General features: G+C 44.1%; 3 protein-coding genes and 1 pseudogene across 4 annotated transcripts; 1 reads left to right on the top strand and 3 right to left on the bottom strand.

The window, feature by feature from the left end:
- Positions 1 to 4,252: 4,252 nt before the first annotated feature.
- LOC121534773 lies at positions 4,253 to 12,464 on the bottom strand (annotated as a pseudogene).
- Positions 12,465 to 12,818: 354 nt separating this feature from the next.
- Positions 12,819 to 16,194, bottom strand: LOC121534950 (angiopoietin-related protein 3). Its single transcript, XM_041841584.2, has 7 exons — positions 15,577 to 16,194; positions 15,119 to 15,229; positions 14,879 to 15,002; positions 14,582 to 14,695; positions 14,374 to 14,469; positions 13,940 to 14,212; positions 12,819 to 13,729 (listed from the first exon to the last, which is right to left on the bottom strand). Exons 1-7 carry the CDS (start codon positions 16,090 to 16,092, stop codon positions 13,518 to 13,520), a joined length of 1,446 nt encoding a protein of 481 aa, XP_041697518.1. The 5' UTR covers positions 16,093 to 16,194; the 3' UTR covers positions 12,819 to 13,517.
- An 8,839-nt stretch (positions 16,195 to 25,033) lies between these two features.
- Positions 25,034 to 54,663, top strand: LOC121534949 (KN motif and ankyrin repeat domain-containing protein 1). 2 transcript variants are annotated; one of them, XM_041841583.2, is made up of 10 exons: positions 25,034 to 25,260; positions 39,497 to 39,654; positions 39,843 to 41,471; positions 42,795 to 42,870; positions 43,087 to 43,440; positions 43,682 to 43,766; positions 48,187 to 48,406; positions 48,958 to 49,100; positions 51,817 to 52,017; positions 53,417 to 54,663. In XM_041841583.2, exons 2-10 carry the CDS (start codon positions 39,636 to 39,638, stop codon positions 53,513 to 53,515), a joined length of 2,826 nt encoding a protein of 941 aa, XP_041697517.2. In that variant the 5' UTR covers positions 25,034 to 25,260; positions 39,497 to 39,635; the 3' UTR covers positions 53,516 to 54,663. The 2 variants fall into 2 exon arrangements, with proteins under 2 accessions (XP_041697517.2, XP_041697516.2); XM_041841582.2 differs by having other exon boundaries at positions 39,493 to 39,654.
- Positions 54,664 to 56,603: 1,940 nt separating this feature from the next.
- On the bottom strand, positions 56,604 to 266,686 carry LOC121534948 (low-density lipoprotein receptor-related protein 8). The gene is made up of 18 exons (XM_041841581.2): positions 266,573 to 266,686; positions 265,522 to 265,644; positions 167,718 to 167,840; positions 133,204 to 133,332; positions 108,907 to 109,302; positions 104,372 to 104,494; positions 103,786 to 103,908; positions 96,091 to 96,210; positions 95,416 to 95,541; positions 87,759 to 87,930; positions 85,554 to 85,787; positions 84,922 to 85,040; positions 80,324 to 80,463; positions 70,463 to 70,604; positions 66,811 to 66,963; positions 64,929 to 65,246; positions 62,230 to 62,298; positions 56,604 to 60,623 (listed from the first exon to the last, which is right to left on the bottom strand). Exons 1-18 carry the CDS (start codon positions 266,637 to 266,639, stop codon positions 60,277 to 60,279), a joined length of 3,024 nt encoding a protein of 1,007 aa, XP_041697515.1. The 5' UTR covers positions 266,640 to 266,686; the 3' UTR covers positions 56,604 to 60,276.
- Between the last annotated feature and the right edge of the window lie 21,672 nt (positions 266,687 to 288,358).

The raw sequence follows: 288,358 nt of genomic DNA, 5'->3' as shown, positions 1-288,358 counted from the left end.
TTGCACATTTAACATGCTGGTAGAAATTAGGTAGAACGGATTTAAGTTTCCCTGCATTAAAGTCCCCGGCCACTAGGAGCGCTGCATCTGGATGAGCGTTTTCCTGTTGATTTATGGCCTTATACAGCTCATTCAGTGCAATCTTAATGCCAGCATTGGTTTGTGGTGGTAAATAGACAGCTATGAAAAATATAGATGAAAACTCTCTTGGTAAATAGTGTGGTCTACATTTTATCATAAGATACTCTACCTCAGGCGAGCAAAACCTCAAGACTTCCTTAGTATTTGATTTTGTGCACCAGCTGTTGTTTACAAATATACACAGACCGCCACCCCTTGTCTTACCGAAGTCAGCGGTTCTATCCTGCCGATGTAGCGTATAGCCCGCTAGCTGTATGTTATCCATGTCGTCGTTCAGCCACGACTCGGTGAAACATAATATATTACCGTTTTTAATGTCCCGTTGGTAGGATAACCATAATCTTAGGTCATCCAATTTGTTCTCCAATGATTGAAGATTGGCTAATAGGATTGATGGAAGAGGCAGTTTACTCGCTCGCCATCGGATCCTTACAAGGCACCCCGACCTACATCCACGATATCTCCGTCTCTTCCTCATGCGAATGACGGGGATTTGGGCCTTGTCGGGTGTCTGTAGGATATCCTTCGCGGCCGCCTCGTTGAAGAAAAAATCTTCGTCCAATACGAGGTGAGTAATCGCTGTCCTGATATCCAGAAGCTCTTTTTGGTTATAAGAGACGATGGCAGAAACATTATGTACAAAATAAATTACAAATAATGCGTAAAAACACACATAATGGTACAATTGGTTAGAGGGCTGTAAAACGGCAGCCATCTTCTCCCGCGCTGTTTCCAGCAATTGTGGGTTCGATTACAGGCTCAAAATGGCCAGAAACAAATAACTTTTTTCTGAAACTCGTCAGTCTATTCTTGTTCTGAGAAATGAAGGCTATTCCATGCGAGAAATTGCCAAGAAACTGAAGATCTTGTACAATGCTGTGTACTACTCCCTTCACAGAACAGCGCAAACTGGCTCTAACCAGAATAGAAAGAGGAGTGGAAGGCCCCGGTGCACAACTGAGCAAGAGGACAAATACATTAGAGTGTCTAGTTTGAGAAACAGGCGCCTCACAGGTCCTCAACTGGCAGCTTCATTAAATAGTACCCGCAAAACAACAGTCTCAACATCAGCAGTGAAGAGGCGACTGCGGGATGCTGACCTTCTAGGCAGAGTTGCAAAGAAAAAGCCATATCTCAGACTATCATCAGCAACAGAGCATTGACACCATTCAGTATGAGATGGCATATAGATATATATAGATATGAGATGGCCTTAGTTATCTTAGAATAGAATAGACTAGCGGCACCGTGCCCTTACCAGTGGTAAATACTTTGAAATATATTTAAATGTCTTCTTTGAGGACTGACAGTGAAGCAACCAACATAATTTTCACCCCAATAACCCCCCAAATAAAGAATGTGTTGTTTATATCTCTTCAGCTAATTGTTGCTATAGCATTCTCAACTTGGGAGCATTCAAATAAACTCTGTCCCAAATGGAATCTCAAGTAGCCTACCCCATGGTGCAAAATGAAACACCCAGTGTTACACATCAGAAACATATGTTAAATTCTCATGCATTGGCTCACAACATTGTGAGTGTGTATAAAGAAAAGGCGACTGAGGCCTAATTTCAGAATGAGCTGGAGTTGGTGTTGCTGCTCTGTCTGTCTGGGGATTGGGCTCAGGGAGAGCATGGAGGGGTCAGAGAGAGTTTGATCGTGATCCAAGAGACTGAAGCTGCAGAGACGACCCACAAACAGATGTGTGGCCAGATCCCCCCTACCCCTGAGATCTGAAGGAGATGAGAGACATGGTAGTGAAACAGAAGATGGAGCTGAGTTTCACCAAGACTAAGCTGAGGGACATGGAGGCCAGACTGAAGGACAGTGAGGACCAGGCAGAGGACCAACGATTTGAGCTTCGATTCACCAAGAAGGAAGTGAAGGAGCTGAAGACAGAGAACGCAGCTGAACTGTCAGCCAATGGAGGCCAGAGTGACAGCCAGTGAGAGGGAGGTAGAGGAGCTGAAGAGGGAGAACAGACAGACCAAAGGTGGCCTTCTCTGTTGGTTTGATTGATTCAGGAATTGTAGGACCATTCATTACTGAAACCCAACTGATCTACTACAACAGAGTCATCACCAACATTGGCACAGCTTACAACCAAATTACAGGTCTCTTAGAAGCACCAGTGTGAGGAGTCTACTACTTCAGATTCACTACCTGGGAATACCGCAATTTGCAAAGCGTAGGAGTAAGCCTGTACCACAATTATTTTAAAAGCATGGGAACGGGTTAATAACGTTATTTTATGTTATGGCAAAAACGCAACAAAGTGCCTATGCAAAGCCCTCACTTTGTCACTCAGATACTTATTCCAATATCTGCCTGCTTGCCAGCAGAAAACCTTTGCCAGTATGTGTGTGTAGGCTACCTGCCCTCCCCCTCCCTCCGGAGCATAGTCTACTGTAGCTACTGACAAGCATGATTCAGAAATTAGGGAGAGAGAATTTTAATAAGAGAAGAATGGATTAACTTTTTCAATGCTAGTTAAGGAGACTATAGTTATCACATTTCACGTTGGATTTATTAACAACAAAAAGGTAAGACGTGTTTTTATTTTTGTGCCGCTCTGCACACACAAGGTTGTTAGCTAGCTAGCTAGCTAGCTCTGGTCTAGCTCTTGAAAACTCTGGTCGGAACGGTGGAACGGAACCAAAAAAGTAATGGTTCTGTTCAGACTGAAACGATTGGAAATAATTTTGCTTCCAACCCCTGCTTATAACTACAATACTTTTAGTGGCTTCCCGCTCTTCCCTATGTTTCAATTAAATTACATTGAACCAACGTAGAATAGATGTTGAATTGATGTCTGTGCCCAGTGGGTCAGCTTTCTGATGGGAGCAGTTCTGGGGTTTAAGCCCCAATGTTTCTCTCTAACCAATAAATAAGCATTTATAAAATAAATAAAACATGTTGCCGCCAGTTTGTGTCTTAAGGTATTATTAAAGATGATACTAATGATAGCATTAGCTTCGCTGGAACGTAGCCCAATGTAACCAATATTTTTCATTTGTAATCCTGATACTGTGGTGCTAACTCACTCTCCAGCTCCCAGCTGGCCCTGACAGTCCAGCACTATGCAGAGGGGCTGGATCAGAGCATGTCAGCAGCCTCTGGGTTCACCGCTCCAGCCAGGACTGGGTTGGACAGCATGGTTTGGAGGGGACATAGGAGAGGAGACCAACATCATTTACATTACATTTTAGTCATTTAGCAGACGCTCTTATCCAGAGCGACTTACAGTTAGTGAGTGCATACATTATTTTAAATAATTGGCCCCACGTGGGAATCGAACCCACAACCCTGGCGTTGCAAACGCCATGCTCTACCAACTGAGCTACATCCCTGCCGGCCATTCCCTCCCCTACCCTGGACCAATTGTGCGCCGCCCCATGGGTCTCCCGGTCGCGGCCGGCTACGACAGAGCCTGGATTCGAACCAGGATCTCTAGTGGCACAGCTAGCACTGCGATGCAGTGCCTTAGACCACTGCGCCACATCAGAGTGGATACTATAGTTCTATGAACACTGTAAATAGAAGTGCTTTTTATATACTTACTGCTGTTAGTAAAAACTTCTACATGTTATTAGGGACAGACAAATCTGCGGAGGCTGACTTTTCTCAAGGCACCAGAAGTGATTTGCAAGAGAAACACTAGTGGAATTGCACTAGCAAAATGTAACTAACTGCAGTTTTATTGATTAAATATGCAGACAAAAACACTGTAAGGAAATGAATATTATCCTGCAAATTTCCAACCCTAGCTATCTGGTGACTTTATTGTATTTAAAAATGTGCAGTACTGTATTACCTGGATGCTGAGTAGAATGCTGCTAATTGCGATGCCGGGGTTCCACTCGCTGTCCAGGCAGGGGATACATGGCCTACCTGTGTCCTTGTCCATTTCAACCAAAACAAACAGGGAAACCATTTCCTTTTTATGACACTATTATGGCAATAAATATTGCTGGCAACTCACCATTGGTGTGGAATGGGATGGTGTTGAACTTAACAGTTGGGGGGACAGAATTGTAAGCCTCACTAAATTACAACACCTTATAGAACAGAAAGATTCTAAAACTACATTTATTTTGGTAGTTCAGACAAGTCCTAAATGTAGACACCATATATAATCATCATCATCAGTAGCTGATCATCATCATCATCATCATCATCATCATCATCATCAACAATATACTTTTTGGGGATGCTCTGAACACTCCATGGCCATATCACACCTTCCCACAAGGTGTCCTTCAGTCCCTCCCTTTAGCCTCCCATTCACTCAGGTTGTCACTCACTGGCTTTGCCTCTTGTTTCTGTGAAAACATTTTTACAAGCACACACAGGTAGGATGACCTAATATCTGAAGATCTGATGGATACATAAAACATGGCTGTAAACAAATTTAGAAAAACTCACTATTAGATCTGCTGTCTGCAGTTTGAGGTATTGTTTTCGCAGCAACAGTTGCTACACAACTTGACAACAGTATGTGGCAATATTTCATACAAAAAATGCATGCTTTCCATTATAAAATATTGCATTGGAGCTACACACACACTTGAACACATTCTTTACAAGGGAACAAGGGAGCAAGGTGATGTAATGTTTCGAAGCTGTTGTCAAGCAACATGATGTCGGCCAATTTGGCGGGAAGAACTGCTTTGGATGGAGCCAGACAGCCAACAAATAAGCCTAGGCTACATACTTCCCAACTTCACTTGCTGTAGTGTACCTAAAACGACCTATTTATTGTACAGTAGTTATAGATAGTATTACAGAAAATGCTTAATCTTAAATCACACTTTGAAGACAGAACAGGCATATCAATATTTTTGTATTTAAATAATTTTGCAGACATAGGTTATACACTTAGTATGTAGCTACATGCGCATTATGATATTCTTAGAAACACCACAGTTTGGTCAGTGAGATCTAATCTCTGAATCATATTTTGCCTGGTGTAAGACTTACCTGTGGGTCTTGGAAGATCTTGTCAGGGTCTTTCTCATAGCTGTCAATATAGACCTGAACTGTTGCGTCCATACTCCCTGTTCCACTGAGCCTGTAGATGATCCGGGAGCCATCTGTGAATATTATCCTCAGAGAGCGAGGAGATTAAGATTAAGGACTCCTACAGTAGCTAAGGAAGTTGCTATTATTCATATATCCTATTAGTCCAAAGTGACATGCAGGACCAATTCTGCGTCCACGCCGAAATAGCCGCCTCCATTCTTCACTTGGTTTCTGCAGATGCACCCGTCTATGGGATCAGTGTATTCAAAGTTGTCTGCCTTCTCCACCTGGTAGAGCTTCTCCCCCACAGCGAACCTCTGGCCCATAAAGGCCTTCTCCAGCATCATCAGCTCCAGATCCTCCATCATCTGAACGGCTGCTTCCAGGTCGACTTCCTCATAGTCATACCTGCCCAAGGCAGCACAGCAGAAGATTAGAAGATGAGAAGCTTTGGCTACATTGCTCATGTGTTTCATCTTTCTGAGGCCAACCCCTCTGTCATTGTGTAAAAGAGAATCACACTGCCACTTTCTGCCACTTTCTTTCATTTCATAATGTCTCTTTTTCAGCTTGATTTGATTTTCAGCATGTTATACAACTCAAGGTTTCACTCAGACTTGAGCACTTGCCTGCCTCACTACATCTCCCTGAGAAAGTCAGTGAAAATGGCCACACTACGAAATACAGAGAAATGGGGGATATAGTCATTTTGTTGTTTTGGTTATCATATATGATTACAGTTTATGATCATTCTGCACACATCATTCAATATTCAAGTTCATTATCATTCGTTCATTGAGACAGGATGAAATGCAGTAATGGTCAATGGCTCATTTTCTCATTGGATAATGCCAGGCTGAGACCTTACTTGTCCAGGGCAGTGCTGGTGGGCATGCTGCGGGCGTAGCCTCTCACCCCTGTGTGCTGGAAGTAAGGGATGCTGAAGACATTGGCAGCGATGACAGCCACCGAGTCCGAGGGGTTGACGAAAAAGCCATGCTTACCAAGGATCATGTTACGGTCCTAGGAAACCAGGCAGGGGTTAGAGGTCAGGCGACAAGAGAGAGGGTTTAGCAGCAGGGTGATTTATCTAAATACAATTCAAAGCATCCAACCCATAACCCTAAAGTTGTGATAGTAGTCTTCAGTCTGTCTGGGATGCTTGACTATTTATTATTTCCTTAATTGTCTTGGATGAGGTTTCTCAGTAGATTTGCAGTTGTGTCAGCATTGCCTGTTAAATTACTGATATTTCTTTTGGGGGGGTTCTAGTTAAAAAATATATATAAATGAGAAATTCACAAATGTAAGATGATTACTTCAAATGATTATCATTATTATGAAGACAGTAAAATTATTGGTTGATTTAGCACGCACACGGTCACCATCAAAGGCAGCTCCAAAATCGTACTGGCCACCCCTCATGGTCTCAACCAGGTCCGCTGCGTAGGTGAGGTTGGGGTCAGGGTGCTGCCCCCCAAAGTCTTGCAGGAGGACACAGTTAATGGCGGAGTCTGCAGGGGAGCCCAGCTCCTCACACAGTATCCCCTTAACATAGGGACCCATCACTGAGAAGGTACAGAGAGAGAGGAGGGAGGGAGGGATGGAAAGAGGGATAGAGTCTAGTTTAATAATGAACAGTTTGATGTGCCATGGGGTCCAAGAGACAGGATTAGAGAAATAGAGAATTTGAATTAGACAAGTGCCTGATTTATAGTGTGGCTGTTGAAAGAGACTAGAATTAGGGAAATCTCAATCTTTGACAGAGTAGAGGATCAGGGTCAAGGTATGGGATTCTGTAAGTGGGTTATGGTGGTTATGGCGAAGACATGGCAAAGAATTTGAGAGTTAAATAGTGATAGATTGACACTGTAATGCAGACATTTGGGAAACCATAATGATAGAGATTATTGAGAAATGGAAGGAAATATTTATTGAAAGAGTATCCTTTTTCTTAATGGATTATTTAACGATTTTGACCCTGACCCCAGTCCCGTGAAAACATTTGCCAAGTGCACCTGTTAGCCCACATTTTAGATACCAGAGTATCCAATTACTCGTCATCATTATAACTTTGATCCTTCATTTTCAGAAGCTTTGAAGTCAGTTCAACATGGCCACATCCTTGGGTTGACTGACTGATTGCTCAAAGGCATGAACTTCTTATTGGAGAGAGGGAGTAGGCATGAACGTGGAACCTTGTTAAAATTCCATTCATGTCAAGATCTTCTGCAATTTGGCAGTCTAAGGACACCGGCTTTCCTGTGCGAAGGGGGGTCCCGCCTTTGGTTTCAGTGTTATCACAGGGGAGCTCCTGGAAAAGGTTAGGAACAGCTTGAGTTTAGAAACCTCATCCCCTCTGTAGCAGACAGTTTCTGTAACCCCTCTCTCCTGAAAGACTGGATCATGTAACAGATAATGAGATACAACAGCTGAATTCTCGACTGGGCTTCTGCTCTCACAAATCGTGCTCTGCTCATCTTTACTGTGGCACTGTGTGAGATTATATGAAACCTAAGCTATATACCAACATCTGCACTCGTGAAAACAGCATAACTATAGTATAGGTTTTGCTGTAATGTACATCTGAATAGAGCAGCCTTCTTCTTACCTCCTAATCTTGCAGAACCAGGCGAGTGTGTCTCTGAATACTGCATATACTCCAACTACACGTCGCGTCGTAGCTGTGAAGTCTGGCACGTTAGATTACCAACCTCCATGCATGGCATCTAGCCGGATCTTGATGTGGTTCTCCCCAGACAGCAGCTCCTTCAGTGCAAAGTCAAAGATGTTCCTCAGCATGTTGGCAGAAGACTCTACTGACTCTACCGAGTCCACTATCTCCATTGTGGCGAGACAAAGAATCCCTTCAGTTGTACATCTCAGTAAACAAAGTAGGGAAACAGTTCAAAGAATAAAAATAGGAGCAGTGTTCAGTGGTCAGATTAAGTCAAACCAGAACCTGTGCTGTTAAAAAGTCACATTGATCTTGCACTGCAAACTTGGACTGTCATGTTTTTTATAGTGCAGGTTTTATTGAATTATGTGAGTTTTCTCTATTGCCTTCTCTAAAAGAGCCAACAAGGAACCAAACATTCAGTACTAGTTTACTTCTCCAGTTCTCCTGTCAGGTTATGAGCGATGTGTTTGTGCTCACCTGTGAAGGGTTTGAACTAGTTCTCCAGGTCAAACATCTGTTTGCTCAGGGTAGCCAAGTCTACCCGGAGTTCTGGGCAGATGGCATACTCCTCTATGGTTCTGCTGATCTGGAAGATTTTGTTGGTGATCGCCTCCTGGGCTGGGCCTGGATTGGGTCAAACAGAAGCAAGACTTAATAGTGTAGTATCCACTGAATACACATGTCTTGTGTTACACAAGGGCACTCATTTGTGTTGATCTTAATTGTGCTGCTCTAGTCTTTTCAATTGTTAATATAGACTGAAATTGTATAAAATGTGTCAAAAATCTGCATCACTGAGCATGATACTTGTGAAATGTCTCTACCTCATCTTATAACACTCTTGGCTAACACCCTTTCCTCCTGTTCCCTGTTCTCCAGTTACAGTACCTGCATTAGCAGTGTTGAACTTGATGCCAAAGTCTCCTTCGGGTCCCCCAGGGTTGTGACTGGCTGTGAGGACGATACCGCCGATGGCCTTGTACTTTCTGGAAACCGCTGGCGTGGACATGATCCCATGATGACCAATCACGAGCCGGCCAACCTGCCAAGATGACACAGGTCAGGTGTGTGTTTTGGCAGGGGTGTTGTAAAGTTGACTTTCAGGTTAGCGTGTCTGTTGTGGTTACACACTTTAGCAGTTCTTTTTAAACAAGCCACTATGGCTTGGAGTTGAACACGTTTTATGACTGAAAGCCTCACGTGGATGGTATACAGTGGGGAAAAAAGTATTTAGTCAGCCACCAATTGTGCAAGTTCTCCCACTTAAAAAGATGAGAGAGGCCTGTAATTTTCATCATAGGTACACGTCAACTATGACAGACAAAATGAGAAAAGAAAATCCAGAAAATCACATTGTAGGATTTTTAATGAATTTATTTTCAAATTATGGTGGAAAATAAGTATTTGGTCAATAACAAAAGTTTCTCAATACTTTGTTATATACCCTTTGTTGGCAATGACACAGGTCAAACGTTTTCTGTAAGTCTTCACAAGGTTTTCACACACTGTTGCTGGTATTTTGGCCCATTTCTCCATGTAGATCTCCTCTAGAGCAGTGATGTTTTGGGGCTGTCGCTGGGCAACACAGACTTTCAACTCCCTCCAAAGATTTTCTATGGGGTTGAGATCTGGAGACTGGCTAGGCCACTCCAGGACCTTGAAATGCTTCTTACGAAGCCACTCCTTCGTTGCCCGGGCGGTGTGTTTGGGATCATTGTCATGCTGAAAGACCCAGCCACGTTTCATCTTCAATGCCCTTGCTGATGGAAGGAGGTTTTCACTCAAAATCTCACGATACATGGCCCCATTAATTCTTTCCTTTACACGGATCAGTCGTCCTGGTCCCTTTGCAGAAAAACAGCCCCAAAGCATGATGTTTCCACCCCCATGTTTCACAGTAGGTATGGTGTTCTTTGGATGCAACTCAGCATTCTTTGTCCTCCAAACACGACGAGTTGAGTTTTTACCAAAAAGTTATATTTTGGTTTCATCTGACCATATGACATTCTCCCAATCCTCTTCTGGATCATCCAAATGCACTCTAGCAAACTTCAGACGGGCCTGGACATGTACTGACTTAAGCAGGGGGACACGTCTGGCACTGCAGGATTTGAGTCCCTGGCGGCGTAGTGTGTTACTGATGGTAGGCTTTGTTACTTTGGTCCCAGCTCTCTGCAGGTCATTCACTAGGTCCCCCCGTGTGGTTCTGGGATTTTTGCTCACCGTTCTTGTGATCATTTTAACCCCACGGGGTGAGATCTTGCGTGGAGCCCCAGATCGAGGGAGATTATCAGTGGTCTTGTATGTCTTCCATTTCCTAATAATTGCTCCCACAGTTGATTTCTTCAAACCAAGCTGCTTACCTATTGCAGATTCAGTCTTCCCAGCCTGGTGCAGGTCTACAATTTTGTTTCTGGTGTCCTTTGACAGCTCTTTGGTCTTGGCCATAGTGGAGTTTGGAGTGTGACTGTTTGAGGTTGTGGACAGGTGTCTTTTATACTGATAACAAGTTCAAACAGGTGCCATTAATACAGGTAACGAGTGAAGGACAGAGGAGCCTCTTAAAGAAGAAGTTACAGGTCTGTGAGAGCCAGAAATCTTGCTTGTTTGTAGGTGACCAAATACTTATTTTCCACCATAATTTGCAAATAAATTCATTAAAAATCCTACAATGTGATTTTCTGGAAAAAAATATCTCAATTTGTATGTCATAGTTGACGTGTACCTATGATGAAAATTACAGGCCTCTCTCATCTTTTTAAGTGGGAGAACTTTCACAATTGGTGGCTGACTAAATACTTTTTTCCCCCACTGTAGATTTCATTTGATTCCATATTTACTTCTGGATTTTAACATGAGAAGTCCATAAGCTATGGTTGCTGGTGGTTATACTTAGAGTGGCCATAGAAACACATTAGGTGCAGGTGTCATCATGTGTAACTTCATTTTAATCCCCCTAAACATCCCCCCATCTGCAAAAGCATCCAAGGTTCTCTAATTTATGACCCAGCACCTCGGGGGCCACATTAGTGCTGGCACTGGGACAATATTTGAAGACAGTGAGTCCTCAGTTAAGAAAGTTTGCTTTCCAGACCAACTTAGAATAAGTATTCAACAATTGTAATAAACGTGGCATATATAGACAGTCTTTCTTAAAACGGTATGTGATTCAAAGATATAAAACAACCAGCTGTTAATTCGATCACTTCCTCCTGGCATATTTTCAGACTCCTTTAATCCATTGCTAATGTTTGCATGCCCTGGATAGGCCACGTGTATAAAATAGGTAACACCACCAACCAGTGATTTGGAAAAGGTGACACTGATACACAGTCGCCCACATAATGACAGGTTACAGTGACAGATAACACTGACCCCGTTCGCAGCTGCCATCTGAACAATGACCTTGATGGCAGGTTTGATTGAAGTAGCGTCCATCTCCCCCAACTACCATTGTGGACCCCTGGCGGTCTAGCAGATCGATGGAGGAATATATATTCTGGACGAAGTTCTGAAGGTAGTTCCTTTTGGACAGGAAGACGAACACCTTCTTTCTCAGACCACCACTACCTGGTCTGGGTAAGGGGCTGTGGGTAGAGTCAGAACTTGCAGTACATTTACATTTACATTTTAGTCATTTAGCAGACGCTCTTATCCAGTAGACTATCATCCATTGTTTCAATGTGCTACAAAAACAAAACATAAAACAAGAGGGGTAACCTGTTGTGTAGATGTGATCCCCTGACAGTTAAAATGGTGTACAGGGGTAACGGGAGGGAAGAATCTTAGCCACTCCCAGTATTTCACAGGCGGGTAGAGGGTAGTTATGGGTCCAAAAATAACCAGGCGGTCTAATGTGTGTGCAGAGGCCGATGGTAACTAAAGACGCTCCTTAGTTTGCACATGTGCTGGGGGATCACTGTCAGGGCTGCAGCAGACCCTGTGTGGTCCTTCCAGGCAGTAGGTGGGAGTGCCATGTAGTTTAGGCTCTGCAGCTATGCTGACAATGATGGTTGAGAGGAGGATGTTGTCTCTAGTAAGAGATGCCCTAAGCACTGATTCAGGGTCAGTTTTGATTTTCATTTACTTGTTGATGCTTGAGATGTGGTGGTAATACTATCCCAGACCAGTGTGAAGGGTCAACTTCTTCTCTGAGAGTAGAATGCAATCCTGCCTCATACTAATGTAGGATGTTGTTTTGCTAGTGCAGCATCCCCAACATTATGGGGTTGTGACCTACCTAAAGTCTTTCAACTTTTCTTGTGACCCTCCAGTTAGACAAAACAATATTTCCAGTTGAAAGCTGACCAGGTGCACTATTTTGGGAAAAACTACTAGTGCTGTAGTCCTCTGCTGTCACATTGTGTCCACTCATTAGCTTGGTAAGAAAATATCAATTGTAGGCCTGATTTCATCAGAGGCCGGTGAGATATCGGATATTTTTCAGGTCAAGGCTGAACAGTGTCTACAGGGGAAGATCAAAGGTACCTGTCAGACACTCACTATGTTGTCATACACTCACTGAAGGCCATCCCTCTGTTTACATAAAGGGGCCAACTTGTTCTAGCCTGGGCACCAGTCTGTTTAGCTAACATTCCACTCCTGGTACTCTGTGCCATAGCGAAACATGACACGAAGTACAAGGAGAGGAATGTTAGCCAAATAGACTGGTACCTAGGCTAAACTTATTCTGCCAATCATGATACTCCCATCCCTCCCATAGCCTCTGATAAGTCCATTTTAATTGAATAATAATAATACACTGTGGAAAGCTTGAATAGAGAGGGGTTTTAGGGTACTGTATATTTACAGGTATAGCTACTAACGGCTATAGAAGGGCATATAGACATTTCAATCTTTCAACTGGATAACCATGTTTTTGCTAAGTAGCTAATTAGAAATCAAATTATTTTGTTGCAGTCGAAATATTGTTGTAGTCTTTTGAGGGTAATTATCCAGAACCACACCAGTAGTGTCATAAATATGATTTATTTTCCAGAACTGTAAAAATGTGATAAGTAACAAAAATACAGTATTTACAGTACAGATGTGCTGAGAGTCAATGTGACTAAGATCCTGGTGATGCCTGTGTGCTGTCCATCCAATTCCTCACCACTTCATACCTGGTTGTATTCAGACTTAAGATCTGCACGTTTAACACACATTTTCGTGCAAGTCTCCCATTGACGTGAAAGAATGATGTACGTTTAGCATATTTGCGAGGTTTGTGTGCAGATCTCATGTATGAATACCGCCCACCATTAATTCATAGTTTACCGTGTGAAATACAGTTGCTTAAACAAGAACTCTATAGGATTCCTCCAATGCATGTAACAATAGGAGGATGTTATCGATCAATTACGCTAAACTGAGTGTAACATTTTTTGACAATTCATTTGGTTCCTTGTGTCCCAAAGCCTTTAATGCTGAAGAGGAGAATCAATACTTTTTAGACTAGTTATAAGACAAACAGTGACTTAGAGATATAGATTCAGAGTCCTATTTAATGAACTTGGTCCCACTGTGCAGTCGACAGAAGAAACCTGACTAAACTGGCCTCCCAAATCTCCTAAATCTCCTTAAGGCCTTGTTGTCAGGGACTGTCAGTCACATGTATCTTTGCCAAAGGTTGGTCAAGGTCTTGTTTCTGTCCATATGTCTTGTGTTTGTTCTCAGCGGAAGTTGCCCGTTTCTGAGGAGGTTGAGGTGGCGGTAGCGGTGGGGGTGGAGCGAATAGAGATCTGGGTGCATCGCAGGGAATAGGAGGCCCCTCTGGTGGGCTTCCAATGGATTCCCCTCCTACGCTCGAACCGTCCCTTGGGTCTCACGTGGATGTATCTCCCATTCAGATTGGTGTCTCCACAAGCGTTGAACCACCAGCCACCTGCAAAAGCCCGTAAGATTAGTTCAACTTGATGCTGGTGTGAAAAACAGCAGACTCCATTCAATCTAATGATCCATTAAATCGTATGCTTCATAAATTAGATACAAATCTTTCAATAAATACTTTTATTCAGAACAAACCCTGTACTTGAGCCTTACGATAAACCATGCATCCATAAAATGTCGTCCTCCCCAGTCCCCACTACTGTACCTGTGTAGGTGTAAGCGCAGTGTGAGTCTTCAAGGTTGTCATTGTCCCGGTCCTTGGTGGAGAACTTCATACCGGTGTGGTTGCTCATTGCATCAGGCAGATTTCCGGATGCCTGTGAGAGGTGGATAGTATAGTGGGCCTCTGGTCCATCCAGAGAGAAGTTGTATTCGATGACGCGTTTGCCCTGTTTCCAGTCCTCCAGTTGGATGTTCAGAAAAGAGTCACCTTGACTAGCCAGGGAGTGGACCTTCTTCAGACCCAGCCAGAACTCCCCTGTAACACAGACAAATCCATAAGGCTCAGTGCTGAAGTTGTACACACACACCCAGGCACGTGAGGTGATGACAGCATCAGTGCTTTAATAATTGAGTACTCTGGTCTGGTGCACTGGCCATGAGAAAATACACATTGCACCTCACAATTCGATCACTCACCTTGAAAGTCTCCAAATCCGTTTTCATACTTCTCCCAATTCTGATCGAAATTCACAGACCCATCCTTCCTTCTCTGGATTATAGTAGCCCCTCCATCTGCAGAAAGGAAAGAGGAAGTACTTGAACCCAAATCAATAAATATACATTAGTACACAATGTTTCAGTCCAGTAACGGATCTGCATTGGCGCAACTCATTGTCTGTCTTACCTTTATCCATGTCGCAGTAGACCATGAAGGGCTCGGATTGGTTAGGTTTGATGGCGTACACTCCACTGGCTCTCTCGCCTCTGGTAAATAGCTCACAGCAGTCTGATGGGAGATCTGTGGCATAACCACTCACACAGTCAATCAGCAGCACTCGGCAGTGACTGAACAACCCTGTTGTCCCTCAAACATTGTGTTTTGTGTGGACCTTGTGTTTTGGAGGGCCCCTAAAATTGCCAAAGTATCAGCTAAAGGGAGTACAAATTAACAAATGATCATGACTCTTTTAAGCCACCTTACCTGTCATGTCTAAGCTGCCATTGGCAGAGGTGTTGGTCAGATACCCAGTGAGGGCCGGCGTGACAGACTGGAAGTTGTCAGATGGTTTCTCAATGGTCTCTTGCATGGAAGGGTTATAGGTGAGCTAAAAATGCAAAGGAATAGTGTTGTACTATAAAAATGTAGTCATTTGCCTGCTGTCATGATTGGAAGACTGTAAGGCTCAAGCTAGATCAATTGTTGTACAATAGCAGTAACTACCTTCTCCTCCAGAGTCTTCATCTTGCTCCTCTGGTGGTCAAGCTGGCCACTCTGCTCTCTCACAGCCTTCAGCAGCTCAGTGATGCTCCTCTCCTGGGTGTGGATCACATCCTGAGGGACACATGATGGGACCGGGTAATTTCTCCAGACATTACTATTTATCATAGGGCACAATATGTCTATCTGGTAGTATTGTGCTGTTACTCTTCAAGGAAATGGAGTAGGCTAATCACTATGTAAAAGAACCTAAGGTGACTTTAATCTATTTATCTTCTTGAGGTTTGTTGAAGTGTCTGAAAATCTTGTAAAACTTCCCCATAAACTTTCCCTTGGTTTCCATATCAATATTCTACATGGATATTTTGTGAGTTTTGTGAGAATGTCAATCAGCTTTAACCCCATGCTCAACTCAAAACAGCATTTCCCCCATGGGTTAAGGTCAGTTTGGGGTGACTCACCTTCAGTGCGCTGATCTCAGCCAGCTGATCGGTGGGCACCAGGCCCTGAGACAGGCTGCTCAATTTCTCCTCCAGCCCGCCCACCTTGCTCTGAAGCTGGCTACGCTCCTGCAGTATGCTCTCCACCTTGGAGTTGATCTCCAGCGACAGGCTTTTGATCTCCTCGTTGTTGGCCTTGAGCACCACCGTGGTCTTCTTCAACTCCTCCTCTTCCTCCTTGATCTCGCTGGCCAGCACAGAGAGCTGGTTGAAAGAGTGGTCAAAGATGTTGAGTTTCTGGAAGATGTCATTGATCTGGCCCTTGGTCTTGTGGACGAAGTCCCTGAGGCTGTGGCCGAGCTGGAGGAGACCGTTGGCCAGGAGACGCACGTCGTCAAGAGCGGCGAAGCGGGAGCGGGCTTCGACGGCGGGAACCTGAAGGAGGGGAGGGTCTTCGGACATGGGCTCCTCCTTGGTGCAGAGGACCAGGGGCCAAGAAGCCACAAGGACGAACAGAAAGGTTAGCGTTAGCTTCATGATGTTTGTTTCTGTCTTTAGACCGTCTCGTGTTGATAGTGAGCTGGCCAGCCGGCCACTTGAGTCCCCTCTTCGCTTGAAAAGACGCCACAGGACACAGAACTGGGAAACTATATAGGCTGCCTGGGATGAGGTTGATTATTAACTGACTTGGTCTCAACTGAATTTGCCTCTGCAAATATGGATGCAGCATCCATGAGTCCAGCTTACAAAGAGCTTAACCCTTTGATGAGTATAGGCTTTGTTTGAAATGACTGGTGTCAGTTATTTCCATTATTTCAGTGTTCTATTCTGAAATTCTAAACAAAAGAACTGAGTGGGCAGCTGTGTGTGATGCAATCAATTGGAATGTTTAGTTCAAAACACACTGGTGTGCCAGCCTGGTATCAGCATCCACCAACAATGGCTATTCCAAAATGTCCACATCAGTGTGCCAGTCGGTGAATCGTCATGGACGCCCAAATAAATAGTTGTTGGTTCTCAATGATGGGGCCAAAGTCCAAAAATATATTTGCACTTGGAACAGTGTGCACTATTATCAACAACTGTGCATAACATATTATATCTGATTTGAGTTTCTTTGTATAGACATTCATAACATTCACATTCGCAGGTAATGATAGTTAGTAGTGATTCTAAATGACCTAGAGTAAACTTTCTGATCAGGCCATGGGTCTCTAGTGGCGGGTCTGTTTGTCTCTCAGTGAAAAAGTTACTAATGAGGCTGGGTTTTTTGTTTTTTACAAACTATTACCAGTTCCTGGTAATAGTTTGTAGTAAACTTCAGATGACCCAGTTTACATATTATATTGATTGTGTAACATGACCTACAGGTGTAGGATCTTAATTGTATCATTATTTTGTTGCTGAGAAATGTCCTGCGCCACAGGAAATGCAGATGAGCTTCAACATTTACATAAATTCAATGAAAACCCACACTAACACACGGTTATATTAACAGTATTCCACTTTTAAATCACCATGGGAGCATATTAGAGTTGCGGACATTCCTTTCTACTTTTGGGTCTACTCTACAAAATAGGGTACTCATCCCTACTGATACAGCTGATACTTCTATATGTATAGTAGTGGTGATATCCCAGCTAGCACACAACATTCTGAGAACCATATGTTTCTTAAAGCTTGATTCCATGGATAGAGAACAGAATATCATAGATATCATAGCTTCTAATCTCACTGATGCCATGCCACAATAAAAAAGAAATGTGTTTGCATGATTACTGCCTAAGCAAATTAATTTCCATGTGTCCTATCTGTGCTTGGAATTCAAAACAGTTAACCCAAACTAAGCTAGCAGTGTTATTAAAAGTCTTATTGAAACATTCTCAGTGAAAGTTTTAAGGAAGTTATTCAAAAACCTCCAAATAACCGTTAATAAAACCTCCCAGGAAAACTTTAAAGGAACCAGAGTAAAACATTCTCCGAACCTCCTGGCAACCTAAAAATAAATGTTCTAAGAACAGGCATCATTTTCACTTCTGTTCTCAGAACAATTAAAAAACGTTCAATTTTAACGGTCAGGAAACATATGGCTTTGTTCCCACAACCAATGTGAAACCAAAAACATACGTTCCCACAACTTCCAAGGAACCAAATGTGCTAGCTGGGTAGTGTGCAATTATTATTTTTTTATACAGTTTACTCTTAGTTAGTCAGCACCTCTACACATTCTTTGGGGTGTGTGTCAGATCATGCTTTTGAATAGTCTACGTAAGAACGCAACGGAAAAAATGCAATTAGCTATGCAAGATGGCTGTCCTATGTAGTTGCGCCGCAAAAATAACAGGACAGGCAAAATAATAACTAAAGTCATGGTTGCCAACAGTCTTTTGGCTATTGTAGTCTTTTGACTGTGGAACCAAAGGAATACAAAAAATACAAAAAGGCAACGAGTATGATGCTGTGAACTATTCACACAAATATTTACAAAAAATATACAGTATACAAGGACCAAATCAGCATATTACTGCAACGCATTTCGACCAAACAGGTCTTACTCAAGCAGCGTCTGACCAACCAAAGGAATCTCTCAAATTCTCGTAAGTGATGCAATAACCTAACGTAGAAACACCTGAGTGGAGTTCCCACATCCGTTTTTTAGCGACAAAGGAAGCTAGGTTGAATTAGCTGTATCCTTGAAAACCGGATGCCTCCAGTCAGGGTGGAATGTTGCCAAAATTTGTAACGCGTCACAACTATGCAGTGTAGCCATTTTGCGTAGCTTATTGTGTTCTTGCGTTCTGTAAACAGTAAATTAGGCTTTAGAATTGTCTCGTTGAGGAAAACCTGATTTGACCAATTGATCTTTAAACTCTAATTTGTATTTGAAGTTTAATAGATTTCCATCAAAATGGGAAAAATTGCTTTTTAGATAAAAAACTATTTCTCAAGCAAGAATTTTGCTAGGACTGTCTGGGAGTGGTCTAAATGGGGAGGGGGAAACTGAAAACTAGCTGTTATTGGCAGAGAGGTTTTGAACTCTCTTTGTTATTGGTCTATTAACCAATTTACCGTATGGTGATGTCACCATTGAAAGCCGAAACTCCCGTCCATGCAAACCTGCTGATTAAAAGGTTTGCATGGTCTAAGGCACTGCATCGCAGTGCTAACTGTGCCACTAGAGATCCTGGTTCGAATCCAGGCTCTGTCGCAGCCGGCCGCGACCGGGAGACTCATGGGCGGCGCACAATTGGCCCAGCGTCGTCCAGGGTAGGGGAGGGAATGGCCGGCAGGGATGTAGCTCAGTTGATAGAGCATGGCGTTTGCAACGCCAGGGTTGTGGGTTCGATTCCCACGGGGGGCCAGTATAAAAAATATAATAATATATGTATTCACTAACTGTAAGTCGCTCTGGATAAGAGCGTCTGCTAAATGACTAAAATGTAAATGTAAATGTAAAAGGTCCTGTGTAGAATGTATTATCAACCAGCAACTATCAGGATATAACACTGATCACATTTATTCACACTTTTACAGTGTTAGTTTCAGCAGAATTTTGACTGCACTGGGCCTAAAGATTCAGTAAGATAAAGTTTAATCTGCCACAAGTTTGACAGTCGATAACTGGTTTTCCTTTAACTGTCTGCGGCCAGGAAATTGGCCTGCTATATGAGTGTACAGGGGCATTTTATAATCAACTAGTCAAACAGTTTTCCAAATGATAATCTACAGTAGACACATATTGCTTGTTTGTTGGCTCATGGGAACAAACCAAAGCCAATATGTGCTGTTTGAGCAATCATGTTTGATCAGTCATGTTTCAGGTCCAACCACAGATGTCTCTTTTTCTGTCCTTGCTGTCATACATCCCCATTTAGCTTTATCATGTGTCTGTCCATGTGATGTGTAGAGCAGACAGGCAACTCGCAATTGCATCTTGTGCATCATAGTTTTCTTAACTCTGGTGAAATGATCACCTCATTATAAGGGTCAGTAGCTAGGTTCCCATCCAATTGGCGACATATTTTAATGTGAATATTCTAAAATCGGCATAAAAACAATATGCATTTTTTGCGGTTAAATTCCCATGTACCGAATATAAAATACAAATTAAATGAGTTTTCCATTGCATTTTCAGATCTATTGATGGTTTTGTCACAAAACATGTTGCATTATATAGAGAATGTGCCTACTCTGGTCTTGGCACGTGCCTTTTGCCGACAGCTCACAGATACAATGCGGGTATAGCATTCATGATGAGATTTTTATTGACAAAAGAGCAGGATAATTGTTATATGTCAAACGTCAGCCAAGCATCGATCGGCATGTCACCAGAACAAGACCCTTGATATTTATTGGACAGGAGCATCAAGCTCATCACCGTGCACTTTCACCACCCTGTGAAGTTCATCATAACTTATTTCATCTGTAGCTTAATAAACTGCATGCTTTCCCGAGTCGTAGTGAGAGACCACACAACATATCATTGCGTAACTTCAAATTTACTTCGGTATTATGGTTATTATATCAATATTTGCGTATAAAGGCGATTCCACTGCCATTTCTCGCATAATTAATTTTACAGACACAAAAAGATCCCGCCTTGTCTAGCGTATTTTGTTTTGTCGACATTTGGAAAGTTTCGCGACAAATTTGCTGTTTCCATCAGGCCTGTCGTGACATATTTTTTTATCCAACATGTACTCTACTCGCAAATGAAATGTATTATTATTATTATTATATGTTCAAATAGTATATTGAGCTTGCCTGGTGCAATGGAATGGTCCCAAATGTGAAAACCCAGCCCATCTGGCACTCCAGGTAGGCTCAAACAAACACTCAGGAGAACATTTCCGTCACGCAAAAGAACCTAGGGCCGGTTTCCTAAAAGCATTTTAAGGCTAAGTTCATCTTAGAACCATTGTTAGAACCATTGTTAGAACCATTGCAATGGAACCATGTGGTTCTTATTCATCCCTCATGAATAACAACTCATAACACAAATATCATAGTCTAACTTTCAGGGTCAAATACTACATCATCATTGTCCCTGAGACAACGCCTATCTTATTCACAGTGAATGCTGGCTTTAGGGATCACTTGACATTCAACACAGGGAGATTTACAGTGGGGAAAAAAAGTATTTAGTCAGCCACCAATTGTGCAAGTTCTCCCACTTAAAAAGATGAGAGAGGCCTGTAATTGTCATCATAGGTACACGTAAACTATGACAGACAAATTGAGATATTTTTTCCAGAAAATCACATTGTAGGATTTTTAATGAATTGATTTGCAAATTATGGTGGAAAATAAGTATTTGGTCACCTACAAACAAACAAGATTTCTGGCTCTCACAGACCTGTAACTTCTTCTTTAAGAGGCTCCTCTGTCCACTCGTTACCTGTATTATTGGCACCTGTTTTATTATTGGCACCTGTTTGAACTTGTTATCAGTATAAAAGACACCTGTCCATAACCTCAAACAGTCACACTCCAAACTCCACTATGGCCAAGACCAAAGAGCTGTCAAAGGACACCAGAAACAAAATTGTAGACCTGCACCAGGCTGGGAAGACTGAATCTGCAATAGGTAAGCAGCTTGGTTTGAAGAAATCAACTGTGGGAGCAATTATTAGGAAATGGAAGACATACAAGACCACTGATAATCTCCCTCGATCTGGGGCTCCACGCAAGATCTCACCCCGTGGGGTCAAAATGATCACAAGAACGGTGAGCAAAAATCCCAGAACCACACGGGGGGACCTAGTGAATGACCTGCAGAGAGCTGGGACCAAAGTAACAAAGCCTACCATCAGTAACACACTACGCCGCCAGGGACTCAAATCCTGCTTAAGCCAGTACATGTCCAGGCCCGTCTGAAGTTTGCTAGAGTGCATTTGGATGATCCAGAAGAGGATTGGGAGAATGTCATATGGTCAGATGAAACCAAAATAGAACTTTTTGGTAAAAACTCAACTCGTCGTGTTTGGAGGACAAAGAATGCTGAGTTGCATCCAAAGAAAACCATTCCTACTGTGAAGCATGGGGGTGGAAACATAATGCTTTGGGGCTGTTTTTCTGCAAAGGGACCAGGACGACTGATCCGTGTAAAGGAAAGAATGAACGGGGCCATGTATCGTGAGATTTTGAGTGAAAACCTCCTTCCATCAGCAAGGGCATTGAAGATGAAACGTGGCTGGGTCTTTCAGCATGACAATGATCCCAAATACACCTCCCGGGCAACGAAGGAGTGGCTTCGTAAGAAGCATTTCAAGGTCCTGGAGTGGCCTAGCCAGTCTCCAGATCTCAACCCCATAGAAAATCTTTGGAGGGAGTTGAAAGTCCGTGTTGCCCAGCGACAGCCCCAAAACATCACTGCTCTAGAGGAGATCTACATGGAGGAATGGGCCAAAATACCAGCAACTGTTTGTGAAAACCATGTGAAGACTTACAGAAAACGTTTGACCTGTGTCATTGCCAACAAAGGGTATATAACAAAGTATTGAGAAACTTTTGTTATTGACCAAATACTTATTTTCCACCATAATTTGCAAATAAATTCATAAAAAATCCTACAATGTGATTTTCTGGAGAAAAAAAATCTCATTTTGTCTGTCATAGTTGACGTGTACCAATGATGAAAATTACAGGCCTCTCTCATCTTTTTAAGTGGGAGAACTTGCACAATTGGTGGCTGACTAAATACTTTTTTTCCCTACTGTATCTAGCAGTGGGCAATGACAATATAAGGCTCACAATCGCACAGACATTGACTGACTTGAAATCTTGTTAATACCAGATAACTTATCCAATATGAGAGGATAATAACATGTGTTATTGTGTATGCAAACGTGTGAGGAAAATGGAAAGGGTACACAGAGACAAGTGAAAATGAAATGTATTATTATTATTATTATTCGATCCTTGACATATACACGTACAGTACTTTATATGAAATTGCTAAAACACTTCCAATCTCAGTGTGGCTACTTTAACCACAAGACCACTGAGTTGGTCACATACAGTACATATAGGTAATCATTTTGTGGGTGTGGATTCTAGTAAGAGAAGTTGTGATTGGTCCTCCTTGCTGAAAAAGGCCAGATGGGTTTAAAGGTCTGTGAACTTCCGATCAAGGGGAGGCATCCACATCATTGAGGACTATACCAACACAGTCAATATGTAACCGATAACCACACTGGCCTACAGTAGCATAGAGTTACATAATGCACATCAAATTAGGAGTCTGCTGTGACTGTCAAACCCAATGGCACCTACCTTTTGATTGTGTATCACTTCCAATAGTGTTCAATAAGTCTTAACTTAGATTTTCAGTTTTTAGTTTTCTATTTTCACACAACACTATTGATACTGAGTAAATGTGGGTTGAAAAGTTACCCACAAATATCATCACAGTAACATTTTAACCTAAAGCCTCCATTATAAAGGCTCATACAGTACATGCTTAAAATAAATTATAAAGCATTATATCTGAAGGCTTTAGGTAAAGTGTTACCAGTATCACATGTAAACCTTGTAAAAGCACCAAACTCCCCGATTGAACATCTTCTACACTAAACCTTGGGATATTGTTTTATGGATAGGTAACAAAAAAAAAAGCCTTGGTTACACCTTTATGCGATGATCACCTTTGACCACTAGAGGGCATTCTAGGCAAATTAACAAGATATGCAAAAGGAGAAAGTTTACATTGAAAATACATGTACAGTGGACAGAACAAGGATGTATACAGGTAAAAACAAACCTCTACATAATTTGCTGTCTTGGTACAAATCAAAAGAGAATGATCATCAACTAGCCTACATTAGCACTTTAAAGAGATAGTTCACCCAAATTACAAAATGACATTCGTTTCCTTACTCTGTAAACAGCAGTCTATGGACAAGGTATGACAGCAGTCCATGCTTTGGTTTCATTTACCTGGCCACTGTTTCAAATGTTAACTCTTTAGCATTTTGTGGCACAAATCCAATGCAAGTCATTGGTACCTACACTGAGTATACCAAACATTAGGAACACCTTCCTAATATTGAGTTGCACAAACCGGTGCGCCTGGCACCTACTACCATACCACATTGTAAGGCACTTAAATGTTTTGTCTTGCCCATTCACCCTCTGAATGGGACACACACAATCCATGTCTCAATTGTCTCAAGGCTTAAAAATCCTTCTTTAACCTGTCTCCTCCCCTTAATCTACACTGATTGAAGTGGATTTAACAAGAGACAGCAATAAGGGATCATAGCTTTCACCTGAATTCACCTTGTCAGTCTATGTCATGGAAAGAGCATGTCATGGAAAAAGGTGTTCTTAATGTTTTGTATACTCAGTGTATATTAGCATTTTTGCAGTTCATGTCCAAATCATATCCAAGTACCTTCCAATGCAATCAATTTGTAGATACTTTAGGATGATTTCTTCTCTTTATACTGTAGCTGCCATAACCAACTATGGCAGCTCTGAGATTTCTGTTGTGTACACTGCAGTATGTGGTCAGTCAGCAGTGCTTTGGTCCAATAAAACATTTTTTTTGCCCTCAGTTAAACCACAATCCCTTTCGGAGTCAGTGGTCTGTGTGTGTAATGGAAAATGAGCCTTTCTTCGCTAATTCCTTTTCCATCCGTGTTATGAACATGGCGCAAGTGAAGTGCTGTGGTTATGGCTCCGTGGGCATCTCTTTCTGTTTAATGGAATTCTGTTGAATATTATTTTGAGTAAGTAAATAAGGTGTGTCGTTAGTTTGTGCACAGACTGCAAACTTGTTTAAGTATTTATTTTCGGAGATTATAATTCATTTTTTAGGGGTACATTCTTCCTCTATTGCTGGTAGGACTATATTTATATTGGCCTGAGTAGATTGCCCCACTTCACAAACAACACACATACACACACACACCAACCCCTCTTAATTGCTCTAGCAAACAAAAGCTTAGTGGAAGGAGGCGTCGCAGGGCTAGTTTTGGGCAGTCAGGTGTGGGTGTGTGCCTGTGACAGAAATGGCCTTACGACAAGGGGACGATTGTAGCAATGCGTAGACAGGATGGTGGTCGTGGGTGAAAATGTGACCAATGAAGAATGAGAGATATGTCCTGAGTATCAACCCCTGTGAATTGCCCCCCACATCTCTGCCTCCTTGCTATTTTCTTGATTATAAAGGGCGGTCAGAGTCCACATAACAGAGGATAAGGTTACACCATTTGCCTGTGTGTATATGAAGTGCCATTACTAGAGTAAAAAAAGAACTGTGTCTGTGTGTTTTGAGGGAACTACCTAGGAGAGTTTATTTTGAAAACCCACTACCAGCTGCCTGGGTCTCGGGTGAGCTGCTGTCCACTGCTTTAAGTAAGGGGCCCCACCTGCAAGCTCCTATTGGTCGATATCTAATGACCTGGGTGTGGCCACTCTGTGTGGGCCCCCACCCGCAGTCTCATTGGACAGAGGGAGAAAGGCATGCTCTGAAACCTCTCCCCACTCTTCTCTTTACACACAACAACAACACAGCTTGTATTTGCCACAGCCTCTCCCCACTCTCCCTGATGGTACCTCCTTCTAGGAGAGAGACAGACAGGCAGGGCTGAGATGAGAGAAAAGTGACTGGAGAAGTACTGAAACTCAGACTGGAGTGGATACTCTGACACACTCACATCAGGTTACAGTGGAGAACTCAGAACACCAGAATTGTTAAAGGTAAGTGAAAGTTGCTTTTTCTTCTAATTCTCTGCTGGTTGAATGTACTGTTATTGACTGTGGGTAAAAGTTGGTAATTCAAATAAGAATGGGTTGTTTTAATCTTAGAACTGAATAGATAGGAAAGTGTTATTGAGTAATCTGAACGAAACAGGCATACAGGTCGGATTTGGCGAACTTACTGACCACCTGATAGACATCTGCACTTTAGAAAAAAGGGGTTTTCAGCTGTCCCCATAAGAGAACCCTTTTTGGTTCCAGCTAGAACCCTTTTAGGTTTCCAATTAGAACCCTCTGTGGAAATGGTTATATCTTGAACCCAAAAGGGTTCTACTTGGAACCAAAATGGTTTTATATGGAACAAAAAAGGGTTCTTCAAAGGTTTCTCCTATGGGGACAGCTGAATAACCCTTTTAGTTTCGAAATAGCACCTTTTTTTCCTAAGAGTGTGACTTCTGAAAATCGATTGTCTATCACACATGTATTACCTCTCAACCCCTCACACACACACACATATTAACTCCCTCACACACATTCACCCACTCACTCTCTCACTCACACACACACACTACCTGTTTTGGCCCAAGCATTTAAAATAACATGCTGTTTTTCCTCCTTGCGTGAAAGCACCACTGGCAGCTTTTTATCCTATGGCCTTTGGCACGATGTCCTGCACACGGAGCGGAGATTGAGACCCTGTTGCTGTTGGAGAGATACCAGGACAGAACAACAGGGAGTCAAACTGGATGGAGAGAAAGACAGAGAAAGAGAGAGAGTGTTGGGAGGAGAGAAATAGTGGTTAGGTAGGGGGAGTTAAAGTCATAGAAGTTGGCTTTAATTTCTAAACCAAGTCCAGATAGAAGACAAGGAATGGAGTTATGTGCTGGAAAAACCACACAGTCAGCATGTCGATACTGGAGGAAGAAAATATCCATTTTTTAAAGACCAGAACAGAACAGAGAGAGAGAAAGAGAAAGAGAGAGAGAGAGAGAGAGAGAGAGAGAGAGAGAGAGAGAGAGAGAGAGAGAGAGAGAGAGAGAGAGAGAGAGAGACAGAGACAGAGACAGAGAGAGAGAGAGAGAGTGAAAGACCGACATGTTGCACATAAACATGTAAATGGATATTGAGAACTTGAGAAGAGCCCACAGGATGCCACAGGATATCCAGTTATTCTGCAAGAAAGTCACTGCCCCCTCCAGTTGTAGAGTGCGTCCTAAATGGCACTGTATTCCCTATAGAGTGTACTACTGTTGACCAGAGCCATTTTGAGTCCACAACAATTTGTAAGTAGCACTTTGGGTTTGTGAAAAAGTGCATCACAAATAAACTGCATACACGTCACCACCACAGTTAACAAGAGAGAGAGAGAAACATCTGATCTTATCACAATAAATCAGTCCAGGAACAGCTGAAAAAAAAACAGTAATCTTCATGTTCATGATAGCGGTATATCTTCTACAACATTCTTCACAAAGCTTATATCAGAGCCTAATTCCCATCTGAAAACTCTGAACCCTTTGTTTTAGTGTAGCAACTGATGTAGCAACTTCAAGGTAGCCTGGTCCCAGATTTGTTTTTGCTTGCCAACTATGGTCATTGTCACATAGATAGGTGTTGGCAAGACAGCACAAATAGATCTGGGACCAGGCTAACTTTAAGGTGTTCCAGGAACAACAATCCAAACAATGTGTGTATGTGCCCATTATATAAAGTGTATTTGGAAATGATTCAGACTCCTTGACTTTTTCCACATTTTGTTACGTTACAGCTTTATTATAAAATGGATACAATTATTTTTTTTCCACATCAATCTACACACAATAACCCAAATGACGAAGCGAAAACAGGCTTTTAGACATTTTTGCACATTTATAAAAAATGGAAATACCTTATTTACATAAGTATTCAGACCCTTTGTTATGAGACTCAAAATTTAGCTCAGGTGCATCCTTTTTCCATTGATCATCGTTTAAATGTTTCTACAACTTGATTGGAGTCCACCTGTGGTAAATTCAATTGATTGGACATGATTTGGAAAGGCACACACCTGTCTATGTAAAGCTCCAAGACAGGATTGTGTCAAGGCACAGATCTGGGGAAGTGTACCAAAAAATGTCTGCAGCATTGAAGGTCCCCAAGAACACAGTGGCCTCCATCGTTCTTAAATGGAAGAAGTTTAGAACCACCAAGACTCTTGCTAGAGCTGGCCGCCCGGACAAACTGAGCAATGGGGGAGAAGGGCCTTGGTCAGGGAGGTGACCAAGAACCCGATGTTCACTCTGACAGAGCTCCAGAGTTCCTCTGTGGAGATGGGAGAAACTTGGCAGCATCATGCTGTGGGGATGTTTTTCAGCAGCAGGGACTAGGAGACTAGTCAGGATCGAGGGAAAGATGAACGGAGCAAAGTACAGAGAGATCCTTGAGGAAAACCTGCTCCAGAGTGCTCAGGACCTCAGACTGGGGCGAAGGTTCACCTTCCAACAGGACAACGACCCTAAGCAAACAGCCAAGACAATGCAGGAGTGGCTTCGGGATAAGTCTCTGAATGTCCTTGAGTGGCCCAGCCAGAGCCCGGACTTGAACCTGATCTAACATCTCTGTAGAGAGCTGAAAATAGCTGTGCAGCGACGCTCCCCATCCAACCTGACAGAGCTTGAAAGAATCTGCAGAGAAGAATGGGAGAAACTCCCCAAATACAGGTGTGCCAAGCTTGTAGCATCATACCCAAGAAAGCTAGAGGCTGTAATCGCTGCCAAAGGTGCTTCAACAAAGTACTGAGTAAAGGGTCTGAATACTTATGTAAATGTAATATTTCGTTTTTTTGTTTTTTATACATTTGCAAAAATTTCTAAAAACCAGTTTTTGCTTTGTCATTATGGGGTATTGTGTGTAGATTGATGAGGGAAAAAAACGATTTGAATAAGGCTGTAACGTAACAAAATGTGGAAAAAGTCAAGGGGTCTAAATACTTTCTGAACGCACTGTATTGGTTGTTTGTCCCTCAGCCCAAACTAATATCTAAAATGTGATATTCTGCGTCAGAGGCCTCGATGTTTTAGAACATATCTTCTTAGTGAGGCTACTGTTTTAACAGTGTCATGTGTTCAAGTTTAATTTGCAGTTTTTAGTCAAGAATGCTGTGGACAGAGTGTCATGAGCCCTCTCACTCCACCGGGTTACCACCTTAATTGGTTTCCACTATCTTCCACTCTGCTCACCTCCCTCTCTCTACTCAGCCTAACTAGCTCCACCTGTCCCTGCTCTGCTCGGCTCTATTACTCTGCCAGCTGCGCTGCATTACCCACTAACCTCTCCCAGTATTTAAGGCCCTGTCTTTCAGCTCTCCGGTGTCAGATCGTCTGCAAAGCTCACACCCGGAACCTGTTTGCTCGCGCTTCTGGCTCACCCTGGTTTTGTGACCCCGGACCTGCCTGTTTTTGGATACTCTTCTGCCTCAGGAGATCCAGACCTGCTTCTGCCATTACGACTCCTGACTACTCTTCAATCCCGGTAACTCTGACCAGCCTTCTGCCTTGCTACTACGTATTTTGGATTTCCCTTGTACTGTACTGCTGCCTGGTTTCATTCCGCCCTGTTGTGTCTGTGTCTCCCCCCAGGACTTCTGGACCACCCACCACCGGCTTCATAGGACGCATCGCTGCCACTGGGGGGCACAGACCCAGCGCATTGGACGGGATCCCTGTTACCCCTGGAGCCTTCATTCACTCCCCTACTTCCCTTTTCCCTTAAGTTTAATAAACTTTCTGGTGTGACGCAATTGTGGTCCTCTGGTCGTCTGTCTGAATCGTGACAGTACGATCTGACCATTATGGACTCAGCGCACACTTTCCCCGACATGGAAACCGATGAGCATGAGCAGCAGTTCCAGCAGCAGCAACAACAACTCGCCATGATCATTCAACTCCTCACCAACCTTACCCCAGCCAGTCTGCCCACCAGCCCAGCCCCCGAGTTACCTGCCCCGGTCATTGCAGCCGCTGCTCGGAACCCAAGATTGGAAACCCCGAGCGGTTCAACGGCGATTCAACCCAGGTCCGGCCATTCCTGACTAGCTGCCGACTTCAGTTCTCCTTGCAGCCAAGGACCTTCGCCACGGAGGGGGCTAAAGTTGGGTATGCCATCACTCACCTGACGGGCCGAGCTCGACTCTGGGGAACAGCAGAGTTCGAACGTCAAACCCCCGCATGTGCAACCTTCGACCTGTTTGCTGAGGAGATGCTGAAGGTGTTTGACCTGGATTCACCCACCGCAGAGGCGTCTCGTGAACTGTTCAGTATTCGACAAGGCAGACGTACAGTCGCAGACCATTCCATCGACTTCCGAACCCTGGCTAGACGAAGTTCTTGGAACACACCATCGTTGGTGGACGCGTTCTTCCATAGTTTGGCTGACTATATCAAGGACGAGTTGGTCTCCCATGAACTGCCTTCCACTCTGGATGAAGCCATCGCACTGACTGTCAGGATCGACAGAAGGATACAGACCCGTCGTCGTGAGAGGGGGCGCCAAGGTCCACCTACTACCGGCATTCGGAGAGATCCGACTGGGCTCCTGTCATCTACTGCCACTCACCCAGGTCAGCTTGATCAGTCTGAGCCTATGGAGATTGGGCGAGCCTCCCTCACTCCTGCAGAGCGCCAGCGCCGCTTCACCTCAAACCTCTGCCTCTATTGTGGAGGTGATGGACATCGTGTGGTAACCTGCCCTTTAAAGGGCCGAAGCTCACCGGGCGTAGGGGGAGTCCGGTTGAGTTCAATGACCATCCAGTCCTCCGACCGCAAACCCCTGCTGCAAGTTCACCTCCGCCTCTCTGACTCAACTCACACCCTGGCTGCTCTGGTGGATTCTGGCGCCGAAGCCAACATAATGGACATCAAGCTGGCACGCCAACTGGGACTGGAGAACCTCCGTTTGACACCTCCTATTCCTGCCCGGGCACTGGACGGACACTTACTCGGATCGGTCACTCATGTCACGGCCCCGGTCTCGATGGGTCTGTCCGAAACCATCAAGAAACTATCCAGTTTCACCTGCTCCCCCTCTCCAGGCCAACCCCTCATCCTGGGTTACCCATGGCTCCGCCCGGCACAACCCTCAGCTCGACTGGGTGACCGGGGTGATCAGGGAGTGGGGAGAGGACTGCCACCGAACCTGCCTGCTTGCTGCCGCACTACCCCCTCGGCCAGTACCTACTAACTCCGCTCCTGACCTCTCCAATGTCCCAGAATGCTACCATGGTCTCAGAGAGGTGTTTAACAAAGCAAGAGCCACATCTCTGCCCCCTCACCGACCGTACGACTGTGCCATCGACCTCCTCCCTGGAACAGCTCCTCCAAGGGGTCGTCTTTATTCGTTGTCTGCTCCTGAAAGAAAGTCCATGGAGGACTACATCAATGGCTCTCTGTCCGCAGGATTAATCCGTTCATCTTCATCTCCTGCTGGTGCTGGCTTCTTCTTTGTGGGGAAGAAGGACGGATCTCTTCGCCCCTGCATCGACTACAGGGGACTCAACGACATCACAGTGAAAACCGTTACCCTCTGCCTCTGCTCACCTCTGCTTTTGAGTTGCTCCAGGGAGCCACTGTTTTTACCAAGTTGGATCTCAGAAACGCTTACCACCTAGTGCGGATCCGGGAGGGAGATGAATGGAAAACCGCATTCAATACACCAACAGGCCACTACGAGTATCTGGTTATGCCTTTTGGCCTCACCAATGCTCCTGCTGTGTTCCAGGCTCTAGTGAATGATGTACTGCGGGACATGTTAAACAAGTTTGTCTTCGTTTACCTGGATGACATCTTAATTTACTCCAGAAACCTGTCTGAACACACCCGCCATGTCCAGCAAGTCCTTCATCGTCTTCTGGAGAATTCCCTCTACGCCAAGGCAGAGAAATGTGAGTTTCACGTCAAGACAGTGGCCTTCCTGGGGTACATAGTGGCAGAAGGAAGTATCCAAATGGATCCTGCCAAAGTATCAGCAGTCACTTCATGGCCAGTTCCGGAGAACAGAAAGAAGCTGCAACAGTTTCTGGGGTTTGCTAACTTCTATAGGAAGTTTATCCGGAACTACAGTACCGTTGCTGCCCCTCTCACTGCTCTAACCAGCACCAAGCAACCCTTCACCTGGACCCCAGCAGCCGACAAAGCCTTCAGTACCCTCAAGGTGAGGTTCACCTCCGCTCCCATCCTCCAGATGCCTGATGTGGACCGGCAATTCATTGTGGAGGTGGACGCCTCAGATGTGGGAGTTGGTGCTGTGATTTCTCAGTGGGCTGCGGAGGATAGGAAGCTCCATCCCTGTGCCTTTTTCTCACGTCGGTTGTCCCCCTCTGAGTGCAATTACGACATAGGGAACCGTGAGCTGCTGGCTGTGAAGCTTGCCTTGGAGGAGTGGCGTCACTGGCTGGAGGGGTCCACCATTCCATTTCTCGTTTGGACCGATCATAAGAACTTGGAGTACATCCGCGACGGCCAAACGGTTGAACTCCAGGCAGTCCCGCTGGGCCCTGTTCTTCACCAGGTTTAATTTCACTCTGTCATACCGGCCTGGATCACGCAACACCAAGCCAGACGCCCTCTCCCGTCAATTCCAGAAGGATGACACCCCTCCAAGGACCCTGTGTCGATTCTGCCAAGTCCCTGCATCGTTGCAGCTCTGACCTGGGCTGTTGAGGAACAGGTGCTGGAGGCTCTCCGTAACCAGCCAGGTCCCAGCACTTGCCCAGCTGACCGCCTTTTTGTCCCCGAAGACCTGAGGTCCCAGGTCATTCAGTGGGGACATGACTCCCGCCTAGCTTGTCACCCTGGCTCCACCCGCACTTACAACCTGCTCGCCCAGAGGTTCTGGTGGCCCTCTCTGAGGAAGGATGTACGGGAATTCGTCCAAGCCTGCCCCATCTGCAACCAACACAAGTCGTCCTGCCGGCCCCCAGCCGGATTGCTGCAGCCCCTGCCTGTGCCCAGACGTCCCTGGTCTCACATCGCCCCTTGACTTTGTCACGGGGCTGCCCCCCTTCAAGTGGCATGACCGTCATTCTCACCATCGTTGACCGTTTCAGCAAGATGGCACACTTCATTCCCCTCCCCAAGCTCCCAACCGCCAAGGAGACCGCCCAGGTGGTCCTGGAACACGTCTTCCGGATCCACGGACTGCCAAGGGATGTTGTTTCTGACCGTGGTCCACAATTCTCCTCCGCTTTTTGGAAGGAGTTCTGTCACCTGCTGGGAGCCACAGTCAGTCTGACTTCCGGATTCCATCCCCAATCCAATGGGCAGTCAGAGCGGGCTAATCAGGAGCTCGAGAAGGCACTGCGATGCATGACTTCACGCAACCCCCACTCCTGGTCGCAGCAATTGACATGGGTGGAGTACGCACACAATTCTCTGACCTGCTCTGCCATCGGTATGTCCCCTTTCCAATGTGTTTATGGATACCAGCCTCCTCTATTTGCCAGCCAGGAGGAGGAGGTTACTTGCCCATCTGCACTTGCTTTTGCCCGTCGATGTCGCCGCACCTGGTCACAAGCCCGAGCCACACTCCTCAGGTCCGTTGCCAGCTACACTACCGGGGCCAACCGTCGGAGAATTCCTGCTCCCACCTACCATGTTGGTCAAAGGGTGTGGTTGTCATCGAAGAACCTGCCACTCAGGGTGGAGTCGCAGAAGCTGGCACCTCGGTTCATTGGCCCATTCCCTATCATAAGAGTGATTAGCCCAACTGCTGTCCGGCTCCAACTGCCTAATTCCCTGAGGGTGCACCCCACTTTCCATGTGTCTAAGATTAAGCCCATCCATGAGAGTCCGCTGGTCCCTGCTGCGCCTGGTCCTCCTCCTCCACGGCTCGTCGATGGTGGTCTGGTTTACACCGTCCGCCGCCTGCTTCGGGTCCAGACGGAGGGGTAGGGGTCTCCAGTACCTCATTGACTGGGAGGGCTATGGACCTGAGGAAAGGACCTGGGTGCCAGCTAGTCGGATTGTGGATAGGACTCTCATCACCGCTTTCCACCAACGGCATCCTGATCAACCTGCAATCCGTAGGGGCCGCCCCAGAGGGGTCCCTAACCGTCCGGCCCGCTCGGCTTCCTGTCCTGTGCCTGATCCTGTCTCGGGACCTGTCCCATCTCCCGACCACGGCCCTCCGGCTTCCTCCGAGGATGAGGACGTTCACTCGGACCGTTCGGAGGAGTTCTAGCCCTCCTCCGGCTCCCCTCCTCCCGCCCGGCGTGGTGTTGCTCTTGGGACTTCTGGGGCCGTCCCCTTGGGGGGTTCTGTCATGAGCCCTCTCACTCCACCGGGTTACCACCTTAATTGGTTTCCACTATCTTCCACTCTGCTCACCTCCCTCTCTCTACTCAGCCTAACTAGCTCCACCTGTCCCTGCTCTGCTCGGCTCTATTACTCTGCCAGCTGCGCTGCATTACCCACTAACCTCTCCCAGTATTTAAGGCCCTGTCTTTCAGCTCTCCGGTGTCAGATCGTCTGCAAAGCTCACACCCGGAACCTGTTTGCTCGCGCTTCTGGCTCACCCTGGTTTTGTGACCCCGGACCTGCCTGTTTTTGGATACTCTTCTGCCTCAGGAGATCCAGACCTGCTTCTGCCATTACGACTCCTGACTACTCTTCAATCCCGGTAACTCTGACCAGCCTTCTGCCTTGCTACTACGTATTTTGGATTTCCCTTGTACTGTACTGCTGCCTGGTTTCATTCCGCCCTGTTGTGTCTGTGTCTCCCCCCCAGGACTTCTGGACCACCCACCACCGGCTTCATAGGACGCATCGCTGCCACTGGGGGGCACAGACCCAGCGCATTGGACGGGATCCCTGTTACCCCTGGAGCCTTCATTCACTCCCTACTTCCCTTTTCCCTTAAGTTTAATAAACTTTCTGGTGTGACGCAATTGTGGTCCTCTGGTCGTCTGTCTGAATCGTGACACAGAGATGTTTGGATTGCAAAGTTTATAATGATGTGAGGAAGAAGGCTGCATTTATCCCCAGGACAGGGCAGTGGTGGGAACAGGAAGAAACAAAGCCCTGAAATTGGCTGCAAAATGGCTGCCAAAAAATATTGAGACTTCCTTCTTCTAAGACCTTTAAAATGGGAAAAAGGCTTTAGGAGGATAAATAGGGTGCCTTGATCTGGAAAAGTCCCGAAAATATGAACTTAATGAAAGCGCCAAGTACTCTAACCTGGTCTCAGATCTGCTTGTGCTGCTATGGTCCATAACACTTGACAAGGTAAACAAACAGATCTGGGACCAGGCTAAAAGTTCATTTTATAGGTAGCTTACTGTAGGTTACAGTTGGATGGGGCTTATGTGGGGAAAGTGAATATTTCTTGTTTCGTTTCTCCCAAATGGGTTTCTTGTGAGGTGGGCCAGTCGATCTAAGCAGTGACAATTAAAATGTGTGCCATGGAAATGTGGATAGGTTTAGGGTAGGACTGTAACCGTTTGTGCTATATTCTATCCTCTGTGGTGGGATGGTGGGAAACAAGTGTATGTGTGTTTGTGTGAGTGAATGAGTGAGTGTCTGTCTGTCGCTCTCTCAGACTGTCTCTCTGTCTGTCTCAAAATGATCGTAAACGTACCCACTGATACCCTATTAACATGAATGTCAACCAATCATGTACAGTGTTTACACTGTGCTATACCATGGAGGTCAAGGCCTGCCTGTTTTATCATGATGCCGTTGGGAGATTGAGATAATCAAAGCAACAGCTAATGTAGTGTTGATGTGACTCAACGTTGGAATATCTACCTATATGTAACGGACATGAGTTGGTCATGGTTGCTCATGGTCACGTGATGAGGTAGCCCACCTGTGACTTGAAAATCAGTGTTGGCCCTCGGCCCTAGAGGGAATTTCCTCTTGGTCTAATGGTTAAGACGTTGGTTTCTCCCACGGTAGTCCTCTAGGTTTTCGCTCCAATCCCAGTTGTAACAGGGAACACTTGACTAACTCGTAAGACAGGTTGTTTTGATGGACATTTCCCACAAGCAAAGGGGCTTCCTCTCTTTCCTTCCTAACATGTCTCTGTCTTTCCCTCCTGAAGATATTAAAGTACTCTGTCAACAGTCACCTTTGAACATGAAGACAGGTGTTCTATGCTGTACAGTGTACCCTCTGCTGTCACGGCCCCAGGTCTTCAGACTAAATATCAGCGCTGCGGGCTAGGCTTAGCTTAGTTAGGTGTTGAAAGACTTCTTTCATCTCTGTGAAAATGCCTGGCAGCACAATGTATCTATCATCTCTATGTCTCTATTGACCATCGTATAGTAATATTTTCATTTGTTTATATCGGGGTGATTGGTGCCAGCAGTGAAGTGTGTAGCTAGGGGAATAGAACAAATCACAGGTGGTGTGTGGATTGTTGTGGGTTACATGGCACAGGTCATGTGCTTGTATGTGTGTAACAAGAGCTGTAAATGTCAATACATACCATTGACACAGTATATGGTCCTCTGTAGCTCAGCTGGTAGAGCACGGCGCTTGTAACGCCAGGGTAGTGGGTTCGATCCCCGGGACCACCCATACACAAAAATGTATGCACGCATGACTGTAAGTCGCTTTGGATAAAAGCGTCTGCTAAATGGCATATTATTATTATTATTATTATTATTATATATGTACTGTACTGTAGTATGCACATGTATGTAAGTGCTCTTTGTGAATGTATGCTTAGTATATTCTGTATGTATGGAGCATGTGTACATTGTGTGTGTGTGTGTGTGTGTGTGTGTGTGTGTGTGTGTGTGTGTGTGTGTGTGTGTGTGTGTGTGTGTGTGTGTGTGTGTGTGTGTGTGTGTGTGTGTGTGTGTGTGTGTGTGTGTGTGTGTGTGTGTGTGTGTGTGTGTGTGTGTGTGTGTGTGTGTGTGTGTGTGTGTGTGTGTGTGTGTGTGTGTGTGTGTGTGTGTGTGTGTGTGTGTGTGTGTGTGTGTGTGTGTATGTGTGTGTGTGTGTGTGTGTGTGTGTGTGTGTGTGTGTGTGTGTGTGTGTGTGTGTGTGTGTGTGTGTGTGTGTGTGTGTGTGTGTGTGTGTGTGTGTGTTACTGTGCTTATCGGGGTGTGTGTGTTGGGCTACTTTTCCAGCGGAGCTGTTCAGTCAGTGTTTTTTTCTGTTTACTGCATAGCTGACATTGTTTGGGTCTGTGGCTGCGTGTGGCTGTCACTGTGGTCCCCCAAGAGGCCAGAGAGTCTAGCACCCACTGGACAGGAGAGGGAGGGAGGGAGGGAGGGAGGGAGGGAGGGAGGGAGGGAGGGAGGGAGGGAGGGAAGAGAGTAAAAGAAGAGCGAGAGGGATATATATGGATGGTCAGGAAAGAGAAAAAGTAAAATAAGAGATGGGGGAGAGAGGAGGCAAGAGGGGAGAAGGTAGAAAAAGGAAAGATAGTGAAAGGAGAGAAGAGGGAGAAAAGCTTGAGAGAAAGCACTGGGAGACAAGTGGGAGGCCGAGAGAGTAGAAGAGAAATGAGTCAGAACAATGGCTGTCTGTATTTATTTTTATATGTAGGAGTGTATTGGGTTCCATGGCTACTGGTCTCAACAGTCTAGGAGTTATTTTGAGATCTGTATTTGGACTGAAGGGCTATAATCAAGGGAACATCAGGTCTGCCGCTGTTATATGCAAGCCGGGAGGGTTCACTCTGATGTGTGTGTGTTAGTGAGCGAGAGAAAGAGAAATAATATATGAATGAGAGGAAAGTGAAGGCTAGTGCCACAAGTTCATAATGAGCGGTCTACTCGAAACCTTAGGGCGAATTTCCATTTGGAAATACCAGAACCTAAGCACAAGTCCACCAGTATCAAAACCCGTTGGGCCATAATAATTATGTATTGGAAGGTCACAGAAGGTTATGTAATAACTACGTTTGTAATTAGCAATTATTGTGTTGATTGAGTTGGTCCTGCCGTACATACCAATACGTACGCTACGGTCACAAGACGCAGGCCTCCTAATTGTCCCTAGAATTTCTAAGCAAACAGCGGGAGGCAGGGCTTTCTCCTATAGATCTCCATTTTTATGGAACAGTCTGCCTACCCATGTGAGAGACGCAGACTCGGTCTCAACCTTTAAGTCTTTACTGAAGACTTATCTCTTCAGTAGGTCATATGATTGAGTGTAGTCTGGCCCAGGAGTGTGAAGGTGAACGGAAAGGCTGGAGCAACGAACAGCCCTTGCTGTCTCTGCCGGGCCGGTTCCCCTCTCCACTGGGGTTCTCTGCCTCTAACCCTGTTGCAGGGGCTGAGTCACTGGCTTGCTGGTGCTCTTTCATGCCGTCCCTGGGAGGGGTGCGTCACTTGAGTGGGTTGAGTTACTGACGTGATCTTCCTGTCTGGGTTGGCGCCCCCCCTTGGTTTGTGCTGTGGTGGAGACCTCTGTGGGCTATACTCGGCCTTGTCTCAGGATTGTAAGTTGGTGGTTGGGGATATCCCTCTAGTGGTGCGGGGGCTGTGCTTTGGCGGAGTGGGTGGGGTTATATCCTTCCTGTTTGGCCCTGTCCGGGGTTTCTTCGGATGGGGCCACAGTGTCTCCGGACCGCTCCTGTCTCAGCCTCCAGTATTTATGCTGCAGTAGTTTATGTGTCGGGGGGCTGGGGTTAGTTGGTTATACCTGGAGTACTTCTCCTGTCTTATCCAGTGTCCTGTGTGAATTTAAGTATGCTCTCTCTAATTCTCTCGTTCTCTCTTTCTCTCTGAGAACCTGAGCCCTAGGACCATACGTCAGGACTACCGGGCATGATGACACCTTGCTGTCCCCAGTCCGCCTGGCCTTGCTGCTATTCCAGTTTCAACTGTTCTGCCTGCGGCTACGAAACCCCCTACCTGTCCCAGACCTGCTGTTTTCAACTCTTTAATGATCGGCTATGAAAAGCCAACTGAGAGACCTGAGCCCTAGGACCATACGTCGGGACTACCGGCCGTGGTGACTCCTTGCTGTCCCCAGTCCGCCTGGCCTTGCTGCTATTCCAGTTTCAACTGTTCTGCCTGCGGTTATGGAACCCCTACCTGTCCCAGACCTGCTGTTTTCAACTCTTAATGATCGGCTATGAAAAGCCAACTGAGATTTATTCCTGATTATTATTTGACCATGCTTGTCACTTATGAACATTTTTGAACATCTTGGCATGGTTCTGTTATAATCTCCACCCGGCACAGCCAGAAGAGGACTGGCCACCCCTCATAGCCTGGTTCCTCTCTAGGTTTCTTCCTAGGCTTTCGCCTTTCTAGGGAGTTTTTCCTAGCCACCGTGCTTCTACACCTGCATTACTAGCTGTTTGGGGTTTTAGGCTGGGTTTCTGTACAGCACTTCGAGATATTAGCTGATGTAAGAAGGGCTATATAAAATAAAATTGATTGATTGATTGATTGTGTGTAATTTCCAGTTTTCCAAAATGGCAAAAGTTTATTTAAGCAATAAGGCCCGAGGGGGTGTGATATATTTAAGCAATAAGGCCCGAGGGGGTGTGGTATATGGCCAATATACCATGGCTAGGGCTGTTCTTAAGCACGACGCAACGCGGAATGCCTGGACACAGCCCTTAGCCGTGGTATATTGGCCATATATCACAAACCCCCGAGGTGCCTTATTGCTATTATGAACTGGTTACCAACGTAATTAGAGCAGTAAAAATACATGTTTTGTCATACCAGTGGTATACGGTCTGATATACCACGGCTGTCAGCCAATCAGCATTTAGGGCTCGAACCACCCAGTTTATAATGGCCAATATACCACGGCTAAGGGCCGTTCTTAGGGACGACACAAAGCGATATATTGGCCATATAGTACAAACCCCAGAGGTGCCTTAATGCTATTATAAACCGGTTACCAATATAAATAGAACAGTAAACAAGTATTTTTTTCATACCCGTGGTACATTGTCTGATATACACACGGCTGGAATGCTGTTGCAGCCAATCAGCATCCAGGACCCAAACTACCCGGTTTATAATTTCAATTGAATCATGGATACTATTTTCTTCTTTTTTTTTACCCGCACACTGCTCTCACCAGTATCACTTTATTTTCTTTAAAGACTTCAAATGATTCCCACTCACCTGTAACAAGCCGACTTAGATGAGATTTTGAATCATGGAGAAATTAACTGTGGTTAACATGCTTAAGGTACAAAAATGACTTGTTAACATAACAGCAATTTGATCAGCAATTTCTCACCTCTTCCTTTGTCCCGTTTTCACTCTCTTGCCAGGCAGTCACCTGCTTTACACCACAAGAACAGAGTCACAACGCCTGTAGGAGTTGGCAAGAGAGCAGAAACACTCAGACTGGCACTCAGACTACCAACAACCAGATAATGTGCCAACAAACAACGCTCACAGCTGAAGCTTGCAAATGATGGACAAACAAAACGGTAACAGCGTTTAAAAATATATGAAATTAATCAACAAAATTGGCAACTTTTTTGATTGTTGGTTATCTATAACTGTATGTGAGATCATTCCTAAATACATGGTTTATAGTATGATCCACATACTATAGTGCTTATTATGTGTCAATACTATGGCAACAAGTATTGAAACACTGCTATTACTCTTTTAGGAAATGGGCCCAAAGCCCCAGAGAACAGGGTGAAGGGGAAGCCTCCTCCGTACTCGGTGGAGACGCCCTATGGCTTCCACCTGGACCTGGACTTCCTCAAGTACGTTGACGACATCGAGAAGGGCCACACCATAAAGAGGGTCCCCATCCAGCGCCGGAGCAGGGGGCAGAGGCCCAGCACACTCCCCAGGCACCTCAACCTGTCTGGGCATGGCTATCGGCCTACCCCCTGGGGCTCCACTGGAGCTCTGGCCCCCAGGTCTCGCCTCGCCGACCCCCACCTGGGCTATGGCTCCTGGGCTTATGATGGCAGGTCGTCAGCCTCCTCTGGAAGGTATAAGTCTGTGGCTGAGATGGAGGCCAGTATCCGAGCCTTTGATGAGCAGCCCTTGGGGGAGCACATCAGGCCAAATCTCCTGCGTGCCTCCAGCCTGCCTCTCACCGTCCTGCTGAGGAAAGGTTCCGAGTCAACTGAAGACCCGGCCAGTCTCCGAAGCTCCAGAGACCGTCTCGGAGGAAGGGACATGTCCACGGAAGACAGCTTCTACTCCCCGGACTGCTCGTCTGACTTTTGGTCGAACCAGGACTTTTCTGGAACCCTCCACCGCCTCACCGAAGCCCTGGAGCGCGTGGGCGAGCTGGAGGAGGAGGTCCGGGTCATCCCGGAGCTCAAGGCACAGATCTGCATCCTGCAGGAGGAGAGGGAGAGGTTCCGTCTTGGACTGAATTCCCGACCAGGATCCCAAACCTTGGTCAACGGGGCCAAAAAACCCTCTTATGCGACCTCTGACCTCAAAAGACCCAGGAAAGAGAGTAATCTCTTCACCCACAACGACGATGTCACCGATGACGACTCTAACCAGACACACGAATGGAGGATGAGCACAGACCTAGACGAGCTTCTTACGGTGACATCCCTGCAAGCCAAAGTGGCCATGCTGGAGCAGAGGCTTCATGAGAGCAGCACGGACCTCCAGAACGCCACCTTGCTGCTGAGAGAACAGCAGGAGGAGGGCCAGAGGAAGGAATTGAGGATGAAGCAGCTCACCAGGAACACTGGGGGCTGGGTGAGAGCAGAGAGAGTCCAGGTGGACCAATATGACGAAGAGACCGAGAATTCTTCTAGGTGGTCTTTAGCAGGTGCGCATGGTGCGTCCATTCGAGAAAATTTGAATGAAGGAGAATCTTTGTCGACCAATGCAGTGACCATCGGAACAAATAGACAAATCTCTGGCACTCAGATCGAGGGCCTTGGAGATCATCACATTTGGGTTTCAGCTAGCTCTTCCACGATGGAGGTCCAAGCTGGTCAACACATTTCAGAAACGGTGGTCCATCGCTTTGTAGGAGAACCAGGCCTGGCAGTATCCATGGAGCACATGCCCCAGAAAGAAGCCTCCCCAGGTGGCATGGAGCAACCTGTGGCGGCCCTCCACGTGAAGAGGATCCAGGTTCTCCTGGAACAGCAGTGGGAGTGTCTGTGTGGGGGGACAGCAACAGAGGGGGGCAAGGCCCTGGAGCACCCAGACCCCAAGGTCAATTCGCTACAGGAGGAGATGATGAGTCTGGTTCATACTCTTTCCTCCTACTACAACCATGGATCCAGTGACGGAGAGGCTTCTCAAGGAGGTATGGTTTATCTTCACATAACTTTGGGTTGACTTCCAGAACAAGTATGCTCAATGGAGAATCTCCATTGAAAGTGGTTTCTAGTCCAGGAAAAGCCTGGACAATAATGTCCAGTCTACACTAACCACATATTGTCTTTATGCATTTTTTAAAATATTCGCAAGAAAATCTGTTGCCAATTGGATGGAAACCTAGCTACTGACCCTAAACATTTTTCATTGAATATAAAAAGAGAAATTATGTGGAACAAGGATTTTGTTTTTTTGACTGCTTAAAAAGCAAAGTGAATGTTTATTTTATAGTACAGAGCTCTTTTCTGTATTTCATAAGTTATTAGATATATTCCAACTCATTTGAATTTCAAAACAGAGTCTAACTGTAACACAATCCATTCCCAGTGTTTTTTTTTTACTCCATTCACGTAATGTCAGCTCATTTCACTCATAGCTTTGAGCTATTTCTCCATCTGTCATGAAAGATTAGGTCCGATTTGCGAGTCAATGGCGGAAATTCACAGCGCACAAATCCCATTACCATGTCAAAGAGACCACTTTCAGACAACTTTATTTTCCTTTCTCAAATCGAGACCCACAATTCACCATGCAGTGTAAATTGATGGTTGTAGTTAGTCTGGCTTTATGCATGATAGGTTTTTATTGATGACTGTAACTCTTCCTTACGGTTTGTACTTAAAGAAGGATTTTCTTTTTGCCCTGACTCAGTCCTTAGGCAACTGAACCAGCTCCAGTACTTCCATTTTCTTCATTTATACTAGAATGGGAGAAGTTTGGTCATAATTACAGGGAAACTATTTCGTTCTCATGCAAAGAACAATTCAAAGCTGCTATGGAAACAACTCACCAGACCCATGTGTTTCATTAAAGCAGCGAAATGAACAGAAATGCAGTTTATATGTAGTTATCATCCAACTTGAAAGAAAACTCCACTCAAAAACGATATCTTTCAAAAAATGAAAATACTAAGACAGTTTTTGACTAGAGTTTCACTTTAACTGATAGCTATCAATGCCTCCCATTGTGATTAGGCTACCAACCACGTATAATGGAGTATGTCTACAGACTTTCTATCTCATTGTCTATGTCATGGGGGCCTCCTCATCATCCTCTTATACTGTGGTTGGCCCCACTTGAAATGACAATAATAATTAGCAAAGCATCTACATTTCTGTAGCTTTTATAAAGGGTTCATTTAGCCTTTAGTTGTTGTTGTTTGTTTAGCTGTTGTTGTATTCAAAGTGGGACCGTGTGATTTAACAGCTCCTTCGCCTTAACATACGATCTGTGTCGTCTTTTTCTCTCTTAGCCCCAAAATCCATCATGAAGAGAAATGGCAGTGGTCAGACGTCAAAGAACCTCCACTTTGCTGGTGTGAACAGCGGGTAAGACACCAGTCTCCTGCTGTTTATAGTTTACAAATAACTAACTTGAGCATCACCCTCTGCATTTCACTGTGCAGCAACACTAATTTTGGACTGTCTGCGTTCAGCTAGAAAAACCCATGATGTTGGCTACAATGGCAGGATGACTGTAATGGCGAAACACATTGGTTCAGAATGACACAATAGTGTCTGAATATCTTTTGCACATGTGTTTAGCTTTGAAACAACACCAAATGAGGATTTGGACAGTAAGAGCCATGCGAATGTGGACATCTCCGACCTAGAGCAACAGCCAGAAGGACTTGGGGAGATGGTAGAGAAACCTGCAGAACATGGGGGTTCCAACCATGGAGACCAGAAAGAGGGAGACCCAAGTCAAGAGACGATGGAAGGAACCAATCCAATGGACCAGACTACTCAAGATGTAAAACCAGACTCACATACAGATAGTGGTGAAAATCTGAAAGCTGGAGAACCAGAAGAACAGGCCAAGACAGACACCAACATAGAGGAACCTATGGAGGAAGAACCAGACCCAAACACAGATCCCAAACATGAACTGCAAGACAGGTGAGGGGAACTGAGTATATCTTTATATATTTTTTGGTTCATGAATTGTCATTTTTGAGGATTTGCCAGTTAACATTTCTGCATATTTATTTTGCAATTTTAAAATATTGAAGAGTGCCATGAATTCTTTTTCAGAATATGAAAAAACACTATCTTTATTATAATGTATTGATGTTAGTAAGAGTATAAGAATATTGTTGACAACCCAACTCATGGGACTAATGATTGTCTTTCCTCATAGGGACACTGTAGATGAAGAGTTCATAGCAGCGTGTCATTTCCTCAAAGATCACATGGACAACATGGATAACCCCAATGATGAAATGGTATGCATAGTACAGCAATACATTTAGACATAGGCCTATAGGCACAACCTAATTACACAAGCGTTATTCAAAAGCTCTATGAAGATCTGTTAAGATAGACTAGGCACTACCAAACACAGTGTCTTAAAGATGAACACAATTTGTGACAGCATAATATTTTCATTTATTGAACGGAAGAGCATAGTTATGCACCTAATTTATTTCTTTTATTTCACTTATATTTAACTAGAACATTCTCATTTACAATAACGACCTGGCCAAGAGGCATAACATCGCAATAGTGAACAGGACAACACAAAATAACACAAAACATTTATAAAACACACTATACAGAGGAAAGGTAAGAAATATTCACAGAGGGAGCAGAAAAGTTCAACACAGCAGACTTAATGATCAGCAGGTACATTGATCAGATAGCAGCTCAGTTAATATGTTTTTGAACCAGTGTGGTGGGATGAATGTGGCAAGTTTGAGGGTCTTTTGCAGCTCGCTCCAGTCGTTGGCGGTGGAAAAATGGAATTAATGATGGCTAAAGGAAGTGCGGGCTTTGGGAATGACATTTAATGACATCACATTTAATTGTGTTACAGTGGATTCAAATGGATTTAATAGTAATTTTTTGTAAAGAATCTACACAAAATACTAACGTCGAAGTGGAAGATATTTTTTTTTTTTACCGATTAATACAAATGTAATAAAAATATAGTCGTTGCATAGTTACACTGAACAAAAATATAAACGCAACATATAAAGTGTTGGTCCCATGTTTCATGAGCTGAAATAAAAGATCCCAGAAATGTTCCATACACACAAAAAGCGTATTTCTCTCAAATTTTGTGCACAAATTTGTTTACATCCCTGTTAGTGAGCATTTCTCCTTTGCCAAGATAATCCATCCACCTGACAGGTGTGGCATATCAAAAAGCTGATCATTACACAGGTGCATCTTGTGCTGGGAACAATAAAATGCCACTCTAAAATGTGCAGTTTTGTCACACAACAAGGCCACAGATGTCTCAAGTTTTGAGGGCGCGTGCAATTGGCATGCTGACTGCAGGAATGTCCACCAGAGAATTCAATGTTTATTTCTCTACCATAAACCGAATTTGGCAGTACGTCCAACCGGAATCACAATCACAGACCACATGTATGGTGTCGTGTGGGTGAGGGGTTTGCTGATGTCAACATTGTGAACAGAGTGCCCCATAGTGGTGGTGGGGTTATGGTATGGGCAGGCATAAGCTATGGACAACGAACACAATTTCATTTTATCGATGGCAGTTTGAATACACAGAGATACCGGGATGAGATCCTGAGGCCCATTGTCGTGCCATTCATCCGCCACCATCACCTCATGTTTCAGCATGATAATGCACGGCCCCATGTCGCAAGGGTCTGTACACAATTCCTGGAAGCTGAAAATGTCCCAGTTCTTCCATGGCCTGCATACTCACCAGACATGTCACCCATTGAGCATGTTTAGGATACTCTGGTTCGACGTGTACGACAGCGTGTTCCAGTTCCCGCCAATATAAATATAATCCAGCAACTTTGCACAGCCATTGAAAAGTGGGACAACATACATTCCACAGGCCACAATCAACAGCCTGATCAACTCTATGCGAAGGAGATGTGTCGTGCTGTATGAGGCAAATGGTGGTCACACCAGATACTGACTGGTTTTCTGATCCACGTCAATACCCGTTTTTAAAAAGGTATCCGTGACCAACAGATGCATATCTGTATTCCCAGTCATGTGAAATCCATAGATTTGGGCCTAATGAATTTATTTAAACGGACTGATTTCCTTATATGAACTGTAACTCAGTAAAATCTTTGAAAATGTTGCGTTTATATTTTTGTTCAGTATATTTAGCCCCTTTGTTTAGCCAAGCCTAAATTATTTCAGGAGTAAAATGTGACTTAACAAATCACATAACTTACATGGACTCACTCTGTGTGAAATAATAGGGGTTGACATGATTTTTGGATGACTAACCCTTCCTCTGTCCCCAATACATACAACATCTGTAAGGTCCCTCAGTCAAGTATTGAATTTTAGGCACAGATTCAACTACAAAGACCAGGGAGCTTTTCAAAAGCTTCATAAAGAAGGGCAGTGATTGGTAGATGGGTAACTATAAAAAATCAGACAGTGAATATCTCTTTAAGCATGGTGTAGTTAATAATTATGCTGTGGATTATACATTACACCACCCAGACACATTAAATATCCAGTCGTCCTTCTGAACTGAGCTGCAGGACAGGAATGAAACTGCTCAGGGATGTTACCATGAGGCTATTGGGGATTTTAAAACAGCTACAATGTTCAATGGCTGTGATGGGAGAAAACTAAGGATAGATCAAAAACATTGTAGTGACTTCACAATAATTACCTAAATGACAGAGTGAAAATAAGAATACAAATATACAGAATATTCCAAAACATGCATCTTGTATGCAACAAGGCACTAAAGTAATACTGCAACAAATAACACGGCAAATGAATACACTTTTTGGCCTAAATGCAAAGCCTTATGTTTGGAGCAAATCTGATACAACCCATCACGGAGTAACTGCCTCATTATTTTCAAGCATGGTGGTATGCTTGACATCGGCAAATACTGGGGAGTTTTTCAGTATGAAAAGAAACAGGATGGAGCTAAGCACAGGCAAAACCCTGGAGGAAAACCTGCTTCAGTATGCTTTACACCAGACACTGGGAGAGGAATTCACCTTTCAGCAGGACAATAACCTACAACACAAGGCCACATCTACACTGGTGTTGCTTACCAAGAAAAGAGTGAATGTAAGCCAAGTTACAGTTTTGACTTAAATCTGCATGGAAATCTATGGCAAGACTTGAAAATGGATGTATAGCCATGATCCCCAACATCTTGACAGAGCTTGAAGAATTTTGAAAAGAATAATGGGCAAATATTGCACAATTCAGGTGTGCAAAGCTCTTAGAGACTCACCCAAGAAGACTCACAGCTAGCTGTAATTGCTGCCAAAGGTGTTTCTAACATGTATTGACTCAGGGAGCTGAATACTTTGACATTCGAGTATTTTGTGTAGATTGTTGACAAAAAGTCCATTTTAATCCAACTTTGTAACACAATCAAATGTGAAGAAATCCAAGGGGTCTGAATACTTTTGCAAGGCCCTGTATCTACCAGAGCGCAGGATGCTATTGGTAGTGGAGATGTTGAGGAGTGAGGGGGGACTTGCCTATGAGGGACTTGTAAATAAATTGTTACCAGTGGGTCTGGTATCGTGTATGTAATGAGGGCCAGTTGACCAGCATGTAAAGGTCACAGTGATGAGTGTTGAAGGGGGCACTGGTAACAACCCACTGGGCACACACTGGTTAAATCAACGTTGTTTCCACGTCATTTCAATTAAATTACGTTGAACCAATGTGGAATAGACGTTGAATTGATGTCTGTGCCCAGTGGGAAAGCGGTTAGCAGTGTGGTAAATGGCGTCTAGTTTATTGAGGGAGGTTTTGGGGGCAAGCCTGTAAACTACATCGCCATAGTCCAGGATCGGCAGGATGGGAGAAGGATGTTTTGTTGAAGTAGAGGAAACCAAATTCTGGATTTAACTTTAGACTGAAGGTGGGTGACATGGGTATGGAATGAGAGTGATCAGTCCAGCCATATACCAAGATATTTACAAGCGTCGACATACTCCAGCTCTGACCCGTTCAGGGTGAGAATGTTAGGAGGGCAGGCAGGTCTCAGGTACATTTTTTGGTATTGAGGAGTAGGTGAAGGTCAGATAAAGCATGCTGGATGTTGATAAGGCTATGTTGTAGGGTGGTCAGCACGGATACTTTCATTAGTGCTATTCAAATCAAATCAAATCAAATTTCATTTGCCACATGTGCCGAATACAACAGGTGTAGACATTTCCGTGAAATGCTTACTTACAGCCCTTAACCAACAATGCATTAATTTTTTTAAATAAAAAAGTAAAATAAAACAACAAAAAAGTGTTGAGAAAAAAAGTAAAATAAAATAACAGTAGGGAAGCTATATACAGGGGGGTACTGGTGCAGAGTCAATGTGCGGGGGCACCTGCTAGTTGAGGTAGTTGAGGTAATATGTACATGTGGGTAGAGTTAACGTGACTATGCATAAATAAGTATGCAGCAGTGTAGCAGCAGCGTAAAAAGATGGGGTGGGGGGTGGGGGGGGCAGTGCAAATAGTCCAGTTAGCTGTTCAGGAGTCTTATGGCTTGGGGGTAGAAGCGTTGAGAAGTATTAGCCTCATTAAACTGTCTATATCTGCCGTATGCATTTTCTCTCGGAAATATCCAAGCAATATGAATAGAAGTTGCCCTCAGATACAGATCTAGGACCAGCTTACCCTTCATTTTGGGGAGGAAAACGGTCAACATTCATCTGCTCCCCAGAGGCGGGCTTTGGTGGTGCTGTTCCGAGATTGGTTCCGGGTGGCGGCTGAGGAGGACTCCCTGGCCAATACAGTGTTAGTGTACCTCAGAGAGGTGAGGAAGGCTACGCCCTCGCTCCTCCCCTTCCTGGTTAACATGGCAGATGACAACGGCAACACAGCACTCCACTACAGCGTGTCCCACGCCAACTACCCCATCGTCAGCCTGCTACTGGACACAGGTAGGCACCAGTGTGTGTGTGTGTGTGTGTTTGATTTTACACAGTTATGGGGCATTATAAACTGGGTGGTTCGAGCCCTGAATGCTGATTGGCTGACAGCCGTGGTATATCAGACCGTATACCATGGGTATGACAAAACATGTATTTTTACTGCTCTAATTACGTTGGAAACTAGTTTATAATAGCAATAAGGCACCTTGGGGGTTTGTGGTATATGGCCAATATACCACGGCTAAGGGCTGTGTCCAGGCACTCCGTGTTGCGTCGTGCTTAAGAACATCCCTTAGTCATGGTATATCGGCCATTTCCACCCCCCCTCGGGCCTTATTGCTTAAGTCTAAGGTAAGACAGTGAGTGAGTGTACATAAACACTTAGTGTGTATCTAAATGGTTATACATTTGTACTTCCATATCTGTTCATCCACTGATAGACCATTTTGCCTTATAGCCTCATAGGACAATTGAGCAAAAACACAAGTTGACGTATTGAGCATCCCAATACACCGTATGTGTTCCTAAATGTATGTGTGTGTTTGTCCTTTCCCATGCAGGTGTGTGTGAGGTGGACCTCCAGAACAAGGCAGGATACACAACGGTGATGCTGGCCTCCCTAACGGCCCCGGATGGCTCTGGGGACATGGAGGTGGTCCGCAGGCTCATGGAGCTGGGGGACGTCAACGCTCGAGCCAGCCAGGTCACGGTCACTGCCTCTATAACTGCCAAATACACACCTCATACATCCTAACACTCTTTATTGGCACATAATGTACTGTATGACCAAGCATCTTAGTATTCCAAATGTATAACTGTGGGTTGTCTAAACGGTTCCATAACACAAAGCAATAGACAAGAATGGCTCCAAAAATCCACAGTGGATGTTTCAGAGTTACATACAGTACCATGGTGGTTATAGATATGAAACATCAAAGCAATATATAGTAAATTGGACCTGTGCAGTGCGTACTTGTTTTCATGTAGGGATCTGTAAACTATAAACCATATGAATCCGCACCAAGGGCCAGTGGTCTGTCATGCTTCTCACACAGAGGGCAATATGGCTTTAATAAACAGTGGCTTAGTGGCTCTGCTTTGGAGAGAGGATATATTGAGTTGACCTCTACAGCTCTCCCATGCTGCCTGGGTTAGGATGAATCACCTCTGTACCACTGGGAGCAGTGGGAGAAACCGGTAGCCTGGTTTCACCAGAATGAACACTGTGCTCCCAATTGTTTCAGAGCAGCATTTAGTCTGGTTTAACCAGGCTAAGGTACTGGAGCATGAATATCCTTATGTCTCTGGCATGGCTAGAGAAGACTGGAGGTTATCATGCGCTCTCTCCTGCTGCCTGGACCTCTGTCCTCTCATCTCTTCTCACATACAGAGAGAGCTTCAATCTTCTCCATGATTACTCAGCACAAAAATCATAATAACATGTCTTAACAGCCCCCTCGGCCGTGCTTAGGGCTGTTGCAGTGGCTGTATTACTGCCACACCGGCAGTCGTGAGTCATGACCACAGTAAAATTCCACATGACCGTCACAGTAATCTCCTCTTATGCACTCTGGACATGCTTTGTTAGTACCCAACTCACTAACGACCATCAGGTCCTAATGGCCTGGTACTCAGGGCTCTATTGTCCCTCTAACCACTCGGACATCAATGCAAATGCAATCAAAAATCACATCAAACACTTATCATCAAAACAGTATCGTGCTTTTAAATCTCACCTCACTGTGATTGATCAATTTGAAGAAGGAAGTTCAACAACAGGTTGAAACTGAGTGGAAAACATGGTCGTTGTGGATGTTGTGGCCTCCTGTAGCTCAGTTGGTAGAGCATGGCGCTTGCAACACCAGGGTTGTGGGTTCGATTCCCATGGGGGGCCAGTATGAAAAATGTATGCACTCACTAAAAACTGTAAGTCGCTCTGGATAAGAGCATCTGCTAAATGACAAACATTTTAAATGTTGTTTCAAAGCCTAACACAATGAAATGGACAGCGCTTTCTAAGGTGATGATTAATTCAAGCGGCATCCAATCCCTATTCGAGTGCATTCGGATGACATGTATTTTTTCCCCTGCCTCTGTTTCTGCCCATTTGATAATGGGCCATTGTAAATCCAAACTCATTTTACATATTAGTAAAGTAAATTGAGAATTGTCTGATGGGTGAAAATATGATCACTTGATGAGAGAACAGCGTGTGCAGCCTGAGGCAAAGAACAGAGCGCTACTTTCTCAAATCATCATGCAGCCCATATACTGTATGTTTTGATTTCTAAGACATTTGTATAATTCACAACTAAAGTTGCTAAATAACTCTAAATCTAGCACATAGGACCTGTTTCAATTGATCACTTTTATGCTCAACATAGCCACTTCATATGCGCACTCTCTCCAGCTAAGTTCAATTATATTATTCGAACTATAAAATCATATAATATAAAATAATGGCACGGGACTTATAAGCATATCTTGTCAGCTAAATGAACAAGCCTACAGCCTATGGCATGGAGCATAGCCAGGTAACATGCAGTAGTATCACATTTCAGGAGAAGACCCAGATACAGACAGTGTTGAAGTAACAAAAGTTTATTACAAAAACAGGGGGCAGGCAAACGACAGGTCAAGGGCAGGCAGATGTCAGTATTCCAGATCAGAGTCCGAAAGGTACAGAACGGCAGGCAGGCTCAGGGTCAGCTCAGTCAGAATGGTCAAACCCGGGAAAACTAGAAAACAGGAACTAGAGAAAGACTGGAGCAAGGGGGAAAACGCTGGTAGGCTTGACAAAACACAACGAACTGGCAACAGACAAACAGAGAACACAGGTATAAATACACTGGGGGTAATGGGGAAGATGGGCGACAGCTGGAGGGGGGTGGAGACAATCACAAAGACAGGTGAAACAGATCAGGGTGTGACAGTAGGCCAACTCATATTCTGTTCTTCTGAAATTCGTTTTCTTCATATCATATTTCTTTAGACCTGCCTAAAATAAATAATGGATTTATTGTGATGATGTAGGCTATATTATATGGATTTATTAGACTTTTTCAAATGTAGATGTTCCAAAGACGTGCATCAGCGGCTTGTATGCGTGGAGACCTGGAGATGCTAAACGTGTTTATGTTAATTAACGGTCAATTACCGCGAGACCGGAAGTCTTTTGCATGACAATAACCGGCGGATAAAATTTCATGACCGCCATAGCCCTAGCCCCGCCTGCATACTTTCTTTCTCTCTCTTTTAAACACACAGTAAAATATTATCCCATAAGACTGGCCTAAAGATGGACCATCCCACCAGGCATTTGCCACAACTGCTTTCTGGCCAGTCAGCTTCAGCTCGGCATGCTGAGATGACTCTCCTCTTGACCCTCCTCATCCCTCTCCCTGTCTCTCTCCCTCCAGGGGGGTCAGACAGCTCTGATGCTAGCAGTGAGACATGGCCGGGGCCTGATGGCGCGGCTGCTGCTACGCTGCGGGGCCGACCCCAATGTCCAGGACCGCCAGGGGGCCACGGCCCTCATGTGTGCCTGCGAGAGGGGCCACACACACGTCGCCCGGCTTCTGCTGGAGAGGGCTGAGTGTGACACCAGCCTCACAGACCAGGTGAGAACACACAAACACATGTGCATAGACACACACACGCATAGATATGTATGTGTGTAGTAGCATCTTAAACAGGTTTTGCACTGTGCAGTAGATCAGGATTTGGTAGCTGGTGCTAACAGGAAGTCTATGCCTGCAGTATCACTGGTTCTCACTGTGCCTGTTGGACAACTCAGGAAGAGAAACAGATTAACAGTGCTATGCACTTTCTCATACACACAAACACAGATATGGATACACACACACACACAATCCCCCACGCCCCTGAAGGCCCTGAGCAAGGCAGTTAACCTACTGTTCGCGGGCGCCGGTGACATGGATGTCGATTAAGGCAGCACCTGCACCGCTCTAATTCAGACACATTTCAGTTGAATGTATTCAGTTGTACAAATGACTAGGTATCCCCCTTTCCCTTTACTTTCCCTCAGTTACTAACCACGACTTCAGGAGTAGGCAATACATCAAACAACCAGACCCTTCACCATCTAGTGGACAAATATACACAATACGCCCCGGGGGAATAAGAGCGCCTCAAGTATTGCCATTATAAGATTCAATGTTAACAGGATGTCAGTCCTCTTTTCTCATTAGAATTTGCGCCTTTGCTGAAAGAGCAGCTTACGCCATTTGAAGCATTTGAAAGCCCAAATACCTTGTTTGCGTCCCAAGTGGAACCCTATTCTCTATGGGCCCTGGTCAAAAGTAGTGGACTAAATAGGGAATAGGGTGCCATTTAGGGTGCATCCCTTGACTCAGCGATTAGCTCGTCGTAGCCCAGTGAGGTTTGCCTCTACAACAGGCTTCATTCATCCACAGAGAGCTAGCAGAGCGTTAGCCACGCTGTCACTCTTAGCTCGCTAAATCTGTTTCCTCTCCTCTGTAGAGGAAGGGAATAGGAGAGGAATCCTCTACTCTGTCCAATTCTCCCCGTAGACTAGTAGAGGACAAGAGGAAAGCTCTCACGGTTAAGGGCCTCCTGCCTTGAATTGACACTATCCTCGATGCAAAAGTGTTAATTGTATAAACTCTAATTCACTCGGGAATGTGCACTATACCGTTCTCTCTCATTTTGTTTGTCTCACTGTCGTTTTGCATGGTTACATACCTTAGTAGTGTGTGCCAAACCTTTCCTCATGTACCCCCACCCATTCCACTTATTTGATGTATTCTAGTACGAGCACACCTGATTAAATTGGTTAACTAATCATCAAGCCCGTCATTAGTTGAATCAGCTGTGTTAGTACTGGGATAGATGAAGAAAAAGTGGAAACTAGCTGGAGGTACTCGAGGAGAGGTTTGGGAAACACTGCCTTCGCATAAACCAGAATGATTTAAAGTTCATACCTCAAGTGTTGACCTTCTCTGTGTTCTTCCTCATCCTCCTCTCCTCCTCTTCAAGCGTGGTCGCACGGCCCTCTCCGTGGCCCAGAAGGGGTCCTACGGTGACATCACAGCCCTCCTCCAGGCCCACCACACACACGCTGGGACATCTCTCTGAGACCTTGACCCCCCTGTTCCCCTGGATAGGTCAAAGACACAGACGCCACAGTGCAAGGAATGTCCAATTCCAAATGGCAACTTATTCCCTAATGTATATAGTGCACTTTTGACTATAACCTAGCTAGCTAAGTATATCTAAAATCTGGTAGAAATCTGTGTTGGTAGCCTACTGGCTGTCACTTGACTTCTCCGACACTCACCACTTGCTGAGCTCAGCTGGTCATGTTAGCATTTCTCACTGACTTCAAGTACTAGGCTCTGGTCAAAAGTTGTGCACTATACAGTAAAACATTTTATATTAAGACTTGTGTGCCAGTGGAAGTGTTACTATGACAGACGTGCACGGCTCCAATCTTGGAGGGCGATATTGTCTGCTGGTTTTTGTCCTTGCCTTTTAAAATTGATCCAAGTGCCTGAGCAAATAGCAAAGTGGAGTTGTCAGCCGATCAATGACATGAATTGACCCAATAAGTTCCACAATGGGAGATTTAAAAAAAACAGACAAACTGCGGCCCTGGAGGACTGGAGCCGTCTATCCCAGGGTTATTTTCGAAAATGCATTATTACAGTATATGCTGGACAACCGATGGGTTGATTGCTCTGCTGGTACTGTATACGATTCAATGCCGTTATGCTATCCCCTGTATGGCATTAGGGGAGTGACAATGCCTTCACATCTCTTCACATGGCCTTTATTGTGTGATTGTAAGGTGGGACTTTTATTTTAATATCTATTATTCTGACCTAGCCTTACACTAGCAACTGGGAAGAGAGCAATTGTGTTATCAGACTGAAAGAAATATCAAAGAAATCGAATCTAGTTGGTATTCAGGTCTGCACCACTACCCTCTGGGCATTTCATTCAGCTAGAGATAATTATTACAGTAAATATGCAGTACATTTACATTGACGCTTGTCTGGATTGAACTATTTCCCACTATCAGCAATATGTTGCATGCCAATCTCTATACTGTATGAAGTAAAATATCAGTGCGCTATACTGGTAAAGTTTGTTTCATTATTATCACTATCCATTATAGACAAACCAGACAGTGGATATCTCTACTCATTTTTATGCATTACTCTTAAAGCTAAGCAAGATTGCTGACATGTGACAGTTTTAATAAAACGTCTGGTGTTTGCCAATGATTTTGTATTGATATGGGGGAAAAACACATTACACCGATTGTACTCTGTCTATGTAATGACATAAATGGCCAGCGGATGGCGCTACTTTTCCATCCTGTTATTTCCATTTTAGTCATTTAGCAGACACTCTTATCCAGAGCGACTTACAGTTAGTGAGTGCATACATTTTCATTCTGCATGCATGCAGTGAACGCTGTCCTGACTGGATGTCTTTCATTCTTAGGAGATATACAATCCCTTTGTAATATGACACACAATTGTTTTCTGCTGAGTGCTACTCATTGGTAGTAATGCATTTGGATAAGGTGAGTCCGCCCCCATGAAATGCCAAAATGCTTTTAGCATTTACAAAAGCTCCAATCCATTACTAGTATTATAATAGTCATACAAGCATTCAAAGTAATCCACCTTGCGCTTACACATTGAAATTCAATGCCCGGTCAGCCATAATAGATTACATGAATTCTTGGTACTGGACCGGTAGGTCTCATTCTCTATGCTGGTGTGTGCATGTACGTGTGAGGCTTGGCTGTATGGAAAGATGGAAATTATGTGTGAGAAATAAGACTGAGGTAGAGGCAGTGTGTGTGATAGTGAAAGAGTGTGTGTGTCTGCGCGGTTGGCTTTATCGCCATGGCAGCAAAGCCCCACATTTCCCCAGGATGCCTGTTGCTGTCTCTCACACTGACCCCACGCCTGCAGTTGCATCCCATTTTACATTTTAGTCATTTAGCAGACGCTCTTATCCAGAGCGATTTACAGTTAGTGAGTGCATACATTATTTTTTTATTTTTTCATACTGGCCCCCCGTGGGAATCGAACCCACAACCCTGGCGTTGCAAACGCCATGCTCTACCAACTGAGCTACATCCCTGCCGGCCATTCCCTCCCCTACCCTGGACGACGCTGGGCCAATTGTGCGCCGCCCCATGGGTCTCCCGGTCGGCTACGACAGAGCCTGGATTCGAACCAGGATCTCTAGTGGAACAGCTAGCACTGCGATGCAGTGCCTTAGACTACTGCGCCACTCGGGAGGTTATCCCCATCACACAAAGAAGAGAGTGAGTCAGCACTATACAATATCTATTACAGCCACACTATTTTCTCTCTCTCCCTCTCTCTCTCACACACACACACACACACACGACACACACACACACACACACACACAAGCATGCCAACACACAAAATCACGCACACTTCCATCCCTGTTACAGAATCCAACAACAACTAAAATACCAAGTAAATATAAAGAGACATCCTCCCCATCCTCCCCATCCTCCCCATCCTCTCCATCCTCTCCATCCTCCCCATCCTCCCCATCCTCTCCATCCTCCCCATCCTCCCCATCCTCTCCATCCTCTCCATCCTCCCCATCCTCCCCATCCTCTCCATCCTCTCCATCCTCTCCATCCTCCCCATCCTCCCCAGCCGGTGTTCACGGGGCTCAGACTAAATGTGTCCATCTGGGCTCTAGTCTGGGGGACCAACATCTGTGATGCATCCCTGTCTGCCCAAAGCTCACCTGGGCTCCCTATGCATAATGCATCATTTCCTGTTTAAATGGGGATCATAAAGGAACTATGCTGTCAAATGCTGGCTCAAAAGTTAGCATCTTTGTGGAATGAGACAATTTTTGCTAATTAGCAACGATGTGGAGTCTGTCTGCCACTCTACTCCATGCTCTTGAATACACACCTGAAATGCCTAGTGTCATCTGCCAGCTACGTCATTTTAACATAATGCATCGCAAATGGACTACTCTATAACTACAGTGCAGACGCAGTCCACATAAGACAATGCTGAAAGTCCCAGAGATTCTTGGTCAATCTAATGTATTTGGGTGTCTTGATAGGTGCTCTTGACATAAATGATGTCTATAAACATATGAAGATACAAATATTAAGAGAAGCAGTTGGAACAAAAGACACGGGGAAGAGATTTGCAATAAAGTTTTATATATCAATATATAGAGATATTTAAGAACAACTTCATGAAATAATGAAAAGGTGAGCGAGACCATTTTGTCAATTCTGGGTACAGATGTTCTTATTTGCATGTACAGAAGTTGCTTGATAAGAACCCATCTCCCACAGCGAAACAGCATAAAAGGGGAAAAAAAAGGCACCAGAAAACAATCATTCATATTATTAACACTGGGGTTGAGAAACAATGAGATATGGAAAATATTGAGGAGAAACCACGTTGTATTACTTGTACTGATAAAGAAGTACACATTTGGAAAGAGAAAAGGATAACAAATGAAGCAAGATCAAGTAACAACACAAAACACTTGGGTGGATAATTCATATTTCGTACAATCAGGGAATGCAGTGCTCTTTTATACAAATAAATTAATATACTGTCATCAACACTTTATTCTTATCTAAAATCTTATGTACATATTTTTCTTTTACAGAATTGTATAATACTTTATCAAAAGCTTTTTTTGCAATATGAAAATGTATTTACAAATCATGATTTCAAAAAACATCCTCGCAGTTAATCTGGTCCCAAACACATACATACTCACATGCACTCACTCTGACAAACATGCACATACACACACGTTCTCCCATGCAACACACACAACACAGAAGGCATTCTGAGAGGGCTGTGCAACAAAGTGTACAAAACCTTTCCAATATGGCTGTGGGATGAACATGCATAAACACACACACATATCCTATCCACCCCCACTACACACACTCATCAATCTCTCTACCGGGCTCTATCCAAATCCCACTTCATCCCGTCACCGTGATCGACAATACAACAATAGAGGGGATTCCGAAATTTCTATTTTCTGAGCAGATCACCAATGTGCATGACAGGACAAAAGGAGAGGTGGACAAAGGACAGCTGTGTTTACTGACAGGAGAATCCAACCTGACTGAACCGCATTACTGTTTAAGGCTGCGTCCCAAATAACACCCTATTCCCTATATAGTGCACTAGTTTTGACCAGAGCCCTATGGGAATAAAGGGAATAGGGTGCCAATTAGGAAGCAGCTTAAATCTGCCACCGTGACCTCAGCCACCAAATCACCTGACAGGGGCCTTTTGTCAGCAGTCGACCTCCCACTGACTGAGCGCCTCCTGTATGAAAGCTCACATTGACATGCGATCAAAGAACAAAGACAGGGGCATGGATGTTTGTGTGTGTGTCCGGTGTGTGTGTGTCTGTCTGTCTGTCTGTCTTTGGGTTGAGTGGAATGCTTGTGTTTGTGAAGGGCGAGCGATTATGCATGCTGTGTGTACATAGTATCTTCCTAGGGCAAGTTAATATTTGTGTAGTTCCGTACAATTTATGTAGTTCTGTCCTTGAGCTGTTCTTGTCTATTAATGTTCTGTATTATATCATGTTTCATGTTCTGTGTGGACCCCAGGAATAGTAGCTGCTGCTATCTCAACAGCTAATGGGGATACTAAAAAAATACCCCGTGTGTCTCTTGAGGGTGAGTGACTCTGTGTGTGTGTTGTCCTGACAAAGATAGCAGATGAGGGAATAAAATCAACAAAAACAGATGACAAATTCACCAACCACGTACCCTGTGGCCATGGAAAACAGCTAAAGAGGAGAATAACAGCCTAAATGATTCACCTCAGTAGAACAACCCTCTTATTGCTTTTCTCAAACTGTTAGCTAAGCATTAGCCTGGTAGCCATTAGCCATATCTGGTTCTGCTTTAGCCTTCTAGCCAGAAAGCTAGCTAATTCTGCTTTAGCCAACTCTGTTGTCATTATCATGCCTAAAGGCTGGTTTATAGTCCGTCTATCGACACGTTGTTGCAGTGATATCATGAAAATTATATTTAAACACAAAAATGACATCATGAACAATATATTGTCACGCAACAGTGAATGACATTCTATCCTTCGTATAAACAAGCAAACATGGAGGAGGAAGCTGCCTTGCTCCTAATCTTTTTAAGTGCTGTCCTTCTCCTGAGAAGAGAAGTTAATATTTGTTTGTTTGATTTCTCATAGAAGACCTAGTCTAGAATTAGCTTGGCTAGATAGCTAGCTCAGCTAAAGCCAGTTTAATTACAGGTTGAATTAAGCTGGCTAGCAATTGCTAACCAGGATTTTTTTTTGTTCAGAAATTTGGAGTCTTCCCTCTCAACGGCAAAGAGACAAGGGTGCTCCATAACTAAACGTAACATCTGCTCTACAAAAAATACAGTAATCCATAATATTTAATGTATGTATATTCTGTATGCTAACGTAAGCTAGCTAGCTGTAAATCAGGCGTTTGATTGACAGGTGAGATTTGTTGTCATGGTTATGTAGCGCCAGTGGCTCTATCTACCCATGACAACGGACACTGTGGCAGGGTCAAAGTTGAACATTTTTCATCTCTGTGCGACAAGGAAACCGACAGTCGTAGTGACGGTCTAAAGACAGTCAGCCTGAGTATAAATTAAATGTAGTTTTGACCAGCAATACCTGTCGCATTCTAATTGTCTAGAGACATGTCGACAGACACACACACACACATAAGCCTTAACACGGATACTGTTAGCCACTAGCTAGACATGTCTTCACTGGGCCTAAAAATCCAGGCTACCGTTAATAACTACAAAGGTTTCTCTCGCTAAGCCTTACGTTTTCTCTTGGATCCCACCGCTGCCACCAACATTTCTCAACGACCCTTTGCCCTGCTTGCCCTCTGGTAGTCTTTGAGGTTCAATAAGGAATACGTCAAAGACGTTTCGGCCGCAAGCTGAACTGTAGAGAGTAAGTACACACACACACCTAAATGCAAACACACACGCTGGGACAGACAAGCAGACGCAAACACACACACACACACACACACACACACACACAAACCAGTGGTCACAGCAACCTCTCTCTCAAACCTTTCACTCCACTCCAAGACAAAAGCCCTGACCAGAATAACGAAACACTATGACATCTTTAGTAATCGTGAGGTGAACGATAAAACGTGTTGAATTAATATCTTAAAACTATACAGATTGTCCCATCAACCAACTAAGGTGCTGCCCTCATTTTAAACCTCCTCCTAAAAAGCCAGAGAACGAGGATCCACCAGGGATATAAAATGGAGAGCCTAAATTTATAACGTCAAGGGCAAAAGGAATCTTTTGGAACTCCTCTCGTCCTTAAACATGAGACAGATAGCACAGCTCAATCCTGCTGTAATTGATCAAAGGTGGATGAAAAGCATCCAGAATTGGTGTCGACTCAGTTTCAACTCAAGTCCAGTGACGAAATGTATCTAAATTCAATTGATTCGTAGAGAATTCAAGAACTGAATTGACAGGAATTGAAACCGAACCAACCCCAACTCTGACATAACATAAATAAACCTTAGAAAGTGTCAAACTGTCAAGTTTGTGTGATGAATTGGCACAGCATGGTCCCGAATGGCTGGATGTGATGATAACATATCATATGTCCATCCCTTGAACAGACTCAGGTCAGTGAGTGACCCTTGACCTTGGTACTGTGTGTGTGTGTGTGTGTGTGTGTGCGTGTGTGTGTGTGTGTGTGTGTGTGTGTGTGCCTGAGCAGCGGCCATCTTGAAAATTAACCCCCTGAGCAGCCATTTAGTCTAGTCTCCATCCTCCCACTTTGCCCACCTCACTTAGCCGTAGTGGACAGCATTGGCTGCTCCGTGTACCAGTGAGTCCCCGGGTCGGGCATACTGCCACCCAGTGGCAGCGCAATAAACTGTGGGCATGTATTTCCGCCCCCGCCGACTACGCCACATCCCACTCCAACTGGGTACTGCTGATGCCCATGGTGGCCGCTCATGCCACCGTCCGTCCGTCCGATGTGAATCTCGTCCTCTTCGCCCTCGCCCGTGGTCTTGCGGTAAACAGGGTTGTCGAAGTTCATACTCTTGGTGGAGTTTACGCGATAGTTTCGCCAAACCAGGTAGACGCCGGTGCAGAGCAGGCCGAAGACCACTGTGGCAACGATAGGAACTGCATGCGTTTAACACACAGTGGCAGGAGGAAGGGATGTGGGGACACGGGGAAGATGGGGGAGTGTTAATGTTGTCGGACCATGAGCATCGTGAAATGACAGGCACAGAGCGGAAGTATAGCAAATCAAGACATGCGGGTGGACAGAGCGGGAGGGGACGGAGTGAACTGGCCTTGTGTTGGGGATTTCTGTGCTAGGCTTGGTGGATCAATTGACATTAACATCATCGGAATAATCTCATAACAAGGTTTGTAGGCAGGTAGCCAAATGGTTGTCGCAGAACTTCTGGAGGCAACTAGGGTATGTGTACCCATGACCCCAAGCCAAGCCAGATGGGCCATTTCTGAGAGATCTTGGCAAAACTGAGCTTGAGGCAGTCTTCATGAAAAACTGTGGGTATTTGGACTTTTGGGCAGTGAAGTACGGTTTGAGGAACCACAACTGTCCAGCACGCTTCCAGCAAGCTCATAAAACTGAGGATTTACTTCTTTAAGTGTTGTATATTTTACTAGTACATTTAAGTATTGAGAGAGAAGTGTATCTGGAAGCTAACATTACTTCATTAGCTATTTCTATATAATATTTATACTGAGTTTTACTACAGCTCGCAGGTTAGATGAAATACACTTATATGAGAGCTGGATTCGAAAAGGAGTTACAGATTATCTTTAGTCCAGAGTGATTTACGGACTTTCTCTCTATCCCTGAGTAAAACCTGCCATATCATCATAATACCATTACTTATGCTTGCGACTTTATTACAGTATAAGGGTATATCCTGTCCTGTCTGTGTCACTTTATGCAGATGAAAGGCATTGCCAGGTGAAGGGGGGCAGACCAAACATTGCTGGGTTATTTGGGCTGATTGGCTAATTCCTTGCTGACCTGTGTGCCCATCACCCTGGTCAATAGAAGGGCAGGAGAGACTGGCATTGCCCATATGCCTTCAATATACCCTCAGTGCCCTGCATGTAAAACCTCAGCTCCACATTAATTATGATAAAACACCCCAAAAAAGGAGAGTAGCATAGGGTTGCGTTCATTACGGCAAGCAATGTAAAACGTTTTGCAGCGTAAAATGAAAATGAGCGTTTCTTATTGGACAAATCCATGTACAGTCAGTTATATTCCATTTGTAATGGGTGTTTTCTGACTGCCTGCAATAATATATCCAAACAAACCCGCCTGCCACCATGAAAGTATGGTTGTTTTGGTTGGAACGTACCAAACACAGACAATAAATGAATGGATATGCAGTGGCAGAATGTAAAGTCAGAGACACACAATGGTTTCTAAGTGGCCATGTCTCTAGGCATGGCCCCTCTGGTCCAAACTGAACCAGGATCAGTGGATAGTGTAGACAATAGATTAAATATAGCAAGCTTGGGTTCAAATACTATTTGAAATAATTGTAACTACTTTATAACTACTACTGTGCATGATTGAGCTTACCTGGCTTAATGGACCCCCCAGAGTAAATGCTCAAAGTATTTGAAAGATTTCAAATACTATTTGAACCCAGGCCTAGTAGGGAGTAGACTAAATGAAGCCAGTCAGACAGGAGAAGCAGCTCCTGTGGGGTATAGAGAGAGGACATGTACTTACCTATAGGGATGACTACTCCCAGAACTGCCACTGTCAGGTTCTCACCCAGGATAAAATGCTCACTTCCAGCTACAGAGGAGGAGACATGGAGGCAAGAGAAAGAGAGAGGGACATAGGAGAGAGAGAGAGTGAGAAAGAGAGGGACATAGGAGAGAGGGAGAGAGAGAAAGACAGAGGAGTGTCAGAGAAGAAAATACAAGTGGGAGAGAGAGAGAGAGATGTTAGCCCTGCTATTAGCGTGTGTTTGCGTTTGGAACAGGGTTTCCGTTAGGAAAATGTGGCACCAGACAAGATTTTAATTTACCGGCCATTTGAGAAATCTACCGGACCCATATGCATTGGGTGCATAACCCATTAGGGTGTCCACCCACGATGCTCAGAAATCACATTTAGATTATGGTAATTCATCTTAACAGAACATGCAACTCCTGTAATGAAGCAGCAAATAAAGTCATTTGCCAAAATGCAATTCGCAGGAATAAACCATTCTGATGAGAGCAGTGCCATATGTGACAAAGATGATAATCTCTGTTAGAAACTTAGAAAGAGGGTCATCTAAAGATGCAACAACTAGGATGGGTTGCTAATATGACTAGAATTGTACCTTTGGCTTCTGGACAATGAAAGTAAGTTGATATGAAAACCAATAGAACAGGAGAGAAATGGTAACAGAGTAGTACATTTGTCAAAATTGTATAATTATTCATGTCTATACAGAAATGAAGAAATAATCAAAAATACTTCACTAGAAAGCATGACTTAGCCACAGAGGATTCAAGGATCGTTAGCTTCTTTGCTGTGGATTGTTTCAAAATCACAAGCTCGTAGGCCTATGCTTATTTGGGAAGCCCGCAAATTTGGGCAGCGCGCGTGGCAATAGGCCTAGCTGATTATTAAGTTGCGGCTGTCAGTGAAAAGTATCTAAAATATATGTGAAGATAATGTGTATTGAGTATAATTTAAAATGTTGAGACAAGAAGAAGGGGAGGGGTGTGTTGCGAAGATATAGGCGGGTCTCTCTCCAGAATGGCTCAGCTGTCTCCCGCCAATTCTTACACATTCATTGTGTGAATTGTTTGCCCTTTGAATGTTTCGTTTTTTTAATCAATTCCCCATTACACCTGTCACCAGTAGTAAATGTACTGTTAACCCCCGTCATTTGGTTACATTCATTTCTGTTACTGCATGTATTAATTACAGTCAGAGTTCACAACCTGCTACACTTGCTACACTTGTGAGAAACACGCTTTGGTTCATTTCATAACCATTATTTACCATGTGAGCAATGAGCATGTGTCTGGTTTCTCTGCCTGATAATGTTGAGGGAGCCTGAGCGGGAATAGAGGTACCTGGCCTGCTGTGAGGAAATGTAGGAAAGTGCCCATTTGGGGATGTCGGATTTCTGAATCTCTTAATTCACCACGTCCCCCACTAATAAGCTGAGCTTCTAAGTCAACAAAGTCTGTTTTTATAACATCCATTGCGAATGATAATATATTAAAACTATAGTTCCCCACAGTAGACTATTGAAAAATCTTCCCAACAATCTCCCCCTCGATAGTCACCAATCCTGGGTGTGAAAGAGCAATGGAGGTTATAGGCCTACTGCTCCGTTGGCCTATAGGCTATGAGTTCCATGCGCTCATTTCTTTAGCAACCAATGTATCAATGAGGCTGGAGATCTCGCATTAGTTAAATATTTAGTTTTAGATTTGTATCATTTAAATTCAGATTTTTACAATTCACCACGAGACAATGATTTTGAGAATGAAAATATGCATATGAAAATCATAACTGGCATGCAGATCGGTAGAAATGGTAGGATAATTGTAAGCTTCCCGGAGCTTGAAACTCACGCGCCGCCAATTAAATCTTAATAAAATAATTGCCTCCATGTTTCCATGGTCGGATTTTGGCTATAGGCTACTTTGAAGCAAGGTAAGACATAATATGAAATGAAACATTCAGGTTTCAAACAATTAAGTATGTTTTAAAAATGCATGCTGCCTCCAGCTCAAATTGTAAAGTGGTGGGTGACTCGGCAGGAGACAAAGAGGTGGTGGACTAGGCTACGCTTTATCAGATGACACTCTCTGGCTGTGTCCAAAATGGCACCCTATATAGTGCGCCATGGGCGTAGTGTATATAGGGAATAGAGTACTATTTGCTCCCATAATGTCCAGGAAATAGATGGTTTCTGAAATATGATCATGTAAAATTCAGGTGAACTGATCTTTTATCTCTGTAAACTGCTGAAAATCACTCTTCCACGCTAATGGCTGTAGGTACTGTAATTACTTCAAATAATGTCCCCCTCTCCCTCACTGTCCTAACTAGTTCCAAATCTGACAGGAGGGCTAGAACATCAACAGGGCTAGAAAGAGCTGGTTTCTGAAATATTTTATGATCATGCCCACCAGGTAAAGCAATCTTTCTATCTTGCTCAAGAACTGTAGGTAATTACTACAAATTAATGTCAATTAAACATAGTATACACAGACACATATCTGGTACACACACAGACATAGACAGACATGTTCCCAGAGGCGTAACTTTAGTTTTAGAAGTGGGGGGGGGACCTATATATATATATACTTTTTTTGGTCGGATAAACTCTCTAAACAGCCTACCCGACCGCTCGGAGGCCGCATGGTCCTAAAGCACACCGTTGCGCCGTTTTGTATCTCCCACAGACTTACAGTGGTGAGAGAGGTTGCTGTCCTCCTTGATGACATTAGTGTCCCCAGACCCTACTGTGGTGGAGGTAGTGAAGATTTTGGTGGCAGCAGTGGGATCCAAACGCCGGCCCTCTTTCTCCTTCACCTCTGCCCCAGGTTTGGCAGTGAGGGGAGGCTCTGGGGTGCTGGAGGGGGCGGGGGTGAGGTGGCGGACCCCGGCATCCGCCTGGGACATCCCAGAAGTGGAATGGGAGTCCTCTTTGTCCTCCTTGACACTTGCCGTGATGATGGCTACAGAGCCGGTGGGGAATGGCGACGGCGTGGTAATAGTCTCATTTGCTAAATGAACAGGGATATACAATTAGTTACAATACATCATTTTATGTATGCAATATCAACTATATGCATCTGTTTTAGAAGATTAGAACTGTAAGATTATCATAATATAGTTTTACTCAATCAAAACCTGAACTATGGAAAACTCCCAATGATGCCTTTAGGACACTACATGACCAAAAGTATGTGGACACCTGCTCATCCAAAATCTCATTCCAAAATCATGGGCATTAATATAGAGTTGGTCCCCCCTTTGCTGCTATAACAGCCTCCACTCTTCTGAGAAGGCTTTCCATTATATGTTGGAACATTGCTGTGGGGACTTGCTTCCATTCAGCCACAAGATTTCGGGCACTGATGTTGGGAAATTAGGCTCGCAGTCGGCATTCCAATTCATACCAAAGGTGTTCGATGGAGTTGAAGTCAGGGCTCTGTGCAGGCCAGTCAAGTTCTTCCACACCGATCTCGACAAACCATTTCTGTATGGACCACGCTTTGTGCATGGGGCATTGTCATGCTGAAACAAGAAAGGACCTTCCCCAAACTGTTGCCACAAAGTTGGAAGCACAGAATTGTCTAGAATGTCATTGTATGCTGTAGCGTTAAAAATTCCCTTCACTGGAACTAAGGGGCCTAGGCCAAACCATGAAAAACAGCCCCAGACCATTATTCCTCCTCCACCAAACTTTACAGTTGGCACTATGCATTAGGGCAGGTAGCGATCTCCTGGCATCGCCAAACCCACATTTGTCAGTCGGACCGCCAGATGGTGAAGCGTCATTCATCACTCCAGAGAATGCGATTCCACTACTACAGAGTCCAATGGTGGCAAGCTTTACACCACTCCAGCCTACGTTTGGCATTGCGCATGGTGATCTTAGGCTTGTGTGCGGCTGCTCGGCCATGGAAACCCATTTCATGAAGCTCCCGACAAACAGTTAATGTGCTGACGTTGCTTCCAGAGGCAGTTTGGAACTCGGTAGTGAGTGCTGCAACCGAGGACAGACGATTTTTATGCACTATGCGCTTCAGTACTCGCCGGTCCTGTTCTGTGAGCTTGTGTGGCCTACCACTTCGCGGCTGAGCCGTTGTTGTTCCTAGACGTTTTTACTTCAAATTACAGCACTTACAGTTGACTGGAGCAGATCGTGCAGGGCAGAAATTTTACGAACAAACTTATTGGAAAAGTGGCATCCTTTGAAAGTCAATGTTTGTCTATGGAGATTGCATGGCTGTTTATTCAATTTTATACACCTGTCAGCAACGGGTGTAGCTGAAATAGCCAAATCCACTAACTTGAAGGGGTGTCCACATACTTTTGTATATATAGTGTATTCGAATTTGAAGCGCGCCATATTGCTGTATGGGGCTGAATGGATCACAGAGAAAATGGCCGTAACTAGCAAAGGATCATGGTCGATGTAGTTGTTTTCATCCCGCCTGAGAGACACTTGCAAAGAGCATGCATGAGGGAGCGAGCCTCCTCGTAGTCTACCGGCCTGTGATTGGTCTGTGATTGGTCCCCTAGTTCTCCCTCCACTAACAGCCCACCGACACACACTCTCACCTGGCACACAGCCCCGCATGTCGGGCCCCAGGTCCTGTCCTGTTGGGCAGGCGCAGGTGTACTTGGGGGAGTGCTCTGTGATCTGGGGGGCTTTGAGACACAGGTACTCACAGCCACCGTTGGCCTCACTGCCCAAGTTACAGCTGTCTGGGCCTAAGAGAGGGAAATAGAGAAACACACAGTCAAGAGACAGAAATACAAAAGGCTGCGTTTACACAGGCACTCAAATCTGATATTTTGCCCAATTATTGGCAAAAGAGCTGATCTGATTGGTCCAAAAAGATCAGCATTGGGCTGCCTGTGTAAACGCAGCCAAAGAGACACACAGTCAGAGACTCAAACCCATTGGGGAAAGGAGAGTCGCGCTAGCTAACTTTGACACCATGTTAGATTGGTTGTTAGCCTACGTGCCAGGGGAAATCTGAGTAATTCCTTGCTAGTCGGCCTACGCATTACTTGCTCTTTGGGGTTTTAAGCTGGCTGCTGATGTAAAAAGGGATTTATAAAATACATTTGATTGTGGTGCACATTGTTGCGAACTGTTCACCTATTCATATAATAAAAACATGAAACTACAGTTGAAGTCGGAAGTTTACATACACCTTATCCAAATACATTTAAACTCAGTTTTTCACAATTCCTGACATTTAATCCTAGTAAACGTTCCCTGTCTTAGGTCAGTTAGGATCACCACTTTATTTTAAGAATGTGAAATGTCAGAATAATAGTAGAGAGAATTTATTTCTTTCAGCTTTTATTTCTTTCATCACATTCCCAGTGGGTAAGAAGTTTACATACACTCAATTAGTATTTGGTAGCATTGCCTTTAAATTGTTTAACTTGGGTCAAACATTTCGGGTAGCCTTCCACAAGCTTCCCACAATAAGTTGGATTAATTTTGGCCCATTCCTCCTGACAGAGCTGGTGTAACTGAGTCAGGTTTGTAGTCCTCCTTGCTCGCACACGCCTTTTCAGGTCTCCCCACACATTTTCTATAGGAATGAGGTCAGGGCTTTGTGATGGCCACTCCAATACCTTGACTTTGTTGTCCTTAAGCCATTTTGCCACAACTTTGGAAGTATGCTTGGGGTCATTGTCCATTTGAAAGACCCATTTGCGACCAAGCTTTAACTTCCTGACTGATGTCTTGAGATGCTGCTCATTATATCCACATCATTTTCCTTCCTCATGATGCCATCTATTTTGCGAAGTGCACCAGTCCCTCCTGCAGCAAAGCACCCCCACAGCATGATGCTGCCACCCCCGTGCTTCACGGTTGGGATGGTGTTCTTCGGCTTGCAAGCAACCCCTTTTTCCTCCAAACAATAACGATGGTCATTATGGCCAAACAGTTCTATTTTTGTTTCATCAGACCAGAGGACATTTCCAAAAAGTAAGATCTTTGTCCCCACGTGCAGTTACAAACCGTAGTCTGGCTTTTTAATGGCGGTTTTGGAGCAGTGGCTTCTTCCTTGCTGAGCGGCCTTTCAGGTTATGTCGATATATGACTCGTTTTACTGTGGATATAGATAATTTTGTACCTGTTTCCTCCAGCATCTTCACAAGGTCATTTGCTGTTGTTCTGGGATTGATTTGCACTTTTCGCACCAAAGTGCGTTCATCTCTAGGAGACAGAACGCTTCTCCTTCCTGAGCGGTATGACGACTGTGTGGTCCCATGGTGTTTATACTTGCGTACTATTGTTTGTACAGATGAACGTGGTACCTTCAGGCATTTGGAAATTGCTCCCAAGGATGAACCAGACTTGTGGTGGTCTACAATTTCTTTTCTGAGGACTTGGCTGATTTCTTTTGATTTTCCCATGATGTCAAGCAAAGAGGCACTGAGTTTGAAGGTAAGCCTTGAAATACATCCACAGGTACACCTCCAATTGACTATCAGAAGCTTCTAAAGCCATGACATAATTTTCTGGAATTTTCCAAGCAAATTAAATGCACAGTCAACTTAGTGTATGTAAACTTCTGACCCACTGGAATTGTGATACAGTGAATTACAAGTGAAATAATCTGTCTGTAAACAATTGTTGGAAAAATGACTTGTGTCATGCACAAAGTAGATGTCCTAACTGACTTGCCAAAACTATAGTTTGTTAACAAGAAATGTATGGAGTGGTTGAAAAACGAGTTTTAATGACTCCAACCTAAGTGTATGTAAACTTCCGACTTCAACTGTACATAGTTGTTTCTGGTGTAACTGCACCGTTAGATACACACACACAGAGACACATGGCACTTTGATCTTTGTAACTACTAGCTTCTTAACTTAATAATGTGATGGGTCTGTTACATGAGACCAGGGATCAATCTGTGAAGACCAGGTGGAACTAGCGTAGTTTGTGTGTTACATTACATATTAGTCATTTAGCAGACGCTCTTATCCAGAGCGACTTACAGGAGCAATTAGGGTTAAGTGTCTTGCTCAAGGGCACATCGGCAGAGTCGGCTCAGGGATTCGAACCAGCAACCTTTCGGTTACTGGCCCAACCGCTAGGCTACCTGCTGGTGTTGTGTGTGTGTGTGTCTCAGAGGAAGAATGACTCACACCTTGGGAACTCAGGTAAGGACATGTGTACAGTCATAGGGATATGTGTACAGGAAGCATTGCATAACACACACACTAGGGACACAGATAAACAACCAGAGATGATGACATCTCTCTCTCTCTCTCTCTCTCTCTCTCTCTCTCTCTCTCTCTCTCTCTCTCTCTCTCTCTCTCTCTCTCTCTCTCTCTCTCTCTCTCTCTCTCTCTCTCTCTCTCTCTCTCTCTCTCTCTCTCTCTCTCTCTCTCTCTCTCTCTCTCTCTCACCCAGTAGATAAGGGAGTTTATCAAAATTGGGTTTGTTTTCAAATTCTTTGTGGATCTCTGTAATCTGAGGGAAATATGTGTCTCTAATATGGTCATACATTTGGCAGGAGGTTCGGAAGTGCAGCTCAGTTTCCACCTCATTTTGTGGGCAGTGTGCACATAGCATGTCTTCTCTTGAGAGCCAGGTCTGCCTACGGCGGCCTTTCTCAATAGCAAGGCTATGCTCACTGAGTATGTACATAGTCAAAGCTTTCCTTAAGTTTGGGTCAGTCACAGTGGTCAGGTATTATGTCACTGTGTACTCTCTGTTTAGGGCCAAATAGCATTCTAGTTTGCTCTGTTTTTTTGTTAATTCTTTCCAATGTGTCAAGTAATTCTCTTTTTGTTTTCTCATGATTCAATTGGGTCTAATTGTGTTGTTGTCCTGAGGCTCTGTGGGGTTTGTTTGTGTTTGTGAACAGAGCCCCAGGACCAGCTTACTTAGGGGACTCTTCTCCAAGTTAATCTCTCTGTAGGTGGCTTTGTTACGGAAGGTTTGGGAATCGCGTCCTTTTAAGTGGTTATAGAATTTAACGGCTCTTTTCTGGATTTTGATAATTAGCGGGTATCGGCCTAATTCTCTCTCTCTCTCTCTCTCTCTCTCTCTCTCTCTCTCTCTCTCTCTCTCTCTCACACACACACACACGTAAGTGAACAAACAAGTATTACAACACACACACTAGGGACACCGACAGAGAAAACAAGTTATTTTTAGTTCTCTTACTTGCTCTCTCAAACACACACAGATATGCAGACATACAGACCCCCCCAACCCTCACCCCCATACCTTGGGGCTGTCGCAGTGGGTGGAAGACCACTATGTCGTGGGGGTCGTTGAGGTGCTCGGCCAGTGTGCTGACGTCCTGGCCGGTTAGCCTGTTAGCGCTGTACACCGCCTCCCTTTCCCTGTCTGTCCAGTAGATACGGTCCTGACAGGGGGAAGAGCGATGGAGAGAGTAAAGGTTGTATAAATTCATTTGATTGTTAGACAGAACGACAGACAGACAATGAATTCTCAAGCGATATTATGCAGCAATCCTTGCAAAGATCTCATCATTGCTACTGTAAGGGTGAGCATCCCAATCCACTGCTCCTCCATTGGGAGGTAAACAAACTCTGACTGCAACCAGACTTCACCTTGTGGTTGTTTAGTTTATTATATCCTGTCTGTTTACCGGAACGTAACCCTAACGTTATCAGCCTTCGAAAAATGTTGTGCGGAGGGGAGCTGGCATCGTTCCATGGTTGCTGTGGAAACCATGGGTTTAATCCCCATTAGAGTGCGGCGGCGAGACGGCACATCCTGTGATACAGAAGTGTGTGTGTGTGTGTGTGTGTACAGGGGGGATGTGTGTGAGAGTGTGTGTGCATGTGCGTGTGTGTGTCTTACAATCCACTCAATAAAACTAAAGTGGAGCATGTTTTACAAAAAGCTAACATTGTCAAACAAGGTCAGTTAGAGTAGAAATACATGTCCCCTTCTCACAAAATGGACAATAAATCATGTATTTTTAAACCACCTCCTGCAGTAGATTTTTCTTATCGGTCTTACATTTGTACCAGCTTTCAATGAGAACATATTTTTCCTTTTACCTACTTACTGTACCAATGCATTAGAGGATTTGCACATATTAACCTTTAAAAGTAGAGCTCTACTGTAGATGCAATTGTACTGTAAAAAGCGTTCCAATCCACCAACAGTGTTAGGAGCGGAGAGTTAGGAGTCTCTTCAGGAATTTGCACAGTGGAATAAGGCAGCGGGGTAAATGTCATTACCACAGTGGAATAAGGCAGCAGGGTAAATGTCATTACCACAGTGGAATAAGGCAGCGGGGTATATGTCCTTACCACAGTGGAATAAGGCAGCGGGGTAAATGTCATTACCACAGTGGAATAAGGCAGCGGGGTATATGTCCTTACCACAGTGGAATAAGGCAGCGGGGTATATGTCCTTACCACAGTGGAATAAGGCAGCGGGGTATATGTCCTTACCACAGTGGAATAAGGCAGCAGGGTAAATGTCATTACCACAGTGGAATAAGGCAGCAGTGTAAATGTCATTACCACAGTGGAATAAGGCAGCGGGGTATATGTCATTACCACAGTGGAATAAGGCAGCGGGGTAAATGTCATTACCACAGTGGAATAAGGCAGCGGGGTATATGTCCTTACCACAGTGGAATAAGGCAGCAGGGTAAATGTCATTACCACAGTGGAATAAGGCAGCAGTGTAAATGTCATTACCACAGTGGAATAAGGCAGCGGGGTATATGTCATTACCACAGTGGAATAAGGCAGCGGGGTAAATGTCATTACCACAGTGGAATAAGGCAGCGGGGTATATGTCCTTACCACAGTGGAATAAGGCAGCGGGGTATATGTCATTACCACAGTGGAATAAGGCAGCGGGGTATATGTCCTTACCACAGTGGAATAAGGCAGCAGGGTATATGTCATTACCACAGTGGAATAAGGCAGCAGGGTAAATGTCATTACCACAGTGGAATAAGGCAGCGGGGTAAATGTCATTACCACAGTGGAATAAGGCAGCGGGGTAAATGTCATTACCACAGTGGAATAAGGCAGCGGGGTATATGTCCTTACCACAGTGGAATAAGGCAGCAGGGTAAATGTCATTACCACATTGGCTTAACAGGCTGTGACAGTCCCACTGAGAGATGAAACTGACACACACTTGGGAGTAGGGCTGTAACGGTCATTATGTTACCGCCACATCGGTGGTCACGAGTCATGACTGCAGTCAAATTCCACGTGACTGTTGAGTCACGGTAACTACTCCAACACTGCACTCTGTAAATGAATGGCGCTGTTGGCCGTTAATAGCCTGATTTGCTAACGGCCCTCGAGTCGCAAATGGCCTGATACTCTGCACTATTTTTTTACCCTCTAATCACTCTGACATCAATGCAAATGGCTTCGAAAATCAAATCAAACACGATTGAATTTGTGTAATCTGAATGATGGGGATAAATGAAGGGAGTTAGAGGTCCCGTCGTGGATTTTGTTTCAAACTCAAAGCCAAACACAATGGCAGCCATTTGGATGAATTTGGGATGCGAGGATAATAATTAGCTGGTTGATCAGTTGAATCAGGTTGGTAACATCTGAGGTTGGAGCGAAAACCTTCAGGAGCGTAGCTCTCCAGGAACAGGGTATCACCCCCTGTCGCGCAGCCAGAGCCAGTTCCTCAAATAGCTGGTCAATGCGTAGAATGAAATATGTTTCCTTATAAGCCCAGTAATTACGCAACATTTCTATATCCAATCGTGTGCAAAAAAAATAGTTGTGATTGCCTCTATTCAAAAGAGGAGGATCCCAGCTAAATTGCTAGGCTACTATATTTATTTCTCATTTTGTCATTTTAGCACATTGCTGTACCTCCATTTGCTATTCAAGGGCATATGGATTACATGTCCCGTTTGATAATGGCCCATTGTAAATCTAAACACATTTCACACATATTATTTTGTATACACTACCGGTCAAAGGTTTTAGAACACCTACCCATTCAAGGGTTTTTCTTTATTTTTACTATTTTCTACATTATAGAATAATAGTGAAGACATCAAAACTATGAAATATCACATATGGAATCATGTAGTAACCAAAAAAGGGTAAACAAATCAAAATATATTTGAGATTTGAGATTTTTCAAATAGCCACCCTTTGTCTTGATGACAGCTTTGCACACTCTTGGCATTCTCTCAACCAGCTTCATGAGGTAGGCAGCTGGAATGCATTTCAATTAACAGGTGTGCCTTGTTAAAAATTAATTTGTGGAATTTCTTTCCTTCTTAATGTGTTTGAGCCAATCAGTTGTGTTGTGACAAGATAGGGGGGGTATACAGAAGATAGCCCTATTTGGTAAAAGACCAAGTCCATATTATGGCAAGAACAGCTCAAATAAGCAAAGAGAAACGACAGTCCATCATTACTTTAAGACATGAAGTTCAGTCAATACGGAAATTAAGAACTTTGAAGGTTTCTTCAAGTGCAGTCGCAAAAACCATCAAGTGCTATGATGAAACTGGCTCTCATGAGGACTGCCACAGGAATGGAAGACCCAGAGTTACCTCTGATGCAGAGGATAAGTTCATTAGAGTTACCAGCCTCAGAAATTGCAGCCCAAATAAATACTTCACCGAGTTCAAGTAACAGACACATCTCAACATTAACTGTTCAGAGGAGACAGTGTGAATCAGGCCTTCATGGTCGAATTGCTGCAAAGAAACCACTACTAAAGGACACCAATAAGAAGAAGAGACTTGCTTGGGCCAAGAAACACGAGCAATGGACATTAGAAAATTGTCCTTTGGTCTGGAGTCCAAATTTGAGATTCTTGGTTCCAACCGCTTGTCTTTGTGAGACGCGGTGTGAGTGAACGCATGATCTCCGCATGTGTATTTCCCACCCTAAAGCATGGAGGAGGAGGTGTTATAGTGTGGGGGTGCTTTGCTGGTGACACTGTCTGTGATTTATTTAGAATTCAAGGCACACTTAATCAGCATGGCTACCACAGCATTCTGCAGCGATACGCCATCCCATCTGGATTGGGCTTAGTGGGACTATTATTTGTTTTTCAACAGGACAATGACCCAACACACCTCCAGGCTGTGTAAGTGTATTTTACCAAGAAGGAGAGTGATGGAGTGCTGCATCAGATGACCTGGCATCCACAATCCCCCGACCTCAACCAAATTGAGATGGTTTGGGATGAGTCGGACCGCAGTGAAGGAAAAGCAGCCAACAAGTGCTCAGCATATGTGGGAACTCCTTCAAGACTGTTGGAAAAGCATTCCAGGTGAAGCTGGTTGAGAGAATGCCAAGAGTGTGCAAAGCTGTCATCAAGGCAAAGGGTGGCTATTTGAACAATCTCAAATATAAAATATATTTTCATTTGTTTAACACTTTTTTGGTTACTATATGATTCCATATGTGTTATTTCATAGATTTGATGTCTTCATTATTATTATACAATGTAGAAAATTGTAAAAATAAAGAAAAACCCTTGAATGAGTAGGTGTTCTAAAACTTTTGACTGGTAGTGTATGTAAAGACAAGATTCAATTGAGAATAGTCTGATACAGTGAGGGAAAAAAGTATTTGATCCCCTGCTGATTTTGTACGTTTGCCCACTGACAAAGAAATGATCAGTCTATAATTTTAATGGTAGGTTTATTTGAACAGTGAGAGACAGAATAACAACAAAAAAATCCAGAAAAACGCATGTAATTTTTTAAATAAATTGATTGGAATTTTAATGAGGGAAATAAGTATTTGACCCATTTACATTTACGTCATTTAGCAGACGCTCTTATCCAGAGCGACTTACAGTTAGTGCATACATTATTCTTTTATATTTTCATACTGGCCCCACATGGGAATCGAACACACAACCCTGGCGTTGCAAACGCCATGCTCTACCAACTGAGCTACCTCCCTGACCCCCTCTTTATCAGAAAGATTTCTGGCTCCCAGGTGTCTTTTATACAGGTAACGAGCTGAGATTAGGAGCACACTCTTAAAGGGAATGCTCCTAATCTCAGCTTGTTACCTGTATAAAAGACACCTGTCCACAGAAGCAATCAATCAAGCAGCTTGGTGAGAAGGTGACAACAGTTGGTGCGATTATTCGCAAATGGAAGAAACACAAAATAACTTTCAATCTCCCTTGGCCTGGGGCTCCATGCAAGATCTCACCTCGTGGAGTTGCAATGATCATGAGAACGGTGAGGAATCAGCCCAGAACTACACGGGAGGATCTTGTCAATGATCTCAAAGCAGCTGGGACCATAGTCACCAAGAAAACAATTGGTAACACACTACGCCGTGAAGGACTGAAATCCTGCAGCGCCCACAAGGTCCCCCTGCTCAAGAAAGCACATGTATATGCCCGTCTGAAGTTTGCCAATGAACATCTGAATGATTCAGAGGATAACTGGGTGAAAGTGTTGTGGTCAGATGAGACCAAAATTGAGCTCTTTGGCATCAACTCAACTCGCCGTATTTGGAGGAGGAGGAATACTGCCTATGACCCCAAGAACACCATCCCCACCGTCAAACATGGAGGTGGAAACATTATGCTTTGGGGGTGTTTTTCTGCTAAGGGGACAGGACAACTTCACTGCATCAAAGGGACGATGGACGGGGCCATGTACCGTCAAATCTTGGGTGAGAACCTCCTTCCCTCAGCCAGGGCATTGAAAATGGGTCGTGGATGGGTATTCCAGCATGACAATGACCCAAAACACACGGCCAAGGCAATAAAGGAGTGGCTCAAGAAGAAGCACATTAAGGTCCTGGAGTGGCCTAGCCAGTCTCCAGACCTTAATCCCATAGAAAATCTGTGGAGGGAGCTGAAGGTTCGAGTTGCCAAACGTCAGCCTCGAAACCTTAATGACATGGAGAAGATCTGCAAAGAGGAGTGGGACAAAATCCCTCCTGAGATGTGTGCAAACCTGGTGGCCAACTACAAGAAAGGTCTGACCTCTGTGATTGCCAACAAGGGTTTTGCCACCAAGTACTAAGTCATGTTTTGCAGAGGGGTCAAATACTTATTTCCCTCATTAAAATACAAATCAATTTATAACATTTTTTAAATGCGTTTTTCTGGATTTTTTTGTTGTTATTCTGTCTCTCACTGTTCAAATAAACCTACCATTAAAATTATAGACTGATCATTTCTTTGTCAGTGGGCAAACGTACAAAATCAGCAGGGGATCAAATACTTTTTTCCCTCACTGTAGGTGAAAATATTATCACTTGTGAATAAGAAACTGATGCCCAACGTGTGCAGTCTACTGAGGCAATAAACAGAGCACATGCTTTTTTTTTTTACTTTTTCAAATTAGTTGTATCATGCAACATATATATGTTTTGATTTAAAATACATTCTAAGGTTTGTATCAACTAAAGTAGCCAAATAAGTCTATATTAAGCATATAGGATCTGTTTCAAATGATCACTTTTTATAACCACTCAACACAGAACTGCTGCACAATGTGCGCTCAGAAATCCTTTGGGGAAAAATATCCTTTCTATTTTATTCAGCTATATTCAATTGTATTCTTCTTACTATAAAATAATGGCATGGGAGTTATAAGCAAATCGTGTCTGCTAAATGAACTAGCCTACAGCCTAGTCTATGCCAGTGGCATGGCATATAGCCAGATCAGTAACACCGAGTCCAGAATATGCTATTCTGCTCTTCTGAAATATATTTTCTTCATATCATAATGTTTCTTAAGATCTGCCTAAAATAAATAATGGATTTATTGTGATGGCTTTATTATTGTGATGGTGTTTATTAAAATGATTTATTACACTTATTTAAATGGTTCCTCAACTGGCGGCCCGCAGGATTTTATTTAATAATGTTCTTTATTTTTAATTGTGGGACATAAAAGACTATAAAAAACCCAGCATATCAGCTCCAAGTGATTCTAATTTTGGAAATCTGTTCCGAAGTAATCCCACACATAATAGAGAGATATACTGAACAAAAATATAAACGTGGCATGCAACAATTTCAACGATTTTACTGAGTTACAGTTCTTTTTTTTTTTAACGGCATTGGAAATCATACCGTCGGTATTTCGAAATACCCCGGTATACGGTATGAACGGTGTATCGCCCAAGCCTAGCGTCCACCACAGAATGAAAGAAATTACAGTTCATATAAGGAAATCAATCAATTGAAATAAATTCATTAGACCCTAATCTCTGGATTTCACATGACTGGGCAGGGGTGCAGTCATGGGGGAGCTAGGTCCAGCCAATCAGAATTAGTTTTTCCCCACAAAAGGGCTTTATTACAGACATAAATACTCCTTAGTTTCATCAGCTGTCCGGGTGGCTGGTCTCAGACGATCCCGCAGGTGAAGAAGCTGGATGTGAAGGTCCTGGGCTGGCGTGGTTACATGTGGTCTGCGGTTGTGAGGCCGTTTGGACGTACTGCCAAATTCTCTAAAGCGACGTTGGAGGCAGCTTATGGTAGAGAAATGAACATACAATTCTCTGGCAACAACTTTGGTGGGATTTCCTACAGTCAGCATGCCAATTGCACGCTCCCTCAAAACTTGAGACATCTGTGGCTTTGTGTTGTGTGACAAACTGCACATTTTAGAGTGGCCTTTTACTGTCTCCAGCACAAGGTGCACCTGTGTAATGATCATGCTGTTTAATCAGCTTCTTGATATGCCACACCTGTCAGGTGGCTGGTTTATCTTGGCAAAGGATAAATGCTCACTAACAAGGATGTAAACAAACCTGTGCACAAAATTTGAGAAAAATAAGCTTTTTGTGAATATGGAACATTTCTGGAATGTTTTATATCAGCTCATGAAACATGGGACCAACACTTTACATGTTGAGTTTATATTTTTGTTCAGTATATATGTGATCGTATACAAATGTAAGCAAGGTATGAAATTATTATGTTTTAGTCAAATATTATATCTGTATGGCCTTCTTACGGTCAATTTGCAGTCTGACCATCCGCTAAGGAAAAAATTGTCTCGCGGCTTAATTTTGTTGATGATCCCAGATGTAGACATTCCAAAGTTTCATGACCGCCACAGCCCTACTTGGGAGCAAGCAAATGTACCACACACGTATGCATAAGCACACACACATCACACAGACAGACACTTCCCTCTGGCCCACCCGTTACCCAGCTGCCAGCCTGTCTGTGTGCGATACGACTAGGGCCAGCAGTAAAACTTTAATCTGGGTGGATGCCAGTGTGTCATAGCTGTGCCTGCAGTGTGTGTGTGTGTGTGTGTGTGTGTGTGTGTGTGTGTGTGCATGCGAGCATCTGTGTGTACATGCAATAATCTGTATGTGTGTGTACATCAATATGTTTGTGTGTGCCAGTGTTGTGGCCCTGCCTGCAGTGTGTGTGAGTGTGTGTGTGTGCCCACGCACTTGCATCTGTGTGCCAATGTTGTGGCCCTGCCTGCACTGTGTGTATCACTAACAACAACAGAGCTCTGGGCAGCTCTCAGATCCCTCTCCTCTCCAGTAACTCCTCTGTTTATTCCGCACAGTCTGCCATCCCAGAGGGGAAGACAAAACAAACACAGCAGTGGGGAGACTAAACACACACCCGCGCGCACACACCAGTGGGGAGACTAAACACAGAAATTAAGCGCTGCGTGACACAGCAGTACCCAGCTTATGATAGCACCGTCATTCAGTGACTTGAATGTCTTTCCTTCTGGGGTCCCTAGTCTCCAGAGGTCAATAAGGACAGTCAAGCAGGGAACAAACTACACAGTAAAAAAAATCTAACATGTTTTGATATTTGTTTAGGAGGAGATAGCAGTCCAGGGTAATGATAGCTCCGTCTGTGTAATGCCATTAATTACTTAATGGCTGTCTTAACTTCTGGAGTTTCTGTCTCAGGAAGGTAATGTGGACAGTCAAGTTGGAAACCAATTATATTTGAAAGACATAAAAAAAATGTTGTCTAGATATTGAATTAGGAGGACATGGTCCCTACAGTATATTAGCAGGTTTGTGCTTCATGTCAAAATCATCCTTAAGTATCTCATGTTGATTGTGTAGCTCAATTAAGTTACTTATGGATGATTTGGACATGATGCGTGAAAATGCTAATATAGGACCATATAGGACCATTGACTTTGTGCAACAAATGCAAAGAAGTTAGCATTTGAAACAGTGGCCCAGATAAACAAAACAAAAGCATTGGATTGTTGTCATGCATTGTCCATAGATTGCTTCAAAGTCCAATGCAGATGTTTTTATCTCAATATCAAACCCTTCCTGGGTAAGAATTAAGTGCCTTATTGTGATTATTTTCAATTAAAATGGTAAAAAAGAAACAAAAATAGCTTCTTAGCAAAGCTCAATTTCTCAAGAAATAATTTAGCTAGGACTATATGGGAGTGGTCTGAGTGGGGAGGGGAAAACTAGCTGTTATTGACAGAGAGTTTTGGAACTTTCTTTCTTATTGGTTTATTAACAAATTCACCACGCAGGCCAAAGCTCCATCCCACCAAAACAGGCTGAAATTTCAGGCGGTCTTTTCAAACAGCTTTTACACTAAAAGGGCATTATCAAAATGTTTACAATTTCACCGTTTTATTCCAACCTCATAGTATAGAAATGTATATAACTGGTAACTTTACCAAAATTCTCAGGTTTTCCAGAAATCCTGGTTGTAGGATTCTGGATTTCCTGCTCTTTCCTTCCTGATTCCAGTAATCTTTTAACCGGGAAACCTGGGAATTTTGGGAAAGTTACCGTAATACGCAACCCTAACTGAAAGCATAGAATTTAATAGAGACTTGCCAGGCCTTCATTTCCCATCTTAACCCATATAGACTTTTGAATTAATTAATTTTTCCAGAATAAAGTTCTCTCTCTCTGCCCCTCCCCCTCTCTCTTTCTCTGCCCCTCCCCCTCTCTCTTCTCCTTTCCTCCCACCCTCTCTGTCTCTCTGACTTCTCATCAGCCTTTATTCAGCTCATTAAAAGCGTGTCCACAGACACCTAACGCATCCCTCTACTCGCTCTACCCTTCACTCGCAAGATGTTCCCCTTAGAGCGGAGCAGCCCAGCAAAACACACACACACACATGCTGTAAACACACACTCTCTCTCACCTCAAACACGGCCAGTGCGTAGGGGTGTCCCAGTCTTTCTGAGGAGGACTGGTGTGTCCGACGGTGAGCCCCGTTCAGGTCCACGCTGGAGACGAGGTGCAGCTTGGAGTCTACCCAGTACAGACGCCTGTTGGCTACATCTGATGCACACACACAGGTATTAGATGGCCACTTGGGCAGACATACAGCGCCGCAAACACGGCTCACTCAAATATTTTGTCAAACGATCAATTGGGGTTATATCAAGAAGTTTCAACTCCAAGGAGATGAGTTATCAAGTGTAAAAGTCTAAGTTCACAATGTAATAAAACTAATGGTCCTCTGTAGCTCAGCTGGTAAAGCGCGGCGCTTGTAACGCCAGGGTAGTGGGTTCGATCCCCGGGACCACCCATACACAAAAATGCATGCACACAAGACTGTAAGTCGCTTTGGATAAAAGCGTCTGCTAAATGGCATATTATTATTATTATTATTATTTAGTGAAAACCAAAACAAAACAAAGCAAGAAACGAAGGAAAAGTACTTTACAAATGGAATGTACAGTGGGGAAAAAAAGTATTTAGTCAGCCACCAATTGTGCAAGTTCTCCCACTTAAAAAGATGAGAGAGGCCTGTAATTTTCATCATAGGTACACGTCAACTATGACAGACAAATTGAGATTTTTTTTCCAGAAAATCACATTGTAGGATTTTTTATGAATTTATTTGCAAATTATGGTGGAAAATAAGTATTTGGTCACCTACAAACAAGCAAGATTTCTGGCTCTCACAGACCTGTAACTTCTTCTTTAAGAGGCTCCTCTGTCCTCCACTCGTTACCTGTATTAATGGCACCTGTTTGAACTTGTTATCAGTATAAAAGACACCTGTCCACAACCTCAAACAGTCACACTCCAAACTCCACTATGGCCAAGACCAAAGAGCTGTCAAAGGACACCAGAAACCTGCACCAGGCTGGGAAGACTGAATCTGCAATAGGTAAGCAGCTTGGTTTGAAGAAATCAACTGTGGGAGCAATTATTAGGAAATGGAAGACATACAAGACCACTGATAATCTCCCTCGATCTGGGGCTCCACGCAAGATCTCACCCCGTGGGGTCAAAATGATCACAAGAACGGTGAGCAAAAATCCCAGAACCACACGGGGGGACCTAGTGAATGACCTGCAGAGAGCTGGGACCAAAGTAACAAAGCCTACCATCAGTAACACACTACGCCGCCAGGGACTCAAATCCTGCAGTGCCAGACGTGTCCCCCTGCTTAAGCCAGTACATGTCCAGGCCCGTCTGAAGTTTGCTAGAGTGCATTTGGATGATCCAGAAGAGGATTGGGAGAATGTCATATGGTCAGATGAAACCAAAATATAACTTTTTGGTAAAAACTCAACACGTCGTGTTTGGAGGACAAAGAATGCTGAGTTGCATCCAAAGAACACCATACCTACTGTGAAGCATGGGGGTGGAAACAACATGCTTTGGGGCTGTTTTTCTGCAAAGGGACCAGGACGACTGATCCGTGTAAAGGAAAGAATGAATGGGGCCATGTATTGTGAGATTTTGAGTGAAAACCTCCTTCCATCAGCAAGGGCATTGAAGATGAAACGTGGCTGGGTCTTTCAGCATGACAATGATCCCAAACACACCGCCCGGGCAACGAAGGAGTGGCTTCGTAAGAAGCATTTCAAGGTCCTGGAGTGGCCTAGCCAGTCTCCAGATCTCAACCCCATAGAAAATCTTTGGAGGGGAGTTGAAAGTCCGTGTTGCCCAGCGACAGCCCCAAAACATCACTGCTCTAGAGGAGATCTGCATGGAGGAATGGGCCAAAATACCAGCAACAGTGTGTGAAAACCTTGTGAAGACTTACAGAAAACGTTTGACCTGTGTCATTGCCAACGAAGGGTATATAACAAAGTATTGAGAAACTTTTGTTATTGACCAAATACTTATTTTCCACCATAATTTGCAAATAAATTCATTAAAAATCCTACAATGTGATTTTCTTGATTTTATTTTCTCATTTTGTCTGTCATAGTTGACGTGTACCTATGATGAAAATTACAGGCCTCTCTCATCTTTTTAAGTGGGAGAACTTGCACAATTGGTGGCTGAATAAATACTTTTTTCCCCCACTGTATTATCATTAGAACAGCTAAAGCAGTTATTCTGACTGCTCATACATTTTTTAAGTCATGCTCCACTCCGTCCTTGACTTTTTCTAAATAAGTCTATATAACACTGTTAGTATCTTAATATCACAAACAGAACTGGATTTATAACCCATTTTAGGAGGGCATGTCATTATTTGAATGGTTTTCCCCCGTTGACCCTCCTTTTCCCGACAGTAGGGCCTGCTCCGCTCCTTCTCCCCAGCTGATAATCACCCTGATAATTGCCTCGATACTGAACCTAAACTATACCGGAACTAATTTTAACCCATATAACAACAGATTAAATAAATTAAGTAAAGTATGATGGGCGAAAGGGGGAGAATGGGTGAGTTGATGAGCGAGGGGAACGAACAATGCATAATTATGTAATCACCAATTGTGAATGAAGAACAGAGGGCCATTCTATTGTATTGATCGATTCTAATCATAACCTCAAAATGCTATGTACCCTATATCAGTCCACCGAATCAAAGCAGTCTTATCAATCCAAAAGACTTCTCAACAGCTTCTACCCCCAAGCCATAAGACTCCTGAACAGCTAATCATGGCTACCCGGACTATTTGCACTGCCCCCCCACCCCATCCTTTTTACGCTGCTGCTACTCTGTTAATTATTTATGCATAGTCACTTTAACTCTACCCACATGTACATATTACCTCAACTACCTCAACTAGCCGGTGCCCCCGCACATTGACTCTGCACCGGTACCCCCCTGTATATATAGCCTCCCTACTGTTATTTTATTTTACTTCTGCTCTTTTTTTTCCTCAACACTTTTTTTGTTGTTGTTTTATTTAAATAAAAAATAAATGCACTGTTGGTTAACGGCTGTAAGTAAGTATTTCACTGTAATGTCTGCACCTGTTGTATTCGGTGCATGTGACCAATACAATTTGATTTGATTTGATTTGAATCTACTTTGGCCTACTTGGAGTAGGCTACACAGTGAGAGCGTGCGTAATTGTACATGCTGAACGGCTTTCAATATCTGGGAAAATATCCACATCGGGCAGAAGGTGAGCAAGTGTCGGAGAATGTGGTGATGAGCCTTGTAGAACCTTCCGTTGGCAAGGGGAGAAATGTCACCATGGACAATTTCATCACTTCACAGTCATTGGCGAACAACTACTGCAAAGAAAACAAGCCTAGTCGACACCATGAACAAAGTGAGACGGGAGCTTCCTCTGTCAAAATAAGGCACCTACACAGCTGTCGTACTCCACAACCATGGGGACACAATAAAGATACAACTATTACGCACTACAACCAAAGGTATGTCAAAATGTGTCAAGCAAGTGAAAGTTACGAAGATTTGTGTCAACTGTTAGGACAAGGGATAACCGCTAAATGAAATCCAACTGATGCCAAGACACACACAATTTAAGCAGGAGCTGTCAATAATGGACTATTTTTGACTACTGTCATATCGACACATTCATTATAATGCTATTATTGCTTTTGTGCTGATTTTCACTATTTATCAAGGCCACTTGGCATAATGATGTTCAGGCTACTGATGTTTCCATCATTTGACCGCACGTCTTGGTGGTTGTCGTTATAAAAAGAAGCTGTTACCGTGTACCAACACATATGCTTTCTGTTTCATAAAGGCACTCCATTAATAAAATTGATTGAACACAATTTTTATGTTTTACATATAGCCTATATAACATAATGAAAATGCTACTGTGTTATAAAATAATAATAATAGTATTCTAATGTTACCCAAGGCCTCCATAAACACAGCCAAATGATTATTTTAGCGATAGCATATATGAAATGTATTAATTACACTGTTAGAATGTTGCAGTCAGAATGACTGCTCTTTAGCTTGAAAGGGAGTCCCTCAAGGCCCAGCGGTTCTAGTGTTAAAAGGTTTCTAAGGTGCACAGGTATAGAGGAAAAAATATTTTTAAGCTTGCTTGAACAATACATATTTTATTGTTAAAACCAAAGCATTTCAGCAAATGCTTTCATCAGGGTATATCTAACGCGGCGCCTCCTCTTGACAACGCTTCGCTCCAACGCTTCGATTTAAATTTGCATAAAGTAGAGCAGAGCTGAACTTTTTCTACCACTCCGCTAGAAGGATTCTCGACGCTCACCTTCCTACAATCCCCCGCACATTTCTCTGGGGGCAGAACTTCTAATGCCGAATTTGTTGTTGGTGAAAACCCACTGTAAGTCACTCAGCTATAAGGGGCAAATCCTAACATTTTCACTTAGTCACGCATTGATTTCAATAGGCCAGGAGACTATGTGAAAATGTGTCTTAAATGGAAGTTAAGATTCGCCCCTAAAAGTGGTGTTGTGTTGTGTAACCCCCCCTTCCCTGTGTGTGTGTGTGTGTGTGCGTGTGTCTATCTGTGTGTGTATGTGTGAGCATGTGAGTCTGAGTCTGTATGCGTGTGCGCGCGCTCGGGTTCTTACCTAGGGTGATGCCGTTGGGCCACTCGATATTATCCGACACAAGGACCTGTCGGTCCACCCCGTTCATCCCAGCCTTCTCGATCTTGGCCCGGGTGCCCCAGTCAGACCAGTACATGAACCTGGGGAGGAGAAGAAGGGTGGTCCTCTGTAGATCGGTTGGTAGAGCATGGCGCTTGCAAAGCCAGGATAGTGGGTTGATCCCCGTGACCACCATTATGTAAAATGTATGCCTGCATGACTAAGTCGCTTTGGAAAAAAGCATCTGCTAAATGGCATATATTATGATTTTATAGGGAAACCAATATGAAATCAAGCTGTTTACTGCTGTATGCATGTTTACGTGGACGGACATACTCTCTACATACTGACAAACATGTACACACAATGACATAATATCAAAACATATCACAAGTACAGTGAATGTGCTGATGGCTGGTGAGGTCAATCTGTGCCTGTAACACTCTGTGCCACACTGGACATTCTATATTATTGGTGGAAGTGCTCCCAGAGCAGGAGCTGTTGGTTATTCACCTGCGCTCTTGTCTTTTCAACATGGCATTGTTGGCCCTCTTGATTTCCGAGGTGGTTGCGCCAACACGACCACAAACCAACACACAAACCCCCACACTTACCCGTGCTGGGGGTCCAGGGCTATGGCTCTGGGCTCGCTGAGTTCCGTGTCCACCAGCACCCTCCTCTTGAGGCCGTCGTAGGCCGAGGCCACCGAGACGGTCTTGTGGCCCGAGTCGGTCCAGTAAAGGTTGTGCTGGACCCAGTCTAGGGCCAGGCCCTCGGGGGAGAGGAGAGAGCCAGAGTCCACCAGGGTCACCTGCTGGGACGGGTCACTGGCCTCCGGGATCAGAGCACTGGGGGAGAGAGGGGGACATGTGAATATGGTAATAGATAGGGGTGTAAAAAGAAAAGCTTGTAATCGCACTCAAAGTCTTGCACCAGCTACCTTGAAAGTCAGAGCCAGGATTCAACGCAGATATACAACCTGTGCAGATTTATACTTGAGCAGACATCCACAGCTTTTCAGCAAACGTCAGACTGGTAATGGTCTGCCAGAGGAGATTAATATTCCTGCTGAAGACACTTTTATAAAGATACTTTTAAATGTATGACTTCAATGTATGATTTGAATTAGCCATCTTTTTAAATCAGTTCTTTAAATATGCAACAAGTGTTTTGTTTCATTTTGTTGAGACATTTTCTTTGGCCAAATTAAGTTCCGACTGTAATGTTGTGTTTGCCGCATTATATAATAGAATTACCGGTAGGCCTACAAGGGCTACTCGCTCCCAACCATGAAAAGGAAAAACCCAAAAAGAAGAGATGCAAAACTTTATTTAATGCCACAATATAATAACCTGTTCATGTATTCCCTATAAACAATGACTTGACTTTACTTTATTAGGGTAGGGTATCAACAGTAAGAACCTTTTGTGAACGTTTGGTGTGATATGGTTATTATTAGGCGTAGCTACTGCAGGCCTAAGAAGGCAGAGCGCACCAGCGCTCCAACTGACTCCCACAGTTGAACTTGAGGTGATGAAGAATGTTTTAGGCCTACCAGAGTTACTCCTTTTATCTAACAATATAATACTCATCACAAGGCCTACATGCATGCAATGCCCTGATGCATTTAGCTCTTAAATCTCTTAAAAGTTTTGAATATGCTACACATCGAAATATTTTTGTTGATGTTGTTATAGGCAATTTTTAAGGACACGTAACTGTGGATAATTTGCATAATATCGCTTGTTTATTGATGGCGCTGGCAGCACCCAGTAGGAGGTTTCTTTCGCTCTTTCGTTCTACTCTCAGATCTGAATGGGTCTCTCGGATCCAAACCAGCACGGGTTTGGGTATGCTTTTCAACAGGCCTTTTTCGGAACGGGTCTTACTGTCCTCGGGTACATTCGGAACTGGTCTCTGTTTTAAAAAAAAGTATTCATGCATATCGAGTCGGGTGGGAAAGCCACAGATCCATTTCAGAACGGGCTTAACTTTTTGGACACGTGAAGACCTCTAGCGCACAGGTCAGTAATCTGCGTTGGTTTGAATCTCCACCTCAGTTGCTGATGGTGCTAGTGGTGCCAGTAGCAGAGTGCCACGTGTGGCTGGCCATGGCTTCATGAAATAAATTAACCTTGTGTTAATTTCAAAAGGTTCATCTCACAGTCAGTCTCCGTAGGTGAGACACTGTATCCAGAATAGCAGCTGTCCACACAGGGAGCTGTCCTACAAGCTAATGACTGAGCACTTTTACAACAGGGGAGATGAGTATAGGTAATGGGTATAGATTCCAGTTCTCTGATACACTGTCCCAATTAGCACAATCCCATGTGGGATAAGAGACACCAGGTAGAGGTTAGAGAGGTATGAGGGCTAAAACAAATGAGTTCATTAAATGTGACTGGCTCCCACTCAAGTAGGAAAAAAATCTAATATAATGTACATATCCACTGGATTAATCCTTATTATTCCAATAATCCAATCCATCTGTGTTGAAACGCGTTCATATGAACAACTTTTTCAAGATATTTATTTTTCAAGACAAACATTTTCAAAAACAAAGCAATCCTAAGAGGTGATTGCATGAGGACATGAGCGAGTGAGGGAGCGAGTGATTGTCCTTCCCAAAGTTCATAGGTTAACTATCCGGAAAGGGGTCCCATTTTTCCCAGGTTTTTCCCAGGTTTCAGGTGGGAATGACGAGGCAATGCTTCAACTGAAAATCCTCCAAGAAGGATTTCTGAAAAACCTGTGAACTTGGGGAGAGTTTCAGAAATGTTGTAAATTGCAACCCTAAGGTCAAGTGTCAGAACAAGTACCTGTAGATGTTGCGGTGGAAGCGGTCGCACCAGAACAGGCGGTTATTGGCCACGTCTATGTCCAGCGCCACAGTGTTTTTCTGGTTTGCCAGCACCTGGCTGTAGTCCTTCTTCACTGGGTCAACCCGACGGATCTCATGGCGGTTGGTGAACATCAGGTAGGGAGACTTCCCTGTAAAGGGAAAGTAGAGAGGTCAACTTATTTCGCCCATATTTTATGGCCAGAATTCATATTCTATGGCCTATCTTCCTGGGGTCTTTCTGCGGGAGGGGTGAGAAAGTATTCACACCCCTTAACTTTTCCAATCAAATCAAATTTTATTTGTCACATGCGCCGAATACAACAGGTCTAGATCTTACCTGGAAATGCTTACAAGCCATTAACCAACAATTCAGTTTTAAGAAAATAAGAGTTAAGAAAATATTTACTAGAGTAAAAAAGTAACACAATAAAATAACAATAACGAGCCTATATACAGGGGGTACCGGTATCAAATCAATGAGCGGGGGTACAAGTTAGTCGAGGAAAATTAGGTAATATGTACAGTACCAGTCAAAAGTTTGGACACACCTACTCATTCAAGGGTTTTTCTTTATTTTTACTATTTTCTACATTGTAGAATAATAGTGAAGACATCAAAACTATGAAATCACACATATGGAATCATGTAAACAAAAATAGAAACATCCCTTTTTCAGGACCCTGTCTTTCAAAGATGATTCGTAAAAATCCAAATAACTTCACAGATCTTCATTGTAAAGGGTTTAACCCTCCCGTTGTCCTAGGGTCAAAATGACCCGCCACTGTGTTGAACCAACTTTATTTAATTTTTATATTTTTGGGATCATTTGTGAGAAGGAGGCAGTGAGACTTTAAAGAAAGTATCACTGCCTCCTTCTCACAAATGATCCAAAAAATATAAAAATTAAATAAAGTTGGTTCAACACAGTGGCGGGTCATTTTGACCCTAGGACAACGGGAGGGTTAAACACTGTTTCCCATGCTTGTTCAATTAACCATAAACAATTAACGAACATGCACCTGTGGAACGGTCGTTAAGACACTAACAGCTTACAGACGGTAGGCAATTAAGGTCACAGGTATGAAAAGTTAGGACACTAAAGAGGCCTTTCTACTGACTCTGAAAAACACCAAAAGAAAGATGCCCAGGGTCCCTGCTCATCTGCATGAACGAGCATTAGGCATGCTGCAAGGAGGCATGAGGACTGCAGATGTGGCCAATAAATTGCAATGTCTGTACTGTCAGACGCCTAAGACAGCACTACAGGGAGACAGGATGGACAACTGATCGTCCTCGCAGTGGCAGACCACGTGTAACAACACCTGCACAGGATCGGTACATCCGAACATCACACCTGCAGGACAGGTACAGGATGGCAACAACAACTGCCCGAGTTACACCAGGAACACACAATCCCTCCATCACTGTCCGCAATAGGCTGAGAGAGGCTGGACTAAGGGCTTGTAGGCCTGTTGTAAGGCAAGTCCTCACCAGACATCACCGGCAACAACGTCGCCTATGGGCACAAACCCACCATCGCTGGACCAGACAGGACTGGCAAAAAGTGCTCTTCACTGACGAGTGGCGGTTTTGTCTCACCAGGGGTGATGGTCGGATTCGCGTTTATCGTCAAAGGAATGAGCGTTACACCGAGGCCTGTACTCTGGAGCGGGATCGATTTGGAGGTGGAGGGTCCGTCATAGTCTGTGGCGGTGTGTCACAGCATAATCGGACTGAGCTTTTTGTCATTGCAGGCAATCTCAACGCTGTGCATTACAGGGAAGACATCCTCGTCCCTCATGTGGTACCCTTCCTGCAGGCTCATCCTGACATGACCCTACAGCATGACAATGCCACCAGCCATACTGCTCGTTCTGTGCGTGAATTCCTGCAAGAAAGGAATGTCAGTGTTCTGCTATAGCCAGCGAAGAGCCTGGATCTCAATCCCATTGAGCACGTCTGGGACCTGTTGGATCGGATGGTGAGGGCTAGGGCCATTCCCCCCAGAAATGTCAGGGAACTTGCAGGTTCCTTGGTGGAAGAGTGGGGTAACATCTCACAGAAAGAACTGGCAAATCTGGTGCAGTCCATGAGGAGGATATGCACTGCAGTACTTAATGCAGCTGGTGGCCACACCAGATACTGACTGTTACTTTTGATTTTGACCCCCCTTTGTTCAGGGACACATTATTCAATTTCTGTTAGTCACATGTCTGTGTAACTTGTTCAGTTTATGTCTCGGTTGTTGAATCTTGTTATGTTCATAGAAATATTTACACATGTTAAGTTTGCTGAAAATAAACGCAGTTGACAGTGAGAGGACGTTTCTTTTTTTGCTGAGATTAGTAACCAAAAAAGTGCTAAACAAATCAAAATACATTTTATATTTGAGATTCTTCAATGTAGCGACCCTTTGCCTTAATGACAGCTTTGCACGCTCTTGGCATTCTCTCAACCAGCTTCATGAAGTAGTCACCTGGAATGCATTTCTATTAACAGGTGTGCCTTGCTAAACGTTAATTTGTGGAATTTATTTTCTTCTTAATGCGTTTGAGCTAATCAGTTGTGTTGTGACAAGGTAGGGGTGATATACAGAAGATAGCCCTATTTGGTAAAAGACCAAGTCCATATTACGGCAAGAACAGCTCAAATAGCAAAGAGAAACGACAGTCCATCATTACTTTAAGACATGAAGGTCAGTCAATACAGAACATTTCAAGAACTTTGAAAGTTTCTTCAAGTGCAATCGCAAAAACCATCAAGCGCTATGATGAAACTGGCTCTCATGAGGACCACCACAGGAAAGGAAGACCCAGAGTTACCTTTGCTGTAGAGGATAAGTTCATTAGAGATACCAGCCTCAGATTGCAGCCCAAATAAATGCTTCACAGAGTTCAAGTAACAGACACGTCTCAACATCAACTGTTCAGAGGAGACTGCGTGAATCAGGCCTTCATGGTCAAATTGCTGCAAAGAAACCACTACTAAAGGACACCAATAAGAGGAAGAGACTTGCTTGGGCCAAGAAATACGAGCAATGGACGTTAGACTGGTGGAAATCTGTCCTTTGTTCTGATGAGTCCAAATTGGAGATGTTTGGTTCCAATCGCCGTGTCTTTGTGAGACACAGAGTAGGTGAACGGATTATCTCCGCATGTGTGGTTCCCAACGTGAAGCATGGAAGAGGAGGTGTGATGGTGTGGGGGTGCTTTGCTGGTGGCACTGTCTGTGATTTATTTAGAATTCAAGGCACACTTAACCAGCATGGCTACCACAGCATTCTGCAGCGAAACGCCATCCCATCTGGTTTGCGCTTAGTGGGACTATCATTTTTTTTCAATAGGACAATGACCCAAAACACACCTCCAAGCTGTGTAAGGGCTATTAGACCAAGGAGAGTGATGGAGTGCTGCATCAGATGACCTGGCCTCCACAATCACCCGACCTCAACCCAATTGAGATGGTTTGGGATGAGTTTGTAACGATCTCGGTTCGACAGACACTGGGAGATGGGAAGCAAGTACAGGGTGAGGATTTAATAAATAAAAGACATGGAACAAAACACGGACAGCGTCTGGACAGGGAAACGAAACATCATCAATGCAGACACAGGGATCAAACTGGGGAACAGACAGATATAGAAGGGGCAATCAACAAAGTGAAGGAGTCCAGGTGAGTCCAATGAGCGCTGATGCGCATAATGATGGTAACATTGGAGTCGGCTGAGGCGTGGAAACCTGACGAGTCGGCTGAGGCGTGGGCTGTGAGCCTGATGAACCAGCTGAGGCATGGGAGCCCGACTAGCCGGGTGAGGCGTGACGTGGGATTGGAGCCTGCCGAGCCAACTGAGGCACCTCCAGTTCCTTTGGCCGCGGCAACCAGACCAGACGTCAACAACAACAACAACAACAAACACTTCCTGATGCTTCCAATATTTGTGTCTGCATTCGGATGCCGAGCAGTTGCCATACCAGGCAGTGATGCAACCTGTCAGGATGCTCTCGATTGTGCAGCTGTAGAACGTTTTGAGGATCTGGGGACCCATGTCAAATCTTTTCAGTCTCCTGAGGGGGAATAGGCATTGTCGTACCCTCTTCACGACTGTCTTGGTGTGTTTAGACCATGATAGTTTGTTGGTGATGTGAACTCTCGACCCGCTCCACTACAGCCCCGTTGATGTGAATGGGGGTGTGTTTGGCCCTCCTTTTCCTGTAGTCCACAATCAGCTCCTTCGTCTTGCTCACATTGAGGGAGAGGTTGTTGTCCTGGCACCATATTGCCAGGTCTCTATAGGCTGTCTCATCGTTTTTCCACATTTTGTAGTGATACAGCCTGAATTTAAAATGGATTAAATTGAGATTAAGTGTAACTGGCCTACACACAATATCCCATAATGTCAAAGTGGAATTAAGTTTTTAGACATTTTTACAAATTAATTAAAAATAAAAAGCTGAAATGTCTTGAGTCAATAATTATTCAACCTCGTTACATACATCTACATTGCCTTCAGAAAGTATTCACACCCCTTGACTTTTTCCATATTTTGTAGTGTTACAGCCTGAATTTAAAATAGATTAAATTGAGAGGAAGTGTAACTGGACTACTCACAATACCCCATAATTGTGAGAGTGTGACTTAAAGGAGTCAGGCGCAGGAGGGTAAATCACTGAATACAGAGTTTATTCCGTAGTACACAGTTACGCTGGATAGCGTCAACAGCACAGGGTGTAATACCAGCGCACTGGAACACAATACAGGCACACGGGGAGAAATAACCCCGGCAATACAAAGTACGGATAGCTCAACCGAGCTACACTCATTTTCACATAAAACAATCACTCACAAGGACAAGGGGGCAGAGGGAACACTTATACACAGACTAATGAGAGGATATGAACCAGGTGTGTGTAATTAACAAGACAAGACAAATGGAATGATGATATATGGAGCGGCAGTGGCTAGTAAGCTGGTGACGACGAACGCCGAAACCTGCCCGAACAAGGAGGGGAGGCAGCCTCGGCGGAAGTCGTGACAATAATGTCAAAGCGGAATTATGTTTTTAGACATTTTTACAGATTACTTAGAAATGAAAATCTTAAATGTCTTGTGTCAATACATTTTCAACCCCCTTGTCATGGCAAGCCTAAACAAGTCACATAATAAGTTGCATGGACAATAATAGTGTTTAACTTTTTAATGACTACCTCAACTTTGTACCCCGCACATACAATTATCTGTAAGGTCCCTCAGTTGAACAGTGAATTTCAAACACAGATTCAACCACAAAGACCAGGGAGGTTTTCCAATGCCTCGCAAAGAAGGGTGGCTATTGGTAGAAGCAGACATTGAATATCCCTTTGAGCATGGAGGTGAAGTCCTTAATTACACTTTGGATGGTGTATCAATACACCCAGTCACTTCAAAGATACAGGCGTCCTTCCTAACTCAGTTGCTGTAGAGGAAGGAAACCACTCAGGGATTTCACCATGAGGCCAATGGTGACTTTAAAACAGTTACAGAGTTGATAGGAGAAAACTGAGGATGGATCCACAACATTGTAGTTACTCCACAATACTAACCTAAATGACAGAGTGAAAAGAAGGAAGCCTGCACAGAATAAAACATATTCCAAAACATGCATCCTGTTTGAAATAAGGCACTAAAGTAAAACTGCAAGAAATGTGGCAAAGAAATTAACTTTATGTCGTGAATACAAAGCGTTATGTTTGGGGCAAATCCAACACAACACAACACTGAGTACCACTCTTCATATTTTCAAGCATGGTGGTGGCTGCATCATGTTATGTGTATGCTTGTCATTGCCAAGGACTAGGGAGTTTTTTGGGGGATAAAAATAAACAGAATATAAATAAGCACAGGCAAAATCCTACAGGAAAACCTGTATCAGTCTGCTTTCCAACAGACACTGGGAGACAAACTCACCTTTCAGCAGGACAATAACATAAAACACAAGGCCTAGTTACAGTTTTGACTTAAATCGGCTTGAAAATCTATGGCAAGACTTGGAAATGGCTGTCTAGATATGGTCAACAACCAACTTGACAAAGCTTGAATAATTTTTTTAAGAATCAATGTGCAAAGCTCTCAGAGACCCACAGCTGTAAACCATTCCACTGCTAATGTTTGTCTATGGAGATTGCAAGGCTGTGTGCTTGATTTTATACACCTGTCAGCAACGGGTGTGGCTGAAATAGCCGAATCCACTAATTTGAAGGGGTGTCCACATACTTTTGTATATATAGTGTATATGATACGCAAGTGAACACTGTATATACGCTTGCGTGTATACACACACACACACACACACACACACACACACACACACACACACACACTAAACCCCCCCCCAAAAAAATTAAATAAACTAGTGCAGCAGGATAAAGAAACATTCTCATTAAACCACACTACTTTCCTAACTAGTTTTAGCGACAGATTGACGTATTTACATTCTGAATCCATTTAATTACGCTAGCATGCCCTCGAGGCACCAAGGTGAGTCACAGCAGTTTAGCTCATTACAACAAATAATTTCTAATAGCATGACATGAGTACCTCTCCAAATAACAATGCCAAGAGGGTAATTTCTCTAATTCTTGTCTCCTCAGAAAATAATCCCCAAAAGCTTGAAGAGAGAGAGGAATTATGAGGAGAGGAGAGAAGAGGCCATGTTTACACTCTTAAAAAAGCATTTCCTAATTGGAAGGATTGGGAGAGTCACACTCAACGACTAAAGAAGCAGTGGTTTGTGTGTGTGTGTGTGTCAGTGAGTGAGTGAATGAGTGAGTGAGTGATTGAATGAGTGAGTGTGACTAAAGTAGCAGCTGGTCCCTCAAACCTGTTGACTGCTGTGATATTACTCTCATTAAAATGCACTAATATCATTTAGCACGGCTGGGCTGTGTGTGTAAGCATGCGTGTGTATCTGTGTGTGTGAAACAGTAGTCATACTGACACTTGTTAGGTGTTTTAGATGTACTACGTATCAACCAAGGTGCATAAAAAGACTATGAGCAACAACAAGATCATTCAGAGGAAAATGTAAGTGCTTCTTTGTTATCAACAATCAATATGGCATTAAAGGGGTGTTGTTTCTTTCCTGAAATACAGAAACACTTAATTGAACCTCTTGGGTGCGTGTTGAAGCAGCAAACAGAGAGCGCATTTAACCTTATATCTTCTGTATAAATATTTGATTTTTTCTCCAGCTCCTTTGCCATGTGTCGCACATCCCTAGGCTCTTGTCTAGATCTCAGGAGAATGGATATGAGCAACGCTGAAAGCTCCACCTTGCTATCTGATAGTCTAGGTAGAATTTTCACCATACTGCTCACACCTATCTAATTCTTTCAGATCTACATGAGTGCTTAAGGGGTATGGGCTAGGGATCGGTTTGGGGTTCAGCACATCTCTTTTCCTCCTCGCTCCCTACCCCCTTCCCTGCCGCTGTCACTCACCTTCTGCCTTGCCGGTCTTGGTGACGGGGTCCATCTCATAGCCTTCGTAGCACTCACACTTGAAGTCTCTACCTTCCTCTCTCTGTCTCTCCCTTCATCCCTCACTCACCCTCTGCTTCAATCCTCACTCTCTTCCCCCCTTCCCTCTCATTCACTCACCTTCTGCCTTGCAGGTCTTGGTGACGGGGTCCATCTCATAGCCTTCGTAGCACTCACACTTGAAGTCTCCCTTGTAGTTGATGCAGATCTGGCTGCAGGCGTTGGGGCTCTCGCACTCATCAATGTCTGGGGCGGAATGGAAGAGGGGGTTATCAATCACACTGGACTCTAATGGTGGAGGTGTGTGTGTGTGTGTGTGAGTGTGTGTGTGTGTGTGGGGGGGTTAGGGTTAGGGAAAATAGGATTTTGAATGGAAATACATTTTAGGTCCCCACGAGGATAGAAGAACATAATGTGTCTGTGTGTGCAGTTGTGAATTTAATGTGGGGGGTAAATAGCTGTCACCTTGGACTGAACAGATCTCTCTTGGTAAAATAAAGGTAAAATACACTCTGTGGCTTAAAAGCTGCACTTCTAAGAAAAAATAGCAATTCAAAAAGAGAGTACAAAATGTGAGACCGTCTCTGTGGGTTCAAGTCTTCACATTTCTTCCAACAGATAACAATATTTTACTTTGAGTGATAGTGATAAAAGGGATGACATTTCGAGGAGGGGTTATGAAGGTCACTGTACTATTTATGTGTGTGTCTATACTATACTGTGTGTATCTCTCTCTCTGTGTGTGTGTGCATCTGTATACTGTCGTATGTGTGTTTGCACGCTCTCAATATTCACCTCCACATGTCCTCTTGTCCAATAGCTGGTACCCGGTGGGACACTGGCACTCGTAGCCGATTGGTCGATCCAGGCAGATGTGAGAGCAGCCGCCGTTGTTGAGTGTGCACTCGTTGAGTCCTGGGAGACAGGAGGTCAGATATAACCACTAGGAGAGGCCTTTTAGCACCTGGGTCATGTCCATTCAGCACCAAACAGAAGAAAACGGACTGAAACAGGGAGGGACTACTTGGATTTAAAACGTTTTCCGGTGCGTGTCGAAATGAACACAACCATGATAGTAACTGAAAGAGTGGCCCAATTCCATTTCTCATTCTCCGTTCAGTCGCTCACCCCACTTGCTCAGTTCCACTCCATGGAATCTCCATCGAGTTCCGAAGGCGTCAACACCGTCCTATTGAGTGCCCTTCAATAATTTGTTTTCAAGCTTCTCAGCATCTCTGATCCTCCACAATGCCCAGCTTTCTCCTCTCCTCTTCGGTAACACCCTATCAAATAGCGGCCAGTCAAGTTACGCTCACATGTTTACTCACTGTTTTGAAGTGGGACTGAGTGAAAGAAGGAAGCGAGTGAATGAAAGCAGAGAAAGTGAATTAAGATTGAACACAATGAAGACTAATTTATCCCCAATTAAACAATCAAGGATGGCTGAAAAATGCTTTCCACCAATCACGGTAGATCAGTGAATAACAGCGTACCCCAGCAGTTCCCAAACTAGGGGTCGCGTGAAATGAAAATGGGGTCGCGGGAGAATTTCCAAAATCCTTATGAAAAGAAATATACTGTATATACAAAAATATATACAGTAGATACACTATATGACCAAAAGTATGTGGACACACACGAACATCTCATTCCAAAATCATGGGCATTAATATGGAGTTGGTCCCCCCTTTGCTGCTATAACAGCCTCCACTCTTCTGGGAAGGTTTTCCACTAGATGTTGGAACATTGCTGCGGGGACTTACTTCCATTCAGCCAGAAGAGCATTAGTGAGGTCGGGCACTGATGTTGGGCGATTAGGCCTGGCTCGCAGTTGGCATTCCAATTAATCCCAAAGGTGTTCGATGGTGTTGAGGTCAGGGCTCTGTGCAGGCCAGTTAAGTTCTTCCACACTGATCTCGACAAACCATTTCTGTATGGACCTCGCTTTGTGCATGGGGGCATTGTCATGCTGAAACAGGAAAGGGCCTTCCCCAAACTGTTGCCACAAAGTTGGATGCACAGAATCGTCTAGAATGTCATTGTATGCTGTAGCGTTAAGATTTCCCTTCACTGGAACTAAGGGGCCTAGCCCGAACCATGAAAAACAGCCCTAGAACATTATTCTTCCTCCACCAAACTTTACAGCTGGCACTATGTATTCGGGCAGGTAGCGGCATCCGCCAAACCCAGATTCATCCGTTGGACCGCCAGATGGTGAAGCAAGATTCATCACTCCAGAGAATGCATTTCTACTGCTCCAGAGTCCAATGGCGGCAAGCTTTACACCATTCCAGCCGACGCTTAGCATTGAGCATGGTGATCTTAGGCTTGTGTGCGGCTGCTCAGCCATGGAAACCCATTTCATGAAGCTCCCGACGAACAGTTATTGTGCTGACGTTGCTTCCAGAGGCAGTTTGGAACTCGGTAGTGAGTGCTGCAACCGAGGACAGGCGATTTTTACTCTCCACGCGCTTCAGCACTTGGTGGTCCCGTGCTGTGAACTTGTGTGGCCTACCACTTCGCGGCTGAGCCGTTGTTGCTCCTAGACGTTTCCACTTCACAATAACAGCACTTACTGTTGACTGGTGCAGTTCTAGCAGGGCAGACATTTGATGAACGGACTTGTTGGAAAGGTGGCATCCTATGACGGTGCCATGTTGAAAGTCACTGAGCTCTTCAGTAAGGCCTTTCTACTGCCAATGTCTATTGAGATTGCATGGCTGTGTGCTTGATTTTATACACCTGTCAGCAACGGGTGTGGCTGAAATAGCCAAATCCACTAATTTGAAGGGGTGTCCACATACTTTTGTATATATATAGTGTATTATAATATCGTATTTGTATCTCAAAATCATTGTAATTTGGTTAACCTTAAAAATCGAAATGAAAATTATTCATATCTAAAAGACTAAATTTAACCACAGAGCCACCTTAGATCATGGGAAAAGGCTGCACTTGACCGTTGCACTTGAATCATTCCCAGGTGAATGGCTAGGCCTGCTACGCTATGAAACCACACATTATTGCAGAGACTTTGATATTACTGGACACAACTGATATGGTGAAAACAATGTGTGGGGAGGCAAAGTCACAGAAACTCACATCAATACCTTTGTCAGATAACACTGTTAAACAAATAATTGATGCTACTGCTAGCAATCAAGAGGGAACTATGACTGAACGACTCAAAAACGCCCCAGTTTAGGCTCTCCAAACGGTGAGGGCCTAAATGTCCATGCATTGACTTTTGTTCGCTATACATGTCGGGGGATGCTATTCACGAGGACATATTGTTCTGTCTCATGATCCCTGAGCATGAAACGGCATAGGGGATGTTCAGTGTGTTGTGAGGTTATACTGACATAAAAACAGATTCCATATGGGATTGAATAGTGGGCTTTGGCATAGATGGGGCTCCAGAGAACTCAGAGATACTGCAGCAGGTAATTTCGATTGTAAACTACATCAAACCACATCCACTGCGCCCACGCCTGTTCCCAAAACTATGTGGAGATATGGGATCAGAGCATGACAATGTTCTATTTCACACAGAGGCTTGGTGGTTATCGAGGGGGAGTGTTGGATAGATTTTTCGCATTGAGAGTGGAACTGCTGTATAAAATAACAGACCTGGTTGACTTTCTGTGTAATGAAAAGAAAATTATAGAAAACACCATCAGTACTGAAACAGGACCCAAGTGGTAAATATAAAGATCCAGTACACGGGTGATGACTGCTCACCTCCAACGCTTGGAAGAGTACTTTGGGACCTACTTCCCAATCCATTTGACTGTGATCCTGGCTCAGTTGACATGCCACTAGGTGAAATCGAACAGCTGGGCCTCCCGAGTGGCAGTGCTCGAGGCGTCACCAGGCTGTGTCGCAGCCGGCCACGACCGGGAGAGCCATGAGGCGGCGCACAATTGAAGCAGTGCAGCTTGGCGGGGTCGCGTTTCGGAGGACGCATGGCTCTCGACCTTCGCCTCTCCCGAGTCCGTACGGGAGTTGCAGCGATGGGACAAGACTAACTACCAATTGGATATCGAGAAAAAGGGGTACAAAATATATAATAATAATTTTCAACAGCTAATCGAGCAGTCATGTGCTGCAGACAACGCATTCACGGGTCACTACGGAGGAGTTTTGGTTCCTGACTCAGAGGGAATACCCTGCCGTCTCCCTCATTAACGCCACGTTCAAAACAACTGGGAACTCAGAACTGGGAAATGGGAAATCTCTAACTTCCGACTTCAATGCATTTAAGACAATTGGGAACTCGGAAAGAAACAAGCTCCGACTGGGAAAAATCACTTTAAATGGTCATCCAACTTGGAATTCCAACTCAGGCCTCTTTCTAGAGCTCCGACTTTCCGACCTAAAGATCACTGACGTCATGATTTGACCTCGGTCCCAGTTGTTTTGAAAGCACCATAAAACTCATGGTAGGCTACCCTTCGCCGGCTCATATCTGTGTGAAGCTGGATTCAGTGCTCTCGTCTCCATTAAAACCAAATATCGATCCAGGTGGCCCCCTGAGAATCTCCGACGCGACATGCATCAAGCCACACCCATCTCATTAGTGGTGGTGAGATAAGAGACATTATGTCAGACTAATTTTCAATTGACTATCATAGACCCTCATTAAAAGTATGTGATGGTGAGTTGAGAAGACAATCAGAAATACTGTTAGAATGTTTTTCAATTGACTGCCATTAGGCCAAATAAAAAAGTAAACATTGGTTGTTAATGACATAATTTCCACCTAATGTGTGTATGCTAAATGACTAAAATGTAAATGTAAATGTAATTAGGGAGGTGACCTCTAAATCATGCCTCTCTATCCATGAGAGCTGGTTTGGAAAGCTGTTACAGTTTTCACACTCAAGTAGCCTCAAAGGACCTTTCTTTCTTTCTTTCTTTCTTTCTTTCTTTCTTTCTTTCTTTCTTTCTTTCTTTCTTTCTTTCTTTCTTTCTTTCTTTCTTTCTTTCTTTCAATATACTTTGTATCCCTCATTTACTCAAGTGTTTCCGTTATTTTGGTAGTTACCTGTATGTACTCACACACACACACACACACGTGCACACACTTTCTCCCCCTCTCTCTCTATCCCTTTTACCTCCCTCCCTCCCTCGCTCTCTCCTTTTCCCGCTCTCTTTAAAACCTCTAATGCATCGTCGCTCCTCATAAGCTCATCCCGGGGATAAAAGCAGCATCTGCCTGTTTTCAAATGAGAAAGGCTGTATCATGATACAGCATTCAATCAATACTTGTGGTAATAGGCTTTCATTTCTAATGGAACGGTAAAATATCAAATACATAAAAACACATGCCTGAGTGCACCGAGAAATAAACTCCGGTTTATTTTTGCAGTGTTAAGGTTGAGGGGAGTAAATTGGGCCCATTATCCTGGCTGGTGTGTGTGTGTGTGTGCTTCTAAATGTGTGTGTGTGTCGTGTGTGTGTGTGTGTGTGTGTGTGTGTGTGTGTGTGTGTGTGTGTGTGTGTGTGTGTCGTGTCTGTGTATAAATGTTTGTGTGAGTGTATAAGTGTATAAGTGTATGTGTGGTTTACAGCATCTGTCTCTTGGTGTGTCTGCTGTATAAACGTGTGTGTTTTGCTGGGCTGCTCCGCTAAAGGGGAACATCTTGCGAGTGAAGGGTTGAGCGAGTAGAGGGAAGCGTTAGGTGTCTGTGGACACGCTTTTAATGAGCTGAATAAAGGCTGATGAGAAGTCAAAGAGACAGAGAGGGAGGGAGGGAAGGAGAGAGAGAAAGGAGAAGAGAGAGGGAGGGGCAGAGAGAGAAAAGAGAGAGATGGGGCAGGAGAGGGGGAGAGAGGGAGAGGAAGGGAAGAGAAAAATAGGAAGAGAGAGTTAAAAAGAGACGAGACAGACGGAGAGACAGAAAAAAAGAAAGAGGAGAGGAGCTCCCTTTGGGATTTCTGTTTCGGTTTCATACTTTCTCCTTCCTTGCCCTTGCCTCTCTTATATTCTCTCCACCCTCTTCTCACTCCTTTAATCTCACCCTTCCACCTCCCCTTCCTCTCCACCTCCCCTTCCTCTCCACCTCCCCTTCCTCTACACCTCCCCTTCCTCTACACCTCCCCTTCCTCTCCACCTCCCCTTCCTCTCCACCTCCCCTTCCTCTCCACCTCCCCTTCCTCTCCACCTCCCCTTCCTCCCCCACCTCCCCACCTCCCCTTCCTCCCCACCTCCCCTTCCTCTACACCTCCCCTTCCTCTCCACCTCCCCTTCCTCTCCACCTCCCCTTCCTCTCCACCTCCCCTTCCTCTCCACCTCCCCTTCCTATCTCACTGTTCCTGCCTTTTTGCAGCATCGCACATTTTATTTTGTCCCCCTCCCCTGCTACCCTTTCTCCAGGGATTTGGAGGTGTGTAGTCTTGAGAAAGCCGTGGCCCAGCAATTTACAGATTTTCCAAATTCGAGCTATGAATCCTATCAGTCTGGTTTTGACCTCACCACAGCACTGAAACCGCCTGTATAAAAGTCACTAATGACTTATTACTTGTTATTACTTATTATTATTACAACGACACTCTCTCTATACTAATACTTCTCAATTTAAGCTCAGCTTTTGATACTATCTACCATCATATTCTCCTCAGGCGCCTAGAGACAAATGTCGGTCTTCAAGGTCAGGCGCACTCTTGGTTTCGCTCCTATCTGTCAGACAGACTCCAATTTGTGCAATTAGATCATGAATCCTCGCCCTTAACCAGTGTCAGATTCGGCGTACCTCAAGGGGCGGTTTTGGGACCGTTATTGTTTCATTGTACGTTATCCCTAGGAGATGTAATTTGCAAAAACAAAATTAACTTTCATTGTTATGCTGATGATACTCAACTATATCTGTCAATGAAACCCGGTGACGTCACACAAATATTGCACTTATAGAACCTAAATTCATACAAAAAGAAATTATTATTTTTGCCCCCCAAAAAACAACTCCATTGTTAAAATAGATGGTGCTGTCATTATAGCAAAACAATCTGTCAAAGACCTCGGTCTTACACTTGACTCTGACCTCTCCTTCAACACCCACATAAAGAACATTTCCAGAGCAGCCTTTTTTCATCTAAGAAACGTAGCAAAATTAAGAAACCTACTTTCATTTACCGATGCCGTACTGGCCATGCACACCAGTTGTGGGTAGAAAAGATGAACCAGGAGGATGAACCTAGCTAGCACAACTAGGTTTGGGCGATATACCGTTTATACAGTATACCGGTGTATTTCCAAATACAGACAGTATGATTTTCAATATCGTTTTAAAAAATGGGGGTGCGTGCTACACCACTGCTTATAACTAGCTATAAGTTAAGTATAACTATAAGAAATCTAAGATGTGTCAAATAAATTATATCCAGCTCAGCTATGCATTTGATTTGCTAACTTGCTAGCTAAGTGGCTAGATGTCAAGATCAAGCTTCAAGCTTCATCCCCTCATGTATCAAGATCCCTGTTGCCTAAATTGTTTTGTGCTCCCCCCTAAAAAAAAAGAAAAAGAAACACAAATTGCCCCTTGTGTGCACTTCCGGTAATACCATATACCCTGGTATAGTTCAGAAACGGTATAACGGTATGAAAATATGGATACTGCCCAAACCCTAAGCACAACAAGTCAACCACTTTGGGAGGGCAAGCATGCCAAATAAGGGAAAGTAAGAACTACAACTGAAGCCAAAAAAGCACAGTCAAAGAGGATAATTATTATTCTGTCAAGGAAACTTTATTTTGGAAGAAATAGAGGCATAATAAGACAAAATAAACCTTGGTCAAAAGCAGTGCGCTGTATAGAGAATCGGGTGCCATTTGGGACGCAGGAACTGTCTGTCTCACTGTCTGTAACTCCTACTACAACCAGGGAAAGTAACAATTAGGCCAGGCGCTACACCACGAGGCACCTGTATTTTATCCTTACGCTGAGAGAGGTGAGATACAGGGAGAGTTACAAAGGGAGAGACAGAAGACAGACACACAGTTTCTTTACCTCTCTCACACACACACACACGCACACATGCACACAAACACACCCACTGTTCACAGATCACTCCAGTCCTCTACTACACGAAAGGTTGAGCCCATTAGGAGCAATGGGTGAGTGGCTATTGAGCAGGGATTGGATGGAAAGTGGCCATAATCCCTTTGAAGAGGACCCTCTCAGTGTGTGTGTTTGTGTTTTTATCCTACATGGAACAGACTGAAATACCAGCCCCTTTATGTCATGCCTGAACAGCTTTGCAGAGTGCAAACTTGTGGTAATTATATTTGGCAGTCCCGGTCATGTACATAGGCTGACAGCAGCTAGCAAGGTACTGCTATGTGTCAGCCTTGCTGTATGGAGAAGAAGGTACATAAGTGTCCTATATCCGCCATCTTTGAGATGTTTGAATCCTTCGACTGTAATGTGATTTGTGGATTCAAAAAAACATATTTAAAATGTGTGTGTGCCCGTGTGTGCGCGTCCTTACCACACTCCTTCTTGGGCTCATCGGAGCGGTCCTTGCAGTCCTTGACGTTGTCACACACCTTAGTGCTGTCGATACACTCTCCGTTCTTACACAGGAACTTCAGGGGCCCCTCACACTTAGTGGCTGTTGCAGGAAGAGATGGGGAAATAGACAGGTAGCCAGGAAGACATACACAGAGAAGCAGTTAGACAGGTACAGACAGACAGACAAAAGGTCAGCCAGACATAAAACCTGCCAGTCAGGAAGTTGGCCAATCAGCCAGCCAGACAAACAGACACAAGCAGCCAGCCAGACAGATACATAAACAGACAGACAGAGACAGCCAAACAGACAGCCAGCCAGCCAGTCAAACAACCAGACAGACAACCAGCCAAGCAGACGGCCATCCAGACATCCAGCCCGAAATCCAGCCAGCCATCCAGCCACACACACACAGCCAGCCAGACATTGTCATCCATCCATCCAGCCAGCCACAGACAGACAGGTGACCGATATCCTGCCTCAAGATGGAGGCCAGAGCAGAGCCGAGTCCACCCCCCACAGTCGCCATTAATTCCCTAGCCCAGACATGAAACTGCCTTCCTACCGTTGACACAGCCTGCCTCGTCACTCTGGTCAGGACAGTCGTGGACCTTGTTACACTGTTTGGTGCCGTGGATACAGGCGCCGTCGCCACACTGGAATTCATCTGGGCGGCACGTCAGCAGAGCTGTAGCACATGGACACACAAACACACACACACACACACACACACAGGATGGAGAGAGAGTTGGATAAACATTGTAACTAGACTACAGGCTTAGAAGAGGAGATCTATAAACAATATACAGTGTTTCCCCTATATTCATTTATATCCATAATGAAAATGTATGCCCTCACTACTACTGTAAGTCGTGCTGGATAAGAGTGTCTGCTAAATGACGTAAATGTAAATTTAGCAGCGGCGGGATCTGATTAAGGCCCACTAATCTAGTGCTGCGCCACCACTAAAACACACTCTCATACAGAGACAGGACAGCGGCTGGGAATGCCTCTCCACATTATTGAATCATACTGTAGATACTGTACCAATAGTGGAATCAGGTAGCTCAGCAGGGTTATGCAACGCAACAACAGAGTTGTGGGTGGCAGTGTTTCTCCTACCATTGTTTAGTCTAGGCGCTCATTTGTCTTTAATTAAAAACGTTGGTTGAAGAGGACCTAGATATAGCGCCCCGCCTGGAAAATAATCTAGCTAGGGGAAACACTGAGTTGTGGGTTTGATTCTTGTCTGTCTGTCTGGCAACATACAGAGAATACAGTGCATACAGTTTACACATACAGTACACTGTACTACTACTGAATGTACTACAAGTAATATGTGTGCTACATCATAATACAATAACAGTGTAGCTTGAACTCGTTCTGATATGACTTCTTTTTGGATTATGTGTGTATTGTTATTGTATTGCTAGATATTGCTGCACTGTTGGAGCTTGAAACATAAGCATTTCGCTGCACCTGCGATAACATCTGCAAAACGGTGTACGCGACCAATAAACTCGCTGTGGCCAAAAGGGACACACGGAGACAAAACTGAAGATCTCATTATTATTCAAAAGCACGGGCCACATAATAATGAATAATATATACGTGTAAGTTACCAGTCACTTTGAATAACGCTATATGACCACCACACCAGTGATAGTGTGGTGGGCCAAAAGTGCCACAGAGACACAGTGATATGACGTTCTCCCCAGCCCTGGCTTTCTTGTCAAACCCAAGACCTCGATATTATTCAAGGGCTTTAAAACGCTCAAGGACATTAATGGGTTGCCTAGCAACTAGTGTTGGGCATAGCTGCGTGAAGTAGGGGAGCTGAGGGTCCTGCAGTGCCCCCTGTATTAGCGGACCGATATACAGTGGGGAGAACAAGTATTTGATACACTGCCGATTTTGCAGGTTTTCCTACTTACAAAGCATGTAGAGGTCTGTAATTTTTATCATAGGTACACTGTGAGAGACGGAATCTAAAACAAAAATCCCGAAAATCACATTGTATGATTTTTAAGTAATTCATTTACATTTTATTGCATGACGTAAGTATTTGATACATCAGAAAAGCAGAACTTAATATTTGGTACAGAAACCTTTGTTTGCAATTACAGAGATTATACATTTCCTGTAGGTCTTGACCAGGTTTGCACACACTGCAGCAGGGATTTTGGCCCACTCCTCCATACAGACCTTCTCCAGATCATTCAGGTTTCGGGGCTGTCGCTGGGCAATACAGACTTTCAGCTCCCTCCAAAGATTTTCTATTGGGTTCAGGTCTGGAGACTGGCTAGGCCACTCCAGGACCTTGAGATGCTTCTTACGGAGCCACTCCTTAGTTGCCCTGGCTGTGTGTTCCGGGTCGTTGTCATGCTGGAAGACCCAGCCACGACCCATCTTCAATGCTCTTACTGAGGGAAGGAGGTTGTTGGCCAAGATCTCGCGATACATGGCCCCATCCATCCTCCCCTCAATACGGTGCAGTCGTCCTGTCCCCTTTGCAGAAAAGCATCCCCAAAGAATGATGTTTCCACCTCCATGCTTCACGGTTGGGATGGTGTTCTTGGGGTTGTACTCATCCTTCTTCTTCCTCCAAACACGGCGAGTGGAGTTTAGACCAAAAAGTTCTATTTTTGTCTCATCAGACCACATGACCTTCTCCCATTCCTCCTCTGGATCATCCAGATGGTCATTGGCAAACTTCAGACGGGCCTGGACATGCGCTGGTTTGAGCAGGGGGACCTTGCGTGCGCTGCAGGATTTTAATCCATGACGGCGTAGTGTGTTACTAATGGTTTTCTTTGAGACTGTGGTCCCAGCTCTCTTCAGGTCATTGACCAGGTCCTGCCGTGTAGTTCTGGGCTGATCCCTCACCTTCCTCATGATCATTAATGCCCCACGAGGTGAGCTCTTGCATGGAGCCCCAGACCGAGGGTGATTGACCGTCATCTTGAACTTCTTCCATTTTCTAATAATTGCGCCAACAGTTGTTGCCTTCTCACCAAGCTGCTTGCTTATTGTCCTGTAGCCCATCCCAGCCTTGTGCAGGTCTACAATTTTATCCCTGATGTCCTTACACAGCTCTCTGGTCTTGGCCATTGTGGAGAAGTTGGAGTCTGTTTGATTGAGTGTGTGGACAGGTGTCTTTTATACAGGTAACGAGTTCAAACAGGTGCAGTTAATACAGGTAATGAGTGGAGAACAGGAGGGCTTCTTAAAGAACAACTAACAGGTCTGTGAGAGCCGTAATTCTTACTGGTTGGTAGGTGATCAAATACTTATGTCATGCAATAAAATGCAAATTAATTACTTAAAAATCATACAATGTGATTTTCGGGATTTTTGTGGGCACTAGATTTGAAATGATACCATGACTATGAGGTTAAAGTGCCGACTTTCAGCTTTAATTTGAGGGTATTTTAATCCATACTACAGCACTTTTTGTACATAGTCCCTTCGTTTTAGGGGAACAAAAGTATTGGGACAAATTCACTTAAATGTGTATTAAAGTAGTCAAAAGTTTCATATTCCTAGCACGCATTGATTACGTCAAGCTTGTGACTCCACAAACTTGTTGGATGCATTTGCTGTTTGTTTTGGTTGCATTTCAGATTCATTCGTGTCCTATAGAAATGAATGGTAAATCATGTATTGTGTTATTTTAGTGTCACTTTTATTGTAAATAAGAATAGAATATGTTTCTAAACACTTCTACATTAATGTGGATGCTACCATGATTACGGATAATCCTGAATGAATCGTTAATAATGATGAGTGAGAAAGTTACAGATGCACAAATATCATACCCCCCCCAAAGAAATTGCGAACCTCCCCCAATTTTGTAATCGTGAGAATTTAGCATATCTTGGGGGTATGATCTTTATGTGTCTATAACTTTCCTCTGTAACTTTCTCACTCATCATTATTAACGATTCATTCAGGACTATCCATAATTTGGTAATGCCTCCTTCTAGCTTGTTTCTGCTCACAAGTTCAGGAGTGGCTGAAAAATCACAACATTCCCTTAAAACGAACCCTACAAATAGCACTGTTGGGCGATTTGCAAAGCCATAGTCAATAAATTAATATAATAATACTCTTAGCAAAAATATTCATCTTTCATTTATAATCTGTGGATACTATTAGAAATGTTCAGAATTCATGCAAGACATCCCAAATATAAAGCACATGGAAATCAAGAGGGTGGTCTGCGGAGATCGATGGGATTGGCTGAGATTAGCTGAGGGCTGGGATTAAAAGGTCATGATCTAAAATCGAAAACACCATATATCATGTATACCATATATGAGTACCTTTTAATGTGTATATCAAACTATATTTCTGTCATGTAATACGTTGTATAAAAGTATAATGTATGTCAAATGTATGAATAATGTATATAAAATAGCTGTAAAAAAACACAAATGTAAAATAATGTTACTTTTGTCCCCCGAAAAGCGTGGCTGGGCCAATAATAATAACAATAAATAAACACAAATGTAAACACGTGACCGCCTGCTTGACAACGTCTTAGCCAGTTGCGCCACCGAAAAGGTGTCAATTCGACAGCGCAAGTGGAAACAGTTCAAGCTGGGGAGTGAGGTTACAGTTCCATTCAACTCTGTTACACGTGTCTGTGAAAGTAAGTGTATATGGGCTTTGCTCTGGATCTGAGTGATGTGTAAGTGTAGGTGTATGTACAGGTGCGTTCACACGCCGCTTAGCTTGAGGAGCGGCACAAAGAGGAGCCGTTGCTATGGTTACCCAAACAGGCAGAGCAGGGGGGGCCGGTGAGGAGCGGGAAACGGAGGAAGTTAGCGTGTTTCTGATTTCGGGTTCGGACAGGGCTTGAACGTCGGTCGCGGGTGTGGGTAAGGCTTAAATGTAATGCCCATGAAGGACTATACATAGAATGTAACATTGGTTGTGTGTTGTGTTTGTCTGTTAGCCCAGGGTTTAGAAATGCTTGTGTGAATATGGGATAAGTCTTAGGCTGGAGCAAAGGGATAGCCCGGGGCTAAGAATAATTCAGTGTAAAAAGGCCTAATATGTATCTAAGAGAGAGAAAAAACACTTCCATTCACTTACGACAATCCGCCTCGTCTGACTTATCCTTGCAGTCCGGATCCCCGTCACATTTCCACGCCAGCCTCACACACTCTCCGTTGGCGCACCGAAACTCCTCCACCGTACAGTTCACCCTGCGTCGCGGTTGCGACCCTTCACCCCCACAACGCTCCGGCCACTCGTCAGAGCCGTCGGGGCAGTCGGGGTCGCCGTCACAGCTCCACATGACGGGTACGCACTCTGAGGTGTTGCAGCGGAACTCGTGCGGACCGCAGGTGGTCGTTGGCGAGTTGCGGGAGGAGCATTTTAGTTCGTCAGAGCCGTCGTCGCAGTCGTCATCGCCATCGCACACGTAGATGGGTGCCAGGCACTTGCGGTTGGCGCACTGGAATTTGCTTTTCGGGCAGGACTTGACATCTAGGTGAGAAGAGGGGAGGGGGATAGGGAGAGAGAGAGAGGTCAGCTAGAGTGAGATAATCAACTGCTGATGGAGATATAAGACACACACCAAAACATAAATACCAAACACACACACCTCCGCTCCACGGTAGATCTCCATCTCTCCATTTTCTCTCTCTCTCTCACAGTCAAGTGTCAGACAATTACAGACATCCCATCGCTCCTACCATCTCTGGCTGTGTCCCAAATGACATCCTATTCCTTATGTAGTGCACTACTTTTAACCGGAGCCCTATGGGCCCTTGTCAAAAGTAGTGCAGTACATAGGGAAAACGGTGCCATTTGGGACACACATTTTTATCTCTGAAAACTCACTGAGAGCGGAGCTTTGATATTCATATAGACTACAGGGAGTTTCTCACTACAGCTGCTGTCGCCCTGGGCTTACTCTTTGGGGGGTTTAGGTCTGGGCTATGTTCATTAGGGCCCATCGTAGCAAAACTCTGTGCAACAGAAAATGAAAACGAGCCATTCTTATTGAACAAGGTCAGAAAATACCTCCCTGTTTCACTTCAGTTTGGATAATTTTTTCCCTATTCGTGCCTAATGAACACGACTCTGGGTTGCTATCTTAAGCATTCTGTTATGTGTGACAAATGACAGGGTAAAAAACAAAACAGCATGCAAATAAAATGTCATTCGTTAAATTTAGGATCTTACTGACTCATTTCCACCCACAGAGTTGAAACAGTGTGTGTGTGTGTGTTTGTGTGTATGTGCGTGTGCCCGCCCACTGGTACATCTGTAAATCACCGTTGTTTCCACGTTATTGCAATGGTACACAACTGGTACATTGTATCAATGTCGATAACAAATTGGATCTCCAAGTCATCGACCTACAGCATTTTTTAAATCTAGCCTTTAACCAAGCTTTTAAAGGCATGGCTTCAACGTTTAGTTAACCCCATATTGAATGAATGTTAATTCACAACTGTATCTCAACCATTAACACTAGAACTGCTAAAGCAGTCATTTTGACTGCTCATGAATTTATTTATTTTATTACTCAGCCATTTTTTTAAGTCATGCCCCACTCCGTCCTTTACTTTTCCTAAATAAGTCTATATAACACATCGCCATTGTTAGTATCTTAATATCACAAACAGAACTGGAGTTATAACCAGTTTTAGGAGGGCATGTCATTATTTGAATGGTTTTTCCCCATTGCCCCTCCTTCTCCCGACAGTAGGGCCTGCTCCGCTCCTTCTCCCAACATTGGAAGGTGCAGTGGCCAGTTGATAATCACCCTAATAATTGCCTCGAAACTGAACCTAAACTATACCGAAACTAATTTCACACATGCAACAACAGATTAAATAAATTAAGTAAAGTATGATGGGAAAGGGAGAGAATGGGTGAGTTGTTGAGCGAGGGGAAGCGAACAATGCATAATTATGTAATCACCAATTGTGAATGAAGAACAGAGGGCCATTCTATTGTATTGATCGATTCTAATCATAACCTCAAAATGGTATGTACCCTATATCAGTCCACCAAATCCAAGCAGTCTTATCAGTCTACTCTGGCCTACTTGGAGTAGGCTACACAGTGAGAGAGTCTGTAATGTACAATGGCAAGAAGACCAAGAGGAATGGATGCACATGCTGCGTTAGCGCTGCTACAAGATCTGAATGAAAAGGACTCAGATGGTGGGGAAGAATCATGACATCTGATTATTCTTCTCATTCTGAGCCTCAGCCTGAACCTACACCTCTGAGGCCTAAGCGCAAAAAAAGCTAGAACGGTACGCACTGAGCAGGTGCCAGCGCAACCACCAAATGAAATGAGAGATAGGAGAAGAGGAAGGGTCGGCGCCGATTCGGAAAAGATCCACATCGGGCAGCAGGTGAGAAATGTCACCATGGACAATTTCTTCACTTCACTGTCATTGGCGAACAAGTACTGCAAAGAAAACAAGCCTAGTCGGCACCATGAACAAAGTGAGACGGGAGAACCCTCCCTCTGCGCAAAATAAGGCACCTGCACAGCCGTCGTACTCCACAACGGTGCTAAAGAACGACAAGACGACACAAACACTATACCAATGCAAGGCAAGAAAGTATGTTTCTGTCATGAGCACCATGCATCCGACAGTTGACATCGACTGGGACACAATGAAGAGTTAACGGATCCTATTATGCACTACAAACAAACAAAAGGTATGTCAATATTACATAATAGATACACTTATGCAATGCATTATGCTCTTCTGTATAACACGTGTTGTTTTTCCTATGGGAAAAGAATCCTAATGTTTTCTACTATATTCTGTTCCATAGGTTGGGGAGGATGTTTTGGATCAGATGGCATGGCTGTACTCTGTGAAAGGAGACACCCGCTGCTGGCCTGTTGCTGTGTTCTACAACATGCCTGACTTGGGCTGCTATCAACGCAGTGCATCAACAACACCATGCCCAGGAGAGACGTCATCATGAGTCTGGCATACTGGCTACATGAGAGACATATGAGGGCCAAGGCAGCAGCAAAGATTCCATGCGAGCCAAATTGCGCATAGCTCCCAGGGAAAAGACAGTGACTGGTGGCCATCTGCACAAAGAACAGAACCCAAGACACCGGTGTCACCTGCAAGCGACGTGTTTGACAGCTAAATGAAATCCGACTGATGCCATTGTGTGAAAACAGACAATTTAAGCACGAGCTGACAATAATTGACTATTTTTGACTGCTGTCATATTGACACTTATATTCATTATAATACCCTTACTGCTTTTGTGCTGATTTTCACTATTTATCAAGCACACTTGGCGCTTATGATGTTTGGGCTACTGTTTTCATCATTTGACCGTGCGTTTTGACAACCATGCGTCTTTGTGGTTGGGGTATTTTGTAAAAAATAAAAAACGTTATAAAAAAGAAGCTGTTACCGTGTACCAACACATATGCTTTCTGTTTCATAGTTGTAACAAAGGCAATATAATGTATTGACCAGTTGAATTGGTGTTTTTTGTGTTTTTACATATAGCCTACAGTAACAAACTAATGAAAACGCTATTTTGTTATTTGAAATAAAAGAAAAATGATGTTACCTAACACCTTCATGAACACAACCAAACGATTATTTTAGCGATAGCATATACGAAATGTATTAATGACACTGTTAGAATGTTGCAGTCAGAATGACTGCTCTTTAGCTTGAAGGGGCGTCCCTCGAGGCCCAGCGGTTCTAGTGTTAGACATTGAAATGACATCTGTGCCCATTGGGTTAAGTCTGGTTAAGGGCCTACAAAACCATTAGCGGAGGAGCATAAAACAGAAGAATAGGCAACTACTTTATTATGCATTTATAGACAACCTTAGTGATACTGGCAAGAGATTTCATCAGGTTATTCCCACAAGCCAACTCAGATGTGCGAGTGCAGTTTTTTTTCCTCGCGCATTTATTGACTGAAAATCATTACAGTACATTACGTGCTTTTCCAGAGTAGGCTTACCAGACCATACCAGTAGCTAAAGAAGAGAGAATCAAAGAGAGACTTATATTCTAATCCCCACTTATTATCAAGCTGAATGCTGTAAATTAGCCTCGTCTGGCAGAATGTTGGAGCAGAGCATCACGATCATCCTGCTTATTATACCCATATGTCCAATTCACCATTACACACACATACACACACGCGCAGATACACACCCGCACACACACCCACCCACACTGCTTAATTAATTAATTTAGCTAAGGCCACAAATGAGGATTATCACATCCTAAACTATACCCGCTGCACCACTGATAGAAACAGAACATAAAATAATGTTTTTGGATTCGGCTGAGCTGTAGGCTTCATCTAATCTTCATCAATATTAAACCACAGTGTTCCATTTGAATCTGCCGTGTCTTATCAGTACAAACACACACGCGTGCGTGAGCACACACACACACACACAACCCACCATGCGCAACCTACCCCCACTTATCGACTAATCTGCAGTTAAATTATTAAGGAGACTCGATAAACATGCATGTTACACATGGGGAGGCCCATTAGTGAAATACATGAGCATTTCCTGCTACATCAGTAGAGACATTAATTTCAGTTGGGGCCTGTGGTAAAAGCATTTAAAGACTTCTGATAGACTTCACTTGGCTTTTGCCTACAGGCTCCGTGTAACTTTAATTCCTGTACATGTTCTTGACTTTGAAGGATGATGATCCAATCGGAACGTGACATCATCCCCAGCCAGCCAAACATGAAGGGCGTGGCTGTGGTGTGACACAGTTCTCTCTCTCTGATTGGACGAGGAGCCGCAGTGATGGGGGAGACGGTTGCCTCCATCCATCCATCCCCCTATCCCTACCCACATCAATCAATGTCACAAGGTTATGCGACGTTTGACTCTCACAGATAGTATTCATAGATACTACAACCCTAAGGACCATCGCCACACTATTATTCATAGAAATACTAACTCCCTAAGGACCATAGAGCACAGTGCTACCGTTCGAAGCCTCCATAGACCTTCTCTACAGGAAGGTCACGTTACATCCCCAATGGCAACCTATTTCCTTATGGGCCCTGTTCAAAACTAGTGCACTATATAGAGAATAGGATGCCATTTGCGACACACCCCACATCTCAGGCAGTTTAGACAGGCCGCCCTTCTCCACTGGGGAACGACTCAACAGATGACCTTTCTACTAATGCCACAGACACATTTACACAGCAAATAGTGTGATAATGGAGAGGGAGAAGAGGGGAGAGGAGGATGACAATGAAGGGGGAGATTGAGAGAGAAAGAGAGATAATAGACGAGAGGGGAGAGAGATAATACAAGAGAAAGAAGACAGGTGGGGGAGAGAAAGAGAGAGAGACAGAGAGACAGAGAGAGAGAGACAGAGACAGAGAGACAGAGAGAGAGAGAGAGAGAGAGAGAGAGAGAGAGAGAGAGAGAGAGAGAGAGAGAGAGAGAGAGAGAGAGAGAGAGAGAAAGAGAGAGAGTGAGAGACAGAGAGTGAGAGACAGAGAGTGAGAGACAGAGCGACAGAGAGAGAGAGAGAGAGAGAGAGAGAGAGAGACAGAGACAGAGACAGAGAGAGAGGATTTAGAATACATGAGAGGAAGAGAGAGGAAAGAGTGGAGGATTGTTTATTTCATAGTGATGTCAGTATTATTATGACCACATGTACAACTTGCTACCAGGAGTATGATGGATGGAGTGAGAGATAGAGGAGAGAGAAAGAGAGGAAATAGAGGGGGTTTTTCAGCCTCGTGATTTGTTGGGAGAGTCGTCTGTCTGAAGAGGACCCTCCCTGGAACAAGTCCGTCATAAATCCCACACCCTAATCACTGCTGTTGTCTGGGATTCGGAGACTATGTGACTGTGTACTGTAGGGTTGCAACAAAAAAAAACACGTTCCCAAAATTCCCCGGTTTCCCAGAAATCCTGGTTGATAAATTCCTGGTTCAAGATGGAATAAGCAGGAATTGGAACAAACTGTTAAAGTTACTAGAATTTTGCAACTGTACATTTATGTAACACGAAGTCAGATAAATTGGCTAAACTAACTCCTAGATACGATCTGGGACAATGCTAGAAGCAAACAGGATTGTTGAGATAAAAAAAGCATACTACATAAAAGGCAGAAAAGAGACATATCCCAGACATACTGTAGGTCCCTTATGACTGATCCCAGATCTGTTTGTGCTGTCTCGCCAAGTTACAATGACCTTAGGAGTACAGCACGAACAGATCTGGGACCAGACATAAGGGAACTTGTAAAACTTAAATTGTCTTTCGTTCCAGGAGCTTCACCAGTGGGACATACACTACATAACCAAAAAGGGGTCGTGGGAGAATTTCTCAAATCCTTATAAAAATAAATATATAGTCCCTTCAAATCAGACAGCCTGGCCCACCTGTGGTCACCTCAGACTCTTAGGTCAATATCAGCGACTGTTTGGGTGAAGAAATACTGAAAGCATCTCTTATCCCCGATATCCACGCGCGGTGGATACTGGTCGGGTGAGGTTGTGTTTCTCTAGCGGGAGGTAAGCTTGGCTTCTTATATAGTGTCGAGTAAAGCTTAAACCATGTATTTAGATTGTAGGTAGGTATTGTAGTTAGGTATTGTAGGTAGTTTATCTAGGTAGTTATTGTAGGTTATTGTAGGTCATTATTGTAGGTAAGTATTGTATTCGGCTGAGCCCGGTGAAGCACGAGGCTAGCTAGCTAGCGGGTAGCTACTGGTAACTATTAGCAACTGTGGATAGTTGTTTCCAATGTTATTTCCCACGTAAGAGTCCCTGTAATTATGCCAGCTACCTACCTACCATTCAGCTGTTTTTCTAACCTCATTATCTGAAGCGTTAACGTTAGGTAGTTAGTAGCTACTGTACTCGAAATGTAGCTAGCTTGTTGCTACCTGGATAGCTAACTAAACAATAGCTGGAACGACCTAGCTATAATATTTGGAGATGCTTTCTCTCTGTTGGGACAGACGCGAACTGGCTGAATCGATTCAGTGGCTAGCTTTGCACTTAACTGGCTAACAGTAGCTACTAAGGGTAAGTTATAACCTACATTTATTTTTGTTTTGTTTTTACATGCTGGTAACCAGAGTTGTTCAAGGGAATTCGGGACATGGGTGACTAGTTAACGTTAGCTTGGCTCTCTCTGTGTGTTTCGTGCCGTGGGAGGAGGGGTTGGTTTGTTGGCAGAGAGCAATGGCTAGCTAGTATGCTAACTATTCTAGCTAACTAACTGGCTGAATAAGTTGACAACGTACTCACTCAAACTGTCAAAACTAACCCAAAACTTTACACAACGTTAGACACGGACACGAATGATCTGTTTGGCGTGTTAACACACTGGTGGTTTGTTGTAACCGAGTATTGGTGCTAAACCGTGTTATTGGAGGCTGGCATGCTAGTTGGCTATGGCGTCATAGGATTCGGTGCCCTGGGCGGTTTTCACGGAAGAATACTGTACCAAGTTAGCTAGCTGAATAAACTAAGTTAGAGTCTATTCCTAGAAAACATTGAACCACTGTAGTTAACAACAATTATAATTTCTAAAGTGGAATTTGGGAGAGTTATATTTGAGTGTTTCAGTGAAACGTAAGTGAGGGAGGCCCTGCTCTCTCGCTATCCCAGTTTAGTTCATTTCATTCCGATCTCCTTTGCATTATTGTAGCCGTTTTCTGTAGCCTGTCAACTATGCGTCTGTCTATCACTGTTCTCTCCTCTCTGCACAGGCCATACAAACGCTTCACACCGCGTGGCTGCTGCCACTCTAATCTGGTGGTCCCTGCGCGCACGACCCATGTGGAGTTCCAGGTCTCCGGCAGCCTCTGGAACTGCCATTATGCAGCCAACAAGGCAGAGTTCATCTCAGCCTATGCTACCCTTCAGTCCCTCGACTTTTTGCCGCTGACGGAAACATGGATTACCACAGAAAACACTGCTACTCCTACTGCTCTACTGGTCAGCGCGGCGGTGGCACAGGAATCCTCATCTCTCCCAAGTGGACATTCTCTCTTTTTCCCCTGACCATTTTGTCTATCTCCTCATTTGAATTCCATGCTGTCACTGTCACTAGCCCATTCAAGCTTAACATCCTTGTCATTTATCGCCCTCCAGGTTCCCTTGGAGAGATCATCAATGAGCTTGACGCCTTGATAAGTTCCTTTCCTGAGGATGGCTCACCCCTCACAGTTCTGGGTGACTTTAACCTCCCTATGTCTGCCTTTGACTCATTTCTCTCTGCCTCCTTCTTTCCACTCCTTTCCTCTTTTGACCTCACCCTCTCACCGTCCCCCCACTACTCACAAGGCAGGCAATACGCTTGACCTCATCTTTACTAGATGCTGTTCTTCTACTAATCTCACTGCAACTCCCCTCCAAGTCTCCGACCACTACTTTGTATCCTTTTCTCTCTCGCTCTCCTCCAACACTACTCACTCTGCCCCTACTCAGATGGTAATGTGCCGTCGCAACCTTCGCTCTCTCTCTCTCCCGCTACTCTCTCCTCTTCCATCCTATCATCTCTTCCCTCTGCTAAATCCTTCTCCCTCCGATCTCCTGATTCTGCCTCCTCAACCCTCCTCTCCTCCCTTTCTGCATCTTTTGACTCTCTATGTCCCCTATCCTCCCGGCCGGCTCGGTCCTCCCCTCCTGCTCCGTGGCTTGACGACTCATTGCGAGCTCACAGAAGAGGGCTCCGGGCAGCCGAGCGGAAATGGAGGAAAACTAGACTCCCTGCGGACCTGTCATCTTTTCACTCCCTCCTCTCTACATTCTCTTCCTCTGTTTCTGCTGCTAAAGCCACTTTCTACCACTCTAAATTTCAAGCCTCTGCCTCTAACCCTAGGAAGCTCTTTGCCACCTTCTCCTCCCTGCTGAATCCTCCTCCTCCTCCCCTTCCCTCCTCCCTCTCTGTGGATGACTTGGTCAACCATTTTGAAAAGAAGGTTGACGACATCCGATCCTCATTTATTAAGTCAAATGACACCGCTGGTCCTGCTCACACTGCCCTACCATATGCTTTGACTTATTTCTCCCCTCTCTCTCCAGATGAAATCTTGCGACTTGTGACAGCCGGCCGCCCAACAACCTGCCCGCTTGACCCTATCCCCTCCTCTCTTCTCCAGACCATTTCAGGAGACCTTCTCCCTTACCTCACCTCGCTCATCAACTCATCCTTGACCGCTGGCCATGTCCCTTCCGTCTTCAAGAGAGCGAGAGTTGCACCCCTCCTCAAAAATCCTACACCCGATCCCTCCGATGTCAACAACTACAGACCAGTATCCCTTCTTTCTTTTCTCTCCAAAACTCTTGAGTGTGCCGTCTCTAGCCAACTCTCCTGCTATCTCTCTCAGAATGACCTTCTTTATCCAAACCAGTCAGGTTTCAAGACTGGTCATTCAACTGAGACTGCTCTTCTCTGTGTCACGGAGGCTCTCCGCACTGCTAAAGCTAACTCTCTCTCCTCTGCTTTTATCCTTCTAGACCTATCCGCTGCCTTTGATACTGTGAACCATCAGATCCTCCTCTCCACCCTCTCCGAGTTGGGCATCTTCGGCGCTGCTCACTCTTGGATTGCGTCCTACCTGACAGATCGCTCCTACCAGGTGGTGTGGCAAGAATCTGTCTCCGCACCATGTGCTCTCACCACTGGTGTCCCCCAGGGCTCAGTTCTAGGCCCTCTCCTATTCTCTCCATACACCAAGTCACTTGGCTCTGTCATATCCTCACATGGTCTCTCCTATCATTGCTACGCAGACGACACACAATTCATTTTCTCCTTTCCTCCTTCTGATAACCAGGTGGCGAATCGTATCTCTGCATGTCTGGCAGACATATCAGTGTGGATGTCGGATCACCACCTCAAGCTGAACCTCGGCAAGACAGAGCTGCTCTTTCTCCTGGGGAAGGTCTCGCCATCACGGTTGACAACTCCATTGTGTCCTCCTCCCAGAGTGCTAAGAACCTTGGTGTGACCCTGGACAACACCCTGTCGTTCTCTGCTAACATCAAAGTGGTGACCCGATCCTGCAGGTTCATGCTCTATAACATTCGCAGAGTACGACCCTACCTTACACAGAAAGTGGCAAAGGTCCTAATCCAGGCACTTGTCATCTCCCGTCTGGATTACTGCAACTCGCTGCTGGCTGGGCTCCCTGCCTGTGCCATTAAACCCCTACAACTTATCCAGAACGCGCAGCCCGTCTGGTGTTCAACCTTCCCAAGTTCTCTCATGTCACCCCGCTCCTCTGCACACTCCACTGGCTTCCAGTTGAGGCTCGCATCTACAACAAGACCATGGTGCTTGCCTACGGAGCTGTGAGGGGAACGGCACCTCCTTACCTTCAGGCTCTGATCAGACCCTATACCCAATCAATCAATCGAACGCTGCTGGCACCCGCCCACCCGAATAGAATCACTACTCTCGACGGGTATGACCTAGAGTATGTGGACAACTACAAATACCTAGGTGTCTGGTTAGACTGTAAACTCTCCTTCCAAACTCACATTGAGCATCTCCAATCCAAAGTTAAATCTAGAATCGGCTTCCTATTTCGCAACAAAGCCTCCTTCACTCATGCTGCCAAACATGCCCTCGTAAAACTGACTAATCCTACGATCCTTGACTTCGGCGATGTCATTTACAAAATAGCCTCCAACACTCTACTCAGCAAATTGGATGTAGTCTATTACAGTGCCATCCGTTTTGTCACCAAAGCCCCATATACTACCCACCACTGTGACCTGTACGCTCTTGTTGGCTGGTCCTCACTACATATTCGTCGCCAAACCCACTGGCTCCAGGCCATCTATAAATCACTGTTTGGCAAATCCCCGCCTTATCTTAGCTCATTGGTCACCATAGCAACACCCACCCGTAGTATGCGCTCCAGCAGGTATATCTCACTGGTCATCCCCAAAGCCAACACCTCCTTTGGCTGCCATTCCTTCCAGTTCTCTGATGCCAATGACTGGAACGAATTGCAAAAATCTCTGAAGCTGGAGACTCTTATCTCCCTCACTAACTTTAAGCATCAGTTGTCAGAGCACCTTACCGATCACTGCACCTGTACACAGCCCATCTGAAATTAGCCCACCCAACTACCTCATCCCCATATTGTTATTTATTTTCCTCATTTGCACCCCAGTATCTCTATTTGCACATCATCTCTTGCACATCTATCATTCCAGTGTTAATACTAATTGTAATTGTTTTGCACTATGGCCTATTTATTGCCTTACCTCCATAACTTGCTACATTTGCACACATTGTATATATATTTTCTGTTGTATTTTTGACTTTATGTTTTGTTTTACCCCATATGTAACTCTGTGTTGTTGTTTTTATCGCACTGCTTTGCTTTATCTTGGCCAGGTCGCAGTTGTAAATGAGAACTTGTTCTCAACTGGCTTACCTGGTTAAATAAAGGTGAAAAAAAAAAAAAAGAAAAAAAAAGAAAAACGAGGGCAGTACGTTCATCCACCTCTGGCCTGCTAGCTCCCCTACCTCTACGGAAGCACAGTTCCCGCTCAGCCCAGTCAAAGCTATTCGCTGCTCTGTCACCCCAATGGTGGAACAAGCTCCCCCACGACGCCAGGACAGCGGAGTAACTGACCACCTTCCGGAGACACTTGAAACCCAACCTCTTTAAGGAATACCTGTTATAGTATAAAGTAATCCTTCTTCCCCCACCCCCCCATAAAAAAAAGAAGAAAAAAAGTGGTTGTCCCACTGGCTATCATAAGTTGAATGCACCAATTTGTTGTAAGTCGCTCTGGATAAGAGCATCTGCTAAATGACGTAAATGTAAATATATAAAAAAATATATACAGTAGATACACTACATGACCAAAAGTATGTGGATACCTGCTCGTTGAACATCTCATTCCAAAATCATGGGCATTCATATGGAGTGAATATGGCATTGTCATACTGAAACAGGAAAGGGCCTTCCCCAAACTGTTGCCACAAAGTTGGAAGCACAGAATTGTCTAGAATGTAATTGTATGCTGTAGCGTTAAGATTTCCCTTCACTTGAACTAAGGGCCCTAGGCCAAACCATGAAAAACAGCCCCAAACCAAACTTTACAGTTGGCACTATGCATTGTGCCGGGTAGCGTTCTCCTGGCATCCGCCAAACCCAGATTCATCCGTCGGACTGCCAGATGGTGAAGCGTGATTCATCACTCCAGAACACGTTTCCACTGCTCCAGAGTTCAATTGTGGCAAGCTTTACACCACTCCAGCCGACGCTTGGCATTGCGCATGGTGATCTTAAGCTTGTGTGCAGCTGCTCGGTCATGGAAACCCATTTCATGAAGCTCTCGACGAACAGTTCTTGTGCTGACGTTGCTTCCAGAGGCAGTTTGGAACTCGGTAGTGAGTGTTGCAACCGAGGACAGACGATTTTTATGCACTATGCGCTTCAGTACTCGCCGGTCCTGTTCTGTGAGCTTGTGTGGCCTACCACGTTGCGGCTGAGCCGTTGTTGCTCCTAGATGTTTCCACATCACAATAACAGCACTTACAGTTGACCATGGCAGCTTTAGCAGGGCAAAAAATTAATAAAAAAGTGACTTGTTGGAAAGGTGGCATCCTATGATGGTGCCATGTTGAATGTCACTGAGCTTTTCAGTAGGGGCCATTCTACTGCCAATGTTTGTCTATGGATATTGCAAGGCTGTGTGCTTGATTTTATACACCTGTCAGAAACGGGTGTGGATGAAATAGCCGAATCCACTAATTTGAAGGGGTGTCCACATACTTCTGTATATATAGTATAGAGTCTGATGGTTAAATTTCACCATAGGGACATATTAGACTCGTAAGTGCATCTGACGCTATCTTAGCTAGTAAAACATGTATAAACTGCACAAACAAACAGATACACTCCCCTACGTGTTTATTTGGACAGTGAAGCTAATTTGTTTAATTTGGCTCTATATATTTTTTGATTTGCGATCAAATGTTTACATGAAGCGATAGCACAGAATGTCACCTTTTATTTAAGGGTATTTTCATACATATGTTTTACCGTTTAAAAATGAAAGCACTTCATAGTCCCCCCATTTGAAGGTGCCATAAGTATTTGGACAAATTCACTTATGGTTTATTACATTTTGTCAAACGTTGCGTATTTGGTCCGATATTCCTAGCACGCAATGACTACATCAAGCTTAAAAGTGACTCCAAAATAACAATACATGATTTACCATTCATTCTATTGGGCACAACATAATTCGAAACACAACCAAAACAAACTGCAAATGCATCCAACAGGTTTGTAGAGTCACACGCTTGATGTAGTCATTGCGTGCTAGGAATATGGGACCAAATACTAAACCTTTGACTAAATTGAATACACTATAAGTTAATTTGTCCAAATACTTATGACACCTTCCAATGGGGGGACTAAGTGCCTTAATTTCTAAACTGTAAAACAGATATGTATGAAAATACCATTAAAGAAAAGGTGATATTCTGTACTGTCGCCTTTAGGATTGGGATGATATACAGTATGATTAAATCGAATATCATGATATTTGACATTGGCGATATATCGTGAAGTGCCAGACAATATATCAAGATGTGTACCCCTGTAGCTCAGTTGGTAGAGCATGGCGCTTGCAATGCCAGGGTTGTGGGTTCGTTTCCCACGGGGGGCCAGTATGAAAAATGTATGCACTCACTAACTGTAAGTCGCTCTGGATAAGAGCGTCTGCTAAATGACTAAAATGTAAATGTGCAAAACTATGTAGAATATTGGCCTGTTGGAAACTACAACTCCCGACTACATCGCACAGTTAATTATTTAACTCTAGAGAAACTGTGTAATGTGGGCATTGAGCTCACAGAAAAACAAAAAACAAAATGGTCAATTAGTTGTTTAAAACCTTAAAAATTACAGACATTTCGGTTAATTGCTTGTCACTATGTCATACACACTCCCCTACTCCCCTACTCTAGTACCCAGAGATCCCATGCGACAGGTGTGTTCCTTGCTCCTGAGAGGACCTCAGAGCCTGTGTGTTTGAGTATAGTGCTGCACATTTACATTACTACAGATGACTGGAGAGAGGAGCTCAACTTTCTCTTTAGGGGACTGCTGCCTGCTTAATGTAATGTTAATCAGACAGAGGGAGAGAGAGAAAGAGAGAGAAAGAGAGAGAGAGAGAGGGAAAGAGAGAGGGAAAGAGAGAGGGAGAGAGAGAGAGAGAGAGAGAGAGAGAGAGAGAGAGAGAGAGAGAGAGAGAGAGAGAGAGAGAGATATGGAGGGCAGGATTCGACTTAATGCATAATTCAACATGTGGATGACTCAATTAGCGAAACTCCTTGACGCAATTTACTTTTTTAGGCTGCCTGGATGGAGTGCAGAGAGCTTTGCTAGGATTGGGACGGCTTCCAAGAAGGAGCACAACTGTCTTTAGGGTCCCAAGGCTCCAGACTCTGGCATGGAGGGCAAGGTTGTTGGAAGGTGTATGTTTATGTATGTGTGTGCATACTATTGTAGTTCTCTCTAAGCAGGATTAAACCATAGCCTGCCCACTGTGAGACATGTATTTTGGGGCCATGCTCGGTAAAGTAAACTCAAGTAAAACAAAACAAGCTTATGTTTATACTATTACAAATATATATTCTTACTGACCATGTGTCACCCAGAAAAAACTCCTAGAGTATGTTTGTGTGTATGCTGCTTGTGTATCTCTGTGTGTGTGTGTGTGTGTGTGTGTGTGTGTTTTAACACCTACACGTGTCCATGTAAAAGACAGACTTATAAAATAGACATTATTTGCGTTTTGAATCTATCACAGTTTGATCCTGTATCTTTCCAAAACAGTTGAGCGTCTCTGACCAACTCTCTCGTTATCTCTCTCAGAACGATCTTCTTGACCCTAACCAGTCAGGCTTCAAGAAGGGTCACTCAACCGAGACCGCTCTCCTCTGTGTCACGGAGGCTCTCCGCACTGCCAAAGCTGACTCTCTCTTCTCTGTTCTCATCCTCCTAGATCTATCCACTGCCTTCGACACTGTGAACCATCAGATCCTCCTCTCCACCCTCTCAGGGCTGGGCGTCTCAGGCTCTGCACACTCTTGGATTGCATCCTACCTGACCGGCCATTCCTACCAGGTGACGTGGAAAGGATCTGTGTCTACACCACATGCTCTCGTTACTGGTGTTCCCCAGGGCTCTGTTCTAGGCCCTCTCCTTTTCACTCTATACACCAAGTCACTCTGCTCCGTCATGTCCTCACATGGTCTCTCCTATCATTGATATACGGATGACACTCAACTACTTTTCTCCTTCCCCCTTCTGACACCCAGGTGGCGACACGCATCTCTGCGTGCCTGGCCACCACCTCAAGCTCAACAAGACAGAGCTGCTCTTCCTTCCAGGGAAGGTCTGCCTGCTTCAAGACCTCTCCATCACGGTTGAGAACTCCACGGTATCCCCCTCCCAGAGAGCAAAGAACCTTGGCTTGACCCTGGACAACAGCCTGTCATTGTCTGCAAACATCAAAGCTGTTGCAGGTTCATGCTCTACAACATCCGTAGAGTATGACCCTACCTCACACCGGAAGCGGCGCAGGTCCTAATCCAGGCACTTTTCATCTCCCGTCTGGACTACTGCAACTCTCTGTTGGTTGGGCTCCCCGCTTGTGCCATCAAACCCCTGCAACTTATCCAGAACGTCGCAGCTCGCCTGGTGTTCAACCTTCCCAAGTTCTCCCATGTCACCCCACTCCTCCGCACACTCCACTGGCTTCCAGTTGAAGCTCGCATCCACTACAACACCATGATGCTTGCCTACATAGCAGCAAGGGGAACTGCCCCGCCCTACCTTCAGGCTATGCTTAAACCCTACACCCCAACCCAAGCACTCCATTCTGTCACCTCTGGTCGCTTGGCCAGCCCACCCCTACGGGGAGTCAAGCGCTCGCTCAGCCCAGTCAAAGCTCTTCTCTGTCCTGGCACCCTAATGGTGGAACGAGCTTCCAAAAACAACTAAAAACCTACCTCTTCAAAGAGTATCTTAAATAAGACATCTAAATCTTATTCCCGACCCCCATAAAAAATAAAAAAATAAATTGCACTTGTCTTTTTCTACTAGCACTGACTTTGCTGATAACTTCCGTATTGAAGAAAGATGTACTTAATATGACTGATATTTGGTTGTCTCACCTAGCTATCTTAAGATGAATGCACTTACTGAATGTCACTTTGGATAAAAGGGTCTGCTAAATGACTAAAATGTAATGTAAATGTAATGTAAAATGTAACATTGACTCTGCACCGGTACCCCCCTGTATATAGCCTCCCTACTGTTATTTTTATTTTACTGCTGCTCTTTAGTTATTTGCTTTAATTTATTTTACTTAACACAACAACAACAACAAAAAAAAAATGCATTGTTGGTTAAGGGCTTGTAAGTAAGCATTTCACTGTAAAGTCTACACCTGTTGTATTCGGCGCATGTGGCAAATAACATTTGATCTAGCTGCTAACTGGCTGGCTGTGGGGGACGGCAGAATTTAAGGGCATGTATTATTATGTGCCAGTCATTGTCAATGCACCTTAATGCACCTTCTCCTGGAGAATACCAACACACAGATAGTGTGTTACAACTCCTTTGAAGTCAATTCTCCTGCCGCCTCTCTGAATGGCGAGTCAATCTAATTCAATTCAATTAAAACTTTATTGTCAGCCAGATGGAGTTGCATTATCAGAGCTGCCGGGGGTAAATCCATCCATTTAGCATCCCTCCAGGCACACACACACGTTTGTTTTACTATCCTTGTGGGGACCAAACAATTGATTCCTATTCAAAATCCTATTTTCCCTTACCCCTTACCCTAACTCCTAACCCTAAGCTTAAAATAATGTTCCCTGTTTTACTATCCTTGTGAGGGGTTTTGGTCCCCACAACGAAAAAATAAAATAAAAAACACAATTAAAGATATGAGGCCCTCGGACTTATTTAATTAGAGCTTTATAGCACAGTACGTCTACGACTGATGCAGGCAGGCAATCAATGATCATCTACCGCAGACCAGGTGCGTTGTCACTGTGGTGGTGGTATCATCATCTCCAGAATCATAAGGTTTTCCTGACCATGTGGTCAGATCAACATTGGAAGAACTTGGTCAGGAAAACTCAGGACCTTATTACAGTATTATACCACTGTAGTAACGGTAGAAATGATGCCTATTATTAAATCGAAGATCTAGCATCAGATTACCCGACCAGTAAAACTCCCAGGCCTAATATTACTGCATCCATATTCTGAAGTCCTTCCGTACTCAGTCCTCAGACGAAACTTGACTGCCAAGACTGAGAGGGACTTTTGTCTGAAAACTGACAACTGAGGGATTTTTGACAATAGAGTGAGATCCGTCTGACAACTGAGGGAAATCCTAATATGGATGCCATACTATATACTCTACAAGCCCAGCAGTGTTTGAGCTCTAGGGGATTTCCTAATATTGATACCATACCACATACTCTACAAGCCCAGTAGTGTTTCAGCTCCAAGGGAGGCAGTGGCCCCTGGCCTGAAGTCATCAGTGAGAAGCTTAGTCTGGAGGGGTCAATGGAGAATTTAGAATGAGAAAGGGATTAGAGCAGATCAATGGACCCGGGCTGACTACAGCTAAAACCCCTGACAAGTTAAGAAGGTATTACAGCGAAAGTCAATGGCCTCTCTTACTTGCCATTTTCAGTCAACCTTTAGCTCCTTTAACCAAAGCAGTGTTATGGGCAAAGTGGCATAGATGTATTTTACACAGACCTTGGTTCAAATACGGTTTAATTTAGCTTGATTGAGCTTGCCTGGCGCAATGGGACCAGTAGAACAGATGCAAAAGCACAAACCATGCCCATCTGGCTAAATAAAAAAACAAAGATTTCAAATAGTATTTGAACCCAGGTCTATTTTTGAATGTTCTATGATGTACTGTAGTAAATGCATGCTCACAGACCATATCTGAGATGAGTAAATAGTTGTTTTGATTTCCAATTTGATTAAATATAAATCGAGTGAATGCGGTGGTCGTGATAAGAACCTACAGAAACATACACACACAAAAAACCCTGGGGACCCAAATGATAACATGAAAACATACAGCATCTTTTCCTCCCTCTCTCTGCTCTTTCCCTCATCTGAGGAAAATAAAACAGGGTTTCTCCAAGTGTAGCTTCATGCGTGCGTGCCACGGCGGCACACAATCTTCAAAGTCCAAACATTCAGCCTCCTGCGGTGTTTTCGCTTCAATCAATTTCTCAGGGAGAGAAGCAAGCACGAGAGAAAAGGAGAAGTGGATTCTTCACGCTGCCGTGTAAAGTAGGGCAGGAGTGTAGTCACGGCGGGTGGTGTGTGTGAGTGTGCGGAGACGGACCAGGGTGGCACGTCATTAGGTAAAGAGGAGGGTGATGCCATCATCCATTGTTGATGGATTGGAGCTTGCACCATGCAAAGCTGGGTCAGGTTGAAGTGGTGGCTCTCGCTATCACTATGGTTGTGATAAGTCGTGGAAGATACCAAAAGCTTTCGCCGGCCGCCAATTGCAAATTCTACACGCACAGATTATCACATTTGATATGATATTGAATTGCAACCTTTGATTTGTGCATCAAAGTCTATGTATTTTCTCAGTGGAGCTGATTTATTCATTAGACCTCGTTTCCATCGATATGGGATGCATCCTAAATGGCACTCTATTCCCTACATAGTGCACTACTTTTGACAGGCTCTGGCCAAAAGTAGTGCACTATGTAAGGAATAGGGTGCCATTTGTGTTGCCCGGAAATCTAAAGTGCTGCATACCGAGCTGTCATGTCCTCCGTCGTCAGAAGATAAGCATATGGAGAAAATAAACACCCAAAAGCCATATATGGAGGAAATAGGGATCTTTAATTTTAAAAAATGCTCTATTCCTCTCTTTGACTGCGAACACTTTAATGTCACACAGTAGTGGGCCTATTTAAAGTTATATAGAATTGTAACATGGCGACAATTGTTCAAACACAATTCTATGACAAGGGTACTGCTGTAGAATGGCTCAGTCAGGTTCTGTCACGACTTCCGCCGAGGCTGCCTCCCCTCCTTGTTCGGGCAGACTTCGGCGTTCGTCGTCACCGGCTTACTAGCCACTGCCGCTCCATATATCATCATTCCATTTGTCTTGTCTTGTCTATTACACACACCTGGTTCATATCCCCTCAGTAGTCCGTGTATAAGTGTTCCCTCTGGCCCCCTGTCCTTGTGGGTGATTGTTTTATGTTAGTTGAGTGTAGCTCGGTGGAGCTACTCGTACCTTGTATTGCCGGTGTAGATTGTTCCCCTGTGCCTGTATTTTGTTGGAGCTACCTGTACCTTGTATTGCCGGGGTAGATTGTTCCCCTGTGCCTGCATTTTGTTGTCGCTATCCAGCGCAACTGTGTACGACGGAATAAACTCTGTATTCGGTGATTTACCCTCCTGCGCCTGACTCCTTCTTATCACACTCATCACAGGTTCAGTCAGTACTGAATTTAAAATTGATTAAATTGAGATTTCTTTGTCACTGGCCTACACACAATACCCCATAATGTCAAAGTGGAATTATGTTTTGCGAAATGTTTACAAATTAATAAAAAATGAAAAGCTGTAATGTCTTGAGTTAAGAAGTATTCAACCCCATTGTTTTGGCAAGCCTAAATAAGTTGTAAGTTCAGGAGTTAAAATGTGCTTAACATGTCACATAATAAGTTGCGATAATAGTGTTTAACATGATTTTTGAATGACTACCCCATCTCTGTACCCCACACATACAATTAGCTGTAAGGTACTTCAGTCGAGCAGTGAATTTCAAACACAGATTCAACCACAAAGACCAGGGAGGTTTTCCAATGCCTCACAAAGAAGGGCACCTATTGCTAGATGTAAAAAAAAAAAGCAGACATTGAATATCCCTTTTTGAGCATGGTGAAGTTATTAATTAAACTTTGGATGGTGTATCAATAAACCCAGTCACTACAAAGATACAGGCATCCTTCCTAACTCAGATGCCGGAGAGGAAGGAAAACGCTCAGGGATTTCACCATGAGGCCAATCGTGACTTTAAAACAGTTACAGAGATTAATGGCTGTGATAGGAGAAAACTGAGGTTGGATCAACAACATTGTAGTTACTCCACAATAATAACCTAATTGACAGAGTGAAAAGAAGGAAGCCTGTACAGAATAAAAATATTCCAAAACATGCATCCTGTTTACAACAAGGCACTAAAGTAATACAGATTATTTTTTTGGCAAAGCTATTCACTTTTTGTCCTTAATACAAACAAAGTATTATGTTTGGGGCAAATCCAATACAATACATTACTGAGTACCACTCCCCATATTTTCAAGCATAGTAGTGTCTGCATCACGTTATGAGTATGATTGTAATCGTTAAGGACTGGGGAGTTTTTCAGGATAAAAAATAAACAGAATGGAGCTAAGCACAGGCAAAATCCTAGAGGAAAACCTGGTTCAGTCTGCTTTCCACCAGACACAGGACAATAAACTATAACTTAAGGCCAAATATACACTGGAGTTGCTTACCAAGAAGACAGTGAATGTTCCTGAGTGACCGAGTTACAGTTTTGACTTAAATCTGCTTGAAAATCTATGGCAAGACTTGAAAATGGTTGTCTAGCAATGATCAACAGCCAAGCATAATGGGCAAATATGGTACAATATTCTTTGACATTACAGAGTATTTTGTGTATACTGTATAAAATGACAATTAAATCCATTTTAATACCATTTTACATGTGGAAAAAGTCAAAGACTGTGAATACTTTCTGAAGGCACTGCATCTTTTCAATAACAAAAAATATCATTTTTACAGCTGTTTGAAGCTGGTAATTCCCTACACTATTCAGTGCTTGTTTTGTCACAAACTGAAATTGAGCAAAAAGTTGAATATTAGCAACCAGGAAATTAGCAATTTCCACTAGATAACACAGCCACAAAGTCAGAACAGCCAACCGAGAAATCAATACGAGAATATCACAGCCAATCACAACACTGGCGGGTAAGTAATACTGTGAAACACTATCATTCCACTATTAACGCCAGATCCAGTGCGGAAAAAAGTATTTAGTCAGCCACCAATTGTGCAAGTTCTCCCATTTAAAAAGATGAGAGTGGCCTGTAATTTTCATCATAGGTACACGTCAACTATGACAGACAAAATGAGAAAAAAAAATCCTGAAAATCACATTGTAGGATTTTTAATGAATTTATTTGCAAATTATGGTGGAAAATAAGTATTTGGTCAATAACAAAAGTTTCTCAATACTTTGTTATATACCCTTTGTTGGCAATGACACAGGTCAAACGTTTTCTGTAAGTCTTCACAAGGTTTTCACACACTGTTGCTGGTATTTTGGCCCATTCCTCCATGCAGATCTCCTCTAGAGCAGTGATGTTTTGGGGCTGTCGCTGGGCAACACGGACTTTCAACTCCCTCCAAAGATTTTCTATGGGGTTGAGATCTGGAGACTGGCTAGGCCACTCCAGGACCTTGAAATGCTTCTTACGAAGCCACTCCTTCATTGTCATGCTGAAAGACCCAGCCACGTTTCATCTTCAATGCCCTTGCTGATGGAAGGAGGTTTTCACTCAAAATCTCACGATACATGGCCCCATTCATTCTTTCCTTTACACAGATCAGTCGTCCTGGTCCCTTTGCAGAAAAACAGCCCCAAAGCATTATGTTTCCACCCCCATGCTTCACAGTAGGTATGGTGTTCTTTGGATGCAACTCAGCATTCTTTGTCCTCCAAACACGACGAGTTGAGTTTTTACCAAAAAGTTATATTTTGGTTTCATCTGACCATATTACATTCTCCTCTTCTGGATCATCCAAATGCACTCTAGCAAACTTCAGACGGGCCTGGACATGTACTGGCTTAAGCAGGGGGACACGTCTGGCACTGCAGGATTTGAGTCCCTGGCGGCGTAGTGTGTTACTGATGGTAGGCTTTGTTACTTTGGTCCCAGCTCTCTGCAGGTCATTCACTAGGTCCCCCCGTGTGGTTCTGGGATTTTTGCTCACCGTTCTTGTGATCATTTTGACCCCATGGGGTGAGATCTTGCGTGGAGCCCCAGATCGAGGGAGATTATCAGTGTTCTTATATGTCTTCCATTTCCTAATAATTGCTCCCACAGTTGATTTCTTCAAACCAAGCTGCTTACCTATTGAAGATTCAGTCTTCCCAGCCTGGTGCAGGTCTACAATTTTGTTTCTGGTGTCCTTTGACAACTCTTTGGTCTTGGCCATAGTGGAGTTTGGAGTGTGACTGTTTGAGGTTGTGGACAGGTGTCTTTTATACTGATAACAAGTTCAAACAGGTGCCATTAATACAGGTAACGAGTGGAGGACAGAGGAGCCTCTTAAAGAAGAAGTTACAGGTCTGTGAGAGCCAGAAAACCTCCCCCAAAAAAGGTAACAAACAGCCTCAATTCGTTGGGGCATGGACTCTACAAGGTGTCGAAAGTGTTCCACAGGGATGTTGGCCCATGATGACTCCAATGCTTCCCACAGTTGTGTCAAGTTGGCTGAATGTCTTTTGGATGGTGGACCATTCTTGATACACACAAGAAACTATTGAGCGTGAAAAACCCAGCAGAATTGCAGTTCTTGACACATTCAAACCCGTGAGCCTGGCACCTACTACCATACCCGTTTACCTAGTTAGTCTATGTCATGGAAAGAGCACACATACACAATCCATGTCTCAATTGTCTCAAATTTAAAAATCCGCCTTTAACTGTCTCCTCCCCTTCATCTACACTGACTGAAGCGGATTTAACAAGTGACATCAATAAGGGATCATAGCGGGCCTACCGACTGGCGCAGCGGTCTAAGGCACTACAGACCCGGGTTCGATCCCAGGCTGTGTCACAACCGGCCGTGACCGGGAGTCCCATAGGGCGGCGCACAATTGGCCCAGTGCTATCCGGGTTAGGGGAGTTAAAAATAATAATAATAATAAGGGATCATAGCTATAGCTTTCACCTGGTCAGTCAATGTCAGTGACATTTTCAGAAATACAATGCAAAAAAAAACTGCGTTGCATCTTTAAATTATTTTAACATTTTGGACCATATTATCAGGTATGCTATTAGCAATAATCATTAACACCTGTAGCCCAATTAATGCAGCATGGTGGCTATAAATAAATAGGCTGAAGCATGGGGTTGCCTATCTGCATTTAACCTATTGGGCTAATCATCAGCCAGATCCCAAATGTGATCTTTTAACTATTGTAGTTTGCATCCTATTGATGAATTTTATGTCCCAATAAACTTGCATATACACAGTGAATATAATGTAGACCTACCAGTTAGGGTAGCTTGGGGTAACCTACTTCCCGGGGTAACACACCACTGCCTGTACTTCTCATAGAAACAACTTCATGTCAAAATTTTGCCCCCCCAAAACTTTCTCTGTTTCCCTTAATCTTGCTCAACAAAAAATGTCATCTGTCTCATCAACATTTTTGAACTCACTCCCCAAAAATTATTTTTGAGGTAGGGTGGCTTTTTACCCCCAAGTTACCCTACAATTGAAGCATGTTACATTTAGCCAGACTCTTCACTTACGAATTGCTGAGCAGTAACGCACTTAACCATGCTGCTGCTAAAAATGTAGAGTTTAAAATGGTGCAGTTCGTGCATATTTTGGAGTTGAGAAATAAATACAGTAGGAATGGAAAGCTGGGATCTCCCTCTTTTTAACAAAGACCATTAAAACTGCTGTTTTCCCCGCAATTGCAAGAATTGTTGTGCATTGACTGCTTGTCAGAATGCATGTTTCCCTCCCTATGGCACGCGTAACTTCAATACGCCTCGAGAGGAATATTTATCTCGCATAGAACACACAACAACAAGCCGACTCGGTAAATAGATAAACTATTCTACTATGGGGTTTTCAGTTTTCTATCCATTACTTGTTTTGTTTGCAGAGGAAAAGTAAATGTGGACTGTTCTAGCATATTCAAAGTGCGCCTCGCCAGAAATATTTTTTCATGTTCCATATTATTGGGGAGTGGTGCCAATGATTTTGCCATGGCGCAGCGCCACAGCTAAATGACTGCAGCGGAAACACTGCAGCTTAGCGTTTAAATGGTTAAAAGTAATTGAGATGAAAAATGCACAGCAATGTTGACCACTGAGCAGAACACCTTATAAAAGCTAGTTGTTTTTCTTTTTTCACCATAGTTTTCCAGAAAAAATTCAGTCAGGCACTTTGGCAGTGGGCTGGACTACTGCCCATCCTTAGCGTAAGGACACCTGTCTCTGCCAATAAGTCGTTTCTATGGCCTTTGATTGACAGCTGTCCACTACACTCACCGGTGGCACAGTCCTCCTCGTCCGACCCGTTCTCGCAGTCCCGCTCGCCGTCGCATCGCCATGACAACGAGACACACTTGTTGGTAGAGCCGCCGCAGTCAAACTTCTCCATAGGGCACGTCTGTTTGCCTGGAGGGGAGGGAGGACGGGAGGGAATGCAGAGATGACTTGTTAGGCTGCATTCCATTCCAACACATTGCACCCTCCCCTGCTGCCCTCACTCACTCCACTTCGCAGACCTGAGACGACTGAGCAGGTTTAAGTAATTTGTCCACCGAGTTTCCGTTACATTGCTTATCACCATATTACCAGATTTGTGTATCAGGAGAGTAAGCAAGCCCTAATATCCCCTTGTACCTGTTAAACACAATGATGAAGCTATTTCCATGATGCTTATATCTACCAAATCCTAGGTCTAGGGTGAAGAGGCTAGGTGTCGATATGGAATTCTATCCAATCCACTCAGAACTACAGGAATGCCTAGGGTGTATGGAAGGGACGAGGGGTCTAACTAAAATTCAGCCATAGTATCTCCATGGACCTACTGTATATAAACAAAACAACATCCTACTGACACACATCCTAAAAAGAAGCACAACCACTCAGCCAATGGATTTTGTTTTCTAGCCTCAACCCTAGAGACATGACATGAACATTTAATACAGCAAATGTACAGTTGGCCGCAGTGTAAAAGAGAACCCTGGTTCCCCCCCCCCAGCTCACGGTCTCCTCCATGGCATGGGCGCCGTTTGATCCAGATTACTCAGTGTTTAGTATCAAGCCCTGCTGTCATTAATTATACATCCTTGCTTACATACAGCCGGCTGGATTTAAGCCGTTTTTCCACAGTCGCCCCCGAATCAAATCAACGAAGAAAAAAAATCTGGTGGGAATTTGATTTGGTCTTGTTTTGGAGTGTGTTAGATGTTAATAGTGTCGCCACCTTTAATTAGCTTGTCGTAGTCGAGCTGAGGGCTGGTTTAGCAAGGTCTCGGGTTTTAATGTAATGCGCTGTCTGACAGGTTTTTTGCGGTGGTTTTCAAAGGCAAAATAAGCATTGGAGATGATTAACAGTATGATGGTATACATGTACTATACATAATTGAAACGGTATCATGTATTTTAATATATTCAAATAAAATCCTTTCTTTCATGGTGGTAAAAAGCTACCAGGAGAAGCATCTAGGGGCTGTTCAATTCTAGCTATTTTGAAGAAAAAGCCAAAAGAGGATTTGTTCAGTGATATGAGGCACTCTTTTGGTGTAGGCATCCGTCACAATACATCTACAGATGGTGTTTAAATCAGACTTCTAACAAATCTACCGCACAGCCAACAAAGTAACTACGGTGCTGTAAGATTAGACTAAACTGAAGAAAAAAAAACTCACAGTGAACTTAGATTAGATGCCAATTTCAGTAAGCAATGTTCTAAGCGTTTGGTCAAAGCAGCTGAGCATAAATCAGACGTATACGTTTTAACCACTATGCCAGATGATCAATGCTGTGTAGACATCGTGGATGATGGTGCTCAGTCATCTCTCTCTAAACCACAGACCATGGTCCTGTTTGATTCCCTCCCTCCCTCCCTTCCTTCAAGTAATCACTGATTGGATCTGTGAAAGTTATGCACCGGAAGCCCTGATCTATGCTTTTCCTTTGAAATAAAAATCTGTTCAAAACCAGTCATCAGGAAGGAAAGGCCGCCATTTTGCAAACCCTAACAGGGCCCATCACCAAGTCACATTCACTTAAGAGGCAGTGTGTGTTGGTGTGCCTCTGGCCTGAACGTGTGAAGGTCGCTAGGTGGTGAGAGAAGCAGCTGGTGCCCAGGGGAGGCAGGTTCAGTGGTGGGGCCTGACGTATCCGCCAACTGCCCTCTGGAGAAATGCTGACCCGGGCCCTGGGTGTTGTAGCTGCAAAACAAGGTAGCCTAAGTACTCAGAGAGCACAGTATGGCACTGATATATTTACTAATACAATAAAGAGGTGAGGGGGGGATACAGAGAGGAGGGTGATTGACAGGGAGAAGGATTGTAAGGGAGATGTAAAAAAAAAAAGTGCTTTCTCAAAACAACAAAATGAGTAAATAAGAGAGCGAGCAAGACAAAAGGGAAATTAGATGAGTGGATTTGAGTGGAGAAAGGGTGATACAGAGCAAGAGCAATAGAGAAATGAATGAGGTCCTAAGAGTGCAGCATGACACAGAGATTTACCGATTCCAAAATGAGAACCGCCCAATAGCAAGAAGAGAAAGACAAAGGGAAAGAGAGATGAGGAAGGAGTGGGTGACACATGGGGAGAGAGAAAGAGACAGAAGAGGTTGAGATACAGACACGCACGACCTTTTCAATTCTTATCCTCGAGCAAAATCAAAGCCCTCCATACTGAGTGGCAGAGTGGAGAATAATGAAGGGAGGAGGGAAGGAGGGAGGGGTGGAAGGTGGATGAAGGCCTTGTGTTGAATCAGAAAAGCAAGATACGGTGCCAAGCAAGAGAGCGGGAGAGAGTGAGAGGGAGTGAGAGTGACAGAGAGAGAAAGAGAGAGTGGATAGAGCTGTCCTATCCTCTAACCGATCGCCCTTTGATGAACTACATACTTAATCCTTCTTCGTCGCAAACAAGGGAATCAAATACCAACTGAGTGCCAAAGTGGCTCACGACGCTCAAACAACAAGGTAGTGATTGATTAGATTATGCTAACCCCCGGTGACTTCCACAAGTTGGCGCTAATGTGTTTTGTTGGAGAAGGGGGCCATATAGGCCTGGTAAACAACAATTACTCAGAGGCAGAGGGACATTTGTGTCTCAGTTGTTTACCGCTGGAGTGACAAACGAGGTCTCAACATTATGACATGGGAGCTGATAAGGAATTCATAATCTGTAGTAAAGGAGTTGGCTCATTGAATTTCATTTGAAGTTCATTGAAGATTCTATGATGTGGGGGAAGTGTGGCTTTTGTTTTCATTTGTATGTCCTCATTTGTAGGTAAAGTATGGTGTGTACTTCGAAGCAGTCCATTTTGACCCATAGGTATCTCCTTTCACTGTTTTATGTGGTACATTGATACAGCACCCGTGACTGATGTGATTGGGCAGTTTCCTCTAACTGGAACAAAATGTATAATTCACAGTCATATTTCTATTGATATTATATGTACCCTGCTGAAAAAAATGCTGGTGACCAGCCTTCGCTGTGTTTTTGCTGGTGACCAGCAACACCAACATAAACTGGTCACCATTGATTTTGTTAGTCACTCTCACTCAGACTTCATATTAACATGGCATAAGGCAGGGCAAAATGTGTAGAATTGTAAGAAATTAGCTGTAAAACATTACATTTTTTGAACCATGGCAAAATGTGTAGAATTGCAGGAAATGAAACAAATCTGGGGCACATCTTTCATTTTAGAAGTAGGGGGGACATAACTTGGCGGGGTCTGGGGGTCCTCCCATTTTGGGGGGCATCTAAAGCACATATCCTGCATTTCTACACAATCTAATATGACCCATGGCCCTTCTAGCAGTCTCTATTTAGAGCAACATAAAGTAAGCAAAAATGCCCACAGTGTCACACCCTGGCTCTGGGGACTCTTTAATGTTGAGCCAGGATGTTAGTTTCTATGTTTAGTTTTCTAGGTTTATGTTCTAGATCGTGCGGATCTATGTTGGCCAGGGTGGTTCCCAATCAGAGGCAGCTGATTCTCGTTGTCTCTGATTGGGAACCATACTTAGGCAGCCTGTTTGGCACAGTTAATTGTGGGATCTTGATCTGTATAGGTTTGTGGTGTTTAACCTTTAGACGTCACGTATCGTTTTGTTTGTACTCATTAAAAGATGTACGTCTATCACGCTGCGCCTTGGTCCGGTTCTTACAACGATCGTGACACACAGTCATCAAGCTAGGTAATAGATTATTAAATATGTTTAACTGATTAATAAGACTGAACTAGATCAATGATAATTCAATAAGCAATATTGTGTTGCAACTTTAACCAATAGCCTAACAAATTAACAACTCTTACAAATAAAGACTTAACTTTTGATTGTCTTTATTAAAGACATCCTCTATATCAAATTTCAGCCAGCCTGCCCAACCAGCCCGAGCCACCTGCACGCCCGGACCGAGCAGCCCAGCAGCTAGGGATTGCCTAAATAGGGATCTCCCCTGATGTGGGCATGTTTTCAAAACAGACTCCTTTTGTCGTACAGTATTCCATATAAGGCATCCAGACCTTATGAAAGTTGCACTGTATAAACACTAGCACACGCACTCTACACACACGTACATTGTAATATTGTTGTATGGTGGTATTATACATTTTGTATTGTAGAGATGTAGTGGTGTAATAATGTTATATGATGTGCTGTTTTATCTTTTGTTTTATGTGTAATGTAAGTGCCTTAATGTGTTTGGACCCCAGGAGGAGTAGCTGAAGGGGATCCCTAATAAATACATATATCTTGTAATAAAACAAATGTAGTGATACGTATATGTAGCGGAAGTTGGGAGAGTTTTTGTTCGGGTGGTTCAGTGAAACAATTTTAGTTTCTGAGGTAGAAGTTTTTGGTGAGGGAGGCCCTGCTCTCTCCGCTCCCAGATGCTTAGCCCATTTCATTCCGATCTCCTCTGCATTTTTGTAGCCATTTGCTACAGCCTGTCAACTATGCCTCTGCCTATCCCTGTTCTCTCCTCTCTGCACAGGCTACACAAACGCACCACACCGCGTGGCTGCTGCCTCTCTAACCTGGTGGTCCCTGCACGCACCACCCACGTGGAGTTCCAGGTCGCAGGCAGCCTCTGGAACTGCCGTTCTGCTGCCAACAAAGCTGACTTCATCCCAGCCTATGCCAACCTCCAGTCCCTCGACTTCCTGGCGCTGACGGAAACATGGATCACCACTGAAAACACTGCTACTCCTACTGCTCTCTCCTCGTCTGACCATGTGTTCTCGCATACCCCGAGAGCATCTGGTCAGAGGGGTGGTGGTACAGGAATCCTCATCTCTCCCAAGTGGACATTCTCAATTTTTCCCCTAACCCATCTGTCTATCTCCTCATTTGAATTCCATGCTGTCACAGTCAATAGCCCATTTAAGCTTAATATCCTTGTCATCTATCGCCCTCCAGGTTCCCTTGGAGAGTTCATCAATGAGCTTGACGCCTTGATAAGTTCCTTCCCTGAGGATGGCTCACCCCTCACAGTTTTGGGGGATTTCAACCTCCCTATGTCCACATTTGACTCATTTCTCTCTGCCTCCTTCTTTCCACTCCTCTCCTCTTTTGACCTCACCCTCTCACCGTCCCCCCTACTCACAAGGCAGGCAATACGCTTGACCTCATCTTCACTAGATGCTGCTCCTCTACTAATCTCACTGCAACTCCCCTCCATGTCTCCGACCACTACTTTGTTTCCTTTTCTCTCTCACTCTCCTCCCACACTACTCACTCTGCCCCTACACAGATGGTAATGCGCCGCCGCAACCTTCGCTCTCTCTCTCCCACTACTCTCTCCTCTTCCATCCTATCATCTCTTCCCTCTGCTCAATCCTTCTCCCTCCAATCTCCTGATTCTGCCTCCTCAACCCTCCTCTCCTCCCTTTCTGCATCCTTTGACTCTCTGTGTCCCCTATCCTCCCGGCCGGCTCGGTCCTCCCCTCCAGCTCCGTGGCTTGATGACTCATTGCGAGCTCACAGAACAGAGCTCCGGGCAGCGGAGCGGAAATGGAAGAAAACTAAACTCCCTGCCGACCTGGCATCTTTTCACTCCCTCCTCTCTACATTTTCTTCATCTGTTTCTGCTGCTAAGGCCACCTTCTACCACTCTAAATTCCAAGCATCTGCCTCTAACCCTAGGAAGCTCTTTGCCACATTTTCCTCCCTCCTGAATCCCCCCTCTCTCTCTCTGTGGATGACTTCGTCAACCACTTTGAAAAGAAGGTTGACGACATCCGATGCTCGTTTGTTAAGTCTAATGACACTGCTGGTCCTGCTCACACTGCCCTACCCTATGCTTTGACTTCTTTCTCCCCTCTCTCTCCAGATAAAATCCTGCGACTTGTGACTGCAGGCCGCCCAACAACCTGCCCGCTTGACCCCATCCCCTCCTCCCTTCTCCAGACCATCTCCGGTGACCTTCTCCCCTACCTCACCTCGCTGATCAACTCATCCTTGACCGCTGGCCATGTCCCTTCCGTCTTCAAGAGAGCGAGAGTTGCTCCCCTTCTCAAAAAAACCAACACTCGACCCCACTGATGTCAACAACTACAGACCAGTATCCCTTCTTTCTTTTCTTTCCAAAACTATTGAGCGTGCGTCTTTAGCCAACTCTCTTGCTATCTCTCTCAGAATGACCTTCTTGATCCAAACCAATCAGGTTTCAGGACTGGTCATTCAACTGAGACTGCTCTTCTCTGTGTCACGGAGACTCTCCGCACTGCTAAAGCTAACTCTCTCTCCTCTGCTCTTGTCCTTCTAGACCTGTCTGCTGCCTTTGATACTGTGAACCATCAGATCCTCCTCTCCACCCTCTCCGAGCTGGGCATCTCCGGCGCGGCTCACTCCTGGATTGCGTCCTACCTGACCGGTCGCTCCTACCAAGTGGCGTGGCGGGAAGCTGTCTCCGCACCACGTGCTCTCACCACTGGTGTCCCCAGGGCTCGGTTCTAGGCCCTCTCCTTTTCTCCCTATACACCAAGTCACTTGGCTCTGTCATATCCTCACATGGCCTTTCCTATCATTGCTACGCTGACGATACACAACTAATCTTCTCCTTTCCCCTTCTGATAACCAGGTGGCGAATCGCATCTCTGCATGTCTGGCAGACATATCAGTATGGATGACGGATCACCACCTCAAGCTGAACCCTGGCAAGACGGAGCTGCTCTTCCTCCCGGGGAAGGACTGCCCGTTCCATGATCTCGCCATCACGGTTGACAACTCCGCTGTGTCCTCCTCCCAGAGTGCGAAGAGCCTAGGCGTGACCCTGGACAACACCCTGTCGTTCTCCGCCAACATCAAGGCGGTGACCCGCTCCTGCAGGTTCATGCTCTACAACATTCGGAGAGTGCGACCCTGCCTTACACAGGAAGCGGCGCAGGTCCTGGTCCAGGCACTTGTCATCTCCCGTCTGGACTACTGCAACTCGCTGCTGGCTGGCCTCCCTGCCTGTGCCATTAAACCCCTACAACTCATCCAGAATGCCGCAGCCCGTCTGGTGTTCAACCTTCCCAAGTTCTCTCACGTCACCCCCTCCTCCGCACACTCCACTGGCTTCCCAGTTGAAGCTCGCATCCGCTACAAGACCATGGTGCTTGCCTATGGAGCAGTGAGGGGAACGGCACCTCTGTACCTTCAGGCTCTGATCAGTCCCTACACCCAAACGAGGGCATTGCGTTCATCCACCTCTGGCCTGCTGGCTCCCTTCCTCTGCGGAAGCATAGCTCCCGCTCAGCCCAGTCAAAACTGTTCGCTGCTCTGGCACCCCAATGGTGGAACAAGCTCCCTCACGACGCCAGGACAGCGGAGTCACTCACCACCTTCCGGAGACATTTGAAACCCCCACCTCTTTAAGGAATACCTGGGATAGGATAAAGTATTCCTTCTAACCCCCCCCCCAAATTGTAAAGTGGTTATCCCACTGGCTATAGGGTGAACGCACCAATTTGTGAGTCGCTCTGGCTAAGAGCGTCTGCTAAATGACGTTAATGTGCCCTTGAGCAAGGCACTTAACCCTAATTGCTCCTGTAAGTCGCTCTGGATAAGAGCGTCTGCTAAATGACTAAAATGTAAATGTAAATGTAAATGTAAATGTACATAACTTGAAATTTCTTCCATCCACTGTGGGAGGATAACCAACCTTCCAATTAATGGCAATGCATTTCTTAGCCGCTATAAATGCTAGGTTACACAGTTTCTTCTGATAAGTCTCCAATATCAACATTTCCAAGCAAACAAAAACAGGGAAAGGGAGAATCTGTAGACATGCTGAGATAAAAGGACATATTCTTTGCCAGAATTCATCTATCCTTCACAAGACCCTAACATATGCAAATATTTACCCTTTTGTGCCTTACACCTCCAGCAGAATAATAACATTTCTGAGTGCATGATATTCAGTTTCACTGGCATATAGTACATTCTATGGATGGCCTTAAACTGCAGTAATTTATGTCTGAGATTATATGAACATGACTTAGCATTCTAACATATCTGTATCCATTCATCATCATCAATAGTCTCCCAGGTCTTCCTCACATTTTTGTTTTACATGTTTTGTGTCATCTGGAAAAGCCTCTATCAACCCTTGATACAGTTTGGAAATCAACTTTAGAGGTTTGTCTGACTGCCTTAAAATAGTTCCAATCTTTGAAGCTTCTTGCTTGTCCAGTGTTTGCTGCACAGAAATAATAAAGTGTTGTATCGGCAAAAGTTCACCTCTGCACCGTCACAGACTGGCTTCCCTGGCTGCCTGACCCTGATGAGGCCCCTGTCACCATCCGATCCTGCTCAGATGAGGCATGACAAAGAATTACCTTGGTGTACATTTTTACATTATATTACCCATGAATAGAATCAATAGTTCAATAATTTAAATGACCATTATTCCCAGATCCCAGACAGTAGCCTACCCATCAACTCAAGATGGAACTTTGTATCCATTCACTGATTGTTATAATATACTGCAAAATTCACCTGAGCTCCATAGACTGGTCTTCCCTGGCTGTCTGACCCTGCTGGGACACCTGTCACCATCTGATCCTGCTAAGACACGATGAGCATCGTTTGACAGTGAAGCCTGTAGAGCTGTTTATACCATGTCAGTGTGAAAAGTAGGGGGAAAAAAGCTAGGGAAACTGACAGACCAATAACATTACATTACTATACTGACTAATAACAACTTCAGAATATTGATCTTCAATCGTTTGCCAGCTGGTTCCATCATTTGATTCAGGTCTACATTTTACATTTACATTTTAGTCATTTAGCAGACGCTCTTATCCAGAGCGACTTACAGGTAGCTTAGTGGTTAAGAGCGTTGTGCCAGTAACTGAAAGGACACTGGTTCTAATCCCCGAGCCGACTAGGTGAAAAATCTGTCGATGTGCCCTTGAGCAAGGCACTTAACCCTAATTGCTCCTGTAAGTCGCTCTGGATAAGAGCGTCTGCCAAATGACAAAAAAAAAAAAAAGTGCATACAGTCTAGTGTGATTGAGCAAAAATAATAGCTAGCCAACTTTTGGCTAGCTCTAGCTAGGTACATCATCAAATGTACTTATTTTGAAACGGGACAAAACAAAGTCTACATTTCCATACACACAACAGCTGCTAGATACTGTTACCTGACAGATAGCTAAAGGCTAGCTATAATATATAATATAATATAATATGCCATTTAGCAGACGCTTTGTGCTAGAGCTGAACTGGCTGTGGTAGCTACTAGCTAGCTAACTAGCTGCTAGTAGTTCGTTCACTTCAGTCAAGAGGGGATGAAACATTAGCTAAAGTAACATGTTACTACTAGTGCACCATTGGGTAAATACAAACTTATTTTTCTGTCAAACAGCAGTTACCTTGTCAGCTAGATCAGTCAACTAAAGAGTAGCCCGTTTCTGCTCTGCTTGCTTTTACAACTCTGAGAAAAAGCACAACACAGACAGCAGCTGCCTCTGTTCATCTCTCCCGTGCTGGTCCTATACGCCAGCCTTTCAGGAGCTTTTCCTTCACACAGCCTGTCAGCACGATCTGTGGTGTCCGTGTGGTCCTAAATCCACCCAGCTGAAACCGGAAAACAACCTTCCAGACCGCTCTGAGGTGTCTGCATGATCCTAAAGCACACCGGCACCACGTTTTTTTATCACAGTGCAATGATAAAATTGGTGTGGACAAATATGCAATTTCAGAATGTGTGTGTGTGTGTGTGTGTGTGTGGGGGTGGGGGGGTTGGGGTAATGTCCCCCCCCCCCCCGTCCCCAGTGAAAGTTGCGCCCCTGGAAGAAAATAAATTCCGCTTAGGGCCGGCTCTGACTGCATGTGTGGGTATGGATGTGGGTACGCAGACCCGCAAGTCACTGTAGCCCCTCATGATGAGTTCAGATTTTTTGTGGCCCCCACCCCCATCAAAGTTGCCCATCCCTGAGCTAGACCATGCTGGTCAGACCAGCACTGACTAGAATAGACCATTCTAGCCAGCGCTTGGTTCAAAATAGTATCCGTTTTCTTTCAAACACTTTCACTGCGCTTGATTGAGATTGTCTGGTGAAATGAAACTAATGGAATCATCCCAAAAGTGCAAACCCTGCCCATCTGGCACTCATGCAGGCCCAATCAAGTGTTTAAAGTCTTAAAAGTATTGACAGGAAAACAAATACTATTTGCATCCAGGTCTAATTTGAACTGTAATCAAGGCTAAACCTTGTCAAATCAAGGTGACACTATTTCTTAGCCTGTCTGTGTGAGTGCTCCTGTCTCTGCAGTACAGCCCCACAATGCAGTCAGTCAGCCAGTATGTCATGCTGCCTGGTGGTGGGGAGCTTAAGAGAGTAACTTGGCCCGGTCTGCTGAGCAAAATAAATGGCACCAAACGATCAGATAACATGAGTCACAGGCAGATTTACTGCTTCCTTAAGCTGGGCTAGCGTAGCCACGTCCCTCTCTTTGAATTATGGTTTAGGTAAAAGAATGCTAGCTTGCTTGCTAAAGCCCTTCCAACACTGTACAGTCGTGGTCAAAAGTTTTGAGAATGACACAAATACTAATTTTCACAAAGTCTGCTGCCTCAGTTTTGATGAAGGCAATTTGCATATACTCCAAAATGTCATGAAGAGTGATCAGATGAATTGCAATTAATTGCAAAGTCCCTCTTTGCCATGAAAATGAACTTAATCCCCCAAAAACCATTTCCACTGCATTTCAGCCCTGCCACAAAAGGACCAGCTGCCATCATGTCAGTGATGTCAGGGTGGTGCTTGAAATCATTGTTCTTCCTCTGTTAACCATGGTTACCTGCAAGGAAACACGTGCCGTCATCATTGCTTTGCACAAAAAGGGCTTCACAGGCAAGGATATTGTTGCTAGTAAGATTGCACCTAAATCAACCATTTATCGGATCATCAAGAACTTCAAGGAGAGAGGTTCAATTGTTGTGAAGAAGGCATCAGGGCACCCAAGAAAGTCCAGCAAGCGCCAGGACCGTCTCCTAAAGTTGATTCAGCTGCGGGATCGGGGCACCACCAGTGCAGAGCTTGCTCAGGAATGGCATCAGGCAGGTGTGAGTGCATCTGCACGCACATTGAGGCGAAGACTTTTGGAGGATGGCCTGGTGTCAAGAAGGGCAGCAAAGAAGCCACTTCTCTCCAGGAAAAACATCAGGGACAGACTGATATTCTGCAAAAGGTACAGGGATTGGACTGCTGAGGACTGGGGTAAAGTAATTTTCTCTGATGAATCCCCTTTCGATTGTTTGGGGCATTCGGAAAACACCTTGTCTGGAGAAGACAAGGTGAGCGTTACCATCAGTCCTGTGTCATGCCAACAGTAAAGCATCCTGAGACCATTCATGTGTGGGGTTGCTTCTCAGCCAAGGGAGTGGGCTCACTCACAATTTTGCCTACGAACACAGCCATGAATAAAGAATGGTACCAACACATCCTCCGAGAGCAACTTCTCCCAACCATCCAAGAACAGTTTGGTGATGACCAATGCCTTTTCCAGCATGATGGAGCACCTTGCCATAAGGCAAAAGTGGCTTGGGGAACAAAACATCGACATTTTGGGTCCATGGCCAGGAAACTCCCCAGACCTTAATCCCATTGAGAACTTGTGGTCGATCCTCAAGAGGCGGGTGGACAAACAAAAACCCACAAATTCTGACAAACTCCAAGCATTAATTATGCAAGAATGGGATGTGGCTCAGAAGTTAATTGACAGCATGCCAGGGCGGATCGCAGAGGTCTTGAAAAAGAAAGGTCAACACTGCAAATTTGGACTCTTTGCATAAACTTAATATAATTGTCAATAAAAGCCTTTGACACTTATGGAATGCTTGTAATTATACTTCAGTATACCATAGTAACATCTGACAAAAATATCTTATAACACTGAAGCAGCGAACTTTGTGAAGACCAATACTTGTGTCATTCTCAAAACTTTTGACCACTTCAGAAAGTATTCATACCCCTTGACTTATTCCACATTTTGTTGTGTTACAGCCTGAATTCAAAATGAATTAAATATATGTTTTTTCTCATCTATCTACATACAACATCCCATAATGACAAAGAGAAAACATGTTTGTAGAATTTTTTTCAAATGTATTGAAAACGAAATACAGAAATATCTAATTTACATAAGTATTCACACCCCTGAGTCAATACGTTAGAATCACCTTGGCAGTGATTGCAGCTGTGAGTCTTTCTGGGTAAGTCTCTAAGAGCTTTCCACACCTGGATTGTCCAATATTTGGCCATTATTATTTTCAAAATTCTTCAAGCTCTGTCAAATTGGTTGTTAATCATTGCTAGACAACCATTTTAAAGTCTTGCCATAGATTTTCAAGCAGCTGTACCTCGGCCACTCAGGAACATTCACTGTCTTCTTGGTAAGCAACTCCAGTGTAGATTTTGCCTTGTGTTTTAGGTTATTGTCCTGCTGAAAGGTGAATTCATCTCCCAGTGTCTGGTGGAAAGCAGCCTGAACCAGGTTTTCCTCTAGGATTTTGTCTGTGTTAGCTCCATTCTGTTTATTTTTTATCCTGAAAAACTCCCCAGTCCTTAACGATTACAAGCATACCCACTATGTATTGGATTTTATTCCAGACAAAAAGTTAATAGCTTTGCCAATTTTTTTTTGCAGTATTACTTTAGTGCCTTGTTACATGTTTTGGAATATTTTTTTATTCTGTACAGGCTTCCTTCTTTTCACTCTGTCATTTAGGTTAGTATTGTGGAGTAACTACAATGTTGTTGATCCATCCTCAGTTTTATCCTATCACAGCCATTGAACTCTGTAACTGTTTTAAAGTCACCATTGGCCTCATGGTGAAATCCCTGAGCGATTTCCTTCCTCTCCGGCAACTGATTTGGGAAGGATGCCTGTATCTATGTAATGACTGGGTGTATTGATACACCACCCAAAGTGTCATTAATAATTTCACAATTTTCAAAAAGGGATATTCAATGTCAGATTTCTTTATTTGTACCCATCTACCAATATGTGCCCTTCTTTGTGAGGCATTGGAAAACCTCCGTGGTCTTTTTTGTTGAATCTGTGTTTGAAATTCACTGCTCGAATGAGGGACCTTACAGATACTTGTATGTGTGGGGTACTGAGATGAGGTAGTCATTCAAAAATCATGTTAAACACAATTATTGCACACGGAGTCCATGCAACTTATTATGTGACTTGTTAAGCACATTTTAACTAATTAACTTATTTAGGCTTGCCATAACAAAGGGGTTGAATACTTACTGACGCAAGACATTTCAGCTTTTCATTTTTTACTAAAAAAGAAAAGATAAACGTAATTCCACTTTATGGGTTTTGAACATTTTGAAAAAGACAAGGGGTGTGAATACTTTCTGAAAATACTGTTCGTCGGATTCAGTCTTCTACGATAATCCATGTCACACTGTGCGATGTTACCAAATAAAAATCTTGATAACAACCTGCCCAAATTGTACGATTTGCTTCAGTTCTGATATCACATTCTGCGATTGTTTTGCAAGGCTACGTCAGCCTACAAAGGCTACATCAACTGCAGCGATGTATTTGATCTGCCAGCACCCACAGCACAAGCCTCTCTCTTATCCGCGAGTGAAGTGAGTTTGGAAAAACTGAAAGTATCTTATATAAAGTTTGCATGTGAAAACTATTTATATCTGAACTCAGATTCAAACAGGCTTCCCAGAAGTAACATGATTGCTGTGGTAGAATGTTTATTTTGATTGGCGACTTGATGTGCATTGATCAAAATCCCATCAGGTAGACTGATTTCAGATGTCATGTAAACAACATTAGGGAAATCGTTCTTCTTGCAAAGCATGTAGACGTTTAAACTATTATATTAATCTGACTATTCACAATAAACATCCTATTGTGTGTATACTTATTGCCGGCCGTGTTCCTATTGGTCAGTCACCAGGATTGGCTCATAACACCAGCCACACTACACGATAAAGGCTCAAAATTTGGGACACCGCAAGAACTTTGTCGGAGCCTACGACCGCACGTAGTGGTACTTAAATCGGCAGACCAAGACCCTGTCACACTGAACGAGCCAAGAGGTCCGACAATCGTTTACGACCTAAGAATTTTGCAACGACGTGGACATTTTGTCAGTGCCACTATTAGCATAACTAGCGTTAGCATACTACTGTAGCCTATCCAGTTCACTCACGGTGAATAAGACATGGTTGTTTATCACAATATGAGTATCACCTGGGTTCAATGCAGGCCGTCATGCGGTATGTGGCATGACTCAGTACACGTGAAGAGAAGACACGTGTTTAATATAATGGCAAACGCTAATGCTCATACATGTACCTACAGCACACAGAGTATGTGAACCTTGAAAACATGTTACCTAGAGTAAAGTGCATTCAAAGAAAGAAATCTTCATACACACACATACTGACACACACGCGCACACCCTCCCACCTGACTGAAATACACATGTTTACGTAACTAAAATCCTCTCCGTTATTAAATCAATAAAGTGAGGCAAAGCCTTATTACTCATTCCCCCTAACAGTGGAAAATCTCAATATCTACAAAGAGACTGGCTGAAGCTGCTTTCATTAAACCACCTCCTCAGAGAATGATCCATAATCCTCTGTGGTTATGTAATTTAAATGGGCCAAAATGAGGAAATAATGCAAGAGGTTTAGGAAATCCGATGTCTATCAATAGAGAGGATTTGTATCGTGTGAAGGATGTGTCCAGGTATTGCAGGTTTCTTCCGGAAGCTGCACATGAGTTAATACTGAGTGTGCAGTAGTCATCTTTTCTACAATGAAGCTAGCTGCACATCAGTTAATACGGAGTGTGCAGTAGTCATCTTTTCTACAATGAAGCTAGCTGTACATTAGCTGTCACTCTAAAATGTCTGGTGTATGTCATATCAAGCAATGGCGGATATTACCAACAGTCAGTGCTTGAAGTAGAATGAAAAAGGCACCAGCACTCATTTTAGGTGCCAGGACTTATCTCAATGTTGCAATACCAGTGTTCATTTTTTAGAACAAATATTCTGTAAGACGTGCAAGTACTCAGGTATAACATTTTAGGTGTAAAATCTGTACCGTTGTGCACCGGCCCTGTATAAAACCATCACACAATTTTTCTGGCCCAATTCAAGCACTGCCAACAGTCATCTTGAACCAGAAAGTTACCCATTTTAGCCAATAGTGATTCAAACTTTTCAACTCAAGCCAAGGATCAACCACTTGCAGATAGTGGATTTTTTCTGACATGAAGTCAGCTTAATCGCCTTTCACTTGGGGGGCCAATCCTAACTTCCACTTAGTTTAATTTTCACTTAGTCATGCATTGATGTCAATGGGAGTGAAAATTCTCCTCTTTCTGCTATATTGTCCTGGAACAGTGAACAAGACGACAGATCAGATACACCTTTTCTATAAGTATACATGAAGGGAAGTAATAATAATAAATAATAATAAATAATAATAATATGCCATTTAGCAGACGCTTTTATCCAAAGCGACTTACAGTCACGCGTGCATACATTTTTTTTTTTTGTATGGGTGGTCCCGGGGATCGAACCCACTACCTTGGCGTTACAAGCGCTGTGCTCTACCAGCTGAGCTACAGAGGACCACAAGTATACATGTTTTGATGGTCCTCCGTGATTCCACCCTACCTCGCTAGGAAATCAATGAGGTCTGGCATTTCACGTGAATCTCCGCAGATAGCCATTCATTTTTGAGTAACCCACTCGACCAAAGCCCCAGCCAAAATATTTCATGTGCCAGTGTAACGCTACTTTAGCGTGTAATTGCGAGGCCACTCATTGCGCTACAATGAGCTGGCACAGATCTCTCTCTCTCTCTCTCTCTCTCTCTCTCTCTCTCTCTCTCTCTCTCTCTCTCTCTCTCTCTCTCTCTCTCTCTCTCTCTCTCTCTCTCTCTCTCTCTCTCTCTCTCTCTCTCTCTCTCTCTGCATGTGAATGAGGCAAAGATAGACAAAAGGAATAATTGGAGCGTGGCGGAAGGTGTGCGCTGTACGTTCATTAGCATTAGCAGATGTAAAACAGAGGCTCCACTATCACTGCAAACATAGGTCTCTGTCTGACACCAACAAAAGAGCAATACACACTTACACACGATTTGTAGTATGTCAGAAGGTCAAGGTTTCTTGCTAAATGGTGCTATTCATTCATTCTCAAAGTTCTACTGAATGTCCATCAAAATCTGCTCAGAGCGTTCGCTAATAATGTGCTTCTGACACAGCAGGTTGATGAGTTCAACAAGGAGATGAGAGAAACATGTTCTTTTGATGAAGAGACGTTCACTATGGTGATATGAAGAGGTTTCCTGGCTCTCATTGGCACTGTTTAGTCGCTCGCTTCTCCATCCATTTTAATGCGACTGTGACAACGGGAGCCGCTCTCAGAGCCAGCTGTGATTATCTACTACCTGACACCACAGCAGCCATTAGGAAGTCTTCATTTGGACACCATCATGTGGACTACACACTGTGTTGAAAAGGCCAGCCCTTTTAAGCAGTTTAAGCACCCCTGAACTAGTAGTTTGTTGTACTTGCCCAACACCCCTTATTTTCTTATTAGTGGTACCTACAAGTCCCCCCACTTGTATCCGCCAATCACAGTCCGCTATTTCCCGTGCACCTCACTGAACTCCGCTCCTGCTCTTAGAGTGAGATTGTGGTCAGAAGAGAATGGACTCTTGACTATTCCTCAAGATTATCTGTATTTGACTTGTATAAATACTGTGATGTGTCATTGCATATTTAGTTGGGTGTTGCAAAGGCAGTTCAGATATTTACCATGTTTGTAATGTTTATAGAGTAATGTTCATGTGCATCATGCTACCAGTGTTGCCAACTAATTTTCAGGGGAAGTTGCTAGAGGCAGGTCGATTTGTTGCTAAAAGTTGCTAAATGACGTTGTGATGTCACTGCGTGATGACGTCATTACGTAATAACGTAAAACTGCGTAATTACGTAGAATACACAATAATGTTACTCAAATTGACTGGCCATGTCGGCGACAAATATGATTTCACATTTGTTAGTTTAGATTTGTTTATTATCACATATTTTTATTTGTAAAAACACATTTTATATGATCAGATATTTTTATTTTTTAAACACAACACATTTAATTATTGAACAATTACACATGACACATTTTTGAACTATTACATTTTATTTTCTTATTAACTAGTAAACCTACACATTCTGAACAATTATAGTTTTAAGCAGTGTATTGGTATTTAGTTAACATGCTACCTAACTGATCAACAATTACAGGTGCAAGCTAATAACAAGGTATATATGCTATCTTATTGAACAAGCAACTTAAGTCAAATAATGATGTGTGCGCTAGGCATCTCTCTCCAGGTTGTTGTGCTGCTTAGCCTGTGCACGAGCTGAGCGCCTGCTGTTGACGTCACTCACAATGCACTTTTGCAGCCAGGCACGTGTGTTGTGACTGAGAAAATCGTTTTTGTGTCATTTAGAGGGAAAATGTGTGCATTTTAGCATTTGAGTCACTTTTCAAAAGTTGCTAAAAGTTCCAAATACATGTTTAAAAGTAGCTAAATTTGTTGCTAGGTGCTGTTTGAAAATAAAGTTGCCAGGGTAGTCTGAAAAGTTGCTAAATCTAGCAACAAATTTGCTAAATTGGCATCACTGCATGCTACTGCTAGCCAGCTAAGCCAAGATCTTAGCTAGTAATGCTAGCTCGTTAGGCCTGGTGTAGCTCACATGTATCATTTCAGAGGTAATATTATTCTGTTCATAGTCTGTATATGCTCATAGTCATGTTTATGGACATTTACAACCTTTTTGCAGCCTCATGCAACCATGCACTGTATGTAGCCCTAGTAGTAGCATGTAGTCTAATTTAGCCTGTGCCCCTTTCCTCATGGCGCAGTTACTATTCTACACTGGTCGTGGTTTTGTGCACATGCGCAGACCCTAGTTACATTGCAGTCACGTTTAAGTTGCTAGTCCAGCTACTATTTTTCTCATTACATTGTTGTAGATCTGGCCTATGCTTATCAGTGGTTATTCTCTGTTGTGTGCATTATTCACCTGTACGCTGCATTGTATTTAGTCCTCCAATTGTGGAATTGCTTTCTGGTCATTATAGTGTTTATAGCAATGCATAGATATTATGTGATTACTGTATCCTACCTGGTATAAGCTATTCCTAGCACTCATACAACATTATGCAGTACGTGCATGTACATTATATCTTGCCTATACTGCCATTCCAGAGATACCCTGTATTTCTTTCTTTATATTCCTCCATAGAACCACTTTTACACTCTAACTCCCACTGTGAGCAGTCAATACAAGGCGTGTAACCAATCACACAGCGTCTGTTGGAGACAGACAGGGAGCCACTCACCAGCCAAACTGGCCATTCTCGAGCATGCCTCTTCCTTGCATTCTTGCGAACAGGGAAAAGCGGTGAGATATCTCACTCATATTCTCAAAGAACCGGGGTTACATAAGTAACCTTGAGGATTTATATTTCAAATACTTGTTTAGATGTCTCACTATGGGATTTGGCCAACTCCCGTAACGCAGACATGCTCTCCAAAGCCAGGGTAGTTCCAACAGCATCACCCCTCATAGGCTCCGACACTGAGGACAGCATGCGCAAATGAAGGTGCAGTGATGTCCAGTTGGTTAAAGTATGAGTGTCACGATCGTCGAAAGGAGTAGACCAATGCGCAGCGTGGAATGCGAACATACATTATTATATTCACCACACGAACAAAAACAACAAAACGATACGTGAAGTCCTTGGTAACAAACACTAACCATACACGGAACAAGATCCCACAATACACTGTGCCAAACAGGCTGCCTAAGTATGGTTCCCAATCAGAGACAACAAGCAACAGCTGATTCTCGTTGCCTCTGATTGAGAACCACCCCGGCCAACATAGATACACATGAACTAGATCCTAACATAGAAACACAAACACATAGAATCTACACACCCTGGCTCAACATATAAGAGTCCCAGAGCCAGGAAGTGACAGTACCCCCCCAAAGGCGCGGACTGCGACCGCGCCAAACATAAACAGAACAGGGGAGGGCCGGGTGGGCATTCCTCCTCGGAGGCTGATCCGGCTCCGGGCGTGACCACCACCCTCTAATAACCCCCCCGTAGTGCCCCTGGTCTGGTCTGGCCCCGCTGGCTGGAGCTGGACTGGACATCGGTGGAGCGGATTGCTTAGGCTCCGGTGTGGAGCAGCTGACCGGTACCTGACTAGGCACCGGTGAAACGGGCACGGGCTGTGCCGGACTGACGACACGCACCCCAGGCTTGGTGCGGGAAGCAGGAATGGGCCGGACCGGGCTGACGACGCGCACCCCTGGCTTGGTGCGGGGAGCAGGAACGGGCCGGACCGGGCTGACGACGCGCACCCCTGGCTTGGTGCGGGGAGCAGGAACGGGCCGGACCGGGCTGACGATGCGCACCACAGGCTTGGTGCGGGGAGCAGGAATGGGCCGGACCGGGCTGACGACGCACACCATAGGCTTGGTGCGGGGAGCAGGAACAGGCCGGGCCGGGCTGGCGACGCGCACCATTGGCTTGGTGCGGGGAGCAGGAACAGGCCGGGCTGGCAACGCGCACCATTGGCTTGGTGCGAGGGGCAGGAACAGGCCGGGCCATCGCCAACTGGGCCATCACCAACTTCTCCATCTCCTTACCCGGCGTTAGCTCCGAAACACGCTGCTTGGTCCAGTATTGGTGGAATCTTCTGTCACGATCGTCGAAAGGAGTAGACCAATGCGCAGCGTGGAATGCGAACATACTTTATTATATTCACCACACGAACAAAAACAACAAAACGATACGTGAAGTCCTTGGTAACAAACACTAACCATACACGGAACAAGATCCCACAATACACTGTGCCAAACAGGCTGCCTAAGTATGGTTCCCAATCAGAGACAACAAGCAACAGCTGATTCTCGTTGCCTCTGATTGAGAACCATCCCGGCCAACATAGATACACATGAACTAGATCCTAACATAGAAACACAAACACATAAAATCTACACACCCTGGCTCAACATATAAGAGTCCCAGAGCCAGGGCGTGACAATGAGGGGTGGCCCAACATGCCGCCTTGGAAATCTCTTGTAAAGCGATGCCTTTGAACAGTGCCCAAGAGGTAGCCAAACCTCTGGTGGAATGAGCCATCAGGCCCTCCGGGGGCTGTAAACCCTTGCTATTATAAAGTCATAATAATAACCTCCACTATCCAATGGGATAGCCGTTGACGAGAGATGGGCCCACCTTTGCAAGGGGGCGCCCGGGACCAGAAGAGTTGGTTATTCTTGAGCCATGCTCTCATTCTTTCCAAGTAGATGCCTAACGCACGTACTGGACATAAACGGTGGTGATGCCCTTCTTCCGTAGAGTTGAAGGGCGGCGGGTGAAGAAAATTGCAATTGCCGCTGACCATAGGCATAAAGACGGGGTTCGGTAACAATGTTACCTTGGAAAACCCTGGGGCAAACTGTAGGCACGAATGGTGGACTGACAGTGCGTGCAGCTCACTCACTTGCTTTGCGGATGTAAGGGCAATCAGCAGCCTTCTTGAAGGAGAGATATTTCAACTCCACGCTTTCCAGTGGCTCAAAAGGTTGCTGAGAAATCGCCTCAAGCACAACAGACAGGTCCCAAGAACACTTCTGAAAATAACACCACTTGTTTCCATACAGTGCGAGTGTAGAAGGGGCTCTTGCACTCTGGATAGTCTCAATGACTCAGAGAGGCAAGCCTGTCATATTCAGATTCATCCTCTCACGGGCCAGGCCCAGAGGGCAATGGTTTCCGGGTGAGGGTGGAAAATCCCTCTCAGTTCGCCTGGGTCAACAGATCCCTGCGTAACGGAAGTTGCCCGTGCTTGTCGTAAAGCAAGAGAATGATTTTCGCAAACCTGAGTCTGCCAGGCCATCGAGGGGATACCAATATCAGGGATAATCCTTGCTCTCTCACTCTGTTCAGAGTGGGGAGAATCAAGCATAGAGGAGGAAATGCGTAGAGCATCACCCGTGGCCAAGGGCGTGACAGCTCGTCTAGACCCAGTGCTGCATATCTCGCTATCGCAATGAACAACGGGCAGTGCGTGTCTTTGTGCAATGCGAAGATCCAAGATCTGGTTCACCACCTAGAGATTTCCTCTGAACAACAAGTCAGCTCCCACATTCAATACGCCTGGGACATGAGTCGTGCGTAGCGAAAGTAGGTGTGCCCTGCTCCACAGAATAATCTTGACAGTTGGTCTGTGTAGATGCAGAGAACGAGTGCCACCCTGGTGGTTGATGTATGCCACCACAGTCATATTGTCTGTCCTGACAAGGATGTGACAATTCCGAAAGAAGGGCAGAAAGTGCATCAATGCATGAAGCACTGTTAGCAGTTTGAAGTAATTTACAGTACCAGTCAAAGGTTTCTTTTTTTACTATTTTCTACATTGTAAAATAATAGTGAAGACATCAAAAACTATGAAATAACACATATGGAATCACGTAGTAACCAAAAAAGTATTAAACAAATCAAAATAGATTTTAGATTTTAAATTCATCAAATCTGCCTTGATGACAGATTTCCACACGCTTGGCATTCTCTCAACCAGCTTCACTTGGAATGCTTTTCCAACAGTCTTGAAGGAGTTCCCACATGCTGAGCACTTGTTGGCTGTTTTTCCTTCACTCTGCGGTCCAACTCATCCCAAACCATCTCGATTTGGTTGAGGTCGGGTGATTGTGGAGGCCAGGTCATCTGATGCAGCACTCCATCACTCTCATTCTTGGTCAAATAGCCCTTACATAGCCTGGAGGTGTGTTGGGTCATTGTCCTGTTGATAAAGAAATGATAGTCCCACTAGTCTCCCGAGTGGCGCAGTGGTCTAAGGCACTGCATCGCAGTGGTAGCTGTGCCACTAGAGATCCTGGTTCGAATCCAGGCTCTGTCGTAGCCGGCCGCGACCGGGAGACCCATGGGCGGCGTGCAATTGGCCCAGCGTCGCCCAGGGTAGGGGAGGGAATGGCCGGCAGGGATGTAGCTCAGTTGATAGAGCATGGCGTTTGCAACGTCAGGGTTGTGGGTTTGATTCCCACAGGGGGTATGAAATTTTTTTATGTATGCACTAACTGTAAGTCGCTCTGGATAAGAGCGTCTGCTAAATGACTAAAATGTAATGTAAATGTAAATGTAAGCGCAAACCAGATGGGATGGCGTATCGCTGCAGAATGCTGTGGTAGCCATGCTGGTTAAGTGTGCCTTGAATTCTAAATAAATCACTGACAGCGTCACCAGCAAAGCACCCCCACATCATCACACCTCCTCCTCCATGCTTCACGGTGGGAACCACACTTGCGGAGATCATCCGTTCACCTACTCTGCATCTCACAAAGACACAGCGGATGGAACCAAAAATCTCACATTTGGACTCATCATACCAAAGGACAGATTTCCACCAGTCTAATGTCCATTGCTCGTGTTTCTTGGCCCAAGCAAGTCTCTTCTTCTTATTGATGTCCTTTAGTAGTGGTTTCTTTGCAGCAATTCGACCATGAAGGCCTGATGCATGCAGTCTCCTCTGAACAGTTGATGTTGAGATGTGTCTGTTACTTGAACTCTGTGAAGCATTTATTTGGGCTGTAATTTCTGAGGCTGGTAACTCTAATGAACTTATCCTCTGCAGCGGAGGTAACTCTGGGTCTTCCATTCCTGTGGCGGTCCTCATGAGAGCCAGTGTCATCATAGTGCTTGATGGTTTTTACGACTGCACTTGAAGAAACTTTAAAAGTTCTTGAAATGTTCTTTATTGACTGACCTTCATGTCTTAAAGTAATGATGAACTGTCGTTTCTCTTTGCTTATTTGAGCTGTTCTTGCCATAGTATGGACTTGGTATTTTACCAAATAGGGCTATCTTCTGTATATCACCCCTACCTTGTCACAACACAACTGATTGGCTCAAACGCATTAAGAAGGAAAGAAATTCCACAAATTAACTTTTAACAAGTCACACCTGTTAATTAAAATGGATTCCAGGTGACTACCTCATAAAGCTGGTTGAGAGAATGCCAAGAGTGTGCAAAGCTGTCATCAAGGCAAAGGGTGGCTACTTTGAAGAATTTCAAATATAAAATATATTTTGATTTGTTTAACACTTTTTTGGTTATTACATGTGTTATTTCATATTTCATAGTTTTGATGTCTTCACTATTATTCAACAATGTAGAAAATAGTAAAAATAAAGAAAATCCCTGGAATGAGTAGGTGTGTCCAAACTTTTGACTAGTATTGTATGAGCGTGGCGGAGCTGTGGAGACCACAATCCGTATATTGCTCTTCCGTCGTGAACTGTGCCCCACCTTGTGAGTGACACATCTGTTATCACCATCTCAACAAGCTCTATTTCTGTGGCCTTATTGAAAACTTTAAAGACTTTACCTCCAAGATTGGTAAAATGAGTTGTGGTATTGAGTAGAAAGACATGACTATAGTTTCTATGTTGTATGTTCTTTGTTCATGTTCTAGTTCATGTGTTTCTATGTTGGACGGGGTGGTTCCCAATCAGAGGCAGCTGTTGCTTGTTGTCTCTGATTGGGACCATACTTAGGCAGCCTGTTTTGCACTTGTCATTTGTGGGATCTTGTTCCGGAGACGTTTGTGTTTTGTTAACCCTAGGACTTCACGTATCGTTTTGTTGTTTTGTTAGTGTCATTAAGTACTCATTAAAAGATGTACGCATATCACGCTGTGCCTTGGTCCGTCTCTTACAACGATCGTGACAGAAGATCCCACCAAATAAGGACCAAGCAGCGTGTCCAGGAGCAAACGCCGGAGGTAACGCTAGTGGATGTCCTCCTCGGTTGGGGGAAGATCACTGAGGAGGAGGCCGTCCGCTACCGGAGGGCGATGAGGGAGGATGCCCAGGCAGGAGAGGAGAAGCGGCGCCAACCGGGCCGTCGTCGGACAGGTGAGAGGCAACCCCAATAAAAAATGTGGGGGGGCACACGGCATGGACGACGGGGCTGCTGGAGGCAGCTACAGGGCGAGTTTGTGGACTAGGAGAGGAGGCCACCAGGTTACGGGGGCCATTGGTCAGGAGGGAGAAGGAGAGTGTGGAGGCACGGCGAGAGGAACTGAGTAGGCAGCAGAGGGAGCGGAGGTTTATGAGGAAACCCAGTCCCGCTCCTCGCACCAAGCAAGTGGAGTGTGTCACCAGTCCGGTCCAGCCCGTTCCTGATTCCCGCACAAAGCCAGTGGTGTGTGTTCCCAGTACGGTCAGGCCCGTTCCTGCTCCCCGCACGAAGTTAGTGGTGCGTGTTCCCAGTACGGCCCAACCCGTTCCTGCTCCCCGCACTAAGTTAGTGGTGCGTGTTCCCAGTCCGGCCCGACCCGTTCCTGCTCCCCGCACTAAGTTAGTGGTGCGTGTTCCCAGTACGGCCCAACCCGTTCCTGCTCCCCACACTAAGTTAGTGGTGCGTGTTCCCAGTACGGCCCAACCCGTTCCTGCTCCCCGCACCAAGCCAGTGGTGCGTGTCGTCAGCCTGGTCCGGCCTGTTCCTGCTCCCCGCACCAAGCCAGTGGTGCGCGTTGTCAGCCCGGTCCGGCCTGTTCCTGCTCCCCGCACCAAGCCAGTGGTGCGCGTCGCCAGCCCGGTCCGGCCTGTTCCTGCTCCCCGCACCAAGCCAGTGGTGCGCGTCGCCAGCCCGGTCCGGCCTGTTCCTGCTCCCCGCACCAAGCCAGTGGTGCGCGTCGCCAGCCCGGTCCGGCCTGTTCCTGCAAACTCCAAGGTCATTTGCCCCTCTGCTGTTTGTCTTCTGTTGCCCTGTACCCGCCGTATACATCCCACTTTTCATGTGTCTAAAATCAAACCCATGTCTCACAGCCCTTTGTCTCCTGTTTCCAGGCCCACCCCTCTCCCCCGTTTCATTGACGGCCATCCGGCGTACACGGTGAGGCGTCTACTGAAGGTTTGACCTCGGGGCAGGGGATTCCAGTACCTGGTTGACTGCGAGGATTATGGCCTGGAGGAGAGGTGCTGGGTCCCCGCTAGGGTCATCCTGGACCCAGGCCTCATCTCTTAGTTCCAACGCCGGCTCCCCAGTCAACAAGGTATGCGCCCAGGTAGGACGCCAGGTGGTGCCCCTAGAGGGGGGGAAGGGGGTTTCTGTCACACCCTGATCTGTTTCACCTGTCTTTGTGATTGTCTCCATCCCCCTCCAGGTGTCGCCCATCTTCCCCATCATATTTATACCTGTTTTCTCTGTTTGTCTGTTGCCAGTTTGTTTTGTTTGTCAAGCCTACCAGCGTTTTTCCCCTTGCTCCTGTCTTTTCTAAAGTTCCTGTTTTATAGTTTTCCCGGTTTTGACCACTCTGCCTGCCCTGACCCTGAGCCTGCCTGCCGTCCTGTACCTTGTCCCACCACACTGGATTACTGACCTCTGCCTGCCCTGACCCTGAGACTGCTTGCCGTTCTGTACCATTTGGACTCTGATCTGGATTATTGACCTCTGCCTGCCCTTGACTTGTCGTTTTGCCTGCCCCCTGTTCTAGTAATAAACTTTTGTTACTTCGACACTGTCTGCATCTGGGTCTTCCTTAAAACGTGATAATTGTTAACACTTTAATCAAACCAGTAGGCCTATATCAATATATTTATTAATACCATATAAGTATCATGACATTAGCTTTTATAACCTTCAATCCGCTTTCTTTTATCATATTTTGGACCAGAATAAGGCTCGCTCTCCACTACCTATTGTTCCTGCAGTGAGGATTCAACATCTTTATCGAATGTTTTCAGAATTTATCTGCAGATAATTACAAAAATCAGTAGAAGCCTTATCAGTATGCAAATTAGGGAACCAATGAATGGCTCTCACTGATGTGATTCGGTTCCGTTCACCTAAAAAGAGCCGTTCGTTCGCGAACAAGCCAGCACGTTGAGCGTAGGCATACGGAATTGACGAGTCGCTTTAGATCGGCTTTTTAGCCGACGGCCGGAGCATATGGAAAACACTGGGGGAGTGCCAGAGACTAAGATCCCTGCCCTTGCAGCACGTTGCCCACAAGTCGGAAGACTCTTGCTCACCAGTGGTTCAGGAGAGCCCTCTGGTGGCATTGGAGCGAGTTGCCCCTTTGGCGTAATTTTGCTCTGTACCCTTAGCAAGACACCTGGACACGACAGAGACTTCTTTATTACAAATGCTAGTGTTTAAACACTAGGATTTGGGGAGCTCGGTGCCAACTGGCAAGTTGTCTTCCTACCTCGGTTGGTTGTGAGAGCGCAGAAGGTAGAGCAGTGGCACGGGGAGCACTCGGGGGTTGAGTGAGAAAGGAAATGCTGCACGAGGGGTAGTGTTCTAGGAGCACAGATGGGCATCTCCCCCATTTTGATGGGGGGAGGGGGGGTGAAGTGTTGGCTGCCCCTCTCTACAGCTGGGGACGTTTCCCTAGGTCTGACATCCCATCATCCCTCCCGGGGAGTCGCAGGGGTGGGACCCCGATGCGGTAGCAGAGAAGGACCGCTTATCCCACTGTCGGCTTCTGTTAGGAGAGCCAAACTGTGGGTTGGCAGCCTGCTGTGTCGCTGGGGGTTTTGCATTATGGAAAACCGTGGTGCCAGCCAGTTTCCCCAATCCCTCCCGCGAAGCCTCTGCTCTTGGAGGGGAGACTGGGCTGCCACAGTTCCCAGGCCTCCGGGGCAAACAGAAGTTGAAGGCTTCACCTTCTTTCTTGCGAAGTTCGCACTGTGACAGAAGGCCCAAACGGCTTCTTCAGCACGATAGGTCTCTCCCCCCATACCACCACATTGCTCATGGTGTGCCAACAGCCTTGGAAGGCATCCCTAGAGGCTCACAGATCTCACACCATTGGTCTTGGTTGGCTGTGCCTTTGACTAAGAGAGTGCTCATCTCTTGTAGAAAATTGGCCTGGTATGCCCATACTGAACGTGCCGCAGCAACGCAGACCTTTTGAAATATGGAGGCGGCAAAGAGCTCCGTCTTCCCAGGGAGAGCAGTGCTGGTCATAGACAAGGCACTTGGGTTGAAGTGGCTAGCCAGTGACTGCTCGACCACCGGATGCTTGCCGAGGCCCAATTCCTCCATGCCGTGGATGTTTGCAAACAAAGTGCCTGGTTTGGACCTGGCTGGACAGGGGCTTGTCACAGTTAAGTTTGGCTTACGCCACGCATGCTGGGACCACTGGGAAGAGTTTGTTCCCCGGTATGATGCGAGAGGGGAGTTTCTTCCCATCGAACCAGTCCCTTTTGGCGCTACCATCCCCTATGGGTGCGGGTCAGTCAATACCAAGTCCAGCCACTGCCTGTTTACAGACCGTTAAGCCTGAACGTTTCATTGGGAGCCGATACTGCACTGAGGGCAGAGGAGAGTCTCGAACCTTGACCTTGGTTTTGACTCTCCCCTTCCTCCTCTCCCTCTTTGATTACTATTTCTTCTTCATCAATATTGAGGTGCTCGTCATCCACGCCCCCGCAGTTTCGGTATGATACAGCGAGTCGAGGGTCCAGTATTCCATTTCCTCCTCCCAGGTTTTGTGGGTGACGAGTCGTTTGGGGTTAGCCCTGCTCACTTGACAGAGAAGGGAGTTTGCAGGCAGAGCCCCACAGTGCACGCAGAACTCTGGGTTAGCGAGTGAAGCAGCAGCATGCTCAAAGCCCAAGAAGGCAATAAACATTGGATGTGTATCCTTGCCTGCTATCTAGGGATGTGCATATTTCCCTTTCAAGACGATTCGATATGAACAGTGCATTCGGAAATTATTCAGACCCCTTCCTTTTTCCACATTTTGTTACGTTACAGCCTTATTCTAAAATTGATTTTCTTTTTATGTCCCCCATCAATCTACGCACAATAGCCCATAATGACAAAGCGAAAACTGGTTTTTAGATTTTTTTTGCACATTTAGAAAAACTAGAAAACAGAAATACCTCATTTACATAAGTAATCAGACCCTTTGCTATGAGACTAGAAATTGAGCTCAGGTGCATCCTGTTTCCATTGATCCTCCTTAAGATTGGAGTCCACCTGTGGTAAATTCAATTGATTGGACATGATTTGGAAAGGCACACAACTGTCTATATAAGGTCCCACAGTTGACAGTGCATGTCAGACCAAAAACAAAGCCATGAGGTTGAAGGAATTGTCCGTAGAGCTCCGAGACAGGATTGTGTCGAGGCACAGATCTGGGGAAGGGTACCAAAGAAATGTATGCAGCATTGAAATCACCATCACCCACTAAATAAATGTAATTTTTGCTAATTCAAAGTGTTTGCGCTAGTAATGTATCAATATTTATCTTTAAAAATTAGCTATGACATAGCCAATGAATATATAGCACAACTTCGGATTTCACCCATTCTCAAAATCGAATAGTTTAGACGTTTGGAGGTTTTTATAGGGTGAACTTTTCTTCTCCTCCACTTTGACCATGCAGTGCCGGTAGCAGAAGCGATTGCTGTCCTCATTATGAAATGATCAACTATCCCTTGTATATCTAAAAATGACCATATTCAGTAATTGTTTAAACCAAAACTACCAAAACGATTGGCGATTGTGAACCTGAACAATCAACATCAAATGGAATGTAGCCTAAGCCCTGATCAGCAGGTAGGCTATAGCCTGTAGCCAAATGAGAGTAGTGTCTCAGGCGGTAGCTTAGGCTACTTTATTCCGGTAAAACCACATTTTCAACAGTGCATTTAATGACAATAATCTAGCAAATTACATTGGTGTCACTCAACTAATAAAGCCTAATATTGCGCTAGCCATTTTACAAACATTTGAATGCTGAAAGTGATGCGCGGCCTACCTCTCGTTGGTCAGCGCGTGAAGAAGCGCACAGGGCACAGTTTGACTAGGCTACTGATACTGCTTGGGTTGTTCGGCATGCAACACAGTTACATACTTAGTTCAACACTGAAGGAGAGGACACATCAGTTGTCACAAAACATGAGGTATTTTCAGAAGGTATAAAGAAAGTAATATGAGCAAAAACATGTGAACCGGCGATTCGTAACGTTTTTATCGATTTTATGACCGATGCATGCTACATTTGGATCGGTTTTGGGTCCCTGCGAATCGATGCACTCGCATCCTAAACATTTGAACCGGGGACCAATGCGTATCGGTGAATTGTTACATCCCTACTGCTATCATAGGCTGTCATTGTAAATAAGAATTTGTTCTTAACTGACTTGCCTAGTTAAATAAAGGTTAAATAAAAAATTTAATAAAATCATAGCCCCGCATTGGCACAGGTGTGCCGGTCTGGGGCTGGGGCAGGAGGCCTGCTAGGTTCTCCCTGTGCAGGGGCAGCAGGCGCCATGGCTATGAGAAATGGTATTCCTTGTGCAAAGTGTAAGCTAGCTAGCGTTCGTCTCACGGCTAATAGCCTAGCTAGTTAGCACACTGCTAGCCAGAAAAGGTGTGTGCTTTCTTTAGTGTAGCTAGCCTTGCGTCGAGTTACACGGGTTAGCTTAAGCCTTGCGGCGAGAGATAGCCCCTTGTGTGGTTAGCTAGCCTTGCAGCTAGTTAGCCAAGTTAGCTAAAGTCTTGCAGTGATGGCTAACCAAATCTTGATAGCTAGCCGTGTGTCGCTAATTAAACAGAGACTGACGAGTAGAAAATTTATTCTACTTGAAGCAAAACATTTCAGTCGGTACTCAACAATATTGACAGGAATGTTAGCCTCACGGTTCACCTGAGAACGGTTCAGTAGGAAACCAGAAATCTACTTGTGCTGAGGAGAGCTTTAGTGAATGAAGTCACTTCCTCAAGTAAGAGAGGTGAGAATGACCAGTTTGGCGGGTGAGTTGCTACCTTTATGGAGGAGAGGGGTTCACCTAATTTGCCATTCGACCTGTCTGTCTCCAACAGACGCTGTGTGATTGGTTACTTCGAGCTTGTGGTCACGCCCAGGCATTACCCATAGTGAGACATTGAAATGAGTATTTGAAATAGAACCAAGTGCAATAATTTACTGTACTGTAGTTTTGGAAACCAGGTGTAATGGTTTGACCCTGCTGCCAATACAACATGAATCCATAAGTGATTCATTTTCATTGAATGGATAATTAATGGAGTTTGAACATGGGTTGAAAGCTATCTCTCCTCTTGCACTACACTATTGTGGATGTAAAAAGCATACAAACAAGTTAATAGTTTAACTGTATCTCTGTTAGGAGCAAAAAATAAAAAATAAAACTTACCACTGTCTGTTGGAGTTCCCAAGATGTTGATAAAGAGGCCCAAACACTGAATTTTGCTGCCCAAATTTTTGGGCCTCAATCCCAAAGAATTTACCATTGACTGAAACGCTACATAAATATAACACATATATGATTTGTCGTGATCTCTATCTCAGTTCTAGCCCACACAGAGACAAAATCCCTTACTCATCTTTAATTGGATTTCCAATACAAACAAGTTATTATTCAACGGTCCCTGTCTCTCTAACTCGCCCTCACACTTATCTTTCTGTGGATGACATTAACATTAGCGACTTGTGGGACGTTCCTTTCTTCATTCTTTATTCATGAGATACCGGTCCACAACTTGATAAAGCGGTACAAAATGAGAAAAAAAATATGTCAAAGATAAATCATATTTTTCCAATTCCCTTCCTGCATGCAAATTCCTTTTTAATAACATAAGCTATTGTAGGCCAGCCCAGCCCCAGAAGTGACTCTTATCAACTATATACAAGAATTTGCTATGTGTTGTCTTAGGAATGTATCATTCTCTGTGTTGGTCTTGCCAACCCCCATTGTCACACCTCTGAGAAGCAGAGGTTACATCATGCAGGTCTGATATCTGATTGGAGGTTAACTTTACAGTATTACTATTGGTTAACAACTCATGTTTTTAATCCAAACAATTTAGATGCTTATAAAAGGGTAGAAGATTCATTGTTCCTTCTCTTGTTTGTTCCTGACCTGCTGTGCTGAGATACTCTTTCTTTCGCTCTCCACCACATGGACTTTTGGGTCATGGCCTTTCAGGCTATGGGTTCTCTCTCTCTCTCTGACCATGCTTAGAATAATGCCTTGTAATGCTTGTTAATGCCTTGTAACTTAAGCTTTATGCTTCGTATGTGAATCCATTCGTTTTACAAAGTAATTAAATACAGTTGTATTTAGAATCCATTCTCAGACCTTTCATCATTGCCTATTACTGTAACTCAACCATAGTCTCTTGCATATTACTAATTATCTTTATGGAGTCAGATAAACATTTTAATAGGCTAATTGCTTAGTCTTATTTTTGCGAGTCGCATATGATGAATTTATAATATACACATATAAAAAATTACTGCCCACTACACAATGACAAACATTGTAGTCCTGTGCGATCGACCAATGGTTCACCAATCACAAGATGAAAACGTGGTACCTGTGATGTAGTATTCAGGTTGCTATGGTCTAAGTCTTGATTCCCCCTTGGTCTTGACTCGGCTGGAATACCTGTAGTCTCAGAAGTCTTGACTCTGACTCGAATAGTTTTGGTCTCTGTCTTGACACGGAGTAGAACCCCCTTGGTCCCCCCTGGAATATCTCAGTTCTCGGTCTTGACTTGGACTGGAATAGCTCTGGTCCCGGTCTTGACTCGGACTGAAATAGTTGTGGTCTCTGTCTTAACCTGGACTTGAAAAGCTCCAGTCTCTGTCTTGACGAATCGAATAGCTCTGGTTCCTCTTGAAGGCGGTCTCGACTACAACTCGGGTTGGTACAAGAGAAACATGTGCTGACAGTATAAATGTCAATCAGATAAACTTAGAAAAACATCTTAACGTCATTCCTCTAAATGATCTGCTTGAAAAGACAAGATAATGAGCTTGTCTGAAGTCCACAGTGCTTCCATGACTCAGGGGAAAACCGACTGCGATGGGGAAACAGAACGTTTCAGAACCTCTTTGATCTCCCACTTCCCAAGTCCCACACCTGTTGCCCAGCTCACTCCAGACAAGCCGCAAAAACGGATCCCCCGCCCTTCCCCTCCTCCCGGATGAGCACGGTCTCAGTCAGTCTGACACAGCCTAATCGAAAGTAAGGAAGTGCTCCCCCTTTCCCCCTCCTACTCTAAGAGCTTGGCAGGCCACACCTCTGCCTCTCTCCAACACCAGACGCTGGTGTAATGGGGAAGTGTGGGGGCGAGGGAAAGCGAGCCGAGGCAAGGGCCCTGGCTGGACGCGTGAGTGAGAGGCAGCTGAACTGGTGCCTGAGTGGAGTAGCAGGGGAAATTACAAATGACGGGTCTAGGTTTCAAGAGCCAAATTAGATGCTGTATGTCTGGCTGGCGCATTGGAGCGGAGAGAAGAGGAGCTGCATAATATTCAGATGGGGTGAGAGTGTGAAGAATAGAGCTGTAATTAAATCGGCCTGGCCTATTAGCCTCTCAAGTGCAGAGGTCTGATGATCTGGGATGTTAGTTGGTTAGGTCCTCATATTCCCTCGACCTATTGATGAATGATACTTTGGTACCATTATCTCTGGGAATGTTTTGGCGAGCATCAATTTGACGAGCTTCCAAGAAACAGAAAAATATTAAGCTCAATCACTGAGCAGAATGAGGTAGAGGGATAGAGTGGAGAGGAAGAGAAGGTAGGGTAAATGCTGTGTCACTGGATGGGTAAATACATTGAACAAAAATATAAACGCAACCTGCAACACCAGTCAGTATCTGGCGTGACCACAATTTGCCTCATGCAGCGCGACATCTCCTTCGCATAGAGTTGATCAGGCTATTGATTGTAGCCTGTGGAATGTTGTCCCACTCCTCTTCAATGGTTGTGCGAAGTTGCTGGATATTGGCGCGAACTGGAACACGCTGTCGTACACGTTGATCCATAGCATCCCAAACATTGTCATTGGGTGACATGTCTGGTGAGTATGCAGATCTTTGCAACATGGGGCTGTGCATTATCATGCTGAAACATTAGGTGATGGTGGAGGATGAATGGCACAATGGGCCTCAGGATCTCATCACGGTATCTCTGTGCATTCAAATTGCCATCGATAAAATGCAATTGCGTTCGTTGTCTGTAGCTGCCCATAGCATTGTCTAATGCCCATAGCATAACCCCACCGCCACCATGGGGCACTCTGTTCACAACGTTGACATCAGCAAACCACTCGCCCACACGATGCCATACGATGCCATCTACCCGGTACAGTTGGAACCGGGATTCATCCGTGAAGAGCACACTTCTCCAGCGTGCCAGTGGCCATCGAAGGTGAGCATTTGCCCACTGAAGTCAGTTACAACGCCAAACTGCAGTCATGTCAAGACCCTGGTGAGAACGACGAGATGAGCTTCCCTGAGACGGTTTCTGACAGTTTGTGCAGAAATTCTTTGGTTGTGCAAACCCACAGTTTCATCAGCTGTCCGGATGGCTGGTCTCAGACGATCCCGCAGGTGAAGAAGCCGGATGTGGAGGTTCAGGGCTGGCGTGGTTACACGTGGTCTGTGGTTGTGAATCCAGTTGGACGTACTGCCAAATTCTCTAAAACGATGTTGGAGGCGATTTATGGTAGAGAAATGAACATAACATTCTCTGGCAACATCTCTGGTGGACATTCCTGCAGTCAGCATGCCAATTGCACATTCCCTCAAAACATAAGACATCAGTGACATTATGTTGTGTGACAAAACTGCACATTTTAGAGTGGCCTTTTACTGTCCCCAGCATAAGGTGCACCTGTGTAATGATCATGCTGTTATATCAGCCTCTTTATATATTTTTTTATATTTTTTAATATGCCACACCTGTCAGGTGGATGGATTATCTTGACAACAGAGAAATGCTCACTAACAGGGATGTAAACAAATTTGTGCACACAACTTGAGAGAAATAAGCTTTTTGTGCATATGGAACATTTCTGGGATCTTTTATTTCAGCTCATGAAACATGGGACCAATACTTTACATGTTGTGTTTATATTTTAGTTCAGTATAGATGGTTGGGTGAACGTGGTTATGTGGTCAGGTGAGCATGTAAGGGTGGTTGGTTGGTGGTGACCATGACTGGGTGCACCACTTTGGATTGGTGAACATTGATGGGTGGTTGAGTTGGGTTTAGGGCGGTTGGTTGAGTGACCATGGATAGCTTGGTCCACTTGGAATGGAGTGGTGGAATGACAGAATGGGGAAACGTTGATGAGTGTTTGAGTTGGGTGAGTGTTGTTGGGTGACCGTGAATAGGGAAACCATTCGCGTTGAGTAGACAAAGTCAGCTCAGACTTACTGCAGGTGGCGTCTGCCTCATCGGAGCCATCGGGACACTCTGGTTCCCCATCACAGCGCCAGCGGCCTGGTACACACTGGCCGTTCGCACAGGCAAACTCTGCCGGGGCACACGTCTTCCTGGCTGCTCAGAGCGAGAGAGGGAGGGAGAGAAAGAGAGAATAGAGAGAGAAGAGAGGGATGGTGAGAAGACTGAGTCACTGATCATTCGTTCATTACCCATTTCCCTTCATTACCCAACGCTTATCTAACTCGTCATGCATTCTCTCCTACCCTCTGTCTGTCTCGGAGAGACTCTAGCCTAATCCTAGCTGCAGGTCTTTCCACACAGCGGAAGAAAAGTGGATGCTGATTGCTAAATGCTGTGTGCTCCGGGTTATACTGAAGCATAGTTTTCTCTGTTCCAGACATGGTTATCGAAATAGACCATGACTGATAGAAAGCAAAGGTCTTACTCTTTCTGAATCGAAATATTTGTGCGGAGAAAATACTAAAAGAAAGACCCATACAGACAGACGTTGTTCACACCAGACCTGGGTTCAAATACTATTTGAAATCTTTCAAATACTTTGAGCATTTGCCTGCCTTGAGTGCCAGGTGGACAGGGTTTGCTTTTTGGGGACTTTTCTATTGGTTCCACTGCAACAGGCAAGCTCAATCGAACACAATTTAGTATTTGAAATGATTTCAAATGGTACATGAAACCAGGTCTGGTTAACACATAGTACAGCCCAGCCCTGCAGATCACCATGGTGATGAGCCAACCCAGCAGACCAGCTGTGTTACCGCCATAAAGCGTTCGCCACCTGTAGTGACGGCACACGCATGGCAATGAAAACGCAAACACAGCCAATACAGAGGTCAGAGCCATTCCATTTCCCTGGGACATTACCCCAACAGCAATGGGACTGGCAGTGCAGTTAGTCTAATAAATCAAACCGTAAGAGAGTTTCAGTTTAGCTTCCTGGTGTCGTTACACTGGCCACTCCTTTACCAAAGGTAGAGGAAGCCCAGGCTTAATGAGTTTGGATTAGATTTTGAGGATGTTGTTGTTTCTCTCCACAGTTGTGAAGATGAAGCTGAGAGGCCCTGGAGAGACAGAGAGACAAGATGACCCTGTTATTTTCTGCACCTCCTCTTTATTCTCTCACTCTGTCTCAGACTGCCTAATGCAGAAAGACAACAATACTAACAAGACCCTGTGGTCTTCACACCGAAATAAACAGATGGGATAGACCCAGTGAGAATAATTGGTTGACGTCATTTCAACGGCAAAACTAGTTGACGTCTTTTCAACCGGTTTTGCTCATCTGAGGAAGGATGTATGCCCTGATGTGTGCATTTCTTACTGTTGGATGGTTCGGAACCACAGTTGCGTGAAGAGTAACCTTGCTTGAGACCTGGAAATGTGTTGTCTCCCCGAGCTAACGATAGGTTTAAGCTCAGCAGGGTAACAATCAAGTGGTACACATGAAACCTGGGTTGGAACCCAAGTCGTTCACACTGTTAGGAATAACAAAGAAGTAAAATATCTTCTGAAACACTAACAGCACAGACAAAGGCCTTTGTCTGCAGGGTCTTCCATTTTCCCACCTCGTCTTCTGTCCCATTCCTTCTCTTTCTCCCTCAGTCCACAAGTAGGGCTGGCACAACTATCTTATAATCGTAACCAACGATTATGGATGAAGACCGTCATGAAACTAAAATAACCGTTATAACCGTGTTTTTTGTTGTGGTGTGGAACGAACAGCTGACTGAATATTGGACTTCTGGGCATTTGTGAGGTTGAGTCCATTTCCGCAGTAACATGGACTCTTCACAATGTGATGAAGCTTTGTTGCTCCTTGCTGAAACAAGCTAGGTGTTGTAGCAAACAAGTATTTAGTTGCCTAGGCAACACCCCTTGACAAAGCTGTCATCAAGGCAAAGGGTGGCTACTTTGAAGAATCTCAAATATAAAATATATTTTGATTTGTTTAACACTTTTTTGGTTACTACATGATTCCATATGTGTTATTTCATAGTTTTGATGTCTGTACTATTATTCTACAATGTAGAAAATAGCAAAAATAAAAACTTGAATGAGTATGTGTGTCCAAACTTTGACTGGTACTGTATAACTTTCAAAATACAGATATACAGCCGGTGTCGGCTGTATTTTGAAAGTTATATATCTTGAAAACTTAATTGCTGACATGCAAAAGATTTTGGGACTATATCAACAATGGATGAAACAAATACCAAAACAGTTTTTGGGTGGAGTTTTCCTTTAAGAAGGAGGAAAGGTCTCTGTTATATTAAAAAGAGAGGGAAAGAAAGAGAGAGCAAGAGAAGACGGGGGAAGACAGAACAGCGAGAGAAGACAGGGATATATAGAGAGGAGAGAGTAAAAAAGGGAGAGATTCGCTCTGCATGAAACCATGTGACGTTTGTACTTGATTCATTAGCATCAAGGTTGTTGTGAATAGAATGACTGAGGGAGTCTAATTACAGATACACTACAGTACATTTAATTTAACTTATGTATTGCCCCTTCAGGGACAATAACGGCTTGTTAAGTCTTGGTCCAAGTCCGACACAGCAAACCGACAGGGCTATTTGTTTCCAGAGAAACTATCTGGGAGATCTTCCCAGTCAAACTCAATAAGGGTCTTTCCCAGTCAAATTCAATGGAGGCCATAGTGGTTATTATAACGCCAGCTTGTGCCATCTGTTTGGATTGACTCTCTCCTTTTTAATTAGCCTAGGTTTAAATGTTAGGCCCATGTGAGAGAGAGAGTGTGAGAGAGAGAGAGAGACACAGACAGACAGACAGACAGACAGACAGACAGACAGACAGACAGACAGACAGACAGACAGACAGACAGAACGAGAGAGAGAAAATGAGAGAGAGAGAAAGAGATTAGGTTAATCTACAATTCAACTCTGTAAGAGATGGGAAAGTAGAGTATGACACCAGAAGTGATAGCCTATCGCTTTATGCAAATTAAGCGTGCTGTTGAAAAAAAAAGTCATCATCTAACTGTAGATGTCAAGGATTTCAATGACACACTTTTACTAGTGTTGGGTTCTAACTTGAAATATACTTATTCCTGTCACTATATAAGAACTTAGTGATTACGTTCCATGTATGATCTGTGTCAATGAAGGGTGAATAAGGAACGTGTATGGAAAGTTACTGAGGGAGGAGAAGGGCAACAGTTAGTCTCTGATAAGGCAGGCCAGCTACAGAACTAGGGCGGAGCGAGGAAATTCGGTTCGAGGTCAAGTCAACAGATGAAGTGAGAAGAAACCTCTTGGAGGGGGGGCCGGGGGGCCCACCCCAAAGACCCTCCTACTACAGTCCTCTCACACACACATACACTTCAACACCCACGAAGGTTCTAGCATCAGGCAGGGCCATGCCTACACCAGGGAGAGGAACCAATTAAGTTACTACCTGGCAAATCAAATCAAATCAAATGTATTGGTCACATACAAATGGTTAGCAGATGTTATTGTGAGTGTAGCGAAATGCTTGTGCTTCTAGTTCCGACAGTGCAGCAATATCTAGCAAGTAATCTCTAACAGTTCTACAACAAAAACCTAATACACACAAATCTAAGTAAAGGAATGGAATAAGAATATATAAATATATGGATGAGCAATGTCATTATCATTATCAGAGTGGCATAGGCTAAGATGAATGAAATGGGTAATGCAAAATATGCCATTATGAAAATGTATGCACTCACTAACTGTAAGTCGCTCTGGATAAGAGCGTCTGCTAAATGACTAAAATGTAAAAATGTAAATGTAAACATTATTAAAGTGACTAGTGTTCCATTTATTAAAGTGGCCAGTGATTTTCAAGTCTGTATGTAGGCAGCAGCCTCTCTGTGCTAGTGATGGCTGTATAACAGTCTGATTGCCTTGAGATAGAAGCTGTTTTTCAGTTTCTCGGTCCCAGCTTTGATGCACCTATACTGTCCTCGCCTTCTGGATGATAGCGGGGTGAACAGGCAGTGGCTCGGGTGGTAGTTGATTATCTTTTTGGCCTTCCTGTGACATCGGGTGCTGTAGGTGTCCTGGAGGGCAGGTAGTTTGCCCCTGGTGATGCGTTATGCAGACCGCACCACCCTCTGGAGAGCCCTGCGGTTATGGGCGGTGCAGTTGCAGTACCAGACGGTGATACAGCCCGACAGGATGCTCTCAATTTTGCATCTGTAAAAGTTTGTGAGGGTTTTAGGTGAAAATGTATTCAGCCTCCTGAGGTTGAAGAGACGCTGTTGCGCCTGCGTCACCACACTGTCTGTGTGGGTGGACCATTTCAGTTTGTCAGTGATGTGTACGCAGAGGAACTTAAAATGTTCCACCTTCTCCACTGCTGTCCCGTCGATGTGGATAGGGGGGTACTCCCTCTGCTATTTTCTGAAGTCCACGATCATCTCCTTTGTTTTTTTGACGTTGAGTGAGAGGTTATTTTCCTGACACCACACTCCGAGAGCCCTCACCTCCTCCCTGTAGGCTGTCTCATCGTTGTTGGTAATCAAGCCTACTACTGTTGTGTCGTCTGCAAACTTGATGATTGAGTTGGAGGCGTGCATGGCTACGCAGTCATGGGTGAACAGGGAGTACAGGAGGGGGCTGAGCACACACCCTTGTGGGGCCCCAGTGTTGAGGATCAGCGAAGTGGAGATGTTGTTTCCTACCTTCACCACCTGGGGGCGGCCCGTCAGGAAGTCCAGGACCCAATTGCACAGGGCGGGGTTGAGACCCAGGGCCTCAAGCTTGATGATGAGCTTGGAGGGTACTATGGTGTTGAATGCTGAGCTATAGTCAATGAACAGCATTCTTACATAGGTATTCCTCTTGTCCAGATGGGATAGGGCAGTGTGCAGTGTGATGGCGATTGCATTCTCTGTGGACCTATTGGGGCGGTATGCAAATTGAAGTGGGTCTAGGGTGACAAGTAAGGTGGTGATATGATCCTTGACTAGTCTCTCAAAGCACCTCATGATGACAGAAGTGAGTGCTACGGGGCGATAGTCATTTAGTTCAATTACCTTAGCATTCTTGGGTACAGGAACAATGGTGGCCATCTTGAAGCATGTGGAGACAGCAGACTGGAATAGGGAGAGATTGAATATGTCCGTAAACAAACAAGCCAGCTGGTCTGCGCATGCTCTGAGGACGCGGCTAGGAATGCCGTCTGGGCCGGCAGCCTTGCGAGGGTTAACACGTTTAAATGTCTTACTCACGTCAGCCACGGAGAAGGAGAGCCCACCGTCCTTGGCATTGTGTTATCCTCAAAGTGGGCAAATAACTTGTTTAGCTTGTCTGGCAGCGAGACGTCGGTGTCCGTGACGTGGCTGGTTTTCCTATTGTAGTCCGTTATTGTCCGTAAACCCTGCCACATACGTCTTGTGTCTGAGCCGTTGAATTGCTACTCCACTTTGTCTTGATATTGATGTTTTGCCTGTTTGATTGCCTTGCGGAGGGAACGACCACTCTGTTTGTATTCTGCCATATTCTCCCGTCACCTTGCCATGGTTAAATGCGGTGGTTCGTGCTTTCAGTTTTTCGCGAATGCTGCCATCAATCCATGGTTTCTGGTTAGGGTAGGTTTTAAGTCACAGTGGGTACAACATCTCCTATAAACTTCCTTATAAACCCACTCACTGAATCAGCGAATACGTCTATATTATTCTCAGAGGCTACCTGGAACATATCCCAGTCCGCGTGATCAAAACAATCTTAAAGCGTGGATTCCGATTGGCCAGACCAGCGTTGAATAGTTCTAAGCACGAGTGCTTCCTGTTTGAGTTTCTGCCTATAGGAAGGGAGGAGCAAAATGTAGTGGTCAGATTTGCCGAAAGGAGGGCGGGGGAGGGCCTTGTATGCATAGCGGAAATGAGTGTAACAATGGTCCAGCGTTTTTCCAGCGTGAGTGCTACAGTCAATATGTGATAGAACTTAGGTAGCCTTTCTCTCAAATTTGCTTTGTTAAAATCCCCAGCTACAATAAATGCAGCCTTAGGATATATGGTTTCCAGTTCGCATAAAGTCCAGTGGAGTTCCATGAGGGCCGTCGTGGTATCGGCTTGAGGGGGGATATACACGACTGTAACAATAACCGAAGAGAATTCTCTTGGGAGATAATACGGTCAGCATTTGATTGTAAGGAATTCTTGGTCAGGTGAACAAAATGACTTGAGTTCCTGTATGTTGTTACAATTACACCATGAGTCGTTAGTCATGAAACATACCCCCCCACCCTTCTTCTTCCCGGAGAGATGTTTAATCCTGTCGGCGCGATGTACTGAGAACCCAGATGGCTGTATGGACGGGGACAGTATATCCCGAGAGAGCCATGTTTCCGTGAAACAGAGTATGTTACAATCCCTGATGTCTCTCTGGAAACCAACCCTTGCACTGATCTCGTCCACTTTGTTGTCTAGGGACTGGACATTATACTTGGAAGCGATGGGTGGTGTGCGCTCCTCCTAAGTCTGACTAGGAGACCGCTCCGGCTCCCTCTCCTCCGGTGGCGTTGTGTTTTGAGTCGGCCTCTGGAATCAGTTCAAATGCCAAGGGAGGTGCGAACAAAGGATCCGCTTCGGGAAAGTCGTATTCCTGGTCGTAGCGCTGGTAAGTTGACGCCACTCTGATATCCAATAGTTATTCCCGGCTGTATGTAATAACACTTAAGATTTTCTGGGCTAACAATGTAAGAAATAATACATTAAAAAATAATAATACTGCAAAGTTTCCATAGTCAGAGATGTATTGGCTGTCTAGATGTATAAGGAGTTGACCCCGCCTAGTAGGAGGTTATAAATATATGTGCTTATATCATTATGTTTTATGACCCAATGGGATGAATAAACTTGGCTTGAACTTTTTCCAGTCCTCCGTTTGAGTTATTACTATTTGTTCAGAACCTTACAATAGCAACTTATTCCATATACGCATTCCACTATCATCCAAACCTTTAAATGCTGTATAAGCTTCCAATACTTTTCAATTGACAACAGAACGGACATTGGATATTGACATCGAGCGACTTCTCTCAGTTAGTGAGGACTAAAAGCATTGCAAATGGGAAATAACACAGACAAAATGAGCATCCGGCCAGAGCCCACCCACCCATGTTATGTCTTCTGGAGGAGAGACACACACCCACACTGTAACGATCCCGGCAGTCTGAGTCGGGTCCTGTCTGTGGACTAGTTTTTCTGTTCGTGATCTCCAGTTTCCCGAGGGTTCTGGAACGCTCCGGGGAGCTCTCTTGATTTCCGCACCTGCATCCCATCAGCAATCTGCACACCTGGTCCTGATCATCACCCTTCTTAGGCTCTGGCCTAACATCCATTCCCTGCCGGATCGTTAGCCATGAACAGTAGGTTTACCAGAGTATCAGTCGTAGAGCTTCTAGCGTTAGTTTTGTTGTTTTGCACTTTGTTGATTTGTTGTTTACTTACCTCCGTTTTGTTCCATCTGCAGTCACTCGTCCGGAACCTTCATCCAACCTCTGCCTGGTGGTCGGCGGCTGCCGAGCCATGATCGGATCAACCACTGCACCCCCAACAACTAATCAACGCCGCCCGCTCTGTTCCCTGGATTATTCAGCATCACTCTTGAACTTGTAAATAAACACTCACCTTCGTTTCAACTTACCTTGTCCTGGTCTGCTTCTGGGTTCTGGCTTTGTAACTCGTGACAGAACGATCCGGCCAGTAATGAACCCAGCGGACCTGGACTCTGTTCGCCATGCCATTACCCATCAGGAGAAGATGTTGGGCCATCACTAGCACGGAGCTACAGGAGATCGCGTTGGCAGTTCGGAACCTTTCTACCGGTCTGACGGAGGTCCAGAACCAGCGCGAGTTTCGGTGGAGGATCCACTACCGGTTTCACCCATCTCGCCTGCCGCGTCTGGAGCGGTGTCCTTCCGTGAGCCCAAGGTTCCGACGCCGGATAAATATGAGGGGGAGCTGGGAAGATGCCGTTCTTTCCTTATGCAGTGTGGGTTAGTGTTCGATCTACAGCCCTACTCTTATGCCACAGACAAGGCTAGGATAGCCTTTGTGATTGAGTTGCTGCGTGGTCGAGCGCTGGAGTGGGCTTCAGCCGTTTGGGAACGACAAGACCCCTGCATGGCTTCATACCCGGGGTTCACGGCCGAGCTGAGGAAGCTTTTCGACCATGCCGTCCGAGGGAGGGACGCAGCTAGGCGCCTGTTTTCGCTTCACCAAGGAACTTCGCAGCGTGGCCGACTTCGTGATCGAGTTCAAGACGTTGGCTGTGGAGAGTGGGTGGAATGAGGAGTCTCTGCAAGCGGCCTTCTACCAGGGTCTGTCGGAGCAGCTCAAGGATGAGTTGATCTCCTATCCGGAGCCTAGTGACCTGGACAGCTTGGTAGCCTTGTCTATTCGGGTGGATAATCGAGTCCGAGAGCGAAGGAGGGAGAAGCAATGGGGTCCGTCCAATCGACCAGCTTCTCAGGTTCCAGTCGGGTCGGGGATTGGACCAGAATACGTCGATCATCGTCCACCACACAGGATTAGTGGAGAGGTCCTGTCTCCCGATTCGGAACCAATGCAAGTAGGGCGGCACGGGTTAACCAAGGAGGAACGCCAACTCAGACGTAGGACTAACTGTTGCCTCTACTGTGGTGGTTCGGGACATTACCTCGCCACCTGTTCCCGGCGGTCGTCAAACTGCGCGGCTCGCTAAAGTTGGGAGGACTTTTAGCGAGCCAGTTTCGACCTCTCAATACCTCTGTCAGACCCCGTTTCCCGGCTACCCTTGTGAACAGGAATCAGAGCTTAGCGATTAACGCTTTTATCGATTCAGGTGCCGATGGAAGCTTTCTTGATGCCGAGTTGGTGGAACAGCTGGGGCTTTCCAAGGAGCAATTGCCGGAAGCCATTGAAGCGACCACTCTGAACGGCAGTAGGCTGGCACGTATCACGATGAGGACTGAACCGGTTAAGATGCTGTTGTCGGGAATCATTCGGAGATGATTTCATTCTTCATTCTGCCGTCTTCCCATGTTCCTCTGGTCCTTGGATACCCCTGGCTGAAGGAACACAATCCCACGTTCGATTGGGTGACGGGCAAGGTAACGAGTTGGAGCCTTGAGTGTCATGCTAACTGTCTCAAGACTGCCTGTCCCCATTCGGTTCCCAGTCAGGTGATTGAGGCTAAACCCCCAGATTTGTCCCTGGTTCCCGAGACATATCACGATTTGGGGGAAGTGTTCAGTAAGCAGAAGGCTCTGTCACTCCCTCCCCACCGACCATATGATTGTGCCATCAACCTGTTCCCTGGAGCTGTCTACCCCAAGGGAAGGTTATACAGTATCTCCCGCCCTGAACGTGAGGCTTTGGAGACCTACATCAAGGAGTCCCTAGCTGCTGGTCTCGTTCGTCCCTCGTCATCACCCCTGGGGGCAGGATTCTTCTTTGTGGGTAAGAAGGATGGCTCTCTTCGACCGTGTATTGATTATCGGGGGTTGAATGACATCACGGTCAAGAACAAGTATCCCCTGCCCTTGATGAGTTCTGCCTTCGACTCCTTACAGGGTGCTACGGTGTTCACCAAGCTAGACCTACGCAATGCGTATCACATGGTCCGGATCAGAGAGGGAGACGAGTGGTTGACGGGTTTCAATACACCGATGGGTCACTTCGAGTATCAGGTGATGCCGTTTGGACTGACCAATGCTCCAGCGGTATTCCAGAGTATGGTGAACGACGTCCTGAGAGATATGATCGGTCTCTTTGTGTTTGTTTATCTGGATGACATTCTGATCTTCTCGAAGGAACCTTCCGACCACGTCCAGCACGTCCGGCAGGTTCTGCAGCGATTGTTGGAGAATCGCCTGTTCGTGAAGGCCGAGAAGTGCGAGTTTCACGCCCACACGACATCCTTTCTCGGGTACATCATCTCCAGGGGAGAGATTAGGATGGACCAGGAGAAGGTTAGAGCGGTTCTGGAATGGGCCCAGCCCGGTACGAGATTGCAGCTCCAGAGATTTTTGGGGTTTGCGAATTTCTACCGCAGATTCATCCGGGGATTACAGCCGTGTGGCCGCTCCGTTAACTGCCTTGACTTCCAGTATCAGGAGCTTCAAGTGGAATCCGGAGGCGGATCGAGCGTTTCTGGATTTGAAGAGGCGATTCACCAACGCACCGATTCTCTCTCAACCGGACACGGCCCGTCAGTTCGCCGTTGAAGTGGGACGCGTCTGATGTGGGAGTTGGCGCCATCCTGTCGCAGCGATGCTCCACGGACAGTAAACTCCATCCCTGCGCCTACTACTCTCGTCGCCTTTCGCCTGCGGAGAGGAATTACGATGTGGGTAACCGGGAGCTTCTCGCGGTGAAACTTGCCTTGGAGGAGTGGCGCCACTGGTTGGAGGGAGCGGAGCAACCGTTTATTGTCTGGACTGACCACAAGAATCTTGCTTACGTGCAATCGGCTAGACGTCTCAACTCCCGTCAGGCCAGGTGGTCGTTGTTTTTCGGACGATTCAATTTTTCCCTGACGTTCCGACCTGGATCTAAGAACGGCAAGGCGGACGCCTTGTCTCGGATGTTCTCCAAGACGGAGGAGAGTGGGTCCAAGACCGAGACAATTCTCCCCCGGAACTGCGTCGTGGGAGCTGTTAGGTGGAAGATTGAGGAGGAGGTGATGGCGGCCCTTCGGACGCAGCCCGGTCCCGGTAACGGCCCACCCGGTCGGTTGTTTGTGCCTGAGTCGGTTCGTCCTGCGGTCCTCAAATGGTCCCACGCCAGCAAGATGGCTTGTCACCCTGGCGTGGCTCGGACGATGGCGCTTCTTCGCAGACGCTTTTTGGTGGCCTGCCATGGCCGAGGATACTCGGGGTTATGTTGCTGCCTGTCCAGTGTGTGCGCAGAATAAGAGTACCAATCGGCCCAGCTCTGGACTACTTCACCCCCCTTCCTATTCCCCGGCGACCATGGTCGCATCTGGCCCTGGACTTTGTCACTGGGTTGCCCGCTTCTGAGGGGAACACGGTCGTTCTGACTATCGTGGACAGATTCAGCAAGTTCGCCCACTTTGTGCCAATTGCCAAGCTTCCCTCTGCCTCGGAGACGTCCGAGATCCTGGTTAGGGAGGTTTTCAGGGTCCACGGTTTGCCCAGTGATATCGTTTCCGACCGTGGCCCTCAGTTTACCTCTGCTGTCTGGAAGTCCTTCTGTTTGGCCATTGGAGCTACAGTCAGTCTCACATCTGGTTTTCACCCCCAATTAATGGGCAGGCGGAGAGAGCCAACCAGAAGATGGAATCCACGCTACGCTGCCTGGCCTCTTCCAACCCCACCTCCTGGGTCTCTCAGTTGCCTTGGGTTGAGTATGCCCACAATACTCTCCCTACATCTGCCACTGGGATGTCTCCCTTCCAGTGCCTGTATGGCTACCAACCTCCCTTGTTCCCTTCTCAGGAGAAGGAGCTCTCAGTGCCTTCTGTTCAGGCCCATATTCGTCGTTGCCACCGGACCTGGCATCGGGCCAGAAAGGCACTCCTTAGAGTTTCGGACCGGTATCAGCTCCAGGCGAATCGTCGCCGGATCCCCGCTCCCACCTATACCATCGGAGATAGGGTCTGGTTGGCCACTCGGGATCTTCCGTTACGGACTGAGTCTAGGAAGTTGTTACCGAAGTTCATTGGTCCGTTTGTGGTGGAGAAGGTGATCAATCCAGTGGCAGTACGACTCAAACTACCGAGGACGCTCAGAGTCCATCCCACCTTTCATGTCTCCTGCCTCAAGCCTGTTTTCCTCAGTCCTCTGTTGCCTCCTCCGCCTCCCTCCTCCTCCTCCTCGGATGATCGGAGGTGGTCCTGCCTACACGGTGCGACGCATCATGGATTCCAGACGGCGGGGCCGGGGTTTCCAGTATCTCGTGGACTGGGAGGGGTATGGTCCTGAAGAGAGGAGTTGGATTCCCGCGGCGACAGATCCTAGATGCTGACCTCATCCGTGACTTCTACCGCCTCCATCCTGGCGCTCCGGGAGTCCGCCCGGTGGCGTTGGTCGGAGGGGGGTACTGTAACGATCCCGGCAGTCTGAGTCGGGTCCTGTCTGTGGACTAGTTTTTCTGTTCGTGATCTCCAGTTTCCCGAGGGTTCTGGAACGCTCCGGGGAGCTCTCTTGATTTCCGCACCTGCATCCCATCAGCAATCTGCACACCTGGTCCTGATCATCACCCTTCTTAGGCTCTGGCCTAACATCCATTCCCTGCCGGATCGTTAGCCATGAACAGTAGGTTTACCAGAGTATCAGTCGTAGAGCTTCTAGCGTTAGTTTTGTTGTTTTGCACTTTGTTGATTTGTTGTTTACTTACCTCCGTTTTGTTCCATCTGCAGTCACTCGTCCGGAACCTTCATCCAACCTCTGCCTGGTGGTCGGCGGCTGCCGAGCCATGATCGGATCAACCACTGCACCCCCAACAACTAATCAACGCCGCCCGCTCTGTTCCCTGGATTATTCAGCATCACTCTTGAACTTGTAAATAAACACTCACCTTCGTTTCAACTTACCTTGTCCTGGTCTGCTTCTGGGTTCTGGCTTTGTAACTCGTGACACACACACACACACCAGGGTTTCTGTCAGGAAAATGTGACACCGGACATTTGACCGGCAACATTTTAATTTACCGGACACTTGAGAAATTTACCAGACCCATATGCATTGGGTGGGTAACCTGATTAGGGCGTCCACCCATGGTACTCAGAATGATAGAAATCACATTTAGATTATGGTAATTCATATAAAAATAAATTGCAAGTCAAGGATGCAACGATGTGCGGTCCTTCTTACCAAATTCTGATGTGCACTTTGAAGATGTTAGAATAACTGTCCACATTTACTTTTCCTCAGCCAACAAGACGAGTAACGAACAGCGAAATCCCTAGCCTATGTCAATCTACTATCCCCCATAGTAGAAAAGTTGACCTATTCTACTGGTCAGCTTGTCGAGAAAGCTGACCAATTCCAAACAGACTCTGGGACAGTTGTGGGATAATAGATCCCAAATGCATACAACCAGTAGGCCTAGGCTACAGATCAGAACGTTTAGCTTTAAAATGTTGATAAACTATTATTTCTTCACATTATAAGCACAGCAATACGCACAAGGCAGTAGGCTAGGAGCAAATGTTCGTTCTATAATAAAATAAGGTGGGAAAAAGGGCACCGTACATGCGAGCGGTTTTATGTGACAGAGATACAAGCATGACCAGTCAAATGTATTTCCATCGACTGGTATTTCCATCAATGAATAGGCTAAAAAGTATTGCTCCGCAATGGGATATTTGCTTCTTCTCCCGGACAATTGGCCAGAGGCAAATTTTATTTATCGGCTTTTCAACAACAAAATAATCCTCCAAAAGCCAGCTATTACCAGTTAACGGAAACCCTGACTTACAAACACACTTTTGTCACGCCTTTGTTATCATTGGGCGCTGTGATGTGCACAGCCGTGAAGACGGTTGCACTCACCACAGAGGCACACACACACACACACACTGAAAAACAAACACACCACACACCACACACACAGCAATACCCTCCTCTCCCCACACATCAAACCGAGCCAAGACCTTAAAGGGGTCATGGGGAAGCTTAAAGGGATAGTTCACCCAAATTACATATTGGTTTCCTTCTCCTGTAAGTAGTCTATGGACAAGGTATGACAGCAATCCATGCTTTGGTTTAGTTTCCCTGGCGCTGTTTCCACATGCTAACGTGTTACAATTAATGGCACAAATCCCATTCAAGTCATGGGATTTATATTGCACGATAAGCACATTCTCTTGGGCATCAGAAGACAAATGGCCTCATTAGCCCAGAGTGAAGTGGGGAAGTGTTGTCTGAGCAGGAAACATAATGGCTCCTGTTAGGCACCCTCAGCGGCATCGTCAAAAATCGGAGAGCAGTGTGACGCGACTTCCGCTTATGGACGTGCGCCTCGCTGTTTACAGTCCCCGGTGAAACATATAGCGGATGAGCAATGGCACATTTGCTAGCTTGCACTCTGAAGTGGTTTCCATCCGGAATATTAACAAGGCGACAGTGGTGGAAAAAGTACCCAATTTTCAAACTTGAGTAAAAGTAAAGATACCTTAATAGAAAATGACTCAATTAAAAATGAAAGTCACACAGTAAAATACTACTTGAGTAAAAGTCTAAAAGTATTTGGTTTTAAATATATTTAAGTATCAAAAATGAAATGTAATTGCTAAAATGTACTTAAGTGTCAAAGTCAAAGTCTAAATAATTTCACATTCCTTACATAAAGCAAACAGCATTTAATTTACAGATAGCCTGGGGCACTCTCCAACATTCATCATTTACAAACGAAGCATTTGTGTTTAGTGAGTCCGCCAGATCAGAGGCAGTAGGGATGACCAGGGATGTTCTCTTGATAAGTGTGTGAATTAGAAAATGTTCCTGTCCTGCTAAGCATTCAAAATGTAACAAGTACTTTTGGGTGTCAGGGAAAATGTATGAAGTAAAAAGTACATTTTCTTTAGGAATGTAGTGAAGTAAAAGTAAAAGTTGTCAAAAATATAAATAGTAAAGTAAAGTACAGAAAGCCCAAAAGCTACTTAAGTAGTCCTTTCAAGTATTTTTACTTAAGTACTTTACACCACTGCAAGGCGACACTCCATCTGAACTCTAATGGATTGATTGAACAGAGAAGAAGATAACCTCGCCTGCCAGTTTGACCAGAATGTGGGGCGTTTAGTTTCAGCCGTTTCTTTCATAGCTGCTACGTTCAGTTACCTGTTCGGTTACAGGATAGAAATGACTTGCCCAAATGTTAAATGGGTACAGTGGTACACTTCAATGACTTGCAGATATGGTTGCAAAATTCCGGTAAATTTTCCCCAAATTACCTAGTTTTTGGGAAATGCTGGTATTTTGGGAGAAACCTGGGATTTTCTTAGAGTAGAAAGAGGTGCAAATCAGGCAACGGGGAGAATTCAATTGTCGTGCAAGGCACACGAAAGATTGACATCTTGTGAGATTTTTCTTGGATATTGAGGCGAACCTACTCCCGTCCATAAAATATTTTAGTTTGAATCCCAATCGCTGTACAGCAGGTCTAGTTGCGGAAACGAATTGTTTACTTTTTGGCACACTTTGTGACAACCACTGATGTATGCTAAAAGGGGTTTATAAATACATTTAATTGATTTGACTGAATGGTGAACAATTGGATTTCACCCAATACTATTCCCCATAGCCAGTAGTTCCAATTGAACTGCAATCGAAAAGGGTAATTATTATTCAGCCAATTGAACCAACTGTGACAAAATGTTCATGTTGATAAATTCCTATTGTATTGGTTTTACTCATTCACTTAGGGAAGAAAGTGGAGACAGACAGCCAGTTGCTCAGTGCTCAGTGGTGGTAGATGACTTATTGATCTGGATACAGAGAACACTGTCATGAAGAGACACAGTGGCTGCGTTTACACAGGCAACCCAATTTTGATATTTTGCCACTAACTGGTCTTTTGACCAGTCAGATCAGATCTTTTGCCAATAATTGGGCAAATTGAGCTGCTGTGTAAACACAGCCACTGACTCAGGTGACATTATCTTCTCTGCTGCTACTGCTGTGCATTTGAGCATTTGATAGCTGGAGTCCTGGAGCATGCATACCCGTTTACACCTAGATTCAATACTATGGTCACAATGATAACACAACATAGGCCTACTCACGAAGCCACTAACATTACTGCTGTGTCCTATCATAACAAATCATAGCATTAGCTGAATAGGGGCATCAGCACTTCTATCCCAGAGAGACATCAGTAAACTGGATACAATGCCATACCATGCTAGGGCCAGGAGTTTTTCCAGACAACGTGATCCGACTAAGCAAAAGTCTGAATCCTTGTTATGAGGTCATCGGTGGTCAAATTCCAGTCATGTCGTCAGGAAATAATCCTGGTCCTCAGTAAGAACCATTCATGGCCTATAATTATCCCCTATAAATTCAGCAGCTAAACCTGATTTAAGACCCCTTTAACCCCATGTGATTCCTCCTCAGTAGAGCATGGCCTACAGAGATCAGGGATGTGTCTCAAATGGCACCCTATTCCCTATGTAGTGCACTACGTTTGACCAGAGGGCCCTGGTCAAAAGTAGTGCACTAAATAGGGAATCAGGTGCCATTTGGCCATTTTATCAGAATGTGATCATAGCATTGGACAGATATGATCAGAGGATATGTGAGTGGGAAAAAAGCACAAGGCTCCCTCTGAGCCACACTGACATTTAGGAATAGCCTTTGATTTATCGAGCTCCTTTCAGGTTTCACTGCACATTTTCTATTTATGGTCAACTTAGGCTACCCTGCTCTCCTCCTCCACAGACACACACAGGGGCAGACACACAAAATAAACACACATCAAATACATAAACACACAACAAATGCACAGTACACACACGCACATAACAAATGCTCTCTTTCACACACACACACACACAGACCACGGTTGGGCAGTATCCATATTTTCATTCTGTCATAACGTTTCTGTACCATACCGGGGTATACAGTATTACCGGAAGTGCACACAAGGGGTGCTATTTCTATTAATATTATTTATTCATTTTTATATTAAAAATCATACCGTCGGTATTTCGAAATACCCCGATATACGGTATACTGCCCAAGCTTAACACAGACACACAGGCACACACACACAATACAGTACAGTGTAGTTTCACATCCCTGTCCCTTAGCCCCATCAAAACCAACTCCATGCGGCTGCCTTTAGCCTAACCGCTGCATTATATGCTGCTACCGTACTCTGTGTGTCTATTGTCATGCTATACAATACGCCGACAGTCTAAGCTTCAGAACTGCACACCATTAGACAGAAGATCAAGTCACATCTCTGGAAGCTCTGTGAGAATGGAGCGATGAGAGAGCAAATGAGAGGTTGTATTGTAGTGTACAGGAACACAAAGATGGATGGAACGAATGATTTAACGGACCAATATAGAGCCGCCAGCAGCCAGAGAAGAAACATTAGGCTATAGGCTAACATCAGTTAAGAAAGACTAGTCATATTGGCGAGAGGAGATAAGTAAGAGTATGTACTGGCAACAAAAAATAAATGGATGAAATTAATGATTGATTTAGCGGACCAATGTAGCGCAGTCAGCATCCAGGAGCCAGGTAAGATGCTGCAGCACATCAGTTAGGTTAGTCATATTAGTTTGGTGTGTCAACATCTAACACTCTACAACAATCTACAACGGCAACATAACACCGGTGCAACATTGATGAAATGCCACCCAGTTACACTACAACTGCCAGAGAGTCTAATTCAAGCCACTTTATATTCTCCTTAATTAACCTTTTGTTTGAAATACAGCAGTGGGGGTCGTAATATAGGAGTTTAGCATTTAATTGAGAAGGATGCACACTTGAAATTAAATACGGTATTTTGTCAGGGAAATCTTTTTACGGAGGGGGAGCTGCGGAGAGTCTGGTCTTCTGCGGCGGGGAGTTGCTTCAATTCTCCAAATCCCAATTTCATTAAAAATAAGATGGTTGCTTACCACACTTAGATGGTTCCTTACCCTGAAAGTAGTCCAGAGGGGCATACTACTGTACAAAGCAAGATCAAGGAGTTTGCCAGCTAAGTAGCCTAAATATTCTGATATAACATTTGATTTCTTATAAAGATAAGCTTGAAATGGGTATGGTCTAATTGACGCAACAACCAAAAACACATATCTAACTTTAGTTTTCTTAATGAACCAGAAAATCATGCATTTCTGGTTGTTGGTCAAAGTAAGCTGGCCAACTCATTGAACCTGTTTTGTACTATCCTCTCAGGAGCGACTGTAATCCATAGTTGAAATGTTTTTGACTACCCACTGACACCAATTGCTACTGTAACTTTTGCAGTATTAACCAAAAAACGGGAATGAGAGGCAACATTAGTGTGTTACATTACCCTCTAAGTAACTTCTAACCATGTAATTGAGTGCTAAAGAAACAATCCGAACTGTGGATAACCCCATAGACTACTTTCAAGTGGGAACGAACTCTTTAACTAACGTTGTAATTTGGGTGAACTATCCCTTGAAATAAATAGAGATCTTGTCACCTGAAGGAGGGCGGCAGGTAGCTTAGTGGTTAAGAGCATTGTGCCAGTAACCGAAAGGTCGCTGGATCTAATCCCTGAGCTGACTAGGTGAAAAATCTGTCTTTGTGCCCTTGAGCAAGGCACTTAACCCTAATTGCTCCTGTAAGTCGCTCTGGATAAGAGCTAAATGATGTAAATGTAAGGACCAAATTAATATTTGGCTTCCAGTACTGCACTAGGTGCCTCCCAACTAAAAAGATACACAAGCTGCCACTACTCTCTATCACCTGCATCTTTAGCCATTAGGAAACGCTAGTCTGAGTGAACATTTAGAGGAGATAGAGAGAGCCATACACAGCCTAACAGCTGAAACCTTATCTGGTCGGGTCAGCCTCACATCCAATTCCACTGAACCATGATCCAATCTACACACTATCCAGGGAGACACATTTTCAGCTGCTGCCATACACAACACTACAGTAGTCACAGTCCAATGGACTGAAAACGGAGAATTCTCTCTGTATCCGTCCAAGGAGGTACCATTGAAAAAGCGGTGGGTTTTTCTACCCACAGTATGTTAATTAGCTCTTAAATCAACCCCGGTTTCATTCATCCATGATTGTCCTACCTTGTTGTAATCCTGATACTTTTTACTTCAGTGAGGCCATTTAAGGTTTTGTATTTTTTTTTTTTTACAAAAATAACATTTTACGTAATACAAGCAACAGCTAGTGTACTAGGCGTGAATTACTCAGAGCATGGCGTAGTTGGATTGTGATCAGTTCTGTGGCTGAACTATATGCCCTAAATCGATCATTTCTCAACAAAACAGTCAATGGCATCGGTACTAAATTAGAAAATATCTTAAAGATATGTGGGTTTTTGGCAGGGGAGTAAACTACTTAAGTAAAAATACGTTAAAGTACTACTTAAGTAGTTTTTAGGGCATCTGTACTTTACTTGACTATTTATATTTTTGACAACTTTTACATTTACTTCACTACATTCCTCAAGAAAATAATGTACTTTTTACTCCATACATTTTCTTTGACACCCAAAAGTACTCATTACATTTTGAATGCTTAACAGGACAGGGAAATGGTCCAATTCACACACTTATCAAGAGAACATCCCTGGTCATCCCTACTGCCTCTGATCTGGCAGACTCACTAAACACAAATGCTTCGCTTGTAAATTATGCTGAGTGTTGGAGTGTGCCCCTGGCTATCTGTAAATAAATGAAAAACAAGAAAATTGTGCCATCTGGTTTGCTAAATAAGGAATTTGAAATGATTTATACTTTTACTTTTGATACTTAAGTATATTTTTACTCAAGTAGTATTTTACTCGGTGACTTTCACTTTTACTCGAGTCATTTTCTATTAAGTCGATTGACGCACCGGTGCAAAAATCCCCATCAAAATCCGTCAGTTTAAGCTAGAGATATCTGCAGTGGAAGGTGGCCATGCTACAGCGGCGTTTGTCAGACCATAAGACATCCCGAAAATCAGTCTACTCACTAAACGTCTGTAGCGTCTGAACAGTTTGGACTAAAAAACTATTATGACCACTTGATGGTGTGCTCCGTTTTGCTCTATGACCCCCACAAGTGTCATGGGACTCATCTGAAGGTAACCGGTACCTTAAAAAAATGAATGGAAGTATGGAGGTAGTTTTGTGCCTACCCAAAAAAGGGGTTAAAAATGTGTACAAAAAAAAACGTTCTTATATCTCCTAGATATAGGACAGACACTTCAAAACCTTTTCCTTATGACTTATTTTTGACTGTCTCTTTTGCCATTTATGAATGTGTTATTCAATGTGTTTCTATGGGATATAGTAGTAAAGGCCAAATTCAATATTTTTATATATATACACACACACACACACAATGAGGGAAAAAAATATTTGATCCCCTGCTGATTTTGTACGTTTGCCCACTGACAAAAAAATCAGTCTATCATTTTAATGGTAGGTTTATTTCCGCAGTGAGAGACAGAATAACAACAAAAAAATCCAGAAAAACGCATGTCAAAAATGTTAAATTAATAAATTGATTTGCATTTTAATTAGGGAAATAAGTATTTGACCCCTATGCAAAACATGACTTAGTACTTGGTGGCAAAACCCTTGTTGGCAATCACAGAGGTCAGACGTTTCTTGTAGTTGGCCACCAGGTTTGCAGATATCTCAGGAGGGATTTTGTCCCACTCCTCTTTGCAGATCTTCTCCAAGTCATTAAGGTTTCGAGGCTGACGTTTGGCAACTCGAACCTTCAGCTCCCTCCACAGATTTTCTATGGGATTAAGGTCTGGAGACTGGCTAGGCCACTCCAGGACCTTAATGTGCTTCTTCTTGAGCCACTCCTTTGTTGCCTTGGCCGTGTGTTTTGGGTCATTGTCATGCTGGAATACCCATCCACGACCCATTTTCAATGCCCTGGCTGAGGGAAGGAGGTTCTCACCCAAGATTTGACGGTACATGGCCCTGTCCATCGTCCCTTTGATGCGGTGAAGTTGTCCTGTCCCCTTAGCAGAAAAACACCCCCAAAGCATAATGTTTCCACCTCCATGTTTGACGATGGGGATCGTGTTCTTGGGGTCATAGGCAGCATTCCTCCTCCTCCAAACACGGCGAGTTGAATTGATGCCAAAGAGCTCGATTTTGGTCTCATCTGACCACAACACTTTCACCCAGTTCTCCTTTGAATCATTCAGATGTTCATTGGCAAACTTCAGACGGGCATGTATATGTGCTTTCTTGAGCAGGGGGACCTTGCGGGCGATGCAGGATTTCAGTCCTTCACGGCGTAGTGTGTTACCAATTGTTGTCTTGGTGACTATGGTCCCAGCTGCCTTGAGATCATTGACAAGATCCTCCCCTGTAGTTCTGGGCTGATTCCTCACCGTTGTCATGATCATTGCAACTCCACCAGGTGAGATCTTGCATGGAGCCCCAGGCTGAGGGAGATTGACAGTTATTTTGTGTTTCTTCCATTTGCGAATAATCGCACCAACTGTTGTCACCTTCTCACCAAGCTGCTTGGCGATGGTCTTGTAGCCCATTCCAGCCTTGTGTAGGTGTACAATCTTGTCCCTGACATCCTTGGAGAGCTCTTTGGTCTTGGCCATGGTGGAGAGTTTGGAATGTGATTGATTGATTGCTTCTGTGGACAGGTGTCTTTTATACAGGTAACAAGGTGAGATTAGGAGCACTTCCTTTAAGAGTGTGCTCCTAATCTCAGCTCGTTACCTGTATAAAAGACACCTGGGAGACAGAAATCTTTCTGATTGAGAGGGGGTCAAATACTTATTTCCCTCATTAAAATGCAAATCAATTTATAACATTTTTGACATACGTTTTTCTGGATTTTGTTGTTGTTATTCTGTCTCTCACTGTTCAAATAAACCTACCATTAAAATTATAGACTGATCATTTCTTTCTCAGTGGGCAAATGTACAAAATCAGCAGGGGATCAAATAATGTTTTCCCTCACTGTGTATATATATATATATGTGTTTGATACCTAAAAGGGTTGAAAATTTTTTTTTATTAAATGGCTAAATGATCCACAGTATGACCATCTTAAAACCATTCCATATGTCATCTTATTTCTGATAACTTTTTTCCTGGTAGATGTTTCCTAAGACCCCTTTTCCATCTGTTTATCCAGAAATCAAAGCCTTTACTTATGCCTCATATTTAAGATGGAAAATGGTATACAAAAAATATATCAATGCCTTCATTTCCCGTAATTCCGTTACAGTGGAATTGACATTTGACACCCAATTTTATATGCTCCTATGAACTTCACATGTTGGTGCTGATGGGTCCTTTCGATGGAACTTACTTTTTTCATAGTTCTTTACCAGTATCCTCTCAGTGAGCGAGAGAAGGACTGCTGAAAATTCAAAATGCACTTCAATCCGACCAGGATTTTGGCCATCATGGTTATTTGTATGATTTAAATTAATTTTTTCATAGTGCCATGTTATCTTAATTATCTACACTGAACAAAAATATTAAATACAACAATTTCAAAGATTGTACTGAGTTAGAGTTCATATAAGGAAATCAGTCAATTTAAATAAATAAATTAGGCCCTAATCTGTCACGAATTCCGCCGAGGCTGCTTCTCCTCCTTGTTCGGGCAGGCTTCGGCGTTCGTCGTCCCCGGAGTACTAGCTGCTACCGTTTGATGTTCTCTGTGTTTGTTTGGTTTTGTCTGTTTGGTGCACCTGTGTCTTATCCTGTCCTGATTATGTCAACTATAAGTTTCCTTTGGTTTTGTTTGTAGTTGTGTGTTGTTGTACGCCTGTCCGTTGAGGTTTTGGATTTTGCATTCTTGTTATTAAGTGTATTGACGCACTGTTTGCGCATCGCTTATGTTTAGTGTTTTACGCACTGTTTTGCGTATCGCTCGCCTCCGTTATTTAAGGCCCTTTATTTTGTATTGTCATTTGCTGACAAGTAAAGTCTGTTTGGACTAAGCTTCTGTGTCCTGCGCCTGACTCCAACACCACATCCACCTCAAAACACTGACATAATCTATGGATTTCACATGACTGGGAATGCAGATATGCATCTGTTGGTCACAGATACCTAAAACAATGGTAGGGAACTGGATCAGAATACCAGTCAGTATCTGGTATGACCACCATTTGCCTCATGCAGTGCGACACATCACCTTCACATAGAGTTGATCAGGCTGTTGATTGTGGCCTGTGGAATGTTGTCCCACTCCTCTTCAATGGTTATGCTAAGTTGCTGGATATTGGCGGGAACTGGAACACGCTGTCGTACACGTCGATCCAGAGCATCCCAAATATGCTCAATGGGTAACATGTCTGGTGAGTATGCAGGCCATGGAAGAACTGGGACTTTTTCAGCTTCCAGGAAATGTGTATAGATCCTTGCAACATGGGGCAGTGCATTATCATGCTGAAACATGAGGTGATGGGGGCGGATGAATGGCACGACAACGGTCCTCGGGATCTCATCACTGTATCTCTGTGCATTAAAACTTCCAGCAATAAAATGCAATTGTGTTCATTGTCCGTAGCTTATTCCTGCCCATACCATAACCCCACCGCCACCATGGGGCACTCTGTTCACAACTTTGACATCAGCAAACCGCTCGCCCACACGACGCCATACACGCTGTCTGCCATCTGCCCGGTACAGTTGAAACCAGGATTCATCAGTGAAGAGCACACTTCTCCAGCGTGCCAGTGGCCATAGAAGGTGAGCATTTGCCCACTGAAGTCGGTTACGACGCCGAAATGCAGTCAGGTCAAGACCCTGGTGAGGACGACGAGCACGCAGATGAGCTTCCCTGAGACGGTTTCTGACAGTTTGTGCAGAAATTATTCGGTTGTGCAAATCCACAGTTTCATCAGCTGTCCTGGTGGCTGGTCTCAGATGATCCCGCAGGTGAAGAAGCCGGATGTGGAGGTTCTGGGCTGGCGTGGTTACACGTGGTCTGCGGTTGTGAGGCCGGTCGGACGTACTGCCACATTCTCTAACACGACGGCTTATGGTAGAGAAAAAAAAAGTTCTGGCAACAGGTCTGGTGGCCATTCCTGCAGTCAGTTTGCCAATTGCACGCTCCCTCAAAACTTGAGACATCTGTGGCATTGTGTTGCGTGACACAACACTGCACATTTTAGAGTGGCCTTTTATTGTCCCCAGCACAAGGTGCACCAATGTAATGATCATGCTGTTTAATTAGCTTCTTGATATGCCACACCTGTCAGATGGATGGATTATCTTGGCAAAGGAGAAATGCTCACTAACAGGGATGTAAACAAATTTGTGCACAACATTTGAGAGAAATAAGCTTACTGTGCATATGGAACATGTCTGGGATATTTTATTTTAGCTCATGAAACATGGGACCAACACCATCATGGTATTTCCTCAGCTGAAAGATCAAGAACATGAGAGGACTAGCTCAGTTCAATTCCAACAGGATTCTGGCTATTATGGCTATTCATACATATTCAGTATTATTCATATTAGTTTCACAGTTCTGTTATCTTAATCAAGTACCACGGCCGAGAGATCAAGAACATGATGAGAGAACTAGTTGTAATGTGAATTCACAGGCCATGGGGCAGAGTACAGAAAGAGCTGGCAGCTTCTGTAAAGAGATCTCAGGGGAGAAAATTAGAGGTGTGAGTTTACAGTAACACACAAAACTAGCAGGTCAATTAATTAAACACACACACACACACCATTAAATAATCTTTGCTATGTAAAGTAAAACTATACTGCAATTTAGAGCATCAAAACCCCACACTGTATAAACGCGTTCTCATCTTCAAGCGCGCACAAACGCACACACACTCATTGCCCAGCAAAGTCTATTCATCCACTGCCAAGCTGCAGTTGGATCAGTAAAATACTCGTTTTTCAAAAGGGACCAAACAGAAAAGAACAAGTATGACTCAGACAATGAGTCTGTGTCCCAAATGGCACCCCTTTCCCTATTTATAGAGGTGTGAGTTTACTGTAGGGAATAGGGTGCCATTTGGGACAAGCCTGGGTCTCTAGTGTTTCAACGTGAGATTATTGGAGATTAATGAGGACACATTCCCACAGCTCTGATGTTGACTAGGCAATCTGTCTCTGTTGGCTTCAGTCAAAACACAGAGGCTTCATTATACTGCTGATCAGTATCTTTCTGTCAAAATCATTACAGCACTGGGGACCAGCTTTATGTTGTGTGTGTGTGTTATCTCATCCATCAAAGGTGACACCACTGCAGTCATTTTTCTCACAGTAGTAATCCATCATAACTACACACACTAGAGACCTAACTCGAATCCATAATCAATAAAATAATGATCGGCTATGGATAATACAACGACGTTACGACAAAACACCGTCATTGAGACCCAGGAAGGCAAGAGGCTATCAAATGAACTGCCCATAAAGATACAGAGTCTGGGCAGTAAATAACGGTTGCTGTGTCGCAGCACTTATCTATTGGGCAGACAGTGGAGGCTGACACAGAAGAGCTATGGTGAATCAGATAGTGGACTACGGCCATTTGTTATCAGAATACATGATACAGCTCTTGATACAGAGTAGAGAGTACACAGAACAGTTACGGCATACTTTCTCAACAGGTATAATGCTTTATTACCTGTTCTAAGCACATATGAGTCTTTATAATGTCTCATTGTAAGACTCAGGTTCATAAAATGGTCTCTATGTAGGACATTTTCAACTGACCCAAATGGCTCGTATTTAGCTCGTCAGGATCATTATGAGATGATAATAAGACATTACAAGAGGTCATACATGCTTGTGACAAGTCTCACAATGCGTTATAAGCACATCATTATGCATTAACGATGTACACCAATTCCTTCCAGTAATAGAGGACCTGTTTAGTTTGGATTTGTTGCCAGATCTGGTTTCTTGACACAGGTTTTACACTGAGTTACATGTAGTCATGGCTCTATGTAGTACTGTGTGTTTCCCAGAGTCTGTTCTGGACTGTGAAGAGACCCCTGGTGGCATGTCTTGTGGGTTATGTATAGATTTTACACTGTGCATGTAGCATCAACTCCACTCTATTGTACCTCAGAGGAAAGCAACAGGTGATGCTTAGTATTTAGTATTTATTAGGATCCCCATTAGCAGCAGCTACTCTTCCTAGGGTCCAAACAAGATTAAAACAATTACATTACATAACAAAACAACAGCCTACATAAAGAATAAAACAATACATCATACAATACATTATTACATTATTACAAATGTACAAAATAAAACGTACAATACTAAAATACCACAATATTACAATGTGTTTGTGTGTAGAGTGTGTGTGTGTTTGTGTGTCTCTTCCAATGTCCACGTTGAAGCTAAGAGGTGTTGTTTTATCAGTAAAAAAAAAATGTACTGCTCGCTTGAGTTACTTGATGTGGAAGAGAGTTGAATGTAGTCATGGCTCTATGTAGTTCTGTGTGTTTCCCAGAGTCTGTTCTGGACTTGGGGACTGTGAAGACACCCCTGGTGGCATGTCTTGTGGGTTAGGTATGGGTGTCTGAGCTGTGTGTTAGCTGTTTGAACAGACAGTTTGGTACTTTCAACACATCAATACCTCTCACAAAGACAAGTAGTGATGCAGTCAATCTCTCCTCTACTTTGATGCATTATGCCCTAACATAGCCAGATATGGACGTCACAATGGATTACTGTGTCGGGTGGTCGGCTAAATGAAGCACTGCAATGGGAAATGGGAGATTAGCCTTTTGCCCTGATTTGAGTGATCATCTACTGTTCCACTGTGCTCTCAGAGAATGACCGCAATAAGGCAGAGCAGACACACACAGAAAGAGAGAGACACTAATAGTTACACACAGAGTTACACACACACACAGACACTGATGAAGAATCCAAACAGTCAGCGGCTGAATCCCCAATCAACAGAAGGGACCCTAAAGACTGAAGAAAAGCCAGATAAGTGGAACAATTAACATTGACTGTAGTTGTTTTGTATTTCCCCATTCCCTACTCCAGACGTGAATTACGATAACACTGATACCGCTCGCGGTTAAAATTCCCATTTCAGTGCAAATCTGCCACCAGCAAAAGTGTAGCAGCGTAATTAAGACACTTTAGGGGCCAGCTGCTGTTTGCCTTTGAACATAGGCTAGCTACTCGTAAATACACAAGCTTAAACACACACACACACACACACACACACACACAGTGGTGATCAAATACATTCTAACACACATGCCTGACACACATCTGTGTGTGAAAACTATTGCATTGACTGCACACCCATGCCACGTACTGACCGAATTGAGATTTATTTTCTCCAATTATTGCGATTGGGATTTTACTTGCAGTTATAGATCAAAACACTTGGGTAAACTGTTGGAATCATAGAAATAGAATGATCATTCTAATTTTATGGTTGGAATACAGTGGGCACTTGGAATGCAACTTTGTTTGGCATGACAACAAATTAAAAAGTAAGGGACGAGATGGTTGTCTCCTGAGTGGCGTAGTCTCCTGAGTGGCGCAGTGGTCTAAGGCACTGCATCGCAGTGCTAACTGTGTCACTAGAGATCCTGGTTCGAATCCAGGCTCTGTCGCAGCCGGCCGCGACCGGGAGACTCATGGGCGGCGCACAATTGGCCCAGCGTCGTCCAGGGTAGGGGAGGGAATGGCCGGCAGGGATGTAGCTCAGTTGATAGAGCATGGCGTTTGCAACGCCAGGGTTGTGGGTTCGATTCCCACAGGGGGCCAGTATAAAAAAATATGTAAGTCGCTCTGGATAAGAGCGTCTGCTAAATGACGTAAATGTAAATGTAATGGTTGTGACAGTTGGAGCCAAAGTGTTGGTCAGTATTTCCGAGGGGACCCAAATTAGATTTAAATAGATAGGTACATTCAGACCAAGATTTTTGAATATTCTTCGCCTTTTCCTCTCTGATTAAGAACAAGCTGTTGCACAAACAATGCTGATATACTCCAACGGTACCGTCTTCTGTTTGGTCAATGGTCAATGCATGCAGAGTGAATCTCGAGCATTAGGAACTGTCTGCTTGAGTGACAGGGGGAGGGGCTTGGTGTGTGTGGGATTGGGAAGCGTCCAAAAGAGGAGAGACAGAGAGAACTCCGACAACTCTAGCAATAACTCAAAAGTAAAAAATAACTGGCGTTACAGATGGCTAAGTGGCGTTTCAAAATACCCCAGCCTCTTGCGATATGAATATTGTGCATGTCAATATCGCAATTTCAATTGAAATACGATTAATTGTGCAGCCTTAACACACACGCACGCACATGAAAAGACACACACACATAAGCAAAGTGCTTTTCAATCACCCGGCCTATACCCCAAAGAGCAAGCAGAGGTAGACACCCAATACACTAAAATAAATCTCTCAGTGACGATGGACTCTCTGTGTGAACAGAGCCATGCCCTTTGCACTGAATACACCAGAGATCTGCAATGAAAAGATCATGGCTGGGCGTCACACTCGCAGAGAGACAGATTACAGAGCACACGGAACATGACAAAAAGCCTCTCCTCATCGCTGTCTGAAGACAGGCTGTCTAGGGCCATGACAACGATGCGGCAAGAACAACAAAGCAATACCGTACAGATACAACAGTATGAAACAGAGGCATGCTATTTCTGTTATTGCACCACAGTGTCCAGGGCTGGGATGACAATCCAGCAAGAGCAACACAGCATACAGTACAGACAGTGTGTGTGTGTGTGTGTGTGTGTGTGTGTGTGTGTGTGTGTGTGTGTGTGTGTGTGTGTGTGTGTGTGTGTGTGTGTGTGTGTGTGTGTGTGTGTGTGTGTGCGCTATTGCAGTTATTGTGTTGCTCAGTTAATCTGTTTATGGGAATAAAAAGGGGGAATGGGCTTTGGACCTTAGAGGGTTTAGATAGGTTAATTAAGATACCCATTAGTCCATCAGGCCTCATCTTCCTGGGTTCATACAAAGGTATACTGTATGGTGCACGGTGAAGTTGCCCCTAGATGCAGATCTTGGGTCAGTTTTGCATTTCCCTCACTAATGGTTAAGGTTAGGATTGGGGGGGAGGGGGGGGGGGGGATAATTTGTGCTGATCGTAGATCTATACCTAGGGGAAACTTTGCCCGGAGCATACTGTATATTAGGGTGGTCAGTTACACACACAGTTACACACACACACACACACACACACACACACACACACACACACACACAGACACACACACACACACTGTCGAACAATCCAAACAGTCAGTGGCTGAATCCCCAATCAACAGAAGGGACCCTAAAGACTGAAGAAAAGCCAGATAAGTGGAACAATTAACATTGACTGTAGTTGTTTTGTATTTCCCCATTCCCTACTCCAGACGTGAACTACGATAACACTGATACCGCTCGCGGTTAAAATTCCCATTTCAGTGCAAATCTGCCACCAGCAAAAGTGTAGCAGCGTAATTAAGACACTTACTTTAGGGGCCAGCTGCTGTTTGCCTTTGAACATAGGCTAGCTACTCGTAAATACACAAGCTTAAAACACACACACAGTGGTGATCAAATACATTCTAACACACATGCCTGACACACATCTGTGTGTGAAAACTTTTGCATTGACCACACACCCATGCCACGTACTGACGCACACACACACACACACACACACACTAGGGCTGCACGACATGGGCAAAAAAATCGAATTGCGATTTATTTTCTCCAATTATTGCGATAGGGGAAACTTTGCCCGGAGCATACTGTATATTAGGGTGGTCTAGGGGCTGAGACCTAGCGTATATACTGTAGGGTTTGTAGGGTTGTTGTTGCTAATAAGCTTGGGAGAAGCTGACTGTTATTAGGCTACTCCATCTAAATTATCAGTAATTAAACCTTACACATGCCCTTTCACAACTGTCACACCACATACATTTCATACATCACACCACTTTGCAGGTGTGTGTGTGTGTACTTGTGTGTGTACTTGTGTTTGCATGTGTGTGTGTGTGCTCGCACAGTACACATGTCCGTTGATCCGTGTGCAAATGTTCAGAGGATGCAAATGTGTATGATTCAGTGTTATAATTCCATGCCGGTACGCTGCATATGATGCTCTTTGATCACAGCTTTGGTGGTTTTCTTAAGCGTATTTATGCATGCGTAAACCGAGGTGGTTTCATTAAAAGCCAAGCACATTGGTAACACATCCAAGCATTGGCATCTCCACTGACCTCAACTAACACAGGAGGGAACCTGCTTCATAAACAGTTCCATAAACACTAAACAGTCCTTCATGTGACTGCAATAGAAGGTAGGTATGGGTATTCAGCAGACCAGGGTTTTCTTTCAAATACTTTAGCTTGCTGCGTTTGATTGAGCTTGCCAGGCTGGTGTAATGGAACCAACGGAATAGTCAGAACAGTGCAAACCCCGGCTATCTGGCACTACAGGCAAGCTCAGTCAAATACATTTAGGTCATTTAGCAGACACTCTTATCCAGAGTGCATACATGAATTATTTTTTATTTTTTTCATACTGGCCCCCCGTGGGAATCGAACCCACAACCCTGGCGTTGCAAACACCATGCTCTACCAACTGAGCTACATCTCTGCCAGCCATTCCCTCCCCTACCCTGGATGACTTGTGCGCCGCCCCATGGGTCTCCCGGTCGCGGCCGGCTACGACAGAGCCTGAATACACAAAGTATTTGAAAGAAAACACATACTATTTGAACCCTGGTCTGGTATCCTTAGAGCCAAAGGTTTTTACTGACCAGGTAAAAGTGATGCAGTATCTGAATATCCAAAGTCAAAATAAGTACATATCTGCTATATGGTGGTTTTAAAAAGTGTGTGTCTAATATTCAGAATCTCACAGTTGACTAGTTTGGATCTACTTTCTGGTGAGGAAGGAGGGATTAAGACCAGTGTGAGGCATTGCGCCTACATGATGTTTGGCATCTACACACCTTTAAGCCAGCAAGTAGGTTGACTTGGCCATGGTATCGCTCTCCGTCAACAGGAAAGACTCCAATCATGACTGACAGACAGCAAACAGACACTTCAAATAGCCTAGAACTAGGGCAGTAGACTAGAGGTACATCATGAGTCCCAGATGTTCCCCAGCACTAGGTAGACATGGAGGTAGGAAGCATCTGTTCCCACTGTATCAGACCCTCCCCTAAAGATGCTCTGCTCGGCTCGCCGTCTTTCCAGGTGAAAGGGGAACAACTACTAGCCTGGAACTTGGATTGGATCACCTTCAACCAATCAGAAGACGACCTACTACAAAGCGCAGCATTTGGCCACATGGGTTTTCATTGCTAAACCCACCCCTTGTTTCTGAGAGGACACTGATAAGACTGTATTTTTTTTTCAACATGGCTTCAATTGGTTTCAATTGAAATGTTTGTTTGAATTGGCGCTGGATGTTTAGTTGGGGGCCTTGGGCACCGTGCCTGGAAAATAATGTAGGAAACACTGCAGCGAGACATTTATGCTAGGGCTGAGCGATATGGCCAAAATATCATATCCCTGTATTTCTCATTTTTGACAGTATTTTATGTTTTTGAATAATACAAATTCTAAATTTGCTTTATGAGTAATGCATGACCCTAGGGTGGCAACATATACATTCTAACTGATTTCAATGGGTCTTCCTTTATTCTGATTGTTTTATACTGTTCAATTAAACTTTAACCCCCAAAAATATTCTGCGTTTTCATAAATTTCTGCATATTCTGCACTCATTTCAGGTGATTTCCACACTGCCACACAGGGCTGCACGATATTGGCTAAAAATCGAGGCCTTATTTTTAACATTTTATTTTTAACAAAATGCGATTGCGATTTGACTTGCAATTTAGATCAAAACACTTGGGTGAACTGTTGGAATCATGGAAATAGAATGATTATTATAATTACATAGTAGGCACTTAGAATACAGTGTTGTTTGACATGACAATTAACGCAAATGCCAGGGAGGAGTTATAGTGATAGGGTAGGAACCAAAGTTTTGGTCAGTGTTTCCTAGGGGACCCTATAATCTTTGGCTAAATTAAATGTTGTTTTCTCTTAGCTACTTCATGTAGCTAACATATTCATGCTTCGCCTAATCCTCTTTGGTTTAGAAGATACTGTTGCACAACAAACATGCTGATTTAGGCCTACATAATCACTGTTATCAGGCTGTATAGCTAGCTACGTTTGCTCTGACTCAATACATTTATTAGCCAGCTATCTAGCGATTAGCATTAGCAGCTAACACGATTTAGCCACAACTTGCTAAGAAAAGACAAACTAGCTGTTTGCAGATGTAAGAAACACAAACTATACTGAACAAAAATATAAACATAACATGCAACAATTTCTAAGATTGTACTGAGTTACAGTTCATAGAAGGAAATCTGTCAATTGAAATAAATTGATAAAGCCCTAATCTATGGATTTCACATGACTGGGTAGGGGCGCAGCCATGGGTGGGGCCTGGGAGGGCATAGGCCCACCCCCTTGGGAGCCAGGTCTACCCACTGGTGAGCCAGGCCCAGCCAATCAGAATTAGTTTTTCCCCACAAACTGGCTTTATTACAGACAGAAATACTCAGCATCCCCCCTCCCCCTCCTCAGACAAACCCGCAGGTGAAGAAGCCGGATGTGGAGGTCCTGGGCTGGTGTGGTTACACGTGGTCTGCGGTTGTGAGGCCGGTTGGATTTACTGCCACATTCTCAAAAATGATGTTGGAGGAGGCTTACGGTAGAGAAATTAACATTAAATTATTTGGCAACAGTTCTGTTAGACATTCCCGCAGTCTGCATGCCAATTGCACGCTCCCTCAAAACTTGAGAAATCTGTGGTTATTGTGTTGCGTGACAAAACTGCACATTTTAGAGTGGCCTTTTATTGTCCCCAGCACAAGGTGCACCTGTGTAATGATCATGCTGTTTAATCAGCTTCTTGATATGTCACACCTGTCAGGTGGATGGATTATCTTGGCAAAGGAAAAATGCCCACTAACAGGGATGTAAACATATTTGTGCACATCATTTGAGAGAAAGAAGCTTTTTGTGCGTTTGGAACATTGCTGGGATTTTATATTTCAGCTCATGAAAAATGGGACCAACACTTTAAGTGTTGTGTTTATATTTTTGTTCAGTATAACAGTGTAATTATAGAACACTTGTGGGTTTATATTAAGACGCAAAGTGGAAACAGCATAGTTGTTATCAACATTACTGTATGTGCTGCATTGACCATGCAGATAAACGCACGTGTCTAGTGGTCGAGCAACAACAAATGTGCTCCTTGAGTGACAGGGTGTGGGGCTAGGTCTGTGTGGAAAGCGGCATGGAGAGTGAGTGAGAGAGAGAGAGTGGTGGGAGATGTCTCAAGTAGAGGAGTAAATTATAAAAATGGACGTTACACACAGCGTATCACATTTAACAAACCATTCAAACATTCAAAGGTAAAGTAAAAAGTCAAACCGGTCCATGCATCAATACTGGTATATAGTAAAATACGGTATACCGTCAAGCCCTATTTTATGCTCACCATCGATGATGACAGGGTTATGGCCATAATGTACAGCCAAGGGTTATATACTATGGAGGTGGACATAAAATACGCCTGAATCCTGCTCTGCTGTATGTACTGTAGTGTAGGTTTATGATACAGTCTAATTTACAATACATAGGCCTCTTTTTTAGTGTAACCTTTATAAACTTTTAAGTCTCATAGAGATTAAAATAAAATGTCAAGAGAGACCTGTTCAAGATAGCAGCAGTTGGCAACCTACATCTTCAATACAATATAACCTCAACCGAACCTGTGCTTCCTTGGGAACGTGCCATTCTTGTCCAATCAACCACATCTGCATCCTAGCAGTTAGAGCGAAGGTCAGCATCCCGGAGTCGCCTCTTCACTGTTGACGTTGAGACTGGTGTTTTGCGGGTACTATTAAACGAAGCTGCCAGTTGAGGACCTGTGAGGCGCCTGTTTCTCAAACTAGACGCTAATGTATTTGTCCTCTTGCTCAGTTTTGCAACGGGGCCTCCCACTTCTCTTTCTATTCTGGTTAGAGCCAGATTTGCGCTGTTCTGTGAAGGGAGTAGTACACAGCATTGTACGAGATCTTCAGTTTCTTGGCAATTTCTCGCATGGAAAAGCCTTAATTTCTCATAACAAGAATAGACTGACGAGTTTCAGAAGAAAGTTATTTGTTTCTGGCCATTATGAGCCTGTAATCGAACCCACAATTGCTGATGCTCCAGATACTCAACTAGTCTCAAGAAGGCCAGTTTTATTGCTTCTTTAAATCAGCAAAACAGTTTTCAGCTGTGATAACATAATTGCAAAAGGGTTTTCTACTGATGAATTAGCCTTTTAAATTGATCAACTTGGATTAGCAAACACAACGTGCATTGGAACACATGACTGATGGTTGCTGATAATGGAACTCTGTATGCCTATGTAGATATTCCATTTTAAAAAATCGGACGTTTCCAGCTACAATAGCCATTTACAACATTACACTGTTTTTCTGATCAATTTGATGTTATTTTAACGGACAAAAAAATTGCTTTTCTTTCGAAAACAAGGACATTTCTAAGTGACAACAAACTTTTGAACAGTAGTATGTATACGTGTATATATATACGTATATATATATATATATATATATATATATATATATATATATATATATATATATATATATATATACACAGTGGGGAGTACAAGTATTTGATACACTGCCGATTTTGCAGGTTTTCCTACTTACAAAGCAGGTAGAGGTCTGTAATTTGTATCATAGGTACACTTCAACTGTGAGAGACGGAATCTAAAACAAAAATCCAGAAAATCAAATTGTATGATTTTTAAGTAATTAATTTGCATTTTATTGCATGACATAAGTATTTGATACATCAGAAAAGCAGAACTTAATATTTGGTACAGAAACCTTTGTTTGCAATTACAGAGATCATACGTTTCCTGTAGGTCTTGACCAGGTTTGCACACACTGCAGCAGGGATTTTGGCCCACTCCTCCATACAGACCTCCAGATCCTTCAGGTTTCAGGGCTGTCGCTGGGCAATACGGACTTTCAGCTCCCTCCAAAGATTTTCTATTGGGTTCAGGTCTGAAGACTGGCTAGGCCACTCCAGGACCTTGAGATGCTTCTTACGGAGCCACTCCTTAGTTGCCCTGGCTGTGTGTTTCGGGTTGTTGTCATGCTGGAAGACTCAGCCACGACCCATCTTCAATGCTCTTACTGAGGGAAGGAGGTTGTTGGCCAAGATCTCGCGATACATGGCCCCATCCATCCTCCCCTCAATACGGTGCAATACGGTGCAGTCGTCCTGTCCCCTTTGCAGAAAAGCATCCCCAAAGAATGATGTTTCCACCTCCATGCTTCACGGTTGGGATGGTGTTCTTGGGGTTGTACTCATCTTTCTTCTTCCTCCAAACACGGCGAGTGGAGTTTAGACCAAAAAGCTCTACTTTTGTCTCATCAGACCACATGCAAACCTGGTCAAGACCTACAGGAAACGTATGATCTCTGTAATTGCAAACAAAGGTTTCTGTACCAAATATTAAGTTCTGCTTTTCTGATGTATCAAATACTTATGTCATGCAATAAAATGCAAATTGATTACTTAAAAACCATACAATGTGATTTTCTGGATTTTTGTTTTAGATTCCGTCTCTCACAGTTGAAGTGTACCTATGATAAAAATGACAGACCTCTACATGCTTTGTAAGTAGGAAAACCTGCAAAATTGGCATATATATACACACAGTGAGGGAAAAAATTATTTGATACCCTGCTGATTTTGTACGTTTACCCACTGAGAAAGAAATGATCAGTCTATAATTTTAATGGTAGGTTTATTTGAACAGTGAGAGACAGAATAACAACAACAAAATCCAGAAAAACACATGTCAAAAATGTTATAAATTGATTTGTATTTTAATGAGGGAAATAAGTATTTGACCCCCTCTCAATCAGAAAGATTTCTGGCTCCCAGGTGTCTTTTATACAGGTAAACTCTTAAAGGAGTGCTCCTAATCTCAGCTTGTTACCTGTATAAAAGACACCTGTCCACAGAAGCAATCAATCAATCACATTCCAAACTCTCCACCATGGCCAAGACCAAAGAGCTCTCCAAGGATGTCAGGGACAAGATTGTAGACGTACACAAGGCTGGAATAGGCTACAAGACCATCGCCAAGCAGCTTGGTGAGAAGGTGACAACAGTTGGTGCGATTATTCGCAAATGGAAGAAACACAAAATAACTGTCAATCTCCCTCGGCCTGGGGCTCCATGCAAGATCTCACCTCGTGGAGTTGCAATGATCATGAGAACGGTGAGGAATCAGCCCAGAACTACACGGGAGGATCTTGTCAATGATCTCAAGGCAGCTGGGACCATAGTCACCAAGAAAACAATTGGTAACACACTACGCCGTGAAGGACTGAAATCCTGCAGCGCACGCAAGGTCCCCCTGCTCAAGAAAGCACATATACATGCCCGTCTGAAGTTTGCCAATGAACATCTGAATGATTCAGAGGAGAACTGGGTGAAAGTGTGGTCAGATGAGACCAAAATCGAGCTCTTTGGCATCAACTCAACTCGCCGTGTTTGGAGGAGGATGAATGCTGCCTATGACCCCAAGAACACCCCATCCCCACCGTCAAACATGGAGGTGGAAACATTATGCTTTGGGGGTGTTTTTCTGCTAAGGGGACAGGACAACTTCACCGCATCAAAGGGACGATGGACGGGGCCATGTACCGTCAAATCTTGGGTGAGAACCTCCTTCCCTCAGCCAGAGCATTGAAAATGGGTCGTGGATGGGTATTCCAGCATGACAATGACCCAAAACATATGGCCAAGCCAACAAAGGAGTGGCTCAAGAAGAAGCACATTAAGGTCCTGGAGTGGCCTAGCCAGTCTCCAGACCTTAATCCTATAGAAAATCTGTGGAGGGAGCTGAAGGTTCGAGTTGCCAAGCTGAAGGTTCGAGTTGCCAAACGTCAGCCTCGAAACCTTAATGACTTGGAGAAGATCTGCAAAGAGGAGTGGGACAGAATCCCTCCTGAGATGTGTGCAAACCTGGTGGCCAACTACAAGAAACATCTGACCTCTGTGATTGCCAACAAGGGTTTTGCCACCAAGTACTAAGTAATGTTTTGCAGAGGGGTCAAATACTTATTTCCCTCATTAAAATGCAAATCAATTTATAACATTTTTGACATGCGTTTGTCTGGATTTTGTTGTTGTTATTCTGTCTCTCACTGTTCAAATAAACCTACCATTAAAATTATAGACTGATCTTTTCTTTGTCAGTGGGCAAACGTACAAAATCAGCAGGGGATCAAATACTTTTTTCCCTCACTGTAGCTACTTAGCCATTATCTCCGTCTTGACAGTTTAGCCTGTGACAATACCATTAGCCTGTGACAAAAGCATTAACATATTCACAGCTAGCCAACTTTGGGGCCCCTTATCCTTTTTCTCTCAACGTCTCTCGACGCCTCCGTCACAGTTTTGAGGAATTTATTAGCTTTAGCGTTTAAGTCCGAGGCCAGACATGGTTGGTTATGGGGTAAGGAGACGTGTGGGTGGACGGTGCAATTTCACGGCTCTGACTGACTGCCAGCCCAGCAATTGAGCAGAGTAACCGTAGCCGAGCAGAGTGACTGAGCAGAGTAACCGTAGCCGAGTGGAGTGACTGAGCAGAGTAACCGTACCATACAGGCTTTTACTATTGTAATCTAGCCCTCTGTGGGAGTCAGTGACACTTCAAATCAAATCTAATTTTATTGGTCACATACACATATTTAGCATTTGTTATTGCGGGTGTAGCGAAATGCTTGTGTTCCTAGCTCCAACAGTGCAGTAGTTTCTAACAATTCACAACAATACACACAAATGTAAAAGTAAAAGAATGGAATTAAGAAATATATAAATATTAGGACGAGCAATGTCGGAGTGGCATTGACTAAAATACAGTAGAATAGAATACAGTATATACATATGAAATGTGTAAAGCAGTATGTAAACATTATTAAAGTGACTAGTGTTCCATTATTAAAGTGACCAGTGATTCCATGTCTATGTATATAGGGCAGCAGCCTCAAAGGTGTAGGGTTGAGTAACCGGGTGGTAGCCGACTAGTGATGGCTATTTAACAGTCTGATGGCTGATGGCCTTTTCAGTCTCTCGGTCCCAGCTGTGATGCACCTGTACTGACATTGCCCTCTGGATGGTAGCGGGGTGAACAGGCCCTGGCTCGGTGGTTGATGTCCTTAATTATCTTTTTGGCCTTCCTGTGACATCGGGTGCTGTAGGTGTCCTGGAGGGCAGGCAGTGTGCCCCCGGTGATGCGTTGGGGAGACCGCACCACCCTTTGGAGAGCCCTGCGGTTGCGGGCGGTGCAGTTGCCGTACCAGGCGGTGATACAGCCCGACAGGATGCTCTCAATTGTGCATCTGTAAATGTTTTTGAGGGTCTTAGGGGCCAAGCCAAATTTCTGTTGGCTGGTGCGCCTTCTTCATCACACTGTCTGCGTGGGTGGACCATTTCAGATTGTCAGTGATGTGTACGTGGAGGATCTTGAAGCTTTTCACCTTCTCCACTGCGGTCCCGTCGATGTGTATAGGGGCGTGCTCCCTCTGCTGTTTCCTGAAATCCACGATCAGCTCCTTCGTTTTGTTGACATTGAGGGAGAGCTTATTTTCCTGGCACCAATCCGCCAGGGCCCTCACCTCCTTCCTGTAGGCTGTCTCGTCATTGTTGGTAATCAGGCCTACTACTGTTGTGTCGTCTGCAAACTTGATGATTGAGTTGGAGGCGTGCGTGGCCACACAGTCATGGGTGAACAGGGAGTACAGGAGGGGGCTGAGCAGGCAACCTTGTGGGTGTCACGACTTCCGCCGAGGCTGCCTCCCCTCCTTGTTCGGGCAGGCTTCGGCGTTCGTCGTCACCGGCTTACTAACCACTGCCGCCCCAATTATCATCATCACATTTGTCTTGTCTTGTCAATCACACACACCTGGTTCTAATCCCCTCATTAGTCTGTGTATAAGTGTTCCCTCTGCCCGTTGTCCTTGTGGGTGATTGTTTGAATGTGAGAGTAGTGTAGCTCGGTGGAGCTACTCGTACCATTTGGTTGCCAGGGTAGATAGTTTCCCCTGTGCCTGTTTCATTTGTCGCTATTCCAGCGTATTTTGTGTAACGAAGGAATAAACTCTGTATTAGGTGATTACCCTCCTGCGCCTATTCCTTCCATCACACTCATCACAGCGGGGCCCCTGTGTTGAGGATCAGCGAAGTGGAGGTGTTGTTTCCTACCTTCATCACCTGGGGGCGGCCCGTCAGGAAGTCCAGGACCTAGTTGTACAGGGCGGGGTTCAGACCCAGGGCCCCGAGCTTAATGATGAGCTATGAGGGTACTATGGTGTTGAAGGCTGAGCGACAGTCAATTAACAGCATTCTTACATTGGTATTCCTCTTGTCCAGATGGGATAGGGCAGTGTGCAGTGCGATGGCGATTACATCATTTGTGGATCTATTGGGGTGGTACGCAAATTTAAGTGGGTCTAGGGTGTCAGGTAAGTTTGAGGTGATATGATCCTTAACTAGCCTCTCAAAGCACTTCATGATGACAGAAGTGAGTGCTACGGGGCAATAGTCATTTAGTTCAGTTACCTTTGCTTTCTTGGGTACAGGAACAATGGTGGACATCTTGAAGCAAGTGGGGACAGCAGACTGGGATAGGGAGAGATTTAATATGTCCGTAAACAATCCAGCCAGCTGGTCTGCGCATGCTCTGAGGAGAACAAAAGCCCACAGTCCTTGGGAGCGTACCGCGTCGGTGGCACTGTGTAATCCTCAAAGCGGGCGAAGAAGGTGTTTAGCTTGTCCGGGAGCAAGACATCGGTGTCCACAACGTGGCTGGTTTTCCCTTTGTAATCTGTGATTGTCTGTAGACCCTGCCACATACGGCTTGTGTCTGAGCCGTTGAATTGCGACTCCACTTTGTCTCTGTACTGATGTTTTGCCTGTTCGATTGCCTTACGGAAGGAATAACTACACTGTTTGTATTCTACCATATTCCCAGTCACCTTGCCATGGTTAAATGAGGTGGTTCGTGCTTTCAGTTTTGCGCGAATGCTGCCATCTATCCACGGTTTCTGGTTTAGGTAGGTTTTAATAGTCACAGTGGGAACAATATCCCCTATACACTTCCTGATCAACTCAGTCACTGTGTCCGTGTATACGTCAATGTTATTCTCAGAGGCTACCCGGAACATATCCCTGTCTGCGTGATCAAAACAATCTTGACGCATGGATTCCGATTGGTCAGACCAAGTTTGAATAGACCTTAGCACTGGTACTTCCTATTTGAGTTTCTGCCTATAGGAATGGAGGAGCAAAATGTAGTCGTGATATGATTTGCCGAAGGGAGGGCCTTGTAGGCATGCCGGAAGGGGAAGTAACAGTGGTCGAGCGTTTTAGCAGAGCGAGTACTACAGTCAATGTGTTGATAGATCTTCGGAAGCGTTTTCCTCAAATTTGCTTTGTTAAAATCGACAGCTACAATAAATGCGGCCTCAGCATATGTGTTTCCAGTTTGCACAAAGTCCAGTGTAGTTCCTTGAGGGCCGTCGTGGTATCGGCTTGAGGGGGAATATACACGACTGTGACTATAACCAAAGATAATTATCTTGGGAGGTAATACGGTCTGCATTTGATTGTGAGGTATTCTAGGTCGGGTGAACAAAAGGACCTGAGTTTCTGTACGTTATCACAATCACACCATGAGTAGTTAATCATGAAAACATACACCCCTGCCTTTCTTCTTCCCAGAAAGCGTTCTTTATTCCTGTCTGCATGATGTACTGAGAACCCAGCTGGCTGTATGGACAGGGACAGTATATCCGGAGAGAGCCATGATTCCGTGAAACAGAGTATGTTACAGTTCCTGATGTCTCTCTGGAAGGAGATCCTCGCCCTGAGCTCGTCTACTTTATTGTACAGAGACTGAACATTAGCATAGTAATATACTCGGAAGCAGTGGATGGTTTGCACGCCTCCTGAGTCAGACTAGAAGTCAACTCCGAATACCTCTTCTCTGCCGGCGGCGTCTTGGAGCAGCTCTGGGATTAGTTCAATTGCCCTGGGGGGTACAAACAAAGGATCCAATTTGGGAAAGTCGTATTCCTGGTCATAATGCTGGTGAGTTACCGCCGATCTGATATCCAAAAGTTATTTCCGGCTGTATGTAATAACACAAAAAACATTCTGGGCTAATAATGTAAGAAATAACACACAAGAAAACAAAATACTACAAAGTTGCTTAGGAGCTAGAAGCAGAGCTGCTATGTCTGTCGGCGTCATCTTGCCATCTTAGGCTACGTCCCAAATGGCACACTATTCCCTATATAATGCACTAGGGTTGGACCATAGTTCGATAGTATCGTCTATCGACGATGATTGACAGTCAGAGTCGATGGTGACATTGTGATGTGACAGACGATAGTTTATCCTATTTGAACTTGACTGGTGCCGCACCATAGGCCTAAAATGGAGCCAGGCAGCACAGCAGGGCAGCACATGAGTGACATTACGAGTAATATGCCCATTCCTATTTACTAAAGCCTATTCCAATAAATACCCTATGTTTTATAGGCTTACAGAACGTAAGAGAGTAATGTAGGCCAGACAGAGCGGAGGATTCCACCAAAGCAGCACAAAATATCCAGTCAGAAAATATTGTCTCTCCCTCTCTCTCTCTCTGTCGGATAGCCTAAACCTATTCTAGCCTAAACCTATTCATTTTTTATAACAGACACTCTTTATTGTGGCTAGCTGTAAAAAAATTAATAATAATATGTAAAAACGTGGGCTATATTCCCTTGTCCCTCCATTCGATATGAATATGACTTTGGGCTAATACGCTTTCATCGAACATAGTTCTATCTCAAAAAGTAGTTTGATTAGCCTAAAAACTTAAGCTAGCCAGGGGACTAATAATGAGAGAATAAACAATATCAACGGCCTATAGAAAAATCTAATGATTGAATCAAGCTTAATAATTTAAAATCACGTTTAATCAAGTTTAAGCTTATTAAGAAATAAATGATCCGTGCGGGGTGGAAAACCCTCTCCATGCAAGATTGAAAACCAAATAGCCAATAACCTATCCTCCTACTAGGCCTACCATAAAAGCTTGAAGACAAATTAAAGTTATGAACAGTAGCCTATTTCCCAAATATTCTAATAGCCTAAAAAGGTACTGTTGTCCTAAAGTTGCCGCTTTCAAAAATAACAAGAATGAAAGTCGGAGTCTATAGGCCAGGGGTTCCCGAACTTTTTTTTTCTTGCGACCCCAACCATATTAAAAAATGTATGTCATTAACAGCCAATGTTGAATTTTTTATTTAGTGCTATGGCAGTCAATTGAAAACCATTCTAACAGTATTTCTGATTATCTTTTCAACTCACCATCACATACTTTTAATGTGAGGCTTTGACAGTCAATAGCAAATTAGTCTGACATAATGTATCTTATATCATCTCCAAAACTCTTCCGTAGTGACCTGTGAATGCATTCGGTCACATGACAGCTCTAACAGCTGTTCGATTTCACTTACCGGCATGTCAACTTAGCCAGGATCAGAGTCAAACAGATTGGGAAGTAGGTCCCAAAGTGCTCTTCCAGGCGTTGGAGTTGAGCAGTCATCACTCATGTGGGACACTTACTGAAGCTGTTTTCTGTTAGAAACATGCACAGCCGAGGGAAGGAGGCATGGTTCGCTTTTGAAAGACTCTCACTTCAATAAGATTCTTTCCTCTGAATCCACTGATTCGCTAACTCATCTGTAGAATGTTTTTGTATTTCCCCTGCATGCTTGCGTTCAGTTCGTTCAGTTTCCCAAATATGTCTGTTACATAGGCAAGGAGACACATTTTATTTTCATTACACAGAAAGTCAACCAAGCCATTGTTAAATCTTTCCAACACTCCCCCTCGATAACCGCCAAGCCTCAGTGTGAAATAGAACATTGTCATGCTCTGATCCAATATCTCCACATAGTTTTGCGAACAGGCGTGTGCGCAGTGGATGTGGTTTGATGTAATTTCAATCGAAGTTACCTGCTGCAGTATATCTCAGAGTTCTGTTCTCAGCTCTTTTGCCGCCAGTTGCTCTCTGTGTGTCATACAATGCGTCCATATGGCAGAGGGACACATTCATAACTAGAGTGCAGAGGCCTGCCCGCCGTCCCAACATAGATGGAGCCCCATTTGTGCCCATGGAATCTGTTTTTCGTCAATATAGCCACGCAGCACACTGAACATCCCCTGTGTCGTTTCATGCTCGGGAATCGTGAGACAGAACAATATGTCCTCGTGAATAGCATCCCCCGACATGTATAGTGAACAAAAGTCAATGCACGGCCATCTCGGCCCTCACCGCTAACGTCCATTTGGAGAGCATAAGCTGGGGAGTTTGAGTTGTTCAGTCAGTTTCCTCTTGATTGCTAGCAATAGCATACATTGTTCATTTAACAGTGTTATCTGACTAAGGTATTGATGTGAGTTTCTGTGCCTCTGCCACCCCACACATTGTTTTCACCATATCAATTGTGTCCAGTAATATTAAAGTCTCTGCAATAGTGTGTGGTTTCATAGCGTAGCAGGCCTAGCCATTCACCCTGGGAATGATTCAAGTGCAACAGTCAGGTGCAGCCATTTCCCATGATCTAATGGTGCTCTCTGGTTTAATTGTATCTTTTGGATTTGAATAATGTTCATTTAGATTTTTAAGGTTAACCACATTACAATGATGTTTAGATATAAAGATAATATTATAATATATACACTGAACAAAAATATAAACGCAACATGCAACATTTTCAAAGATTTTACAGAGTTAAAGTTCATATAGGAAAATCAGTCAATTGACATCAATTCATAGTCCCTAATCTATGGATTTCACATGACGGGGAATACAGATTTCACATGACTGGGAAAACCAGTCAGTATCTGGTGTGACAATCATCTGCCTCATGCAGCGTGACACATCTCCTTCCCATATAGTTAATCAAGCTGTTGATTGAGGCCTGTGGAATGTTGTCCCACTCCTCTTCAATGGCTGTACGACGTTGCTGGATATTGGTGGGAACTAGAACACGCTGAACACGGGCATATCTTTTTTCTGTCAGGATTTTGGAAATTCACAACCTCAATTTCATATCAGGCGACCCCTAGTTTGGGAACCGCTGCTATAGGCCTAGGCTGTCCAATCACAGCTTTATGAGAGATCGAACAAACAATAGGCTGTTAAGAGAGGAGAATGAGGCAAAGCCATTATTATCCAGTTCTGAAGAGAGTAGACTCACTACAGTAAGACAGCCCGTTCCTCATCAGCTGACTGTTACTTTGCTCCATCATGTGCGCGAGACAAAGACACACACACAAACACCTGTTCAATGCTGAAACTCCACCCGAAAGGAATATTAGGAAAGATTTGCCTGCACTTAGCCTCTGCCCAGGCTTTCCACATTATATCTTTCGTCATGATTTGTCCAGTTGTAGCATGCCGTTTTGGCGCTATAGCCCAACGGTGGTTTTAGCAGAGTTTTAGCAGGTTTTACGTGTACATAATCACGATAGGACAAAGGTTGACGTCGCCCAACCCTATAGTGCACTGCTTTTGACTATGGCCCATAGGGCTCTGGTTAAAAGGAGTGCACTATATAGGGAATAGAGTGCCATTTAGAATGCAGGCTCATAGGAATATAATTACTAGAATGGGAAAAGCCCTTCAGACCAAGGCACTTTGACTGCACCCCTCATGGGTCATTCTATTTCTAAGGTGACACTCCAGCCGGGGCTAAAGGAGCTGCTATTGTGACTGGTAAGGGCTGTGGCGGTCATGACATTTTGTCCGCCGGTTATTGTCATGCAAAAGCGTGCCAGTCTCACGGTAATTGACCATTAATTAACATAAACAAATGTAGCATCTCAAGGCCTCCACATATACAAGCTCCATTTAAGCCGCTGATGTGCGACTTTGGAACATCTACATTTAGAAAGTCCAATAAATCAATTTAATATGCACCATCACAATAAATCCATTATTTATTTTAGTCATGTCTAAAGAAACATTATGATATGAATAAAATGTATTTTTAGAACAACAGAATATGAGTTGGCCTACTCTATGTTATCTGGCTATGCTCCATGCCATAGGCTGTAGGCTTGTTCATTTAGCTGACAAGATATGCTTATATGTCCCGTGACATTATTTTATTTTATATATAATTGAACTTAGCTGAATAAAATAGAAAGGATATTTTTCCCATCCCGGAGCAAGTGTGCATATGAAGTGGCTATGTTGAGCGTAAAAGTGATCATTTGAAATATGTCCTATAAGCTAGATTTAGAGTTACTTGTCTTTAGTTGTGAATGATACAAACCGTAGAATGTTTTAGAAATCAAAAAATATATGGGCTGCATGATGCGACTATAGGCTACTGACGATTTGATAAAGTCTGAAAAAAAGCATGTGCTCCGTTCCTTGCCTCAGGCTGCACAGCTGTTCTCTCATCAAGCGATCATATTTTCACCCATCAGACTTCTCAGTTTAATCTTTACTAATATGTCAAATTAGTTTAGATTTAGAATGTCCCATATTATCAAATGGGCAGGAACAGGCAGGGAAAACAAACATGTCATCCATATGCACTCGAATAGCGAATGGAGCCGCACGGTTTCCCACCAGTCCTTTCCCACAGGTCTGTTTTTCAATGATGCCAGATCGGATACAGCCGAAGTAGCCTAAGTAGCGGAGCTGTGCTTAATATGACCAGCTGAGAAATAAATATAAGAACACTTATTTCACTCCACGCATCAACCACTGTTTGAGGAGCATGCTCTCGCTGCGCGACAGGTGATATTCTGCCCAAACTCTTTATGCCATGTGCTCTCCAACCCTGTTCCTGCAGCTACCCAGTGCTTCATTTGGGAAGCCAAGTGAAATCTGTTCGGGAACATCGACAGTAACGTGTTTTCGCAACTAAACATTTCACTAAACTGTTGACAGCCCGGCTGCATTCTGGAGAAAGGAATAAAGGAGAGAGGAGAGGAGATGGGAATGCATGGTGGAGAGATATTCTGTAGCTAAAGGTAATGTGTCAGCCTTTAATTATGAAAATATAAAGAAAATGACTAGGCTATTAATCATATACAAATTCACGATAATTGTAAGCTAACTGTAAGCTGCCCTGCACAATCAATGAACCAACAGCATCACCTAGGGCTATGCGTTCTCTCCCAGACTCACGGATAGAAATTTGGGAGCGTAGCATAAGGTAACCCAATCCATCCAGTATGCATAATAACACAGTCCACATTCAAAGGCAATTGCTCAAATGTGTTTAATTTTGGAGTATAGGCTAAACCAATTATGTACCAAAGACATCTTAAAATCATTTTTGTTTTATGTTTTTCTGCCATGTGTAATATGCAGTAGGCTATGTATTGTATAACAGCACAATCATCATTTTTTTCCCAGGGTTTTTTTTCGGGCTTGGACTCATAAGCCCATGCATAAGCTCTAATATAAGTATGAGTGTTTTGAATTAATCATCACTTTAGAAAGCTCTGTCCATTTCATTGTGTTAGGCTTTGAAACAACATCCACAATGACCATGTTTTCCACTCAGTTTCAACCTGCTGTTGAACTTCTTTCTTCAAATTGATCATCACAGTGAGGTGAGTTTTAAAAGCAGGATACTGTTTTGATGTTTGATGTGATTTTCAATTGCAATTGCATTGATGTCAGAGTGGTTAGAGGGACAATAGAGCCCTGAGTACCAGGCCATTAGGACCTGATGGTCGTTAGCTAGTTGGGTACTACCAACGCATGTCCATAGTGCATAAGAGGAGATTACTGTGACTCAACGGTCACATGGAATTTTACTGAGGTCATGACTCACGACTGCGGGTGTGGCGGTAATACGGTCACCACAACAGCCCTAGGTCAGAGGCTGCCATTGAACCACTCCAAATGCAGCCCGCAATTAAATGTCATACTTCACACGATACCAATGGGGCCAGGAGGATTTATCTATAACTAGTCTTATAGGCTAAAATTAGGGCGTGAGTATTCCCCAGTTAATTCAGGTGGTCATGAAAAAGTCCTGGCCCTAACCATACCACCACACCATCCACTTTGGTTTGGCTTTGATTGATGACCCCTTACTTAACCATTACAAATTGGCCAATGAATTAAATCTTACACCAAAGCGGGGCAGCTTTTGTACCATTTACTCTGAGGGACTGCTTCTGATTCCGAATGCAGTTATATTCGTAGAAGAAAGTCCAAAAATGAAATCAACCAATCGCAAGCAAAACACAGAACAGTGCAGCCAAATCGGATCATCCATCCTCGCGGTTGTTTTGCCATGGATTAACGAGAATGCCAGCTGAGTCAAAAGAAACTGTCATTTCCTCCACAGCGGAACATCAACTAGCAGTGAGCTCTGAGTAAGGAGCAAAAAGCAGAGTATTTGGTATGTGTGCAAACATCCCGCTTGTGTAGGCCCAATCTGACATCCATTCTTGCTGACAGAAGCTGTCTGCCTGTATCCCTGTGGTTCATAGTCAGGAGTCTGCCCAACAGGCAGACTCTCTCTACAGCGACTCACCCAGACCCAACATGTGTCTTATCGATCGCATTCTCTGGCCTTAACCTTGCTGCTCACCCAGAAGATTGCTTCACCCAGTTATCATTGAGAAAACCTTGAGATATTGCACAAAACATTGGAAAAACTATAGAAATAAATGACTGTATCTCTCTCTATAGGGAAATCTAACTCGTTTTTGATTTCTCAAACAAACATTTTAGTAGCAGTCTAACACTATACGATACAGCCTAGAGGCACACAACAGGTAGGCTACACAAACTAAACCATAATAATAACACGTTATCGATTCTAGCTGTGACAGTCGGATCGTGTAGACTAAAGCGTAATGGAGTTGACATGACATGTATATTGGACCCTGTCCCCCAGCTTCTGTTCTCTGTCTACTTATCGTTTGGTAAAGTGTTTCTACTTTCTACCAATCCTGCTGTGCCTCCAACGGGGATACATCCGAGTAGCACTTATGGAAATGATAGCATATCTGGTACTACTGTAACACCATTGACTGGATGCAATAGGAACACAATAACAATGCTTTTGAGGGCACTAGCAACTCGTATAAAGTCAGTTGTGGTCTGATACAAACAGCCTCTGTCAGCTATGAAACCTTCGACTGGCCTTGTCACCGCCGATTTCCAGGCGACGGCAAAAACAGCCTAATAGCCAGCCAACCACAACCAATCTACACTTTAGCTTTTGCATATTATTAACAATTTACAATGCTGTTTCAATGCTGAAGCAAAACAGAACGGAAATGCTATGTTTTTAAAGGAGCATGTAGCCCCTACATGTGACTCCATAACACCCCCCCATAAATATTTCAATTGTCTCCTTTAAAAGAACACCAGAGTCTTCCGAGGGCACTGACATTCAAGCCTAAAAAAAGGCTAATGAAGCAATTAAACTCCCGTTCACACCAACAAAAGGGGGTGAACAGTGAAAAGGGGCACAGAGGGAGCCAAGCTGTGCAAGTTCGTTTCTGTTCATGTTTCTGCACGACGGTCCGTTTGTGTGTTCATTTTTAATGAGCCCAAGCCCAAAAAAGCCCAAATGACTGTGCTGTTATCCAATAAGCTACATATGATAGGCCAGGGGTAGGCAACTCTAGTCCTGGAGTGACGCAGACGCTTCATGTTTTTGATTTAACCGACCTGGAAGACCAGGTTTGTTGAATTTAGGCAACTAGTTGGAACAAAATCCTGCGATACCTGTGGCACTCCAGGAACAGGGTTGCCTACCCTGGTTATGGGCTATAGGTTATCGCACACTACGCACAACAGAAAAACATAAAAAGCCCATAGATGTATGCCCACTTGGGTAACTAAATGAAACAAGTCATATTTTTTACTGTACTTTATTAAACTACATTATATGTATTCTTTTATTTATCTATTTTACATTTGTATATTTAGTAGGCTGACGCATTACCTTTGATAATATTTCCCCTAAGGATCTGCTACGTGACCTGCATATTACGTCCTCTTTTTCTCTCTAGTAGCCTAGTGTTGCTTCATTCCTTCCTCGCGCTCAACAGTTAAATTAAATATGTTTTCTTATCTTCATCATTGTGATGACGTGCTTGAATAACATAGGACTAGAATTAGATGCAGACGGCTTTCGCGACTCTTCACGAAGATTGAATGGTTATGGGTGTGCACAAATAACCGCTATAGGGCCTCACGCGTTCCCTCTCTTCGTTCAAAATCGTCACGAGTTATTTTGCTGTAGAGTAAGCTTGCATCCCTCTTCCAATAATCTATTAGCATAAGAACTTCAACCAAAAAAAAATCAAAACAAGCTATTCTAGTCTAGCTTTTCCTGGGACTCCACAAGAGCTAAAAGAATGAGAGAGGCCAGCGGAGAGCAGGTGCGTATTGCGCAAGAGAACAGTGCAGTTAGGCTATAAGTTAGAAGCTTATGCAGGTTAACCCATCATTCATTAGATAAATATAAGGCTAATAGAATGTATTACCTGAAAGAGGTAGGCTAGGACATCGATATATACACTGAGTGTACCAAACATTAGGAAAACCATCCTAACACTCTTTTGCCCTCAGAACGGCCAAGATGGCGAAGTAGTGCAGTTGTGTTTTTATCGTCTGTCTGTAAATAGCCTGTAAATACCCTATTTTCGTACATTTTTCGTACATATTTCCCTATCAGACTTTTCATCCTTCTACAAGATATACTTTCCTGCAACCCGCCTCACTCAATGTGGAACGGATTCTATTATTGACTTACCTTTATCTAGAATCTAGAATCTCCAGTTGAAACTAGCTAGCCAGATAACTAGCTACTTGCTATTTGCTATTAGCCACAGCTAGCGGTGTTCTCACCCAGAACATTGGATTTTTTTCCGCAGGATTAATTTTAATCACTGGACATTGATCACCGGATATTCGGCCAGTCTGCACAGCGCGTTATCGACCCAGAACATATCAGTTTTTCCGCGGAATCACTGATTCACTGGAACTTTAACTCCGGATTCATTGCTACCAGCTGGCTACAACAAAACGGACGCTGTGGTCTGGCTAATCAACCTGAGCTAGGCCCATCTCCCGGCTATCTACCTCTCTATCAACCGGACGGGACCACATAGTATTGACACGGAGCCCCGCCGATCCTACACGACTGGTCTGCCGACGAAATCGTCTGATGTGGTTACGACGTAACCACGAAGATTCCATCAATCTGCTAGCCCTGGCCCGTTAGCACACGCTTACTCACTAAACTGAACTAGCTACTGGACTAGCTACTTGCTATTAGCCACAGCTAGCAGTGTTTCACCCAGAACATTTGATTTTTTTTTTCCGCGGGATTAATTTTAATTTTAATCACTGGACTTTGATCACCGGATATTCGGCCAGTCAGCACTGCGCGTTATCGACCCAGAACATATCAGTTTTTCCGCCGGAATCACTGGACCGGATTCTTCGCTACAACAAAACGGACGTAGCACACGCTAGCCGTGGCCTCTTACTCACTAGCACTTCACCACCGGACCTTATGATAACTCAGCTACACAGCTGATATCTGCTGGACTGTTCCTTTTTACGGTACTACATCCTGTTTATGTTTAGCCTCAGCCCAAACATGGTTAGTTTATTGTTGTTTCGGTTATTTCTAATTGTACTATATCACTGTAGACCCCCCAGCCTAGCTAAACCTGCCTTAGTTAGCTCCTTTGTCCCTCCACCCATACACTCAGAGACCGATTCAATTGATGCCTCTAGAGATACTATCTCTTTCAGTGTTACCCAACGCTTAGGTTTACCTCCACTTTACTCATATCCTTCCATATCCTTGTCTGTACATAATGCCCTGAATCTTTTCTATAACACCCGGAAATCTGCCCCCTTTATTCTATGTACCCAACGCACTAGAAGACCAGTTCTTAAAGCCTTTAGCCGTATCCTTATTCTAGTCCTCCTCTGTTCCTCTGGTGATGTAGAGGCTAACCCAGGCCCTGTAGCCCCCAGTATCACTCCTACTCCCCAGGAGCTATCATTTGTTGACTTCTGTAATCGCAAAAGTCTTGGTTTCTTGCACATAAATATCAGAAGTCTACTTCCTAAGTTTGAGTTATTCACTGCGTTAGCACACTCTGCCAACCCAGATGTTCTAGCAGTGTCTGAATCCTGGCTCAGGAAGGCCACCAAAAATTCTGAAATTTCCATCCCCAACTATAACATTTTCCGTCTAGATAGAACTGCCAAAGGGGGTGGAGTTGCAATCTACTGTAGAGATAGCCTGCAGAGCTCTATCATACTATCCAGGTCTGTGCCCAAACAGTTTGAGCTTCTACTTCTAAAAATCCACCTTTCCAGAAATAAGTCTCTCACTGTTGCCGCTTGCTACAGACCCCCCTCAGCCCCCCAGCTGTGCCCTGGACACCATATGTGAATTGATTGCCCCCCATTTATCCTCTGAGTTTGTACTGCTTGGTGACCTAAATTGGGATATGCTTAATACCCCAGCCATCCTACAATCCAAGCTAGATGCCCTCAACCTCACGCAAATTATCAACGAACCTACCAGATACAACCCTAAATCCTTAAACATGGGTACCCTCATAGATATCATCCTGACTAACATACCCTCTAAATACACCTCAGCTGTCTTCAACCAGGATCTCAGCGATCACTGCCTTATTGCCTGCGTCCGTAACGGGTCCGCGGTCAAACAACCACCCCTCATCACTGTCAAACGCTCCCTAAAACACTTTAGCGAGGAGGCCTTCCTAATTGACCTGGCCCAGGTATCTTGGATGGATATAGATCTCATTCCGTCAGTAGAGGATGCCTGGTTGTTCCTTAAAAGTAATTTCCTCTCAATCTTAAATAAACATGCCCCATTCAAAAATACAGAACTAAGAACCGATATAGCCCCTGGTTCTCCTCAGACTTGACTGCCCTTGACCAGCACAAAAACATCCTGTGGCGTACAGCATTAGCATCAAATAGCCCCCGCGATATGCAACTTTTCAGGGAAGTTAGGAACCAATATACACAAGCAGTCAGGAAAGCAAAGGCTAACTTTTTCAAACAGAAATTTGCATCCTGTAGCACTAACTCCAAAAAGTTTTGGGACACTGTAAAGTCCATGGAGAATAAGAGCACTTCCTCCCAGCTGCCCACTGCACTGAGGCTAGGAAACACTATCACCACCGATAAATCTACAATAATCGAGAATTTCAACAAGCATTTTGCTACAGCTGGCCATGCTTTCCATCTGGCTACCACTAACCCGGCCACCAACTCTGCACCCTCTGCTGCAACTTGCCCATGCCCCCCCGCTTCTCCTTCACACAAATTCAGACAGCTGATGTTTTGAAAGCGCTGCAAAATCTGGACCCCTACAAATCAGCTGGGCTAGACAATCTGGACCCTTTCTTCCTAAAACTAGCCGCGAAATTGTCGCAACCCCTATTACTAGTCTGTTCAACCTCTCTTTCATAACGTCTGAGATCCCCAGAGATTGGAAAGCTGCCGCGGTCATCCCCCTCTTCAAAGGGGGTGACACTCTAGATCCAAACTGCTACAGACCTATATCCATCCTGCCCTGCCTTTGAAAGTATTCGAAAGCCAAGTTAATAAACAGATCATCGACCATTTCGAATACCACCGTACCTTCTCCGCTATGCAATCCGGTTTCCGAGCTGGTCACGGGTGCACTTCAGCCACGCTCAAGGTCCTAAACGATATTATAACCGCGATTGATAATAGACAGTACTGTGCAGCCGTCTTCATCGACCTGGCCAAGGCTTTCGACTCTGTCAACCACCGCATTCTTATTGGCAGACTAAATAGCCTTGGTTTCTCAAATGACTGCCTCGCCTGGTTCACCAACTACTTCTCAGATAGAGTTCAGTGTGTCAAATCGGAGGGCCTGTTGTCTGGACCTATGGCAGTCTCTATGGGGGTGCCACAGGGTTCAATTCTTGGGCCGACACTTTTCTCCGTGTATATCAATGATGTCGCTCTTGCTGCTGGTGACTCTCAGATCCACCTCTACGCAGACGACACCATTTTGTATACATCTGGCCCTTCATTGGACACTGTGTTAACAAACCTCCAAACGAGCTTCAACGCCATACAACAATCCTTCAGTAGCCTTCAACTGCTCTTAAACACTAGTAAAACTAAATGCATGCTTTTCAATCGAACGCTGCTAGCACCCGCCCACCCGACTAGAATCACCACTCTCGACGGGTCTGACCTAGAGTATGTGGACAACTACAAATATCTAGGTGTCTGGTTAGACTGTAAACTCAACTTCCAGACTCACATAAAGAATCTCCAATCCAAAGTTAAATCTAGAATCGGCTTCCTATTTCGCAACAAAGCCTCCTTCACTCATGCTGCCAAACATGCCCTCGTAAAACTGACTATCCTACCGATCCTTGACTTCGGCGATGTCATTTATAAAATAGCCTCCAACACTCTACTCAGCAAATTGGATGTAGTCTATCACAGTGCCATCCGTTTTGTCTCCAAAGCCCCATACACTACCCACCACTGTGACCTGTACGCTCTTGTTGGCTGGTCCTCACTACATGTTCGTCGTCAAACCCACTGGCTCCAGGCCATCTATAAATCACTGCTAGGCAAATCCCCGCCTTATCTTAGCTCATTGGTCACCATAGCAGCACCCACCCGTAGTCTGCGCTCCAGCAGGTATATCTCACTGGTCATTCCCAAAGCCAACACCTCCTTTGGCCGCCATTCCTTCCAGTTCTCTGCTGCCAATGACTGGAACGAATTGCAAAAATCTCTGAAGCTGGAGACTCTTATCTCCCTCAATAACTTTAAGCATCAGTTGTCAGAGCACCTTACCGATCACTGCACCTGTACACAGCCCATCTGAAATTAGCCCACCCAACAACCTCATCCCTATATTGTTATTTAATTTGCTCTTTTGCACCCCAGTATCTCTATTTGCACATAATCTCTTGCACATCTAGCATTCCAGTGTTAATACTATTGTAATTATTCTGCACTATAGCCTATTTATTGCCTTACCTCCATAACTTGCTACATTTGCACACACTGTATATATATTTTTCTGTTGTATTTCTGACTTTATGTTTTTTTTACCCCATATGTAACTCTGTGTTGTTTTTGTTGCACTACTTTGCTTTGTCTTGGCCAGGTCGCAGTTGTAAATGAGAACCTGTTCTCAACTGGCTTACCTGGTTAAATAAAGGTGAAATAAAAAAATTAAAAAAATTTTTTGTCAGGGCATGGACTCTACAAGGTGTCGAAAGCGTTCCACAGGGATGCTGGCCCATGTTGACTACAATGCTTCTCACAGTTGTGTCAAGTTGGCTGGATGTCCTTTGGGTGGTGGACTTTCTTGATGCACATGGGAAACTGTTGAGCGTGAAAAACCCAGCAGCATTGCAGTTCTTGACACAAAACGGTGCGCCTGGCACCTACTACCATACCCCGTTCAAAGGTACTTACATTTTCTGTCTTGCCCATTCACCCTCTGAATGGCACACACACACACACACACACACACACACACACACACACACACACACAATCCAAGTCTCAATTGTCTCAAGGCTTAGAAATCCTTCTTTAACCTGTCTCCTCCCCTTCATCTATACTGATTGAACTGAATTGAACAAGTGACATCAATAAGGGATCATAGCTTTCAACTAGATTCACCTGGTCAGTCTATGTCACAGAAAGAGCAGGTGTTCTTAATGTTTTGTATACTCAGCATTTATTAGTGTTTTATATTTTTTTACTTTGGCAGAGTATTTTGTGCAGATCTGTGTCAAAAAATGACAATTAAATCAATTTTCATCCCACCTTATAACAAGTCAATGGGTGTGAATACACTCAGAAAAAAAGGGTTCTAAAAGGGTTCTGCGGCTCGGCTGTCCCCATAGGAGAACCCTTTTTGGTTCCAGGTAGAACCCTTTTTGGTTCCAGGTAGAACCCTTTTTGATTCCTGGTACAACACTTTTGTGTTCAATGTAGAACCCTCTGTGGAAAGGGTTCTACATTGAACCCAAAAGGGTTCTATCTGGAACCAAAAGGGGTTATACAACGGTTCTCCTATGGGGACAGCCGAATAACCCTTTTTGGTTCTAGATAGCACCTTTTTTTCTAATAGTCTACTTTCTGAATGCACTGTATATATTGTATATTTATATCAATCTTGAACAGGATTAGGTATCTATTTTGGATGCAATTTGAATGGAATTGATGGAAAGAGAGAGAAGAGAATGCTTGCGTGTACTGATTTAAAGCAACACCTATTCGAGTGATAGGCTGTTTTAAAACTATGTAGCTGCAAAAAAATATATATATACAGTGGGGAGAACAAGTATTTGATACACTGCCGATTTTGCCGATTTTCCTACTTACAAAGCATGTAGAGGTCTGTAATTTTTATCGTAGGTACACTTCAACTGTGAGAGACGGAATCTAAAACAAAAATCCAGAAAATCACATTGTATGATTTTTAAGTAATGAATTTGCATTTTATTGCATGACATAAGTATTTGATACATCAGAAAATCAGAACTTAAGATTTGGTACAGAAACCTTTGTTTGCAATTACAGAGATCATACGTTTCCTGTAGGTCTTGACCAGGTTTGCACACACAGCAGCAGGGATTTTGGCCCACTCCTCCATACAGACCATCTCCAGATCCTTCAGGTTTTGGGGCTGTCACTGGGCAATACGGACTTTCAGCTCCCTCCAAAGATTTTCTATTGGGTTCAGGTCTGGAGACTGGCTAGGCCACTCCAGGATCTTGAGATGCTTCTTACGGAGCCACTCCTTAGTTGCCCTGGCTGTGTGTTTCGGGTCGTTGTCATGCTGGAAGCCCCAGCCACAACCCATCTCAATGCTTTTACTGAGGGAAGGAGGTTGTTGGCCAAGATCTCGCGATACATGGCCCCATCCATCCTCCCCTCAATACGGTGCAGTCGTCCTGTCCCCTTTGCAGAAAAGCATCCCCAAAGAATGATGTTTCCACCTCCATGCTTCACGGTTGGGATGGTGTTCTTGTGGTTGTACTCATCCATCTTCTTCCTCCAAACACGGCAAGTGGAGTTTAGACCAAAAAGCTATATTTTTGTCTCATCAGACCACATGACCTTCTCCCATTCCTCCTCTGGATCATCCAGATGGTCATTGGCAAACTTCAGACGGGCCTGGACATGCGCTGGCTTGAGCAGGGGGACCTTGCGTGCACTGCAGGATTTTAATCCATGACGGCGTAGTGTGTTACTAATGGTTTTCTTTGAGACTGTGGTCCCAGCTCTCTTCAGGTCATTGACCAAGTCCTGTCGTGTAGTTCTGGGCTGATCCCTCACCTTCCTCATGATCATTGATGCCCCACGAGGTGAGATCTTGCATGGAGCCCCAGACCGAGGGTGATTGACAGTCATCTTGAACTTCTTCCATTTTCTAATAATTGCGCCAACAGTTGTTGCCTTCTCACCAAGCTGCTTGCCTATTGTCCTGTAGCCCATCCCAGCTTTTTGCAGGTCTACAATTTTATCCCTGATGTCCTTACACAGCTCTCTGGTCTTGGCCATTGTGGAGAGGTTGGAGTCTGTTTGATTGAGTGTGTGGACAGGTGTCTTTTATACAGGTAATGAGTTCAAACAGGTGCAGTTCATACAGGTAATGAGTTGAGAACAGGAGGGCTTCTTAAAGAACAACTAACAGGTCTGTGAGAGCCGGAATTCTTACTGGTTGGTAGGTGATCAAATACTTATGTCATGCAATAAAATGCAAATTAATTACTTAAAAATCATACAATGTGATTTTCTGGATTTTTGTTTTAGATTCCGTCTCTCACAGTTGAAGTGTACCTATGATAAAAATTACAGACCTCTACATGCTTTGTAAGTAGGAAAACCTGCAAAATCGGCAGTGTATCAAATACTTGTTCTCCCCACTGTATTTGCAAGTAAAAAATAAGGTGATCTCCAAAAGACAGATGGAGATGTGTAAATTACACATGCATTCAGATATCCAGTATTAGTCCTAATATTACTGTAGCATAGGATAAGTTACCAGCTGATGAGATGATACATGCATTGTGAACTGTGCTCCATACTGAGATGCACTGTCTGTCCCCACCCTGATCGATCATGCAGATAGCAGAGCAAAGAAGGCCATAGAGAAGCCAGATTTAGACATTGCATATAGGCCTAATTTAACCGTTCTATTTCATATCATGCTGTTCATAGAAATAATGTATTATATTTTACCGGTTTCTCGCAGTTATTTATCCCAGGAAACGACTGTGGGTTTGGGCGGGACATCTCAGTAACCCGGTTTCCACTATTAAACCCTAGTGTGTGTCTGAGAGAGTTGTTGTGAGTGATACCTGCCCCTGCCACCCCTACTAATACCCCCTCTCCTCTCTCTGTGAGCTCTCACTAATCTCCCTGCAGCATCACGGCCTAATCTGAGATAATAGCTGGATTTGAGCCGCAGATTCCTTAATGATTACATTAGAGGACTGACTAACTAACTGGGAGAGACCAGATGGACACAGTGCCAATAGGCCAGGGTTGAACACGACATACAGATGCAAGTACGGACACACACAAACAGACTCACATTCGTGCGCACACACATACATGAACACACAGACTCACTCACATATAATATGCCATTTAGCAGACGCTAAATACTTATTTTCCACCATAATTTGCAAATAAATTCATAAAAAATCCTACAATGTGATTTTCTGGAGAAAATAAATCTCAATTTGTCTGTCATAGTTGACGTGTACCTATGATGAAAATTACAGGCCTCTCATCTTTTTAAGTGGGAGAACTTGCACAATTGGTGGCTGACTAAATACTATTTTTCCCCACTGTATATGCAGAAGTCTACTTTTAACAATTGCCACTGAGCATTTTACTAAAACACATTTACTTGAGGAACAGTGCAGATGCAAAGTTTGGTAACAGAATGACAGTATAATCCCCCTTCGTTTTTTATGTGACCACGTTTTCCAAAATCTCTTAAATATCTCATCCGAATTAAGATTAAACTATGATATGACACCTTAAATTAAAAAAATATATATTTTGGTTATTGAATTACAGTATGTAAAGTGATCAACAGCCGGTAACAGAATGATGGTAACAGAATGACGGTAACAGAATGACATCATGGGTCCTTTATCTGTACTGTACAGAAATGCATAATTATGAATGCCATTCTCTTCATGGTGATGTATTCTGAATAGGTACACAAAGGTAGAAAATTATAATATCCTTCTTTGCATGTTTGGGTATTATTCTACACAATGGCTATTATTCTAATGAGCTCTGCTCCCAAACAATACTACATTTGGTTGGTCCAAATCTGTACCAATCATAGACATCTATGTCTCACAAGTTAGGACATCACAGTATAGTACAGTACAGTAGAGTACAGAACAGTAAAGTAAAGCAGAGTAGTTCAGTTCAGTATATTACATTATACTGTAATCTACTCATGTGTGCTCTACTGAACTATACCAGGGTTTCCTATAGCCGGTAATAACCGGCATTTGACCAATACAAAAATATGAAAAGCCGCTAAATAAAACTACCGCCGGCTAATTGTCAGAAGAAAAACAAATAATCCCATTAACACATTTGATCGGTCATGCTTATCGGTCTATTTGCATAATTTAGTGGAATTAAATTGGCACGTGTGTATTTTCATTAGTCGATATGTAGCCCATCCTATTTATTATACATGTAATCTTATCCAGAGCGACATACAGGAGCAATTAGGGTTAAGTGCCTTGCTCAAAGGCACATCGACAGATTTTTCACCTAGTCGGCTCGGGGATTAGAACCAGCGACCTTTCGGGTTACTGGCACAACGATCTTAACCACTAAGCTACCTGCCGCCCCTTATCACACGCACACAGCATACCGACAAAGAGCCTATATTTGAGCTGAAAATCTGTCAGACAGCACGAGATCTGCTGCTACAGCTCCTCACCCAGCTCGTTCCTTGCTGCTGGAGTGAAACATGCTTTTATAAGCCCAATCATTGCGCAACAATTCTAAATGCAATCCAGTGTTGAAAACAATTTAAATGGCCACGATTAAAAAATACCTACTATTTTGATTTCTCAACTGGTAATTAAAGAGTGCTTCCCATTCGTCATTCAACTGCATAGACAACAGTAATAATAATAATAATAATATGCCATTTAGCAGACGCTTTTATCCAAAGCGACTTACAGTCATGCGTGCATACATTTTTTTTTTTGTGTATGGGTGGTCCCGGGGATCGAACCCACTACCTTAGCGTTACAAGCGCCGTGCTCTACCAGCTGAGGCAGGCTTTAACGCTTAACACACCACTTTGTAATGCATACTGCCATAAGCTAGGCAGTATGCATTTTGAAAACATATACTGTTTGAAACCTGAACATTTTCCTTCATATTATGCTTCAAAGTAGCATAGCCAAAATTATTTTATAGAGACTTCCATTTGCAATTGAAACCAGTAGCCTATTTCCCTCATGTTCTATTGGTTTTCAAATCAATTTTATTTTATTGTCCATTAGCCAATCTTCAATCCTAGTCATATTAGCAACCCATGCTAGTTGTTGCATCTTTAGATCTACCCTCTTTCTAAATTTCAAATTGATATTTTCATCTCTGTAACATGAAACCGCTCGCATGTGCGGTGTGCTTTTGGCAACTGTGCTTTCCAGCTAATTGCATTATGGAACGAACGTTTGCGCGTAGCCTACTGACTTGTGCTGCCCTGCGCATATGTGAAGAAATAATATAGTTTCAACATTTTAAGCTAAACTGATCTGTTGCATTGCTTAAAAAAAAAAAAAAGATGATCGTCTGAGACCAGCCACCTGGACAGCTGATGAAACTGTGGGTTTGCACAACCGAAGAATTTCTGCTAAAACTGTCAGTCAGAAACTGTCTCAGGGAAGCTCATCTGTGTGCTCGTCGTCCTCACCAGGGTCTTGAATGCAGTTCGGCAGCGTAACTGACTTCATTGGGCAAATGGTCACCATTTGTTTAGTTGTTTCGTAATTTTTTAGGTGGGGGGTGGGCTCCCAGTAGACATTCAATCCCCTCCTGGATCAAGATCCCTGTTGCCTAAATTGTTTTGTACGTCCCTACCCAAAATTATATATACACTACCGGTCAAAGGTTTTAGAACACCTACTCATTCAAGGGTTTTTCTTTATTTTTACTATTTTCTACATTGTAACTACATCAAAACTATGAAATAACGCATGTAGTAACCAAAACAGTGTTAAACAAATCAAAATATATTTTATATTTGAGATTCTTCAAATAGCCACCCTTTGCCTTGATGACAGCTTTGCACACTCTTGGCATTCTCTCAACCAGCTTCATGAGGTAGTCACCTGGAATGCATTTCAATTAACAGGTGTGACTTCTTAAAAGTTAATTTGTGGAATTTCTTTCCTTCTTAATGCGTTTGAGCCAATCAGTTGTGTTATGACAAGGTAGGGGGGGTATACAAAAGATAGCCCTATTTGGTAAAAGACCAAGTCCATATTATTCCAAGAACAGCTCAAATAAGCAAAGAGAAATGACAGTCCATCATTACTTTAATACGGAACATTTCAAGAACATTGAACGTTTCTTCAAGTGCAGTCGCAAAAACCATCAAGCGCTATGATGAAACTGGCTCTCATAAGGACCACCACAGGAATGGAAGACCCAGAGTTACCTCTGCTGCAGAGGATAAGTTCATTAGACTTACCAGCCTCAGAAATTGCAGCCCAAATAAATGTTTCACAGAGTTCAAGTAACAGACATCTCAACATAAACTGTTCAGAGGAGACTGCGTGAATCAGGCCTTCATGGTCAAATTGCTGCAAAGAAACCACTACTAAAGGACACCAATAAGAAGAAGAGACTTGCTTGGGCCAAGAAACACGAGCAATGGACATTAGACTGCTGGAAATCTGTTGTGACCAACTCCATATTAATTCCCATGATTTTGGAATGAGATGTTCGACAATCATGTGTCCATATACTTTTGGTCATGTAGTGTACTGAAAAGGTATGAAAATCTGGATACCGCCCAACCCTACCAGATGCCCTAATCAGGTTACGCACCCAATGCCTATGAGTACAGTAAACTTCTCAAATGTCTGGTAAATTAAAATACTTCTGAAAGAATGTCCAGTGCCACACGGAAACCCTGAACTATACTATATTTTCTTTACTGTAATGTACTCTACTGTGCTCTACTGTACTGTGCTCTACTGCAACTGTGGTTTGTGACTACTATGATTTCCCATTGTGGCTCATTCAATTGCAGTTATTCTGTTACAGATTTTTCGGTTAATCCGTTACCATTTTTTATTCATCCCCCCAAAAACATACTTTGACAGAGTATTTTGTGTAGATTGTTGAGGGAAAATGACAATTAAATCAATTTTTATCCCACTTTGTAACATAAAATTGGAAGAAATCCAAGGGGTCTGAATGCTTTTGCAAGTCATGTATGTGGGTTTTTGGTAACAGAATGACATGACACTAGGCAATATTTCTTAAACTTACAGAAGTCAAATAATTTATGTTATGAAATGATTAAGTATTTTTTCATATTGAGAGCTCTAAATCTGTCTGTGAATACCACAGCTTTTGGATTCGCTAGACTAGTCACCTTTCATATACCGTCTCCCAGGCTGGGTTCAATCGCTCAGAGGAAGAGCAAATCGATTCTTTGTCTGGATAGGCCAGAAAATGTGACACATCACTCCCTATGCAAATGTAGGGTCTGAAACCTGACACTTCAAGTCAGCTTCGCTGGGAGAGTGGTAGTGGAGAGCTGACAGATGGGGCTTTCTGGCACTATAATCACGGGACCCTACGACGTTCACAGAGCGCTTTGTACACCAAAATGTCATTCGGAACCGGTCCAGAACCACTCAAATTCCCCCATATAGGGGACTTAACATCTTCCTATGAACTTCACATGTTGGTGCTCATAGGTCCTTTTACATGGAAATGACCAACAGGTACAGATGACTGACCCCAAGACTGATCTAAAGCACTCTTGGGCCGAGTCACTGCTGGCTTTCTGGCACTAGCCAGACTGACTTGGGAACAGAGTAGTTTGGAGATACTGCAGGAGAAGTCAAATCTATTGTGTTCTCTAAAAGCCTTCCTTCAGTAGGACTGACTGGCTGACTGACTGACTGAACAACCTCATTGTTTAGGTGGAAAAAGATTCCCATAGGCATAAGAAAAGACAGGCATTCTGTAGAACACTGTATAGCTCTTAGCTGTGTTTTATAGGCTATTTCATTAAACTTGTATTTATCCAGACGAGTTGGTTAAGAACAAATTCTTATGTATTTACGACAGCCTGCTTTCTGAATAGCTGCAATGAAAACACTTCATTCCATTGAGGGATTATCCTTTTCATACATCTACGAAAACATTACAGAGATTATAAAAATGCATTTGTCAGAGACACAAACCTCCCGAACTCTCCTCCGTCTCCCTGTGGGGCTGACTGTTCTCTTACCCAGTCTCCATCACTCCAACTCAATCCCTCGTTTTTGTCACCCCACCTCCCTCTTTCTCTAACATCACACTTCTCTCACTTACACATCCACTTAACCGTCAATCCATCTCTTTGTCTCGTACTCTGTCTCTGTCTGTAGACGTAAGACACACACATATCAAACCTGATTTGAAAAAGTATTTGCTTCCTTTCAAATGCTTTGAGTGTTTGATTGAGCCTGCCTGGAATGCCAGATGGGTGGGGTTTTCAGTGTTGGGACTATTCCAATGGTCCCATTGAGCCAGGCAAGCTCAATCAAGATGTATCACTTTATTGATTATTCGCAGAAAGTATTTGGAAGAAAATAAATAGTTTTGGACATAGACATCAGACACACAGATTCAGAGAGAGACACACACCATTCCAAAGATAAAACAATTTATTCAGTTGAATACAACCACTCATAGATTGACTGTGATGTCTATGGCTCTCTCTATTGCATTGTGTGGTGGATGACAGCACACAGGAGAGACTCATATTATGGCGCAAGCATAGAAAAGGACCCTGTCAGTATGTCTCAGACTCACAGCATCCCCAAGGCTTACGACAGGCAGGGGAGGAACAACATGTTAGTGGAGCGCCATTGAGCACTGACTACACACACTGGCAACAGCAGGAAGGAAAAGAGACTCGGAGAGATGGCTTGAACTGTAGTATACCTTAAGGGCCTGGAGCTTGAAATATGAAGGAGAGGAGAATATGTAAGGGAGGAGGGAGGGAGAGGATGACGGGAGGGAGGGAGGGAACGAGGAGAGGAGGCAAATAGAAGGAGAAAAGTATTATCTTCCAACAGTATTCTCTTCTAACTAGGTTGTTTCCCAGTGAAAATCCTAGGAAGGCTTTACATTTGAACAGTGAAGCAGTTCTCTCTAGACATCATTAGCCTATAGCGGAGCATTAAGAGAGTTGAATAGGATTCCAAACAGTGGGTTATCTCTTCTCTTTTTTTTTTTAATGTGAGGGGGTTTTAAAATTGTAAGCAGGGAATAGTAGATGATAGATGTGTGAAACTGTAAAAAAAATAAAAAATAAAAGTAAATCCTAGTTAAAGCCTGCTTGCTTACTGTTACCTTTGGTAGGTCTATATGGGATTATATTAATCTTCTCATGCACACACACACACACACAGAAGACTGTATGCTAAAGACCACAACGTTAATTGAAAAAGGGCCTCTGCAACTCGTCATTCATCACCTGACAAAGATACCATTGGGATAGAAACGTTGTCTGACGTGTCTAAACAAAATTCAGACATATATATACACACACACACACACACACACACACGTATATATACACACACACACACACACACACATACACAGTGAGGGAAAAAAGTATTTGATCCCCTGCTGATTTTGTACGTTTGCCCACTGACAAAGAAATGATCAGTCTATAATTTTAATGGTAGGTTTATCTGAACAGTGAGAGGCAGAATAACAACAAAAAAATGCAGAAAAACGCATGTTTCAAAAATGTTATAAATTGATTTGCATTTTAATGAAGGAAATAAGTATTTGACCCCTCTGCAAAACATGACTTAGTACTTGGTGGCAAAACCCTTTTTGGCAATCACAGAGGTCAGACGTTTCTTGTAGTTGGCCACCAGGTTTGCACACATCTCAGGAGGGATTTTGTCCCACTCCTCTTTGCAGATATTCTCCAAGTCATAAAGGTTTCGAGCCTGACGTTTGGCAACTCGAACCTTCAGCTCCCTCCACAGATTTTCTATGGGATTAAGGTCTGGAGACTGGCTAGGCCACTCCAGGACCTTAATGTGCTTCTTCTTGAGCCACTCCTTTGTTGCCTTGGTCGTGTGTTTTGGGTCATTGTCATGCTGGAATACCCATCCAAGACCCGTTTTCATTGCCCTGGCTGAGGGAAGGAGGTTCTCACCCAAGATTTGACGGTACATGGCACCATCCATCGTCCCTTTGATGCAGTGAAGTTGTTCTGTCACCTTAGCAGAAAAACACCACCCAAACCATAATGTTTCCACCTCCATGGTTTGACGGTAGGGATGGTGTTCTTGGGGTCATATGCAGCATTCCTCCTCCTCCAAACACGGCGATTTGAGTTGATGCCAAATAACTCGGTTTTGGTCTAATCTGACCACAACACTTTCTCCCAGTTCTCCTCTGAATCATTCAGATGTTAATTGGCAAACTTCAGACGGGCCTGTATATGTGCTTTCTTGAGCAGGGGGACCTTGCGGGCACTGCAGGATTTCAGTCCTTCACGGCGTAGTGTGTTACCAATTGTTTTCTTGGTGACTATGGTCCCAGCTGCCTTGAGATCATTGACAAGATCCTCCCGTGTAGTTCTGGGCTGATTCCTCACCGTTCTCATGATCGTTGCAACTCCACAAGGTGAGATCTTGCATGGAGCCCCAGGCCGAAGGAGATACAGAGTTATTTTGTGTTTCTTCCATTTGCGAATAATCGCACCAACTGTTGTCACCTTCTCACCAAGCTGCTTGGCGATGGTCTTGTAGCCCATTCCATCCTAGTGTAGGTCTACAATCTTGTCCTTGACATCCTTGGAGAGCTCTTTGGTCTTGGCCATGGTGGAGAGTTTGGAATCTGATTGATTGATTGCTTCTGTGGACAGGTGTCTTTTATACAGGTAACAAGCTGAGATTAGGAGCACTCATTTAAGAGTTTACCTGTATAAAAGACACCTGGGAGCCAGAAATCTTTCTGATTGAGAGGGGTCAAATACTGACGATTTTGCAGGTTTTCCTACTTACAAAGCATGTCACGTATGATTTTTAAGTAATTAATTTGCATTTTATTGCATGACATAAGTATTTGATACATCAGAAAAGCATAACTTAATATTTGGTACAGAAACCTTTGTTTGCAATTACAGAGATCATACGTTTCCTGTAGGTCTTGACCAGGTTTGCACACACTGCAGCAGGGATTTTGGCCCACTCCTCCATACAGACCTTCTCCAGATCCTTCAGTTTTCAGGGCTGTCGCTGGGCAATACGGACTTTCAGCTCCCTCCAAAGATTTTCTGGCTAGGCCACTCCAGGACCTTGAAATGCTTCTTACGGAGCCACTCCTTAGTTGCCCTGGCTGTGTGTTTCGGGTCGTTGTCATGCTGGAAGACCCAGCCACGACCCATCTTCAATGCTCTTACTGAGGGAAGGAGGTTGTTGGCCAAGATCTCGCGATACATGGCCCCATCCATCCTCCCCTCAATACGATGCAGTCGTCCTGTCCCCTTTGCAGAAAAGCATCCCCAAAGAATGATGTTTCCACCTCCATGCTTCACGGTTGGGATGGTGTTCTTGGGGTTGTACTCATCCTTCTTCTTCCTCCAAACACGGCGAGTGGAGTTTAGACCAAAAAGCTCAATTTTTTGTCTCATCAGACCACATGACCTTCTCCCATTCCTCCTCTGGATCATCCAGATGGTCATTGGCAAACTTCAGACGGGCCTGGACATGCGCTGGCTTGAGCAGGGGGACCTTGCGTGCGCTGCAGGATCTTTTATACAGGTAACGAGTTCAAACAGGTGCAGTTAATACAGGTAATGAGTGGAGAACAGGAGGGCTTCTTAAAGAAAAACTAACAGGTCTGTGAGAGCTGGAATTCTTACTGGTGGGTAGGTGATCAAATACTTATGTCATTCAATAAAATGCATATTAATTACTTTAAAATCATACAATGGGATTTTCTGGATTTTTGTTTTAGATTCCGTCTCTCACAGTTGAAGTGTACCTATGATAAAAATTACAGACCTCTACATGCTTTGTAAGTAAGAAAACCTGCAAAATCGGCAGTGTATAAAATACTTGTTCTCCCCACTGTACCATTAAAATTATAGACTGATCATTTCTTTGTCAGTGGGCAAACGTATAAAATCAGCAGGGGATCAAATACTTTTTTCCCCTCACTGTATATGACTCAGGAGAAAATTGATGTGGAAATACATTCTGAATAGCTTTCGTTTTTAGTTGTCAGAAAAGAATACTGCAAACATGGAACCAACCACATGACAGAATACATTTCTAAAAAGCGTTCATTTTTGCTGTCAGAACAGGAGACAGTCCTGTCAACGTGGGTAAATAAATAAATAATCTGTTTTTCCCCAAAGCACAACGGGGAGCGAGTGCTGCATTGGGACACAGCAACACTGCAGCTCCAAAGTCATGACTAACCTCTGCCGCCAATCAAACTGGTGCCCCCACCCAAAATCACTTCCTGATATAAGCGGATTGTGGTGGGGATTGGGGAAGTGTTTTGGCACAGAATAAGAAGAGACCACATCCAATTGTAGACTTGGTGTGCAGCCCAAATGGCATCCTATTTCCTATATAGGTCTAGTGCTGGTCAAAAGTAGTGAAGTGTACCATTAGGGATGCACACTTGGTATGAAGAAAGAAGAAATAAACAAACGCTATGGGGGGTAAGAGAGAGAGAGAGAGCGTCCAGGGTTTTTACCCCACGTCGCGGTTTGGCCGAGAATGGAATAACTAAGTTACGTAACAACATAGAGCATATCACAATGGTGTTGTGGTATTGCATATTAACTAAATTGATTGTTTGAATAATTTCATAAGCAGAAAAATAAGCTGTGAGTGCAAAATATGCCACTAATGCCAGAGTATGTGTGTGTCAGGGATGCAAACTGGTGAGGGCCCAACATTTATTTTTTATTTTTGCACTGACAGTTTCTGCACTGACAGTTTTAAAATGCTAATTTCTAGTGACTTTTAGGCTCTGTCCCTTCTTGAAATGCAGGTTTTAACTGTGTACTAATTAAACAAAGATTATGACCTACATGATCAGTCTCTCTGTGTAAAATAAAAAGTGGTTAATGTGAACCTAACTCATAGCAAAATAAATTAAGGAAAGCAATCCAATGTTATTTGTTGCCTAGAATTTACTGCAAATGACACTCAAGTCCACAGAATAAACATTACACTCATATTGCCGTTAGCCATGACAGCCTTTATAATAGAACGCTTGTGACCACACACATTAAATATTGCACTTAAATATCTTAAAGTAGAAATAGATTAAAACAGACAGGCATTCTATTTTTGCTCTATTATAGTGGCTACGATTATAGTGGCCACTATAGTAGACGTCGATCAAGTGCACAAGGTCCCACGTGTGCAAAAATAACCTTCACTGAGTAAAAAAAAATTACATTCCCCCTCACTCACACAAAAGTGTTACAGTAAGTCAAGTTCAACACAACAAAAGCAATATCGTTGGGCTACACTGCGCGTTATTACATTGTACACTTTCTGTACAATGTGCCAGCAGAGCATGATAGCCTTTGTTGGCCTAATCTCTTTCAGGCAGAGAGTACACCTGGCATACCCCTTTTATCCACCTTATTGTCTCTTTCAGGCAGAGAGTACACCTGGCATACCCCTTTTATCCACCTTATTGTCTCTTTCAGGCAGAGAGTACACCTGGCATACCCCTTTTATCCACCTTATTGTCTCTTTCAGGCAGAGAGTACACCTGGCATACCCCTTTTATCCACCTTATTGTCTCTTTCAGGCAGAGAGTACACCTGGCATACCCCTTTTATCCACCTTATTGTCTCTTTCAGGCAGAGAGTACACCTGGCATACCCCTTTTATCCACCTTATTGTCTCTTTCAGGCAGAGAGTACACCTGGCATACCCCTTTTATCCACCTTATTGTCTCTTTCAGGCAGAGAGTACACCTGGCATACCCCTTTTATCCACCTTATTGTCTCTTTCAGGCAGAGAGTACACCTGGCATACCCCTTTTATCCACCTTATTGTCTCTTTCAGGCAGAGAGTACACCTGGCATACCCCTTTTATCCACCTTATTGTCTCTTTCAGGCAGAGAGTACACCTGGCATACCCCTTTTATCCACCTTATTGTCTCTTTCAGGCAGAGAGTACACCTGGCATACCCCTTTTATCCACCTTATTGTCTCTTTCAGGCAGAGAGTACACCTGGCATACCCCTTTTATCCACCTTATTGTCTCTTTCAGGCAGAGAGTACACCTGGCATACCCCTTTTATCCACCTTATTGTCTCTTTCAGGCAGAGAGTACACCTGGCATACCCCTTTTATCCACCTTATTGTCTCTTTCAGGCAGAGAGTACACCTGGCATACCCCTTTTATCCACCTTATTGAAAAAGTGAGAAAGAGGGAAAGTGTGTGGTGTTCCTTTCACCTCTATAGTGGCATCCATCTTAAGCCAGGCCCAGCTCCAGCTACACTTGATCCATGAATCCACTTGTTTAACAAGCAACGACCTCATTTTCACCTAATTCTCTAATTCTGAAAATTAACCACAGAGGGAAAACATTAGTTCATAGATAGTAGTTTGTTAGCTAGCTAACTAGTTAACATTTCACACAGATTGCCAGGGTCCAGTGAGCAACTACAGTTACGTTATAGAGTTAGGGAACGGCAAGGAGTCGTATACCAGTTAATGCTATAGCTAATTGGTTCCTCGAGCTAACGTTATCTCATCTGATGTTGTAACTTTAGCTAGCTAGCTGTGTGACTTTGTTAGCCAGCTAATTTTCATACCATAAACTCAATTATTTGATCAGCTAAGTTAGCTAATGTTGCTCAACATTTCTCTGGCTAGCTAACGGAGAATTCGATCCAGCAAGCAAGTTACTTAACAATGCTAACAATTATTGTTCCAGTTCCGCCACACTAGCTCCCTCACCTCAAATGCCAGTTGTTTTTCGGTTACAGCTCATGAAGTACGCTTCATCACCTTCTCGTCTAAACGTGAATCACTCGTTTGCTTACAGCCAGTAGTGATCCAAATGCGCATATTAGAGAAGCACATCGGATCTACATGAATCAAGTAGGTTACCTATTTTGGATTCAAAACGGCGAATTTCGCCGAAAGGTGACTAGTTTGCGTCCCTGGTGTGTGTGTGTGTGTGTGTGTGTGTGTGGAGTGTGTGTGTGTGGGGCATGCGCATGTATGCCTGAGTGTGTGAGATTATGCATGCATGTGTGTGTGTCAGTGTGTGAGGGTGAGGGTATGTGAGGGGGCCAGTCAGTGGGGACTATGGAGCTAGGATGAGAGTTGGGGGGGATGGGATTAAGAGAGAGTGGGGTGCATAGGGGGGAGGACTGGTAGGGGGGGTGGAGACCTAGAACAGTGAGACTAGCATCAGTACCACCATCAACTGCTTATGTATAGTCCCGTGTAGCTCAGTTGGTAGAGCATGGCGCTTGCGACGCCAGGGTTGTGGGTTCGATTCCCACGTGGGGCCAGTATGAAAATGCATGCACTCACTAACTGTAAGTCGCTCTGGATAAGAGCGTCTGCTAAATGACTAAACATTTTTTTTAAATGTTGGATTGAGAACGCACCCGTCTGTCTACCCAAGGGAATGGCCATATTACTAAGAAAGGAAAACAGAACAGATTCCTTCAAAGTTGTCATACCGTTTGACTCAATCTCCAACATACACACACAGCACTTTATACAGTATAAATACACAATGCTGGACATACACACATTTTTCAGACATGGTTCTACAGTGTATTGTGAAGTGTGTACTGACCTGACTAAGGCATTGTGTGACACAGTACAGTAGTTGTTCAAACGGAACAATAGTAAGAATCCCTCCAAATAATTGGGCTGTAGTTTCTCTAATGGCTTTGCTCTCTGAAACTCTGTGCAGGCCAGTCAAGTTCTTCCACACCAATCTCGACAAACCATTTCTGTATGGACCTCACTTTGAGCACGGGGGCATTGTCATGCTGAAACAGGAAAGGGTCTTCCCCAAACTGTTGCCACAAAGTTGGAAGCACAGTATCATATTGAATGTCATTGTATGCTGTAGTGTTAAGATTTCCCTTCACTGGAACTTAGGGGCCTAGCCCGAACCATGAAAAACAGCCCCAGACCATTATTCCTCCTCCACCAAAATGTACAGTTGGCACTATGCATTTGGACAGGTAGCGTTCTCCTGGCATCCGCCAAACCCAGATTCGTCCGTCGGACTGCCAGATGGTGAAGCATGATTCATCACTACAGAGAACGTGTTTCCACTGCTCCAGAGTCCAATGGCGGCGAGCTTTACACCACTCCAGCCGACGCTTGGCATTGCGCTTGGTGATCTTAGGCTTGTGTGCGGCTGCTCTGTCATGGAAACCCATTCCACAAAGCTTCCGACTAACAGTTATTGTGCTGACGTTGCTTCCAGAGGCAGTTTGGAACTCGGTAGTGAGGTGTTGCAACCGAGGACAGACGATTTTTATGCGGTACGTGCTTCAGCACTCGCCGGTCCCGTTCTGTGAGCTTGTGTGGCCTACCACTTCGCGGCTGAGCCATTGTTGCTCCTAGACGTTTCAACTTCACAATAACAGCAGTTACAGTTGACCGGGGCAGCTCTAGCTGGGCAGAAATTTGACGAACTGACTTATTGGAAAGGTGGCATCCTATGACGGTGCCACATTGAAAGTCACTGAGCTCCTCAGTGAGGCCATTCTACTGTCAATGTTTGTCTATGGAGATTGCATGGCTGTGTGCTCGATTTTATACACCTGTCAGCAACGACTGTGGCTGAAATAGCCGAATCCACTAATTTGAAGGGGTGTCCACATATTTTTGTATATATTATGTATTTTATTTAGATTGTTCAGGTTCACTATCAGCAATAGTGTATATGGTTGTTTTTAGATATAAAGGGTGAAGTTGATCATTTCATAACGAGGACAGCAATCACTTTTGTGAGCCGCACTGCATGGACGAAGCGAAAGGAGAAGAGAAGCTTTGTAAAAACTTCCAAACAGTCAAAACCATTCCATTTTTAGACAGGGTGAAATCCAAAGTTGTGCTACATATTAATTGGCTATGTCATAGCACATGTTTTATAAATATTGATACATTACTTGCTCAAACACTTATAACCAGCAAAAATGACAAGTTAATTAGTGGGTGATGGTGATTTCAGAAGAATACATGCATTGCCCCCCCTAATCTGATTGTGGGAAGGTAGATGCCCAATCTCCATTATGGCTCAGTTTAGGTACATACATCATAGACATATACAAGTCAGCCCAGACAGTCAGATCCAGCTCAGAGGCCCAGTTTATGAGGTCAATCAGCAGCGGATTTTAATTTAGAATGCAAAATGTATGTGTTATTGCAACAAATTAGGGCTGACCCCAATTAGTCGACTTGTCGATTGTTTGGTCGATAGGCTGTTGGTCGACCAAGATTTTTTTTTTTGTTGAGCAGTAGCAAATAAATATATATATATATATATATATATTGTTTTAAATGGCACACGAGACACCCGTCTGATTCGCACCCATTTCAGTGAACTAATCCATTGCGGAGGCCGAGACTAATCCATTGCAGAGGCCGCGGGGATGGAACAGTCCAAGAAGAAGGGGAGTGTGGCTCTGGAGAACAATGCACAATGCGCTCTCTCCCGCCAATTTGTGCTCATTCATTATTTCATAACTTAATTGTGTGAATTGTTTGCATTTGATTGTTAGTGTCTAGCAATTCCCAATGATATACAGTTGAAGTCGGAAGTTTACATACACTTAGGTTGGAAAAATTAAAACTCGTTTTTCAACCACTCCACAAATGTCTTGTTAACAAACTATCGTTTTGGCAAGTCGGTTAGGACATCTACTTTGTGCATGACACAAGTAATTTTTCCAACAATTGTTTACAGACAGATTATTTCACTCATAAATCACTGTATCACAATTCCAGTGGGTCAGAAGTTTACATACACTAAGTTGACTGTGCCTTTAAACAGCTTGGAAAATTCCAGAAAATGATGTCATGGCTTTAGAAGCTTCTGATAGGCTAATTGCCATCATTTGAGTCAATTGGAGGTGTACCTGTGATGTACTTCAAGGCCTACCTTCAAACTCAGTGCATCTTTGCTTGACATCATGGGAAAAACTAAAGAAATCAGCCAAGACCTCATAAAAATATTTGTAGACCTCCACAAGTCTGGTTCATCCTTGGGAGCAATTTCCAAACGCCTGACGGTACCACGTTCATCTGTACAAACATTAGTACCAAGTATAAACACCATGGGACCACGCAGCCGTTATACCGCATAATAAGCATAATAAGTATATAGGTTATAGGTTGAGAGCTTTTGTGAACGTACTTTGGTGCGAAAAGTGCAAATCAATCCCAGAACAACAGCAAAGGACCTTGTGATGATGCTGGAGGAAATAGGTACAAAAGTATCCATATCCACAGTAAAACGAGTCCTATATCGACATAACCTGAAAGGCCGCTCAGCAAGGAAGAACCACTGCTCCAAAACCGCCATAAAAAGCCAGACTACGGTTTACAAAGATCGTACTTTTTGGAGAAATGTCCTCTGGTCTGATGAAACAAAAATAGATCTGTTTGGCCATAATGACCATCGTTATGTTTGGAGGAAAAAGGGGGCAGCTTGCAAGCCGAGGAACACCATCCCAACCGTGAAGCACGGGGGTGGCAGCATCATGCTGTGGGGGTGCTTTGCTGCAGGAGGGACTGATGCACTTCACAAAATAGATGGCATCATGAGGAAGGAAAATTATGTGGATATATTGAAGCAACATCTCAAGACATCAGTCAGGAAGTTAAAGCTTGGTCGCAAATGGGTCTTCCAAATGGACAATGACCCCAAACATACTTCCAAAGTTGTGGTAAAATGGCTTAAGGACAACAAAGTCAAGGTATTGGAGTGGCAAAGCCCTGACCTCAATCCTATAGAAAATTTGTGAGCAGAACTGAAAAAGTGTGCGCGAGCAGGCCTAGAAACCTGACTCAGTTAGGTTCACCCAACTTATTGTGGGAAGCTTGTGGAAGGCTACCCGCAACGTTTGACCCAAGTTAAACAATTTAAAAGGCAATGCTACCAAATACTAATTGAGTGTATGTAAACTTCTGACCAACTGGGAATGTGATGAAAGAAATAAAAGCTGAAATAAATAATTTTCACATTCCTAAAATAAAGTGGTGATCCTAACTGACCTAAAACAGGGATTTTTTACTAGGATTAAATGTCACTGAGTTTAAATGTATTTGGCTAAGGTGTATGTAAACTTCCGACTTCAACTGTACTCTATATCAACAGTAGTACATTTACTGTTAATTCCTTTAATTTATATATGAATCTACAATGTTTGTTTGGTTACAGTCATTTCTGTTAATGCAATCAATATATTATTATTCCAGTCTTTTACCTTTCCCATTGTCGGAGTGGACACGTTGTTTGCAGAGTGCACAACCGATCCTACACTTGTGAGAAACAAGTTTTGGTTTATTTCATTCCATTTACAGTGGGGGAAAAAAGTATTTAGTCAGCCACCAATTGTGCAAGTTCTCCCACTTAAAAAGATGAGAGAGGCCTGTAATTTTCATCATAGGTACACGTCAACTATGACAGACAAAATGAGGGGAAAAAATCCAGAAAATCACATTGTAGGATTTTCTATGACAAATTATGGTGGAAAATAAGTATTTGGTCAATAACAAAAGTTTCTCAATACTTTGTTATATACCCTTTGTTGGCAATGACACAGGTCAAACGTTTTCTGTAAGTCTTCACAAGGTTTTCACACACTGTTGCTGGTATTTTGGCCCATTCCTCCATGCAGATCTCCTCTAGAGCAGTGATGTTTTGGGGCTGTCGCTGGGCAACACGGACTTTCAACTCCCTCCAAAGATTTTCTATGGGGTTGAGATCTGGAGACTGGCTAGGCCACTCCAGGACCTTGAAATGCTTCTTACGAAGCCACTCCTTCGTTGCCCGGGCGGTGTGTTTGGGATCATTGTCATGCTGAAAGACCCAGCCACGTTTCATCTTCAATGCCCTTGCTGATGGAAGGAGGTTTTCACTCAAAATCTCACGATACATGGCCCCATTCATTCTTTCCTTTACACGGATCAGTCGTCCTGGTCCCTTTGCAGAAAAACAGCCCCAAAGCATGATGTTTCCACCCCCATTCTTCACAGTAGGTATGGTGTTCTTTGTCCTCCAAACACGACGAGTTGAGTTTTTACCAAAAAGTTATATTTTGGTTTCATCTGACCATATGACATTCTCCCAATCCTCTTCTGGATCATCCAAATGCACTCTAGCAAACTTCAGACGGGCCTGGACATGTACTGGCTTAAGCAGGGGGACACGTCTGGCACTGCAGGATTTGAGTCCCTGGCGGCGTAGTGTGTTACTGATGGTAGGCTTTGTTACTTTGGTCCCAGCTCTCTGCAGGTCATTCACTAGGTCTTCCCGTGTGGTTCTGGGATTTTTGCTCACCGTTCTTGTGATCATTTTGACCCCACAGGGTGAGATCTTGCGTGGAGCCCCAGATCGAGGGAGATTATCAGTGGTCTTGTATGTCTTCCATTTCCTAATAATTGCTCCCACAGTTGATTTCTTCAAACCAAGCTGCTTACCTATTGCAGATTCAGTCTTCCCAGCCTGGTGCAGGTCTACAATTTTGTTTCTGGTGACCTATGACAGCTCTTTGGTCTTGGCCATAGTGGAGTTTGGAGTGTGACTGTTTGAGGTTGTGGACAGGTGTCTTTTATACTGATAACAAGTTCAAACAGGTGCCATTAATACAGGTAACGAGTGGAGGACAGAGGAGCCTCTTAAAGAAGAAGTTACAGGTCTGTGAGAGCCAGAAATCTTGCTTGTTTGTAGGTGACCAAATACTTATTTTCCACCATAATTTGCAAATAAATTCATTAAAAATCCTACAATGTGATTTTCTGGATTTTTTTTTCTCAATTTGTTTGTCATAGTTGACGTGTACCTATGATGAAAATTACAGGCCTCTCTCATCTTTTTAAGTGGGAGAACTTGCACAATTGGTGGCTGACTACATATTTTTTTTCCCCACTGTAAGAGTTTTGTCAATTTAGTCATTGTCTTTTGTTTTGAGCGCTCCTGTCAATGTTGAGTAAAGATGTGCATCTGATTACGCATAGAAGTAAGCCTATAGGCTACCTGGCCTGCAAGCAAATGTAGGCATATATATAAATGTGGCCATTTGGGGATCTGATAGTATTTCTGACTGGCCGCTAATGAGCTGTGGAGTTTACAAAGTAACGTTTTCTTCACCTCAAACAGCAAGCAAACTGAGTTTTTGCATCCATTGAGAATGACTATAGTTCCTCAATGCATTTTTTAAATCTTTCCAGCTCTGTCCCTTTCGATAACAACTCAGCGTGAAATGGAAAAATGTCATGCTCTGATCCAGTGGAAACGTCATAAAATACCTGATGACTTCTTATCCCTTGCACAAACAGCCTACAGCTGTGTCTGTATTTTATACAATGTCGCAAGTTTGCTAGCTGAGCTTCAGCCGGACCCAAGTTGATAGTTGATACAATGTTTGAAGTTCGTTGCAGACAGGCCATGCGTAGCCAATGTGATTTATAGGATATTTAATTTTATCAGGATATTTTCTACCTGCAGGCAGCAATGTTTTTATTTTGTTGGCTTTATGTACACTATTTTTACATAGTTAGCAATGGCAATAGAAGTAACTTTTTAGGTTTGAATCATTTTCATTTATATTTGGATAGAATTTTGATGAACCACATGACAATTATTTTTAGATACGAAGAAGTTATTATAAATGAAATTAAACTGCTCCATGAAAATGTGCATATGAAAACCATAACTAGCACGCAGATCAGTAGAAATGGTAAGATAAATTTGGCATTCCACATGAGAAAGGTTGCCGACTCCTTGTGGAGCCTATTACCGACAATTTCAGGAGAGTGGTCAGGTCAGGTTAAGGTTTTCTTCTGGTTATCTTGATCTATGGCTCCCTTGAGTCATTTGTGTCTTATTTCATCAAACAGTGAACTTAAAGCATCGGACAAGCTCAATTCATATAGTTGATTTTATTAAAAACACATAGGGTGTCTATATATGGAAGAATACACGTTTAAAAAATTTAGTCTAATCGATTGGTCAAAAGAACAGACTGCTTTCGGTCGACCAAGATTTGTTTTTAGTCAGGGACAGCCCTACAACAAATGTTTGTATCTAACCGAATCGCATCGATTTGTTCCTCTAATCAAACCGAATTGCACCGAATCGTTTCAAACTAAAACGTATCAGTCCTGTATCGTATAAGAGCCCATATATCTACACTGAACAAAAATATAAACACAACATGTAACGTGTTGGTCCCATGTTTCATGAGCTGAAATAAAATATCCCAGAAATGTTCCATATGCACAAAAAGCTTATTTCTCTCAAAATATTGTGTTCAAATTTGTTTACATCCCTGTCAGTGAGCATTTCTCCTTAGCCAAGATAATCCATTCACCTGACAGGTATGGCATATCAAGAAGCTGATTAAACAGCATGATCATTACACAGGTGCACCTTGTGCTGGGGACAACAAAAGGCCACTCAAATGTGCAGGTTTATCACACAACACAATGCCACAGATGTCTCAACTTTTGAGGGAGCGTGCAATCGGCATGCTGACTGCAGGAATGTCCACCAGAGCTGTTGCCAGAGAACTGAATGTTAATTGAACGTTGTTTTAGAGAATTTGGCAGTACATCCAACCGGCCTCATAACCGCAGACCCCGTGTATGGCATTGTGTGGGCGAGCGGTTTGCTGATGCCAACGTTGTGAACAGAGTGCCTCATGGTGGCGTTGGGTTTATGGTAATGGCAGGCATAAACTACGGACAACGAACACAATTGCATTTTATCGATGGGAATTTTTATGCATTGAAATACCTTATGCATAGAAGATCCTGAGGCCCATTATGAGGCCAATTTATTTAAGGTATCTGTGACCAGATGCATATCTGTATTCCCAGTCATGTGAAATCCATAGATTAGGGCCTAATGAATTGATTTCATTTATATGAACTGTAACACAGTAAGAGCTTTAAAATTGTTGCATGTTGAGCTTATATTTTTGTATATTATCGAATCGTCTTGAAAGGGAAAGATGCACATCCCTATAGGAAACGTTTACACTCCACTGCCCCACATTACCTCTGCCTTTGTCTTTGCCTTCATCACACGATACAGTAAACTCATCCTATGTTTAGCCTCAAAAACACTTTCTACATACTAATGCATCTTTAAAGGTTTTTATCTCAATATCAAATCAAAAGTCTGGGTAACAATGAAGTACCTTACTGTTTCTCAAATAAATACAATTTGCTTCTTAGCTAAGAGCAATTTCTCAAGCAAGAATTTTACTAAGAATGTCTGGGAGTGGTCTGAGTGGGGAGGGGAAAACTGAAAACTAGCTGTTTGGAACTATTTCTTATTGGTCTATGAACTAACCAGGCAGGCCAAAACTCCATCCTACCAAAACAGGCTGAAATTTAATGCAGCCTTTTCAACCAGCTCTTACACTAAAAGGGCATTATCATAATTTTCACAATATTATTCCAACTTCATAGTGTGGAAATATATATAAAACACAGGAAAATCATGTTTTGACTGCACTGGGCCTTTAACATAGTGTACTACAGTGTATGCATGTTGTCTATCTAACCAGTATAGACCTTTGCCATCTGTTTTTGCCTTCTCCATCACACAAATGGAAATTCAGCTTATTATACAATAGCCTCAAAAAGGGGATACTCTCATACATCTTTAACATACAGTACAAGTAGCCTACATGTATTCTTCTTTAACATACAGTACAAGTAGCCTACATGCATTCTTCTTTAACATACAGTACAAGTAGCCTACATGTATTCTTCTTTAACATACAGTACAAGTAGCCTACATGTATTCTTCTTTAACATACAGTACAAGTAGCCTACATGCATTCTTCTTTACCATACAGTACAAGTAGCCTACATGCATTCTTCTTTAACATACAGTACAATTAGCCTACATGTATTCTTCTTTAACATACAGTACAAGTAGCCTACATGTATTCTTCTTTAACATACAGTACAAGTACATGCATTAATTGTATTATATCCGACCATCATAATAAAGACTAGTCCTCTGAAAACCTAAATGAAAAGGGGAGGAATTCTCAAATATTGGGTCTTGGCCCATTGAGAGCAGGTCAACTCTTTGAGGAATGAGGATGCTGGCGACAATCTGGCTCACAATAATGCAATCAGCCTTGTCTGTGGGATCACACAGATTTGGCACAAAACACACAGCAGCTATTGACCATAGTGAAGACTGTAAACTAAAAGAAAAATGTGATGCCATTTTGAAAGTGTAATCATCAAATAGCAAGTGGCCCCTGCTAAAAGCATGTTGGTAGCATAGTCATTTACCTTGATTAAGTGTCAGAGGAAGGCCCTAAAAATTGTCCAAGACTCCAGCCACCCAAGTCATAGAACGTTCTCTCTGCTACCGCACGCCAAGCAGTACTGATGCACCAAGTCTGGAACCAACAGGACCCTGAACAGCTTCTATCCCCAAGCCATAAGACTCGCTCAACTTTTTTCATTCAACCTTTTCACCCCGGACGCTTTAGTACCTGGATACCAACAACCGAGCCAGGCAACGCTCTCTATAGAACTACTAAAGGAAAGTCCTTATTTCCAGCGTATGAGCGTGACTCCAGTTGTTTGCCAGTACATAAATGTAACTATGTTTTGTATCCCCCACGACTACAGACATTGGGGACTCGCCCGACACAGCTCTGAGGCTACACCAAACGATAAGACGCAGCCGGGCCGGTGCGTAGCAAGGAACAGCCGGCGACCTGCCACTGACAACCGACCCAGCCATCACCCGCCCCCCTGCGCTTCTCTCTCGCTCTTCACATTCAACAAGAGACAGACAACACCACAGTTGTGCGAGGCGCTGGTAGGGGCGTCCGCGGCCATGGAGGGAACATCTAAGTCCCTGGCGATGCCGGGAAATGTTTGTTCCCTTGGACTGTCAGCATTCAGCAGTGAAAACTCCTTTGAACTGGATGCAGCTAAAGAAAGGATTATTACTCTTCATGAAGAAATTAAAAATTTGACCAAGCACCTTGAACTGAATACGGATTCCATGAGACTATCGGCATCTTTAAATGCTTCCTACCAAAACATCCAAGAGGATCATAATGGGACCTTCCTGGATTATGATACATTTCCGCCACTGCACCCCTCTACTAGCTTGAACCAGAAAATGGCTGCTCATTGTTCGACTCCAGGTGAGCGTAAATGGATGCGTGTCTGAACCAGAAAGAAGGAGAATAATCGTTCTCGGCGCGCCTGCCTTCTTCCCCCGCGTCCGGACTTAAGACTTTCAAATCACTTTGAGCCCCTGTACCAGCTGTCGGGGACATGGGTGTTCCCTCCATGGCTGTGGATGTCCCTCCAGCTACCTCTCCCTGTCCTAGTCAATCAACTGCCTGGGCACAGCCTGGACCACCGCGGCCCCCCCTCCGCTGGGCTGTGCTCTCTGGATCAGAGCTCTGTCCCTTTGGCTGTTGTGGCCTGCATGCAGCCGGTGTCTCAGCAGCCCTCTTCTCAGGTGAATTCTGTGGCTCTGGCCATGCAATCAGCTTCGAGACACGGCAGAGGCTGGATCATTCCAGCTATTGTGATAGGGAGTTCGATGGTGAGGCATATATCTGTACCTGGAGCAAAGATTGTGTTATCCTGGGGCAAAAGTTCAGGATATCACCAGGTTGCTTGCCGAGGCTGTGCATCAGTCACAGGGGGCTGATACTGTCATGGTTCATGTGGGGTCGAATGACATTATGAAGGGCAGCTCAGAACAGCTGAAGATGGATTTTAAAGAACTGATTAGGTCACTACTTGACACCAAACACCACACCATAATATCTGGCCCTCTGCCCTCCCTAAATCGTGGCATTGAACGGTTCAGCAGACTTTTAGCCCTCCATAACTGTCTACGAGACTATTGCAGCTCTGTGGGTGTAACATTTATTGACAATTTTGATATCTTCCGGAAACAAAGCTTGTATTATAAGGAGTATGGGATCCACCCAAATCATTTGGGTTCCTGGATCCTTTCACAGCTTTATAAGGCTGAGCTGAGACAATGACTTATCAATGACACAAGCCCTGCTCATTTAATCCCTACTATTGTGTCGCTGAGTTGTAATAATGCTTCAGCAAATATACATTATCCCAGGGGCATTGGAAGACACAATGTAAGTAACCTAATGTATGTCCCTCTTACTGCCCTACATGACTCTGCTGATCCTACAGCTATTGTATGCAGTAATCATATGCCTATGAACCAGAGTGTTACGGATACAGGTATCCTGTGTCTTTTTGTGTTTTTCCTCTCCTTCTGCCCTAATCACAGGTGTCCTGTATGTTCCTGATTGGTGGTCGTTGGGGTGTCTGCTGATTGCTAAGGTGGACCAATCAGTGAACATTCCTCTGCATTGCACCACCTGTTGCTGGTTTTTCAATCACACATCCCATTGTTTAAAAGCCGGTCAGTTGTGTTTGTTGTGAGAGATTATTTCCGTATGTGAGTATGGATACTGTGGTGTCCTGTGTTTTGTTTACTCACTAAGTTTGCTGGTTACTCTGTTTGGTAACTTTGTGTGTTTCTGGGAAAAGGGGAAGTTAAGCAAGCTGCCCTTGGGCATACATTACCCGTAGAAAGAAAACTGTCTATAAACACTAGTTAGACCTGAGCGGACCACCCACTGTACTTTTGTATGATTAGCAGTAGCTTAGCGGTTCTTGAGGCAGGCAAGATCAGTTTAGGGTTTTTTTACACTATTGTTTCATTTCTTGGGTCCTGCTCAGCCCTTTTTCCCAAACCTTTACCGTGTGTTCAGCAATAAACCTTTTATGTTTGACGGTAGTCTATGGTTGTCGTGTAGTTTTTGTTCTCACTGTTCCATGTCACGAGTCTAATTTGCATGAATTATGTTACGGGTCTCTTCTCCATCCCCCCTAGACGTTTAAAGCCACGGGGTTCGTAACACAGAGCTATACTGTTAGCACTGAGGTGGTGTGCCCTAGCAGGAAGTTCACTGTGTGCAGCTCACCCTGCACTGACATAAATAACCTGGGCATGTCTACCTCTGCTAAGCTTCCCAGTAAAGCAAGAAAAACAATCAAGCGTCCCAGAAAAGTGTTAAAAATAGCCCACGTTAACATATGTAGCTTAAGAAACAAGGTTCATGAAATCAATAATTTGCTAGTAACAGATGACATTCATATACTTATATAATACTTTTGATGATACAGTGGTAGCAATACATGGTTACAAGATCTACAGAAAAGACAGAAATGCCAAAGGTGGAGGTGTGGCTGTTTATATTCAGAACCACATTCCTGTAAAGCTTAGAGAGGATCTCATGTTAAATACTGTTGAAGTAGTATGGCTACAGGTTCATCTGCTTCACCTAAAGCCCATTCTGGTGGGAAACTGCTATAGACAACCGAGTGCTAACAGTCAGTATCTGGATAACATGTGTGAAATGCTTGATAATGTATGTGATATCAATAGACGGGTATATTTTCTGGGTGATTTAAATATTGACTGGCTTTCATCAGGCTGCCCACTCAAGAGAAACCTTAAACTGTAACTAGTGCCTGCAACCTGGTTTAGGTTATCAATCAACAAAACTAGGGTAGTTACAAACAGCACAGGAATTAAATCATCAACGTATTGATCACATCTTTACTAATGCTGCAGAAATTTGTTTGAAAGCAGTGTCCAAATCCTGTAGTGATCACAATATAGTAGCCATATCTAGGAAAACCAAAGTTTCAAAGGCTGGGCCTAATATAGTGTATAAGAGGTCACTCAAGAAGTTTTGTAACGATTCCTATGTTGTTGATGTAAAGAATATTTGTTGGTCTGTGGTGTGTAATGAGGAGCAACCAGACGCTGCACTTGACACATTTATGAAATTGCTTATCCCAGTTACTAATAAGCATGCACCCATTAAGAAAATGACTAAAAACTGTTAAATCCCTGTTGATTGATAAGGAATTGAAAAACTGTATGGTTGAGAGGGATGAGGTAAAATGAATGGCAAATAGGTCTGGCTGTACAACCGATTGGCAAATGTACTGCAAATTGAGAAATCATGTGACTAAACTGAATAAAAAGAAGGAGAAACTACACTATAAAACAAAGATAAATAACTTAAAGAATAATAGTAAAAAGTTTTGGAGCACCTTAAATGAAATGTTGTGCAAAAAGGCAAACTCCGCTCCATCATTCATTGAATCAGATGGCTCATTCATCACAAAACCCACAAACGTTGACACTACACATCTAAGTATATCTGACCAAATTATGAAAGACAAGCATTGTAATTTTGAATTCCGTAAAGTAAGTGTGGAAGAGGTGAAAAAAGTATTGTTGTCTATCAACAATGACAAGCCACCGGGGTCTGACAACTTGGATGGAAAATTACTGAGGATAACAGCGGACGATATTGCCACTCCTATTTGCCATATCTTCAATTTAAGCCTACTAGAAAGTGTGTGCCCTCAGGCCTGGAGGGAAGCAAAAGTTATTCCCCTACCAAAGGATAGTAAAGCCCCCTTTACTGGCTCAAATAGCCGACTAATCAGCCTGTTACCAACACTTCGTAAACTTTTGGAAAAAATTGTGTTTGACCAGATACAATGCTATTTTACAGTAAACAAATTGGCAACAGACTTTCAGCACGCTTATAGGGACGGACTTTCAACAAGCACAGCACTTACACAAATGACTGATTGCCTGAAACAAATTGATGATAAGAAGACTGTGGGGCCTGTTTTGTTAGACTTCAGTGCGGCTTTTGACATTATCGATCATTCTGTTGCTGGAAAAACGTACAGTACCAGTCAAAAGTTTGGACACGTTCAAGGTTTTTTCTTTATTTTTACTATTTTCTACATTGTAGAATAATAGTGAAGACATCAAAACTATGAAATAACACATATGGAATCATGAACTAACCAAAAAAGTGTTAAACAAATCAAAATATATTTTATATTTGAGATTCTTCAAAGTAGCCACCCTTTGCCTTGATGATAGCTTTGCACACTCTTGGCATTCTCTCAACCAGCTTCATGAGGTAGTCACCTGGAATGCATTTTAATTAACAGGTGTGCCTTGTTAAAAGTTAATTTGTGGAATTTCTTTCCTTCTTAATGCATTTGAGCCAATCAGTTGTGTTGTGACAAGGTAGGGGTGGTATACAGAAGATAGCCCTAATTGGTAAAATACCAAATCCATATTATGGCAAGAACAGCTCAAATAACCAAAGAGAAACAACAGTCCATCATTACTTTAAGACATGAAGGTCAGTCAATACGGAAAAGTTCAAGAACTTTGAAAGTTTCTTCAAGTGCAGTCGCAAAAACCATTAAGCGCTATGATGAAACTGGCTCTCAGGAGGACCGCCACAGGAAAGGAAGACCCAGAGTTACCTCTGCTGCAGAGGATAAGTTCATTAGAGTTCCCAGCCTCAGAAATTGCAGCCCAAATAAATGCTTCACAAAGTTCAAGTAACAGACACAACATCAACTGTAACAGGCCTTCATTGTCAAATTGCTGCAAATAAGCCACTACTAAAGGACACCAATAAGAAGAAGAGACGTGCTTGGGCCAAGAAACACGAGCAATGGACATTAGACAGGTGGAAATCTGTCCTTTGGTCTGATGAGTACAAATGTGAGATTTTTGGTTCCAATGCCGTGTCTTTGTGAGACGCAGAGTAGGTGAATGGATGATCTCCGCATGTGTGGTTCCCACTGTGAAGCATGGAGGAGGAGGTGTGATGGTGTGGGGGTGCTTTGCTGGTGACACTGTCTGTGATTTATTTAGAATTGAAGGCACACTTAACCAGCATGGCTACCACAGCATTCTGCATTGATACGCCATCCCATCCGGTTTGCGCTTAGTGGGACTATCATTTGTTTTTCAACAGGACAATGACCCAACACACATCCAGGCTGTGTAAGGGCTATTTGACCATGAAGGAGAGTGATGGAGTGTTGCATCAGATGACCTGGCCTCCACAATCACCCGACCTCAACCCAGTTGAGATGGTTTGGGATGAGTTGGACTGCAGAGTGAAGGAAACGCAGCCAACAAGTGCTCAGCATATGTGGGAACTCCTTCAAGACTGTTGGAAAAGCATTCCAGGTGAAGCTAGTTGAGAGAATGCCAAGAGTGTGCAAAGCTGTCATCAAGGCAAAGGGTGGCTACTCTGAAGAATCTCAAATATAAAATATATTTTGATTTGTTTAACACCTTTTTGGTTACTACATGATTCCATATGTGTTATTTCATAGTTTTGATGTCTTCACTATTATTCTACAATGTAGAAAATAGTAAAAAAAATAAAGAAAACCCTTGAATGAGTAGGTGTCCAAACTTTTGACTGGTACTGTATGTGTTATGGCTTGACACCCCCTGCTATATATAAAGAGTTACCTGTCTAACAGAACACAGAGGGTGTTCTTTAATGGAAGCCTCTCCAACATAATCCAGGTAGAATCAGGAATTCCCCTGGGCAGCTATCTAGGCCCATTACTTTTTTCAATCTTTACTAACGACATGCCACTGGCTTTGAGTAAAGCCAGTGTGTCTATGTATGCGGATGATTCAACACTATACACGTCAGCTACCACAGCGACTGAAATGACTGCAACACTTAACAAAGAGCTGAAGTTAGTTTCAGAATGGGTGGCAAGCAATAAGTTAGTCCTAAATATTTCAAAAACTAAAAGCATTGTAATTGGGACATATCATTCACTAAACCCTAAACCTCAACTAAATATTGTAAAGAATAATGTGGTTATTGAGCAAGTTGAGGAGACTAAACTGCTTGGAGTAACCCTGGATTGTAAACTGTCATGGTCAAAATATATTGATACAACAATAGCTAGGATGGGGAGAAGTCTGTCCATAATAAAGCGCTGCTCTCAAGGCAGGTCCTACAGGCCCCAGTTTTGTCGCTCTAGAACATTATTCAGTCGTGTGGTCAGGTGCCACAAAGAGGGACTTAGGAAAATTGCAATTGGCTTTGAACAGGGCAGCACGGCTGACCCTTGGATGTACACAGAGAGCTAACATTAATAATATGCATGTCAATCTCTCCTGGCTCAAAGTGGAGGAGAGATTGACTTCATCACTATTTGTATTTGTGAGAGGTATTGACATGTTGAATGCACCGAGCAGTCTGTTTGAACTACTGGCACACAGCTCGGACACCCATGCATACCCCACAAAACATGTCACCAGAGGTCTCTTCACAGTCCCCAAGTCCAGAACAGACTATTGGAGGCGCAGTACTACATAGAGCCATGACTACATGGAACTGTATTCCACATCAAGTAACTCAAGCAAGCAGTAAAATTAGATTTAAAAACAGATAAAAATACACCTTATGGAACAGCGGGGACTGTGAAGCAACACAAACATAGGCACAGACACATGCATGCAAACACACGATAACATACGCACTATACACACACGTACACATGGATTTTGTGTTGTAGATATGTGGTAGTAGAGTAGGGGCCTGAGGGCACACACACTTAATGTTGTAAATGTATTGTACTGTTTTAAAAAATGTATAACTGCCGTAATTTTGCTGGACCCCAGGAAGAGTTAATGGGGATCCATAATAAATACAAATACAGCTAAATAGTTAACGAGTAGCTACCCGGACTATCTTTTTGCACTTTTTGACTCACATTCGCTGCTGTTACTGTTTGTTATCGATCCTGTTGCCTAGTCACTTTATCACTACCTATATGTACATATCTACCTCAATTACCTCGTACCCCTGCACAGCAACTCGGTACCGGTACCCCGTGTATATAAACAAATTATCATTACTCATTGTGTATTTATTCCTTGTGTTATTATTTTTCTATCATTTCTATTTATTTCTCTCTCTGCATTGTAGGGAATGGCCCATAAGTAAACATTTCACTGTTAGTCTATACCTGTTGTTTACGAAGCATGTGACAAATAAAATGTGATTTAATTACATTTCCAGAAGTATTTGCAAAGCTGGCATTTCCAAAATGCAACCCACACAAACATAACATTCCGTTCGACAGCAGAATTGAGGTCAATTACATGTCAGTTCAGTCAATTCAGGAAGTAAACAGAAATTCCAATGATCCTCTATGAGAAAAATGTGGTTTACTTCCTGAATTGGATTAATTGAAATGGAATTGAACCCACCAGCCCTGACAGTAAGAAGGAGAAAATGGGTCCACCAGACTGATGCCCTTAATCTTTCATAGGAAAGATATTAAGGGAACAAAAAAACGATAACATAACAAATGTCCCACACAGTATCGCGGGTGTGGAACAGTGACACATTAATATTTTAGGAAGACCCGAGAGAGAAGCTCCAAATGACCTGTTTTCACTGTGAAGCCTGAGGACTCAACCTGCTGGTGTCACTGTCAGAGACGAGGGGGCAAGGATACCAAGGGGCCTCCGGAGACTGGCTTTATCGCCACAATAGATCTAAATGCTCTACAAAGTGGTTGTGTGTGTGCGTCAATGGAGGCTGCTGAGGGAGCGGCTCATAATAACGGCCGGAATAGAGTGGATGGAATGGTATCAAACACATGGTTTCCATTCCAGCCATTATTATGAGCCATCCTCCCCTCATCAGCCTCCACTGGTGTGCGTGTTGTCCATCTGTGTAAAAAAAAAAAAAGGTGTCCGCATGCTTCCCATCCGAATCATTTCGTTACAGTTTGTGCATATATTATGACAACATTTTGTGACGTTTTTGCTCGTTTTGGTCTTCGGCAAGGGCTTTTTCAGCTGTTCATGCACACTCAATTTTTTCTCAAGGCAAGCTAAAGGTTGGAGCTGAACTCTACGCCCCTTCGTTGGTCATTGGTCAACAGTAGGGGTTTCTTCAATTAAGTGTTTGTTGTCATTTAACGATTTATGACTCGTTTTCATGCAAAAAAATGTTTTACTTGAGAAATAGATGAGAAATTGCACAACTAAGATCTCCTCTGCAAAAACGTCAAAATTAATGAAAGATTTCTTGAGTTATCTTAGATTAATTGGGACTATTTTGAGGAAGTGTATCCTGGACACACAGTACTATTGCCGCTTTTTCTTATTTTTCAAGCGAAGGTCTTTTAAGGGAGTATGTGAGCACACTCGTTCAGTTCGGCTAGGCGCCAGCCGAACCTAAGCATGCGGAAGCCTTAACACAGACACAAAGGAGAGAGAAGAGCGAGAGAGAGAGAGATAGTGAAAATATGTGTGTGTGTATGGAAGAGAGGGAGAGAGAGAGAGTTGTGCATAGCAGGAATTCCTCTTGAGCCACAATTAACCCAGAGCACAAAAGAGAAAAGCCAAGAGTACAACCAATGTAGTTGTTTGTGCTACTCCTGAAAACATATGAGACGGGCTGGGTTCACAAAGAGCAAGAGGATTGGAATTCTAGTCTTTTTTTCTGAGGGAGTCTGACAGTATTCTGGCTACCTATCAAAGCTCTACAGGCTCTCATAGGCTGCTATATCCTATATGTCAGCTGATTTCTCTATGTGGGTGGGAAGAGATGGGAAGATGTGCTGTCCAATCATCGTTCACACCTCCACCACAAATTACCCCTGAGGCCTGAGAACCAAAAATAGCACCACTGCCCTAAACGTAAAACAGCCTGGAACTCTCGACAGAAGGAGATAAATCACCTGCACACAAATCGGGCCCATCATGCCAAATAGTGTCCACCTGGCAAAAAGTGTCCCCACTCCCCGCGTCACAATGGGATTCGATGAGATTTAGCTTCTGTTGCTAGGGCTGTTGCTAGAACTTGCAAAATTCTGACCGGCCTACGTAATGAACCAAAGCTGCTATGCTGTTTGCTTGGCTCTATTTTACCTCGTGGCGGTCGTGGAGAACGGAGGACACGGCAGTAAGGTCAACACAAATGTATTTACTCAAAATCGCTCTCCAAGGACAGTGCTTTTGACGGTGACTACCTGCTGACTACCTACAGCTTCAGAAGACCGAAAAGACTGGAAAGATAACATCTTTACCATATACAGTGCCAGTCAAAAGTTTGGACACACGTACTCATTTAAGGCTTTATTTTTACAAATTTCTACATTGTAGAATAATAATATATAATAATAATGAAATAACACATCTGGAATCATGTAGTAACCAAAAGTGTTACTACATGATTCCTAATAATCAACTACATTTACATTTAAAAGCACTTCTCATCCGATGAGCCCAAAGCACATTAATGAAGAGTGGCTCATTTAGTCCCACACCTGAGAAAAGTCCAACTTTAAAACGAAACATAACTTTTAAGTCTTTATGAAGACTTCATAAAACCTTTATAAGGCTGACATATATATCATTAATAAGCAAACGGCATGCCATATAAGTGTGGATTGTGTTAAATCCAACAATGTACAGTACCAGTCAAAGGTTTGGACACACCTACTCATTCCAGGGTTTTTCTTTATTTTTACTATTTTCTACATTGTAGAATAATAGTGAAGACATCAAAACTATGAAATAACACATATGAAATCGTGTTGTAACCAAAAAAGTGTTAAACAAATCAAAATATATTTTATATTTGAGATTCAAATAGCTACCCTTTGCCTTGATGACAGCTTTGCACACTCTTGGCATTCTCTCAACCAGCTTCATGAGGTAGTCACCTGGAATGCATTTCAATTAACAGGTGTGCCTTGTTAATAGTTAATTTGTGGAATTTCTTCCCTTCTTAATGCTTTTCAGCCAATCAGTTGTGTTGTGACAAGTTAGGGGGGTATACAGAAGATAGCCCTATTTGGTAAAATACCAAGTCCATTTTGAGGCAAGAACAGCTCAAATAAGCAAAGAGAAACAACAGTCCATCATTACTTTAAGACATGAAGGTCAGTCAATACGGAAAAGTTCAAGAACTTTGAAAGTTTCTTCAAGTGCAGTCGCAAAAACCATCAAGCGCTATGATGAAACTGGCTCTCATGAGGGAAGGAAGAACCAGAGTTACCTCTGCTACAGAGGATAAGTTCATTAGAGTTACCAACCTCAGAAATCGGCAATTAACTGCGCCTCAGATTGCAGCCCAAATAAATGCTTCACAGAGTTCAAGTAACAGACACATCTCAACATCAACTGTTCAGAGGAGACTGCATGAATCAGGCCTTCATGGTCGAATTGCTGCAAAGAAACCACTACTAAAGGACACCAATAAGAAGAGACTTGCTTGGGCCAAGAAACACGAGCAATGGAGGAAATCTGTCAGTGATTTATTTAGAATTCAAGGCACACTTAACCAGCATGGCTACCACAGCATTCTGCAGCGATACGCCATCCCATCTGGTTTGCGCTTAGTGGGACTATCATTTGTTATTCAACAGGACAATGACCCAAAACACACCTCCAGACTGTGTAAGGGCTATTTGACCATGAAGGAGAGTGATGGAGTGCTGCATCAGATGACCTGGCCTCCACAATCACCCGACCTCAACCCAATTGAGATGGTTTGGGATGAGTTGGAACCCAGAGTGAAGGAAAAGCAGCCAACAAATGCTCAGCATATGTGGGAACTCCTTCAAGACTGTTGGAAAAGCATTCCAGGTGACTACCTCATGAAGCTGGTTGAGAGAATGCCAAGAGTGTGCAAAGCTGTCATCAAGGCAAAGGGTGGCTAGTTTGAAGAATCTAAAATCTAAAATATATTTTGAATTTGCTTTAAACTTTTTTAGTTACTTTATGATTCCATATGTGTTATTTCATAGTTTTGATGTCTTCACTATTATTCTACAATGTAGAAAATAGTCAAAATAAATGAAAAATCATTGAATGAGTAGCTGTCTCCAAACTTTTGACTGGTACTGTATGTCATTATATAAGAAAATATTGTTAAATAGGAAGAAATATTGACATTGCTAGCTAAATATTTACCTCAGCCTGCCTAGTCAGCTAGCTAGCTAGCCAGACAGTTTTATTTAGCTAACGTTAGCTAGCTAGCTAACTGTTATTGTACCTTTGTTTGTACGTAGCTTGCACTTTAGTGGCATCCCTCAGATTTCGACAAGAGGCGCAACATTCGTAGGGGGGCAGAGAAATTCACAATTCAGGGTAACGTTAAGTAGTTAACTTCTATTAGATCACTGGAAGGATTTAATGTACAACCATTTTCCAACACTTAGCCATCTAGTTGGTCCTATACATGTTGCTAGCTATATATTTAGTTACAGTATATGTCATATTGCGGTATCTAGCTATAAAGTAACCCTGATCAATCAAATGGATAGGTGTAAGCAATTATGGTAACGTCAACTGCCCTTAACTAGGTGAGAGAGAGAGAGAGAGAGAGAGAGAGAGCTATACAATTATAGCAACTTTAGCAAATTATTGCATATACTGTAGTCATTAAAATTTGTGATTGACTTAATGTGTTGTTGTTTGTCTATTGCTATTTTTGTATAACATACTTTCAGATCACTGAAACTCCACCTGATGTGGTGGAAGTTGTCGAACCAGATCAGAACGCCTTTGAGGACCACCTTCAGGCACGGGCTGAGAAAGGTGGAGGTTTTTGACCAGGTAAAAATTATTGCCTGCTGTTAAATTTATTTTCTGGCCCTCCAGGATATATGTAAGAGAAGTCTTTGTAATAATATTAAATATAATTGCATTTATTTCTGTTATCAATCAAGGTCAGGCTGAACGTCGACAAGGCACAGGAGAAGCAGAAGTAGAGCTACCGGAAGAGGACCAAGTACATTTACATTTTAGTCATTTAGCAGACGCTCTTATCCAGAGCGACTTACAGTTAGTGAATACATATTTTTTTATTTTTTTATACTGGCCCCCGTGGGAAACGAACCCACAACCCTGGCGTTGCAAACGCCATGCTCTATCAACTGAGCTACATCCCTGCCGGCCATTCCCTCCCCTACCCTGGACGACGCTGGGCCAATTGTGCGCCGCCCATGAGTCTCCCGGTCGCGGCCGGCTGCGACAGAGCCTGGATTTGAACCAGGATCTAGTGGCACAGTTAGCACTGCGATGCAGTGCCTTAGACCACTGCGCCACTCAGGAGTACTTCGACATACGGGCAAATACTTGGTTTGGAAGAAGGAAGAAAGGAAGGTGAGACCTGGGAAACCTAGCTGCTCTTTCGCTCATAGCTGGCATCACCATCCGTTAAGGTGCAGAGTAGTGAGGACGATTGGCAACTATTCTGAACTTTGTGTGGTGAGCTTTCTGATGCCCAGAGCTGATGCCCAAGCACCCACTTGGAGTCACCCAAGTGGGTGCTACACAGAGTGGATGAGGAGAAGTCCAGTGGCTATAAGAGTCAGGCTGGTTCCCAGATTTGCCCTCCACAAGATAATCAGCAGACTCCATCACCATCATTTACCATCCTCTGAACAGCTCTCTCCACTCAAGCCATCAACTGACCCTCTCCATCTTCGTAGGATGCAGCTTTCAAAGACTAGGCCTCTATTGGTTGATCTGTCTGATATATTGCTTGGTTGTTTTTTGCTCTTGAAACGATTTGAGATTCTATGAAAATAAATGTAATAAATTATTTTTATTAACCTTCTCCAGTTGGAGCAGTTGGACGGTGGACCACTAAAAGCCCTACACTTCGGTAAAGCCTATGAGACAGAGTATGTTGTTACACTATGGTTGACATTTGTGAAAGCAAGAAATGGTAGTTATGCTGAGCTTATAAAAATGTACCTCTTCAATTTACCTCTCCAAATGACTTTAGGCCCATCGACTGTCCGAGCCACTTAGGACGGATCCCATCATCCAGAGCCAGTGAGTTCGGCTCAGGCTGATTCTCTGTGCTGAGTCTGAGGGGGACCAGCTTGGGGTAAGCTATACTTAAACATTAAGGCACGAGGGGCTGTGGTATATGGCCAATATGCCTGGAAACAGCCCTTAGAAACAGCCCTTAGCCGTGGTATATTGGCCATATACCACAAATCCCAGAGGTGCCTTATTGCCATTATAAACTGGTTACAAACGTAATTAGAACAGTAAAAATAAATGTTTTGTCATACCCGTGGTCAATGTTCCCTCTTAGCTGTGCGCAGGACTGCCACACAGAATAAATACCAGCGTGCACAGAGAAGCACGAGATTGAACTTCACTCAACTTTCTAGTTTTCCCCGGTAGTTAACACTATCAACGTTTCCCTTTACTGTGGGAATTGTGATCGAATCAACGCAATATTAGCCACTTTCAATTCAGCATACCGAAACAAAACGAACTATGCAAGACTTAGTTTGCAAAACTAACTATGCAAGAGATTTTGTTGTAGGCAGAACGCATCAGAGTAGAATTCTACTGCATTGACACCCACGACTCAGGCCCGTCCTCTACACAGACCGGTGTGCAATAACCAATCAGAGCTGTAGTAGGGCTATATGCAAATAGACCATTGCCATATTTGGATCTGTGCTGTTCACTTTCAACTAGACTGTATTTACAGCACGAGCGGTCGTGAGTAGATGTGCTTGTTTTGAGATCAGATGTAGCAACGTGTGCACATTTGTACATTTGTTCACATCCTTTGCTAGTTAGCCCAGTTATAGATCATTTGTAGTCAGCAATGGGGGAGTGAATGCTTCCTACAAGAGCACAAAATGTGTGCATTTCTAGACATCTTTGAAAAGCGAGTCAGGTAAAGAGCTTCTTTTTTGTCTTAAAGGGCCAGTGTTGTATTTTGAGACAGGCTTGAATAAGCTACGTAGCCAATGGGCAGAGGGTAGCATAATTTGTCTGATTCTCTGTAATAATGGTATATGGAATAATTATGCATTTTATTTTGTAAAGTGGTTTCTTGCATCAAACACCACAACAACATTTTCAGTCACCTCCTTGTCTGAAGGACAAGTGGATAAACAGGTTAATGTCAAGCCTTGCATGTTTTTTCCTGAAGTCTCATTGAATGTAGGCCTACATTGAACACCACTCATTGGCTGCTACTGTAGGCTGAACGATAGAACAGCTATTTCCATGTTAAAATGTTATGGGATGCATTTGTCCATTGTTTTTGATGGTAAGCCACTCTGGTAACCCTACATTATGATCAAATAGCCACAGTAGCCTACTTGACCACTGTCTGAAACTGTAACTTAAAGTGGGTACAGGCTCAGTGTTCACAGTAAACGTGCGCCAACATTTTCACAACGCTCAAGTTTGCGCTCAGCAGACCTGAAATTTGGGAAATACCGCAAAAATAGTAAGTGCCCATTTAAAGCATTTAAAACCAAGATATGGTCACTCAGGATTCTCCCAAAATAAGATTGTCGCTGCGCCAAATTGCCGCCTTGTCTGCGCCACTATGTAAAGATTTCACAGCAAGTGAAACTGATATTTAGTAATTAGACATACTTAGAGTAACTTGGATCGCCAATGACATTGTGAATTGCGAAACAGGCCATTCGTAAATTCTGAGTGTTATCATGTTCCTCAATTAATTCAGCGCATTTCAGCAGTAGGCTCTCTCGACACAATTTTTCATGCGAGTCACGAGTCAGGATTTTGGGTGTCAGTGGGATTGGGCCGATAGAAAAATAGCCTATATAAGGCTACTATATGAGTCAATAGATAAATAACACACTTGATTTAGGCTACATTATTGCATGCTAATTGTTTCGGATCAGTGATAGATGAGCAAATGAATACATGAGCTACCACTTCCACTTGTCCAGCCAGAGATCAATTAACCAAATATACAGACAGAGATTCAGTGAAACAAAATCACATTGATTGACTATCAGACAAGTCACAGGCTTTTGTTCGGGAGTAGGACAGGCTACTACACGAGTGAAGAGCAAAATCCACTTATATAACATGCTAGCAAAATGTTAGAATCCACTAATATATATAACTAGAATAAAGATTATCAATAGCACTCACCTCAACTTAGCTAACATTTCCCTAGCCTAATTGTTACCAAATATCCAAATAGAGATTCAGTGAAAACAAAGAATCTCAATCAAAACGGTGCAGAAATGATCATTAAGTAACCACACACAACTATTGCTTAAAATTAGTATAACAGTTGTATAGGACTTTGAGAGTTTCAATATAAGCAAGAATTTGATACATGCCTTCAATTGCATTAACCTACTTTATTTCAATATGTTCATCATTCAGTTGATCCTAATTAAGGTGAGTTTTCTTCTCTGGCCTTTTTCTAGGCCCAATGGCTGTTTCCTCGTCTCCTCACTCCGCCCGCCTCTTTCTCAACACCATTTTAAATCAATATAGCCTACTGCTTTCTAGAAATCAGGCTTTTTCGGTTTCGGGCTCATTTAATTTCTGTGATGTCGGACCAGGCCTGGGCTCAAGTGACAGGAAGAACTGTACTTTCTCAAAAAGCTGGGATCTTTTAATGTTGACTGTACTATACTGACTCTGTTTTACAAATCTTTCATTGAGAGTATTTTAACGTTTTGTATTGTTTGTTGGTTTGGCAATGCCACTGTCAGCCAGAGAAAAAGGCTGACAGTGGTCCTCTGTAGCTCAATTGGTAGAGCATGGCGCTTGTAACGCCAGGGTAGTGGGTTCGATCCCCGGGACCACCCATACGTAAAAATGTATGCACACATGACTAAGTCGCTTTGGATAAAAGCGTCTGCTAAATGGCATATTATCATTATTATTATTATCACCACAGCAAGCAAGGTACTTGGAGTCAAACAGACAGGCCTGGATGAGATCTTTAAGGTCAGGGCCCTCCGCAAGGCTCACAAAATCATTTTAGGCCCAAGCCACCCCCTGTACCCGGACTTTGAACGACTCCCCTCTGGGTGCAGGTATGGGGCACCCCTAGGTAGGAAAAACAGAACTAGACAATCAATTGTGCTAGGTGTAATATCCCTCCTAAATAGCTTGGGCTAATGTTCCTATTGACCCAGTAAGGCCAGCAGGCTAGTCTTTTTTTATTGGTATGTAACCGTTATGAAAGTTGTATTGTCAATTTGTTTTGTATTTAAAACGCCACTTTAAACCGTGTACATGACACTGCAACAAAATTGACCCACGGGGACAATAAAGTCAGTAAAGAACTAGCCCAGCACCTCCTGTCTCTTGATTCTGCCTCTTTCTCCTCTCCCTCCAGATGAAATTCTGCATCTAGTGACATCTGATTGCCGAACAATCTGCCCACTCATCCCATCCCTTCTCCATCACCTCCCATTCCTTACCGCCCTCATCAATCCCTCTGGCGTAAAAAATGACAGACAGGTATCCTTTCTTTTTTGTCTGCCATTAACATTATTGCATGTCTAATCAAACATTTAATTTAAATTAATCAATACCTGATCTACCTGTAACCTGTGTGTTTGCTTGTTTATGTCTCTGTCCCCTTCTCTTAACCCCCTAGAGTCGATTAACGCACCTGTTTCACAAGATGTTCACTGTTGTAAATTGTAACGTATCCCTTGGTGGTAATTTGTTAGTTCAACATTATTCATTGTTGGCCTAGGACCTACAGTAGGTACATATATATTCAACCACAAGGGTGTACGCATGGGGGATCATAATAGAGTTTCAGTGTAGACAAGACAGGGGAAGCTCTAAATAAAAACAAGCCAGCCAAACAAGCCAGTGTATGAATCAAATGGATTTGCATATGAATAGAGTGGAAATTAGTTGACTTTGTGATCCGTAAGGTAAGCAACATTAATGTGTCAAGCAGATTACACATTTTCTTTGCTATTTCCGAAACGTAGCAACTTTTAAGACATGGATTTCATGTTGTTGACATGTTAACAAGGTACCCAAAAGTAGTTTGAAGTGGTTTTCATCTTATTAGCTCAACAAAACTTGTTTAAGCAGCAAAATTGTCGCAGAAATCAGATTTGTTTACATAGAGGGGATAGAAAAACTTCATTTTGGCTGTAATGATCTCCAAAATGTTCAACGCATCAGGTCATCACACCGTTGATATAGCAACGGAAGCTAATAGTTTATGGAATCCCATTGTGATGCAGGGGGAACACTTTTTGGCATGACAGGCCCTAGAGCATCCCAACTCAGGTGTGATGTCGCTCCTGTCCCCTCTGTGTGTTATTCCCCCAACTGTATGCCCTGGGTACCTATCCTCCTGTTCTTTCAAACATTAGTGGGAAAGGTTTGCATGCAGGGCACTAGCCACCCGGTTCAACATAGCTACTGTGGAGATTCTGCCATAGTAGAATTAAAGTTACTTGCTTTTAACATTATCTGACATAGGAATACATTGTTTTGTGATAGAAAGAAACCAAACCACCATAGTCTACAAAACAGTGTGGAATCATGAGGGCCTTCAAGGCCTTCAGAGAAGGCCTAAGGATTTATACAAATTGTAATTTTTTTCTAATAAAATGTTGTTTTAATTTCTATTTCATCTTTACAATAAATGTGTAGGACCTTCTGATTTCATCTCTTTAGTTTGTGTTGGAAAGAGAAGGGTTAATACTGAAGAGAAAATATCCAAAATCAGGATTTTCTTTGGTGGTCTATGGGTAGAAAAATCTAGCTCAGCCAGCCATTGGCTAGGCCTTCAGAAGCTGGACAGAAGGCCTCTGCCATTAAACTCTATTAGAGCAGAATTTTGGAGTGACAGTGGAATGAACCAATCACATTTTGACTTGCAATTGGTGGGTATGTAAAAAAAAACAAAAAAAAACATGTAAATTAAATGTCTATTGGTGATTTCAAGACAACTGGGAACGAGGTCAAATCATGACATCAATGATCTTCAGGTCGGAGCTCTAGAAAGAGGTCTGAGTTCCTGAGTTGGAATTCCGAGTTGGATGACCGTTCAAAAAATAATAATCTCAGTCGGAGCTCGTTTTTTTCAAGGGTTCCCAGTTGTCTTGAACGCGGCATTAGTGTTTGACCAAAACTGTCTCTCCTTCAGTGCACGTGTTACGGTCCCTGTCCTTTCAGCACCACAAGCCTGTCACCTTTGATGTGACCCTGTTGCTGTCGCTTTTGGTGATAGTGTGATAGTGGTGTTGGGCTACCATAGGTTGTGTAAACAGTGGGTTTTTTGTTTTGCTGGCCGCATTATTTTATGCTGTGTGTCACATGTTGTGTCCATGCCGCTTCTGTCTGTGTGTGCGGCAGCCCGAAGTACAGCCAGGCCTGTTTGATTCATTCATAATGAGCATTGTTCCTCCTTCACTTTAACTAGAATGGTCCATCTACAGAAGATATAACATTGGGCACATTAAGTGATGCTATGTTTTCTGTTATCTTCTTGATTTCTGAGTTTGACACAACATATTGGAAGATTTTTTATCCCTCTGAAGGCCTATGTCCTATAGTCACAGTTCGCCACTGCTACCAAATGTGCCAAAAAGTCACTATTATTCTGATTAGCCTAGTCATGGTCTGTTTCTCAAGTGTCCCGTGTGTTTTTAGACATTGAAAAGTAGCCTAAGTGTCACATGTAGGCAATTTCAGACATTATTATTAATTGTTTTACTTACCACAGTTTTCCTCGTCGCTGTTGTCTGAGCAGTCATCATCGTCGTCGCACCTCCATATTGTTGGTATACACCTTTTGTTATTGCACTGAAACTGGCCATCCTCACACTCTTCCACCTCTGTTCCTGCAATGTTGTTAAAAACATCAATATACGCGCGCCTCCCGCAATCCACCTAACACATGGGCATGCGCTCAAACTGTCATTTGCAAATGAATGCCTAATTGATATGCAGCATATTCATCCAGTCAGTCAGTATTGAAAGAGGATTCCGTTATGAGCGTCACTTGGTGCTGTTGTTTTCTTACAGGCAACTGTAGACACATAACCCACTTGTCAAAACTGGTTGAAACAACGTTGTTTCCACGTAATTTCAACAACAAAAATGAAATGTGATGACGTTGAAACAACGTGGAAAACTGATTGGGTTTGAAAAAAAGTCAATGTAAGGGAATTTCGTATTTTTTTTCACCCAACTTTTAACCTGAATCCAATGACACTGTTACATGTTTTTGTTTATTTCACGTTGAATTCACGTTAGTTGACACTGACAACTCAAACAAATGTAAATCAAAACTAGAAGTTGAGCTGACGTCTGTGCCCAGTGGGCATTATAAGGACCGATTCTGTAATTTATCATTATAGCATTTTAGAAGGGGGTGGGCGCACATTAGGCCTAACCATAGTCTCGTTACAATGAGACAAAGCTTAATGTAGGCTACTACTACCTATGTTGCAATTATATGGATGCTGTCTCACATCCAAGGAACACATGCCAACATTGCCAAGTAGACGCTGACGCACAAATGTCCCATACATTTTGATAAAATATACAGTTTAAATGCCCACAATTTGTATTGTGCTATTTTCATTCAGTTTTCCACTAACAATGTGTGGTTCTCCAACATCGTTGCAACAGTAGGCTAGCGCATGAAATCATTCGCTATCATCCGGAGGAGACCGTGTATGGATAGATCCCTCTCTGTTTAGCTCATTACCGGCATAATTTCATACGATTAACATAATTTTAAGGATCAAAGAAAATAGGACAAACCTTTTGAGGAATGAAGTTTTAGAGCTAACAAATGAAAGAGCAGTAGTTTCCTTATATCCGTCCACATTTCTGGAGGAGGTGATGGAGCTCATCCACAAACAAAGCCTGTCCTAATATCCGTTCCTCTAGCGATGCGACGGTGGTACTTCACCGAACGAAACCTCACTGGCAATTTGAATCGGTGACGACGGCGTGTATGGGCGGGGATTGTGCCAATAAAAATTATAATAAAGCAGTCTTTTCAATTATTTTCCCCGGATGGCATGAAGATGTTTAGGCCTACTGTAGACTATAATTATTTTACAATGTTCTTCACAGAGCCAAAACATTGGCGGGAATTCCCAAAATAATGAACTTTGTTTTTCACGCGCCGATAGGCAGAAAAATGAGGATGCATGCACCTGCATTGACCAAGAACACATTAAAACACGTATTAGGCTACAAGTAGCCTATTCTATTTGCAATAGATGAAAGCAATATATTTCCAAAGTTTTAAATTATTAACTCCACGGTGGACCTTCAGAACAAAGCTCTCACCTGAACAACAGGTCTAAGGTTGAATTAATACATTTTACTAATTGGGGTCCCCTGGAAAACACAGACCAAAACTAAGGTTCCTCCTACCACAATAATACACAATAAACTAATTTTCATTAATTTAATATCTAATTGAATATGTTCTGGAAAATAATTGTATGTAGGCCAACACATAAATATTGAAGCCAGAGAGACCCTTCCCTGGGGCACACAAACACACACACACACACAGAGTGAGAGAGATATACACAGTCACATCTACCCAGCTGGCTGCATCATTTTTGGGGGGCATGACAGACAGTTAAGTGACGTAGAGGAGGGTGCTAGGCAGAGTAAAATAATAATAATAATAATAATAATAATACATGGGAAATATATAGCCCTTTTCAAGGACCCAAAGTCACTTTACAATTGTATATATCTTTTTTATTTTTTTTAACAGTAGTCAAAACAAAACAACATCAGACTAAACAAAAACATGAACAAAGAGAGGGGTGGGCTCAAGGAAGGGAAAGAGTGTGACGTACTGTATCAGTGTATGAGGACAGTAGGATTGGAGTTTAGATGCAAACCCAGTTTAGGGTAAGGGGCGAGATTAGGGGGCTTTGTAGGTCAGAAGGAGGATCTTGTAATCAATGCGTTGGGAGACAGAGAGCCAGTGGAGTTCACGGAGGACATGGGTGATGTGCTGCCAGGACTTAGTGTGGGTGAGGAGTCGAGTTGCAGAGTCTTGAACCATTTGTAGCTTATGGAGACAGCTTTAGTTGATGCCGGAGAGTAGTGAGTTGCAGTAGTAAAGACGGGAGGAGATGAATGCATGTATGAGTGTTTCAGCAGCAGAACGGGAGAGGGAGGGCCTGACTTTGGCAATGTTGCAGAGGTGGAAGAATGAGGATTTGACAATCTGTCTTATGTGGTGGTCAAAAGAGAGGGTGGTGTCTAGGATGATGCCAAGGTTGCCTGCGTGGGGGAGGGAGAGACAGTGTTGTCGTCAATGGTGAGGGTGAGGTTGACAGCTTTGTTGAGGGTGGATTTGGTGCCTAGCAGGAGGAGTTCCGTTGTAACGCTGTTGAGCTTGAGGAAGTTTTGTTGCATCCATGTTTTTATTGCAGAGAGGCAGGATTCAATGTGGGTCAGAGGTGGGTTGAGGAGGGATTTGGTGCTGAGGTAGATCTGGGTGTCATCGGCATAGCAGTGGAAGTCAAGGTTGAAGTGATAGAGGATCTGACCAAGGTAGGATGTAGCTGATGAAGAGTAAGGGACCTAGCACAGAGCCCTGGGGGACACCCTGTAGAACTGCAGCTGAGTCTGAGGTGTGGCCATTGAGGGAGATGTAGTGGGTCTGGTTTGTGAGGTATGATTGTAGCCAGGAGAGTGCGGTGCCCTCAACACCCAGACCCTCAAGCCTGGTGAGGAGGATCTGATGGCTCACTGTGTCAAAAGCGGCACTCGGGTAGAGGAGAATCAGGATGTTGAGGGCATCAGCAGAGGTAAGGAGGTAATTGACAACTTTGAGTGCAGTTCCAGTACTGTGGAGGTTGTTGATTCGCAGGTAGGTTTGTAATTGGGAGGCAACAGTCCGTTCCATAGTCTTTGCAAGGAAGGGGAGGTTGGAAATGGGGCGGAAGTTTTTGAGGATGGTGGTGTCCAGTCCTGGCTTTTTTAAGATGGGGGTGACTGCAGCTCTTTTGTATTTGGAGGGGACTGTTCCGTGTGCTAGGGAGAGGTTGACGATGTGTGTGATAAATGATGGCAAGCAGGCAGGCTTTGATGAGAACAATAGGAAGTGGATCCAGGGAGCAAGTTGTACTCTTGGATGACATGATCAGTTTTGAGATATAGGGAGAGTCAATGGGGGGCGAATTTGGAGAGCCGTGTTTCAGGGGTGACGGTTGGGAGGTTGACGGGGAGGGGCAGCTGAGGGAGATTGATCAGTCAATGATTAGTTTATTTTGGTGTCTTTTCCTTGAAAAACTGAAGGAAGGAGTTGCAGAGTTCAGTGGAGGGAGTACAGAAGGTGTCGTAAATTAGGTTACGAAGGTCAAATGATTATGCCCCTGCAGGTGTTCAAAACACGTCTAGACTTGTTTACCAACAACACTCAATTTGGGCATCTTTTAAAAGGGTTGGTGACTTTGCTGTCCCCACCTGCGTGCATAGTTACAGAATCGACTCCCTTTTGACACTGCCATATCTTTTAACAACCCTGGTCTTAGTAGGCTACTCAGCAGTGGTGAAAAAAGTACCCAATTGTCATACTTGAGTAAAAGTAAAGATACCTTAAAAGAAAATGGCTCAAGTAAAAGTGAAGGTCACCCAGTAAAATACTACTTGAGTAAAAGTATAAAAGTAAACTTAAGTATCAAAAGTAAACGTAATCGCTAAAATATACTTAAGTACAAGTACAAGTATAAATTATTTCAAATTCCTTATATTAAGCAAACCAGATGGCACAATTTTCTAGATTCTTTCATTTACGGACAGCCAGGGACACACTTCAACACTCAGACATCATTTACAAACGAAGCATTTGTGTTTAGTGACTCTGCCAGATCAGAGGCAGTAGGGATGACCAGGGATGTTCTCTTGATAAGTGTGTGAATTAGACAATTTTCCTGTCCTGCTAAGCATTCAAAATGTAACTAGTACTTTTGGCTGTCAGGGAAAATGTACATGATTTTCTTTAGGAATGTAGTGGAGTAAAAGTAAAAGTAGTCAAAAATAGAAATAGTAAAGTAAAGTACAGATACCCCAAAAAATGACTTATGTAGTACATTCAAGTATTTTTACTTAAGTATTTTACACCACTGCTACTCACCAAACAATTATGCAAAATAACACTCCTTGTCTATATGCAAATGGAAGAGCCAGAGGCTACAGCTAGCTAATGGCTACATGTGAGTGAACAACACTACTACTACCCGTCATTACCCACCATGAAACTGTTATTGGTCTTGCCCAACATAATGAGGTTCCTGCCCTGTGGCGAAGGAGAAAAAAGTGCAATAATCCGTATCTACAGTGTCAATGGCGCCACACCAGAACGAACAATGCTGTCAGTCAAATCTAGGCCACGACCACTGCGGACAGCATAATCAGTCATTTTATTAATGGAGATAAACTGAAGCGTAACTTATATTCTAGTGCTACAAAAAAACAAAACTTAGTAGATTACTGAGCAGAGTGCTGTGCAAAGAAAAATACAATAACTGACTTCAAGACCTCTGTGGAAACCTGCTCTTGCCCCAATGAGAAGCAGCAGAAATTGGGGACCTGAATATCACTGATTAGGGGTGTCTCATTCTCCACAGGGCTATGGGCAAAAGGCATGTGTTCCCTTGCCAATGAAGAAATACTGGAGTACTACTCTACACCTCTTGAAAAGGTACATGCACATGCTCTTCAATATAAGCATAAATGAAATATAATCACTCTCAGACAAAGATGATGTTACACTTGTTGTCACCGTCTCTCTGTTCTCATAATAAAAAAAAACATAGGTAAAGTATTAAAATAAAAAAATCACTCTCAGGTTTAAGGCGTAATGCTTAGTTATGTAATAGGCATGGGAAAACCATGGGTAAAGTTTGGATGCAAAAATATGCAAATGCATACCCAAATAGAGTGGGGGAAAAAAGTATTTAGTCAGCCACCATTTGTGCAAGTTCTCCCACTTAAAAAGATGAGAGAGGCCTGTAATTTTCATCATAGGTACACGTCAACTATGACAGACAAATTGAGAGAGAAAAAATCCAGAAAATCACATTGTAGGATTTTTAATGAATTTATTTGCAAATTATGGTGGAAAATAAGTATTTGGTCACCTACAAACAAGCAAGATATCTGGCTCTCACAGACCTGTAACTTCTTATTTAAGAGGCTCCTCTGTCCTCCACTCGTTACCTGTATTAATGGCACCTGTTTGAACTTGTTATCAGTATAAAAGACACCTGTCCACAACCTCAAACAGTCACACTCCAAACTCCACTATGGCCAAGACCAAAGAGCTGTCAAAGGACACCAGAAACAAAATTGTAGACCTGCACCAGGCTGGGAAGACTGAATCTGCAATAGGTAAGCAGCTTGGTTTGAAGAAATCAACTGTGGGAGCAATTATTAGGAAATGGAAGACATACAAGACCACTGATAATCTCCCTCGATCTGGAGCTCCACGCAAGATCTCACCCCGTGGGGTCAAAATGATCACAAGAACGGTGAGCAAAAATCCCAGAACCACACGGGGGGACCTAGTGAATGACCTGCAGAGAGCTGGGACCAAAGTAACAAAGCCTACCATCAGTAACACACTACGCCACCAGGGACTCAAATCCTGCAGTGCCAGACGTGTCCCCCCTGCTTAAGCCAGTACATGTCCAGGCCCGTCTGAAGTTTGCTAGAGTGCATTTGGATGATCCAGAAGACGATTGGGAGAATGTCACATGGTCAGATGAAACCAAAATAGAACTTTTTGGTAAAAACTCAACTCGTCGTGTTTGGAGGACAAAGAATGCTGAGTTGCATCCAAAGAACACCATACCTACTGTGAAGCATGGGGGTGGAAACATCATGCTTTGGGGCTGTTTTTTCTGCAAAGGGACCAGGACGACTGATCCGTGTAAAGGAAAGAATGAATGGGGCCATGTATCGTGAGATTTTGAGTGAAAACCTCCTTCCATCAGCAAGGGCATTGAAGATGAAACGTGGCTGGGTCTTTCAGCATGACAATGATCCCAAACACACTGCCTGGGCAACGAAGGAGTGGCTTCGTAAGAAGCATTTCAAGGTCCTGGAGTGGCCTAGCCAGTCTCCAGATCTCAACCCCATAGAAAATCTTTGGAGGGAGTTGAAAGTCCGTGTTGCCCAGCGACAGCCCCAAAACATCACTGCTCTAGAGGAGATCTGCATGGAGGAATGGGCCAAAATACCAGCAACAGTGTATGAAAACCTTGTGAAGACTTACAGAAAACGTTTGACCTGTGTCATTGCCAACAAAGGGTATATAACAAAGTATTGAGAAACTTTTGTTATTGACCAAATACTTATTTTCCACCATAATTTGCAAATAAATTCATTAAAAATCCTACAATGTGATTTTCCGGAAAAAAAAATCTCATTTTATCTGTCATAATTGACGTGTACCTATGATGAAAATTACAGGCCTCTCTCATCTTTTTATGTGGGAGAACATGCACAATTGGTGGCTGACTAAATACTTTTTTTCCCCACTGTATAAATGTCATAATTTAGACTAGACTCAAGCCTGTAAACCCACTTATAGAACAGAATTGCTGGCCACAGCACAACCGAGAATGATAGATAGCACAATGTTGTGAAATCACTTGGAATGTTTAAGTGGCAGAAATTAACTAGATCAAATTGGAATCTCAACTATTGAAGATAACACAGACGGAATTTAGATTTCAGCCAATTTGCCACCGAGAGTGAATCACGATTGAATGAAAATGCATTTGGCACACAGAGGATTAAGTAGGAGGCAAACTACATCATATATTGTGTGTTTGTGTGTTTTTGGTTTCATTATCCTTGCGGGGACCAGAACTTCTCACAAGGATAGTAAAACAAGGAAAATTCAGACAAGTGGGGACATTACGCCGGTCCCCAACAGGAAAAACTGCTATTTTAGCCTTAAGGATTAGGTTTAGGGTTAGGGTTAAAATGAGGGTTAGGTTTGGGGTTAGGGGTCAAACAAATAAAAACCAGCTCCAGAGCGCTCAGGACCTCAGACTGGGGCGAAGTGTCACCTTCCAACAGGACAGCGACCCTAAGCACACAGCCAAGACAATGCAAGACAATGCAGGAGTGGCTTCGGGACAAGTCTCTGAATGTCCTTGAGTGGCCCAGCCAGAGCCCGGACTTGAACCCGATCAAACATCTCTGGAGAGACCTGAAAATAGCTGTGCGGCAACGCTCCCCATCCAACCTGACAGAGCTTGAGAGGATTTGCAGAGAAGAATGGAAGAAACTCCCCAAATACAGGTGTGCCGAGTTTGTAACACCATACCCAAGAAGACTTGAGGCTGTAATCGCTGCCAAATGTGCTTCAACAAAGTACTGAGTAAAGGGTCTGAATATATTTTTTATTTATTTAGAATTCAAGGCACACTTAACCAGCATGGCTACCACAGCATTCTGTAGCGATACGCCATCCCATCTGGTTTGAGGATAAGTTCATTAGAGTTACCAACCTCAGAAATCGCAAATTAACTGCGCCTCAGATTGCAGCCCAAATAAATGCTTCACAGAGTTCAAGTAACAGACAAGTAACAGACACATCTCAACATCAACTGTTCAGAGGAGACTGCATGAATCAGGCCTTCATGGTCGAATTGCTGCAAAGAAACCACTACTAAAGGACACCAATAAGAAGAGACTTGCTTGGGCCAAGAAACACGAGCAATGGAGGAAATCTGTCAGTGATTTATTTAGAATTCAAGGCACACTTAACCAGCATGGCTACCACAGCATTCTGCAGCGATACGCCATCCCATCTGGTTTGCGCTTAGTGGGACTATCATTAGTTTTTCAACAGGACAATGACCCAAAACACACCTCCAGGCTGTGTAAGGGCTATTTGACCAAGAATGAGAGTGATGGAGTGCTGCATCAGATGACCTAGCCTCCACAATCACCCGACCTCAACCCAATAGAGATAGTTTGGGATGAGTTGGACCGCAGAGTAATTTTCCACAAATTAACTATTAACAAGGCACACCTGTTAATTGAAATGCATTCCAGGTGACTACCTCATGAAGCTGGTTGAGAGAATGCCAAGAGTGTGCAAAGCTGTCATCAAGGCAAAGGGTGGCTATTTGAATCTCAAATATAAAATATATTTTGATTTGTTTAACACTTTTGGTTACAACACGATTTCATATGTGTTATTTCATAGTTTTGATGTATTCACTGTTATTCTACAATGTAGAAAATTGTAAAAATAATGAAAAACCCTTGAATGAGTAGGTGTGTCCAAACTTTTGACTGGTACTGTATATACACACACACACATACACAGAGAGAGAGAGAGAGAGAGAGAGAGAGAGAGAGAGAGAGAGAGAGAGAGAGAGAGAGAGAGAGAGAGAGAGAGAGAGAGAGAGAGAGAGAGAGAGAGAGAGAGAGAGAGAGAGAGGTTTGTCAATCGATTCCAGCAATGTAGAATTCCCAGATGGAAGAGTTACAAAATGGTTTTACAAAATGCATTTAAATGTAGCAGCCGGGAAGGTTTAATTTAGCAAGACAGAGCTGCATACAGATAATGACAGTCTGGTTACATTAGAAGGATATGTCTGTAGCTATGCAGTGTGTGGTCATTGTGATTCTCAGGGTGACAAAGGCAAATCACTAAAATGGATTAACCTGAACCAAATCACTAGAGCTGAACCAAAATATTGTAGTGCACATAATACAAATGCAAAAACTCTTCCTCTGAGTACAGCATCTTACGTGAAAAAAAAACATTCCGATTTAAAATAATACCTCTGTCTAGGGCCATAATAATAATAATATCAATAATAATAATAATAATAATAACTGGGGAAGCTGGAGCTATAACAATGCTAGCCTCTTCCCACAGCCTAAACCAATGCTATGATAGTTGACAGTGGTGGAGCAGAGGCTGGATATGCCAATGCCTGTCTCAGCTGAGTTGCCAATTAGTTACACTGCATATGTCACCTCATATCCAGTAAATGATGTGCCATTCTGCCAGAGAACACCATGGGCCCTGTTTGAATACTCTGAAAATGCATCCTTCCTTCCATCCTTGAAGGAATCACTGATCTGACATGACATAATTGGTGAACGCTATGTAATGGAAAGCTTACTTACACCAATCCAGTATTTCAGATCAGTGATCACTTCAATGATGGAAGGAAAGAAGGAAGGATGAATTGATGAGTATTGGAACAGGGCCCATGTACTGTATCATGATCCGCATGATTTAATAGCATCAGCATGCATCGCCACAGCACATCTGCAACTGTTGTTATGAGTATGGATGCACTTAATCTCGGTTAACCCAGAAGTAAAGTGTCACGTAATTTGGTCAGTTGCGTGATTAACCTCTGGGTGTTAGAAATTGAGAGTTCCGCCGGTTTGCGAAGTCTCCACCCTTACAAAGGGAAACTCTCAGCCAAAGTTCCCCCTTCCGCGAAGCACTCGAAGCGAAGAACACATGCAAAGCACTCGAAGCAAAGCAGTTTAAGCACCGCCTTTGCCCAATCCTGATATGTCAATATAACCAGTGCCCAGAGGGAATTGTTGATATGTTGTAAATTTTTTATTCTATACTGAACAAAAATATAAACGCAACATATAAAGTGTTGGTCCCATGTTTCATGAGCTGAAATAAAAGATCCCAGAAATGTTCCATACGCTCAAAAAGCGTATTTCTCCTTTGCCAAGATAATCCATCCACCTGACAGGTGTGGCATATCAAGAAGCTGATTAAACAGCATTATCATTACACAGGTGCACCTTGTGCTGGGGACAATAAAAGGCTACTCTAAAATGTGCAGGTTTGTCACTCAACACAATGCCACAGTTGTCTCAAGTTTTGAGGGAATGTGTAATTGGCATGCTGACTGCAGGAATGTCCACCAGAGCTGTTGCCAGATAATTTAATGTTAATTTCTCTACCATAAGCCACCTCCAAAGTCGTTTTGGAGAATTTGGCAGTATGTCCAACTGACCTCACAACTGCAGACCATGTGTAACCACGCCAGCCAAGGACCTCCACATCCAGCTTCTTCACCTGCTGGATCATCTGAGACCAGCCACCAGGACAGCTGATAAAACTGAGGAGTATTTCTGTCTGTAATAAAGCCCTTTTGTGGGGAAAAACGTATTCTGATTGCCTCGGCCTGGCTCCCCAGTGGGTGGGCCTGGCTCCCAAGTGTGTGGGCCTAACCATGGCTGCGCCCCTGCCCAGTCATGTGAAATCCATGGATTAGGGCCTAAAACATTTATTTCAATTGACTGATTTCCTTATTTTTTTACATTTTACATTTTAGTCATTTAGCAGACGCTCTTATCCAGAGCGACTTACAGGAGCAATTAGGGTTAAGTGCCTTGCTCAAGGGCACATTTACGTCATTTAGCAGACGCTCTTATCCAGAGCGACTACAAATTGGTGCATTCACCCTATAGCCAGTGGGATAACCACTTTACACTAGAAGGATTACTTTATCCTATCCCAGGTATTCTTTAAAGAGGTGGGGTTTCAAATGTCTCCGGAAGGTGGTGAGTGACTCCGCTGTCCTGGCGTCGTGAGGGAGCTTGTTCCACCATTGGGGTGCCAGAGCAGCGAACAGTTTTGACTGGGCTGAGCGGGAACTATGCTTCCGCAGAGGAAGGGGAGCCAGCAGGCCAGAGGTGGATGAACGCAATGCCCTCGTTTGGGTGTAGGGACTGATCAGAGCCCGAAGGTACGGAGGTGCCGTTCCCCTCACTGCTCCATAGGCAAGCACCATGGTCTTGTAATGGATGCGAGCTTCAACTGGAAGCCAGTGGAGTGTGCGGAGGAGGGGGGTGGCGTGAGAGAACTTGGGAAGGTTGAACACCAGACGGGCTGCGGCATTCTGGATGAGTTGTAGGGGTTTAATGGCACAGGCAGGGAGGCCAGCCAACAGCGAGTTGCAGTAATCCAGACGGGAGATGACAAGTGCCTGGATTAGGACCTGTGCCGCTTCCTGTGTAAGGCAGGGTCGTACTCTCCGAATGTTGTAGAGCATGAACCTGCAGGATCGGGTCACCGCCTTGATGTTAGCGGAGAACGACAGGGTGTTGTCCAGGGTCACGCCAAGGCTCTTCGCACTCTGGGAGGAGGACACAACAGAGTTGTCAACCGTGATGGCGAGATCATGGAACGGGCAGTCCTTCCCCGGGAGGAAGAGCAGCTCCGTCTTGCCAGGGTTCAGCTTGAGGTGGTGATCCGTCATCCATACTGATATGTCTGCCAGACATGCAGAGATGCGATTCGCCACCTGGTTATCAGAAGGGGGAAAGGAGAAGATTAGTTGTGTATCGTCAGCGTAGCAATGATAGGAGAGGCCATGTGAGGATATGACAGAGCCAAGTGACTTGGTGTATAGGGAGAATAGGAGAGGGCCTAGAACTGAGCCCTGGGGGACACCAGTGGTGAGAGCACGTGGTGCGGAGACAGCTTCTCGCCACGCCACTTGGTAGGAGCGACCGGTCAGGTAGGACGCAATCCAGGAGTGAGCCGCGCCGGAGATGCCCAGCTCGGAGAGGGTGGAGAGGAGGATCTGATGGTTCACAGTATCAAAGGCAGCAGACAGGTCTAGAAGGACAAGAGCAGAGGAGAGAAAGTTAGCTTTAGCAGTGCGGAGCGCCTCCGTGACACAGAGAAGAGCAGTCTCAGTTGAATGACCAGTCCTGAAACCTGACTGGTTTGGATCAAGAAGGTCATTCTGAGAGAGATAGCAAGAGAGTTGGCTAAAGACGGCACGCTCAATAGTTTTGGAAAGAAAAGAAAGAAGGGATACTGGTCTGTAGTTGTTGACATCAGTGGGATCGAGTGTTGGTTTTTTGAGAAGGGGTGCAACTCTCGCTCTCTTGAAGACGGAAGGGATATGGCCAGCGGTCAAGGATGAGTTGATCAGCAAGGTGAGGTAGGGGAGAAGGTCACCGGAGATGGTCTGGAGAAGAGAGGAGGGGATGGGGTCAAGCGGGCAGGTTGTTGGGCGGCCTGCAGTCACAAGTCGCAGGATTTTATCTGGAGAGAGAGGGGAGAAAGAAGTCAGAACATAGGGTAGGGCAGTGTGAGTAGGACCAGCAGTGTCATTAGACTTAACAAACGAGGATCGGATGTCGTCAACCTTCTTTTCAAAGTGGTTGACGAAGTCATCCACAGAGAGAGGGAGGGGGGGAGGATTCAGCAGGGAGGAAAATGTGGCAAAGAGCTTCCTAGGGTTAGAGGCAGATGCTTGGAATTTAGAGTGGTAGAAAGTGGCCTTAGCAGCAGAAACAGATGAAGAAAATGTAGAGAGGAGGGAGTGAAAAGATGCCAGATCGGCAGGGAGTTTAGTTTTCTTCCATTTCCGCTCCGCTGCCCGGAGCTCTGTTCTGTGAGCTCGCAATGAGTCATCAAGCCACGGAGCTGGAGGGGAGGACCGAGCCGGCCGGGAGGATAGGGGACACAGAGAGTCAAAGGATGCAGAAAGGGAGGAGAGGAGGGTTGAGGAGGCAGAATCAGGAGATTGGAGGGAGAAGGATTGAGCAGAGGGAAGAGATGATAGGATGGAAGAGGAGAGAGTAGTGGGAGAGAGAGAGCGAAGGTTGCGGCGGCGCATTACCATCTGTGTAGGGGCAGAGTGAGTAGTGTTGGAGGAGAGCGAGAGAGAAAAGGGAAACAAAGTAGTGGTCGGAGACATGGAGGGGAGTTGCAGTGAGATTAGTAGAAGAGCAGCATCTAGTAAAGATGAGGTCAAGCGTATTGCCTGCCTTGTGAGTAGGGGGACGGTGAGAGGGTGAGGTCAAAAGAGGAGAGGAGTGGAAAGAAGGAGGCAGAGAGAAATGAGTCAAATGTGGACGTAGGGGAGGTTGAAATCCCCCAAAACTGTGAGGGGTGAGCCATCCTCAGGAAAGGAACTTATCAAGGCGTCAAGCTCATTGATGAACTCTCCAAGGGAACCTGGAGGGCGATAGATGACAAGGATATTAAGCTTAAATGGGCTAGTGACTGTGACAGCATGGAATTCAAATGAGGAGATAGACAGATGGGTTAGGGGAAAAATTTAGAATGTCCACTTGGGAGAGATGAGGATTCCTGTGCCACCACCCCTCTGACCAGATGCTCTCGGGGTATGCGAGAACACATGGTCAGACGAGGAGAGAGCAGTAGGAGTAGCAGTGTTTTCAGTGGTAATCCATGTTTCAGTCAGCGCCAGGAAGTCGAGGGACTGGAGGTTAGCATAGGCTGGGATGAAGTCAGCTTTGTTGGCAGCAGAACGGCAGTTCCAGAGGCTGCCTGAGACCTGGAACTCCAGGTGTGGGGTGCGTGCAGGGACCACCAGGTTAGAGAGGCAGCAGCCACGCGGTGTGAGGCGTTTGTGTAGCCTGTGCAGAGAGGAGAGAACAGGGATAGGCAGAGGCATAGTTGACAGGCTGTAGCAAATGGCTACAATAATGCAGAGGAGATCGGAATGAAATGAACTAAACATCTGGGAGAGGAGAGAGCAGGGCCTCCCTCACCAAAACTTCCACCTCAGAAACTATAATTGTTTCACTGAACCACCCGAACAAAAACTCTCCCAACTTCCACCTTTAGAAATCAGAATTGTTGTGAACCACAGCGGTTCAATGTTTCAAGGAATAGACTCAACCCACTTTATTCAGCTAGCTAACTATGACACCATAGCTAACTAGCATGCTAGCATCCAATAACACACAGTTTAGCACCAACACTTGGTCACAACAAACCACCAATAGTGTGTTAACACACTAAACAGATAATTCGTGTCCGTGTCTAGTTCCTTTCATAACGCAGCAATAATTAAACGTTGGCTAGCTAGCACAAATATATTGTATTTAGCTGCCACAGTACAGCACACAATGGCTACTGTGTTGACTCTGTTCGAAAAAACGGCTAGCTAGCTAGCTTCGTGCTACACCCGGCACCGCCGAAAACAATGCTAACCTACAATAACTACCCACAGCAGCCCGCGATGCCTAACTATGACACCATAGCTAACTAGCATGCTAGCATCCAATAACACACAGTTTAGCACCAATACTTGGTTTCAACAAACTACCAATAGTGTGTTAACACACTAAACAGATAATTCGTGTCCGTGTCTAGTTCCTTTCATAACGCAGCAATAATTAAACGTTGGCTAGCTAGCACAAGTATATTGTATTTAGCTACTACAGTACAGTTAGCTGGTCGTGTTGGCTAGCTAGCAATGGCTACTGTGTTGACTTTGTTTGAAAAACGGCTAGCTAGCTAGCTTCGTGCTACACCCGGCACCGCCGAAAACAATGCTAACCTACAATAACTACCCACAACAGCCCACGATGCCTAACTATGACGCCATAGCTAACTAGCATGCTAGCATCCAATAAAACACAGTTTAGCACCAATACTTGGTTACAACAAACTACCAATAGTGTGTTAACACACTAAACAGATAATTCGTGTCCGTGTCTAGTTCCTTTCATAACGCAGCAAAAATTAAACGTTGGCTAGCTAGCACAAATATATTGTATTTAGCTACTGCAGTACAGTTAGCTGGTCGTGTTGGCTAGCTAGCAATGGCTACTGTGTTGACTTTGTTTGAAAAACGGCTAGCTAGCTAGCTTCGTGCTGCGGGCCTATCTACAATACCTAACTACAATCTAAATACATAATTAAGCCTTACTCGACAAAGCCCAAGCTATGTATAAAGCCAAACTTACCCGACGCCAGCTAACATTTGTCTTCTGCAATCAGTAGGTGTAATTAAGTACAGTAGCTACTAACTACCTAACGTTGATGGCTCAGATAATGAGGTTAGAAAAACGGCTGAATGGTCGGTAGCTAGCTGGCTTAATTACAGGTACTCTTAAGCGTGAAATAACATTGGAAACAACTCTCCACCGTTGCTAAACGTTACCAGTAGCTACCCGCTAGCTAGCTAGCCTCGTGCTTCGCCGGGCTCCGCCGTAAACAATACTTACCTACAATAATTACCTACGGAAACCTACAATAACTACCTAAATAACTACCTAAATAAACTACCTACAATACCTAACTACAACTACCTACCTACGATCTAAATACATGGTTTAAGCTTTACTTATATGAACTGTAACTCAGGAAAATGGTTGAAATTGTTGCGTTTATATTTTTGTTCAGTATAGATGAAACAATTTTTTTTTCTTTTTTTATGTGCCAAAGATGTCTTTAGTATTTTACAGATAGAAAGATTGTGGATACATACACTACTGTTCAAAAGTTTGGGGTCACTTAGAAATGTCCTTGTTTTCGAAAGAAAAGCAATTATTTTGTCCATTAAAATAAAATAAAATAGATCAGAAATACAATGTAGACATTGTTCATGTTGTAAATGGCTATTGTAGCTGGAAAGGATTGATTTTTAATGAAATATCTACATAGGCGTACAGAGGCCCATTATCAGCAACCATCAGTCTTGTGTTCCAATGGCAGGTTGTGTTTGCTAATCCATGCCGGATGGCGACGGTGGAAATCCCGCAACAGGGAGGGATCGAGGATATCCCTCACCGGGAACCAGCACCGTTCTTCCGGACCATACCCCTCCCACTCCATGAGGTACTGAAGGCCCCCCACCCGACGCCTCGAATCCAGGATGGAACAGACGGAGTACGCCGGGGCCCCCTCGATGTCCAAAGGAGGCGGAGGGACCTCCCGCACCTCAGACTCCTGGAACGGACCAGCCACCACTGGCCTGAGGAGATACGGTAATCATGGGATGTAATAACCTATAGGTAACCTCGTTGATTCTCCTCAGGACTTTGAACGGCCCCACAAACCGCGGGCTCAGCTTCCGGCAGGGCAGGCCGAGGGGCAGATTCCGGGTCGAGAGCCAGACCCAGGGCTTCACTGCGGTGGCGGTCAGCATTGGCCTTCTGACGACGCACGGCGCGTTGGAGGTGGACGTAGGCAGCGTCCCACGTCTCCTCAGCATGCCGAAACCAGTCATCCACCACAGGAGCCTCGGTCTGGCTCTGGTGCCACGGTGCCAGAACCCATTGGTAACCTAGAACACACTGGAATGGCGTTAGGTTAGTGGAGGAGTGACGGAGAGAATTCTGGGCATATTCGGCCCATGGCAAGAACACCGACCACTCCCCCGGCCGATCCTGGCAGTAGGACCACAGGAACCTACCCACATCCTGATTCTCCCGTTCCACCTGCCCATTAGACTCGGGGTGGAAACCAGAGGTCAGGCTGACCGAGACCCCCAGACGTTCCATGAACGCCTTCCAGACATTGGATGTGAACTGGGGACCCCGGTCAGACACTATATCCTCTGGTACCCCGTAGTGCCGGATGACGTGTGTAAACAGGGCCTCCGCAGTTTGCAGGGCCGTGGGGAGACCGGGCAGAGGAAGGAGGCGGCAGGCCTTGGAAAAATGGTCCACATCGATGGTGGTGTTACCTTGGGAGCGGGGAAGATCGGTAAGGAAATCAACACTCAGGTGAGACCATGGTCATTGTGGAACTGGTAAAGGTTGTAACTTACGCGCTGGGTGGTGCCTAGGTGCCTTACTCTGGGCGCACACAGAACAGGAGGAGACATACACCCTCACGTCCTTAGCCAAGGTAGGCCACCAGTACTTTCCGGTCAGACAGCGCACTGTACGACCGATACCTGGGTGACCAGAGGAGGGGGACGTGTTTGCCCAGTAGATCAGACGGTCACGGATAAGAGCAGGCACGTACTGCAGCCCAGCTGGACACTGAGGTGGAGATGGCTCTGTGCGTAATGCCTGCTCTATATCCGCGTCCATCGACAATACTACCGGCACCACAATGCAGGAGGCCGGGAGTATGGTGATAATGTCTCTGAGCCTCTCCTCTGTGTCATACAGCCGTGACAATGCGTCTGCCTTCACGTTCTTCATACCCGGGATGTATGATAGTGTGAATTCAAACTGGGTGAAGAATAGGATTCAGCCTCCTCACTGCCCGGATGTACTCCAGGTTACGGTGGTCCATCCAGACGAGGAAAGGGTGTTTTGCCCCTTCGAGCCAATGCCTCCACATGGTCAGGGCTCGGACAAAAGCCAACAGCTCCCGATCACCAACGTCGTAGTTCTGCTCCGCCGGGCTGAGCTTCTTAGAGAAGAAGGCACAGGGGCGGAGCTTGGGTGGCGTGCACGAGTGTTGAGATAGGACAGCGCCTATCCCTACCTCAGATGCATCCACCTCCACTACGAACGGTAGTGATGAATTGGGGTGGGCCAGTACCAGGGCTGAGGTGAACAGAACCCTAAGGTTACTGAAGGCCCTGTCAGCCTCAGCAGACCAGCGGAGCCGGGATGGCCCAAACTTCAACAATGATCTAATGGGAGCTGCGACCTTACCAAAGCCCCGGATAAACCTCCGATAGTAGTTGGCGAAGCCAGTAAAACGCAGCACCTCCTTAACTGTGGTTGGAGTCGGCCAATTACACGCGGCTGAAATGCGATCTCCCTCCATCTCCACCCCTGAGGTGGTAATGCGGTATCCGAGGAAGGAGACGGACTGCTGGAAAAACAGACACTTTTCTGCCTTGGCATAAAGGTCATTGTCCAACAGTCGGGCCAGCACTTTGCGAACCTGGGACACATGCTTGGCGCGCGTAGTGAAATGCACCAGAATGTCATCGATGTAGACTACTACACCGCGACGAAGCATGTCCCGAAACACCTCGTTCACAAAGGACTGGAAGACGGATGGAGCATTCATCAAACTGTAGGGCATCACCAGGTATTCATAATGCCCCGTGGTTGTGCTGAATGCTGTCTTCCACTCATCCCCCTCTCGGACACGCACCAGGTTGTACGCACTCCGGAGAACTAATTTGGTAAGAAGCGAGCCCCATGCATTGACTCAATCGCTGAAGGAATGAGGGGGAGAGGATAACTAAATCGAATCGTCTCCTTGTTCAGTGATCGATAATCAATACAAGGGCGCAGACCACCGTCTTTTTTCTTCACAAAAAAGAAACTTGAGGAGACGGGTGAAGTGGAGGGACGTATAAACCCCTGGCGCAGGGACTCGGTGACGTATGTCTCCATAGCCTCCGTTTCAGCCTGTGACAGGGGATACACATGACTCCTTGGAGGCACAGCGTCTATCCAGAGGTTTATCGCGCAATCCCCCGCCCGACGAGGTGGTAACTTGGTCGCCTGTGTTTTGGAAAACGCGTGCGCCAAATCGAGGTATTCGGGTGGAATGCGCACGGTGGAGGTACATGCGGAAACACAGAGACACCTACTCTGACACTATCGCAACCACCCTGTGAGAACCCTCTGCGGCCATGAGAATGTGGGGTTGTGGAGTGCTAACCAAGGGATACCTAGTACCACAGGGAAAGCAGGAGACTCAATAATAAAAAACGTGACTTGCTTGCAATGAGTCTCGTGGGTAACCATGGTGATTGGTGCGGTAACTTCCCTAACAAACCCGGACCCTAATGGTCGACTGTCAAGTGCTCTGATGGGGAGTGGAATGGATAGGGGAACCAATGAAATGCCTAGACTGTGTTAGAATGCCCTGTCCATAAAGTTCCCAGATGTGCCTGAATCGACTAGCGCCTTACACTGGGGAACTACAATGTGATCAGGAAAGTGGATGGGTAGGGTACAGTGTGCAGCAGAGGGCTCTGAACAAGTGTGGGTGTTCGATACCTGGGGTGATGTGAGAGTGCCCTGCCTGCCGCCTCCAGACCCAAAAGAACGCTGACGACATCGTGCTGTGTAATGTCCCCTCGTGCCACCGGAGTGACACTGGCGCTGTCGTCCTCCGCTCTTTCGGATCGCGGCTCCACCCAGCTCCATCAGTTCGTGATCCGAGTTGGCTGGGCTTAGAACGGGCAGACCCCCTCCAGGATGTCTTCTGGCCGCCAGCAGGTTGTCCAAACGGATGGCCATGTGTACCAGTTGCGTGAAGGACAACATGGTGTCCCGGCAGGCTAGCTCCCTTCGGATGTCCTTCCGCAGATGGCACCGGAAGTGGTCGATAAGGGCCCGCTCGTTCCACCCGGACCCAGCTGCTAGAGTCCGAAACTCCAAGGCGAAGTCCTGCAAAGTCCTCGTCCCCTGCCTCAGGTGGACCAGCCGCTCGCCCGCCTCTCGACCTTCGGACGGGTGATCAAAGACAGCCCGAAAGAGGCGAGCGAACTCCCCGTAGTTGTCCAATGCGGCTCCTCCTTCGTTCCAGACCGCGTTGGCCCACTCCAGGGCTTTCCCCGAGAGGCAGGAGACGAGGGCGGACACCTTCTCCCGCTCCGATGGGGCCGGGCTGATGCTGGAGAAGTAGAGCTCCAGTTGGAGGGGGAATCCCTGGCAGAGAGCAGCTGTCCAGTCGAACTACCATGGTCGGGATATATGGATCCCTCTGGGTGCTGGGGTGTGGGTGGCTGGATCCGGTTGCCCAGCTGGTTTCGACAGATCGGGTCCTCTCATCTTCAGGCGTTGGACGACCTGGAGAACCCGATCCATCGCTTCTCCCAAGCTGGCTAGCATTGTTGAATGCTCCTGGACCCGTGCCACGACTCCAGGCATGCGCTCCTCTCCCGCTGACTTAATTTGTGGTGGGTGATTCTGTGATTCGTGATTTGAAGGAGTCAGGCGCAGGAGGGTAAATCACAGTATACAGAGTTTATGCCGTAATCCAGCGTAACCAGTCCAGTGCGCAAACAGGCGCCCTGGAACAAACGTACACATGGGGAAAAATACCCTGGCAATACAAAATACTGAGCTCAACCGAGCTACTAATCCTCACAATAAACAATCACCCACAAGGACAAGGGGGGCAGAGGGAACACTTAAACACGTACTAATGAGGGGAATATGTACCAGGTGTGTGTAACTTCAAAACTCCTTTGCTAGTTATACAATCATGTGACTAAGAAATTTGCTGGAAAGAAACTTGTTTTGTTTTGTTGAATAGTCATGACTGGTTCAAGATATCTGTCGTAAGACGAAGGTGGCAAAGGATATCATTGCTCCTTTAACGCGGATCCAAGTTCAGTTTTGAGATCCACCGGTGTAGGGCTAGCTGGAGGTTTCTGGCTGGTCTTGGAACGGTGACAACAGGCAGCCTCTCCCCGCTTGGCGCGATGGGATATGAAGTGATTTTCCCAACAGATATGTACACAGTCTTATACCCTTAACCTTTTTTAAACTGACTATCGTATTTGTTGATTAAATCAGAATGTAATAATATAATGAGTAATCCAGGAATGTCACAAGTTAATTGACACGATAAAAATGTTGAAAATAGCAAAATTACTTCCGGACACGAAGGGTCCGCGGAGCTCCTCATAAAGAGATAAATCGGACCTGACCAAAACAATGGAAATACCATGGAAACGTATGGGGAACGATCCCGAATCTCCTCATTGCCCCGCAGCAAAATGGCCTACATTTAGGATATTGTCTATATGTCTATTTCACACTATGTTGAGCTAAAAATCATAGTCAACCCCAATATATGTCATCGCCACCAATCAAATGTAGTTTACGAAAGTTCAATCAGGAAGGCTGGTCTGAATGGCTTGTCACTTTTAATTAATCTAGTAAACACATATAATTCACATTGCTTCCTATCTCACTCATCAGCATAGCAGGTATTCTTATGGTAGTGTTTATAACGTTACCTCATCAGCATAGCAGGTATTGTTATGGTAGTGTTTATTATGTTACCTCATTAGTATAGCGTCAGGTCTCTTTACTATTAGTAAGCGGGCGGAATGTCATTCACTGATTAACTTCAGCCTATGAGCATGGCACTCTAAGGCAATTCCACCACGCATGCTGATTAACCTATTGTCTCACTCGTGCAATAATCACTTTATTTTCTTTCAACCAATGGTCATAAATCTAGGGGATTATTTATATGTCAACTCAAACCTTGTGTCTCCCATTTGCTGTTTTGCAGCAACAGTCTTCCAATGACCTTCCACCTCCCCACTACCACCAACTGAACGCCCGTCATCGGAACCTCGTTCTACCAACTTATACGAACGGGAGTTAGCATTTAACAGTCACTTCTTCTAAACATTAAAAGGAACAACTTCTAAATGTTATGTAGCGGAAACAGCCAAATATATCCATATCGGACCCGCAGAAATCTAATTAGAATAATATTTCCCCCCCAATAAAAATCTGTTAATTTAAGCTAAAGATATCTGTTTTTTGCATGGGCTGCTTCTCAATCCACTGCGTCCACCGATGTCGCCCTTCCGCATCTGTGGTGAAAGGTGGCAGAGCTAGAGCGGTGTTTGTCAGACCATGAGACATCCTGGAAATCGGTCTTCTCATGAAAACGTCTGTAGCGTCCGAACGGTTTGGCCTACAAACCGGTATATAAAATGTCAGATTAATAGGACCCCTCTATAAAAAGATGAGACTCTCACAAACACCATGGTGTTCTCTGTTCTGCTCTACGTCCCCCACAAGTGTCACGGGACTCGTCTGAAGTCGATACATCCGATCTGCCAACTTCTGTCTGTAGTGTCTGAAAAGTTTAGGCTACACACTAATATGACCCCTCTATGAAAAGGTGAGTCTCTGACGAACACGTATATGTCTATTTACTCGTATTTACATTGCTACATTCTTCACAGTCATTTCCCCAGCGACTATGTTATAGCCGAGGTTGGTGGCCAGAGAGATATGTACTCTGGAGAAATGGTGGCCATGCCGTTCCTCTTCAAGTTCTACTTGCACCACCCCAATGGTTATGCATTCTGCTGCGGCCATTCTAGTGAACATGCAGCTGCCACCACCAGGGTCGTTCAAGGACGGCCACGGTCCAATGGGCTTTCCTCACTTCCCGCCACCTGGCACGATGCACTACCCACCTGAGCCAGGTCCTAACAAAGTAAGTCCAAAACCATTCGAATTAAAATAGAATAAAGTAAATAGGTTGTCAAAATGGGCTTCACGTGACAATTTAGGGCATTTTGCCATGACAGTGGAATGAGTGCATAGCTATTTTGGTGGAAATTTGACTGTGGAAGAACACCAGACTGGTTATGTTTGTATATAGCTAACCAGTTTGCTTATGTAAAACTTATGTTTATGTTCACCAAAATGGTTCCAAAAGGGTTCTTTGGCTGTCCCCATAGGATAACCCTTTTGGGTTCCATATAGAACCCTGTGTGGAAAGGGTTTTACATGGATCCCAAAAGGGTTCTACCTAGAACCAAAAGGGTTCTACCTGGAACCAAAAAGGGTTCTTCAAAGGGTTCTCCTATGGGGACAGCCAAAGAACCCTTTTATGTGCTAGATAGAACCTTTATTTCCCTAAGAGTGTAACATGATTTATTGGTTTCTACTCAGGATGGCAGAGTACCTTTCTTTGCCCCCCACCCTGCCAGTGCCATTCGTCCTATAAGCCACCCGGACGAGGTGGTTCTGAGGCTGCATCCACCACCACAGCCTTCTCTGCCTAAGGACAGAGAACATGGAACAGTTACGTGTGTTTGGCTGTAGCTGGGAATCAACTGTATCAGTGGGAGGCATAATATCAAGAGA

The sequence above is a fragment of the Coregonus clupeaformis genome, chromosome 21 (genome assembly GCF_020615455.1).
Source record: "Coregonus clupeaformis isolate EN_2021a chromosome 21, ASM2061545v1, whole genome shotgun sequence".
Taxonomy (NCBI): domain Eukaryota; kingdom Metazoa; phylum Chordata; class Actinopteri; order Salmoniformes; family Salmonidae; genus Coregonus; species Coregonus clupeaformis.
Note: the sequence above shows the minus strand (reverse complement) of the source record. Positions and strands in the feature narration are given on the sequence as shown.

Bases quoted from the DNA above. Each gene is read 5' to 3' on its own strand.
- LOC121534949 (XM_041841583.2), top strand. The intron at 42,871-43,086 runs GTAAGACACCAG...ACATGTGTTTAG, and splicing joins TTTGCTGGTGTGAACAGCGG to CTTTGAAACAACACCAAATG. The intron at 49,101-51,816 runs GTCACGGTCACT...CTCTCCCTCCAG, and splicing joins TCAACGCTCGAGCCAGCCAG to GGGGGTCAGACAGCTCTGAT.
- LOC121534950 (XM_041841584.2), bottom strand. From the start codon at position 16,092: ATGAAGCTAACGCTAACCTTTCTGTTCGTCCTTGTGGCTTCTTGGCCC. The intron at 14,696-14,878 runs GTAAGGTGGCTT...GTTATGCCACAG, and splicing joins TGGCAGCTTAGACATGACAG to ATCTCCCATCAGACTGCTGT. The intron at 14,213-14,373 runs GTGAGTGATCGA...TCTGTGTTACAG, and splicing joins CGGATTTGGAGACTTTCAAG to GGGAGTTCTGGCTGGGTCTG.
- LOC121534948 (XM_041841581.2), bottom strand. From the start codon at position 266,639: ATGTGGACGGATATAAGGAAACTACTGCTCTTTCATTTGTTAGCTCTA. The intron at 167,841-265,521 runs GTAAGTAAAACA...CGCTCTGAGCAG, and splicing joins CAGCGACGAGGAAAACTGTG to CCAGGAAGACGTGTGCCCCG. The intron at 62,299-64,928 runs GTAAGTCTGTGG...CCTCCTCTGTAG, and splicing joins CAGCAACCTCTCTCACCACT to CTGGAAGTGAGCATTTTATC.